At 39.3% G+C, this 288,358-nt stretch overlaps 11 protein-coding genes and 2 long non-coding RNA genes across 22 annotated transcripts in view; 9 read left to right on the top strand and 4 right to left on the bottom strand.

Annotated features, from left to right (window-relative positions):
- Window positions 1-7,176, top strand: part of ppp1r18 (protein phosphatase 1 regulatory subunit 18) — a 23,731-nt gene extending 16,555 nt beyond the window's left edge. For 4 of the 5 annotated variants that reach the window (XM_031891475.1, XM_031891472.1, XM_031891474.1 and 1 more), the window contains 2 exons: window positions 1,412-1,604; window positions 2,674-3,012. In XM_031891475.1, coding sequence (XP_031747335.1) covers window positions 1,412-1,604; window positions 2,674-2,693 — 213 coding nt within the window. In that variant the 3' untranslated portion in view covers window positions 2,694-3,012. Of the gene's footprint in view, window positions 1-1,411; window positions 1,605-2,673 lie in introns of all 5 variants that reach the window. The other variant, XM_031891471.1, reaches the window with a different exon arrangement.
- A 2,035-nt stretch (window positions 7,177-9,211) lies between these two features.
- dhx16 (DEAH-box helicase 16) lies at window positions 9,212-32,247 on the top strand. The gene is given in 21 exon segments (NM_001123409.3): window positions 9,212-9,482; window positions 10,283-10,488; window positions 11,901-12,063; window positions 13,665-13,721; window positions 20,211-20,465; window positions 20,728-20,946; window positions 21,418-21,612; window positions 21,772-21,882; window positions 22,621-22,736; window positions 22,910-23,120; window positions 23,228-23,326; window positions 23,652-23,804; window positions 24,689-24,829; window positions 26,463-26,625; window positions 26,709-26,827; window positions 26,916-26,983; window positions 28,087-28,249; window positions 28,582-28,743; window positions 29,715-29,888; window positions 30,522-30,652; window positions 32,147-32,247. Coding segments are annotated over 20 exon segments (3,102 nt in total). The 5' UTR covers window positions 9,212-9,284; the 3' UTR covers window positions 30,651-30,652; window positions 32,147-32,247.
- Window positions 32,248-46,567: 14,320 nt separating this feature from the next.
- Window positions 46,568-56,167, bottom strand: mrps18b (mitochondrial ribosomal protein S18B). The gene is made up of 7 exons (XM_002939462.5): window positions 56,054-56,167; window positions 51,649-51,760; window positions 50,088-50,185; window positions 48,202-48,270; window positions 47,158-47,224; window positions 46,984-47,043; window positions 46,568-46,898 (listed from the first exon to the last, which is right to left on the bottom strand). Exons 1-7 carry the CDS (start codon window positions 56,111-56,113, stop codon window positions 46,696-46,698), a joined length of 669 nt encoding a protein of 222 aa, XP_002939508.2. The 5' UTR covers window positions 56,114-56,167; the 3' UTR covers window positions 46,568-46,695.
- Window positions 56,168-56,331: 164 nt separating this feature from the next.
- Window positions 56,332-74,452, top strand: ppp1r10 (protein phosphatase 1 regulatory subunit 10). 2 transcript variants are annotated; one of them, XM_002939461.5, is made up of 20 exons: window positions 56,332-56,964; window positions 57,099-57,641; window positions 61,151-61,269; window positions 61,351-61,437; window positions 61,654-61,789; window positions 61,886-61,937; window positions 62,122-62,199; window positions 64,868-65,053; window positions 65,824-65,926; window positions 66,911-67,020; window positions 67,233-67,333; window positions 67,518-67,665; window positions 67,753-67,917; window positions 68,131-68,377; window positions 68,541-68,616; window positions 68,759-68,947; window positions 71,440-71,560; window positions 71,845-71,985; window positions 72,423-72,800; window positions 73,131-74,452. In XM_002939461.5, the coding sequence occupies exons 3-20, from the start codon at window positions 61,163-61,165 to the stop codon at window positions 73,238-73,240; spliced, it is 2,535 nt and encodes an 844-aa protein (XP_002939507.2). In that variant the 5' UTR covers window positions 56,332-56,964; window positions 57,099-57,641; window positions 61,151-61,162; the 3' UTR covers window positions 73,241-74,452. The 2 variants fall into 2 exon arrangements, with proteins under 2 accessions (XP_002939507.2, XP_004916959.2); XM_004916902.4 differs by having other exon boundaries at window positions 64,883-65,053; window positions 73,131-73,240.
- An 8,479-nt stretch (window positions 74,453-82,931) lies between these two features.
- On the bottom strand, window positions 82,932-86,832 carry LOC116406586. Its single transcript, XR_004219593.1, has 2 exons — window positions 85,356-86,832; window positions 82,932-83,772 (listed from the first exon to the last, which is right to left on the bottom strand). It is a non-coding gene; the product is annotated as an uncharacterized LOC116406586 (long non-coding RNA).
- Window positions 86,833-86,923: 91 nt separating this feature from the next.
- On the top strand, window positions 86,924-111,251 carry atat1 (alpha tubulin acetyltransferase 1). Of its 3 annotated transcripts, none has more exons than XM_012967834.2 (12): window positions 86,924-87,108; window positions 89,026-89,086; window positions 90,518-90,609; window positions 93,584-93,644; window positions 93,732-93,845; window positions 94,470-94,571; window positions 94,750-94,795; window positions 99,592-99,663; window positions 101,544-101,760; window positions 107,870-107,967; window positions 109,175-109,211; window positions 110,827-111,251. In XM_012967834.2, exons 1-12 carry the CDS (start codon window positions 87,014-87,016, stop codon window positions 111,086-111,088), a joined length of 1,257 nt encoding a protein of 418 aa, XP_012823288.2. In that variant the 5' UTR covers window positions 86,924-87,013; the 3' UTR covers window positions 111,089-111,251. The 3 variants fall into 3 exon arrangements, with proteins under 3 accessions (XP_012823288.2, XP_012823287.2, NP_001120781.1); XM_012967833.2 differs by having other exon boundaries at window positions 86,926-87,108; window positions 109,172-109,211; NM_001127309.1 differs by lacking the exons at window positions 107,870-107,967; window positions 109,175-109,211; window positions 110,827-111,251 and adding an exon at window positions 104,736-105,028 and having other exon boundaries at window positions 86,994-87,108.
- A 2,864-nt stretch (window positions 111,252-114,115) lies between these two features.
- Window positions 114,116-123,736, top strand: c6orf136 (chromosome 6 open reading frame 136). The gene is made up of 6 exons (NM_001011197.3): window positions 114,116-114,351; window positions 117,622-118,119; window positions 118,932-119,020; window positions 120,717-120,917; window positions 120,996-121,065; window positions 123,286-123,736. Exons 1-6 carry the CDS (start codon window positions 114,241-114,243, stop codon window positions 123,415-123,417), a joined length of 1,101 nt encoding a protein of 366 aa, NP_001011197.2. The 5' UTR covers window positions 114,116-114,240; the 3' UTR covers window positions 123,418-123,736.
- Window positions 123,737-126,208: 2,472 nt separating this feature from the next.
- On the bottom strand, window positions 126,209-159,494 carry abcf1 (ATP binding cassette subfamily F member 1). The gene is made up of 28 exons (XM_002939468.5): window positions 159,306-159,494; window positions 158,704-158,750; window positions 153,264-153,356; window positions 151,715-151,859; window positions 151,441-151,475; window positions 148,836-148,910; window positions 146,328-146,381; window positions 146,063-146,122; window positions 141,909-141,992; window positions 140,695-140,778; window positions 139,237-139,296; window positions 139,044-139,139; window positions 135,931-136,053; window positions 135,726-135,826; window positions 135,481-135,566; window positions 135,123-135,262; window positions 134,442-134,590; window positions 132,391-132,474; window positions 131,107-131,231; window positions 129,440-129,552; window positions 129,063-129,234; window positions 128,904-128,978; window positions 128,751-128,821; window positions 128,629-128,661; window positions 128,351-128,519; window positions 128,182-128,246; window positions 127,985-128,057; window positions 126,209-126,566 (listed from the first exon to the last, which is right to left on the bottom strand). Exons 1-28 carry the CDS (start codon window positions 159,373-159,375, stop codon window positions 126,394-126,396), a joined length of 2,655 nt encoding a protein of 884 aa, XP_002939514.2. The 5' UTR covers window positions 159,376-159,494; the 3' UTR covers window positions 126,209-126,393.
- A 901-nt stretch (window positions 159,495-160,395) lies between these two features.
- Window positions 160,396-176,289, top strand: gnl1 (G protein nucleolar 1 (putative)). The gene is made up of 12 exons (NM_001078973.1): window positions 160,396-160,539; window positions 161,151-161,319; window positions 163,810-163,946; window positions 164,683-164,834; window positions 164,993-165,064; window positions 168,240-168,447; window positions 168,609-168,704; window positions 169,701-169,895; window positions 170,075-170,253; window positions 171,420-171,570; window positions 171,654-171,794; window positions 174,272-176,289. The coding sequence occupies exons 1-12, from the start codon at window positions 160,467-160,469 to the stop codon at window positions 174,535-174,537; spliced, it is 1,839 nt and encodes a 612-aa protein (NP_001072441.1). The 5' UTR covers window positions 160,396-160,466; the 3' UTR covers window positions 174,538-176,289.
- Window positions 176,290-179,381: 3,092 nt separating this feature from the next.
- Window positions 179,382-228,387, bottom strand: ddr1 (discoidin domain receptor tyrosine kinase 1). Of its 3 annotated transcripts, none has more exons than XM_002939459.5 (18): window positions 227,910-228,387; window positions 201,143-201,270; window positions 200,844-200,946; window positions 193,596-193,824; window positions 193,263-193,410; window positions 191,490-191,592; window positions 190,943-191,129; window positions 190,499-190,745; window positions 190,138-190,287; window positions 189,041-189,204; window positions 188,127-188,337; window positions 187,320-187,421; window positions 186,796-187,028; window positions 186,028-186,155; window positions 185,499-185,699; window positions 185,169-185,403; window positions 183,858-184,007; window positions 179,382-181,928 (listed from the first exon to the last, which is right to left on the bottom strand). In XM_002939459.5, exons 2-18 carry the CDS (start codon window positions 201,231-201,233, stop codon window positions 181,770-181,772), a joined length of 2,841 nt encoding a protein of 946 aa, XP_002939505.1. In that variant the 5' UTR covers window positions 201,234-201,270; window positions 227,910-228,387; the 3' UTR covers window positions 179,382-181,769. The 3 variants fall into 3 exon arrangements, with proteins under 3 accessions (XP_002939505.1, XP_004916961.1, XP_004916962.1); XM_004916904.4 differs by lacking the exon at window positions 227,910-228,387 and adding an exon at window positions 208,120-208,257; XM_004916905.4 differs by lacking the exons at window positions 187,320-187,421; window positions 227,910-228,387 and adding an exon at window positions 208,120-208,258.
- Window positions 228,388-239,492: 11,105 nt separating this feature from the next.
- LOC101735282 lies at window positions 239,493-245,189 on the top strand. Its single transcript, XR_208920.4, has 2 exons — window positions 239,493-240,262; window positions 243,342-245,189. It is a non-coding gene; the product is annotated as an uncharacterized LOC101735282 (long non-coding RNA).
- Window positions 245,190-253,131: 7,942 nt separating this feature from the next.
- Window positions 253,132-270,477, top strand: flot1 (flotillin 1). Its single transcript, NM_001045641.1, is given in 13 exon segments — window positions 253,132-253,241; window positions 255,816-255,861; window positions 257,131-257,206; window positions 257,279-257,369; window positions 257,537-257,680; window positions 258,292-258,411; window positions 258,496-258,591; window positions 258,714-258,866; window positions 263,121-263,302; window positions 263,829-263,874; window positions 263,972-264,109; window positions 268,076-268,240; window positions 268,675-270,477. Coding segments are annotated over 12 exon segments (1,290 nt in total). The 5' UTR covers window positions 253,132-253,241; the 3' UTR covers window positions 268,708-270,477.
- A 5,003-nt stretch (window positions 270,478-275,480) lies between these two features.
- tubb (tubulin beta class I) lies at window positions 275,481-281,705 on the top strand. The gene is given in 4 exon segments (NM_001006894.1): window positions 275,481-275,592; window positions 278,677-278,785; window positions 278,982-279,092; window positions 279,606-281,705. Coding segments are annotated over 4 exon segments (1,335 nt in total). The 5' UTR covers window positions 275,481-275,535; the 3' UTR covers window positions 280,664-281,705.
- Window positions 281,706-288,358: the final 6,653 nt, after the last annotated feature.

Genomic DNA, 288,358 nt, shown 5'->3' with positions numbered 1-288,358 from the left:
GGTAATGGCTGGAGAAAGGGTTGAGATTTAAATAGAAAATGAGATAATGAACTTTGATTAACCACTGAGCAGGGCCAAAAGATACAGTAATGAGATTATGAGCAGTTAAGGAGGGGCTTTGTGACTGGGCACACGTCTCTGTCCCTCTTCCTACTGCTTTATTCCCCCCCCCCTTCCCCTCCGCCGCAAGTTCCCCACATAGCAACACCTCCCCTCCATGTTTCCTTCTTCCCCTCCCTTCTTACTCTTAACCCCCCTTCATTACTGAGATGGCTCAGCTGGCCATCCTGCGCCCAGTCTTTTCAGTGACCCATAATGCCAAAATCTTGTTAAGTGGCAATCCAATTAAGATTAGTAGGTCTTTGGGAATTAACCCATCACTGGTTTCCAAATAATTTCTTTACTATTAAAAGGACTGTAATACAAAATACAGCTTGTTCTTACATAGCTTAACATGTTGCAACAGCCTCTAGCACTAAAACAGATTTTGGCTAGGAATTCCCTGAGTTACAAAAAGTGCCTTGCCTATAAAAGAGATCAAAGACTGCAATAGGTAACTGTTTGGTAATTTCATTAGCACACCTCTTTAAATAAAGATAATGGTTGTTCTGAAGTCCAGATTGGCAACAACAAAGTAAAATAGTGCCTGCCAACCTTGTTTTTAAAGCAGGTACACAGATAGGAACACTTGTGAGAGTAAAGCTGGCCATACACGTGGCGATCTGACGATGTTTCGTACGACCATCGGTCGCACGAAACATCGTCGGATCCGCCACACACCATTCAGGGCTGAATCGGCAGGTAAGGAGGTAGAAACAATAGGATTTCTACCTCCTTCTGCCGATTCAGCTCTGAAGGGAGAATTTTGGTCAGGCGCCTTCTATGGCGCCCGATCAAAATTTTCTAACCTGGCCGATCGGCGAGCCGACCGATTTCAGCAGCTTCCTGCGATATCGGTCGGCTCGCTGACATGCCATACACGCACCGATTATCGTACGAAACGAGGTTTCGTACGATAATATCGGTGCGTGTATGGCCACCTTAACAGCAGAATTTTTAAAGTAGTTCACACTTGTGAGAGTAACAGGTGGTGCAGGAGAATGTGAAGGAAGCCTGGGGTAGGGGGGAGTTGTTCATTTTCCTTTTTAAGACAATTTTCATTAAAAAAAAAAAAAAGTAAAACTATGTATCAGTTAGTGTCCCTCTAGGCCCACCTTACCCCCTGGGCCCTCTAGCAACTGCAGGGTTTGCTTCCTCTATGTACATTCCTAATACATAAAATATAAAACACAACAGGTATGTCAGAGTATGTGGAACCATGCTCCTTCGGGGACTTCAATGGCAAAAAATGTTTTTTGTTGAAACTTTTTTACCTACATTCTATTTTTTTTTTTTTTTTTTTTTTTTACAGTTAAATATCTCTTTCCCTGACTCTGAACTGGAGAGCACATTTGAGTATCCCTCAGAGAGCTCCCTCTTAGCTGAATTTGGACCCCCAGATGAACCAGAGGCCATTGCAACACCAGTTCCTCAAACTGAAGATGATGAAGAAGAGGACAGTGTCTTATTAGGGGGTATCTTGAGAAGAAAAGCCCTTATAGTCGGTAAGCTGGAAAAAAATAAATCACTTTTTCCTTTCTTATATGCTCCCCTCTCTAAACTGACATTGTTACTTGCCCTTCCCAGACATCCTTCTAGAGATGCTATTATACAGTAGAACCTCCATTTTACTTTTTTCAAAGAACAAGGGAAAATGTAAACTAGGGAAATGCTTTATGCATTATATACTGGTGTAAAATAGGGAAAACTTAAAATTGGGGTATGTAAAATTGAGGTTTCACTGTATTTCTTTCTAATTATCCCTTTTATGTTTTAAGCAAGTTCATAGTTTCATAGGGTTGAAAAAACAGTCCATCAAGTTCAACCCTTCCAAGTAAACCTAGCACACATAAACTTTTACTGACCTATATATACACTCACATACATAAACCATATATACCAACATCAATACTAAGGGGTATATTTATCATGCTGTGTAAAAAGTGGAGTAAAACATCACCGGTGATGTTGCTTAGAGCAGCCAATCAGATGCTTTGATTTGATTTTCTAACTGTTGAAATCTAATTGTGGATTGGTTGCCCTGGGCAACATCACCGGTAACACTTCACTCCACTTTTTACACAGCATGATAAATATACCCGTTACTGTAGATTTTAGTATCACAATAGCCTTGTATACTATGCTTGTTGAAGAACTCATCCAGGCCCCTCTTAAAGGCATTAACAGAATATGCCATTACAACATCACTAAGAAGGGCATTCCCCAACCTCACTGCCCTCATTGTAAAAAAAAACACACTGCTTCAAATGAAAGTCTGCCTCTGGTGCATTGATCGTTTTTAAAAAAAGAGCATCCCCTATCTGCCTATAATCCCCTCTAATGTACTTGTACAGAGTAATCATGTCCCCTCGCAAGCACCTTTTGTCCCAAGAAAACAACCCCAACCTTGACAGTCATGTATTTGTAATTCCTCATCTATTGCTAAAATACAGCACCCAGAAACTCTGTATTGTAGTTTCAAATGGGCTTGAGAGCTACATATAAGTTGTTGTTTTACAAGCCATGCACATATATGTTGCTTAATTTTTTTCCTGCTTTATTTTTGCATTTCAGACGAGTCCTGCAAACGTTGAGGGAATTTCAAGAATAATTTTGGGAAAAGAGCACAAGAAACCTGTGGAATTTCCATTTCTACAAAGAGGGCATTGTAAAACAAGAGAACCTGCCCCCCATGGCTTAGTTTACCAGTGGTTCTACAAAGGTTTACTGAATACAAAGGACTGTACAGCCAAACAACCAAAAGCACCTGGAAGAATTGTTATGTTAAACATCTGACCAGAAAAACAAACTTTTGAAATTGAATTATGGTGACTAGCAATGACCTACTGGAAATTACAATAAGACAAATATTGTTCACCACTGCAGTATTAAAGATTACCAAATGAACTAGTACTGCTCACTAAAGCAATCTTTATAAATGACCCTCATTAGAGCAATAAGGCCACACAAATGAGGAAAGTACATTAATCCCCTCATTTTTATGTTAAACATAAGTGAGCTGCTCAGTCATATCTTTGCCAATACATTTCTGCGCTAATACATATTCCTCATATTGTCACTGATGCGTTTGTTTTCCATCGGTTAGATTACACCAGAAGATGGTTAGTAACAGTAATTTTAAAAGACCACACACATACAGTTGAGTCAGAAATTGTATGTAATGTACAGTGTACAGTACTGTGTTGCCAGTAGTAACTTGGTTGTAATTTTTTTTAAAGGAGATCTAAACCAAAAAATTAAACACTTTGTTAAAACTTATCCAGAGTGAGCATTTTAGCAATTTAAATACATTCTGTATTTTTATTGGTTCCTGTGAAATTAGCAGTTTTATACTCTTTATACTATACTAGCAGCTCTCTCAAGACCATAATTATTAAAGTGTGTAAGCCAACATTACAACTGCCAGTAGCAACCAATCAGTTACTAGATTTGAACGGTCACCTACAAGTTAGAAAACAAAAGCAAAGATCTGATTGGTTGCTATGGGCAACATCACTGGTGATGTTTACACACTATAATAAATATGCCCTTTGAGTGTCAGCAACCTTAATTGTATTCAGTTATACAGCTCAGTCCCTCAGTTGAGCCAAAAGCCAGGTATTAGTAGTCTAAAAATGCAAATATCTCAGAAATCACTAAAAATAGAAAATAAACAAAAGCTCTCAGAGAAGCACCCTGAGTAAGTTTCCATCAGTTATTTTTATGGGGTTTTGTTCCCCTTTTTACACCCAAAACTAGCATTCCTTCTTTTTACACACCAGAACTAGTAATATACACAATACAATGCGATCAATAGTTTTTAAAAGTTTTTTATTTTTGATTGCCCAACACTGAACAAGTTTCTAACAAGCTGTTTTGGCACTGTTAAAAATGGTACCAGTTAGATTTATAAATGTATTCTTGCTTTGTGGATTGTAGAATAATTCAGTAAAAAGGGATACCCACTAATTTAAAGGGGTAGTTTGCCATCCAAACATTTCTTTACCAGTTTAATTGATTTTTTTTTAATTGCTTTTCAGTGTTTGGACAGAGATAAATAAAAATGTTAACTGATTAATTTCCACTTCAATGCATTCCATTGTAGAACCAGTTTTATAGAAGCCAGTAGAACTTTGTGCTTTTGCAAATGGTTCTATTGGCTTCTGTTTTTTTCTTGTTGCTGGAGCAGAGCAGGGCAGCTGCTGGGTGATCCGCTGGATTTCTATTATTAATTGGTTTTCTGTGGTTTAGGTTTAATGCTTCATTTTCCACCTTCTGGTGTTTCCCTGTCATAGCTCTGTATGTAAGGTTTCCATCCACACTCTTACAACTTGCTACAATTAGATGATACATTTCTCAGCAACATCAGAGAAAAGTCTGCAACTAATGTGTCGGTTAAAGTCAAGAATTGTATCAAGCAATGTATCAAATGCTAACAGTTAAGAGTCAGTGTTCCTGCCCTTACTTTGCTGCCCCTGGTAAACACAAGAGGGTGAAAAATGAAATCTGACATTTAAATAAATTAACTGCCCCTTGGCAAAAAAATGCTTTGAAAGGTGAACTACATCTATTAATGTCTCATAGCCACGCGTGTGTAAACACTAGTTTAAACAAGTTTGACCTAAAGTGTTACCAGCAGGTATTAAGTGCTTTTTTGTGTACTTTGATATTTTTGTATTTTTATACAGTATCTTCTGTTTATAAAAAAAAAAATTAGGTAAAAGCAAAAATATACTATACATCTTTAAAATCTGATATATACGTGAAGGTGGCTAATCATCATCCCTGAAAAGAAATAGACATTTTTTTGTAATTGTGTAATGAAAGACAATGTAATAAATTCTCAGCAACTCATCATTAATTTAGTGATTTTAAAGTTATATGTATATTGTGATTGGTCTGTTCCTTGTAATTTTTTCACTGCTTGTCTGATGAGAGAAACGATGTAGCAGAAACAAGCTGTTTCCTACCCAAGACTGAGACTCCATTTCCCACATGCCTTCGATGCTTCTGTGTTTCTCCTTTGCAGGTTTGTCACATGAGGCACTGAGGGAATTAAAGTTTTGGTTGGGGGACTTCTGACTAAAGATCAATAGTATGAGTAGTCAGAACAAGCAGTGCAGAGAATACCAACAGATTTACACATACTGCCTTCAATAGCAGTTACATTTGTACATAATTTTTTTTAAAAAAAACATTGAATTTGTTTACCGTATATATAGGATGCTTGCTTAGAATGACATATTTCTTTCCTTATGCAAAACATTGGGTGAACATCCCCTTTTGAGTTGTGCCCTATTATCTTAGTGATACTGACACCAAAAAAACTACCCTTCAAAATATGAATTTTACCTATAGGTCATGTTGATTTTTTTTTTTGCTGATAGGGCTGCTTTTGTACATAACTGTCACTTGAAGTTCCTGAACCTGACTGTTCTGCCAACCTGATTGTCCCAACTTCTAACGATAACAGACTACTGCACAAATATGGCAGCAGGGCCGTATTTATATAATGGGGCACCCTAGGGCCAGTGCCTGGGGGGGCAGCGCTTGGGTGCATGCTTTTTCTTTTTTTTTTTTTGTTAAAAAAAAAAATTATTAAAAGCCCCAGCCTCTGCCACAGATTTCCATATGAAATCTGGGGACAGAGCTGGGGGAAGTCAGGATGCCCTTTGGGAGTGTAGTCATGCACATGGTCCACTTCCGTGATGTCACACGCACCCTGTATGGCAGCACCTTCATAGAGCAACATGGGGGATCAGATAATCAGATAGGTAATATGCAAACATTGGGCAAATACTTTTAAAGTAAAATTATAAATAGCATACAAGAACAATGTTGTGATAGATTCATTTCGGGTGTCGGTATCTATCTTTAACAGAAAATAAAGCCTAAACCCTAATTAATATATTATTTTTCCTCTTTATTGAATAGGCTGTGGATAAACAGGTATATTATAATGTACCTACCTTTAAAGATGTATACAAAGAGCAGCTAGCCTTTTAGAAAGTGCTGTTTTCTGCAAGAAGCTCACTGGACAAGAAAAAAACCTCAGCAAATAAATGATTGCTTTAGTAATGCACTGCATTTTGCACTTATTTTAATATGTGTTTTGTTCTTGTGTGAGAATGGGTAGTAGAAAGATCTAACAAGTAAAAGACTTTGCACTTGTGAATCTTAACATGCTGTAAACTACAATATGAGTGAGCATGGGAAGACAGGCTTAAAAAACCCACTGCAATGCTACACAGATGGGAACAGTTTTAAAACAACTTGGCCACTACCTAGATATTGATATTAACACCATTTTAAATCACAGTTGGGCTAAATTACTAACAACAAGCTATCAGCAATCCATTTTGATCAATTACGACTTACAGGGCAGCAATGGAACAGCAACTAGAGGTTTTTATTGGCTAACTGATAATCACAGCAAGAACATATTATCTCTCTTTTTTTAATCTGATTCATCTTTACATAGATCAGTTAGAAAATAAAAGTAGAAATCGGATTGTTTGCTATTGGGTAGTAAATTAGGCCAAACCTATTAATTCTATGTAGACATAGCAAGGTGTTCCAAGAGTACTGTTTAACCCTTTCAGTGCCACAGGCCTTTAATCTTACTCTGCCAGGCATTACAAACACCCAATGCATCAAGGTTTAAAATGAAAGGCTGAAGAGTAAGATTTATGGCATATTCAGGATGGTACTTAAACCAGTGCTGTTGATGTTATATTCTAGAGCACATGGTTAAAGAAAATGACTTGTTACCATACCCTTATACTCATGACTCGTGTATATTACAGCATGTAAAGTTTAAAATAATGTCTTTGTAGCTATAAAACAGTGTGGGAGGTTATAGAACAATGTTAGCTGAGTTAATGTTAAATATGAGTTTTGTGACCAATGACATTTGGGAGTAGAGGGCATCTTCCATTTGGAAGCCAAAACTGTTCACTATATTGTTTGCTCTGCCAATAAATCAGTATTCTTAGCTTTTGTGATTTATTTTGTTTGTGCACCTGTAACTTTTGTCTGTTTTAGTACAATGGACATTTACTACTTTGGTTTTTTTTTTTTTAAAAAATGTGTTATTCTTAAAATGTATAGTTTGTTTTTAATAAACTTGAATTTTTTTTCTCTGTGTATCTTTATATTGTCCTGTTTCCTTTATTAAGATTTTTAAAAAAACATATATGAGTAAATAAAGGTGAAGGGGTTGAATTGCTTTTTTGCAAGTGAAAAATACAGGGTTACTAAAAATATCCCTCAGTACAAAGTTGATCCAGGTACTGGTCTGATTGGCACCAAGGAGGATTTTTTTTTTTCACTCTGAGGCAAATAAGAGAGGCTTAAGATGGAGTTTTTGCTCTTCTTTAAAGTGACTAGCTTTTAGGCAGGTTTTTATGTAGGCATAAAAGGTTGAACTTGATGGACCCTGTCTTTTATCAACTTAATGGAAAGGTTCAATTACTGGTAGGGGTGCCAAATGTTATCCCCCCCCCAAGTGATTATAATCACTTACCTGATACTCTGGGCCAGTGCTCCTGGTAGCAGAAAATTACATTGGCCCAGGGTACTTGCAAGGGAGAATTCACTTTTTCCTCTTATTTTTTCTTCAAAATCCCAGGGCTGACAGATGTACAGTATAGTGAAAAAGCCAGCTTTTTTGTTAACATTTGGCTTTTTTGCTCTGCTGAGCATGCAAATGGTTGGTCACTTGCATTTATTTACTCTGGGCTGGTGCAGTTTGCTCTCTTCTACATTTACAGCAAGTTTATTGCGTTATCTATAATGTTTCCTGTCTGGCCATATGATAAAAGAGGTTTGTCAAAGTCCTACCGACCTTTTATATACCATGCACCTGACCTATTCATCTCTGATATCACAGGAGGAAACATGGCAGGCACAAGTTTTTAAAAGCTAGCACCAGACAAAATGGAGGTTGGAAAACACGTGGGGAAGAGATTAGGCAGGGGCAGTCCTGCATAAAGGCACTTATCTGACAGACCTTGCCAGAATGCCGTTTTAGAAGCAAGAGTTGCTAGTAGCAATGTGCGGGTCAACAAAAAGTTGGCCTGCATCTGACCCTAAAGGTGGCCATACACGTAACCATTTTCGATATTTTGTGCGACCATTGGTCGCACGAAAAATCGTTCCCACCCTCCACTGACGTTCAGGGCTGAATGGTCAGATATGGAGGTAGAAACAATAGAAATTCTACCTCCTTCTGCCGATTCAGCCCTGAATGTAGATTTTGCTTGGGCACCAAAATCTTTTAACCTGGCCGATCGACAAGTCGTCCGATATCCGCAGCCTTTTGAGATAACGGTCACTTTGTTACCATACACGCACCGAATATCGTACCAAACGTGGTTTTGTATGATATCATCGGTGCGTGTATGGCCAGCTTAACCAAGCCGATTCCTACCTGCACCCAATCATACCCTGCCAAGCCTCTGTATTTATACACCCATGCCTGTCCCCCTTTAATGTCTCCAAGGGGGTGTGGTGCGCAGATTCAAATCTATAAAGCAGGGCATTATAGGGTGGGTGCACATTAAACGTCAACAAAAATTGTGTGAATGCCCAAAGTCAGGGGTTTTAGGCTGGCCTGCACATCACCACTGGCTAGTTTTGTGACTGCATTGATATATCTGCATGAGGTGAGGAGAGACTGGCACAACGTAGCTTAACAACATGTGTGAAAGGTTTGTAGAAAGTTAATTGCCAATAATTCTTTAACAAGAGGACGCCCGATTCAATGTTTTGCCTTTCAACAACAAAATAATATAGCCCACCTTGGCATGTTCTGACACAAAGTTGGACGTCTGGAGTTGAAACTGCATAAGGCATTGATTGATTAACTGATGACACCCCAACTAGTCTAAGAGTCTCATTATTTGAGCAGAGCAGGATTCCCAAAGGCTGGTATCAAGCATACGTTTTCCCTGCCAGGACAGTTAAATAGCAGTCAGGTGGCAACCCATATGGCGAACAACTGGGCATATGAACAGTTCTGTCAATCATGTTTATTTTGCATTTGGTGCCAGCGTCACACATAAAAACCGGCGTGATGATGTCAACGCGCACATATCGCTGATGTCACTTGTTCGCGCCGATGACATAGTACAGAGCGACCCGTCAGGCATTTGTATGTGGAACAATTTCAGAGGCGATTGAAAATGGAAGGAGTGGAGTTGTGGGTGAAGAATCAGCTCCATGATGTTCTGGGCATGAGCGACCGGCATGTGGCTCAGTTCCTTGTTGGTACTGCTCTGAGAAGTACGAGTGCTACTGATCTGCTAGTCCGTCTAAGGGACACTGGGGCCATTGATGTTACTGAAAAAGTGAAGGGGTTCCTGGAGCAACTCTGGCTAAAGGTGAGCACACTAAATATAATAGAAAATAGGCAACAATGGCGGTGTGGTGGTGGATTAATCGCAGCAAGTTGTCATGTTCTCTGATGTTTATGGGGCAGAAACACATGGAGCCAGAATGTAGACTAAATTCTCATCATTTTTTAACACTGCATCTCTATATTCAGGCTCTTAAATCTATGTTTTTCACTTTATCATGCTAACGAACCCCTGGCTTCTGTGGAACAGGGCTTCAACACAAAAAACACCAAATGAATACAGTGCACTGTGCAGGGGGTGTGCTGTGGTGAAGGTTCTACTCCAGTGCAAAACAACTACCAAGCAAAAACTGCAATTCTTGCCAATTATATAGATTTTCACAGAATGTGGAGATGCCAACTTGTAAAAAATTACCTGTGAATCCTCTTCCTACGGGTGTGAGATTCTTTATGGAAATATCTAGCTTTCTATTTTATTTAACAAAAAGTTTTAATCAAGGGTGGGGTCTATCTAACTTTTGTATAGGGAAATCCCAATTCATATCCATAGATGGTATATTCCTGCAAAAGCCTTTTATTGTAATCATTATGTTGTGAGTTTTTTCTGTTTTTTCCACCTGTTATCAAAGAAATGTCCATGTCATTTTCTCAGCTGGGAATATGTCAGAACCTATATTGCAGTTATTAAATTGTACGTTTGGTAAAGTTTTTAGCTAACTGAAAGCAGTCTGCATAGGGTAGTAAATATTCTGTTTTGTAATGCCCCAATTTTCAGTTTTCACACCTTAATACTGTTTTTATATTTTGCATTTTTCCTTATACAAGATCCCTAGAAAGGCCCCGATTGAACGGCCAGCCCGGGCTGCTGAACGAGAAGCGCTGGCTATGCAGGAGAAGAATAGATCATATGCTTTGCTAGAGGATAGTGAAGAAGAGGAGAAGACTGATCACAAAGAAGAGAAAAGGAAAAAGAAACACTTAAGGAAAAGAAGAAAAGAGGAGTCATCTGATAGTGAAAATGAAAATGCACAGTAAGTAATTAAAGGTGTTCATAAATTAATTCTAAAGTCTTTATTGAAACGTTTACACTCAATGTTGGTTGTGTAAAAGCACAAGGGATGTTTGCCCCAGTACAGTAACCCATGGCACTCTTGAAAATGTTTAGTTTTTTCATTCTTACTGTACCTATTTATTGATTTCTGTGAGAGAGTAAATTTGGTCTGACTTTGCTTGTTACAGCCACACTGAGTGACCCAAACAAAAGTATTTGTCCGTCCCACTGCAAAGTAACACATTTGCCTAAATAAGTGGAATTTATTAATTCCACCACATATTGACAAAGGTGCAGCATTTAAGACATAGTTTTGAAGCTTAACTGAGAAAAGAAACGCATCATTTTCTTTCACAGACTGACAGCGAGAGTTTTTCAATCATAGTTAGAAACTGAAGGTAAAACATTCTTTGCATTAGGAAGAAAAATAAAGGAATGTAAAATGTTCCAAAATAGCAACTCTCATTAGACAGCCAGAATTTGATCCTTATCTGGTGTTCAGGACAATATTCTATCTAGTTGGATGACTACACCAAAACATGCAAAAAATTTTCCTCATTTTTTGCTTGTACCTCAATACAAAACAATTTTGACTCTGTCACTGAGGGAAAATAATAAAAAGGCCACCTTCCTTCCACCACTTTTGGCTAATTGCCATCTGAATCCCATCACTTTTAATCCTCATACAGTAACTCCTGTATTTGTTTTATAGTGATATGAAGTCTTGTATCACTATTGTCAGTTGTCCTTAATCATACAAAATTACTGCAGTCATGAGTAAGCCATACTTTAAAATTTACAGGAGAAGCTATATAAATTATATTTCTGTCCTTCTGTTTACTTCAAGCTCAATGAATATCTGATGTTTACCTTTTTTGATTAACTTCCAGATAATTAATTACACAATCTACATTAAAGAAGAACTAAACCCTAGCCCATTTTCAGCTACCCTCTACCCTTCGTCACTGCTTTCCCTCCAGCTCTCTCCTGCAACATATATTCTCTTCAAAAGTTCCCCTCTGTGTTGACCTGCCATAAATCTGCAGTTCAGTGTAGAGGAGTTTAAAGGCACAGTTGCCCTGACTTCCGACATCTCTTGTCAGTTCTCCTATATGAATATTCCTGAAGCATGTGCAGTCAAAGCTGATTGCTGATTCAGGAGGTAGATTCGGCTGCACATGCTCATGCAAGATCCGTATCGGCGATCTTACAGAAGAGGATCATAAAACAGGTGAAGACGGCACCTTTGAACTCAGCTATGTAGTTCTGAATGGGTTAGGGTTTAGTTCTCCTTTAACCATGCTAAAAAAGTCTTCTACGTGCAGGGTGTGTACGTTTCCCCTTTTGCCTGCTATATTATCAAAATAAAAATATTCATTCTGTCTATTCTAGGACCACTAAGGTACCTTCCCCTCAAAAGACCTCAGAAGATGAAGATGAGAAAGAGGAGCTGGCTCGATTGAAAGATCTGGAGGAGAGAGATGCTTTTGCAGAAAGAGTAAAGAAGCGAGATAAAGAAAAAACAAGAAATATTGTGGAGAGATCAGATAAGAAGGTCTGTATTATATATTCTCACCTTCCACCTAAATAATTTATGTGTATAATAGTAACATAGTTACACTGGATTGAAATGGTTTGCTAAATAGTAACTGTGAAACCGCTATGGAGGTATATTTACTAGAGCTGCTTCAGTTTTTTTTCCCCCAACCTCCTCTCCTGAGCTCAGCTCAAACAAAGCAGAACTTTTATCAGACAGTTCTGCCTGTGTGAGGCTGTATTCTTGATGAAATGTATGCTTAATAAGGGTGTGTGTGTGTGTGTGTGTGTGTGTGCGCGTGTGTGCTGTTTGCAGATTTAAATGTAACTGATTATGTATCAGAGGAAAAATGACCACCGGGTAAAAGCTGCTATTTGCTTTAGGAAAATGTAATGGTGCTATAAAACAGAGGGGATATATATAGCCCTATTTGAACACTTTTATATCTAGGTTTATGAGGAGGTATTGTTTTATGGTAAATAGTTAGTACTATTACTCTATTTCTCATTATCATCATTGATCTTCAGTTTGTGTTAGGATAATGGAACACAAGAGGTTTAGTCATCTGTGTTATATTGTCTTTGGAATGGGTGACAAAACATACATTTCTCTGAAGAACATAGTAGTCACCATGACTCGGCCAGCACACGCTTTATAGTTTGAAAATGCTTACTACTGCATTAAAGCTTTAAAGGAGAAGGAAAGGCTAGTAAAGAGTTAATCTCAAGATGCAGACATACCTTCAGTTGTCTCAATAGTGCCCTTAAGTCTTCCCATATTTCACCTGTTCAGAAGATCTGAAGCCAAACAGGAAGAAAAAACGCTGAGCTGTGTAAAGAAAGTTCCCATAATGCCTTACTTCTGCACAGACACTGAGACCAAACTGAACATGCTCAGTTAGTAAGACTATGAGTCAGCTTCCTGCTGATTGGCTCAGATCCACATTCCTAAGGGGGGCGGGGGAGTGTTTTCTTAGCATTCTTGAGGGAGGGGGGAGCAGGAGAGAGCAGAGAACAGAAAGCTGTGTGTCTGTGGCAAAGGAATTACAGACACAACAAATCTTTTTTTTTAGAGAAGTCAGTGCAGCGTTTCTGTGAGTGCTCATGGCTGTATTTACATAGACCTTTCTGATAAAGCTTACTTCGTTTTTACCTTTCTTTCTCCTTTAAGCCAGTGATTCCCAAGCAGTGGCTTGTGAGCAACTTGTTGCTCATCAACCCCTTTGATATTGCACCCAGTGACCTAAAAGCCGGTGCTCATTTTTGAATTTCTGACTTGGGGGAATGTTTGGGCTACCAAATAATAAATCGCACCTCTATTAGTAACCCCCCAGAACTTTTTTCATGCTTGTGTTGCTCCCCAACTTTTTTTATATTGAAATGTTGCTCACGGGTAAAAAGGTTGGAGATCCTTGGTTTAAGCTGTGAAGTGTGTGTTTGGTAGAAGGGATACATTTGTTTGGCTTTTCATTGTCTTTTGGCTATATAGTAAGGGTGCCCTGTGTCAGTACCCTAGAATTGCATGATATAAAGGGTAACTACTGACATCCTTAGTTTATTCATTATGTTAAAGGCAGGTATTTCCTATATTAATCTGTGTATGTGTTTGTTTTTTGCTAGGCGTATGAAGAAGCCCAAAAGAGGCTGAAATTAGCAGAAGAAGATCGCAAAAAAATGGTATATTTTACTATTCTTATATCAGGTTCTTATTGTCCTTATAAATGTGCAGTTTTACAGCTACCTTTAATATTGTTATGTGTATATTATGTATATTTAACTCTTTTACTGCCAAGCACGTATGGCATACGTGCTGGCAGTAAAAGGGCTTAAACGCCAACGACGTGTCTCATACGTCGTTGGCGTTTAAGCGCTGCCCTCTGCAGCGGCGGCATGTGCCGCCGCTGCAGAGGGCTTCTAACAATGACAGCCCCCCTGGGCAATGTGCCAGGGGGGCTGTCATCAGGGTCCTGCGAACCGATCGCTCGCAGGACCCTCCAGGAAGCAGCAGATGCGATCGCATCGCATCTGCTGCTTCCTGCTTCCTCCCTCTCCCCCAGCGCCGGCCCAAATGACGAAGGAGGCGATCGGTCTTCAGGAACAGGTAAGGACTTTTTTTTTTTATTGCATTTACACACTTTTACACACTTATACACACATTTACATACATTTATACACACTTACATACATTTACACACACTTACAGCACACATTTTAGCATTTTTTTATTTAATTTTTTTTTTTTTTTTTTTTTCATTTTTCACACTTTTATACACTTATTTACACTCATATACACACTTACACACGATCACACAACTTTTACACATGTACACACATGTATACACAAACACTTTGGTTTTTTTTTGTTTTGCTTTTTTTTTTTTTTTTTTTTCATATTACCACTTTGTTTTTATTTTCTTTTACCTAAAAACTGTTTATTTTGACAGCGTAACTATTGGATCAGATATTCTGGCCACTAATTACACTGTCATGTAACTTATTTTGTTGTTTCACTGATTTGCACAATTTTTGTGGTTTTATCACATTTTATCCCTATATAAGTGTTCCTGATCTGTTTTTAGCGTAGCTTTGCCAGGTGTAACTTTGGTGTACAAAAATAACTTTACCTATTTTGAATTCATCAGAATGTGTACTTTCCAAAAATATATGGTTTTCTGGGGGTCACTGTATAGTTAGGGGGGGGTTACTGCACATAATACACTGACGGGGCTCTGTGTGCAAAAGCTGAGCTGGCAGGCGAGAAATCCTTATGCGCTATTTTCATTTAGGGTTCAGTACATACCGCAGACTTTGGTATATCTATGCATATTGGGCATCAAACTGTTCAGTAGGCCTCTGGTGTTCCTATTGGGGGTGATTTGCCTTTGTACGCAAGAAATTGTGTGAGATAAATGTGACAAATTGCAACATTTTTAGGCAATTTTCTGAAATGTCATAAAAACCAATAACTTTAGGAAAGCTCTGCAGATTGGTACTTTGGTGTAGAAAGGACTCTTTACCCTTGTTGGATTTGTCAGAATGTGTACTTTCCAAAAATATATGGTTTTGTGGGGGTCTCTGTATAGTTAGGGGAAGTTTTGGCACATAATACACTGACAGGGGGCTCTGTGTGCAAAAGCTGAGCTGGCAGGCGAGAAATCCTTATGCACTATTTTCATTTAGGGTTCAGTACATACCGCAGACTTTGGTATATCTATGCATATTGGGCATCAAACTGTTCAGTAGGCCTCTGGTGTTCCTATTTGGGGTGACTTGCCTTTGTACGCAAGAAATTGTGTGAGATAAATGCGGCAAATTGCAACATTTTTAGGCGATTTTCTGAAATGTCATAAAAACCGATAACTTTAGGAAAGCTTTGCGGCTTGGTACTTTGGTGTAGAAAGGACTCTTTACCTTTGTTGGATTTGTCAGAATGTGTACTTTCCAAAAATATATGGTTTTGTGGGGGTCTCTGTATAGTTAGGGGAAGTTTTGGCACATAATACACTGACAGGGGGCTCTGTGTGCAAAAGCTGAGCTGGCAGGCGAGAAATCCTTATGCGCTATTTTCATTTAGGGTTCAGTACATACTGCAGACTTTGGTATATCTATGCATATTGGGCATCAAACTGTTCAGTAGGCCTCTGGTGTTCCTATTTGGGGTGACTTGCCTTTGTACGCAAGAAATTGTGTGAGATAAATGCGACAAATTGCAACATTTTTAGGCGATTTTCTGAAATGTCATAAAAACCAATAACTTTAGGAAAGCTCTGCAGATTGGTACTTTGGTGTAGAAAGGACTCTTTACCCTTGTTGGATTTGTCAGAATGTGTACTTTCCAAAAATATATGGTTTTGTGGGGGTCACTGTATGGTTAGGGGAAGTTTTGGCACATAATACACTGACAGGGGGCTCTGTGTGCAAAAGCTGAGCTGGCAGGCGAGAAATCCTTATGCGCTATTTTCATTTTGGGTTCAGTACATACCGCAGACTTTGGTATATCTATGCATATTGGGCATCAAACTGTTCAGTAGACCTCCGGTGTTCCTTTTTGGGGTGATTTGTCTTTATCTGATCTTTATCAAGAAATTGTGAGAGATAAATGCGGCAAATTGCAACATTTTTATGCGATTTTCGAAAATGTCATATAAATCTGCAAACTTAGGAAAGCTTTACAGCTTGGTACTTTGTAGCAATAAGAAATATTTACCCATTATAGATTCGGGGGGATGTGTATTTTCCAAAAATATATGGCTTTCTGGGGTGAATGTACTTTTTTTGTAGCATTATCCCACATAAAGGATGTAAATGTGTTGATTTTGCAGGAGCTGAAATGATAGATCATATGGGGGTATGTTCCCATTGGGGCCCCTACATGCCACATACTTAGGTAAACCTATACATATTGGGCATCAAACTGTTCAGTGGACCCCTGGCGTTCAAATTTAGGGTGTTTTATCTTGGTACCTAACACTATGTGGGAGATAAGATGCTGCAAAGTGGAAGCTTTGAGGGGATTTTTGGAAATGTCATCAAAATTGCTAACTTTAGAAAAGCTGTGCGGCTTGGTACTTTGGAGTAGAAAGACATGGGTACCCATTTTAGATTCGGGGGAATGTGTACTTTCCAAAAATATATGACTTTCTGGGGTGAGCGTACTTTTTTGTAGCTTTATCCCACATATAATGATGTAAATGTGTTGATTTTGCATGAGCTGAAATGACAGAAATGACAGTATATATGGGGGTATGTTCACATTGGGGCCCCTACATGCCACATACTTAGGTAAACCTATACATATTGGGCATCAAACTGTTCAGTGGACCCCTGGCGTTCAAATTCAGGGTGTTTTATCTTGGTACCTAATGCTATGTGGGAGATAAGATGCTTCAAAATGGAAGCTTTGAGGGGATTTTTGGAAATGTCATCAAAATTGCTAACTTTAGAAAAGCTGTGCGGCTTGGTACTTTGGAGTAGAAAGACATGGGTACCCATTTTAGATTCGGGGGAATGTGTACTTTCCAAAAATATATGGCTTTCTGGGGTGAGCGTACTTTTTTGTAGCTTTATCTCACATATAATGATGTAAATGTGTTGATTTTGCAGGAGCTGAAATGACAGAAATGACAGTATATATGGGGGTATGTTCACATTCGGGCCCCTACATGCCACATACTTGGGTAAACCTATACATATTGGGCATCAAACTGTTCAGTGGACCCCTGGTGTTCAAATTCAGGGTGTTTTATCTTGGTACCTAATGCTATGTGGGAGATAAGATGCTTCAAAGTGGAAGCTTTGAGGGGATTTTTGGAAATGTCATCAAAATTGCTAACTTTAGAAAAGCTGTGCGGCTTGGTACTTTGGAGTAGAAAGACATGGGTACCCATTTTAGATTCGGGGGAATGTGTACTTTCCAAAAATATATGACTTTCTGGGGTGAGCGTACTTTTTTGTAGCTTTATCCCACATATAATAATGTAAATGTGTTGATTTTGCAGGAGCTGAAATGACAGAAATGACAGTTCATATGGGGGTATGTTCACATTGGGGCCCCTACATGCCACATACTTAGGTAAACCTATACATATTGGGCATCAAACTGTTTAGTGGACCACTGGCGTTCAAATTCAGGGTGTTTTATCTTGGTACCTAATGCTATGTGGGAGATAAGATGCTTCAAAGTGGAAGCTTTGAGGGGATTTTTGGAAATGTCATCAAAATTGCTAACTTTAGAAAAGCTGTGCGGCTTGGTACTTTGGAGTAGAAAGACATAGGTACCCATTTTAGATTCGGGGGAATGTGTACTTTCCAAAAATATATGACTTTCTGGGGTGAGCATACTTTTTACTAGCTTTATCCCACATATAATGATGTAAATGTGTTGATTTTGCAGAAGCTGAAATGACAGAAATGACAGTATATATGGGGGTATGTTCACATTCGGGCCCCTACATGCCACATACTTGGGTAAACCTATACATATTGGGCATCAAACTGTTCAGTGGACCCCTGGTGTTCAAATTCAGGGTGTTTTATCTTGGTACCTAATGCTATGTGGGAGATAAGATGCTTCAAATTGGAAGCTTTGAGGGGATTTTTGGAAATGTCATCAAAATTGCTAACTTTAGAAAAGCTGTGCGGCTTGGTACTTTGGAGTAGAAAGACATGGGTACCCATTTTAGATTCGGGGGAATGTGTACTTTCCAAAAATATATGACTTTCTGGGGTGAGCGTACTTTTTACTAGCTTCATCCCACATATAATGATGTAAATGTGTTGATTTTGCAGAAGCTGAAATGACAGAAATGACAGTTCATATGGGGTATGTTCACATTGGGGCCCCTACATGCCACATACTTAGGTAAACCTATACATATTGGGCATCAAACTGTTCAGTGGACCCCAGGCATTCATATTTAGGGTGTTTTATTTGGTTACTTTATGACCTGTAGGAGATAAGATACTATAGACTAGAAGCTTTGAAGCGATTTTTAAAAAAAATCACAAATTTTGATAAAAACCAATAACTTTAGGAAAGCATTGCGACTTGATAGTTTGGAGTAGACAGACAGTTGTGCCTATTCTGTATTCCCCAGAATCTGTTCTTTCCAAAAATGTACAATTTTCTGGGATAAACCTTCTGTTAGTGGAATTTTGGCCTTGAAATCCAAAGTATGCAGTTTTTTTGGAGCAGTGCTTTGGGAATTTGGTAGTGTACTGCTGGGAGTTTTTGACCTATACAAGTGAGAAATCTCCATAAAACTATATATATTTGGTATTGGCACGTTCAGGAGACATGGGACTTTCCAAATCAGTTGTATATTCGTGCATAAAATAATTTTTGTTTCTAGTATGTGTGATTATATTATGGAAAATTTGATTTTTTTTGCATTTTTAGACATTTAGAAGCCTATATCTTGTTACAGAATTGGAATTACACAAAAATTCTACCATATTTTGAAAGCTTAGGTTGTTCTGAAAAAAACGATATATTGTTTTCCTTGGTAAACTAAAAGTCCCCCCGAGGAAAGGCCCCTAAAGGGAAACAGTGCAAAATGTTCAAAAACTGTCTGGCAATACAAGTTCCGCTTTGACCAAAATGGCTGGCAGTAAAAGGGTTAATGCAATAGCTACTGTTATTACAGGGTTCTTTAAAGGAATACTGTCATGGGAAAACATGTTTTTTTTCAAAATGCATCGGTTAATAGAGCTTATCCAGCAGAATCCTGCACTGAAATTAATTTTTTTATATTTAATTTTGAAATTTCACATCGGTCTAGCCATATTCTTCATTTCCCAGGGTGCCAGTCATGTGACTTGTGCTCTGATAAACTTTAGTCACACTTTACTGCTGAGCTGCAAGTTGGAGTGATACCACCCCTTTCCTTCAACCCCCCCCCCTCAAGCAACCGATCAGCAGAACCATGGGAAGGTAGATATGATAACAACACTCAATAATAAAAAATCCAAGTCCGGGTTATGACTTCTCCAGATCCATTAAGTAGGAGAAACAGTAGCGTGCCTGAAAGCAGTTCTAATGTGTAGCGCTTGCTCTTTCTGAAAGCTCAGACTTGGGTGCAGTGCACTGAGATGGCTGCCTACACATCAATATTACATTTTTTAAGAATAACATTTTAAATGGTAGAGTGAATTATTTGCCATGTAAACAGTGTAATTTAATAATAAAAATACACCATAAAAATCATGACAGTATCCCTTTAAGGAATTCTGTTACCATATGAAGGTAAAAGGCCACATAAAGAGTGCTGATAGATTGAGAGAGATAATATATGTGCATATGTTGTAGTTTGGGACACATTTGTTTTTCACATCTTTGTGTATTGCTGTATAGGGTTTTTTTGTCATGCGCATAAATGTAAAGGGGGTGTATATGTGTAGCATTAGCAATAGCTGGTGTAAATAAAAAAAAAAACTAAAAATCCAGTTAATGTTATTTAGACTATCATGAATTCTAGTGTGTATTTAAGTATAAATAATGAGTATGATGTGCTACCTACTCATTTTAGTGAGTAAAGAACATTTAGTTACACAGATATGTAGATATGTGTACATTATAATAAGATTAGCTTGCTTATTCCTTAACAGTTTAATGTATGACAGTGTGGAATATAATTTTCATCAATTGTGCATCCTGTAACTTGTTAGATTCCTGAGCTAAGGAAGAAGTCCCGTCGGGAATATCTAAATAAAAGAGAAAAAGAGAAGCTGGAGGATCTAGAGGCAGAGATCGCAGATGAGGAGTATCTTTTTGTGGAACCTGAGTTGACTTCAGTAGAGCAGAAGGAGCTTGAATATAAGCGAAGGGTGCGTGACCTTGCAAAGGAATACAAGAAAGCTGGGGACAAAGAGAGGATGGAAAAGCATGACCGCTATTTTATGCCAGAAGAAAACAGGAGTAAGGTATGAATAAACTCCGCATTGTTTCTTAATAGGTGGTTTTACCAATTTTGTAGGAGGTTTCCTTTTCATTTCGTTTTACGTAACTAGGGCAACTCTGTTCATTTTAAAACACTCCTCACTTGGAATGAATAGTAATTGGGTATATTAATACAATTCTCCTAAGAAGTATATAAGCATTTAGTAATTTTTGCCTAAAAGTATAATGCATACATTTGGGAATTATGTTTTATGGGTTGTGAATTTTACACTTATCTTATCACAGAAAATTCCTGATCGCTATGAGGAACCTATGTCTGAGGAAAGATTTGCCCCTCGTGAAGAGCAAAGGCGGTGGGAGGAGGAGCATATTGGGGCAGCCTCTCTGAGATTTGGAGCAAAGGATGCACATGATCATGGGAAGAAGGAGTATGATTTTGTCATGGAAGAAAATGAGGTCATACAGTTTGTCAGCTCGGCACAGATGAAGGGAACAATAGATAAGGTACGTAAAGCATTAAATACTTACTTAGGGCTTACTTAGTACAGCAGAACAGCAAATTGGTGGCTCAGTAATGTTGAAAATAATTGTACAAACTATAAATAAAACAAATAAATATTTTATAAATAATAATTGGACTGGGTTAAAAGTCTCAGTTTAATTTGTCGATTTAATTGATATACTGCTAAATAAATGGCTGGCTTGCTGATTTAAAATGGAAAAAGCAGAGGTACCTAAGTGCTCTATTAGGCAGCAGTCACATGCTTCTATTCTTTTTGGTATGGTTTAATTTTTGGAGAAATTTATCATTGTTTTGTGAACCAAATAAACGTTTTGTGTGTGATACTGCTCACCATTTGTATTACTTTTTGTAGAGGTACTAGTGGCTGTCCCATGGAGCATTTTTGTTTTTATGAGCACATTGGATGACATTGTAGGTGTCTCTGCTTATCGTAGCCTCTGTTTTCCGTATAGGAAGAGGAGAATTCTGAAGTCTTGTCAGAATCAGAACGAAAGAAACTGTCTATACAAGAGGTTCGGCGAAGCCTCCCTGTCTTCCCATATCGTTCTGATCTTCTTCAAGCAATCTCTGATCATCAGATTCTTATAATTGAAGGAGAGACTGGATCTGGCAAAACTACCCAAATACCACAGTACCTGCACGAACATGTAAGTTGTATCACCAGTTATTCTACATGGAAAAGCAAGGGATCCTAACCCATAATATTTACACTGTTGACACAGTAACTGACACTTTCATTGTATAAAAACATATTTTACTGCCCGTATTATTAAAAAAAACAAACTCTCTGCCTCTTTATTTTATAGGGTTATACTAAAAATGGCCTGAAGATTGGCTGCACTCAGCCTCGAAGAGTGGCTGCCATGAGTGTATCAGCACGAGTTTCTCAAGAGATGGGTGTTAAATTAGGCAACGAGGTAATTTTTTTTTTTTTATTTCCACACATTTTCTTCATTTTTGTATATTTTTCATATCTCTGTTTCATATGGTAACTACTTTGCCAAGTAAGCTTTCCTAAATCGTCACTGTGTTTGCATCCAACCAATTGTGAAAATCAAGGTGTGACATATTTTCATGGTCAATAGAGCACCTTTGTGAGACATCCTCAACCACACCTTAAAGGAACAATAACACTAAAAAAAGAAAGCGCTTTAAAGTAATAAAAATATAATGCACTGTTGCCCTGCACTGGTACAACTGGTGTGTTTGCTACAGTAACACTACTATAATTTATATAATAAGCTGCTGTGTAGCCACGGGGCAGCCATTCAAGCTGGAAAAAAGGAGAACAGGCACAGGTTACATAGCAGATAACAGAAAAGTTCTGTAGAATACAATAGTGTTTTATCTGTTATCTGCTATGTGCCTGTGCCTTTTCTCCTTTGAATGGCTGCCCCCATGGCTACATAGCAGCTTATTTATATAAATTATAGTAGACTTTCTGAAGTAAACACACAACTTTTACCAGTGCAGGGCAGCAGCACATTATATGTTAGTTACTTTTATACACTTTCATTTTCTGGTGTTACTGTTCCTTTAAATCATTTATGTTCCTTTATTGATATTTGAATTTTTAACACCATTCTAAAAAACAAAGACTACAGAGAGGAGTTTCTGTATGTAGCAAAAGCTTTACTCGCACTTTTTTGCTTTAGGTGGGATATAGTATTCGGTTTGAAGACTGCACATCTGAGCGCACAGTGCTGAAGTATATGACAGATGGGATGTTACTGCGGGAATTTCTCACTGAGCCTGATCTGGCATCTTACAGGTATCCATTATGCAATCTCTGGATTTGTATGTATTTAGGCAGGGGACTTCTGTTACATATGAATACATCATGCCTCATACAGAATCTTTAGAAAAATTAATTCATTTGTACAGCGACCAGCCTGTATTCTGTATTACTCTCTCCATTTCCTTATCATTTTTTTTTTCCACAAGTGTAATAATAATAGATGAAGCTCATGAAAGGACTTTGCACACAGATGTTCTTTTTGGCCTCATTAAAGACATTGCCCGTTTCCGCCAAGACCTCAAAGTTCTGGTAGCCAGTGCCACCCTAAACACAGAGCGATTTTCCTCCTTTTTTGATGATGCCCCAGTGTTTCGTATTCCTGGGCGCCGGTATCCAGTGGATATATATTACACCAAGGTAAATCACTGTAGGTTTGACACGAGAATTGACATTGGCAGCATTATTGATGAGATTGGGCATTTTATGTTTATTTCCTTTTTTGATGAATGATATTTTCACAACAGGCTCCTGAAGCAGATTACTTGGAGGCCTGTGTGGTGTCAGTGTTGCAGATTCATGTTACCCAGCCACCAGGAGACATCTTAGTCTTTCTTACAGGACAGGTATGTAGGCAGAAGTGGGAATGTGCTAACCAACAAATATATACGTTTTGGTATTTAAAAAAAAAAAAAAAAAAAAAAAAAGTTTGAAAAGTCACTGACCTTAGGTTAATGTGATATGGGATTATTTGACTGCCTAGATAGAAGTCCCTTCCAGTTAACATCTGTAGGAAATGCAAAAAAAAAAGCTCATGCTAAATAGTGGCAGTGTGAATTTTGTATGTGCAATAACCCTTTGTTAGGTTTATCATTTAATGTAAATGTACTGATGTTATAAGCAGTGCCACTGCTATGCAGTCTTGGTACATGTACATTTCATATGTTGCAGGAGGAGATAGAAACATGCTGTGAGATGCTACAAGAGCGATGTCGTCGACTAGGATCCAAGATTGCAGAGATGCTGGTGTTACCAATATATGCTAATTTGCCTTCTGACATGCAGGCAAAGATCTTTGAACCTACACCTCCAGGAGCAAGAAAAGTATGAGAGTCTAGCTGGTTTTCTTGTACTTATTAAATAGTAAAGTCTGACTCCCACCCTTCTGCCGGACCTAAACATCTAAAATGACGTGTCTGGACATCATCTTGTAGTGTAACCCAATTATGTAGAGAGAGAAATAACTAAACTAAATGCTTAGCACACCCTTTAAGAATAGCACAGACAAAAGATGCTATAAGTTATTCCCTTACATTGTGTGTTTCAGAGAGAAGGGAATTGTGGTACTACTTCTTCCTATAAGGAGTCTGAGGCAAATACCATATGCAGTATTGGGCTGCCCTTCTAAACCTGAGCTGTATAAACTGATGTAACTACCAGTAACTACCCTAAACTGGCACTCCAACGATGTTTTATTATGAATTGCTTCCAGACTCTCCCACAGGACCTACATGGCCTCTAGTAATGTGATTAAGTGTACACAATAGCTACATATGAGGTCTTATTAAATATAGAAAACCTACAATGTGTTCATTAAGGCATGTTAATAAATACACATTATAAAGTATAAAAATGACTGAAACCATTCTAAAGCTGGTATTATATGACTGTGGTACTAACAGAGCATTTCCTTGTATCCAACCCTTGTATATCTGTATAACTGTATGACACTCCCAACCAGTTTAGTTACCATAAGGTTGTCTTTAAAGAAGAGTTCTTATTAATTTGCAAACATACAGGGGTGCCACCCTCAAAGCAGGCTATTCCACATATATATTTTGCAGCTGTATCTGTCATATATAGTGCTTAAATGTTAGGCAGAGCGTCTCAGGGCATGACATTTCCTCTTCCTATTCAAACATGCTGGAGTAGTAGGTTAGAAGGAGTTATGAACCTTTTAGCATTGTCGTATTTTCTTTTTTTTTCAGGTTGTGATAGCCACTAACATTGCTGAAACATCACTTACAATTGATGGAATTATATATGTTATTGACCCAGGTTTCTGCAAGCAGAAAAGTTACAATGCTCGATCAGGAATGGAGTCCCTCATTGTGACTCCCTGCTCAAAGGTAAGTCTTACTAATCTGTTGAACCAATGCTGTCCATCATTTTCAGTGTAGAAGTTTTCAGGCAGATTTTTTTTTATAGATTTAAAAAAATAAAAAAAAAAAGTCTATGGCATACTTGGGCAGACATAGGGTCAAAAAATCTTTGGTACCACAATTGGACAGCTTTAGTTCACCTCCTGCAAGATTTTCAGCCTAACATTAATTTATAACTGCAGAATAGCCCTTAATTTAATAATCAATGAGAAATGCTTTCAAAACAATAAGGGTAAACCCTTATAATGAGGTGTTAGTACCACACTTTGGCCAAAATATGTAAGCTCTTGTGCCACGTCAAGGCCCCTCATTGTACGCGAGTCCTACACTGTCTAATGACTTTGAGTCTGTGATGCAATTAAAATCAAGTCCCCCAGCAAACAATGTGACTGAGTAGTAAGACCCTGTTGCACCTACCTTTAGCTCAAAAAGGCTCTAGTGGAAAAGCAGGGAACTTTTAAGCCCCAGCTCATTAGCACACACATGAAAGTGATTCATTGGTTTAAAGGCTACATAGCAGCTAGAAGCAAAATTTGGCTACAATTTGTACACAAAACACAGAAAGAAATCGCCAGCGCTCGGTCTAACCCACGCTGTAGCGTTGACCAGCTGCTAGAAACACCCTTGTGCCAGCGCTCGGTCTAGCCCACATTCTGGAGTTGACCAGCTGCTAGAAACTATAAAAAGCCATTAATTATACACAAAGAGAAAGAAAGATTGCCAGCACTTAGTTTGCCTTTAAAAATAATTTTTACAAAAAATGAGGTGTTAGTACCACACTTTGGCCAAAATATGTAAGCTCACGTGCCATGTCAAGGCCCCTCATTGTACGCGAGTCCTACACTGTCTAATGACTTTGCTGGGGGACTTAATTTTAATTGTATCACAGACTCAGTGTGACTGAGTAGTAAGACCCTGTTGCACCTACCCTTAGCTCAAAAGGGCTCTAGTGGAAAAGCAGGGAACTTTTAAGCCCCAGCTCATTAGCACACACATGAAAGTGATTCATTGGTTTAAAGGCTACATAGCAGCTAAAAGCAAAATTTGGTTACAATTTGTACACAAAACACAGAAAGAAATCGCCAGCGCTCGGTCTAACCCACGCTGTAGCGTTGACCAGCTGCTAGAAACACCCTTGTGCGCTGGCAATCTTTCTTTCTCTTTGTGTATAATTAATCGCTTTTTATCGTTTCTAGCAGCTGGTCAACTCCAGAATGTGGGCTAGCCCGAGCGCTGGCACAAGGGTGTTTCTAGCAGCTGGTCAACGCTACAGCGTGGGTTAGACCGAGCACTGGCGATTTCTTTCTGTGTTTTGGTAAACCCTTATAATGTCAGCCTCGTCTTGCCAATATTAAAACTAGGCCTTAAAGGGGCGGTTTGCCTCTAAGATAACGTTTATAGATACATTTTAGAATGTCCTACTCCTAGCACCTTTACAGTTCAAATGGGGGTCCAGAAAAATACACAATGTGCATTTTCTGAATCCAAGGTATCATTGGCTTTTTTTTTTCCCCAGCCACTTTTTGAAATGTTCACTCGTCACTATACTGTAGTATACAACATCTAGAGCTCTAAGCAAGTATTGCCATTTGTTTTTCAGGCATCAGCCAATCAAAGGGCTGGGAGAGCTGGACGTGTGGCTGCAGGAAAATGTTTTCGACTTTATACAGCTTGGGCATATAAGAATGAGATGGAAGATACAACAGTGCCTGAGATCCAGAGAACCAATCTGGGAAATGTAGTTCTCTTACTTAAAAGTTTAGGTGAGAAGTGTGGCTGGCATTTAAAGCAGTTGTTAAAACAATGTACTGAATTTGACATATATGTAATTATCTCTCTTTTGTAGGCATAAATGACCTCATCCACTTTGACTTCATGGATCCACCACCCCATGAGACTCTGGTTTTAGCTCTTGAGCAGCTTTATGCACTTGGTGCCCTGAACCATCTTGGAGAACTGACAAAAGTAAGAAAGAAAAAAAAAAGTTTGGTAAATTGAGAAATGTAGGGTGTGTTTGCACATTGTGTTGTAATGTATTCCATTTTTTCCTTAGTTGGGAAGGAGGATGGCTGAGCTTCCTGTGGACCCTATGTTATCCAAGATTATTTTAGCCTCTGAGCAGTAAGTTTTCAAGGTGTTTCTCTCAGGGTAAGGGAACATGGAGAGAAGCCAGTGCGCCCCCATTCACTCCTTGGTTTCTCAGCGCTGCTTTGGACTGTGTGCTAGCACACGGAGCAGATATTGGCTTACAAATGCATACTTCAATTTTTTTACATTTAAATGCACTCCGTGTATCTGCACACCAGTTGATGCAGTGCCCGTCATTACAGAGAAATGAAGAAGCAGATGGAAGCACATTTGTTATTCTCTGCCTGGGGAGAGAAAGCAAGTAGAGAGAACCAGAGGCACAGATCCATGTCACTTTTGTGACAAATTGTGTCCAACCCACTTCCTTTAAAGGAGAAGGAAAGGTAAAAACTAAGCAAGCTTTATCAGAAAGGTCTCTGTAAATACAGCCATAAGCACTCGTAGAAAAGCTGCACTGAGTCCTCTATCAAAAGAAACTCTCCTTTTTTGGGAACATGTTCTTCGTATCCGTTTTCCTCTCTTTTAGGGCTCCTTCAGGTTTGGGGCACGAGTCTGCTCAGTTCTCTGCCTCTCCCCCTCCCTTCTCCTACTCCCCTCTCCCATAAGAATGCATAAGAACTCAGTCCCCCCTCCCTTAAGAATGTGTGATCTGAGATTCCAACGGCTATAACTGCAGCAGGAAGCTACCAAGACCAAGCTAAAATGGCAGCTGCTATCAGAGGGAGCTTCTATGGCTCTTTACTTGGGTATAGTAAACCTTTCTGCTGAATAAATATAGTGTCCAAGGTGCACTAATGTCGCAAATCTATTGGGAGTAAAATGCCAAAATGACTTTCCTTCTCCTTTAAAATAAAGGATATTTTTATATTTTACTTTTAGACTGTAGTCATGTTGGCCATACACTGACTGCAGGTTCGTCCCCTCCAAACAGAATTGGAGAAACAGAATCTTACTGGTCCATGAGCCTCATCTGACCTAAATATAGCTAAGCTTGGAAAATAGACACTTGCTTAGCGAGGATTTGTGTATGGCTAGGTTTACTGTGTAAAGCTAGCCATACCAGCATTTTTAGCCAGAACTACTTGAGGGACAATTCAGTAGTGTCTAGTTACCTTTTATATATTTTCTATTAATAGGTATGGTTGCTCTGAACAGATCCTTACCATTGCTGCCATGTTATCTGTAAACAATACCATCTTTTATCGACCCAAAGACAAACTGGTTCATGCAGATACAGCACGGGCTAACTTTACTGTACCTGGGGGAGACCACATGGTGCTGCTTAACGTATATACACAGGTGGGTATATAAAAGGTGCCATAACAGAACTGAAGCCTGCTGTTTAGTGGCAATGCAGGAATGTCTCGGTAATACCCATGGATGCATTAGAATTTATGTATAGCTAGAATAGCATGAGATTAGCAATATCCATTTCAGTTCCAATTCATGTCTATGGAGTCAAATTCAGTTTGCTAATTGCAACCTCCATATAATCTTAACATGTCAAATTATATGCTTTGACAGACCGTGTAGAAGGTGAAGTATCTAATTCTGGCTTGTTAGTTCTACAGCTGACATGTACAGCCACTAAGTATTGTGAATATATTATATATAGTCTGTATTTTTTGTAGTGGGTAGAGAGTGGTCACTCCCTCCAGTGGTGCTATGAGAACTTTATCCAGGCTCGCTCTCTCCGTCGAGCACGAGATGTACGGGAGCAACTTGAGGGCCTAATGGGACGTATTGAGATTGAGCTGACATCCTGTGAGGGGGACAGCATACCTGTGCGCAAGGTATTCTATATGTTTCCTTTTTAACGATATATAAGTTGCAATAGAGACTAACTGTTTGGAGAGCTGCTGTTGGACTGTTCAGAGCAGTTGACCTGAGTGTGAGAAATAGACATATTTATGAAATCAATTTTATTTAAAGAGGTTAATGAAATATTTTTAGAATAACTTTACTATGAAGTTAAAAGCATTATTCTAAGACAACTTGTATCTGGTCTTTTTTTATTGTGGCTTTTTGAAATGTAAATCTCTTGTTCTGCAACTCTTGGTCCTGGAATTTCAACTGATCTCTGGTTGCTTTAAGTTTAATTCACCTAGCAATACCATAGTAGTTTAAAAGTCTGATAAGAATAGCAATAAAACGGGTCCGTTGCAGTTCATGTGGTTTTTGGTTGTAAGTGAACCCAACAACCAGTTAGCTTTAAAGGTGGAATAGTAAGGCTAATAATACAATACAGACAAAATAAATAATGACTATTTAAAAAGTTGCTTACATGGGAAGGAAAGGTATTATCACTGGGGGTGCCAAAATCTAAGGCATCCCCCAGTGAGTGTGATCGCTTACACTGGGCTGGTACTCCTGTTAGGAGAAAACTGCACCAGCCTGGGGTAGCTGTGAGCGAGCCATTCCTTCTTCAAGCCGCATGTGCAGCAGAGTGAAAAGCCAAACTTTAACAAAAAAGCTGTCTTTTTCACTCTACTGCGCATGTGCTGGCCCTGGGATTCTGAGTATAGAAGTAAGAGGATCACTCTCTTGCAGCTACTCCAGGTATAAGGTAAGCAATTACAATCACTGGGGGTGCATAATATTTTGAAGTGATTTTATCTTTCCTTCTCCTTTAAAATAGGTGACTCTGTAACATATTAAAAGTGATTCTAAAGGTATATTTTCAGGTATATTTTAAATGTTCAGTAACTATATTAGGACTGTTACTCCTACTTGCTTTGATATTGTTACATTTCTTTAATAATAGGCAATCACAGCTGGATATTTCTACCACACGGCACGTCTTACTCGTAGTGGATACAAGACTGTCAAACAGCAGCAGGCTGTATATATCCATCCAAATAGCAGTCTTCATGAGGAGCAACCCCGCTGGGTTATATATCATGAGCTGGTTTTCACCACCAAGGAATATATGAGACAGGTCAGCTCTTACAGAGTGCATGTGTAGAAATAAGTGTGTGTGTATCCTGTAAGGCAGAATTAACCCTTGGTGTCTGTATTCCTAAAAAGAAAGAGATATTTTGCTGCAGATATAGTCACCCCTCACTATATAGTCCAGGGCAGTGCTGTCCAACTTCTGTGGTACCGAGGGCCGGAATTTTTCCGACCTACGTGGTGGAGGGCCGATAATGGAAGCCAGTTTTAACCACTCCCCTTTTTGAAACTGCACCCACTTGAAATCGCACCCGTGTTATCACATGACCATACCCATATTAATGGTTGTAGTACAGCAAAAACCTGCCATACTCTGCCTTCCCTACCCTGCCTGCGTGTGCCATACTTTGACTGTGTGTGCCATTCTTGGCTGGTTTGTGCCATACTTGGCCTGTGTGTGCCATACTCTTCCTGCCCTACCCTGCCTGTGTGTACCATACGCTGCCTGCCATACTCTGCCTGCTCTATTCTGCCTGTGTGTGCCATACTCTGCCTGCCCTACCCTGCCTGTATGTGTGTATATATATATATATATATATATATATATATATATATATATATATAATATAATTATTTGAGTGCATATATGTATAAAAATATAAATATATATTGTGTTCAGATTATAGAGATTGATAGCACATGGCTCTTAGAGGTAGCTCCACATTACTACAAGTCCCGAGAGCTGGAAGACCCAACTAGCAAGAAGATGCCAAGAAAAGCTGGCAAAAGCAGGGAAGAACTAGGCTGAAGGTAGCCATCTTCATTACCTGTGTATTTGTTTCTACTTTACAGTGTTTGTCTATTGCAAAAAAAAAACCTGGAAATCAAAGACAATGAATAATGTATAGTTCTAGTAATTTAAGTTTTACCATTCTTCTATTACAGTTTGTAATATGCCACACAAATAGGCACTACAACCCCCAGAAATCAGAAATGTTATTAAATACAGTTTCTAATTCTTTTCCTGTTGTTGCAACCAGGGTTCCCAAATTAAGTCAATTTTTTCTGGACATCCTCTAGCGAGGTATGCCAGCTTTTGGTTAGGGAGAGTTTCATTAATCAGTTTCTTCCAGAATGCCAAAGAGGGAGGGGTGTTCAACATATCAGTTAAGAGAATAGCTTTTTTAGCATAATAAAATAACTGCAAATAGCATGGTTTCTCCTATTGAGGTCACCAGTTATACCCAGTAGGCACAGGCTCGAAGACAGTATGTTGGGAAATGTGAGTATACGCTCAATATATGTCACTATTTAACACCAGAAAGTACGTATAACTGGGCACTCGCAAAACACATGTAAAAAAGGAACCAACATCATTTTGGCATTTGGAACATTGGTGGTCGGAGGCTCCTGATATACTTTGGACTGTCTCTGTGAGGTCAAATAGACTCTATGAATAATCTTAATTTGGATGTACGTGTCTCTAGCTGACATGGTGAGTTAAGACACCCAATCAAGTGCCTCTTCCCACATTTCCTCTTCCAAATCTGGTATATTGTCATACCACTTTTTCTTGGTCCTGAGGAGAGTATTGGATTGAAGATTCATCAAAATAGCATATAAATATGTCAGTGCCTTAGTTAGATCTTGTCTATGGAGGTATAGTTCTACAACAAATTGTAGTGCACACAAAGTATTTTGTGTAAAGATGCAATTTTTTGCATTTATTCTGACCTGAGCACAGTTTTTAAAATTGTACACACAACTTCAAAATGTGCACCTAAAAGAATTTTTTTGTGCACATAGTCAAAACAGAAGGCCAATGAATTCACATTTAAAGCAGGCTAGCATTTGCCAGCTATCAACTTAATGATGTGAATATTTTCAGAAAGGCATTCCAGTGTCCTAATATGCAATATCCTAAATGCTGTTATACAGAGAAATGCCAATGTCCAGATACAGTACTGAGATACCTCTCACTATATCTTATGTACACAATGCAGGATATGCTGTTCCACAGAGAATACCCAGTGTCATGTTAGGCTTGTGTGCTGCTATTAAAAGACATCCTAGTCTGCTTTGTATCATCCTAAGGGCAATCTGTGCTGATAAATTGCTTAGTCATTTTCATGCAGAGACAAGCCAGTGTTCTGATATGTTATATATAAAAAGAGAGACTCGGTAGTGTTTTAAATAATTAGTGTTCAGTTGGAGATTTCAAGTATATTTATACTCAGAGGTGTTTCACACGTGAATATATTGAACAATATGTTGGTTAATTGTGAATTTATTTTTATCTTTTAGAACTTTAACTCTGCTGCAGTAGAACAACACTTGTATGGGCTGTGGCTGGATTGTTTAAACATCTGTAAATCTCTTGTATATAAATATTTTTTGGTACACGATTGGGGGTTTTTTTGTCTTTTTTTTTTTTTATTGTTTTTAATTCACCATTGTCAAATTTTGGAATTTAATCACTCTATGAGAACAGAAAGAGGCCTACTGAACAAACTCTTTATGTAGTAGAGTTGGTGGCTGAGGGAAGTGGCATAGGTAGCTGTGCAATAAGAGAAATTCAGATGACACAACTTTAAGGCTTCAGTTACAATTCCCAAACCAAAATATACCTAAATGCATCAATATTAGCCTCCAGTGGGTAGTATCTATAGTAGAACGTTTTTATATATTTGTTTTAATGCGTTGGATTACTGCAGAATACAGGGTTTGTCTCTACTCATTTTTCCAAAACCTTAAAGGTGCACCCTTCTGGAAGAAAATCCATGACAGCTGGGAATCTTAGGGATCACTTTGCATCATTGAGGGTAACCCCAAATATGTGAGAGGATAGGCAGATCACTGAGAAGCCAGGGAAGAGGAGATTGGACAGTTAGGGTAAATGTAGGGCTGCCATCTGGCTGGTAAAAATGATGCTTTATCCCAGTTAATAGGATAGATACATTTATTTGAAGGCTGGTATTTTTTTCCAGAAAATGTGGCAAGCCTATGTATATGAGGGAAACAAGTTTGCTTCCATTATAATAGGATGGCAGGGCCGGGTGGCTGATCTAGTTTACAAATTTGCCATTTTAAGTGAAGATGTTGAGAAATACTTAATTCCAAGTTGTAGCCATGAGATCCACCATTTGTACTCTCCAGTGATGACGTGGTGGTGACAAATCCACAATCACTTACTGACTGTAGCAGCATTATGCTATATTTATATAATGGAATTATATTCCACAGCACTTGCCAAAGATTCCATATCAATCCTTGCCACAATTTATTTGTCTAATAGAAACAACTGTATCCAAAAACACAACCTACCTGGAGATACTGTAGAGGACACCGGATTATAAAGGCTTAGGAAGGAAAACTTTAGAGCTCTGTGAACATCAAATTTAACCACATGAATCTTATGGGGTAGAACACATCTTAATTTGGGCTTTTTTCATCTCCACTATAAAATCTTAATCTGACCAAAGTAAAAAAAAATATAGCATCTAATTTAAACCAAAAGAAACACACACTGGTGAATATGTTCTGCTCCTGAGAAGACACTTGAAAAGACATATGATTGGTTGGTGGTGGTGAGGGGGAGACCTGCTGCTATGGGTTGATGTCTAATGTACCCCCAAAAAAAGAGACAGAGACCTGGTAGTCAAACAGAAGTATATCACAGTTCTATTAAACTATTAAAAATGTCACGAGGAAGCCCAATATCTATGTACATACAGTACTTTGTGCAGCTGCACATAATGATGTGTAGCCAGAATCTAAAGGGAGATCTTCTAATTTCACATTGTCGAGTTCAAGCAGATCATTCAAATGTTAACACCTCTAAAAGGCCTGCAGATACCTTCTTCACTATAAGCACACTGAACCAGCCTCTTGGGCATCTACCAGCACTCACACTATTGTTTGGATGTGGCATCAGCTAAGTGGGCAAGATTTGGTCTCAATGTTTTATCATATGTTGTATATTTCTTGGAGTTTGTTTTTTTTTTTATCCCACCCATCTTCACCAACTTGAAATACCCTGCTGAGTTCTGAAATGTAGAGGGCCAGGGAAAAGGAAAGATTTATTCCAAATTAACTGAATTTTCCCATGTATTTTCCTGTAAGTTAAAAATGTATTCAACTCTTGCTTGCAGCACCTACAGCAGTGGCCTATAAACTTAATTTTAATTAATTTAAATTGTTCACACTGTGGCTTTTTATTTGTAAAAACCATTTTTCTCTTACAGGTGTCTGTGGGACACCAGGACTTTGGGGTATAGCATCCACTAGCAGGACACTAGAGAAGAAGACTCCTCATCCCTGCTGCTGTACCCCTCATTACTTCAGCAACCCCCAGCACGTAATTACACACCTTAGGGACCATATATCATGACTATTTCCAACTGCTAACAAACTTCCAGAACAAACCCCTGCCAGGTTCACCTACCACTGGAAGCATAGGGCTGGCAGAGCATGGCGCACACACACACACACACACACACACACACACACACACACACACACTCTGCCTGCCCTATGCTGCCTGTGTGTGCTTTACACATACAGTCTGTCTGAGGTGTGAATAATGTGGGGGCTTACAGTCTGAGCCTGAGGTGGAAACAATAGAGGGACTAAAAAGGTGTGAACAATATTGGGGATTACATATGTACAAACAATATGGGGGTTTACAGCCTGAAATAGAGGTGTGAACAATGCAGGGGGACAGTTAATCTCAGTACTGATACCATTTAAGGCTTACACAAAGGTAAGCAGTCACAACAGGTGGGGGCCCAGGCTGCCAGTTGGACACCACTGACAAGACTGTTCCAATGATTTCTGTGGCCAGCACTACTGGTACCAGGGGTTGTCCAAGAGTTCTCTGCATAGGGGTAAACCAGTACAGAGAAACTGCTATGTGGGAACCTTAGTGCTGGGGCCATTAAGTCTCTTTTGAAACAGGCCACACATAAATTTGTCTCTGCCACCATCAGAGAAGAAGCTGTCTGGCACTAAGTTACAGCTTGCAGGTTGGTATGCTCCAACAGCTGCCTTGAGATGTTTGCCTTGAGATGTCCGTTACTTTGCCATAGCGGTCTCTTAACTTGGGCCTTTAAACTTTGGCCTCCATCTGCGCTGCCTGCCCAGCCTTGCTCTGGATCTCTCCGCCTTCTCAGCTTAGCACACTCCCCTTTTCCTTGCCACCGCTGTTTTGTGTTCCACTGTGGACCAAACTTGCGTCCAACATTGCATGGGAACTGAAGCAGATGTTTCACACCTACATTACTTTTGCAATGGATCTCTATCCTGAAATTCCGTTTGCCTTACAAACTAGAGCAAGGTACAGCTGAAGAAGGCTGACATTCAGCTCTCTATCCTGACCTTCAGATTGCACAACAATGACCAGGCACAGCTACCATGCTGCGAGAAAGGCTCTGAGACAAGGGACAAGCATACTTTTACTCATTACTCCTGCATTAAAGTTGCCTGTATACTGTATTGTACTTACTATTGATTAGTACACTGCTACAAGGGTTCTTATACTGATTTACTTGTATTGCTGATAACTTAGTTTAGCACACTCATGGCAGAAGGCAATCAGGGCCTACTTCTAGTCAGGACCCACCTAACTGGTCTATACAGCTTTCCAAGGGCCTGCCAAATTTAGAATCGTGACGAGATAAATGGGGGGAAAATAGATCCTCGTTCTAATCCTCACACAGGTCCCATTCCATCTTCCTCAAAGTACAATAGGACCAGCCTCCATCCCCTGGGATTATAAATCCTTCAGTGAAGGGGACATTTCTTGTGAGGAAATTGTGAAATTGAAGCATTGCTTAAACACTACTCCAAAATGGTTGGAATTATCAGTCAGGAGGAAAAAGTACACTCCTTCCTCAGCCAGTCATATAACTTCTCTCTAACTTCTCTCTTTTTTTCTGTTCCAAAAATTCCAAAACATCCTACAACAAGGATTACTCCACACAAAACTCCAGCTTCAAAAACAATTCTCAAAAGCATCCAAAGCTCTCATGCAGGGAAAGTGTTTCCAGTCCAAACAACTTCAGCATGACTATACCTAGACAACCGAACACTTTCCAGTGGGGGGAAGCCATCTTACTTTCAAAAGGCCTGGCTCCACCTAACCAAGGATCCCTGGGAACATGGGATACATAGTATCCAAAAGTCTATCGCCTGGAATTTCATTCTGACCCCCAACTCATTTCTTCTTAAAGTGATACTGACAGCCACTTAAATTTTTTTTTTACACCTGCTGTTGTGTGCTAATTTGTATCAGCTTTAAATTCCTTATAAACTAAATCTGCAAAGTTTTTTCACTTCATAATTATGGTAGCACGAATTACAGACCCACGGAGCAGCCATGTTTGTTCCCCTCTTCCAGGTTTTAATTGAAATGCCTCCCAAGTGAATAAATATGCCCAATCACAAACCTGCAGCGCCCCTTCTGCTTTCTGCCGGTGTGTGACAAGCTCGTTGTCTGAGTAATGTGTAGGCAGGCAGGCAGGCACGGGAAAGCTATTTAAATTCTTTGTGTGAAGAGCAGAGAGGGGGGGGCACAGCCCTTTGAAGTAGGCAAGCAGTGAAAAGATCAAGCCTGCCTGCTATCTAGTTCATAACACTATGCGATGCTAGGAGAGGGAGGGTTTTTATGTGTTCTTATTAAAAACTTCACAAGAAAGAATTAACATAACTCAGACTGACATGCCGGCCAATAATTACAACTTACAACCAAAATTCAACCCCCCAGTCCACTGGCCAAATGTCCCAATGAAGAACCTGAGAAATGGACAAAAGCAGTCTCAGTCCTAGGAAGAGTCTTTGCCTTTGCCGTGGATTTCCGGAAGAAGACGATAGAAAATCAATCAACTATTTACATCCATAGGAATTCATTGCTCCCAGTGGTCTGAAGGAGCAAAATCCAGAATAGTGAGTTTGGCAGGTCCAGAAAGCTCAAAGTCCCACGTGAGAACACAGTCAAATAACAATGTTAAAACTCCTAGAAAACCTGGGAGAAACATATTGTAACCTGAACTATGGCCAAATCATGATCCCAGTTGAGACCACAAATAACCAGTATGCCAGGCAGCAGCTAACAGGATAAGGGTGGCTTATATGTACTCTGGTATCATGACACTGGGACGCACAGCTTGGCCAACTCACTAACCATTGCCCTCACCATGTTATCTACAAAGATAAAAGTCAACAAATAGGTATTCAACCGCACAGCCCTTAGATCAGGCTTGATGCATCAATCCTCGCAAGGCACACCGCTAAGCCATTCAATACAATCCAAATATAGAGGAGAGCACCATAAAGCAGAATTCTGCTAAAATGCTATTTATTTCAGACCAAAAAACATAGGGACCAAGTAAGCCTTGACTATAGCAACCCTTTCCCTGCAGGTCAGTCGCTATTTGCATCAGCGCTGAACCTTTGCTTTTCCGCCATCTAATTTCTCCTCCCAATTTGATTTCCAGACACGTCCCTCCCAAACTTTATCCCCAGGGCCTTAATTTTAGTGGAGATCATCTGAAAACTCGCCACTTGGAAGGCAGGCTTGGAGTCCGACACCCAGAGTTCCTCTGACTTGTCAATGTTAACAGCCAATCCTGAAGCTTCGGAATAGGCGTCAAGAGCCTCCATCAGGATATCTACCTCTGACAAGTCAGATACCCAAACTGAGACATCATCAGCATAAGCCACCAAGCTGACCGGAGGAGACCGAGGGATGCAGACTCCAACCAGTCCACCACTGCGCAGTCGCCTCAGAAAAGGATCCAAGGTGAAAACATACAGAAGCTGACTGAGCGGGCAGCCCTGCCGCATCCCAGCTTCCACCGGGAACCTAGCACCCTGCCAACCATTGATCAAGGGGAAGCATTCTCCCTCCTGGTATAATGTTTTCAACCAACTGACAAATTGAACCGGGATGCCATACTTAGACAAAGTAGCCCACAGGTACCGGTGTTGCACCCGGTCAAAGGCTTTTGCTTGAGCCAAACCAAGAAGGTATTTTTCACAGTTTGTCACTTTTGCATATTCAGTTGTCTCCCTTATTGTGGCTGCTGTCTGAAGGACCCCTCTCCCCTTCACAGCACAATATTGATCTTCCGATAGCAAAAGATCAGAGGCAGCATACAACCTATTGAACAGCACCTTAGCCAGGATTTTACGGTCCGTGTTGAGTAAAGCTATGGGCCTACAATTAGTAATTTGCCTGCGGTCTTTGCCCTTAGACAATTGGAAGAGGGCAGATTCCCTCAGGGACCTTGGCAGCTGTCCTGTCTGCAGGCAGTGGGTAAACACTTTCTGAAGGATTGGTGACAGTTCCTTACTAAAAGCTTTATAAAATTCTGAGGTCAGCCCATCAGGACCAGGGGATTTTTTGAGAGGAAGCGAGGCTATAGCTTCCATAATCCCCCCCCTCATCTATCTTGTAAGTGTCGAGAAATCAGCGTTGGCTGTGGGGTATTCTGCTGATACCAGAAACCCATCAATAAGAGAAGAATCAATGGCTTTATCTTTAAACAGCTCCTTATAAAACTCAGCAACTACTGTCAAGATACCTGTTTTTGACTTTTGTAGTTGCCCTTTGGAGTCTAAGAAACCAGTTACCATTTTGGCATTCTCCTTCTCTCTACACTGCAAGTAAGGGTCGGGCGTCAGGAACTTGCCGTAGTCCCTCTCAAAGATGAGAGACTTATAGTGGGAGTACTGGAGTTCTCTGAGCCGTTCCTTAAGCTTCTGTATATCATGCTTGGACAACTTGTTGGAGATGGCATATTCCAGCTTGCTTCTGACTGCAAGATAGGCTCGATATTGCCTAGCAGACTTAGCAGATGCTGAAGACTTAAATGGTGTTTAAAAGTCTGTTTGGCTTGCTCCCACCATTTAGCATAGGAGTCGTAGAAACTAACTCTTTGCAACTGCAAATCTAATAATTCTTTGAAACCTTGTAAGGTGTGAGGGTCCATAAGAGCATTTGGCCCTAACCTCCATAAACCTTTACCCCTAGTGGGCAAGGAGGATACACCTAGAGTGACTGAAATGGCCAGATGGTCTGAGAACTCAACCACAACTTCTTTACACCCAGTGAAGGATGTAGTTGAAATAGCGAACACAAAATCTGATGAGCGAGTGCCACACGTGTAGGTATTTGCCGGGCGCCTACCGTTAGCAGCAAAAAGGTCAACCAGGCCTGCTTGGTGCACCATTGTTCTCAGGGACCTAGAAGTTTTCCGAGAGGGTATGAGACCATGATTGAAATCCCCCAATAGCAACAGAGTATATGGAACAAATAAGTACTGAGCTATTTCAGACCATAAATTTGTCCTCTCTGAGGGGATTTGAGGACCGTATGTATTGATGACTCTCATCCTGGTATTACCCAAGGTGAAGTCTAACAATAGACAACGACCCACTGAAATTTCAATTAGCCTGTGCACCATGGGTTGCTGAGGGCCTTTAAAGAGAATGCCAACAGCTGCAGGCTCCTCCCCTATAGACCAAAAGGAGGCTCCACACCGCCTGTCCCTTCTGGTTTTAGCAATCTGCAGCTTGTGGGTAAGACTTTTCTCTCTTGTAGACAGATTATTTCTGCATCTGATGCCTCCAGGAAGTCGTAAGCTAAAAACCTGGCTTTGTCAGATTTAATACTACAAGCATTTAATGATAGCACTCTGTAGTGTTCGCTGGCCATATTTATGTATTATATGTTAATGGTCACTCTATTTCCTGGTGCTCCTCTTCTTCCGTTTAACCCCGGAACAGTGTTACCCTGTACTTCTCTTACTGCACAGTCGTCTCTATTAGGACTGATGTTAGGGGCAACAAGAGACTGAACTGTAGGGGGTGACAGTTGAGGAGCAGCCTCCACAGGAGAACAAGTAATGGCCTCCCCACATAAATTACACATCACTTTGCTACAGATAAATGCCTCATGACCCACTTCTCCACATTTAGAACATTGTTTAACTGCACAATGAGCAGCAAAGTGTCCATGGTTCCCACACCTAAAGCACCTTCATGGCTGCCCTACGTAAAAGATAACCCCCCTGTCTTTCCCTATGAAGAAAGTGTTTGGGAAGTGTACCTGGGTGTGGTTGCGCATCCAAAGCTTAACCGAGACTTTGAATGAACCATCCCATGCTTATTGTAACATCTCCGTAGGGGGGCGTTAACATCACAGTGACACCGTAACCAGAAAATATCTTCCATAACAATTTTTTTTTTGGGTTTAAAAACAATTGTGATGTGTTTCAGGGACTGTTTGGTTACAGGGAGCAACCTAAAGTGTTTCCACAAATCATTATTTTTCTTTAAGTTGTACTTAGTAAAGAAAGTATCTAAGTACTCGGGGAGTTTGAAACTGATATCGAACTCAAGGTCCCTTTGTTTTATTACTGCCCACCCCTGTTCATCCACTTTGAACTGCATGGATGCCTTAAGCAGTATGTCCACAACATAATCTCGGTCGGGACAATCGTCCGAAGGGCCCACCAATCTAAACTGTGCTGCATTCCTCCTGGTAGAAGTAGGCCCAGTAGAGACTGATGGAGTATTAGTAGCATCATGTCTCAAACAATTAGTGGACCAAGCATTTACTGCCAAAAGTGGGGCGGGTAAAGCCTGGGGTCTAGGCTCTGCTGCCTCATTCCCAACTGGTACTGACTGCTGGAGAGGGGCGACCTTGGGCCCAGATGAAGGTGGCTTAGATGGAATGGCTGCATTACTACTGCAAGGGTCTACACATGGTTTGCAAAAACAGTATACAAACACGGGAGCACTTACCGCTAAAAACACGTGTGCTACACGCAGACCAACTCCCAATGGCCCCAACTTTAGCAAAATATCCAAACAAGCGGAGCACCACGTGAAAAAATAAAAACAGTCTTTTATTTACTCACATTTTAAAAGCACATGTACATTTCAAGGACCTACGCTTAACGCGTTTCGTGGCTCCCGCCACTTCATCAGAAGCATAACCAGCCCTCAGAAGGAAAGAGATATTTATAACCCAAATAGCCACTCCAAATCAGTGGCAGGTAGAATCAGTAGATGCAATTAACCCTTACCTCCCACCTTTTATAAAACAACACAAAGTTACCCCCGGAGTATCATAAAATCAGAAACATTTCACCCATATACATATAGTTTATCAGTGCAGTTAGGAAGACCATATATACATAAATGTAAAAGAGAGGAAAAGATGTGTTTTTACTAGATGACATATCAATAGAAACAAGACAACTCCCATTCTCTATTCATGCCACCTTGATATTCTAGGGAATGAAGATTATATATCCAAAAAGCCTCTCTTTTTAACAATCTTTTCTCCAGGTCTCCCTTCCTAGCTTGTAAAGATACCTTATCAATTATCTGGAAGGTGAAAGAAACCTTCCCAGCATGCTTCTCTATAGTGTGTTTCGACACTGCAGATCTCAAGTCCCCTCTCTCTACAGCTGAGACATGTTCCAAAATTCTTATAGAGACATTACGTACAGTTTTCCCCACATATTGGGATCCACAGGAGCATGTTATTAAATAAACAACTTCCTTAGAGAGACAATTAAAATATTGTTTGATCTGAAACTCAGCCCCTGTATGTGTACTAATAAATTTTTTAGACACGTTTAGAAAATGGCATGCCTTGCATCTCTTTCTACCACAGCGATAATTGCCAGTATAGTTCAACCAAGGTATGGTTCTCTTTTTAGAAGTATATAAACTCGGGGAAAGCCAGGATGTCATATCTCAACCTTTTCTATATACAAAAGATGGTTCCTTATCCAATATTTTAGCTAAAATGGGATCCTGCAAAAGAATACCCCAATATTTACAAATACTTTTATGTATCAAATGAGCATTTTTACTGTAAACCATAGAGAATCGAGTCTTAGATTTCTCCTTGCCATTTACATTCTGTGTATCTGACCTTTTAGGTCTGAGAAGGGTACTTCTATCACTACTAACAGCCCTCTCATAGGCTGCCTTAATAACACCCGGTGTGTAACCTCTCTCCAGGAAACGATCCCATAGTGCCATCGCCTGCCGCTGGAAGGCATCCCAGGTGGAACAGATCCGCCGAAGGCGCAGAAACTGGCCAACTGGGATGCCCCCCAGACAGCTAGCCGGATGAGCACTTTTTGAATGTAACAATGTATTACGAGTAATAGGCTTCCTGAAGAGATCACAGTGTATTAGTCCATCCTGAATAGAAAAATTGACATCAAGAAAAGAAATACAGACCTTATTAGTCTCATAAGTAAAAGAAATACCACTAACACGTTCATTACAGTAAGCAACAAAATGTGAAAATGTGTCGTCATCCCCATCCCAAACACCAATACAGTCATCGATATAACGAAAAAAAAGAAAAAATCCGAGAACGGAAAGGGTTCTGATCTCCAAAGATGTAGAGCCGCTCAAACCACCCCATAAAGAGGTTGGCATAAGTTGGTGCAAACGAAGCACCCATTGCGGCTCCACACCTCTGGAGATAAAATTTACCATCAAACAAAAAATAATTAGACTTCAAAAGAAAATCCACTGCCTGTAAAATAAAATCAGATTGTGCTTTAGGAAAAATACGCTCCTTATCCAACCAGTACCCAATAGCCTGAAGCCCCAAAGAATGGTCAATAGAGGAGTAGAGGGATACTACATCCATGGTAAACCATCGATAACTAGGCTTCCATTTCAAATGCTGTATCTGATTAATGCACATCGTAGTGTCTCTTATATAAGATGGAAGTGATTCCACCAGAGGGCGTAATAATCTATCTATATAACAGGACAAATTCTCACTTAGTGATCCAATACTGGCTACAATAGGACGTCCCTTTACATTATCTAAGGATTTGTGAACCTTGGGCAAAACATGGAAAACTGGATTCTCACATTTCAACATTTCTACTTCTTTGGTAGTCAACACACCATTAGAAAAGCCTTCAGACAGCAAATCTGCTAAGACAGACTTAAAACCTTCCGTAGGGTCTCTTTTCAATAAAGTGTAAGTCTCTACATCAGTCAACTGCCTCATAACCTCCGCTACGTAGGCAGGAGTATCTAACACAACCACAGATCCCCCTTTGTCTGCCTTTTTGATAATAATCGTATCGTCACGACTTAAAGCATGTAAAGCTTTGTATTCTCCTGGTGTCAGATTACCATATTTAGACTTATTTTTGCCAAGATTACTGCCCAAAGCTTCAATATCGTTCTGCACTAACTTATGAAACATTATTAGTTGTTGACTTTTAGCCTGTATTGGATAAAACTCTGAGTTCTTTTTCATCCCCGAGACTGTTACTAGCTTATGGGGATACTCGCCACTAGAGATAGAGCCCTCAGCTTCTAAGTCTTGTAAATCGGACAAGGCACAGAAGTCCCGAAAGTCATCAAGAGCCACCTGCATACCTGTGCCCTCAGAGACATCAATTAAAGATTGTCCCACACCTAGAGATTCCTGAGATAGTGAATCAGCCATATCAACATTATTATGTACTCCTGAAGCTTTCATATTATCTTGATTAGCAAAATGACGTTTCACAGTTAGCAATCGTATAAACTTATTCAGGTCTAGAATTATAGAAAAAATGTCTAATTTTTCATCAGGAATAAAGTTAAGACCTTTCGATAACAAATTGCTTTCATCTAGTGAAAGAGACCTAGATGAAAGGTTTATCACATTAGAGGATGACCTCAAACTCCGAGCGTCCCCCTCTACATCCAGATGTTTAGCTGTAATCAAATCAGAATCATTACGGGATAAGGGAACTCCAATATTCCCCTCAAGAGTCAAGTTTGTATAACAAGTCACTGTAGGGTATGGTATAGGAGGTACCGTCATTAGTGCATCAGGGCCTGGTAAGGATGTAGGCACTACTGGCCCCTCATAAGTATCCTTGATTTGTAATGGTTTTACCACCGTGGCGGTCTCCTGTTCCTTGCTCACCGTTTTATATACCCTTGCTGACTGACCGCGTCGTCCACCTCGCCTCTGGTGCTGCGATAACTGTAGGGTCTTGGAGGTTCCTTTTTCGGTGTCGACACGTTTCCTCTTTTGCCTGACCGTATATTGGACTCCTGACCTTCGTCCGGATCGCTCCCAGATAGATCTGGATCGGACATTAAAAAAGAGGAAGGGGAGACTGAGCGTGACTCCTGGGCACCATGAGGCCTCCCGTCATGCTCCACAAATTGGACTGACTTACTTGACTTTAGTATGGGGTGTGGCAAACCCCCACGTCTCTTATTAACTCTTCCAGAATATCTCTGGGAAAAAGAAGTATCATAATTATGCGTATTCCACATGTATACAGTATCATTCTCATAATCCCGTTTATCTCTTAGAAATTTCTCCCTTTTAGCATTTTTTACTACGAACTCATACTGTTTCACTTGCTCAGTAATTTTATCTAGGAGTGTTGCGTCATGCGCGTCTACATATGGACGAGCATTCTGATGTAAGTCAGCAATTTCTTTTTGTACAATATCAAGTTCCTTCCTGTCATAAGACAAGATAAGCTCCATAATTTCATAGAGCAATCAGTTAATACCAAATTCCATGCAGTAACAAAGTCCCGTGGCACATCAGAAAAAGAGGGGAATTTTTTAATCCTAAGGCCCCGAGGTATGCGATTACATTTTATATAGTTCTTCAAGGAACAAACATCCCACCATAGACGTGCCTCCCTTTTCATTTTGCGCTCCATATTACGACCCAAATAGGTCATATCCATATTAGGATCCTCCAGTATATAGTCTCCAGCTAGCGTCTCCGAGAAAACGGCCTCTGCTTGTCGCATACGCAGTTGATCCGCCATCCTCGCGATATTTCCGGATCCTCCGGGTAACGAAATCACGTACAGGTGCACTGACGTCCAATGAATAGTCAAAAAATCCAAAATAATATAAGCGGGTGCTACTAACCGTGCATAGGAGAAGAGAATTGCAAAAACAGTATACAAACACGGGAGCACTTACCGCTAAAAACACGTGTGCTACACGCAGACCAACTCCCAATGGCCCCAACTTTAGCAAAATATCCAAACAAGCGGAGCACCACGTGAAAAAACACATGGTTTGGAAGAAGGCTGTGAATTTGGCTGAACCTGTGAGCGCCTCACCCTTTGCTGCTTCACTTTTTCCCTGTCCTCCCTCTCCTTTCTCAGAACATATGCATGCACTAGGCGCACAGTGTCATTGTCATAGGCCTCTCGCTTTTCCCTGTGTCTCCTAGCTGTCTCATTCTCCTGTGCCTCTTCCTCCTCCATAACAGGTGGCTCATAGGAGTAGCAGACATCCTCATTCTCTAGGGAGGGAGGGGGAACTCTTTGAAGCAAACGGCAAGCTGAATCCTCCCAGTTTATGAAGTAGTCCTTTTGACAGATTGAGAAGCTAGTCAGGCTGCCAGACAGTCGGGTTCAGGATTTTCAGTAAAATTTATGTAGAGAAGCAGGACTTTTAGGAAAAAAAATCAACATGACCTATAGGTAGGTTTGGAAGTAGGTTCATATTTTTATAAGAAATTTTTTGGGGTCAGTATCACTCTAAGCAGCTAAATGGAGTTAAAACGGAGCTCCTTCATTCCGTAATCCCAGCTACAAGTTCCTGGTAGCATTAGACAACAAAGATGCAAACCTTCACATTCCCATTTTTCCTAAACATTTCTACGATTTGCCTTCCAATTCACTTTGTTATGCTTTGAACTTACTTTAGCCCCCAGGGTATTTACAAAAGTGATGGCAGCAGCAGCCATTGCACTCAGATCCCAAGGGGTTTCCATATCGCCCTATTTAGAGGACATTCTGCTCAAAGCACCTTCCTTCACAGTCCCTGAATTACTGCTAACCATGGTCATGGACACTCTGACCAGTCTTGGCAGGTCCAAGTCCCACCTGACCCTCACATCGAATGCCCTTTACAGGGAAGATATTGGACACAGTCGCTCAGCTCACGGACGCCAATCACCACAGCTGGGGAGTGGTACGATCATGGACAACTCCACCACAGTAGCCAATCTAAACCATCAAGGAGGCACAAAATGTCAACAAGCCCTCAGGGAAGTCAGATGAATTCTGACCATTTCATTTGTAGCATCTGACACTTAATTCGGCAGAAAGGTGTTACAAGCCATAGTGCTTTGGGCAAGTCAGCCTCGCTTCTGTCCACCCTAGTTACGTGGGACAGCTTTGGCATGTCCCCAAGGTCCCTGTGTCCCCAGACACCTGTAAGAGAAGAGGGGATTTTGCAATACTCACAGTGAAATTAAAAAATTAAAAGTTTATTTTAAAAGAGTAGTTCAGTTTTGCCTATGCCGCCATAGCTGTCATTATTACTTCCAATAGTCCTCCATAATGATATAATGCTCTTAGCAGAAGCCAGCATATGAGCTTGTGGACCAGGCCAGCTAGAAACAGTAACTAATTAATTTCTATAGGTGGCAGCAACTTTGAGTTTTATAACAACCTGCACATGTTTAAATTATTTCAGCTTCCCAGTACAGGATTCTTGTTTAAAGGTTAAACTTCTGTTTCCCCCCAGTCAAATCTGACAAATCGACCTGCCCTCAATACCAAGAAGTGTCTGGGGGTTAAATATTTTCTACTGCAGACTATTTGACATTTCCAGGAATACTTGGTTTGTTACAACATAGTTTAGTGCGCAAGTAAAATTGGCCTTCCGTGAAACAATAATTAAGCATAGTTTCTAAAGCATGAAGGTTTATTACAAAAAACCTCTGTTCAAAAAAGTTGCAACTTCCATCGAGGGTCAGATTTCAGGATAATGTCTGTGACAAAGAACTGCCAGAGTATGAATATAACTAAGTGCATTCATTTATTGGCCATCATCTCTTTCAGGTATGGTTTATAAAGCTTCTGCAACCTTGCTACTTCTTTGGGGTTTGGCTCCTGCCACTCATACCAGGTGTACCAAGGTCCTGCTTTAGGTGAAGGTGTGTTAGAAACTGCACCATGTATATTTAAGTAGTCTTCGTGAGGCAGAACTATATAGGGAACATGAGCAGGAAGAAGTCCTTAAAAAAAAAAAAAGGAAAACAGGGATGAGACAATTGTCAAGAAAGTAATACACAGCTAATGATTTGCTTTAAACCTACTTACCATGATCTGTTGCCTCTGTAATAGCTTTCACCAAGGCCTTCTGCTGTTTCATACACACACCTAGGAATCAACAAGACAGCATTGTTGTAACACTAAACATAACTATTGGTTTGTTCCTTCTTTTGCAGGTTGTCAGATATAAACATAATCTATGAACCTGCTGTAAACACATACCTGTCTTTGTTGGATCATACACTGTTCCTGTATGGGGACATATAAACTGTTGAAGTAATTTCACATTCTGTAAGAAGAAAAAAAAATCCATTACTATAAACAGGCTTTCATTTATGTGTTTTTGCCCTGTTGCTAAACCTGAGCAGGATGCAATCACCCACCCTCACGTGGCACAGTTATAAATAGTTAAGCATTAGCTCAGTGTCTTGAAAAGGTTAAATACCTAGTTCCGGGAAATAAATACCATTTGGCGGCCCAAACACCCATCCTTGCCTGGCACTGCTTTTCACTAAAACACAATGCCTTTACTACTGCAGTTTATCAATACTTTGGTGGTCAAAATGGCTAGCCTATGGCTAGTGTGCCATAGGCTTAAGGGTCTCAAACTTTACACTCACTACTTATTTCTTATCTGTGGTCAATGAATGCTCGCTGGAGTCTAACAACAGTTGGAAATTTACACTACACTACACACGTGTAGCCTATTAAGATATTAAATTAATTCTCCTCAAAAATGGCATTCGCAAAGTAAGACCCCAATCCTTTTCTTTAACGGTTAGTTCACCTATAAATATTATGGAGATAATGATACTCTGAGACAATTTGCAGTTGGTCTTCATTTTGTATGTTTTTTTAGGTTTTTGTTTAGCAGCTCTCGAGTTTAGTATTTCTGGTTGCTAGGATCTTATTTACCCTAGCAACCAAGCAGTGGTTTGAATGAGAGACTGGGATATGCTTAGGAGAGGCCTGAATAGAATAAAAAGCAACAAAAACAATAAAATTGTAGCCTAACAAAGAAATTTTGTGGCTACTGGAGTCATATCCAGTCAGTAACCCATATCAGATAGCTGAAAAGAGGCAGAAGAGGAGAGCAAATAATTCAAAAACTAAGAAATAAGAAACAAATAATGAATATCAGTTGCAAAGAATAGGGCATTCTATAACATACTAAAAGTATACAACCCACATACTATTGTTGGCATTATTTAAATAGAGAATATTTGTAAAGCAGCTATGTAATTCTAATAAATACATGTTACACACCCTATAATTCAATCCAAGTTTCTGGTCCCGACAGATTGGGCACGGATTTCCACAAGTCTTTCCTCCTCTCTGTAATACATGACATGAAGTAGAACACATGAAAAACAGTTTATATGAGGCATGCTTTGTCTTCATGAAATGAAGGTTCTCAGTGACCATCTTCCCACCCAAGGGAGCAGGCAGTTTTGGTTCAAAAACCTTAGGGCCCCTGTGTGCAGTGGTCCTGCATATTGTATATTTAATGTCACCACAAATTATTTATTTAGATGCTGAATGTAACAAAACTTTTCAGGGACATTCCCTATATCTAGGGGAAGGTCAACGATAACATTTGATACACTAAAGTTTGTTCCCTCCGTTCAACAATGAGCCACTGTTTTGACTAAATAAATCAAATTCAAGGTTCCATAGGCATTTCAGCATGCATCACAACATGTACCAAAACATCCATAATATTGTAGAACTCAACAGGCCATTTTGGCAAAGGACATAAGATATGTACCTAGAAGATTTCAAAGGTGCTGAGATCAATGTTGCCATCTCTACCCAAAATGACACCTTCCATCGACCATATTGCACAATTTGAAAGTATGAGGATTACACAGGAGCACATTGGGGCAACAAAGAAAAATTCTAGGGCAACCTAGAATTACAGGTATAGGATCCATTATCCAGAAGCAATCTAAATAACAGGTCCCCTAAGTGTAGTCTGCAATACTATGGCAATCAAGTGGGCAAGTTTGTGATTCTAGGGTAAACAATAGCAATGTTAAACTCAGCATGTTTTTTCCTTTGCCACAACACCTTGCTGACAGTTCTACAATATTATAGAATAGCACATTCTGATTAGTAAGGTTGGAAAGTGTGTGATGGCAGACTGAAATGCAGTTCCTTTAAAAACTATTTGTTCTTTGCAACAATGCAATTCAGTGTAATCCTCCAAAACAATAGTGTGTTGCATTTAATGGGTCAAATGGCAGGCATGTGATTTTTGGGGTAAAAAAGATGGAAACATTAAGCTCAGCACCTTTTATTGTCCTTTGTGACATTCTATAATATCATATAACAGAGGGCACTGTGATTTTTGGGTAAACAGAAGAAGCATTAAGGTTAAATGTTTTACAGCATTTGTTCATACACTATGGATCCTAAAATCTGATTTGAATGACTACTTGTACAACATTATTTGTTATATTATGTTTGTGAGTATAGACAAGACATACTTTATTATCAAGCATTCCTGTTTTTATCCTGAAAATGTGTGGAGACTTCCTGTATTTATTTGGCTCATATATCTCCCAAATCTGGTGAGTAGGCAATCTTCCCAGAGTTCTGGTATTGCACTGCACTTTCACTATTTGGTTTTATGTAAGGAAATTTCTTACGTGCACTGAAATGAAAGATTGATTGTCTTATAAATTCTGCACCAGGAGAATTATTTAGCGATTTCCTAGGGTCTTTAAAGGCGGCCATATATGTCTGAAAGGTTAGTGGGCACCGAACGATAGCACATCTAGCGATTTTTCTAAGACAGAAGATTGATCAGCAAGTTTGAAAGTTTTCATTGTTACCAATGAAATGTGCCTATTGTCCAATTGTTTGCAGGACCAAGCAGGTAGTTTTCCTAGCTTCAACTAGATGATATCACTTGAAATGGTTTTTGTTGGACGTATGGACAAATCCTGTTTTTAAATGATCGTTTCAGGATAAGCTTGGTCCTACGATAACGAAAAGATCTTTTAAAAATCTTAATGTGAATGGCCAGCTTTACTGTAGCCTAAGAAGCTCAAGAGTAAAATCAGGAGGAAAGAAATAAAATAAACAAGAAAAAAATCAGATGAAAAAAGATGGAATAATGGCAGGAAAAAAATGTACATTATACTTACGACACAGGTTTTACGGGTTTTTTGTGGTGGAATAGGCCCTTTATGGTTTCGTCTGTAATCGGCCCATACAGATTTTTGACCATACTGCTGTAAATATTCTGAAGGAAGCAGAAGTAAAAATAATAAAAAAAATTAAAAAGTGTCATTTATAGGCAAAAGCTATTTGTAGACACCGCCAAGCACATTATTAATTTCCAATAAAATGCAATCAAAAGCAAATTGTTATCCATTTAGTATGCATCAAAACCATGAAAACTGCAAATATGCTATCTATGTCATGTAGAAGTCAGTGGGAGCTGACCAAGGCAATTTTTTGTGGTCCTTTTACTTCAAGGTATTCAAGTTCTTCATATTTTTGGGGGTGCTATTTAAGTGATGCAAAATTCATGATTCGTGGTTTTCAGGTTTGTAATAAGAAAATATTTGTGGTTTTCTCATTTGAGATTAGTTGTGGTAAAAAAAAACCTCTAAAACTGCACAATCTCAAATTTTGATAAAGCTGCCTCCACGTGATATTTCCAAGTAAGGAAACTAGGATGGGACCTTAAAACATTAGAACAGTGCAGTGCCCACATTTTACTACATTAAATCTGCTCTTTGGCCACAGAGTTGCCAGGTTCACTCTACTGTGCGAATAGGAATCTATGCTCTGGATGCCAAAAAGACCTAAGCAAAATGTAGGAGCAGCAATTAGACAGTTCTACCACTAGCCAGAGCAGTTTTCCCAGAACAGAATCTAGCAATTTATTTCATTGGGGGTGCAACTTCCTATTTAAAGTAGAAGGAAGGCTCAGTATCCTAAAGGGGTGAAGCTTCACGATAGATTAAGAAGTAACTGATTTCTGCAGCATGGTTCAGCTTCTATCTCGGAAAGGACATCAGATTCAGCGTAGGCAGAGGTATGTTATTTTGGGGGCTGTTAACAGTTGTTTTAGGAACTTAAAAATAAAAAGGGGAGGAGTTATAAGTTGCGGAAGACCCCTTATCGACAAAACCTAGCATTCTGGATAACAGGTCCCTTTTTGAGTAAACAAGTTGCTTGAGCGTGATTTTTGGGAAAATTGGCAGCAATTTACAAACAAAGTAAATTCCCCTACCAGGTGAAAAAGTTTAATATAAAATTATTTAATAGCAAAAAAAATAAATAAATAAAAAGGGGAACCAACCTTTAAGCCTTATGCAATTCTTGTGCCATAAAGCTCTGACAAAGTATTTCAGTAAGTGCATAGTGCCGCTACATACACCTTACATTTAGTCAAATGGAAAACCCATGCCAGGGCTGGTACTCATTTATTTTAGCCAAAAAAAAACTAAACAAAGCACTATATTGGTTAAACTATTGCAAAGGAAAAAATTACTTTGTTACTTATGATGATGTTACTTTTGCAAAAAGATGAACATCATCATACTGAAATAAGAAACTTTCTAAATATAAAAATTATCTACTGTTTCTCAAATAGTGAATTAAAACTTGATTATCTCCCTCTCAGCATCTGTTTTTCATCATACAGGCGTTGGATGTAGCAATAACACAAATTTTATTAACTATGTAAATCCGCACCTTCACTATTCATATATTCCCAAGGCTGGTCTTTATAGCGAGAACTTGCATCAAAGGAGTCTGCAAGACATGCAAGTTGGCGACTGCACAAGGGCAAAGTGGGAACAGGAGCCTGAAAAGACACAGTAAATAGGCCAATAACACATAAACATATTGAAGATATTATGTGTGTCTGGAATACAAAATCTCCCCATACCATAAGCCTTAAAATGCCACAAGTATCCCATGGACTCTGTGCCGGTAAAAAAATTGAATTACGTAACTGCATTTAAATGCAGGAGAAGGTAATTCTGCACAATTATGCAATTCAAATGTTTTACCTTTAAAAATTCAGATTAATTTTAATACAGTGTTATTTTCTGAAGTTTTGTCACCAGCGGTGGGGAAGATTTAGCACCAGCAACAAAACATGTTGTGTGCCACTACACTAAATTGATTTTTTTTTCCCCAGGCTGGTGCTCCTCTTTGGAAAGAAAATGCTCTAACCTTGGGGTCTTTCTACAGCAGCACCACCATCTTACCCAAGGATTGGGATGGGGGGGGGGGGACCACGATTGTGTCACATTTTTTTAAGCCATAAAAGTGCATCAATGGCAGATGTCTCTTTTACAAATGGAACATATTTCTTTGCTTCATCGTTAAAGAGGGTTTTGACGCTGGTTTTCATGCAACAATACAAAAAAATTGTGGAATTCACCTTTCCCACCCCACCTTTTTCAATTCAGACTTTTTTGATAAATGACTAACACTTGTGGAAATGAGTTTAGTTGTGGGTTTTAATGTTAATAAATCCCCCCTTTACTCAACACTTGGAATCATTGGGAAAAGAGTAAAATGGAGGTGCAGTGCTGCTATAGGAAGATCCCTGTGCCCACACAATTTTTTTCCAAAAAGGAGCAGCAGCCCAGGATAAAAAAAAAATAAGTTTAGATATTTGCCTCAGGTGACAGTGCCCTGCAAGTTACCAGGGGTAGTAAAAAGCTGCTCCTGGTAACTTTAATGGCTGAATTTCTGGTTTTAAAACCATAACTTTGGCTCTTCTAGTACAAAGAGCGCAATTGTGAAAATCACAAAAGACGCATTTAAGCTAGAATCACCCCGAGGAGAAATAGCGGAAAATGCAATTAAAGTAAAATGTTATTGCTGCAACATTTTAAATGGAGTACACATAATCAAGAGACCACCAACCTGTTATATGTATCTGATTAGGGCCAGAACTAGGCTGGCACAGCAGGCAGCTGCCTAGGGCGCAAGTTGCAAAAGGGTCCTTAAGTTTAGCATGAGGTGCATTGCCCTTGATCAATCGGGCAAATGACTAGTGGGAGGAGGTATGTGGTGGAGAGGAAAAGGGGGTTCCTGCAATCAGAGGTAGCAGCGTGGGCTTTGCAAGTGACCGCCAGCAGGGGGTGGTAAGGCTGAGCCGCTGGGCACCAATAAAATTAGGTCCAGTGCTGGATCTAAATCAATCTAAACAAACTCTTGGAAGTAAAATTGCCCCAATTAGATTGTTTGGCATTTGGAAATATATTACATGGTAACTAAAAAGTGATTAATTAACAAGTGTAACTATCTTAAATACCATAAACAATTATTACATGTGGTTATCTATAAAGTTTCCTGTAGCAAGGCCACTAATCATATTTTAATAGGTTTCATTTGCTGAACAGAAGTAGGGTTGCCACCACACCCCTTTAATACTGGTCACATATTGAATCCCTATCTTGCATAGCTAATTAGCAAATAATTAAGATACAGTCATGGCCAAAATTGTTGGCACCCCAGAAATTTTTCCATAAAATCAAGTATTTCTCACAAAAAAGTATTGCAGTAACACATGTTTTGCTATACACATGTTTATTCCCTTTGTGTGTATTGGAACAGAACAAAAAAGGGAGGAAAAAAAGCAAATTGGACATAATCACACAAAACTCCAAAAATGGGCTGGACAAAATTATTGGCACCTTTTCAAAATTGTGGATAAATAAGATTATTTCAAACATGTGATGCTCCTTTAAACTCACCTGGGGCAAGTAACAGGTGTGGGCAATATAAAAATCACACCTGAAAGCAGACAAAAAGGAGAGAAGGTCACTTAGTCTTTGCATTGTGTGTCTGTGTGTGCCACACTAAGCATGGACAACAGAAAGAGGAGAAGAAAACTGTCTGAGGACTTGAGAACCAAAACTGTGGAACAATATCAAATCTCAAGGTTACAAGTCCATCTCCAGAGATCTAGATTTGCCTTTGTCCACAGTGCGCAACATTATCAAGAAGTTTGCAACCCATGGTACTGTAGCTAATCTACCTGGGCGTGGACGGAAGAGAAAAATTGATGAAAGGCTGCAACGCAGGACAGTCCGGATGGTGGATAAGCAGCCCCAAACAACTTCCAAAGAAATTCAAGCTGTCCTGCAGGCTCAGGGAGCATCAGTGTCAGCGCGAACTATCCGTCGACATTTAAATGAAATTAAACACTATAGCAGGAAACCCAGGAGGACCCCACTGCTGACACAGAGACATAAAAAAGCAAGACTACAGTTTGCCAAAATGTACTTGAGTAAGCCACAATCCTTCTGGGAAAACGTATTGTGGACAGATGAGACCAAGATAGAGCTTTTTGGTAAAGCACATCATTCTACTCTTTACCGAAAATGGAATGAGGCCTACAAAGAAAAGAACACAGTACCTACAGTGAAATATGGTGGAGGTTCAATGATGTTTTGGGGTTGTTTTGCTGCCTCTGGCACTGGGTGCCTTAAATGTGTGCAAGGCATCATGAAATCTGAGGATTACCAAAGGATTTTGGGTCGCACTGTAGAGCCCAGTGTCAGAAAGCTGGGTTTGCGCCCGAAATCGTGGGTCTTCCAGCAGGACAATGACCCCAAACATACATCAAAAAGCACCGAGAAATGGATGGCAACAAAGCGCTGGAGAGTTCTGAACTGGTCAGCAATGAGTCCAGATCTAAATGCCACTGAACATCTGTGGAGAGATCTTAAAATTGCTGTTGGGAAATGGAGCCTTTTCAACAGGGGCGGGCCAAGCCGCCCGGGCGCCCTAGGCAACCCGGTCGACCAACTCCGCCCACCTCCCCGCCCGCCCCCCGAACGGCGCATGCGCGCCAAAGCACAGGAGAAGGCGCAGGGGGGGGGGGCGGAGCGATTAGATCTGTCATTGCCTCCGCCGCTAATGACAAGTAGCACTAGGGGTAGGCAGGAGAGGCTCCTGCCTGGCGCCCCTTAATCGTTGCGCCCTAGGCAGCTGCCTCTTCTGCCTATCCCTAGTTCCGGCCCTGCTTTTCAAAAAGAGAGACCTGGAGCAGTTTGCAAAGGAAGAGTGGTCCAAATTTCCCAGTGAGAGGTGTAAGAAGCTTATTGATGGTTATAGGAAGCGACTGATTTCAGTTATTTTTTCCAAAGGGTGTGCAACCAAATATCAAGTTAAGGGTGCCAATAATTTTGTCCAGCCCATTTTTTAAGTTTTGTGTGACATTATGTCCAATTTGCTTTTTTTCCCTCCCTTTTTTGTTCTGTTCCAATACACACAAAGGGAATAAACATGTGTATAGCAAAACATGTGTTACTGCAATACTTTTCTGTGATAAATACTTGATTCTCTGGAAATATTTCTGGGGTGCCAACAATTTTGGCCATGACTGTACATGCTGCATGGATGCACATTAATTTAGCTCAGTCAGTAGATAGCATCTAAATGACTTATTAATGAGCCATGCAGAATGTGGATTCAATATGTGATCTCTATTAAAGAGGAGAGGAGACAAATCTAAACAGAAATGATAAAGAACATATGCACTCTGTTAAAAAGATTTCTCACTGTTCCTGCTTTATTCTGTGGAAATGTTCGTCTGAGCATGCATAAGACTTTATGGGCAGTATTCCTTTCTATTAGGTCTCTTATCACACAGCACTTAATCCCTGTATATTTACTGTAACTACTTTTCTACACTGTAAAATTGTACAGTGGTGTGTATACTAGCAGGACTGTTACTAAAGTTATACATACATGCAAAATGTATCTAAGGCAATTCACGTTGCCATCTAACTAAAACAAAACTGACACCTATGACCCTAAAAGGGATACGGTAAACACTAATCTACCTTACGTATATTCGGATATTAGAGAAAATAATAGCCACAGCCCTACACATATGCGTGCAGTGTTATGTGCAAGTTCAGCTGGAACATCTGTTCCGCCTGCTAACAAGGGCACCCACAAACCGTGTTGCTTCTGCATGCAGGCACCACCATTTTACAGCATATCTACAGCGACAGTAACGATTGATGGGTTACTAAATCTTAAAATAATTACCTTAAGACAGCCAACATATTTAGTCTATACATCTGTCACTTCTCTTTAGTTATAACGTCTCCCTAAATGTTATTACCTTACACCATAGCGCCTTCTTGATTGTAGATATCCCTAGACCACCCAACCAAGTAGCCATTTTACTAGAAGGTGATGTAGAACGGGCACCTTGTCGTTTACGTCATGAAAATATCAACCAATCACTTAGCCCCATTTTTTTCTTTCAGCATGCTGCTTCAATACCAGCTTTATTAATACGAACAAGCAGCCACTTACATTTCAACACCTTGAAGTTATTGAAAGGGTTCGTGCCTGAAAGAATCGCTTCCTGCCCGGGGTTGTAACTTCATTAAACCAAGTAGACTGCTCATAACAATAAGGCTTTAGATACCATATATTGAATATGTCTGGCACTAAAGCTCTATTATTTTTGTAGCTACATGGGTGGTTAACCTAATCAACCTATAGCTCAGCTGCTTCGGTTTGATCTCCGTAATTTAAGCACGAACTAGAGCAGGGCAGCGCTAGTTAAACGTATTTAGATCAGACGATGTTCACGCTATAATTAAGGAGTATTTTTTTGTCTTTCAATAAGGGCGTTGGCCTCGATTACGTAAGCGCTGCGGGATTTTTTTGCTGCGTCATTGAAAAAGGACACGTTGTTTCACGGTTTTTTATTTATGAACATTGAGATTTAGCACTGCTCGTTCACGGTTTGTTTCGCCATTAAATACGTTTTATGAAAGAAAATCACCTTTCGGAAAACAAACCAACCTAGAATCTCTAATTCTTTTGCAATTACATACTCGACGGCCATTGGTTGATGGAAGTGATGTCATTAGTTGCCACCATTTTTTAGCGTTTGCCTCGTCTCGTCGAACCAATCGTGTATCGCTTTTTTGATTGCTCCGCCTCCACACTCCGTGACGCTTCCGAGGCTACTTAAACTTGCGGTTTGGTCAACGGCGCCATTCCAGCCTTTGTCGTCAGGTAGGTGTTTTGTTGAGTGGTGTCCACAGAGAATGTCCTTATTGTTGTGACCTTGAGGGGGGCTGCTTTTGTGTAATTGTTGTGTTTCGGGTATCGATTGTGCACGTGTTTTATGATTTTATTTTTCTCTTTAGGTTTTACCTACCTGTGTTCAACTTGGCTTCATCGTCGCACCAAACTGTTGGACAATAGTTTAAGTTAATATCAAAAGATCAAGGACCTTCAATTTTGGAAACAGTAGAAGACCAAAATACAAGGGAGCCTCGTCACACACCTTCTACACCACGTTTTCCTCTTAATTCTTTTTTAAAATTTTTTATAAACTTATATGCTTATCTGCCCTTTAAATAAGGAGACTCTGGGCTCTTATTAATAGTTAGCAGTCTAAAATACAGGCGTTCAAAATATATCCTCTTTCACTTATTTTTTTTTCTATTTGGAGCTTGAAAAGGGCATATTTGATAATTGTAAGGTAATGGCAGCTGGCCAGCCCTATAAACCTTAAATTTTGAATACAATGCCGACCACAGCCTTTGTGTGGTCTTAATCCCAAGGCAACTTTTTTAAGAGGATATATTCCTTAATACGCCCCCACCCCCACTTTTTCTTTTTTTTTTTCTTTTTTTTTTTTTTAGCCCAGTTCCAACGTACGAAGAGGTGAAGGAGAATTTTGGATAGTAAGTGTTGCTTTTGAACGACCTTGGAAAACAACTTTACCCCCACCAACCCTTTACCCTCAAACCCTTGGTGGGTTCAGCTAATTTAATGCCGTCCCAGCAAGAGCAGATTTCTAGCAAATCCATCTTGGACATATTCTAGATAAAACTGTATTTTGTTTGAATCAAATTGAAAGAAGGTTATACCTGCAGACAACTATCAGCCCTTCAACTTTTTATATAGCTTTTTCAAACATTGGCATCGCTTTCTAAGTTCTAAAGGATAAATGACCAATAAGTATCCGTAGTAAGTTTTGTCCAGGCACATATTTTAATAACAGCTACATTCTACAGGCAGTCTGGGCAGTGAGGTTGATCGTTTTTGACAGGATGTGCGACAAAAATGAGCTCCCATACCAAAGATGGCGTCAGGGCTTTGTTCAAAAAAAGCAAACGCATTATCTCGGTGTGGGAGACGGCATCCTTTGTTTACTTAAGGGATATAAGACCAGTTTTTCCCCGTGTGGTTTATGTTCAGTTCAAGGTGCGTAGTGAACAGAATCATGAGCAATCTGTACATAAAGATTGCAGGGAAAGACTCGTGAGTTCTTCAGGGAGGTATAGTTCCACAAAGAGATGCAGTAATATGTGCTGAGCTGGCAAGGTAGGGAGGTATAAAAGGGGAAATCCGCATGGATTGAAATATCTAATTTTGGACTTCCTGTCCCTATACACTCAATTTGTTATCATTCTACATTCCAATTACTGTAATAATTGCAATTTTAAATGTCCTCGAGGAATCACTGTTTGCACAGCAGTCGTGTCATTTTTCTTTCACCCCCTGGCAGACTGAGAATATACCTAAGAGGATTGTGTGCAATCTATCAATAAAGATTGCTTGCCTTCATTCCACTACTGTCCTGTGCGATAGTAAATTTTGATTATAATAGGCTAAAATGCAAAACTTATTTTGGTATAATTAGTTGTCTGTACATGGAATTTTGTAACTATTTTGTGAACATCATATTTCTCTTAATACATCAGCTTGATTTTTAGCAACCTTTCTCATCTCATGAATTCCATTTTTGCCGGATGCTGTATATTTTTATATTTACATAGCTATAAAGTAGCACCCCGTATTTCCTATTTAGGTAGGGAGGTTTGGTATGGCAAATGTATTGTTTCATCTTCAAACTGTGGTTCTTTTGCAACAAGCAGTTAAACAGCAATTTTTTTTCCTGTTCAGTACATATTTTTTTTTAAACCCTTCAAAATGGCTGCCTCAGTTGTTGTTTTAACATCTAGCATGTTGTAGCTCTAAAATGGACTCTCCTCCTTTCTCTTTGTTTTCCCGCTGAGGCAGGCATGCTAGACTGTATATGGCTGGCCCTTTGCTCATCTCATGAACGCCCTCTGGTGTCTACATGTACTAATAGTCATCTTGAAAATCAGAGGAAAGATTTTTTTTTTTTTTTTTGCAATTTGTTATCCAACATTCCAGTTAGATATAGATATAGATCTTCTTAACATAACTTAGTATTTTTTAGCATACCAATTTTCCACAGGCAATAAAATATTTTTAATTGAGTTGAAGATTGATGACAAGCTCACAGAGCAATCAATCACAATCACAGAGCAACTCCAATTAAAATGTGCAAAATGTTACATTTCCCTAGCTCGCTGTAAGACAGGAAACATATTTTTTCCTAAACCTTTTATTTTATCTGTATCTTCTAAAAAAATCAAAAACGTATATATTTAGAATTTGCAAGTTAAGAGTTAAAACTTTTACTGACTCTATAGTGAAAATATTTTAACATTTTCTCATTAATAACCACTTGGCCATAAAGGGAGTGCCCTGAATTAGATATTACAGTACTTACAAGCAAACTGAGGCAGTTTGGCTCAGGAATTAGGAGAGTTTTTTTTTTAACTTTTGCAGTTCTGTTAAAAATGTAATGTACTGTTTGATCATGTGGCCCTTTTTTCATTCATATTTTTACCAAGTAATCCCAGCAAGCCTAATAGTATCTCCTATATAAGGATGCATTTTTATGTGTGATAATGTATCATTCTTACCAGGCAGGTCTGTCTGCTTGAACTGAATTTGTATTCTAATTATTTCAAATTTTAGGTTCTCATCACTTTTTTTATTTTAAATACATTCACATATAACTTTCCCATTTATTTATTTTTTTGTCCTGACAACGAAAGCACATTTTTATATATACCCTAAATTGCTGCAATTAGGTTAAACATCTTTGCCATACTTAAATTTTAAAAAAGTGCTAGGCATGAAGATAAATAACAAATGAGGAAGAAACATATTGGTAGTACTCAGCTAAAGACTGCAGATAAAATGAATGGAACACTGCTAATATCACATAAAAATGTTAATTGATGAATCAAGTCATTCCATAAATACTAGGACATTTTTGAAATGTCACTGTTGGGTAAGTAGAAATGTAGTTCACTGGAATGCGCACAAGTGGAACCCAGGCCTGAAGTTTTCAGCAGTTTGCACTGGAGTTTGAATTGTCTCAAAATCTCCGTATAGTGTAATTTATAGAAAAAGAGACTCCCGTAACAGAAATTAGTTCTGCACATTGCAGTTTTCAAAATATAATATATGCATACAAAATCTCTATAAGGAAAATCTCAACATTTGTGAATGTATACTGATCGCAGAGAAATAGCACTTTTCTGTATTATGTAAATGCTAACTGCATGTAAGTTAGCTATGTATACAGAAAGCACTTGCTTGCCAAATGCCAAATCTTACCAGTTTTCAATTACACAGAAAAAACTAGCTTTTGTGTGGCATCAATAAGTGTGTGTTCATACCAGTATTGTCACAAGCCTTTCAAAAAATATTTTTTTTACCATAACTGTTAATTTAGAAATATTTTACACGTTAGTATTTCCACAACCATGTGGCATTTTAGAGAAGCTTAATTCTCTGAACTATCACCCTAACAGAGAGGAAGGACACAATAACAGCTGAGATTTTTCTGTATTATTTACCTTGGTAGAAGACAAAATTGTATTACCCTGTTACAGTTAGGCTTAAGACTGAGTAATTGCCCCAAAACCATTTAGAGTCTTACTTGTTTTTGAAAGATTAATATCACACAGCGATGATAACCATCTCAAAGGTATATCCAACAGAAACTAATATTGTTTCTGTTAGCCACATAATTTTGCTTGAGTATATCAGTAATTGTGCAAACAAGGAGGACAATACTAGGCAAGTTACTTCAAGTTATGATTAAGAAGAAGATAGTTTCAGCCAATTATTGAATCCCTAAATTCTTTAGTGTCCTATTGTTGCTGGTTTTCCCTTTTCTTGTGGTTTCTTATATTTGCCACAATTTTTTTTTTTTTTGTAGCATCTTCAACATTTTAAGTTACATCTTTCTTCAGATCATGCATATTCATTGGTTTCTAATCATTTGCCTTTCTAACATCACCTTTAACTCAATCACTTGTTGATATTTTCTTATCCCATGCCTTGCTGTCCTTTCCTTTAGAACCCTGAAATCATGGGGTCAGGAGCTATTGACCCTCTAGAGCTTTTGAAGGGGCTGGATAATATACTCGGGCAAAGTGGTGAAGTAAAAGCAATTGAAGGAATGGCCAAGATATTCCAGTAGGTATCCTCATAAGACTTTATGATTTGACACTTTCTGAATACAAGAAATTCATGGATTTCATTCTTTCCTGTTCATAGCCTTATGAAAGAATCACAAAAGATGGTTAGCCGTTGCATTTACTTGAACATTGTTCTCCAGACACATTCCCCTGATATTCTGTCCAAGTGAGTGTCTTGTTCATCTTTAATTGCATTAATATAGAGTTACAGTGTACTATTACATGTTTAGTAAAACATAACTGCAAATTATACTTAGCACTAAAAGCAGTTCAACAAGTATTGTTTCATATATATAAATTATAAATCTGTGGTGGTGTTTTAGTAAAAGGTTAAAAAAATTTTATTCATGGTTAAAGTCTCCAACCTTTTTAAACTTTCCAGGTTTATTCGTGTTGGAGGGTATAAGTTACTGAATAGCTGGTTGACTTATGCGCGGACTTGTAATAACAGCCCACTTTTGTACCTGATTCTCCTCACACTGCAGCATCTGCCTTTAACTGTTGATCATCTAAAACTGGTGAGTTTGTGTACAGTGTTGGGCTGTTTCATTTGCAAATGTCTTTAGCAAATACAAACAAGTAGAGACTATAACACTTTTATGTTTCTGCTGCAGAATAACACTGCCAAACTTGTAAAACAACTCAGCAAATCCAGTGAGGATGAAGGTAAGAAACTATATGATGTTTAGCAATGATTTGTTTCTCTATCTGATATGCTCTGTTATTTGTATTGTTTTGTTTTTTATTTAGCTGGATCTGTTGATGCTTTTTTTCTAATCATTTTTTATTGCAGTTTGTAGTCCTTACATCATTAATACAGTTGTTATACTATAAACTTTCTTCTCTTCAGAACTTCGAAAAGTAGCTGGAATTTTGGTCAATGACTGGATGGCAGTTATCAGGTCCCAGAGCAACATACAGCCTGCTGGTAGGTCAACCCTTCTGGCAATGTGTGCGCTCTTGGAAAGAAAGTGTGTGTGTGTGTATATAATATATATTTATGTAATTGTTAGCTATTTGAGTTCCAATATATGCAGTTGTTAGCTGTTCCATGACCTGCATAAAAATACATGACATACAGCCTTGTTTCTTTATGTAGTCATGAAATCACTTTGGCAATATCCTTAAATTTTACAGTAGATATATTGTTCCTTTATAATTGTTGTGCAAATGTTTGCTTTTGAAGTCTTCTTGTAATATCTATAGATAGTTTGGAATGGCTACAATCTGAAATAAAAAAATAAATAATGAAAGTTAAATGTTTGTATTGTTTCACAGTATACATCATTCAGAAAATGGACTTTGGCATTCTTACCAGCAGTTACTGGGTTTAAAGGAGAAGGAAAGGGAAAGTCACTTGGGGGTGCCAAAATGTTAGGCACCCCCAAGTGACTTCAATTACCTACTTTTTACCCCGGGCTGGTGCCCCTGTAAGGAGAGAACAGCACCAGCCCGGGGTAGCTGCCGGCGCTTCCTCCTTCAGTTCTCGCTGCGCGCGCATGCGCAGTAGAGTGAAAAGCCGAGCTTTAACAGAGAAGTCGGCTTTTCACTCTACTGCGCATGCGCCGGCCCCGGGAAATTCACAGCAGCGCGAGTAGGAAGGAGGAAGCGGTGTCTACAGGTACCCCGGGCTGGTGCTGTTTTCCCCTAACAGGGGCACCAGCCCGGGGTACAAGGTAGGTGATTTAAGTCACTTGGGGGTGCCTAACATTTGGCACCCCCAAGTGACTTAGCCTTTCCTTCTCCTTTAATCAGTTTATAGTTGAAGGGAATGATTTTAAGGGCTGAATATTACAAACCGGATTCCAAAAAAGTTGGGACACTAAACAAATTGTGAATAAAAACTGAACGCAATGATGTGGAGGTGCCAACTTCTAATATTTTATTCAGAATAGAACATAAATCACAGAACAAGTTTAAACTGAGGGAAAAATATGTTGATTCAGAATTTCATGGTGTCAACAAATCCCAAAAAAGTTGGGACAAGTAGCAATAAGAGGCTGGAAAAAGTAAATTTGAGCATAACGAAGAGCTGGAAGACCAAATAACACTAATTAGGTCAATTGGCAACATGATTGGGTATAAAAAAAGCTTCTCAGAGTGGCAGTGTCTCTCAGAAGCCAAGATGGGTAGATGATCACCAATTCCCACAATGTTGCGCAGAAAGATAGTGGAGCAATATCAGAAAGGTGTTACCCAGCGAAAAATTGCAAAGATTTTGTATCTATCATCATCAACTGTGCATAACATCATCCGAAGATTCAGAGAATCTGGAACAATCTCTGTTCGTAACGGTCAAGGCCGTAAAACCATACTGGATGCCGGGCCCTTAAACGACACTGCACCACAAACAGGAATGCTACTGTAAAGGAAATCACAGAATGGGCTCAGGAATACTTCCAGAAACCATTGTCAGTGAACACAATCCACCGTGCCATCCGCCGTTGCCAGCTGAAACTCTACAGTGCAAAGAAGAAGCCATTTCTAAGCAAGATCCAGAAGCTCAGGCGTTTTCACTGGGCCAGGGATCATTTAAAATGGAGTGTGGCAAAATGGAAGACTGTGGTCAGACGAGTCACGATTCGAAGTTCTTTTTGGAAATCTGGGACGCCATGTCATCCGGACCAAAGAGGACAAGGACAACCCAAGTTGTTATCAACGCTCAGTTCAGAAGCCTGCATCTCTGATGGTATGGGGTTGCATGAGTGCATGTGGCATGGGCAGCTTGCATGTCTGGAAAGGCAGTATCAATGCAGAAAAATATATTCAGTTTCTAGAACAACATATGCTCCCATCCAGACGTCATCTCTTTCAGGGAAGACCCTGCATTTTTCAACAAGATAATGCCAGACCACATTCTGCATCAATCACAACATCATGGCTGCGTAGGAGAAGGATCTGGGTACTGAAATGGCCAGTCTGCAGTCCAGATCTTTCACCTATAGAGAACATTTGGCGCATCATAAAGAGGAAGGTGCGACAAAGAAGGCCCAAGACGATTGAACAGTTAGAGGCCTGTATTAGACAAGAATGGGAGAGCATTCCTATTCCTAAACTTGAGAAACTGGTCTCCTCGGTCCCCAGACGTCTGTTGAGTGTTGTAAGAAGAAGGGGAGATGCCACACAGTGGTGAAAATGGCCTTGTCCCAACTTTTTTGGGATTTGTTGACACCGTGAAATTCTGAATCAACATATTTTTCCCTTAAAATGGTACATTTTCTCAGTTTAAACTTTTGTTCCGTGATTTTTATTGACCATTTGTTTAGTGTCCCAACTTTTTTGGAATCCGGTTTGTAGATGCTATGATTAAGTACATGTACTAACGGTGGCTTACAATTTGTATAGAAACATTTTTAATGTATTCAACTTTTGTTCTCCATCTGTGTGTATATCCTCTTGTTAAAAACGGGGTGCATCCAAGATAGTTTACTATATTCTGTGAAATAAATCATCATCATCAGTATTTATAAAGTAGCAGCAAGTTATAGCTGGAGCTGTTATTAGCTGTTGCTAATCTACCTCTTTTATTGTTCTGCCCTGTGTCTAGGTAAAATAATTTTTCAATACATGTCCTCCTTATTTAAACACTAATCCAGGCCTCCTCCTCATAGATAAAGAGAAGAAAAAGAAAAAAGAGGATCCTAAAGCCCGCAGCCCAGTCCTTGACAAGACCTTAGAAGCGAAATCTGAAGCTAAAGCAGAGGATGGTGGAGAAAAAAAAAAGGAGAAGCCCAAAACTCTGCGTACAACAGCCCCAAGTCATGCAAAATTTAGATCCACTGGTAAAGCAAACCACACCACATTTCTTGCATATTTCAATTCATCAACAGCTACTTGTCTGCTCTCATCTTTGTTAACTTGGTTACCACATATTAGTTCAGTTCCTCAAATGTAGTGTATATATTTTTTGTAATTTTTACCATTTCTGAATGAATATAAGCCATTATTGTTCATGCAGATTTCTATATTCTTGGGTTATTCTTTGAAAATGTCCCAGGTAATTTTTTAGTACCATGTTAAGCCAGTTGAAATAGTTATAGCGTAAAATGAGCTTTGAAGAAGAAACTGAATTGTTCTGAAAGTTTGCTGTGATTATCATCCTGGTTAGCCAATAAAGGTATCACCTTTACACCACAGTTTTGTTATGCCTTATATCAAACGTTCTGCCCTATAAGTGATAAACTGAAACTGATAAACACATTGGTATGACTATAAGGAACATGTCAACATAACTAATCATGCAGCACTGCACAACTTTTTTGTATCACATTTTGTCGCTAGCCCAGCAGCACTTACTACCTTTCAACACTTTAGCCAAGTGAGGAGAGCTGATTGTCTATTACTCTGGGTTCATTGTGGCATGATACTTCCAAAGGTTGAAATACTGTTTAAATTGGTAATTTAGTCAGTCGATAGCTGTCCGACCACATGGAAGAAGTTAAAATAATTTTAGAATCATTTGTTGTAGAGGAAAGCTTTTGTATAAGTGAAGTGGGGGATAGCACAGACATAGAGTTTGTTTTTTGTAAACAAAGGTTCACTGTTTTTTTAGGTCTTGAAGTAGAAGCTCCGTCACTTGTTCCTGTTAAGAAACCTACACCTGTTCCGGTCCTGTCTGACAAGTATTTGAAACCAGTTCCTGTAAAGAGACCGAGGTAGGAAAACCATATTTTTGTGAAAACTACTTGGTCTTTGCCAAATTAGTAGACATGATCAAGTTATTTACTTAGTCCATACACAAAGAGCAGTCCTGGTTCTGTTGTCCTTTAGACAGAGATGATGTGGCTTTTTGGAATTGTCTGTTAAAATTGAATTTGCTAAGGTGAAAAAGTAATCTTAGCAGGAGATAGGTGAACAAATGCTGGCAAAAGTGGAGCTGCCTATGTCACTGAAAATAGGGGGCACAGACAGCCATGCCTCTTCTTGCTTACTTTTTCAGCTCCTGCTTTATATTTAAATTTGTTCAGCAGTGGCCTCCAAATAGGACATGAGCATGCTGTTTGTGTATATACTGGCACAAAAATCGGGATCAGGAAGCACATTCTGGCTTAAGAGAATTAAGTGGTTCCCACTTTGCACAGGACATTTTTGTTACAGAAGCAGAGGTACTGAATGCTGGGAGGGTGGAGACAGGGTTGCAGAGAGCATGGGGTTGGGGGGCTAAGGTCAGAGAAGCCAAGTAGGGCAGTGTGTGTGATGGCTGGTGGGGTTTGCCTTGGGCACTCTTACATGTTGGCCTGGCCCTGAATGCTGGCAAAAAAGCAAAGCTGTGATAAGTTAGAAACCAGGGAAGCTACAGACTAAACATTAAGATTGGAAGATTATACTGGCAATGAAAACATGTGGAACAATAATTTCCTACGGGATATGCAGTAACATGAAAAATTAAGAAAAGGCATGTGATAATATTGAAGTAACAGAAATGATATTGGTATGGCCATAAATATTGGTTGATAAACTTGCCATAATGAGTGCTTTTACTGGTTTTAGAATACCAGCTGTAGAAAATCTTTTAAAAAGCACTGAATGGCCCTGCAAAACGGATGCTGTATTAAATTTCCTTTGCAGTTTAACAGCTTGTATCATGATTGCTTAACGAGTTGTTGATTAGTTTTTAACACCATTTTTTGCTTTCTTAGTTCAGTTCCAGTTCCTGGTGATGCAGCTCCAGCAGAGAAAAAATACAAACCTCTGAACACAGTTCCTAACACTACTAAAGAAATTAAGGTCAAGATAATTCCACCACAGCGTAAGTTCTTTTTAAATCTGTTTACTTGTGCCATTACCTTTACCCTAGCTATCATACCACTGACTCTACATGTGCTCTTCCTTTAAATTTAAAAACTCTGTACCATCACCTCAATTCTAATCAGACTTTTAACAGGCCATTGTACAGATTATCATCATTATTAAAAAAAGAAAACTATATTTAACTGCACTTTTTTCTATTTTAATTTGCAGCCATGGAGAGTTTGGGATTTTTAGATGCATTAAATTCAGCCCCTGTTCCTGGAATAAAAATCAAGAAGAAAAAGAAGGGTAGTTCACCTACTGGTAATAAGGTATGTAACTAAAAAAAAATTCTGGTAGCCTCGGTTATCCATCTGATTTTAAGTAAACAATATAACAAACACCTAGTACCTTCTTTCCACTGATTTAATAGATGGTTACACCAGGGAACCTTATCATGCCTATGAATTTACAGCTTTTCTAATGTAGAATAATGTGCACTGTCTTTTCCAAAAGCCCAGTCCGTTTGATAGCAAGTGCCCAGCTGAAGGAAGTAGTATCGCCAAACCTTCATCGCCTGAGCCAGAGCCCCCAGTAGAAGGAATGGAAGTGGAGCGTCCAGGAACACCAGTTCCAGCTGTTGAACTCCCAGAGCCCATGGAAAGTAAGACTCTGTTTTATCTCAATGTTGGCATTTTACTTCTCCTTTTGCAATTATTTTGTTCTTTACAATCTAATTGATTTTTTACAGCTTCTGCATCAACACCACCTCCTCCTGTGCCCTCTGAAACCAAGCCTACTGAAGCTGATGCTTCTCAGTTGACCAAGAAAGGGAAGAAAAGGAAAACAGTCAGTTGGCCTGAAGAGAGCCGCCTCAGGGAATACTTCTATTTTGAGCTGGATGAAACTGAGAGAGGTTAGTGCTGTTCTCTTAATGAGATATTGTTTCCACTGTTAAGTAATCTCACAAGCACAACTTTTTTTTAGTATATACAGTAAGATGAACAAGTCTACAGTGTCTTTGATATTGATATTTGTACTCTTGAAAAAGAGAGCAGTTTACATCATGGTATCCATTAATACTAATGTATTGGGCCTTAAAAATAAAAACACCTTTATGCTTTTCCAGTCAATGTAAACAAGATTAAAGACTTTGGTGAAGCAGCAAAGCGGGAGATGTTAAAGGACCGGCAAGCTTTTCAAAACGCACGTCGCCTTAGTCATGATAATATGGAGGAGACCATTCCTTGGGTACCACCTCGGCTTCTCAATCTTCCTGGGGCTTTGGTGCAAATGGGAAGTAACAGCACAGAAAAGCACACACAGGCAGAAAGAGAAATGGGTATTCTCCAGGAGATCTTTCTGTCTAAGGAGAGGTGAGAATGGCAAATGCAATTTTTGTCTACATCCTTTATACAAAAGTTTAATCGCTGTTGTATAAAATAAATAAATGATTGTGAAATGTTTTCCTTCATTTTTTTCTGAATGGCAGACAGTAATTTTTTAAACAAATACATCTTGTTTATCTGTTTGCTGCAGTGTTCCTGATACACCCCATGAACCTGACCCTGAATCATATGAACCATCACCTCCTAAACTTATACCTCTAGATGAGGTAAGTTATTACAGACTAAGATAATTCTAGTGTAAGCTTAATGTCTGGTTTAGGTACTGGATAAAATCATGGAGTATGCCAAAAGTATTAAGGAGGCACCTCACATTTTAACATGTTTCCTTCTTTTTCCTTTTTATTTTAGGATTGCTCAATGGATGATGCTGTTTACCCTGAACCCATGGACCAGAGCCTTGCATCTCAGTCTCCAGACTTATCAGGTGGAGCAAAACTTCCACCTGTCCTTGCTAACCTAATGGGAAGCATGGGAAGTTCCAAAACACAACCTAACCCTTTGCCAGGAACTATGCAGGAAATACTGACATCCATAATGGTGAGCAGTCCAATAATATAGCTGCATTCAATGTGTTATCTTTATCAGCATATGTGAGATAGCAACTTGGCCATCTTGGGATTTAGCTTCTGTTTATACCAGTATAATGGTACTGACACTGCATTTCAGGAGTTTTGTATAGAATATGTTGTGGGAACATCTGCATTGCATATTTAAGCTAAAACTGCATTCATGTAACATAGCAAGTAAGTTAGGTTGAAAAAAGACAGTCCATCACATTCAACCACAATGCCTTATATATAACCTGCCTAACTGCTAATTGATCCAGAGGAAGGCAAAAAAAACCCATCTGAAGCCTCTCTAATTTGCCGCAGAGGGGAAAAAAAAATTTTCGGACCTGTCCCTGGATCAACTTTGTACTACAGCTATCTCCCATAACCCTGTATTCCCTCACTTGCTAAGATCTCATCCAAGCTATATAATGTATTTGGGGAGGGAATTCCACACCTTCACAGCTCTCATAGTAACAAAATCCTTTCCGAATATTTAAACAGAACCTCCATTCTTCTAAACAGAGTGGGTGCCCTCATGTCAGTTGGAAGGACCAACTGGCAAATAAAGCATTAGAGAGGTTATTATATTATCCCCTTATATATTTATACATAATTATCACATCACCTCTTAAGCGCCTCTTCTCCAGTGTAAACAGACCCAACTTGGCCAGTCTTTCTTCAGTTGCCCTTCTCTGGACCCTCTCTGATTCAATAATGTCCCGTTTGAGCACTGGAGACCAAAACTGAACAGCATATTCTAGATGGGGCCTTACCAGCGTTCTATAAAGGGGAAGAATAACACCCCCCTCCAGTAAATCTATACTCCTTTTAATACAGCTCAAAACCTTGTTTGCCCTTGCAGCTGCTGCCTGGCATTGCTTGCTACAGCCAAGTTTATTATCTACAAGGACTCCAAGGTCCTTCTCCATTATGGATTTGCCTAGTGCAGTCCCATTAAGGGTATATTTTTACATCCCAGGTGCATGAACTTACATTTATCCACATTAAATCTCATCTGCCACTTAGCTGCCCAGATTGCCAGGTTGTCAAGATCCTGCTGCAAAGATGCCAGATCCTGATTAGAATTGACTGGTCTGCAGAGTTTTGTGTCATCTGCAAACACTGATACATTGCTTATAATACCCTCCCCTAAGTCATTTATGAACAAGTTAAACAAAAGTGGACCTAGTAAAGAACCCTGAGGGACCCCACTGAGAACCTTACTCCCAGTAGAGAATGTTTCATTAACCGCCACCCTCTTTACCCGATCCTGTGGCCAGTTTTCTATTCATGTGCAAACGACTTCACGAAGACCAACAGACCTTAGTTTAGAAAGCAGTTGTTTGTGGGTGCTTTGGTAAAATCCAAATAGATCACATCTACTGCACCCCCACTGTCCAGCTTCTTACTAACCTCATCATAAAAAGCAATTAAATTGGTCTAACATGACCTGTCCTTCATAAAGCCATGCTGATTACTGCTCATAATGCCATTCTCGAGTACATAATTTTGTATGTCATCCCTTAACAAGCCCTCAAATAACTTGCCCACTACGGATGTCAAACTTACTGGCCTATAATTGCCAGGCTGAGATCTTACTCCCTTTTTAAATATAGGAATGAAATTAGCCTTTTTCCAATCCATAGGTATCTATACCAGATGAAAGAGAGTCTGACAACACCAGAAACAGAGGCCACTGTAAAACTAGCCCCTAGCTCTCTCAGTACCCGAGGGTATGTTCCATCTGGCCCAGGTGCCTTGTTCACGTTAATCTTGTGTAACCCTTTATGCACCAAATCCTCCGTCAACCACTGTGTAGTTGGAGCTGAGGCAACAGTGCAGCTATTGGGTGGGACTTGGCACTCTGGCTCCTCTACTGTGTACACAGAAGAAAAGAACTGGTGTTTTGCACATCTGCCTTTTCTGTATCCACTGTAACAATATTGTTACTATAAATCAATGGGGCCACACCCTCAACTTGCATCTTTTTACTATTAATGCACTCCTCATTTTCAATTTTTGCCTTCCAAATTGCTGTTTTACAACACTTTTATAGTGTTTATATTCATTAAATGCAGTTTCTGTGCCCTCTGAATTTCTTAAAAGCTTTCCCTTTTTCCCTATTAACTTCTGTACCTCAGAATTAAGCCACATAGGGTGATTATTAACACTTCTACATTTTCTTATTAATGGAATAAATTGAGAACAGTAATGATTTAATATCATTTTAAATGACAACCATTTCTGCCCCAATCTATGCTCTGAATCACTGGAACTAAAACTTGCTTTTCTAAACTTTAGGGTCTTTGTTGCCCCAGCGTATATTTGTTTCCTGCACCAAACCTTAAATGAAATAACGTTATGGTCACTAATACCCACAGGTTCAACCCCTTGATATGGTGTGAAATGTGTTTTGTTTTTTGTTTTTTTAAAAATTGGTAACTCCTAATTTTATGTATTGCTTCTTTTTACTTGTAGGGTGCCCAAGGTAATGCAAAACCAGAGGACCTAATGAAGCAGCCAGATTTTTCAGACAAGATCAAGCAACTACTGGGCTCTTTGCAGAATCAAAATCAGAACCAAGGTCCACCAGGGCCAGGTAAGTCTATGAACAATGGGGCTCACAGACTAGTTTCTGATTTTAGTTCTGTATGCAGTGACTCTCTGTGCTTAAATGGGTAACCCCCATGTACTTTTGAAGGGCATTTGGACCCTGATAAAATTGACCATTGTGTGTGTGTGTGTGTGTGTGTGTGTGTGAAAATGCAATAAAGCCTAAGATTGTAAACAAGCCTGTACTGATTTGAATTTTATACAATCTCTTCAAATCATTCCGGAATTTTATAGTGTTATGTAAATAAAGAATAATCTTTTTTTTTACAGCTGGACAAGGATCACAGGGACCAGTTGCAGTTAATAATGGCTTTCCTCCTGCAGCTCCAAAAAACCATCAGCCACCACCTCCACATCATCAACCACCACCTCAGCATTACCCTCCACCAGGTCCCAATGGACCATTTCAAGGTAAGCATGCTTGCCAAATTAAATCACATACAATTACAAAACATTTTACAACCTGTCTTCAATTTATTTAATTTTTTTTACTCTCTATATTACCTCTCTTCTGTCTCTGGGTCTCCCAGTGTGATCATTGACCCAAACAACCAGATAATAGTTCAAATGCCAAAGTGCAGAACAATTGAAATTGATTAAACACAATTGCTGATCAATTTAAAATTGTTGTAAAATGCTATTTCCTACATCATGCTTGTTTTTCTGAAAGGTCGTATCAAGGGATTCTAACATGTCCCTTTATTTTTGCAATTTGCTGCCCTCCCCATCATTAATGATAAGCAATGTTAAAAGTTAAAAATAGGTGTATAAGCACAGCAGGTATTCTAAACAACATAAATGTGTTTTTTTTTTTTTTGTTTTTTTTTTCCCCCTCCCCTTTTATATAGGACCACATGGTCCTCCAGGTGGTCCACGCATGATGGGGCCACCTCCCCCGCAGCGAGATGGTTATTGGGAACCCCCACCAAATGAAAACATGAGAGGAGGGCACCATGGAGGAGAAAGAGGAGGAATGAGAGGTGGTGATAGAGGGCCTCCACCTCCTCCCTTTCATCGAAATCGAGGAGGGAGAGGAGGTGAACCTGGCTATAGAGGGAGAGGTCGTGGAGGTGAAAGGGGACATCCAGGAAGAAATGGACCATATGGCATGGGACATGGAGATCACCGTGGTCATGGGGGGCATGGCGGAGAGCACCGTGGACATGGCGGAGACCACCGTGGTCATGGAGGACATGGAGAGCACAGGGGACATGGGCATGGAGGAGGTAAAGATAAGGTTTATATTGGCTTTTGAATTGTAGTAGATGTAATTTAGCTTTATAATTAGTCGATTAGAAAATACATAGGTTTTACAAATCTGCTGCAAAGGATAGTTTTCTTTTTTTGTTCTGTCATCACTTGGAAGCAGTTTTCCAGTCTACTCTGGTATGTTGCCAGTTACCTGATGCATAAACTAAATCATCAACAGTATCATGAACACCAGCAGCTGCAGAAAACATTTGAACATGCCACTGAGATTTTTAAGAGGGAAATCACTTGTGACTAATAAATACCTGGTTCACTTATACTAATTTATTGCAATGTTCTCTTTTCAGACATGTCTACCCGTCCAACTTGTCGACACTTTATGATGAAGGGCAACTGCCGTTATGAGAACAACTGTGCCTTTTACCACCCTGGTATAAATGGGCCACCATTGCCCTAAACCTACAATCTCAATTTCTAAAGCATAGATGTTTTACAGGAACAGGAGCAAGTGGACAACTTGAGATCATTTTTTCATTAGTATTTTTTCCTAATATGGCTTCTGTGAGGCCTAATTCTTTCCCTCATTCACCAACTTTTGGGCGCAGGGGCAAATGGACATTCAGAAATTTTTATTCTAGCCCAGTGAAGGAACACTTGCATGTGTGAATTGTTTACTATTGGTCCCAGGTGAACTTGTGTTATTTATTCCGTTTGCGGCATTTATAATGGCTTATTTTGGGATAAATGCTCACAAAGGTGTTCCTTGACCTTTGAGGAGTTTAAAAAGAAATTGTGGGTGAACTTAAAATGTATTAAAAGGTTTGCAGCTTGTTTGGGAGTATTTCTCATTATTTACTTGACACTCCCAATAATATTTTTCTCTATGCCATTTTTTCCACTCTCTGTAATCTAATTTATGCTATTATCGGTTGAAAAGTGTTCACTTACCAGACCCTTTCTCTCTGCTATAATGTCAACATAACTTGCCACCTAAAGTTTGTAAATGTAAAACATATTACAAGCAGTATATTGCCACCCTCTGACCATTTTGATCCTGTTTCCAGGCTGGGTTTATCAAGAGTTTGAAACTCAAATCTTGTACTAGATTAAAAGTTATTTTGCTTTTTTCAGCCAAACTATTTTCTGATTCCCTCTTGCTGCTTTCCTGAAACACTACATCTCTATTGTATCACAAAATTACACTCTGCAAATGCCAAACCAAAAGACTATTGAGAAGCTACAATGTACAATATTGATCACTGTTATAAAGGGTTTTGCATAATGATATTGAGTTCCACAAAGATAATGAACATGGCAACTTATGTATCTATATACTGTAACTACTCTACAGAAAGTCACTGTTAATCAGTAAATATTTCCATATTTAAATTCTTTGCAAAACCAATGCATATTTGATCGCTGACCTTAATAAAAATACAGTATTAGAGTAATCTCAGATGTGTATGCCTTGGATCCATACAAATCCAGGGTAGAAAACAGCTGTGATTCTGAAAATGTTTTCTGTGAAAACTGACCCAGAATATGTTTGTATTTGTTTTTTTTTTTTTTTATTATATTTCCTTTTATGGGTCCCCTAATGGATTCTAAGTTTCTTTTTGTATACTTGAAAATACTTGTAAATGAGAAATAAACTCAATTATAAGATGTTTTTTTTGTACTGTCTTCTGATGTGTTGCTTTTTTTAACAAAAAAAAGTTTGTGTCGTGTGTCCTTTCACAAGGAGACATCTAGTGGGGAATCCACAAGTGGTTATATTAAAACAAAATAAAAGTGGAGATGGATTTATTGCATTTTTGGCCTTATTCACAAACCTCTATCTTCACTTTTGTATATTTGTCTTTTAAACAGACAGTTTTCATACTTTGTCTTTTAGATGACATTTTTTATGAATTTGAATTTTTTATTATATCTGTTGGTCTGCCACTTACCAAGTCCCTCATTTACATGAGCCTTTTAATCAGGATTATGCCAGCAGTATGTTGCATTTCATTTGCTAATCATTTCAGTTTAAGGGGAATTCCTTGATGGAATTATAGTTTACCTAAAAAAACTATACATTATTTTTTTTCATGTCTTTATACTCCGAACTACCAAACCACAAAGCTTACCTTCCTTTGGGGTCTCTAAATGCCAACATGAGTTTCAACTAGGAACATGCACACTGTGTCAGACTGGTGTATATAGGGCTCATGGCGAATAAATAAATCAAGGATACGCCCCCTGCATTACTCTGCCATTGCACTACTTCCTGTTGGCAGCAATCCGACTCACCCACCAACATGCCCCATGAGGTGGGACCAAACAGAACCAGGGCCATCAGGTTTTTTTTTTTTCCAATGTCCAGTTGCGCCAGTCCAATCTTGAATTTACAGTACTCCATGATTGCACATGCCAGTGTGCATGTGCTGCTTGCTGATCACCAAGATGGCTGCTGGAAACAGAAATGACACAGCTAAAGTTGGTGGCCTGTGCTATCAAGCAGCTCTGTTCTGGACATGCAATGGGGGCGCAAATAAGTTGGAGCAAGTGTCAGTGAAGTGATTAAAGGAATACTGTTGTTTTCAAAACGCATCAGTCAATAGAGCTTCTCCAGCAGAATCCTATACTAAAATCTGTTTTTTTCAAGTGCAAACAGATTTTTTTTTTTTGTTTTTTTTTTTTTTATATTCGCTTTTGAAATTTCACATGGGGCTAGCCATATTCTTGATTTCCCAGGGTGTTACGGGTCATGTGACTTGTGCTCTGATAAACTTCAGTCACACTTTACTGCTGCACTGCAAGTTGGAGTGATTTTCCCTTCCCCAAGTCCGGCTTGGGACTCCTCCAGTTACATGGGAGTAGGAGAAACAATAGGTTATCTGAAAGCAGTTCTAATGTGTAGCACTGGCTCCTTCTGAAAGCTCAGACTCAGGCACAATGCACTGAGATGGTGCCTACACACCTATATTACAACTAAAAAAAAAAACCAAAAAACATTTGTTGGTTCAAGAATAAATGGCAGAGTGAATGATTTGCTATGTAAACAATGTAATTTAGAAATTAAAAGTATACCATAAAGATTATTGCTTCTTCCATTTACCTAAAACTAGCATAATATTGCAAATGTAAGGTAAAAAAACATTATATATGAGTGTATAAATTACACAGGTTAGACAGTAGGCTGCTAATCCTAAATGAAGATTAGGGAAAACAAAGCAGAGCAGATGAGAATTGATCTGACACGGGAAGAGTTTCACTGAGCTTTACTTCATTTTTAAATGTCATTTTAATGTCATTTTGCACCATTTTTTGTTGTTTAAAAGACAAATTCAAAAAAGTGTCTGTAAACTGTATTTCTTTCACCAAAAACTGAAAAGTGGCGGAAAGTTGGAAATTATTTGCATTTATTTTTGTGGTTTATGATTTATATGCTCTTTGTTCTGCACCTCTCAGGCTTTAAGTACATTGTTGCCTGAAAGTTTGGGAACTCATGATTTATCAATATTTCTGCATAAATATGAACTAAAATGTGATTGCAAGCCCTTAAACCAGATAATTAGAGCCCAGTTAAATAAATAAGTCACCAACTATATACATGTTTGTTTATTGAGGAAAATGTAACAATTGTTTATTTTGTACAGTCTAATTGAGTTGTAGCCTATATAAACTACCTTCCTCCAGGGCATGGTCTAAATCAGTGCTGTCCAACGTATTACATATAGTGGTTGTATTTTATACAGCATGTCAGAGGGCCAACTTTAAATTATGATGTAATATACAGTAGTGGTCTATGGAGCCTCTGAACAGACTAAGAGCCATAAAAACTCCTACATTTGCATACAATATATAGTGGGAGGGGACATACTGAATAGTTTTGCTTAAAGTGTTTGCACTGAAAGGACATAGACCTGTAATATGCTTATGAGGCCCTTGATATGCTTTTATAAATATTTTAATAAAACACACAGCTCACAGCTTTTTGGGTTAATATTAATATTCATGATTAAGATCTATGGGAATGTAGTCCTTTTAAAGGTGGTCTGTTAGAGGGATGTGCAGGATGACAAATAGTCCAGCGCTCATCTGCCCTCCCACTGCTGACATCACAGAGGAGGAGGGACAAGCACGTATCTATAAATAGATGCTACTAAGGTTGAAGCAGAGATCAGGTTTCAGACAGAGAGGGCAACAGGAAAAATTTGAGCCAAACCTGCCCCCGAACCACTTGTGTTGTGTGAATGTTGGCCTGAACCCTCCTACCCTGTGGGTTTCGGGGCAGCCTGCACTTCACTAGACTGTAAAAACTTTTTCATTCCAGGTGGAAACAGGCCCTGGGTTTAACTACACCATTGGGGAATGTATACTTAAAAACATAGGTCTGGACCATACCCTTTAGCAGGCCGGCCCTGCTCTATATGGCAGGCTAAACCTGGCCTAAGTTGCCAACCAACATGGTCAAGCAGTCTTTGATAGCTCAGTTCAGTTTACCATATTGCAGTTGACAAAGCCTCTCTGTTAGGTTAGGTAAAATGGACAGACTGTGCAAAATAACAAAAATAACACTAATTACAAAAATATTTGTAATATAGTTAGTTAGGCAAAAATGTAATCTATAAAGGCTGGAGTGGGCAGATGTCTAACATAATGGGCATAACACTACTTCCTGCTTAACAGCTCTATTACCTGTTAGCAGTCAGAAGCCAATCAGTGACTTGAGGGGGAGCCACATGGGACATAACTGTTCAGTTAGTTTGCATTTGAATCTGACCTGCATGCCCACAAACTAACTGTACATGTCCTGTGTGGCCCCCCTAAAGTCACTGACTAACTAAGAGGTTAGAAAGCTGAAATGGGAAGTAGAGTTCTGGCTATTATGTTAGACATCTGCCCACTCCAGCCTATACTGTATAGATTACATTTTTGCCTAACTCACTATATTACAAATATTTTTATTGTTTTAATATTATTTTGTGCAGTCTTTCCATTTTACCCCGTTTAATTTTTAAACTGAACTGTTAAATACTTATTTCAGCAGCAGTGACATGTGCAAGCCATCTGGGGCTTCCTCCCAGTAGGTAACTTGTATCTCCATTGCGGTTCTCTCCCCTACATTACCTACTGTTATGCCATTCTCCCAGGCATAACCCCAGATTGCACCCTCACGGGTACATGGTCCCTTTTCAGCTGGACTGAAGAGGGAACACTAAGCCATCAGACTCTGTCCAGGGGGTGGCAGCCATGGCTCCAGATGAGTTTCTTATGGCGCTCATCACCCCCTATTTAGACAACCATCTAATAAGGGCTCCTATCAACAAGCAAAAGCCCATCTCCAATTTGCTATGTCAATCTTGAGGAACTTAGGTCCTCACTTAATCCTAATCAAATTATAAACATTACAATCAACACCAGATTGCAAAGGGTGTTGTCCCACAAGACAAGGTTTAATGTCTTCAACTGCTAGTCTGCCAACTCGGGGTAGCACTGTTCATTACTGATCAATGTTCTGGGCTCTAGGGTAGCAGCAATGGAAGCCTTTCCATTTGCCCAATCCACCGCAAGGGAAACAGACCATTTTCCCATGGTGTTGCTTGCCTGGTGGCTGGTGAAGGATCACCTCATCATGGGCAAACCTCTGTTGGGCAGAGACCCACATAACTTAACTCTCAGCAGTCTCAATTCCAGGTGTGGACAACTAGGAGGCCAACATAGCATATATCTATTGCTGGTCAGGTGTTTCTCTATTCTTCTCATGGTCCCAGAACCCTCATGCTGCTGCAGCAGTGGATTCCATGACAACTCGTTGGCAGTTCCAGCTAGTGTATGTATTTCCACCACTGCCGATTCTTCCACAGTCCTCTTAAAGATCAGGAGGGACCACTCTGATTGCTGTTGAATCCCTAATCATTCAGCACAAGAGCTTCTTGCTGGCAGTAATCTGTACCATTATGGTGGCATGGAAATCATTCACCTCATGTGCTTACCAAAGAGTGTGGTCAAACTGGTCCTGGTGTTCCAAACATAATTGTTCCTTCTACTATTTTTCCATTTCGCCAGTTTTGGCCTTTCTCCAATCAGGCCTTGGCCTGGACCTCTCCTTAGGTTCTCCTAAGGCCCAAATATCAGCTTTTCTGTACTGTTCCAGGAAAGACTAGCCCTAGGCTGGCCTCCCCGCCCATCCCACTGTATACCCGTGTGTGCGCATGTGCAAAAGAGTGCGGGCATGCAGTTATGTTAAAGTGCGGCCAGTTATGTTAAAGATGGTGGAGGGAGTACATGTGAGTGGTTGGGGGGCCATGTGGGCAGTGGGGGGACATGGGCCTGGACTGGGGGGGAAATACAAACAGGGCCAGAACTAGGGGTAGGAAAAAGAGGTATGTGCCTAGTGGCCCCCACCCCATGCATCTACATCCTACCCGTACTTTCAGCCTTGTTTGTATGTCCCCATTCTTCTTGTGTCTCCCTTGCTTGGAATGGTTATCTGTACAAAGTTATGGTTACATCTGTTTACTCCTGCCTTTGTTTTTCAAAACTGGCTTGATTTGTCTAAACTGGATAGTATAGCTAGTGGGATGAGTTCTTTTACACTGGTAGTATCCAATGAACTCTGCTCAAAGATGCTATGGACCACAAATTAGAGAGTTTCTTTTGTTCCTCTTTTTATAGCTTCTGGATTATTAATTCAGGTGCTCCGTGACAAGAACTGACACATCTAGGGGCACAGGCACCCTAAGGGGATCATCTGCTTTTCACACTTTAGGGCATTACAACAATGTTTCGGACCGTATTAGGCCCTTTATCAAGCTGAACTGGCAATATACACACAGGAAATTTATATCCTCCACCACCTAGTGGTAGCAAGTGAAAAAGACACTAAATAGCAACAATGTATCAACAAAGTGTCACAATGTATCCATCCATTTAATATTGTGATTTACTATATACAATGTTAACTGATAGACTTATTACACTCAAAAGACTAACTAAAACATCCAAAGTTTTTTGTGAAGAAGCCATGGTGCCCAGGATAAGATCTGTAAAGAATAAAAACATAAATACCATATAAAAGCAAAAAAGAAACCAAGGGAAAGAAAACCCAGAAAGAAACAGATATTTATCTGAAAATCTGGGAGAGGTCATATTCTTTATTTAGACCTAGAGGACTTAATGTTTCAAGTTTCCTGATCCAATAGATTTCCCTATATAATAGTTCTTTGAGCCTATTGCCTCCTCTCTGCTTTGTTTCAACTGTTTATATTATCTGTAGCAGGTAATTTGATTGGTTGCGCCCCGTGCATATGTGTGACGTCAGTACGCACAGGGTGCAACTTTATAAAAGAGTGGATGCAGCGGGGAGCCGGGGGACATAAGAAGAGGACGCAACCGGAGAAAGCAGGTGGACGCAGCAGGCGGGTGCTAGGTGGAGCTGGAGGATGCTAGGGGGGAGCTGGAGGATTCTAGGGGGGAGCTGGAGGATGCTGGGAGGGAGCTGGAGGATGCTTGGGAGGACGCTGGGAAGGAACTGGAGGATGCTGGGAGGGGGCTGGAGGATGTTGGGGAGGATGCTAGGGAGGAGCTGGAGGATGCTGCAGTGGGGAGCGGGCTATAGTATGAGGACACTGAGGGAGGACCAACAATGTTTTAGGGGGCCCTGGGCTGGCTAGCAATGCTTTAGTGGGTCCCTACCCTGGTACCAATGCAAAACGTAACCCCTGGCTACCAGTTTTCGGGGGTCCTTTCTACCAATGTTTTAGGTGGGCCCTGGCTACCAATGTTTTAGGGGGCCATGCTACCAATGTCTGTGTGTCCTTTGTACTGATGGGTCACTGGGGGAGGGGCCATTTGGTGGTGGGGTGTGGGAGGAGGGGGGCCCAGAAAATTTTGTTGTGAGGGGCCCCGTGATTTCTGATGGCGGCCCTGTAGATGGGAGTGCTTTATTTTTACCCTAAAATTCTTAGGGTGTATGCACTTCTGTGAGGGGTTCTCCATTCATTTGTGTTTGTGATAAGCTTAAATGTGTTTTAGTTAGAATTATAGAGAGAAAGGCAGTGGGTACTGACATCCCAGGCACATAATATACAGTGAAATGCAGTCTGTATTTACAAAACCAGCACATTATATGCAGTGAGAGGCAGTGGGTACCGATGCCAGATATTCAGGCCCTGGCACTATAATATTGGCACTGAAAGACGACATTGGTTTTTTTTGCCATTGGGGCCCCATTGTAACTAACTAGAAATGGACATAACAATGACAAAAGTAAGAAAATAATAACGATCTATAAAAGTACAATTAGCCTTTTCAAGGGGAAATTGTTAATTTAAGACTGGTGCAAGGGTAACAGAGATATTATAGATGCAAGGTGACAAAATTCTAATTTCAGCTAGTGATTCAGTACCTGTGGGAGTAGGAGGATGATACAGTATAGTACCTGTGGGAGTGGGATGATAATACAGTATAGTACCTGTGGGAGTGGGATGATGATACAGTATAGTACCTGTGGGAGTGGGATGATGATATAGTATAGTACCTGTTGGAGTGGGATGATACAGTATAGTACCTGTGGGAGTGGGATGATGATACAGTATAGTACCTGTGGGAGTGGGATGATGATACAGTATAGTACCTGTGGGAGTGGGATGATACAGTATAGTACCGGTGAGAGTGGGATGATACACTATAGTACCTGTGGGAGTGGGATGATTCAGTATAGTACCTGTGAGAGTGGGATGATACAGTATAGTACCTGTGGGAGTGGGCTGATGATACAGTATAGTACCTGTGGGAGTGGGCTGATGATACAGTATAGTACCTGTGGGAGTGGGCTGATGATACAGTATAGTACCTGTGGGAGTGGTATGATGTTACAGTAATGTACCTGTGGGAGTGGGATGATGATACAGTATAGTACCTGTGGGAGTGGGCTGATGATACAGTATAGTACCTGTGGGAGTGGGCTGATGATACAGTATAGTACCTGTGGGAGTGGTATGATGTTACAGTAATGTACCTGTGGGAGTGGGAGGATGATACAGTATAGTACCTGTGGGAGTGGGATGATGATGATACAGTATAGTACCTGTGGGAGTGGGATGATGATACAGTATAGTACCTGTGGGAGTGGGAGGATGATACAGTATAGTACCTGTGGGAGTGGGATGATGATGATACAGTATAGTACCTGTGGGAGTGGGATGATGATACAGTATAGTACCTGTGGGAGTGGGAGGATGATACAGTATAGTACCTGTGGGAGTGGTATGATGATACAGTATAGTACCTGTGGGAGTGGGCTGATGATACAGTATAGTACCTGTGGGAGTGGTATGATGATACAGTAATGTACCTTTGGGAGTGGGGTGATGATACAGTATAGCACCTGTGGGAGTGGGATGATGATGATACAGTATAGTACCTGTGGGAGTGGGATGATGATGATGATACAGTATAGTACCTGTGGGAGTGGGCTGATGATACAGTATAGTACCTGTGGGAGTGGGAGGATGATACAGTATAGTACCTGTGGGAGTGGGATGATGATGATACAGTATAGTACCTGTGGGAGTGGGATGATGATACAGTATAGTACCTGTGGGAGTGGGAGGATGATACAGTATAGTACCTGTGTGAGTGGTATGATGATACAGTATAGTACCTGTGGGAGTGGGCTGATGATACAGTATAGTACCTGTGGGAGTGGTATGATGATACAGTAATGTACCTTTGGGAGTGGGGTGATGATACAGTATAGCACCTGTGGGAGTGGGATGATGATGATACAGTATAGTACCTGTGGGAGTGGGATGATGATGATGATACAGTATAGTACCTGTGGGAGTGGGCTGATGATACAGTATAGTACCTGTGGGAGTGGGATGATGATACAGTATAGTACCTGTGGGAGTGGGATGATGATACAGTATAGTACCAGTGGGAGGATGATACAGTATAGTACCTGTGGGAGTGGGATGATGATACAGTATAGTACCTGTGGGAGTGGGATGATGATGATACAGTATAGTACCATTTGATCCCTAGAAAGGTATCATTGCCATCACGTTACTCTCAAAAACACATACTGGGGCTTGGCTGCCAATTGGCCAGATGGGATGGTGTGCCATTCATACAATAAAAATGCTGACAACTGTTTATCAGTTGGATAAATTAGCGGCCACAGCTTTATTAACATGTTAAATAAAACATCTTTAACATAAATTGCCAACTGTAGGACACCCAGCAGACACAAATCAAACTTGCAGCTCCCAGGAGTTTCCTGCAGTTGGTTACAGCCGTAGCCTGCAGACCAACTGTTTAACTTACCAAAACAATTACCAATAAGCACTGTTTGATGTTGTATTCAGCCACCACCAATCCGGCTATTCCTAGCCGGCATGGTGCCCCAACACAGACAGCACTGCTTGGACACTGGTTTGGAGATTCATATTGAAAATATTGAGACCAATAGGATTGAAGTGTACCTCATCCCTCCGAAGTAAACAAAGACATCTCACTCCATTTCCCTGTGTCTCACCACTATGCCTTTCATCCCCCTTACGAATGCAGATACAGTTACATTCAATTTTTTCCTGCAGCATTCTAAGGCTAAATGATCCCTGGCGTATCTCCACACATGCCCAACTATGATTGTGGACCATGCCAAAACACTGTCCCTGTCAATGTTTCTACCCAACCCCAGATCATTACCCCCCCATGGATCACTAGTACTGTCCTGTCCCTAATACCGCTCCAGTGAATGCATACCATTTACTCCGGAAAGCTGAGTTGTTGACCATATGGGCAGATGGAAGCTTGTCTTGCTGCTCAATAAACGTAGGAATGCCCCAGGATCCAAACTGTAGCTTTTGACATACCTAGGTGATCATCACAGTAAATGTTGGCTTATGTAGATCTGGAACCTGTGGGAGTCCCATCTAGTTATACCCTTGACCTCGTCCTCTGTGAACCAATGACGAACTGCCTCTGCTGCTGCACCTATTTGAAATGAATAGGTAGAAAAGGAGGATGAGGGCAAGCCTAGGGTCCTAAGGGTCAGGTAAAAAAAATGGAGGAGAACTGTAAACGAGTCAGGGGGAGTAATGGGGTCAAAAGGATGCCTCCTACCTCTGGTCTAATGGTGAAATGGTCTAATGAAACTGGGCTAATCCCATAGGGCAATTATCGAGTTTGTCGCCCTCAGGGTAACTATTCTGCTCTTTCCTCGCTGGTCAGTTTTGAATTGTTTTTGCAATAGTGTAATGGTCCCTGAAGTTAAATTTACAACAGATACGCCCCGTCTCAAAACTGGAAGAACAAATGCATTTCACCGATGTCAGTAATTGGGACAATAAATTAATGACACTGAGCATCTAGTGTCCCGCACTCTAGCCTGTAGTTTCCAAACCTTTAGTGCTTTTCTCACAATAAATTCCTTTGTTACATCCCTCCACTGGAACAACTAAAACAGGAACGACAGGGTGGCTAGGTTCCACTCGACTGTGCTGCCTGAAACCCCAGTTGCTTTTAGCAACCGTAAGTAGGCAAAAATTGCCAGCACTCTGCATTTATGGCTTCTCAGGCCTTTAAACCTGTCAGCTGTAGCTATCCTGTCCATCCATACCCTGGGGTAGACCCGCAACGTGGAAGGTGCCAGTGATTTAAACTCCTGGAAGCAATGTCCCATAAGTGTGATGGCACCTGCTGACCTTTCTCTGCCGTGTGTGGAGCCAGTCTCCGGAACCCTGTAAACTGAAACTGGGAGAGAGAATCAGCAATACTATTATTTACACCTGGCACTTGTTGGGCCTTAAACCAGATATTAAGCCGCAGGCATTGTAGAACCCTTAGCAGTTCCAATACTGGAGGGGAGGCTGAAATTTGTTGATTTATAACGTGCACTGTGCTCTGGTTGTTGCACAGGAACGTGACCTGTTTATCCTTAAAATATTATTAAATCTACCCCATGGTTCTTGGAAATATGGATATAATGATGTGGGGCTTTTATGCCTACTGTGGCCATAGACAAGTGTCTACAAAAAGCCGGCTCCATGAGCAAGACTTTACATGCGAACACCAGGTGACACAGTAGCTGTTGCACCTGTTTTAGGGTGAGCTTCCTAGCTGTGATAGCCCTGTCAATTAATAGTAGGGAAAACACCAACGGATTTTGCCATGAGTGAAAGGGGGGCTCTAGAAAGGGGCCAGCAATTTGACCAAGTTGGACTTCATTTATGAGTATTTCCCATACTACTTATGATCCCTGAAATCAACACGGGTGTCAGGCAGCACAGCTGAGAGGAACCTAGTTGCCCTGTCGTTCCTGTTTCAGTTGTTCCAGGGGAGGGATGCAACATAGGAATTTATTGTGCGAAAAGCACTAAAGGGTTGGAAACTGCAGGCCAGGGTACAGGACCCTAGACGCCCAGTGTCATTTAATTTATTGTCCCAGTTATTAACATCGGTGAATGCATTTGTAGCTGTTGCACCTGTTTTAGGCTGAGCTTTCTAGCTGTGTCAAATAATCAAACTAAGACCTCTAAGTTTTCTTTAGGGAGCTGAAATACCAAAAAGGTAATTACCGTTACTGGTCCTTCTTTTTTTCCTCAGCCACGGGAACACTGATAAAGAACATGAGCTCACAAAATGCACCCACGAGGTTGATGCATTGTGGAGATTGGCCCGGTCCTACAAATAGGAAATCATCCAAGTAGTGGATGAGTTATTTACAGCCCTTTTCCTGGCTCACCAGCCTTTCAAAAAAAGTGTTAATAAGCTCAAAGTAGTCGCAGGATATTGAACACCCCATCGGGAGGCACATGTCAACAAAGTAATAACGGTAGAATGCACAGATCAGCAGGTGGAAGCATACTGGGTTTACCGGAAGTAGTAGAAACGCCAACTCTATGTCAGATTTTGCCACGAGTGCCCCCTTTCCTGCTCCCCTGACCAAGTTGAGTGCCTTGTCAAAGGATGAATACTAAACCATGGATTCATCCCTTTTGACCCTGATGGATCAGCCTGAATTTGCCAGGTTCCTTTTTTGTTACTAGGCCAGTGGGAAAACTCTAAGATTCTGAAAGGGGGGCTCTAGAAAGGGACCAGTCATTTGACCAAGTTGGACTTCTTTTATGATTTTTTCCCATACTATGTGTTCACTATCCTGCACTGACTGCCAAAGAGGGCTCTTCAGAACCCCCTAATGAAACCATCCTGGAGTATTTGGGCTTCCCTCTAATTGTCTTAGCCACTGCTCCATCCTTTTGGTGTTTGCTGGGGTCATCGCTCTTAGCGCATTTGGCAGTTCCAGCTTTGGTTTGTTAAAGCACTTGATTGTGGGGTGCAAAGCCCCACAAGAGAAGCATTCGTATTGAAAACAACATGTTGAGTACCATCGGTAATGTAAAACCAACATAGGCTCTTTTTATTGACACCTGTGCCTACACTAGCTGTGGTGTTGCCTTGTGCCTGTGCACTGTGCGGAAAGGGCTAAACAGGCCTGTTAGGAGTCATTATCAGCAACCAGAGATTCATGTCCTGGCAATCCCAGCACAAATGGGCTCTGGCTACCATTCTGCGCCGATACTGCTAATCATATTGGAGCCAACAATCACTTACAAGCATACCAAATGCTTGGGTGGAATACTCAAGTTGGTGGTAAGTGGGCAATGATCCAGCAGGGCCAGCGACCCTCTCAGGGCTTCTCTCTGCTGCCCATGGGTGGCCATCTTGGGATCCGACATTGTTGCATTGCTTGTGCCTGACGTCATCAATATGGCTGTCTGCGAGGTGCGACAGGTCCCAGGGCTTTGAGCGCAATGGCTAGGCCCGGGGAAGTCATCTAGCAGTGATGCGGAGCAAGGCCCTGCTGGCAAAGCTGCTGTGGGAGCTGGTGTAGTTCTTCTTTGTGGGGTGAGCCGTGCTGGATGGGAGGGCAGATTACTGTGGAGAGCCTGCGGAACAACACTGTTTGCTGCTACTCTTCTTCCCTCTGGTTGGACTGTGGCTGAGGAATGTCTCTGCTGTCATTTCCTGATCGGCACAGCATCAATGGCTTGTTGCAACCAGGCTCCCCCTTCTCTCAGTGAAAGGTGGTGTCAAGCTGCAGGGTTGCTTGGTAACCATAAACACTCCCAGCTCACTTGCTGGTAGCCATGTTCCATCACCTCCCCCACTACACAAGGGGAGGGGTGGTTGCTGGGCAGGCTTTCTTTCAAGCACATTGTCTAACGCTGCAGTCATGGAATTTGATTTTGATGTGCACAAGATTTTCCTGGAGCCAATTACAAAACTGGACAGCAGCCTTATTCCTTCTCGACGACCTCTTATCGCAAGGTAAATATATGCCCGATGCACAGACAGAGCGTCAGTATGGCAGTACCTTGCTGGCCTTATTCCCCTGCCAAACAATGCATACAGATTGCATACAATTGTAGGAAGGCTAGGTTTTTGCTTCACTGGCTGTCTACTAAGGTGATTAGTAATTCTGTCCCTCAGGGGAGTACTTGGGAGAGGGTGGGTTACTGGTCTTCAGTTAGGGTCTCCACCTTTTCTAGAAAAAAATACCGGCCTATATTTTTGCCTTTTTTCCCTATTAATAACAATGGCATCAAGCATCATTTTTACTGGCCAGGCCAGTAAAATACCAGCCAGGCGGCAACCCTATCTTCAGTTTACTTGCAATTCTTGAAAGTAGAGGAAACAATTCACAGTATCAACCATTCGCAGAACCAAGCAATTTATCTTGCAATGTTCAGATTAGTATTCCCACAATTTTGAGTGCAAGGCTATGCTGAAGACTCCTTAGCCCCATATTATGCCTTTATATATATGTGCTCTACAGTATTATTATTATTATTACTATTATTATGAACAAGTATTTATAAAGCACCAACATATTCAGTGGAACTGTACAGTAAAAGAGTGTTTACATCAAACATGTAGGTATTGACTGGTACAAGAAAGAAGGGTCTGTGCTGTGTGTAAAAGTACTACACAGGGTAGATGCAGAGTTTTTAACCTCTTTGTATTATTTCTCTCTAATGAAACTCATGTATTGTGTTTATCGTACCTCTCTCCAATTCTTTTACAGCTCCTAATTTGGTCAGGGCTCCTGTTAAGTGGCATGTGTTCTAGATGGGCTTCTGTGCATGTTACATGTCCATCACTAATCCTCTAGCAATTATAGGCATGACATTGTAATTCACATTCATTGTATTGAGGTTAAAGAAGTCACCGAGCTATACTAGCATCCACATTTTGTGATCCTAAAGTAACATGTATGTCAAAGAAAATAAAGGACACTGCATTGATTAAGATAGTGAATTAGTGGAGTGCTGGCAACATTGTAGTGAGTTGGTAGTCATAAACACGACATCCACTACACTTTTTTTTTGTATCAGTGGTATGTAGAATACTGCCTTGTGCCTTTTTAAGCCTTATTAGGCAAACATTGACAGTAGCTGTAGGTCCGCTATCATATAATTTGGAACTGGTAAATGAGTGTTCTTAAAGGAGAAAGAAAGGCAAAGTCACTTGGGGGTGCCAAAAAGTCTACCTTTTACCCCGGCTGGTGCCCCTGTTTGGAGAGAACAGCACGAGCCCGGGGTAGCTGCGATCGCTTTCTCCTTCCTGGTTCCGTGTGCGCGCGCATGCGCAGTAGAGTGAAAAACCGAACTTTAACAGAAAAGTCGGCTTTTCACTCTACTGATTATTACAGCTGGAATTATGTTTGTTTTCAGCATAGGTTTTCATGGGCATTCATCCACTTACAAACCAACATCACCATGTGCAATAGGTTGCCACCATTGGTGGTAAAGGGTGAAACTCTTAATATAAATATCCTTAAATGTGGAATGTAATTTGGTATATGTGGTAATATAGTGTATGTATCCACACCAAACCTCACCCCAGAGAGCCAGTCCTGAAGTTTGTCAACGTATGGTATAAATAGTAAAACAGGAAAAAAAAAGAAAAAAGATTTTTAAATGATATTTGTTAGCCTCTTTCTTTGAATAGAAAACACCTAAATGGGTTATCATTTTGCTGTAAAATAATATGGTGCTTGACTGTTTATGTTTTGTTTTGTTTGGCAAGTCAGGTAATGCAACCAGCAGGAAGTGAAACAGATGGGTGTTATTGGAAGGGTTTTGGGGGGTAAATATGATGTAATCTAGTATAAAATACAAAGTAATTAGAAAGACTTGTTCATTATTTATGGTGTATAACTTATCTGTAATGGTATTTTTGCAGCTCAGAGGCACAGAAACAGATTATGACTGTCATAGATGAGATTGGAAAGGCATCGGCAAAGGTAATATTCATGCTTTATATGTTGGTAAATAGTTAAGTAATTGCTGAAATTAAAAATGCAAAGAATTACATACAATGGTATAGTCCTTTTTAAAGTACCTGGCAGGTGTTTCTACATGGCTTCCTCTGCACCAGGGTTGGACTGGGGGGTGCAGGGCCCACCGGGGCTCCCGCCCCCAGGCCCTGCCAGTGCCCCCGCCGGCCATGTCCCCTTACCCCCACCCCAGCATGGGCCCCCCTAACCCCCCCACAGGGTCCCCCACCCGACGTCCTCCCCTGAGTGTGCATAAATTTAACATGTCAGGGGAGGAACTGTCAGGCAGAGGGAGCACTGGCAAGGGTTGCGTCTGGGCCGCTGGGGCCCACTGGGATTTTTCCCGGTGTCCCAGCAGCCCAGTCCGACCCTGCTCTGCACTGTATTTACTAGAACATTTCTTCTAGTTTAGACATACTTTTCTGCCTTAAAATGCACATTGCTCGTATAAAATATATTTGTTATTATATCCACTACAGTTCCAATGATAAAAATCTTTACATTAGCCTTACACAGTAACTGAGCTGTCTAACTGATTCCTTGTGTGCTAGACTGATTATCGCAATTATTTTTAAATAGGGAGGTCTTACACACCTGTGTGTAAAGTCACTAAAAGGCTAGGGCCAAAACGCTCCACCAGATACCAGCTGGACAACCTCACCCCCCACCCACTTCCTTAATATGTTTACCCACCAATCTGTGGCTTTTCATCAGTCCTGATATGTCCTTCTACATTACCTGTGATCTGTGATGCTGGTTTTCAGGAGGTTATCACAAGATTTTTAAATGCTTTTATAATGGGTATGGATGTGGTAATAAAAAATGATTTTGGGTTTCATGTTTAATTTGAAAAGGGCTTTTATTATACAGCTTTTTATGTCTGGGTGACGGGTCCACTTTATGAAAGCTAGAATTTATCAATCCATTTGAATAACACTTAACACTTGTGAAGGTTGTTCCTTTGTAACACACTTCAACGAGGTTTGGAATTTATATTCAACTGTTGTTTATTGGGCATATTATGTGAACCATTGAAAACATCCTCCCACATTTTCATTGTTCTGTTTTTGAAAATAATTTAAGTACAGTACAAACATCTGTGCTTTACCATATATCTATGCAAGATTAGAAATTTGTCCTAAGAAGAATTCATTTAGATTTTAAATTGTCACTATGACAAACCCTGCTAATGTCTTACCACCATCACCACCTAGAAGTTGTCTTTACAGAATAAAAGCTTCAACACAGAATTCTCAGTATCTTAGATACCAGTGATTTGATGTTTTTTCATCTCCATAAGCCCTAATAATGAGCCATAAAATTGGAAGTAGTTTATAAAGTAATGCTAATAATAAGAGTTTCAACCATTACTGATTCTCAGAATACTCTCTGTTTCAGGCCCAGAGGCTACCTGCTCCCATAACCAGTGCCTCCCGAATGCAGACAAACAAGCATCACCTGTATATATTAAAGGACTGCACCCCAAAAACGTGAGAATATGCAGGATGTTGTTGGTTCTGTTCCTTACATAAGCATCTCTACAGAAATTTGTATTTCAATATAATCACTTAAAGAGACAAATAGCATTGAGTATGCAGTGATGTATATGAACAAAACATTGGCCCTGTATGCATAGATATCACATGTCAATTCAGCCTGATATTGCTTTGTCTATATGTATTCAGTTTATTCTTGTCCATAACTATCATGCATTTTTTGTGGGGGGGGGTCAATCGTGGATGAAGAATTTTAGCGTTCTATTACATATAAAGCTACAAAAGGTGATCAATTAAGACCAAAGCATTCAGAATTAAAAATCAATGAATAAGTACAAAGCATTTATCAGGGACATTTTTTCTCAAGATGTAACCAGGCAGGGAAGTAGCAACCTGCAATAGTTAGCCAATAGTTACCACTAATGTAGTTTTTCTCCTTGATGGTATGGTGGGACATTAACAATTGAAATTGGCAGTTACATAAACTAGATTATTCAGTCACATGTCCAGAAAAAAAAACCCAATATATACATATACACAGTATATATACCTATAAACATATACAGCTTGACTTTATATATATGACTTGCCACACTGTGGCCTTTAACATTCAATGACTAAAAAATGTTTTCTCTGTTGGGATTTCTTAATTTCTAATCCTTAATAACTAATATTGGTGTTTCCATCCTCCAAGTATTAATGATTTATGTCCAGACTTATAGTCTCTACGCTTTTTTGGTTATTGCCATTTTTAATTATTTAATTATTTTCTTTTTTTACTTTTTATTTCCATTTTTGGGTCCTTTAGTCCTTCTTGTTCACCTGGTTATGTGCACTTCACACTCCATTTCTATGACATTAATTGTTCACATAGTAACCTTCTGTTGAGGGTACAATACCTATAATTCTCGTGATCTATTTGTTTGATTCTAGTTGCCCTATACACTGTTGTGCGATGGGCATATAATATATGTACACTCTGCTAGTATGATTTGCATTCCTTTTATTCTCGCATGGATACTGTACATGAGGTCTCTGTATTCCTTTTGTCACCTCACTTTGTGAGGTTTTGGCTCAACCCTAAAAAACCTATTGTTATATATAACAAATTCATGTTACCAGTCATTCTATACATGTATGCTGTGCTTGACACACCCTGAGTGTTCCCCCCTCAAGGTCCTTAATGGACGTGTTGTGCTTGCATGATTCATTTTCTGAGACGTAGTTGCATGTCATTTTTATTTTTACTTTTCATTTTGATTTTTCATATTGATTTTTCTTTATTTTATTTTTCTGGAGACACACAGTTAATGGGTATCGACAAGTCTACCTGTAACCCCAAATCTAGGACCATATTATATGACAGGCTCACACCAGGTCGCTATTGAACTATCCACTTCTGCTGAACCATATACATCAGTGTTTGTAATATATATTCTAATAGAGTAAACTAGGAGACATGCCAACTGTCACTATCTGTTTATGGGCTGTAAATCTGTGTAGGAGCGGGGGCTGGTGATGTTACCATTTTATATACAGTAGATCTGGTGGTTCGGTATAATTGAGCGGCATGTGAAATTTCTTATGGGCTCGCTTTGTGGGTCCTTATTGTTCTTACAAATATCCTGGAGTGTTACTGCGGGCCTTTCCAATTGGCCCTATAAGTCCAGGTCCTTTTTGAAGGCGGTTTGCATTAACTAGAATTGAACATGTGAGAGTTGTAGTTGCGCCCGGACGCGCTCTCCACCACTCCATGTAGCCTGTTGGCGTCACTTGTTGCACTTCATCTCCTGCAGATCGCCAGGGAACGATGCTGGACCCTTGCCCTACTCACTGTCTGCCAGCCGAACCTAGATATTTGTGTTGGTTGCCTATTGGGCACGTCTAACTTGCGCCCCTGGTGCCAGCTGGGGTGCGTTGTATACATGGTAACTAGGCAACGCAACGCGCCCCATGCTCCCTACAATTCGGCATGCTAATTGAATATGCCCGACCAGCATCAGCAACATTTGACTGGGCATTGCCTCCGTGGGCGATATGATCTGCTCTACATGATGATCATATTTGTAGATTGTAAGCTCTTTTGGGCAGGGCCCTCTTCACCTCTTGTATCGGTTATTGATTGCTTTATATGTTACTCTGTATGTCCAGTGTTTGAAACCCACTTACTGTACAGCGCTGCGGAATATGTTAAATTCTGCCTGGATAGTGCTCCATGCTAAGGACTGATAGATGCATTGCACTGATACCTGTGAATAGATAAACATGGTTTCTGTTCAATCCGGGTATGTCTGTGTAAAACAAAACAAAACAAAAAAAAAAAAAATATATATATATATATATATATATATATATATATAAAATTTTATGCAATGTGTTCACAACAAAGTTGTGATTATTTTTACAGGGTGTGCCAGTCTCATGAAAATGTTTTGTATATCAAATTTGGCTGTGCACCCCGCTATCTATGAATTTTCTGCAGACACCCCAAAGACTGGTATGTTACAATTTACGCTCCTGGGTGAACTGAATCTAAATCCTAAAAATGACGTGACTATTTGTTGCATAAACACGGAAGTTGAAAATGTTTCGCCATGTGGACCTTTAACCCTTCTGTAGCCTAAGGATTTGGTTTGGTATAATCGTCCGTAGCCGGCACACCCTTCAATACTTTGTCAACAATTTATTGAAAACATATTGTAAAATTTTACAAACAATATGTTTTCAATAAATTTTTGACAAAGTATTGAAGGGTGTGCCGGCTACGGACGATTATTATTTTTTGTATACTCATATTTTGGCTGTGCACCCCGTGGAATATTGAGCCTTGGAGTGCTGACACTATCTGGATTGAAATATATATATATATATATATATATTATGCCTATCAACATGTATGGTTGTTCCAAATGACCCCAGACTGCCTTTCTTCTAACTGAATCCATTTTTCCTGTTTTTTATTGTCCAGGGCAGGCAGAGGAGCTGTGATTGGTTTTCTGAAGGTTGGATGCAAGAAACTCTTTGTTCTAGTGAGAAACAGAAATTAACAGTGGAGAAAAGTATAACTTTGGTGCTTATGTATAAGTAACTAAAAGACTGTCTTTTTCCCTTCCTAGGACCAGAAAGGATCCCACATAGAAGCAGAACCACTGTGTATATTAGACTTCTACATCCATGAAACACTTCAACGTCATGGATTTGGGAAAGAACTGTTTACCTTTATGCTCAAGGTAGGATTCAATTACACATTTTCCCCGCGCTTTTGCCTTTCAGATTCAATTTCATCTTTTTAAAGGAACGGTTACATCAAAAGCATTTTAAACTAATTCAAATATGATATACTGCGCTGTGGAATAAGTTGGTGCTTTCTAAATACATGTTAATAATATAATGTCCTGTTGCCCTGCCATGGTCAAAACTGGTGTTTGCTTCAGAAACACAACAATAGTGGGGGCAGCCATTCAAGCTAAAAAAGAAAGAAAAGGCTCGGGTTATGGAGCAGATACAATATGTAGAATACAATGGGTTTAGTTCTTACACAGGAAGCTAAACAGAGTCAAAGGCCATGTATGGCTCACTACAGACTGAACATCTTTCTTAAATAAAATATGACATGTGTTGCTAAGGAATGGTACTATATCAACAGATGCAATTACTGCAAGCTTGTGTTCATGGGGTGCCCCTAAGTTTCTGATGGCGGTCCTGTTTCATGTGTTTGCTTTTTTTTATTCTACTCCTTTCCCCTCTTGTTGACATTCACTTCCATTTTAAATATTTTTTTTTATTTGTTTTTTTTTTTAGTGTTCTTTTTTTTTATCTCTTAATTTTTCAACTTCCTTCTGTCTATTTGTCAGAATGAACAAGTTGATGTCCACCATCTTGCCATTGACCGCCCATCCGAAAAGTTTCTTTCCTTCCTAAGGAAGCATTTCAACCTTTGGTCCACAATCCCACAGGTGAGAGAGGCACTGATCTACAGAGTGATTGTAGGTAAATAAAGAAGGAGGCAATAGATGTAAAAGCAGAGTGGAGAGATGAAGAAAAAAAATACATCAAAGAGACAAACATTTGATGGAAGGGCTGAATATAATACAGTGCTTACTTTTCTACTAAATCCCATTTTCTCATTTTTAGGTTAATAACTTTGTGGTGTTTGATGGCTTCTTCAGAGACTGGAAAGGTAAAATGTGTTTTTTTTTAAACTGGGATTTAGCCTTCTAGTTAGGTACATTAGACCAGTGATCCCCAACAAGTGGCTCGTGAACAACATGTTGCTCACCAACCCCTTGGATGTTGGTCTCAGTGGCCCTAAAGCAGGTGCTTATTTTTAAATTCCTGGCTTAGAAGCAAGTTTTGGTTGGGTAAAAACAGGTGTATTGACAAACAGAACCTCCTGCAGGCTGCCAGTCCAGATAGGGGCTACCAAATAGCCAACCATAGTCCTTACTTGGCACCCCCAGATACATTTTTCATGTTTGTGTTGCTCCCCAACTCTTTTTACATTTGAATGTGGCTCACGGGTAAAAAAGGTTGGGGATCCCTGCATTAGACACACAATACAAAGCTGACACTAGGCCCAGTCTTTTTAGCTACATACAGTATTTTCTCTTTTTTACCACTTCAACACGTAATTTCTCCACATTATTTTCATCAGGTGGAAACATAACAAATCCTGCTTCTTAGAACTCTACATAGTGTTTTTCAGCTATTCTTGAAGGGAAGCTGGTGCAGACTGGATTTGCTTATTTAAGGACAGAGGAGTAATAGGTGCAGGAGTGACATAAGCACAGCATCTGTATCAGATAGCTCAAAGTCAGCCTTGTTCAAATTTTGCCCCATCTGGTTAATGTATTACCTACACTGGACTAATAAAGTGAAAACCTCCTGCCTAATTTACTCTCTATAAGTTTATTTGTCACAGAAAAAAAATTATTGTTGTTGTGCTTTAACCCAATAACATGTTTGAACCAATTACATATGTTGACACATGAAGACAATACAACATGCAGATAACACTCAAACTGGAAGTGAATTTTTAATTTGCTTGATAATATAACAAAGGGTTTCTTAAAGTAAGGGTATGTTCCAAAATTAATCAAAAAGTATGCATATATTGAGAGAGCTTGATGATATGTTACCACGAGTGCGCTTCTTTTAAGATGCCAGTGAAATGTAGTTCCTCTAAGCATCATCTAAATTTAAATCAAATGATGTATAAAGAGCTATTTTCATAGCATAATACAACTGGGAATGTGTATCACAGAGAGAAGTCTCTGGAGCCAGCAAGCTAAGTAGCAGGGAAACACAAAACCTACAGAAATATTCATGATTTTAATGTAATATGTTTTCCCTTTTTTATTACTGTTTATTGGTTTACCACTGCTAACTTCTGATAAGTAATGACCTTTTATTTTTGTTGTGCTTTGCTTTATTTTTCAAAGTAGGGTATATGTTGTGTCTTACAAACAATAGGGATCCGCAGCTTGTGGTGAAGGTGCTGGCAGCTGAAATTCAGCAACAGCTGTAAAGTCACAGGTTGCAGATCTCTAATTGGTCACTGTGTGTAGATCCAAATGACCCACTGTTAATTTTTATGACTCTTCCTGACCCCTCCTAATCCCATGCAGCTGATGTTACTTAATTCAGAGAGGTTGAAGACCATGCTGCTAACTAGACAGTAAGAAATCCCCTAATAATCCCTATGTCCCAATTTTGTCTTCAAACCTTTAACCCCACCTTTTGCCCCTCTGCTCTTTCCTTAACATCTTTTCCCTTTCCAAATAAGGTCTATACAAGGATTCTATATGTTTGCATTTTGCTTTCTGTTTCCTTGAGTTTTTTCTCACTCTGCGGTTTGTGTTTGACTAGCATAGCATACATTCTTCTACAAAAGTCTATTTAATGAAAATTGTTGGGTGAAATATATATTGAATCTTTGTTTTGTATGTTTCAGTTAAAAATGAAAATAGCTTCCATTAGATTCTTTCTGCATGATTTATTTTGCCCCTTTACATAAACTTTGCGTAATTACAGATATTAGTATAGTATAGATCCATATACACTTCCTGTTGGTCTTTATAAATAAATACCTTGGATGTTGCTCTTGAATTCTGCCTTGAAATTAGCTGTTAGCTTAGAGTTTGGTCTGCTCCATTGCTTATTATATGTATACTTAAAGGTGTAGTTCACCTTTAAAGTAACATTTTATTATGTAACAGAATGGCCAATTATTAGCAACCTTTCAATTGGTCTTTTTTTTATATAGTTTTTGAATATTTGCCACCTTCTTCTGACTCTTTCCAGCTTTCTAATGGGGTTCACTCACCCCAAAAACCTATTGCTCTGTGAGTGCAATTTTATTGTTATTGTTACTTTATATTACTCATACCTCTATTCAGGCCCTGTCCTATTTATATTCTAGTATCTCATTTAAACCACTGCCTGGTTGTTAGGACAAATTGCACCCTAACAACCATATAGCTGCTGAAATTAACAAATGGGGAGCTTCTCAGCAAAATCTAAATAATTCAAAACCAATTGCACATTGTCTTAAAATATGACACACTACATCATATTAAAAGTTTATTTAAAGGTGAACACCCCATTTAATATTGTTTACTCCTTTTTTACATTTTTTATTGGTTGCCATGCACTTTGCAAAGCTTTATTTTTTTTCTTTTGGGTCCAAGTGAAGCCTTGAAGCTTGAAGTGACCAGGGCTCTTGTACTGGGTTTTGGTTGTCTATCTATGTAAATCTATATGTTCATTGTATGCACCCATTTATTTTACAGCAGTGCAGAATCTGTTGGTGCTTTGTAAATACATAATAATAACAGAAACACATAACTAGTATGAGGTGGAGTTGATGAAGGCTGAATGCTCATTTGCTGTTCTGAGCTCAACTGACTTCAACACACTTTTGTAGAAAATGAGATTCACCGTCTTTTTTTTTTTTTTATTTGAGTCTCAGCAGTAAATAGTAACAGCTGCATATGTAGTATCTTGGACCTTTCTGTTAACCACCCCCTATTTTCCATGGTTTAAACCAACTTTCCTAGTAATGTTTGTTAAAATTACCTTATTTAAACCTTGTCATCCCCAGAGCATGAACAACTCCAGCCCCATGATTGTATGTGTTTGTCTGCTTGACTATCAGTTAGCAGAGATGGGGAAAGCAGTGTTTTTGTTTAAAAATAACATGTAAATATATATTTTTAAAAAATTCTGTTTCTATTCTTCAGTTTTATAACTTAAAAATCTAACTTATTGCCTCCCCTTTTCCTGTCATTTTCTCTCGCTTTTCTGTTTATATGCTTATGTTTTATTTTGTCGCTGGCACTCATATATTTTGTGTATCTCCATTTTTCTCTCCATTTTTTTATTCTTTTTTATTTGGCAATATTAACCCTTTACATGCTGGCGTTTTTCTAGGTTAAGAACACTTGGAAAAACGTGTTGCTAGGCATCACACTCTTTCTGTAGCTTAACCTTAAATCTGGAAGCATATATGCTATGTTGTTGGTAGACTGTCACTTTTCTTGCCAATGATAAGGTACAGTGGTGCTTGTAAGTTTATAAACCCTTTGAAATTTTCTATATTTTTATATGAATGTGACCCAAAACATCATCTGATTTTCAAACAAGTCCTAAATGTTGAAGAAAAAAACCTAGTGAATTTAAAGCCATCTAGGCCCAAAGCAAAACACTACCATCACCATGTTTTACAGATGGTATAAGGTTCTTATGCTGGAATGCAGTGTTTTTTTTCTCTCCAAATGGAATGCTCCTCATTTAAGCCAAAAAAAAATCTGTTTTGGCTTCATCCATCCATTCTTCCAGTATCCTTCTGGTTTGTCCATATGATCTAGCAAACTGTAGACGGTCATCACTATTTTTCGGGGAAGAGCAGTGGCTTTCTCCTTGCTACTCTGCCATACCTACCATTGCTGTTCAGTGTTCTCCTAATAGTGGATTCATAAACATCAACATTTGCCAATGTGAGATAGGCCTTCAGTTGCTAAGAAGTTACCCAGGATTCCTTTGTAACGTCTTGGACGCCTTGCGGTTGGAGTTATTTTTGATGGTCGACCAATGGTCATGAATTTCCTCTATTTGTACTCAATCTGTCTGACTTTTAATTGGTGGAGTCCAAACTCTTTAGCAATAGTCATATAACCTTTTCCTTTATGGGCATGTTGTGTGGGAGATCACGCTTTGCTGGATCTCTGTTTATAAAAGAAACAGGGTCTCTCTACCTTTTTGTCATCCCATTGACTGAAAATGCTGATTTCACCTTCAAATTATGTGATAATCCCAAGGATTCAGTTACTTTGCCACACACAGATATGTTATTGGATCATTTTTTCAATAAATATGTGACCAAATATAATATTTTTTGTTTAATTTGTTTAACTAGGTTTTTATCATCTACTTGTAAGACTTGTTTGAAAATCAGATGATGTTTTAGGTCACATTCATATAAAATGTAGAAAAATTTGAAGAGTTCACAAACTTTCAAGAACCACTGTACATATGTTGTTGGCAGGCTAAGATTGGTTGCACATACTGAACATGGGTTGGGAGGGAGGGAGCAGATCAGGTCACTGGCAGAGAAAATGTAGTGTGCCAATTAGTGCAACGGTTAAACAAGTTAAAGGGAAGATTAACAGTAAGGGCCGTGGCAGATGGGGAGATTTGTTGTGCGGTGACTAATCTCCCCAAAATGCCATCCTACCGGCTAGACTGTAAATCGCCGGTGGGATGGCATACGCGGCGCCAAAATCGATTTATGGCGATTTACATTCTAGCCGGTGGGATGGCATTTCGGGGAGATTAGTCGCCTGGACTAATCTCCCTGTCTGTCATGGCTCTAAAAGGTGGAGGTAGAATGTGTACCTGGTAGACACAGATAAAATGGGTGTAAAGAAAGACAATCATATCCACATTCTAAATGACAATTTTGTTTATCTTTTTCAGCTTCTGTGAAGAAAACACCAGCCAAACGCACAGAGGGAGAAATCAAACCATATTCTCTGACTGATAGAGACTGTAAGAAAGGGGAAAGGCAATTGGTGGTTAAGGGTGGTGTTCATGGGTGGAAGAGGTAATAGGAAAGAGAATGAGGAGACTAGCAGAAAGGGAAAGGTGTATTGAAAGACTGAGATATGACTTAAAGTGGAAGTTCACCTTTAAGGGCAGTGGCATATGGGGAGATTAGTCGCCCTGCAACAAATCTTCGATACCGTAGGCGACTTATCTCTCCGCAATGCCATCCCACCAGCAAGATGTGATGGCATACGCATCGCTTCATTTTCCCAAAGTGGCCTCTCAAGGAAACTTCGTCCGACTTTGGAAAAATGAAGCAAAGCATATGCCATCCCACCGGCGATTTACATTCTTGCCAGTGGGATGGCATTGCGGGGAGATTAGTCGCCTGCAGTAAAAAAGATTTGTTGCAGGGCGACTAATCTCCCTGTGTGTCACTGCCCTGTCATCTAACATGGGGTGGGTATACCAGGCAGCTCCCATCAGGAAAATTACAAATACAATATCTGTATCGCCCAGCAGGGTAATTCTTTATACATACATCCAAGTCTCCAAGTGTCGGCAAATGCACACAAATACAGCAGCTACCATTTTTTTCTTTCTTTCTCTCTTTTCACATTAAGATCTAAAAGATAAGGAAAGGCGGGTTCTCTTGAGGCACAAATCAGTCTTAGGGGCTGATTTACTTACCCACGAACGGGTCGAATGGAGTCCGATTGCGTTTTTTTCGTAATGATCGGTATTTTGCGATTTTTTCGTATGTTTTGCGATTTTTTCGGATTCTTTACGAATTTTTCGTTACCAATACGATTTTTGCGTAAAAACGCGAGTTTTCGTATCCATTACGAAAGTTGCGTAAAAAGTTGCGCATTTTTCGTAGCGTTAAAACTTACGCGAAAAGTTGCGCATTTTTCGTAGCGTTAAAACTTACGCGAAAAGTTGCGCAATTTTCGTAGCGTTAAGTTTTAACGCTACGAAAAATGCGCAACTTTTCGCGTAAGTTTTAACGCTACGAAAAATGCGCAACTTTTTACGCAACTTTCGTAGTGGATACGAAAAACTCGCGTTTTTACGCAAAAATCGTATTGGTAACGAAAAATTCGTAAAGAATCCGAAAAAATCGCAAAACATACGAAAAAGTCGCAAAATGTTCGTTTTCAAGTCGGAACATTTCCAATTCGGGTCGGATACGTGGGTTAGTAAATCAGCCCCTTAGTCTTAGTTTTTTCCCCTTGTCAGTGCAATTTTTTTCTAAAGGGAGCAACAGCCTAAGAAAAACATAATATTTGTATTCACAGGAGGTGCCTAATACCTTTCCTTGTGTTTTAAATAAACCTTACTTTACCTAAGCTTTACTAGGAGGCAGATTTATCAACTAGTGAACTGGGAAATCCTGAAGAATTTCCACATTTCTAAAAACTTTCCTGTCAGGAACATTTTAGTCCCTAAGTTATAAATGTTATTAACAAACTGACACATTTATAAAAGCTGATAGCTGTGCCAATTTGTCAGAATGTGCTTGACTGCTTTCTTTAGGCAAACACCATTTTGTTCTATGGAGTGAAAGAGTTTAGTGCTGTTTGGCAGCAAAATGCATTATCGTCTGTCCGAGTGCATGCTCTCACTGATGTGTATTGTATGGACAGTTGAGTTCAAGCAGAGAAAATAAATTGTGAAATACTAAAGTGTTGTTACACTTAACTGACCCCTAATAAATCTGCTCCTGTTATAGATGGAGTTATTAGTTGTGAATTATCTACATCATTCTAAATGTTAATTTTAAGGTGACTTTCCACTTATATGAATAAATATTTTGAATAAAAATATAGAGCAAGGAAAGATATAGACATTTACAGTTCTGCCCTTGTTGTTTGCCTTGTCAGTTCTTAAACAAGAGGAAGGGCTTCCCTGGCCTTTTAGCCAATCACAGTTAAACCTTAATCGTGCAAGTAGCCTTGGTTCCTCTCCCACCCGGGCATGCTCGCGCCATTCACCAGGAGAGGAGGATTTTGTGAAATCCCTCAGGAACTGTCGCCCTCATTCCCTGCACAGAACGGCCAATAGTGAACAAGAAGATCACTCTCAAAGGAGGCGGACAAGGCAAGTACAGTGATTCCCTGGCATCAGTGAGAAAATCAAAGAAATCTCCCTTTTCTAACCACTGAGCATTTCATTGTTGTGTTAGACCAGTGCTGTCCAACTGGCGGCCCGCGGGCCGCATGCGGCCCGCGACCCCCCTCTGTGTGGCCCCCCACCTGTCTGGCTGCTTTGATGGCTTACTCTTGTGTAAGCTTTAAATGGTATCAGTACTGTGATTAACTGGCCCCCTGCATGGTTCTCACCTCAGATTCAGGCTGTAATCAGGCTGTATTGTTTAAATATGTAATCCCCTGTGTTGTTCACACCTTTTAATCTCTGCATTGTTCACCCCCTGCAGTGTTCACACCTCAGGCTCAGGCTGTAATCACCCCCATTGTTCATCTGTTCACACCTCAGGAGCAGTAGAAACCCACAAATAATCCCTGCACACTACAAAAAGAACATATACTGAGGTGGTACTGCAATTAAAAAGTTTTTTAATATATAGTTATTGTGCAGACTGTAGGAGCAATGCCAGCATTGTGTCACTGTAGGCTGCCTGTGTGTGCCATATACACAGGCATCATAGGGCAAGCAGAGTATGGCACACGCAGGCAGGGTAGGGAAGGCAGAGTATGGCACACACAGGCAGGGTAGGGAAGGCAGAGTATGGCACACACAGGCAGGGTAGGGAAGGCAGAGTATGGCACACACAGGCAGGGTAGGGAAGGCAGAGTATGGCACACACAGGCCAAGTATGGCACAAACCAGCCAAGAATGGCAAACACAGTGAAAGTATGGCACATGCAGGCAGGGTAGGGAAGGCAGAGTATGGCACACACAGGCAGGGTAGGGCAGGCAGAGTATGGCACACACAGGCCAAGTATGGCACAAACCAGCCAAGTATGGCACACAGGCAGGGTAGGGAAGGCAGAGTATGGCACACACAGGCAGGGTAGGGAAGGCAGAGTATGGCACACACAGGCAGGGTAGGGCAGGCAGAGTATGGCAAGTTTTTGCTGTACTACAACCATTAATATGGGTATGGTCATGTGATAACATGGGTGTGGTTTCAAGTGGGTGCGGTTTCAAAAAGGGGAGTAGTCAAAACTGGCTTCCATTATCGGCCCTCCACCACGTAGGTCGGAAAAATTCCGGCCCTCGGTACCACAGAAGTTGGACAGCACTGTGTTAGACCATATATGTCAAACACAAGGCCCGGGGGCCAAATCCGGCCCACCTGGCTGTTTTATGTGGCCCTTGGTGAGTGTGTCTGACCATCCAGCCTGAGCAATTTCCATTTTCCTCACATAGTAACTAAGACTAAGGGGTATATTTATCATGATATGTAAAAGTGGAGGGAAGCATTACCAGTAATGTTGCCCAAGGCATCCAATCAGTAATCCGATTTCAACAGTAGCAAAGCATCTATTGGCTGCTATGAGCAACATCACCGGTAATGTCTTACTCCACTTTTTACACATTGTGATAAATATACCCCTCGGTATCTTACTAAGTATGTTAATTAAAAATTTGGCCTGCGACTTAGCCCGTGTTTTAGATTTCGGTCAACCTATTGTGATTGAGTTTGGCACCCCTGTGTAAGACAGAGATGCATACATTTTATTTTGCAGTGCATACCTGACAGGATAGACAGGCATATACTTTTCAGTCACTGTGGCTTTAAGGTTAGTCCCTTTCCTCGTCCCAGGAATGGACAACATGAGAAGCATGCAGTGAATGGGAAATTGAGGCTGTTAAGACAAAAATTAACATGCTTGATTTAAAGATGCAACCCATAAATCTAAATGTACATATAATCATTGCAAGCTTTCCAGTCATTTTAGCTGGCCATACATAGCCAGGTAAAGACTTCCAGCAAAGGTGTTGAATAGCTAGGTTAGGTGCAGTCTGGTTATAAACCTATTAATAGCCAAACAGAGTTGCTTGGTCATCTCTTTGTCTAAAGCTGGCCAAACAAAGGCCCTTCTACATTATGTCAATAACTTATTGGCCTATGTATGAGGCCCCCGTAAGATTTTTGCTACTTCGCCAAACAAGCAAATCTGTAAGTGTATGACCAGCTTAAATGATAGGGCTGCGAAATATGGATGACACTACATACTTATGTTTTGGGAAATTGCCTACTTATGTATTAAGCCGGGTTACTGCGAGTAATATGTTTTACTTGCGGTGATTTGAAGGCAAGACGAAGGCTTTTTTTTAGCTGCAAGAATTCTTCGTTCTTTCACTTCGCCTACTGTCTTATCTGTATTTCCATTTCTCCTGTATTGTATATAGGGAAATTATACTCTTCTGTTCTCTTGTCCCTGTATCACTAAAGGACACAAACAGCTCAATTTTATGGTCTGTCCAGCAGTGGAAATCACATATGCATTCATTACCTACCAACTCTCTATTACCCATTGAGGAGCTATAGCATAGCCTCCTCAACCAGCAGAAGATTGGCCTCTGTCTTTTTGTGCGAAATATGGACGACACTACATACTTATGTTTTGGGAAATTGCCTTCTTATGTATTAAGCCAGAAGGAGATGGGCTTCTGTCTTTTTGTGTCATCTAACATGGGGTGGGTATACCCAGCAGCTCCCATCAGGAAAAAGACAAATACAATAACTCCAGTTTCTCTGTATCACCCAGCAGGGTAATTCTTTATACATACATCCAAGTCTCCAAGTGTCGGCAAATGCACACAAATACAGCAGCTACGATCTTTTTCTCTCTTTCACATTAAGTGAAAGGGGCAATACACAGAAAAGCTTCCATTTTTCTTTATCATTCAGAAAGGGAAAGGCACACCTATATCAGATCTAGCTTCATTGTGAGCACCCGACTCTCTTAATTTTACTGTCATCCAGTTAGGACCATGGTTGAAACCGTTGAAAATGTAAATGTGCAACAGGCTTGTATAATTCTATCACTGTACCTTTTCTTTCTCTCCCTCTCTATCTCTCTCTCTTTCTTTACCCTTCCTAGTTCCCTCAACCGTCCTCAAAGCATTCACCATTAACCTGGACTTTTGTTACCTTCTCTTAATAATTCACTCTGGACGCTGATCCCCTCTTTATTAAGACTACTTTGATTAACATTCTCAATAAAAAGAGCATTTTGGCTTATGATGTAGATTAAACCATTTAGTATGTAGAAAGTTTTCTCTTTTTTTATATTTGTGGTTGGCACAGTTTGTCTTTAATAGTATTCCTTATTTTGTGGCTCTAGTTTTAGCTCAGAAGTTGGAAAGCCAAAGAATAAAGGAGAAGTTCACCTAATTACAAACTTTCAGTGGTATTCTGAGGCAATATGGAGCTGTATTTATTCAGGTGCATGACTTGTAGCTCTTTAACCTGGCAAGCAGGATTAGGTTTGAATAAAAGAAAAATGAATTAAATAGGGCCTGATTAAAAAGATACGTTATTTACACATATTCCTCTAACAGTGTTATTCCATAAACAATTTGCTTTCTGCTTGCTTGGGTCACTGGAATTGTATTTCAATGAAAAAATTGACACCATCGGATTTAATCTTGTTGGATGCAGCATGCAGTGTTCCCTTCCAAGAGGCGTGTCATGTCAAGCAAAGCTTTCATGTGGTTTACACATCAGATTTTCAGATCCAATATTTTTTTAACCCATAAAATTACTTCTGATTTATCGGATACGTTCTGTCAGTCCAATACCATCCGACAAAATCTTCTGTGTAGTTTAGCCCTAATAGAATCTATAAACGTTCCGGAAAGCCTTTGCTTTTGCTCCCTACTGCACAGACACAAAGATCAAAATACCATATGACTTACTGGTTCATCTTTATAACCATTTTTTAACAAATCTTTGATTATAAAAAATCAACGCATATGCCATCCCACCACCGATTTACATTCTGGCATTGCGGGGAGATTAGTCACCTGCGGTAACAAAGATTTGTTGCAGGGCGACTAATCTCCCCGTGTGTCACTGCCCTAAAAGATAAGGAAAGGTGGGTTTCAGTAGATGTAAGGAATTTTTCAGAGTTACATTTGAAATAGGCAACTGTTGGCTTTCTAAAATTTAGATATCTACAATGCTATCTGCTTTTCCTTGGCCACACATGTAGCAATATTGCCATGTGTGGTCCTTTTAGACCGGGCTGACCAAACAGCATTCCATATGTGGGCCAAAATTAACACAATTTCTTAACTGAAATGTTTTTGACTGAAAAGCCTGTTGGGCATGTCATAAAATCTGTTTACCAGTGCTTTGGAGGGATTGTATATTCTGTCACTGGCCCCAGTCATGCGATCCTTTAGCCTGTGGCTGAAGAACTGGATTTGTGCATCTGGGGTTAACTTGACCCTCCACATATGGGCAAATTCGCTATTCATTCAGCATGCAGGTGAAAAGTACATGGTTTGCTGTATGTGACCACCATTATTTGGGCATCTGTACTCTTGTATGTGTACATATTCCCAAAGGAGGCATTGTAAGCATTAATTCAGGCCCATGATGAAGTGAGTTATTAGGGATGGCATCTTTATTAACTGTTAAGTTATTGTATATTGTCATTGTAAGTTGGAAGGAAGCTTTCAAAGAAGCCAAAAACATTAAGTTGCAGCCCATATTGGCAATAATGGAATAATTTCACAGCAGTTAGTCAGTCTACATCAAGGCCTATAACATCTACAGTCACCTAGTTTGTATGAAACATCTAGTTTGTTTGAAACTATGTAAGTGGGTAGGAGCACAAGTAATTTTTAGTTTTCTTTATGTTTTTATTGAAAATGGATTCTCCAGAACTATGCAACATATTAAAGGGTATGCAAAATTATTTTAGAATAATTCCCAAGGGATATGTAAGAATTATAAAAATTGTGAAATGTGTTATACAATGCTATTTCCAAAAAAAAGTTGACTGGGTTAGTAGAGAAGGAGTAACCTTCTCCAAACCGGCAGCAAATCGTTTTCTTACGCTATGACTCTCACACCACGCGCTAACCTTTTGGGACCTTCAAAGCATGCTAAAGGCATGTAATGAAATCATTAAAAACAAATTCACTAAATTTTAACTATACAACACCATTCAAACCTAAACAAAAATGTTTAGTATTCCCATTACATGGCTTATTTTAAGCAGAAGAGTGATTAAATAACAACAATAAAAATCCTTAATGTTTTGTATTGTGTTTTTTTGTCTTAAATTTTATGAAAGAAAAAAGCACACATTAAATAGTTGGTAAAAGAATAGAAGGTAAATTTATTCTTATAACACTTCTGTGTACGCCATAGAAAACAATAGATGACTTGGAATATCTATGTAGAGTGGTTTGCATAAGGGTAAAATCACCTGGGCATGAAAAGGCTTCACCACACATTCAGTTCAGAGCTAAAAAAGAGCCACTTTGATTAGTGGTGAAACTTACTCTGTCCAGTTGCTTTACACTTATCGCTACAAGATACTGTATATCATGGTTGAGTGGATGAATGTTGTGGTAAAGTCTTAAGGTGGTCTTGAGACAAATTGACCAGTAAAAGTTATTTCTGATTTTAGAGCAGAATGGCATCTGACTGCTCAAAGCATTCAAACATTCAATGACAACAGAATTTTGCAGCCATATTGCCAAGCAAATGATTTATTGAACACAGTAAGCAGCCAGCTGTAATAACCATGGATATCAGTTGTGATCTCTCTGATCTTGTTTATATCTGCCCAAATTATTAATTGTATATAATGGCTTAGTGAGCAGGGAACTGAAATAATCTAAGTAGATGTGAACCCCCAGGGGCAGTGTACTTATTCCTTATGAAGCGTTTAGCATGACTGCAATCACACTATCAGCACATTTGTTTCCACAGAGCTTGTTGTTCTGTAATGTCATAATAACTACTAAAGCTGAAGTTTTTTATTATAAGTGTTATTATCTCTGTTACAGACAGGAAGCAGCAGATTTATAGAAAAATAATACCTTGATTATTTCATTTGTCATATTTTCCCCAATCACCTGGTCTCAAGTTTGGTTTTGCTTTATTTACTCTGTTGCTTTCACTTATTCTATGAACCCAATCCCCTACTATATCTCTTCCCATCTCTTCGCCCTCCTGCTTTGTTCTTTGCTTTCTTCTTCTACTCTCTATCTTTAGTGCAATGAATCTCTCCCGTGGTCTCATGGCTCAGAAAAATGGTTATAGCCGGTATTCGTCCCCACCGCCTCCTCTCCTGGCTCAGGAGTCATATGCAGGTAAGTGTGAAGTTGCCCTCTCTGCTCATTGTGTTGGTCACCTTGCCAATAACTATAAAAACATTAAGGTCAGCAATTCTTACATGGCATATACTACTGGTACATCAGGGCAGCAGAATCCATTGTCACAAATTCAGACAGAAGCATCACATATATCCCATTAGGGATATTTTATCGACCAACTATGAATTTTGAAAACAAGCATTTTTAAATTTAGGTGCTGAGCAAAAAAGGGTACTCCCATGTGTCAAAAGAACTGGAGCAGTGTGAGAGATGGTTGAGATTGACCACCTATTTGGCAGGACCTTGCAAAAAAACCAAAGCGTTCTGCTTTGTTGCAGTCTATAAATATAATTTGACTCTAAGAGCAAATGGTGCAGATTGGACACAATAATAATAATACATCAGAAGTCACAGAACCTTTTTATGCTACTCCAAGTTATGCCAAAAGAGTGGCACAAACTATGTAGCTGCTGTGTAGCCATGGGTTAGGACATTCAAGCAGAAGTTTGGTTTTACGGGTTTATACATTTTAAGATATGCATGTTTTTTCATGGGGCTGTACATTTACCCTTAAATAGGTGATGTGTGGATTAAACAGTAAACAATAACGAAATGATTGTGCTACTTAGCTTTAAAGCAGCGTTTCTCAACCTGTGGGTCGCGACCTTTTTGGGGGTCGAAAGACCCTTTCACAGGGGTTGCATAAGACCATCTTAAAACACATATTTCCAATGGTCTTAGGAATAATTTTAAGGTTGGGGGTCACCACAACATGAGGAGCTGTATTAAAGGGTTGCGGCATTTGGAAGTTAGAGAACCACTGCGTTAAAGGATCTGGTAAACAGGGATCTACTCATCTAAGTATAGAATGAGTGGACCCTAACAATTCAGGACTGAATCATATTATTCAATATTTGTCTCTCAAACTTACAATTATTTTACTTAGGGGGTGGTTATAGTGTTGTTGGCAATTGACCAATGCAGTTCTTGGCAAGCAGGATTTTCAGGGAAGAATTGCTAAATAAGCATCTGAAATCTGTACATGTATTGGCACTTTAGTTATACCCATGCTTACTTTTTGCAGCTAGGTGCAAAACTTGAATCAGAATATTTACTGAAATCTAGAAGAAAACTTATTAGTGAGCCCTAGTAAATGAACATCTACTGACAAAGACTTGTCCCATTTGTCTCAATCTCTTAGCAGAGCAAATTAAAGAACAACAAAGCAAAACAGACAATAGGTAAGAATGATGATTTTGTCAATGTTCAAGTTTGTAGTTGTGTGTGTCAGTGCTGTCTAGCTGTTTCTGCATAGTGGGCCATTTATTCACTATGGGGCTTCATTCATGAAATGAGTTCGAATCCCGAATGGGAAAAATTCGGTTTGGATACGATAATTTCTGAAGATCGCAAATATCACAAAAATGCTCACAAATAAATCATATTAGTCATGATAATATCGTATTAGCGATCCGAAATTTTCATACCAAACGATTGTAAACAGCGGGAAAACCTTTCCAACTTTGATCCTTCTGTGCACAATTTTGGAAGCTTCCCATAGGACTCAATGGCACTCTGCAGCTCCAACCTGGCCCAAGGAAAGTCACGATAACGAAGCTTGAATGAATCCGAAACTTTCGTACTTGGCACGACAATATATTTTTGTCGCAAGGTACGAAAAAGTCGCAGAAAATGTCCCCCTTGGTGTTTGAGTCCAGATTATAATAAAAAGGTTAATGGTGCTCTTAAGCAGTCTGAGGTCCATCAAAATCTCTTGAAAGTCACATCTAGCCCAAAGACCTCTACTGGACAGCCCTGCCTGTTCCACAGGATGGACAAAAGGTTGATTTGTCTCTCACCTGTTCCAGTCACCTGTATGTGGACTGGAATTCAAAACAGGCCCTGGCATTACAAGTACACATAGACCCACACAGGCCCTCTATATAGTGACTGTCTGTGGCATATTAGAGCAGCCTCTCTGGCATTTGCCAGAATCCAGATTGCCAGTCTGGGCCTGATGTGAAGTTACAGAAATGAATGAGATCCACCTGTGTCACATATTGTCAGATAATATGTGTGGTTGTGTTTTCTGCCATGTGTTCTGTCAGGCAGATTCATTAAAGTTATTACAAATACACCATTTTCTCTAATTGCAGGTATGGCATTTTTGTCTAGGAGCTAGATCTGGCCCTTCAAGAGATTCTGATGGGCCCCAGACTGGTCAAGATATATTAACCTCTCTTATTTTATGATCTGCCCCAAATGTAGTATAGCTTGTGTAATGTAAGCAGAGTAAGTTCAGCAAAATGTATTCAGTACGGATAAGTACAGTATTTTGCATGTTATTAGTTGAAGCAGTAGTAAGTAGATTTTCAGGTAATACGTTTACAATATTAATTGAAAGCCCAAGGTCAGTGCTTTCATTTTCCTAAGTGTGAGAAGTGCAAAAGCATAGCCACACGTGCACAAAGGGTACAAAAACAGCCCCACCTAAAAAGGATATGGCAATGATATTTCAATTGACACTTCTAATTTCTACTTTGTCTTGCTATGACAGGGAAGCTTTGGTAATGTGCTTCTTTACAAATGATCTAAAATCATGCTACTTGCTGCATTTTCACAGTAATATTTGTCCCTACACTAGTGGCACTAATAATTATAGAAGATAATGCCTTTAATGTCAGAAGATAAATGTAGTCATGAATTTTCCATCTGTACTTGCACTGTGTATTAGTTTATCTTTGTGCTTTCTGCAGTTGGCACAAAATGCTGCACTTGTTTGGAAGGGCACAATTATTTTGCACTGTGAGTAAAAATATTTTAAAATTAGCTGTCATCTCTTATTTGTCTTTATAGTGCCCACTGGGGGAGAACAGAGGACAGGCCGAACAGGACAAGCAGTCAACATCAAAATGAGTCACCTAAACAGCTTGTTCGGGATTTACATACAGGACTCACAGTGGGAAGAACAATGAGCCACAAACAGAGCGTGCACTTCACTGCAAATGCCACTAAATCCCCATGGTGCGATGGCCCATCCTACACAGTATTGGGAACAGTGGCCAATGCGGCATGGGTTAGGAGGAAACAGGAGCTACGAAGTACACGTCCATGGTGATGATGCCTAATGGTATCATGGGTGTCAAAAGAGGAATAGGGTAGTGTGGAAAGCTATTGGATGTAAAAGCAAGATAGGAATTCAGCTAAAAGGCACATAGACACTTTATTACTTTGTTAAATGCACAGACATTTCTATGGTTGAATAAATATTTTTTAACAAACTTTTGTGTGTTTGCTCTGTTTAAATAAGTGTACAGGTATGGGATCCCTTATCCATAAACCTGTTATCCAGAAAGTTCCGAATTACGAAAAGGCCACCTCCCATAGACTCCAATAAAAGCAAATAATTCTAATTTTTAAAAATGATTTCCTTTTTCACTGTAATTATAAAACAGTACCTTGTACTTGATCCCAACTATAAGATATAATGAATCCTTATTAAAGGTAAAACAAGCCTATTGGTTTTATTCAATATTTAAATGATTTTAGCAGTTTTAAAGGACATGTAAACCCCACACACAAAAATGTAATCAGTGATCAGCCTCTTTGAAATCTTTTAATACCTGCCACACTGGTTGTCCAGAGGTTAATAATAAGGCTGCAGCATCCCCTTAATCACTTGGCACATTTACTTATCGGTCCAATCGTATTTTCCGCGACTTTTTCGTACCTTGTGCAACTTTTTCCGACGCTTGCACGAATTTTTCGTATTTTTTGCGCGAAAGAAATGGTGGGGGAAACGTGCCCAACTGATATACATTGTAGGCAAATGTAGGCTTTACATGTCCTTTAAGTTATGAAGATTCAAATTACGGAAAGATCCCTTATCCGGAAAACCCCATGTCCCAAGCATTCTGGATAACAGGTCCCATACTTGTACTGGGATAAATGCACTGAAATTGGACAAAACTTAATTTAAAGGGGAAGTTTACATGATCATTCTGATCATGTATGTTATAGATGGACATATTCTAAAAAACCTTTTAATTTGTCTTCATTTTTTGGTTTTAGCATTATGACTGAAGCGTTAATTTTACTGTTCTTATATAAACTGGTTATCTTTGTATTCATCTCCTTTCTATTCATCTCCCAACCCTAGGCTTAGCACCATGATATCCTCAAAAGTATATTGCAATTAAAATATATGGATTAGATAAGTGGGACTGCAACTCTCACGATCTTCTCAGAACCTTTCTCCACACAAAGCAAAACAACCAGGAGGGGTATAATTTGCAGGTATTAACAATAAAATAAGAAAAAAGACAACCCTCTCTGATTGATATATTTTAATGCTAGATTAGTTTACTCCTTTGTTAAATGCATATTGGTGAACTGCAACTAACAGTAAGGTGTTAACTTGTGCTATTAAAGTGACAACATGCTGTTTTAAAAAATTATGTACCAAACAGTTTAAAAAGCTGATGCTATAGTTATTATGGTGCTCACTTGTTGTCCCTTTAATAGCACAAGTCAACACCTTACTGTGAGTTTAAATATAGCAATCAGAGAAGAGGGTTGTCTTTTTTCTTCTTTTATTGTTAATACTCAGAAGTATATTATTCATTAACATTTGATTTTTTTGCGTGTAGGCTGGAACATCTCACCCCTCACTCTTAATTTTTCTGTAATTGGGCAGGACAGTTATAGCACTACATACACTAAAGAAGCTGAATTTTGTTGGTAAAATACTCCTGTGCAACATTTACTACATCTAATATCACTGAATGTAAAGTGCCTTTTATTGTACTTGGAGTGTTTTAGCACCAAGGTCAACCTGTCAATGTACCACGTGTGTCTGACATTTTAAGTTGTTGTGGCTGCCAGTGTGTTTTCTGCTGCATAGACAAACAGCCCTGTGTGTGACTGGCCGCTCATAATTTGCCACCCCTGTGTTGGATCTCTGTTCATACATACTGGGGACATAGCATAGTTTGTCTCTGTGGGGGTAAAGAGTAACGGGGATATTACAAGCACCACAGGAAAGCTATATGGTCACAAAGCTCCCTTTCCAAGTGTGTACCTTTACACATGCGCATGAGTGAGTTGGGCACTCGCTCGTTATGGGCATGCTCCAACATGGCTGCCCGCAACAGGGGCTCCCTCCTGGTGCAGACAGCCCAGCCCTGGCAGGGGCAGTTTTTTTTTTTATATTGTTTCCACTATCTGGAGCACCTCTGGTGAGGGAAACAATATAGGGGTGATAGGTGCCCTTTAAGGAAAAAAAAAACGGACTGTCCAACTCAAAACCAGACAGATGGCAAGCCCAAAATAAAATGGGCCTAAAGCTGGCCATACACGCACCGATAATATCGTACGAAACCTTGATTCGTACGATATTCGGTGCGTGTATGATAAGTCGACCGATATCGCAGGAAGCTGCTATTAGTCGACTCGACAATCAGGCCAGTTAAAAGATTTTGATCGGGTGCCATAGAAGGCGCCTGAGCAAAATCTGCTGTCAGGGCTGAATCGGCAGAAGGAGGTAGAAATCCTATTGTTTCTACCAACTTATCTGCCGTTTCAGCCCTGAATGGTTTGTGGCTGATTGTACAATCTTTCGTGGGAACATCAAATCGCCACGTGTGTGGCCACCTTAAATATACTTTTATTTGTTATCGTTTGTAACTGCACTAGTGCAATTCCCACTTGTTTACAGATATACACCTTATAATCAATGTCCATGATCTGCCATGGTCTATAAATAACATAATGGCACAACTTAGGTCCCGTAGCTTTTTAGTGATGTATTCTATAGCTAATGATCGCATTGGTTAAAAGTAATTGAGTATTTGCGGGTGTTGGAACATCTTAAAATAAGTTGCCAATGATTTTTCACAGCTTTCATAAGGCAACAGCTAGTATTTAGCTAAATGTGTTTCCTCGTAAAAAATAGTTTAGAAATTCATAGGTTTGTGAGTTTGGTCATACTAAATCATCCTAAACCGCCAGCTCTACTGCCCAACGGTAGTCTTTCTACATACGCAGTGGCACTACACCCCTAGCCTTTAGTTTTACTCCGAATCTCCCGCCCTCGCCCTGTCAAGACTTCCTGTGAAAAGTACCTGCATTTCCTTTTCCTGGTCACATGGTGCAGTGATGTCACGGAGGACATCTGTAGGTCCATCTGGACGGATAGGAAGTGTAGTGCGCATTGGTGCCGGCTAGCGCCGAGTTCCGAATAGCGGCCCCGCAGGAGAGGAGGACGGGTGGATGTCACTGTGTGTGAGGAGGCTCCGCGGGGCCCAAGGGCTGGGTGTCCGTTGGAGGAATGGAGTCCGCGGTGCAGGTGGAGCAGCAGGGAGAGTGAGGGAGGAAGCGAGGGTGAGTCCGCAAGCAAAGGCAGGGTTTGTGCAGGGAGGGCGCACTTATGCATACAGTGTGCACATATAGCTCTATAAGACATTTTGCTGGGGGTGGGGACTAATGCCCGTGTGCTTAGGGAAGAGCAGCTCAAAACTAAGTACTTACTACAAGTAGGAGCAGGATTCTTCTATGGTAGAGTGGCAGTCAGCAGCTTGGTGCCGAGTGTAGTATAGTGCTGTCAGTTTATTGATATTACATGTGCCTTTAAAGCTTGCTGATAGGTGGCTGCCTTATGTAATACAATAATATGTATAAGGCTTTGTATGTGACATGATGGCTCCTTTAATAAACTATGCAAACCGCTATGATCAAATATACCTACCTACCTACCTGCCAAGGAACCACACCAAAACCATGAGATTTAACTAGCAAATAATAATCTTATTGTAATGTTCCTGCAGGGCTATATTGTATTTGTACTATTATGTGTTGCTGACAACTCCCCCCCAACACTAGCAGTTTTCACCAATGAATCCTGCTTTTAAAGGGAACACAAATGTATTTTTAATAAATACAAACTATGGGTTTTTTTAATTAAAGATATAACATTTCTTATTACTTTTGGGCCACCATCATTAATGATCATAAATTAATAAGTGCAGATGAGTGGTGGCTCCATTTCATGTCCTCATATGCTGATGTACAGTGCACTCATGGGGCATCGGGGGCTGACATATCATCAGTAATCTGGTCTGTTAAGTCTGACCCCTGACCTAGCATTCCTTCCCAGGTGGACAGGCAGTATGGTTAAAATCAGCCAGATTGCCAGACCTAATTTGGGCATGTATGACAGTTTAAGCAGTGTACAGGTTGGCAGATGGCTACAAGTATAGACTTATGTAGGCATTGCCTACAGTGGTACTCCCATAAAATATTGTATCACATAGACAACATAAAATTGATGTTTTTATGCCATGTGCATTGGTTATATTTATATCTATATATACATCATGTCACTTAGTACTCACTAAATCTATTCATAGTGCCAAAAGTTGATGCACACAAGGGATTATGGAAATGCACATGTATGAGAACAGGAGAAAAATCTTTTATATATGCTGACATAATAAAAGTAGCTTATAAGAGTTATACAACAGTTGAGTTCCAAAGGGAAGTTCATTATTTGTGCATTTTCAGAAATCTTCTAGTAAAGGTTTAAAAGTGAATCTCACATAAAAATGTTTTGTAATTCTCGAGACAGAAGGGATCTGAGAGACTTAAGCAGGCCATACACACACCAATATTATTGTATGAAACAAGGTTTTGTGCGATATTCGGTGCGGTGGGTTGACGAGGCGACCAATATCGCAAAAGCTTTTTGTATTGGTTGTCTCATTGATCGCGGGATAGAAAATTTTGATCCAGCACCATTGAAGGCGTCCGAGCAAAGGCAAGCGTTTAAGGCTGAACCGTCAGATAGAGGTAGAATTCTTATTGTTTCTACCGCCATATCTGATGATTCTGCCCTGAACGTTAGTGGAGGGTACCAATAGTTGCAGAAAAGATTGTAAGGTATATGGCCACCTTTACTTTATTTTCCTTTCCTACTTATTTTCTAATCATTCATTCATTGAAACCAGTGCCTGAGAACTAATGTCACAGACTGCAGCAGCAAGATAGCAATTTATATGTAGAATTGTAGACTTGCTGGGTTTCATTGAACAACTCATCACCATGAACCAGTTCCAAATTTGCAAATACCTTTATGAGTATTTACATTTTTAAACCAGTTTTTTTTTTTCAGCTTTTATCTTTTTAAAACATCACTGCAAAAATGACAACAAATTACATGTATTCCGTTATCAGCAAACCTGTTATCCAGAAAGTTCTGAATTATGGGAAGGCCATCTACCACAGACTCCATTCTAAGCAAATAATTCTTATTTTTAAAAATAATTTTCTTTTTCTCTGTAATAATAAAACAGTACCTTGTATGAAGATCCAAATTACAGAAAGATCCCTTATCCGGTGACAGGTTAGATTGAATAAAAATCATATGTCCACCAAGATTAACCTTTAATGCCTATATATAACCTGCCTAACTTCTAGTTGATCCAGAGGAAGGCAAAAAACCCCATCTGAAGCCTCTCTAATTTGCCGCAGAGGGGAAAAAATCCTTCCTGACTCCAAGATGGCAATCGGACCTGTCCCTGGATCAACTTGTACTAAGAGCTATCCCCCATAACCCTGTATTCCCTCACTTGAAAAAAGTCATCCAGCCCCTTCTTAAAGGAACAGTAACACCAAAAAATGAAAGAGCTTTAAATTAATAAAAATATAATGCACTGTTGCCCTGCACTGGTGTGTTTTGCTACAGTAACACTACTATAATTTATATAATAAGCTGCTGTGTAGCCAGGGGGGCAGCCATTCAAGCTGGGAAAAAAAGAGGAAAGGCACAGGTTACATAGCAGATAACAGGTTCTGTAGAATACAATAGTGTTTTATCTGCTATGTGCCTGTGCCTTTTCTCCTTTGAATGGCTGCCTCCATGGCTACATATCAGCTTATTTATATAAATTATAGTAGAGTAAGTAAAGTAAACACACAACTTTTACCAGTGCAGGGCAGCAGCACATTATATTTTAGTTACTTTTATACACTTTCATTTTTTGGTGTTACTGTTCCTTTAAAGCTATATAATGTATCAGCCAGTACAACTAATACAGGGAGGGAATTTCACAACTCACACAATTCACAGTAAAAAATAATTTCCGAAAATTTAAAAGGAACCTTCTTTCTTCTAAACGGAGTGGGTGCCCTCGTGTCCATTGGAAGGACCAACTGGTAATCCCCAGGTTCAAAGCATTCTGGATAACAAGTCCTATAATTATACCTACAATCTTTTGTAAAGACGTTATAAAAATGTATCTATATAAGTATGTATGTGATATTTGGGATTTGAAGCTGTATGTAGAAGTAGCTACTCTAAATATAGGGGCAAATAAAACGCCTTACAAGATTTATAAGCAAGCCACACAGCTTGAGACCCACTGGCCCACATCATAGGGGATGGTTTATATGATTTCAGATGCTACCTTCTCATTTATAAATATAAGCCAAGTCAGAAGTTTTATATGTGCAGCATTAAAAAGTTTATTTTTATGTGACTGATTTTAAGTTTTCCCGCATTTTACACTTTTATTGTTACTCCACCAATTAATAATGCATTTGTACTGCAGAAGGTATTATACACTGCTTTCTTTATTACTCTCTTTATTTTTCTAGCTTCATGATATTGGCTGGCCCCCAGAATTGAACCCACGCCTGCTTTATCCTACTTCTCTCAAAAATGTTTTACCATCGACAACTACAAGCTCATTTACACGTCCTAAATATGCGAATTACCGACAATGCCCTCCATTTAATGGACGGGAAAAGCATCAAAGGCATCTACGGTCTACTATTGCACCACTGAGGACAAAACTTCATATGTCTAAGCCGCATTCTTCCTATCTGCCTTGCACCAGTGTGGGGTGTGTGTTTCCAGTGGGCAAAGACACATGGCATTTAAGTAGTGCTCAGCTTGACTGTTTTAGAAGTTTGTTTGAACCAGGAGTTTGCAGGACACCTTATCAGGCTGTTGCATTTCCTGTTCCTGGTACTCAGCATGGAATTTTAGCCTTTCAACCAAGCAAGAAGATGGAAGATTGTTCAGTCCCTGGAAACAACCAGCCTGACATGGAACAACAGCTGGCTATAATGCATGCCAAGCTAAGGGAAGAGGTAGGCTTCTATTTATTTCATGGTTAGGCAGGTTACTTTTTCAGTCATTTTTAACGGTTTTACAGTTATTTGTAAATGTAATTGCTATTAAAAACAATATGTCTTTTTCTGTTTTGACACTTGAAACTGTAGCTGAAGTCAGTTCTCCTCTACGTCAGGTAATCAGCTGGGTTCAGCTACAAACAGTTGCTGGTCTTATTTGCAAATACTTTTACAAATAACTTCAACTTTCAATAGTTTGGTTTTGCAAAGTTGCTTAAAATTACATTTTCCTTTTGAGTGGTCAGCCCCTTTTAATAAGAAAAAACAAGTTGCAAAGTTCATTAGGTTAAATCTGTCTGTAAGATATTAAAGGCCTAATTTTAGGTGACCTTCCTTTTTAATAAAATGCCGCAGTGGGATCTTTCCACCGATATGCCAAACTAAGGTGAGTGATATTGGAGGGCAAAACAATCAAATTACAATGACAAGAACAAGACCAGTTGGAGCGAGGATGGGAAAATTAAACCTGCCTGATCGATATCTGGTCAATATTAGGCCAGATATCTGTTGGGGGTTCCCATACATGGGCAAATAAACTGGAACTGGTCTGAAGGACCTGAAACGGCAGTTTAAATCTGCCCTTGTATAGCCATTTAACTGATAATCAGGGTTGCCTTAAAGAATGATCTGTTCAGGTCCCCAGATTTGACTGGAACCCTGACGGGACCCCTGCCTGTCCCGTTCCCTCTCCCTGGTTGTTACCCTGCATACAATGACTATTCTGGGGTCATGGTACATATGGGAAAGTCTGTCTTTTTTCTTTTTTTCAGCTGCCAGATTTCTTGTTGAAAAGTATGGATTACTCCATATACAGAAAGGATGTGGAATTTGTCTGCAGTGTCCTGCATATACATACACGGTGAGAAAATACTATCCAGCTGGGTCTGCAGAAGATGATTTCCCTCTGAAAGCATTGGGGGGTAAATAGCCCCTATGTTCTGTACTTTCCACACCCAAAAGGTTTAACTGGGTCCTGTCTGTATTAAAAATTGTCCATGACCGCCACCGCTGGTTCTGATTCCTGTTATCCATCTGCCTTAAGCCCAAACAACCTTTTTATTTAAGAATTAATGCTGACACATTTCTAGAACATGCCTGTCTTACTAATATTTAAGAGCTGCAATCTTGACTTTAAAAAATTCTCCCTATGCCACCTCCAGCCCAGTAGTAGCTTAGGGGAACAAGCCTCTTCCATGGGTCGCACCGGGCTGTAATTGATGCAGTCCATACCTAGATTGTAGTGTAAATGTAAATAGTACTTCATCTTATTAAATATTGTGCCAGAACAGCACTAGCTCTCCAGCTCAGGCAGCTTAAAGAAAAACAGTAACACCAAAAAATGAAAGCGTATAAAATAAATTAGAATATAATTTACTGCCACCCTGCACTGGTACAACTGGTATGTTTGCCCCATAAATTTATATAAACAAAGCTGCTGTGTAGCCACAGGGGCAGCCATTCAAGCTGGAAAAAAGAAGAAAAGGCACAGGTTACATAGCAGATAACCTCTGTAGAATACAATAGTGTTTATCTGCTATATAACCTGTGCCTTTTCTTCTTTTTTCCAGCTTGAATGGCTGCCCCCGTGGCTACACAGCAGCCTATTCATATAAATTTTATAATAGGGTTTCTGTAGCAAACACACAACTTTTACCAGTGCAGGGCAACAGTACATTATATTTTAATTACTTGAAAAAAAAAATTCATTTTTGGCGTTACTGTTCCTTTAAAGTAACACTAAAAATTTTTAACTAAAAAATCTATTCTATCCAGCCCCAATAATTGCCCTATCCTACAAACCATTTATTATTTTGAATGCTGTAGTACAAAATACCTGTTAAAAGTTGGCTTCCGGTCATTTGAAGAAAGGCGATATGGCGATGCAGGGGAAGTATCAGGGGAAGCATCCACTATGCAGCGATCGATTGATCGAGCCTAGCCTTCCTTCTTTATAGGAAGGAGTCGGGCTAGGAATCGATCGCCGCATAGTGGACACTTCCCCTGATACTTCCCCTGCATCGGACGGGTTTATTATACTGCTGGGCTTAGGATTAGTTATGTAAAGAAAGCATATGTACTATTTTAAAAGGGATGCCCCCAAAAATGAAAACAACTTATTTTGCGTAATTAAAAAATATACATTTGTTAAACACCTTGTGATTTTTAAAGTTATTTAAAAATGAAATTTCCACTAAAGGCAGTTTCTTATTTATCTGACTACTAACCATTGTGTCGGCTCTTTTCAAGCCAAAAATCATACAAAGCATTGTGGTGGTGATTTGTGATACATTGTTACTATAGTCAGACAAACTGAGAAGGGAATAGCAAAGGATGGAGAAACTGCTTTTTAAATTCATTTGAACTTTAAAATAATTGAATACATTGAATGAATGTCTTTTGGACAGTTGCTTACAATTCCATTTTCTGCAGAAAGGAAAGATTTTAATTACTTGCGTGTACCTTCCCATTAAAGACTTTTTTTTTTTGCTTCTCACTAGCTGTATTGATGTGTGTTGCATTTTTACAATGCCGTTATTTTTTCTTTACTGTTACAGAGGTATCATCTTGTATCAGCTACTTCTGACACTTTCAAGGTTTTTGTTCTTGAGTTACTTATCCAATGCAAGTGTCTCTATCTTGAAACTGACATCTCACCCTGAAACATGTAGTATCCAAGCTCGTTGGGCAATCTCAGGCCTTCCTTTGCACACTCTTCTCTTCCACTTCTATCGTACTGACAAGACAGAGCTTTACAAGTAAGTAGTCTGATATATCTTCACCCTAGCCTTCTACTATATAGAACTAGATGCAATTGCTGATCTTTTGTTTTGTAGGTCTTTTGATGCTCACTCCACCTTTTACGTGGCCTCAGATGGTCTAATACATCTACATAAATTGGAGCGGGTAAGTGATGAATAATATAACACTTCTTAGCATGGATCAAGATGTTATTGTAGACCACTTTAATTCAAGGGGTTTCACAAAAATATTAAATAACCCATTTAGGAAATACTGCCATTTTTATACATAGCCCCTCCCAATAATTGGACATAACTAACAATAATAAATATTAATTACCATTTCAATACTTTGATGGAGATCACCAAATGCAGGGTTTCCTCCCAAGTGATGTGTTGGTTTTCCTGCTTTAGGTTTTGTCTTCAACAAGTAAAATGCATGTTCATTGAAGAATATTCCACTTCTATGCTTTAAAAAAAGCTATTGGGTTGTTTTTTTTTCAAAATGTTTTCAGCTGTTGACCATCTGAACTGTGAGGCTTTGGCTGAATCTTAGCCTATGCTTTGACAGCTCTTTAGACCTCAAGTAATAGCTTCTAAATGCAATGCAAATTCACACTTTGAAATAACTTCAGAGCTATTTTTCATTGGTAATTAAATAATTGGGAAACATCCTACATCTGCCCATGCAACAGCTTGTCAGCCCACTGTCAGTTATTTCTGATCCCTTGATAAGGAAACTACAAAAAAAAAAGTGCTGTAATTCCTATGCCATTTACCCAGTTTGGATGTAAATACTCTCAAGTTAAAGCTGCAGTTTTAGTCCATGTTCATTATATAACTTAATTTTCAATATTTATGGTAAAAACCTAGCAGGGTCTGAATATTTATTGACCTAACTGTAAATTGGGTGTGTCTATATACTGTGTGTCTTGTATATCCTTTTGTTATTGGTAGAACTCATAAGGATATTTCACTTAAGGTGGCCACACACGTGGCGATCTGACGATGTTTCGTGCGACCATCGGTCAGGGCTGAAAGAGCAGATAAGGAGGTAGAAACAATAGGATTTCTACCTCCTTCTGCCGATTCAGCCCTGACGGCATATTTTGCTCAGGCGCCTTTTATGGTGCCCGATCAAAATTTTCTGACTTGGCCGATCGGCGAGTCGACCGATATCAGCAGCCTCCTGCGATACCGGTCGACTCACCGACTTGCCAAACACGCACCGAATATCGTACGAAACGAAGTTTCGTATGATATTATCGGTGCGTGCATGGCCAGCTTTAGGCTTCCTTTCCTGTCTACACAACCATACTTGATAAGGAAGCCTAAATTACCATAATTAAATGGACTCCCAGGCAACAGTATATGTGACATGCACAGTGATTTCATGCTGCAGAGTGCAAAGCAAATGCACTTTAAGATAAAGTAATATAGCGCACAAACTGGAAGAGAGGGTGGATTTACATCTAAATAGCAGAAAATTAGTCTTGTATATGCTATAGCAATCACTAGTATACTTTCTAGACAAATACCGCAACTGGTCAACAATTGTATGTATTATAAGGTATAATCCACCCCTTACTTAAATGTCACTTTCAGAGTCTAGTGATATTTGTATAGTCAGGGCATTAATTTATTATGGTCTAATCTCTCTTATGTGTTTGCCTTTCAATGTTGCCATTTTTCTCAGACAAGATCTAACCCTCTGATGATATAATATAGATGAACTGACCATATTTCTGTTTTTATGTAGTAATTTAAGTTGTAAACAGACAGACTTCTATTGAGTTTAAATGAAACCTTCCTAACTGCTACTTGAGCCACAGGAAAGCAAAACCACCTGCCTTCCCCAACCCCTCCCAAGTATTTGTCCCCTTGCTCTACCATATGCCAGTCCTTGCAATAAATTATTTTGTCTACCTTCATAATAATGGAATAATCCCCTTTACCTATAAACTCCATTTCCTTCTTGACATGCTGCCCCCACAGTGAGTTGGTTTGCTCCATGCATGCCATTTCTGAGCTGTCCTCTTCAGCATTCTGTTACTTGACCTTTTAACCATGACATGACTTTCATCTTCATTGGCCCCTATCCTCACTAATGTTTACCTTCCCCCTAAATGTATTAATCTGTCCCATAACTTGTTGAGGCTTCAAACTCATATTTTGGTGCAAAACATTAAGTTTGCAACTAGAGTTGTTGGTAATATCCCACCCTCATTGAAAACAAAGAACAGTTCTAGTTCTACTGTTGAGTGGCAGAAATGCACAGAAGGTAGTTATTAGCAGAATTAGGGAATTATCAGAACTGGGGAATGTTATCATATTACACAAATTTGTCTTCATATTGTTTCATCTCCTGGGTTTCTCTTCCATGCAGGTGATGCCTTCTCAGCCACTTACTGTACCCAAGAAGACTCTTCTCACTGCTGCACTGGTAGCTTTGGGCTTGGGAGAAAATCGTCCTGCGCTTAATTTACTATCCTCCCCTAAAGCATCTCCCAAGCTTTGATGCTTGCTTTTGCTTCTAAAATAAGTTTATATACTGTATAGCATGCAGACAGTTCAAAAACATTGGGCAGACACTTAAACCATACTGATAACTGTGGATTAATGCAGTCTGTACAAACAGCCCAAATATGCAGAGGGTGCTGAGCCAATAAGCTCTATCAGTTTCCCTTTCTTACAAATATTCTGCTGTGTATGTTGTAACTGTTGATCCAGCCTGTGGATGTGTAACATTCTGTACATAATTAAATTATAACATTGTGTCTAAATGGGTCTGTACAACATGTCTGTGTGATTATTAAAAATAAAAAAAAAAAAAAGTACATGGATGCCCCTGTCTAGCTTGCACCCCTGGCTGTGTTGGTAGCAACCTACCAAGATAGTAGAAATGCCTTTTCCACTGGCAACAAAGTGAATTGCCAGTGGAAAGGCATACACCTTGCTTAGTTTTTCCAAAGTCGTGCAAAGTTTCCTCCTGCAAGCAACTTTTGAAAAAGTGACACATTATTGGTTATTGTCCAGCAAATCTTTCTCCCCACCCCCCCCCCCATTACATTACTGTGGTCCCACCACCATGATGTTGCATTTCCTCTGCCAGTTCTTCATATCCTTTAGTCTCTTATTATTCTCAGAACCACTGGGTGCTCAGTTACCATGGCTTTAAATTATGCTTTATGCTCCAACATATTAACAACCTACCCACTTTGGGTCTGTCAGAATGAGCAATATTTTTATCCCTACCACTTCAGTTTGAGCCAATAGCGTAAGAGTGTGTATTGATTAAAAAGACACCATCACTTTAAAGCAATCTTCAGTTTTGTAATTATAGTGAAACTAAACTTCCCCGCAACGTCTTTTCTCCCCAAAACACTAGTCCCCCCCCTCGCACCCTCCCTAAGAACATTCTAAGAGATTTGCCAAAATACATTTTTCTGTAATTTATATGTAAATGTAATTGCTTTTAACAGCAGTATCTGTATATACTCTTTAATTCCTTTAACTACTTGTCTGACTACAGAAACAATGTGGAAGAATTCAATCCCCCCATCCACAACTTTCCTTCCCACACCACCTTGTTTCTCTTATTCATCTGTTCTGTTATTCACAGATAATCCAAGGCATTGTGGGACTTGTAGTCATGGTTGAAGATCTGTATACCAATACAATGTATAATTAGGAGAATTTAGGACAAACATGCAAAAGGAAATAGAGGAAAAAATTGCTCTTTAAAAAAAAAAAAATCTATTACATTTATAAAGAACTTTAGAAGCACTCAAGGGGACTGGTTAGTAATTAATGCCATATGAATCCTCAGACATGGGCTTTTTTGGAGCCATGTGATTGTGTCCCTAGTTCAGCTGTGCAGTGTATAATAGCTCCATAAAATGTAGTGCACTCATCATAACCGATTAATAATCATCCATTTAAAATTAAACTTGCAGTCCATATTTATTATTTACAGATCTGGTTCTGGGTTAAATATGAATTTTAGGGTCAGAAGACTCTTTTCAACTGCTGTCCCTAATTAAATCACACCCTGTGCTTATAATAATCCAACAATGCTGCCATTTGCCTTTCATTAGATCCTCAGTGCTGTTTACATCTCTTTAATTATAAGTTAAATTATCATCACAGAAAGGGTCTTTATTCTGTTGGTCATCTCAAATCTAGAAAGCTATCACAGACCAGCATTTTTCTTAGGTCTGTGTAGTGTGTTGGAAGGGGGGGGGGGGCATATTTAATATAGTTTGTAATCTAATCAGCAATTAGATGAAACAGTCACATACAAGTTAGAAAACAAAAGCAATCCGTTTGGATGCTATACACCAGTGATCCCCAACCAGTTGCTCGTGAGCAACATGTTGCTCTCCAACCCCTTGGATGTTGCTCCCAGTGGCCTCAAAGTAGGTGCATATTTTGGTATTCCTGGCTTGGAGGCAAGTGTTGATTACCCATCAACCCATACAACCCAGTGTAAAGCCAAAGAGAGCCTTTGATATGCTGCCAGTCCACATAGAGACTACCAAATAGCCAATTATAGCTCTTATTTGCACCCCAAGAACTTTTTTCACGCTTGTGTTGCTCTCCAACATGTTTTTCATATGAATGTGGCTCATGAGTATAAAAGGTTGGGGATCCCTGCTATACACAATATCACTTAAAGGAAAACTATACCCCAAACAATGTAGGTCGCTAAAAATATGTTGCATAAACAAGCTCATATGTAAAACCCTGCTTCATCTAAATAAACCATTTTCATAAAAATATACCTTTTAGTAGTATGTGCTATTGGGTAATCCTAAATAGAAAATTGCGATTTTAAAAATTAAGGGCCGCCTCCTGGGGTTATAGAATTCACCGTACACACAAACGAGCCAAGGCACACATACATGCTAAGCCCCATCAGCCAATGAATGGCCAGAGTTCTGTCATTTGCTCCCACACTACTTCCTTTATTTCTGGTCATGTGATCTCTGAGGGAGCACACAGCCCATCACTAAATGGTGGATCAAAGGAAAGGACAATATTTACAGATATATAAATTCCAGTTTGGCAAGATTCTTTAATAAGTCACTTAACATAAACTATCTATTGGTTAAGAATTCATTCTGGGGGTATAGTCTGACATGTCTGACTATATTCTGCTTTTCCTCTCCCTCTATTTTCTCTTGGAAAACTTGTGCTTTAATTTTTGTACTTTTCTGTGTGATGAACCCTATGCCTCTCACCTAACAGCAGCCTTTTAATTTGTTGTATATTACATTTCATGAAACAAAGCATCAGACAAAAACAACTTGAGAGCCAATATATAAATATTTAATATTCTTTAGTAACAAGGCAGCAAAATAGTAATAAAAATGAGTTATGCAGACCCATTGTGATGCAGCAGCTCAGGTGTTAGAGCCAGATATGACAGGGAAGTGGAACACCTTCTCATCCCAGAACTCCTTTGTTTGACTTATCTAATGTATTGCTCTTCTTAGTCCCTCTCCCGTGGTTTGTTCACTATCACTTCTCCCAGGCTCTCCAAGACCTCTCTCTTATAGTCATCAAAATCACCCTCTATTTGATTTACAGTCTGGTCCTCTACCACCCACAAGTGACAGTTCGTCTCTGTAATAAGCCGGGCGTCATGGCTCACTGTGATAACAGCTGGGGAGGAAACAGACAGAAAAATGTTCATATGCTTAATGTAAGGCAGAGCATAAAAAGAAAACAGAAGACCAGTGCAAGACAGAGGTTGTGCTGTGCATTGTGCGAGATTAATGACAAACTAAGACTGCAATACCTAGATTATGAGGACATAACAGTAATGAGTAACTGGAAAACCAACCAACAACATACAGGAGATTTGAAGAAAAACACTTTTATTGCCCTTGCTGGACTATTTGTAGTTCTGTTATACAGTGGGCTCATTGAGATGTAGGAATGCCCTTAGCCTGTGGCCTTGGAGAAGCATAATTGAAGAATTCCTACTGCTATGAACTGCTCATATTGTGTAGGACATTTTAAGGACATATTAAGATGACCCGGTGCACACTGCTGGAGGGATCGGCACCCTCCCAAAACCAAAGTAGCAACAAAATGCAAATGGAACTCAGGGCTGCAAAAAAGGGAGCAAGCCCTTTAAAAACCTTTATTGCGGAGGTGCAAAGTTTCAGGGCAAAGTGACCCCTTGATGCTTGATAAAGGGGTCACTTTGCCATGAAACGTTGCACCTCTGCAATAAAAGTTTTTAAAGGGCTTGCTCCCTTTTTTGCAGCCCTGAGTGCCATTTGCATTTTGTTGCTACTTGAACTTAGGTTGCACATTGGGTTTGGTCACTGAAGGTGGCCTTCTCTATCAGTTTTTACTGTACTTTGGCGTATGAAAATGATGGAAGCACAGCAAACTCCGTGGGACCATAGTTAGTCGCACCAAATCTCAAACGTGTCTGGAAACCCTGAAGTAATCTATATCCAGAAGTCTAAAACCCTGGCAGCATACTTTCCTTTTAGATAATATTTGCTAGACATGAAGCCTGGAGAAGATGTCAGATGAATATGGGAACATTTTGTACCAAATGCTCAAGGAGGAGACTATGGGACTACTCCATTTGGTCACATTTTGTTTATCAGTTCCATGTCTATATAAAGACATAAGGCCAAAGGCTAAGGTGCCAAGGCCAGAGGTGTCTTCTAATATCCTCATATTTTAAAGCACGGGTTCACAAGTTTTAGTAAGTCATGTTACAGAAAGTACACAATTTAGCGCCAATTATAACTGATGACATCACTAAACATGGTTTATGAGGATATCATTTACTAGGTACTTGTGAGTTATATAACACATGGTTTGGAGAATCAGCAAAATGTTTCACCCTAAGAATAACACTGCTTTAGTTGCTTTTCATACCCATGGTTTACATATGGGTATAGTGTTTACTATGACTGAAAACAAAAGTGCACGTTCCTACCAGGGATATGTAGGGTATTCAGTTAATACATAACACAGCTTGTAAGGAGGGCAGAAGATAAGTACCAAAAAATGAGAAGAAACAGAAAGAACATAGGAAAAATGTGAGTGCTTGCCTCCTTTATATTCATTCACCGCTTCCGCAAGAGCATCTATTGACTCTATATCTAGGTTATTGGTGGGTTCATCCTATGGGATTGAAGAAGAAAAAACAAACAAAAACATGTTAAAGTAAGATTATCTGAAGGAAGTCAGTACCTAGTACATAAAGTGTAATAGATTTAATCAACCCAACTGCAATTCCAAAACTTACTAAAATTAATACGTCAGGTTCCCTGCAACACAGCTCAGCAAAAACCACTCTAGCTTTCTGCCCTCCTGCAAAGTAAAAAAGGCTGAAAATCAGAATCATACTAATAATACTGATTGCTGGGTGAGCTTTGTGCATGTCTATTTTACAGATATAGAGATTTAAAGGGTACCTGACAGCTTGCAGATCTGGATGGTATGTGCATGGCTTTCTAGACCAAACCTTCCCAGACATTTGCGTGCATCCTGATATGGAAGATTGAAATTGCGTTGTAGATATTCTGTAGCTGTCTCCTCCATGTTTAGCTGATCTGCATATTGCTGGTTAAAGAATCCTATTTTCTGCAGGAAGAAAGTTTTAAATGTAGGTGCCATAATAAACGTACCATTTTGTACTACAGCTATATCACATGAACTACGTAACTGGTGAGAAACAAACTAACATACTCACCAGTCTGTGATTTTTTCTCATTTCTCCTTTGGTCTAGCAACAATAAGAGAAATATAATGTTATTCCTAATGAATAAACAGTAACATTTATATTCTTCTAAATCTTATTTTTAACACACTTACAGGAGTAAGTTTTCCAGTCAGCAGCAAGAGCAGTGTACTCTTCCCTACTCCATTGGGGCCCACAATACACACTGCGGAGAGGAAAGAAGAATCAGGGTGAGATGATAATACAAGTAATGGCACATTTTCAACACACAGAAGGAAGAAGCTTACCTCTAGAGTCCATGTCTATGCCAAAATCCAAGTTTTTGAACAGTGGCTTTTGTCCAGAATAACAAAAATCCACACCTAGGAAAATTAAGTTAAAATCAGAGATATTGTCATTTGTTATCAGCAATAGTACCTGCAGAGTGAGAAGATACTTCTGCTTACCATGAAGACCCAAAATTGGAGGGCTGAGTGGAGGTGGATTTGGAAAAGTGAATTTCACAGTATATTCCTTGGGCCTCTTTAGTAATTCAACAGGATCATTGTCTTCCTTGTCATTGTTCTTCTTCTGACACTTCTGCTGCTTGCGAGTTAGTGCCTCTTTTGTCTGCTTCTCCTGAAACAAAGATAGTGAAAGTGAGAAGATCATACAGACACATAATAGACACTTAGAGATTTAGTGAAAAAATAGTGTACAGCCTAAAACTTCTATGATCTGTGTCCAGCAGGTTTTGCTCTGCAAGTTGCCACAGAATTGGCTACAGTTTGGGTTTTTTTTTTCTAAAGTGGCCAAAGAAATAAGGCGAGATGTTTTTTCTCACCGCTTGTTTAGCTGACTTTCCTCCTGCTTTTAAGTCTTTGAGTTTTTTCTCTTGCTTGTCATACTGTTTCTGCAGTTCCTTCTGCTTTTGCTGGTACATCTTCTTAAATGTCACTAAAAAGACAACAACACAGAAAGTCGTGTCATCATAAATGTATACAATCCCTAAAACTTATTATAGATTAATGAAAACCTTATATGTAAGTTTGTCCATTACTGCTACTAAAGGGGCACGGAAGGAAGAACAAAAACCTCACATCCTACACAAACTGTGCATGACTGCCTTATCATATAGTAACACAAATGCAACAGCTACTTCTTTCAGTTTTTAATGTAGTGGATAAGGTTGACCAAGTAGGGGTTTTCCAAGTCAACCAGCAGAAAAGTTTAGCACTGCAGTGAGAGACACAAGTGTAATGGCACACCAAATAATAAAATCAATCTTTATTCAATCACATTAAAACTTCATACGTTAAAAAGAAAAAAAGAATAGGAAAATAAAGAATTAAAAAATATAAAGTGCAATCTCAGTTTGTTCTAACACGGTCTCTCAACAGACCAAAATAGTGTTATATCAAAGGGCTAATGTCCCTTGGTGTGGTAACTGAACTAGCGAAATGTTGCAAAATCTTAGTTGTAGCAATTTAATCAAGCTGCAGTTGGGAACTGCCTCTAAGAATGCCACATTGATCTCAAATGTAGCGATCAGTATCATATAATATACAGGCAGCCTTACGACAATGTTACAGATTGGAGTTTATTATACAATCGCAACAATTGTTGCAAACATAGCGATGTGTCTGGCAGCTATCCCGGACTGCTGCCGAGGCAGCTGCTCAAAATGCAACTCAATCAGTATATGGTTACCATTTAGTATAACTCCGTGCTCTAGCAGTTGTAGACAGTAGGACCCCAATTATTTCAACTAATAAAAACCCAAACAGAAGGTAAGTATATCTCATGAATCATATCATGAGAGATATAGCCCAATTAACTTAAAAGAACTATATACAGGATTGTGAGTTACTTCGGTTACTATTTCAAGCAAACACATGCTGTAAAAATACTTAGTTCCGTATCTTAATGTATTATTTTTTGTATGTATTATTTTCCTCCCTTAGTACTGCAGTGAGACATGAAAGACAATTCATCCCTATTCATCGTCCTGGTTAAGAACTAAGATCAATGTAACATCAAGTGTATTCTCAGCTGGTGGTCTTCTGGCAGAAATCTTGTCACTTCTAGTGTTAGGTGGACTCTATTGTAGTAAATGACAGACCGCATGTCCACATCTACCCTGGTGGGAAAATATGTCCTGTATGCCATGGGTCTAAATCCATTTTGTTCCACATAGCTTCTGATATTTTCTATGCAAATATGTGCCTTTTTAACGTAAGTGGCTCCACCCCCCCATGGTTACACAGCAGCTTATTTATATTAACTATGATACTGTTTCTAAGATAAACACACAACTTTTACCAGAGGAAGGTAACACTACATTATATTTAAATGTACAGAGATCCCTTTCTTTTTTTGGTGTTAACAAACCATTAACCCTGCATGGTTTGCACGGATGGAGCCATTCCATTTATGATAAAGTATATAAATGCACACAGGAAGGACTTTATAGTATGGTAAATACACATTCATTAGCCATTATGTACTTACTGTAGTTGCCTCGATAATAATACAGCTTCTGTGAATCCAGGTGCATTATATCCGTACAGACATCATCTAAGAACCCTTGATCGTGGGACACAATTAAAAGAGTTTTCTTCCAGCCCTGAAGGTAACTGAAAAGACAAAGGAAGACTGCTGAAGAATTGTAGGCAGTCCATGTATGAGTGTGGCTGTTTCACGCACCATACACACATACACAGAGACTAACAAAAAAAAAAAAAAACAGGCCTTACCATGTAAGACAATACAGACAGCACAAAACATACATGATTTTTAAAATCTATAATAAAATAAATGCAGCTGATTGTACAGATTGCTATATTTATTATTAATCTATCACTGGCCTTTATTTCTACAAATATACAATGTTACACTTCAGCCATTTAATTCACCATAATAGCTAGGACTCCTGCTCTATCAGAGGTACAATGTGGCAAGCAGGCAGAAATCCACACAGCAGAGAATGTCTAATAGACACTACAAGACATTCATGTTGCTGATCAGGAAGGCTGACATATACAGCTCAGATTTATTATAAACGTTAAACAAAAGGGACAGCATACCCCGTTTATCAACATTAGTTCAATGAACAGAACACTTGCTGCCTAGAGTTTTTTTTAGTTATAAAACACTGATTAATTTTGTTATTACAAGTCAAATTGTACTTTCTGCATCAAAAGAAATCAGACAAGTACAATCAAAACAAATCAGAAGTCCACCGAGAAGCCTTTGCGTGCTCCCTTTAAGAACCTAGGGTAAGCCAGCCTCTAACAATAACACACACAGGCTGCATGTGGCAATCTTGTCTTGCTATGACCACAAAACAATGTTGACTTCATAAAATCTAAACACTAACTGAAAGAATAATTTCTCCGTTAACTGCTCAGAAGCACTTCTGCGCAGGGATTCACTGATTCCACTTTTTTGGATTCAGGCGAACTCAGAATCCTTTGTAAAGGATTTGGCTGAATACCGAACCAATCTGAATCCTAATTTGCATATGCAAATTAGGATATGGAAGGCTTAAAGGGCACCACACACAAAAAAGTCACATGATTTTAATGGTTCAGATTTGGTTCGGCCAGGAGCGTTAATTTGGTAAAATCCGAATCCAGCTGAAAAAGGCCCAATCCTGGATTCGGTGCATCCCTAATGGAATATATGTATATATTTATATATTACCATAACTATAGAGCACAACAAAAAGTTAGCATTTTGATCATTTTGCTAAAGCCAAATGCTACAGTTAATTTTTGCTGGGCAGACACATACTTGTTAAGCCAAATAACAGCATTGAGATCCAAGTGATTGGTAGGTTCATCCAGCATCAGTAGAGTTGGCTCCATGAAGAGAGCTCTGTAAGAAGATGAAGGGAAGAGCTAAGTTTAAATAGAGGAGGCCAGCACTGGTATGAACTGGTTCACATAATAATAATATGATGTAACATGATTCCAAAAGGATTGTATTAATATTTCAGTTTTATATTTTCTTTTTAGATAAATAGAAACTTCAAACTAACTAAGAAAATGTGACCCACAAGAGGATACTGCATAATAAGGGATTTTATCTCTTGCATTAAGCAAGAAGGCTTTCAGAGGTAGTGTTGTCCATGGTAAAGTTCTGTGCTGTGTGAAACAGTCTGAATAGTAAAAAGCATCTACTGTTTTTAAATCGGAAGGTCTGGATATATCCAAAGTTCTGTATTTAATTAGCAGTAGTGTTTATAGCAAACAAAATCAAAATTTGTTCTTTGTTCCATGCTGGAACTGGTCATAAACAGGTATGGAATCCGTTACCCGGAAACCAGATATCCATAAAGCTCCGAATTACGGAAAGCCTGTATGCCTTAGACCAGCGTTTTTCAACCACTGTTCCGCGGCACACTAGTGTGCCGTGAGATGTTGCCTGGTGTGCCGTAGGTGCGGTCGCCTCTGGGACACCTTCCACTTCCTGGCTCCCTGATGCCCGGAAATCGTCACTGCCTGTGACGTCATCCGGCATCGGATCCAGGAGGGCGGAGCAACCAGAGAGGAGAGGCAGCACTATCCTGCCCTGGCACAACCCGACCGGGGGGAGCAACTGCCCAGGCCCTGCCCCGACAGACCAGATCCACCAGGGGCCAGGCCCATGCACAGCAGCCCTACTCCCCACCGGAGGACAATCCCGGGACACCCCTGGATGCCGCACCCCAAGACAGCCTGACATGTAAGAAAACAATTAATAATAATATATATATAATATAAAATTTTTGTGTGTATAAAAAAAAAAAAATCAGTGGGGGGGTGGGTTTGTGGAGAAAATTTTTCACTATTTTGTTTACTTAATATTTCATAATAAAGTAATTATAAAATACTTTCTTTGTGTTTATTTGATTCCTATTCAAGAGAATTACTTTATATATAGTCAATATAGGCACAAAGTTACATTTTTTAACATTTTCTAATGGTGGTGTGCCTCGTGATTTTTTTCATGAAACAAGTGTGCCTTTGCCCAAAAAAGGTTGAAAAACACTGCCTTAGACTCCAATTTTAAAAATCTTAATTATTTGATTAAAATAAATTTCCTTTTTCTCTGTAAAAATAAGACAGTGCTTTGTATTTGATCCAAACTAAGATATAATTAATCCTTACTCGATGCAAAATAATCCTATTGAGTTTAATTAATGTTTTATTGATTTTTTTTTTTTTAATATCCTTAAGGTATGAAGAAAAATAGCCTTGGTCCCAAGCATTCGGGATAACGGGTCCTATACCTGTACATTATTTTTGCTTTAGGAAGAGTAATCCTAATTAAACCATGTAGATCTTCATACTTTAGTTTAGATCTTCATACTTTGAAGTTTAAAAATAGGAAACTGTAAAGAAATTTATGGCAAGATTTATAAAGGGTATTGTCCCTCCTTTGCTTTCACTTAAGCTTTTGCCTGTGCAGATGACACAGGTAGGGTTTCTTAAGCCCCTGCATGCAGTTCAGCTCTAACCCTTTAATGTGCCACTAAGATGCTCAAGCTATTGGGGCAGGTCTCAAAGAGCATGATTATGATAAACTAAACACTCTGCTGGACTGCAAGCTTGACATACAACCCAACGTGGTAACCCAGCATTAACTGACCAACAGCACCTCCAAACCATCCACTTAAAAGTTTATAGCTATGCAGCTTTGCACAGACTGTTCTTCGAGCAAACTGCCTTTTTAAAAAAATAAATAAATAAATAAATACATTTTTGGGAAAATGTTGTTCCTTCAGCAGGATAAGCCAGAAGAGGGACAAATTAATATTTAACTAAGAGAAAGATAATGACACAGTAAAAAGGAAATATAACCTGGCCAAAGAGACTCTCATTCTCCAACCTCCACTAAATCGACGGGTTTCTCTGTCCTGCATTTCAGGCGTGAAGCCAAGACCAGCCAGAATCCTGCGCGCCTTGGCCTCGGCAGATGCAGCCCCCATAGCTCTTAACTCCTCATACACCTGACAGAATGATAGAGGAGACTTATTGTCATCTTTAGAAAAACACATTTCCTTTACTACACTTTACTACACTTTAAAATCAATTAAAGGAAAAGGAAAGGTAAAAACTAAGAAAACTTTATCAGAAAGGTCTATGTAAATACAGCCATAAGCACTCACCGAAACACTGCACTCTATCAAAAGAAACTTAGGATTTCTTGTCTCCTTTGTTTGTTCTTCGGTATAATATCCTTATTTGGAGCTTGAGTCTGTTCAGTTCTCTCCTCTCTCCCTCCCATAAGAATGCATAAGAGCTCACTTCCCCCACCCTTAGGAATGTGTGATCTAAACTTCCAACAGCTGTAACTGCAGCAGGAAGCTACCAAGACCAAGCTAAAATGGCAGCTGCTATCAGAGGAAGCTTCTAGGGATCTTTACTCAAATATAGTAAAAATTTTGCTAAATAAATAAAGAGTTGTGGCGAATCTATGCCAGTAAAATGGCAAAATGTATCTTGTATACTAATTCTTAGTACTGGCGCCAATTTTTTCACCTTTTCTAATCTTTCGGCAGCATTGTCATCCCCCTTTTCAAGTCGGGTTTGCAGTTTTCTCTCCTCCTCTAGCAACTTTAGTCGCTTCTTATCAGCTTTAAGCACAGCCTGGACTGCAGGTGTGTCATCAGCAACAACCTCTAAGAGGGGCAAAAAAAAAAAAAAAAAGAAACGGGTTAATTACGGTTACAATATGGTAAAAAATTCAGGTACACAGTATATCAATACATTAAGACCACAAAAATGTACTAAATAATTATTATCCTAAGACCTCCCGAGCCAATTGTTTAATGAGACACAGCTCTGAAAAGCCCTGTGAACATATGACAGATTCAATGCATATATTTGCATTTCTCACCTTGCTCACACAGCAAGACATCAATGTTTGGGGGTATGTTCAGTGCCTTGTTTGCTATGTGTTTTAGGAGAGTGGTTTTGCCTTTCCTAAAGAAAAAGAAAGTTATTAGACAAAACCTTAATATAGAGGCAGGTTCCAGATAATACAGATAGGAAAATCAAAATGTAAAAACAACACTGATCATAAGTCTATAGCAACAATCTTTCAGATTCCCAGAGTGTTCTTGGTAATCTCTAATGACTCACCCATTAGGCCCAACCAATCCATAGCGCCGACCTGCTACCACATATAAATCGGCATTAACAAACAACTCCTTCCCGTGGGCAGAAATGCTGAATTTTTCTATCTAAACAGCAAGTAATGAAAAACACAGAAAAAAAAATACAAATAAAATGAAGAATTGATAAGAAATAGAGGTAAGAAAAAAAAAACCCATAGAAACACAGGTACCTTTATATCTGAAGCATTTTCCAGCATGGCTTGTCGTGATGACAGTTCTGCTTGTGACACAGAGAAGTCATTTTCTGCAGCAGTTATCTTCTTCATAGTAGCCACTTGTTTCTCATATTCCAGCTATAGGACAAGCAATGTTATTTTCAGGCCAAAAATTACACTAACAAAATACATTATATAACATGAACAGGGAACGGGACAAATGGAAAAGAGAAAAAACACTTTTCAGCATTGTATTTATGGCATTTTAATCTGTCCTAATTTGCTGTCTTTTGGCATCTCTATCATTTTGTGCCTAGCCTATCCTCAGTACAAGCATTTTGTCCAGCTTGTAGTTGTAATCATCACAATCTAATCTCACTGGATTCCAATAACAATAGTGCAAATTCTGTGTTTTTTTATTAAGGTCGAGGAAAGCGAATCTGCTGTCATGAGTTTCTTCCTGTAGCTCCATTGTAAGGCACTGTGTTGGACTATGCGGAGGAACGGATATTGCTGCAAAAATGCACAAAAATCTACAAAAGCTACAAGAAGCAGCACAGGACAGCAGATCCGCTTTCTTCCGTCTGGGGAAAAAAAAACAAAGGCAGGAAAGCGGATTTTCTGAAATACACCACTGAATAAGTAGATATTTAAAGATGTTTTTTTTTTGTTTTGTTTTATAATCTCCACCATGTGGTGCAGTTATGCAAGACTGTTGTTTTGGTACCCCCAAGCCAGAACTTAGACATACAAGCAAACACAAGGCATACTGTTTAAGCGGTTTCCACCAGTTAAGGTGACTTTGTATTTTTTATCATTCACATTATAAGGTCTAAAATAAACTACAGTCTGAGTAAAAAAAAATGGAAATTTACAAGGAACTAACTGATCTTTTAACTGAGGAATCAAAGTGTCAAAGAACAAAAGTTATCGCTATATGCAGACGATTTACTAATATACCTGGCAGATCCCAGAGATTCGCTGACCTCTCTACTGCAGCAAGTGGACAGATTTGGACACTACTCCGGTCTGCAAATCAACTGGGATAAATCTATCCTCTGCCCTATAGATCCTCTTCAACCAGCCAATAATACCCAATATACCTTTAAAATGGGCCAATCAATTTAAATACTTAGGAGTCTGGATAACTACAGATCCTACTAATTACATACCACTTAACCTAGACCCCTTGCTGTCAGATCTCAAAGCCAAGTTACCACTTTCACTCTGGGGCCGCATAAATATAATAAAAATGATATACCTTCCCAAATTTTTATACATACTACACAACGCCCCAATTTTTATCCCTAAAACTTTCTTTAAGAAACTTAACCAGATTATCCTACGATTTATCTGGAACAATCGACCCCCCAGAATGGCCTGGACAAAACTATGCGCTCCACTAGCCGAAGGAGGCCTAGCCCTCCCCCACTTTTATCATTACTTCTTAGCCTCACAAATACACTACCTACACTGGTGCTTCATTCATGACCCCTACAATCCAAATCTGCAGCTCCAGGCAACAATACTTGGCTCCCTGGAAGGATTACGCAACTTTCCCTACCGGCATCTTAAAGATACAGCCCCACTGCCAACAACTCTAACTATTCCGCATAAAGCCTGGACCACAGCACTTACACTACTCAAACACCCGCCACCCTTACTTACGTCTAGGCTTCCACTCTGGGGCAACCGATATTTACCACAATTTAGGACACTACACAACTTCATATATTGGCCTCGCCACAATATTAAATATTTGGGAGATCTTATGGAACACTCAACCTTTCCAACATATCTGCAGATCCGAGAGAAAGCTCAACAACCTACTCTCCCCTTTTATAAATATTTGCAGCTGCGATCAGTGTTCAGGGACCAATTTGCCACTCTCACCCCTCAGCTCATTTCTCCAACAACGGAGGCTATTCTACAATCTAGTAACCCAGCGAAGCTTACCTCAAATCTGTATCAAAATCTACTCTCAATAGGCCCAAAACCCTTCCATTCCGCACAACTATGGTGGACCTCCCAAATACCAGCACTCACCCAAGACGATTGGGAAGAGGCAACAGATGCAATGTACAACTGTCTTAGATCTACCAGAGACAGGTTAATACAGTACAAAACCTTCCATCACCTGTATATCACACCACTAAGGTTGCACCAGATGGGCCGTGCCCCAACAGATCACTGCCCGAGATGTGCAGCAAGCTCAGCTAACTTTGTTCACATGATCTGGTCATGCCCCCATATCGCCAAATTCTGGTCAGCAGTGACCAAATATCTATCAAATAACTTAGCCTTCCCCACTGTGACTGCTCCTGAAACCTGCTTCCTAGGAGTCCTAGACACTCTAATTGCCCAAAATAGCTCCCAGCTACTCTACAGAATATTGCTGTTCTATGCAAAAAAAAAAAAAAAAACCAGTTGCAATGCATTGGATGGGCCCTACCCTCCCCACCGTCACAGCCTGGAAGAATCTAGTGAATGTCGTTGTCCCTCTCTACAAACTCACATATGAGAATAGGGGCGCACCCGATAAATTCGATAAAGTTTGGGGCCCTTGGTGTGACACTGAGGGAAACTGAAGGACTCCACTCCCATTCACATGGTACCTTCCCACTTCTCTCTATCACATCCTGAGCACTTAGCTCAGTAGGTTGATGAACCCAATATTATGTAACTGCTGCCAGATCCATGCCCAAACTTTGTACCGTTACACCTTCCCCTTTGATGTTTGTAACAAGTCTTAATGACAGACCTGAAAAGAAAGACCATATTATCTTTATTGTACTGTTAAATGTGTTATTTTATGTTTTTGTTTGTATGAAAAGCAATAAAATATACCTTTCAAAAAAAAAAAGTGTCAAAGAAGAGATAATTTTTATTACTAAAGTGTGAAACTAGTCTGAAGACTGGCAAGTAGATCACTGTCCAAACAAATGCTATGATCTAGGGAAGTGCTGTTCCACTTTCCCATGTAACGGGCAGATATTACCTCATATATGGGGCTAGGAGCCATAAAAATTAATTAGAGTGCTAAACCTGGCCACTGGGCCTCCAGTTCAACAGCCCTGAACTAGATAATTCATGAAATCGCAACAGACAATGACCTCTCAATCACTAACCATTTTTTTTTTCTTCTTTTTCTCCTTTTTGCTTAAATTGGCAAAAGGATCTTCAGCAGCGGTTGTCTTGTCTTCTGTCTCACCCTCATCACCTGACTGTTAGAATAACCAAGAGTGAGACAAGTTTTTAAATCTCCTGATTCATTCCATGGTAAAAAAAAAAACAAACAAAAAAAAAAAAACTAAGACTTACCCCTTCTTTTGATCCTCCACTGACATGATCTTCCTCTATGTCTAAGGCACCAAACCGATTCTGATTGAAGAGAAACAAAATGAAGTAGGAAGTCCAATTTCAATTAAGTGGAGTAGCTATCCCTACAGTATTGCATACAACGCAACAAATGGGACTTGATGAGACCTAGATATATAAGGGTAACAGTTAATAGGGTGGTCCCCCAAATACTCAGCGCTTCTTGGTGGAGTTCTTTGAAACCAAATCTTCAGTATAGTAGAAACTGTGTGATCGTGTGCTGCCTCCTCATAAGAACAACCCTCCCTTTTTAGATGGGTCTCAGATGTGTGTAATCGTGTTGATGGAAGCGCATGGAATTAGAGAAAAACAAAAGCAAAACTAGTGCAATACGTACAAAACTTTCTTTGTGACTAAAACGCTAAAAGATTTTTAGCGTTCTAATTTGGTGCAAAATGTGCAAATATATTAAGTGAATCGAACAATCAAAAGTGCTTATATCAATGATATTTTCTCTTTTTGTATTTTTATAATAAGTGATATATTTTTGATATTGCTGAGATGGTCTCGGGTCGCCGGCACCATAGGTTATCATTATAAATATTTGACTAACAAATCTTGATATACACGTATTTTGTAAAGATAGGCATATTGACACTTATTGTCCTCTTATATCTATGGGTATGCTTTATTTTATTATATCTTGCTGTTGGCGGGTAAAGATAGGCATTTATTGTCCTCTTATATTTATATGTATGTGTTATTTTATTATTCCGCTGATTTTAATCAATCCCCACTGTGTGAAATTACTATGTATGTTTCCGTTAAGTTTTTAAAAAAAAAAAAAGTGGGAAGGGTATAAATAGCCAGGGAGGATTGATGGTGGGCTCATTTGCTCCTGAGGAAGCGTGCCGTGAGCACGCGAAACGCGTTGGGCTTTTTGTTGTGTCTGATATACTGCTTCACACTGTAAGTAGCCTGCATTGTGCAGGGGCTTTATTTTACATATTAAACGATTTTATACTATTTTCGATTCCTCTTCATTCCATATACTCTGAGGACTAAGGATGCACTGCAATCAATAGCCGAATTGACTTCTCTACATGCTCTTATTTTAATTAAATCTGGTGAGCATTTACTTTGGACACATCGTGTGGGTGTGATACACTGCATTGGGCTGATATATAAGCACTTTTGATTGTTCGATTCACTTAATATATTTGCACATTTTGCACCAAATTAGAACGCTAAAAATCTTTTAGAGTTTTAGTCACAAAGAAAGTTTTGTACGTATTGCACTAGTTTTGCTTTTGTTTTTCTCTAATTCCATGCGCTTCCATCAACACGATTACACACTAGATATATAAGGGACTGGATATACATCTTTCCACTAATTACTTTTAGCTTGATGGAAGCTTTTTATCTGCATCTGAAGAGCCATACAGTGAAGTGAAGTAATACCTGGCTTGGTTTTGTTTTTTTACTCCCCTTCTCAGGTTTTTTCTCTTCATCAGACTCAACAGATGCAGCCTTGGAGACAGGTTTCTGTAAAAACAAAAACATGAACATTAGCCACTGAAGATTCTGAACATAGGGCTTATAAACATACAGCAATAAAACAGGACTTCTACTTTAACAAGCTTTTCATAGTACAGAAATAAACACTGTCAGGTCAAATAAATTTTCATTCTACAAGTTACTGGGCATTTATATTTCTAATATTCTACTAATCAGAAAGTAGACTGTTAGCACAGTGCAGAATTACCAACATGTGTGAACAGTATCTAACACTATATTGCAAGTAAATGACCACCAAAGTCCCCTAAATACATCCAAAAACATCTTAATATTATTAACATGTCATAGTTTGGAGTAGCCCAGCAACTTGAGAAATATACAAAATGAGGGATAATTAATACAATTAAGTCTATGGCTTATATACACATAGTGGGCGATATATTAATGCACAAATTTGAATTTTTTTCATGATTTAAGTTTTAAAAACTCGAATGTCTGATATTTATTAAGTGCAAAAAACCTGAAAACTTGAATGTACAACATTTAAAAGTCTGCAAGTTTATGTAGAGGTCAGTAGGGGTCATTTATAAACATTGGGCAAATGTGCATGTGGGCAGTAATGCAACCAGCAGCTGGCTTGAAAACCTAACTACTGATTCATTGCCATAGGTTAGTGCCTAAGTGCAAATTTTCCCAGTGTTTATAAATGAGCCCCAATAGGAGTTGTCCTAGGCAAAGCCAAGACACGTTTTTTTGAGTTTTTTTTGATGTTGTAAACTTGCAAATTTGAGGTACTCAAGTTGCTTTATTTGAATTGAGGTTTCCATTTTAATAAATAAGCGAGCGTTCAACTTTTTTTAATGCAAAAAAAAAAAAAAAAAAATGATAAATAAGTCCAATAGCGTATTGATTTCTGCTACCTGTGGTGCTAGTGCTACCAACCAATGTCTTAAAAACAAACAATTTTCAATGGCAATAAACAAAATAAAAAATGGGACTTGATGAGATCTAGCTATATAAAAGGGACTGAACATACACCTTTCCACTGATTATTTTTAGCTTGATGAGAACTTTTTATCTGCAACTGAAGAGCCAGTGAAGTGATGGTAAAAGTTTATATAGGATTGCCTGACCTTGAGAAAAACACAAAGTAATACCTGACTTGGTTTTGATTTCTTATTCCCCTTCTCAGTTTTTTTCTCATCTTCTTCATTAACAGAAGCAGCACTGGGGACAGGTTTCTGTGAAAACAAAAATATGAAATGATGCGTAGTAAAGGAAAGTTGAATTCTAAGAAACTTTACAATCTATATTAATTACAAATATTCAGTGGTTTATTTAAAGGAGAAAGTAAGGTAAAAACTAAGTAAGCTTTATCAGAAAGGTCCGTGTGCCATAAGCACTTACAGAAACGCTGCACTGAGTTCTCTGTCAAAAGATTTGTTGTGGCTGTTTTCCTCTGCCAGAGACACACAGCTCTCTCCTCTCTCCTGCTCCCCCTTCCCTCAAGAATGCTAAGAACTCACCCCCCCCCCCTTAGAAATGTGGATCTGAGCCAATCAGCAGGAAGCTTTCTCATAGTCTTACAAACGGAGCATGTACACCGGTCTGGGTCTCGGTGCAGGAGCGAGGCATTATGGGTACTTTCTTTACACAGCTCAGCATTTTTTCTTCCTGTTTGGCTTCTGATCATCTGAACAGGTGAAATATGGGGAGACTTAGGGGCACTATTGAGAGAACTGAAGGTATGCCTGCAGCTTGAGATTAACTCTTTATTAGCCTTTCCTTCCTTCAAGTTTTTTGTAAATGTAATTGACTGTAAAGACAGTATTTGTCTGACTTTTTGCATTTTCTGCACTCCTGACCCGGACTGATTGCAAGATGCGGAGAAGACCTGACCCTATTACATTAGTTTTTATTAGTTTTAAGAGCAGAACTCGATTCAGACACCTGTGACTTCCAATAGCAATTACATTTAAAGCCACTGAAAACGTCTACTTAGTGCAGATTTAAAGTTACTTAGAATCATATTTTCATCCATTATTCCCTACAATTCAGTTTTTGGCTGGAGGACTAGTTATTGGAAGTAATACCCATGCTAATATTACAACCCGGATTCCAAAAAAGTTGGGACACTAAACAAATTGTGAATAAAAACTGAATGCAATGATATGGAGGTGCCAACTTCTAATATTTTATTCAGAATAGAACATAAATCACAGAACAAGTTTAAACTGAGAAAATGTACCATTTTAAGGGAAAAATATGTTGATTCAGAATTTCATGGTGTCAACAAATCCCAAAAAAGTTGGGACAAGGCCATTTTCACCACTGTGTGCCATCTCCCCTTCTTCTTACAACACTCAACAGACGTCTGGGGACCGAGGAGACCAGTTTCTCAAGTTTAGGAATAGGAATACTCTCCCATTCTTGTCTAATACAGGCCTCTAACTGTTCAATCGTCTTGGGCCTTCTTTGTCGCACCTTCCTCTTTATGATGCGCCAAATGTTCTCTATAGGTGAAAGATCTGGACTGCAGACTGGCCATTTCAGTACCCGGATCCTTCTCCTACGCAGCCATGATGTTGTGATTGATGCAGAATGTGGTCTGGCATTATCTTATTGAAAAATGCAGGGTCTTCCCTGAAAGAGATGACGTCTGGATGGGAGCATATGTTGTTCTAGAACCTGAATATATTTTTCTGCATTCATGCTGCCTTTCCAGACATGCAAGCTGCCCATGCCACACGCACTCATGCAACCCCATACCATCAGAGATGCAGGCTTCTGAACTGAGCGTTGATAACAACTTGGGTTGTCCTTGTCCTCTTTGGTCCGGATGACATGACGTCCCAGATTTTCAAAAAGAACTTCGAATCGTGACTCATCTGACCACAGAACAGTCTTCCATTTTGCCACACTCCATTTTAAATGATCCCTGGCCCAGTGAAAACGCCTGAGCTTGTGGATCTTGCTTAGAAATGGCTTCTTCTTTGCACTGTAGAGTTTCAGCTGGCAACGGCGGATGGCACGGTGGATTGTGTTCACTGACAATGGTTTCTGGAAGTATTCCTGAGCCCATTCTGTGATTTCCTTTACAGTAGCATTCCTGTTTGTGGTGCAGTGTCGTTTAAGGGCACGGAGATCACGGGCATCCAGTATGGTTTTACGGCCTTGACCCTTACGCACAGAGATTGTTCCAGATTCTCTGAATCTTCGGATGATGTTATGCACAGTTGATGATGATAGATGCAAAATCTTTGCAATTTTTCGCTGGGTAACACCTTTCTGATATTGCTCCACTATCTTTCTGCGCAACATTGTGGGAATTCGTGATCCTCTACCCATCTTGGCTTCTGAGAGAAACTGCCACTCTGAGAAGCTCTTTTTATACCCAATCATGTTGCCAATTGACCTAATTAGTGTTATTTGGTCTTCCAGCTCTTCGTTATGCTCAAATTTACTTTTTCCAGCCTCTTATTGCTACTTGTCCCAACTTTTTTGGGATTTGTTGGCACCATGAAATTCTGAATCAACATATTTTTCCCTTAAAATGGTACATTTTCTCAGTTTAAAATTTTGTTCTGTGATTTATGTTCTATTCTGAATAAAATATTAGAAGTTGGCACCTCCACATCATTGCGTTCAGTTTTAATTCACAATTTGTTTAGTGTCCCAACTTTTTTGGAATCCGGTTTGTACACATGGATAATAAAGTAATGAGCAATAGTATGCGTCATAGCATGCTCTGGAACTTCAAAATTTGACTTCTCCAAGTGACTTTCAAATAACATATTTTACAGGAGTACCACATAATTGGCTATAAGAAAAGTAACAGTTGAAGCAATTATTAGGAAAGGATGTTCCCTGTGTTTTATGTAGATATCAAGGGATAATATTGTATCTCTATTATTTAAATGGCTCAGGGAGGGGGTGGGGGGAAGATTAATCATGGAGGATTTAAGATACATAAGTTTGTCCCACCAATACCATACAAGCACCAGAGCAAGGCTGACAGCAGCAGCATTAAAGTCAACAAGGGTGCAAAGTTTAAACACAACCCTCTTAAAAGCAGCAGTCAAAAGCTCAGATAGAAATTAAATATTGTGACCTGTTATATACTCTGAGACAAGGTCAATTCAATTGAATCATTTGATTACACTATGACATTGCTATTACTGACCTTTTGAATGCCTGTTACAATTATTCTGTATAAAACACCAATAAAATTTTAAGTTGCAAAAAAAAAGAAATTAAATATTGTTTGCAACAGTGCACATCCTGACAGACCACAACAGGTTATGATTTCACCAAATATGTGCCCAGGTATTCTTAATGCTCCACCTGTGCCTGGAAGGGAAGACCAACCCAAAAATACTTTGCATAGTAAAAGAATCAATTAGTGAGGCAGAAGAGAGAACTAGAAGCTGGAAGAAAGCAGTAAGATGTGTGAACATACAAAGTAGGTATAAAGTGATAATAGGTAAAAGTAGGAGGTTAAAACAGAAGAGAAAGAGGAAGGTGGAAATTTTGAGAAAACAGGATGGGAAAGGATGGAAGGAAAGATAAGAATTAAAAGAAAACCTGAAAGCATGAGAACAGGGAGACAGGTTCAGCATAATAGTAACAGAAAAATAAAGAGATTAACAAGAGAACAGCATCAGCAGATGTGTGGAACCCTAAGGAGGAGATTGGAATAGGAGAGCTCTGTTATTCCGTTAACTGTATCTTATTTGCCAGTCTACTATGTTACTAATGAATAAGTAAATGTTATGGTGTGCTAATGTTAGAAATAGCATATGACTACCTTTGCTGTTCCTCTCTCTTTCTCTCTGGTGTTTCAGGCTAGCAACTCAGTAAACCAGGCAGTCTCTAAACTGCTACAATATGTCAAATTATTTGATGCATTTCCCAGCAGAATTACTCACTGTGATTTTGATAGAACTTGTGGATTGTGCTCCTTAGGGCTATACATAAAAAGTATCAACTAATGTATCAAATCAGAACAGTTTACAGAGTCAGAGACCCCCTGCCAGAGCTGCTCCAGGGAGACCAAAGACGGTGAAAACAATACTGTAAGCTTTAATATTAGAAAAATGATCAGATGGTCAATAAAAAAAAAAATCGAAAACAGTTTCTGGTGAACTGAAGTTAAAAAAGCTGCTACTGACAATGTTACATAAGTAACATGAAAGGGTCACATAACTTACTTTGCTGTGGAGCAGGAAAAAAAATATGACGGAACATAGAGGCTCACGAGTTATTTGCCAAAAACTCCCATCTTGCACCACACACCCACTGCCAGACTTACTTTGCCCTTTGATTTCTCCTTAGGAATATCCTCCTCACTTTCTGGTCTTTCTTCAGGAGCCTGTTTGGAAAAATTAACTCAAATAAGCTGAAGGAGAACATATTATTGTAAATGCAGTACAAAAAGAGAAGGATGAAATATGTGAGAAAACCCTTTTTTCTCAGTAACAGCTTTCCAACAAATTATTTTGTTGGAAACTTACAATCTATGGAAATTGCCAAAAGTGTAGAAAAGATTAAAAAAAAAGGGGGCTTGTGTAAAATACCTTATGTTTTCCTTTCACATTTTTCTTCCCTTTACTTTGTTTTTTCTCATCCACCTAAAAAAATTTAATTCATTTAAAAAAAGTTATAATTTTACAGATGCTAAAGTGTGAAATCAGATTAAGATACATACATTATTTATTATAAAATACAAGTTTTAGTGAGTCATGTGACAGAAATAACATCACTAAGCTCCGATTATAATTGATGAAATCACTAAGCACCATTTAAAAAAATATTATTTACAGTTCTGTCCCATAGGGAAATTACCAAACTGTATATAGGTATGGGTTCCCTTATTCAGAAACCTGTTATCCAGAAGGTTCCAAATTATGGAAAGGCCATCTCCCATAGACTCCATTATAAGCAAATAATTTTAATTTTTAAAAATGATTTCCTTTTTCTCTGTAATAATAAAACAGAACCTTGTACTTGATCCCAACTAAGATATAATTAATCCTTATTGGAGGCAAAACAAGCCCATTGGGATAATTCAATATTTAAATGATTTTTAGAAGACTTAAAGGGGAAGGAAATGCTAAGTCACTTGGGGGTGCCAAAATGTTAGGCACCCCCAAGTGACTTAGATCGCTTACCTTGTACCCTGGGCTGGTGCCCCTGTTAGGAGAAAACAGCACCAGCCCAGGGTACCTGTAGGAAGCGCTTCAGTCGGCCGGCGCATGCGCAGTAGAGTGAAAAGCCGACTTTAATGTTTAAGTTCGGCTTTTCACTCTACTGCGCATGCGCGCGCAAGCGAAAAGGAAGTAGGAAGCGATCGCTGCTACCCCGGGCTGGTGCTGTTCTCTCCGTACAGGGGCACCAGCCCGGGGTAAAAGGTAAGCAATCTAAGTCACTTGGGGGTGCCTAACATTTTGGCACCCCCAAGTGACTTAGCCTTTCCTTCCCCTTTAAGTCTTCTAAAAATCATTTAAATATTGAATTATCCCAATGGGCTTGTTTTGCCTCCAATAAGGATTAATTATATCTTAGTTGGGATCAAGTACAAGGCACCCCCAAGTGACTTAGCCTTTCCTTCTCCTTTAAGTTATGGAGCTCCAAATTACGGAAAGATCCCTTATCCAGAATTACCCGGGTTCCGATCATTCTGGATAACAAGTCCCATACCTGTTTTATACACCAATAACATTCACATCAAAACAACTGACTCTGGGTCACAAATGATTTTATCAAGGTTTTTATAAAACACAGACTTGACTGTTAAACTGTCTAGGCAGGAGTTATACAAAGAATTTTTGTTTAAAGGAGAGGGAAAGGCAAAATATATAAATGATACCATTCCATAGTGCTACTACTGTTAATGAAAAACGCTATAGTTTTGGCTCTCTTATAGCAAGAATAACTTAGTTAAACTTACTTCAAAGTTTAACCTCGCTGTAGTGAATGGCGCCACCATCTTAGAAGTGGTATGCCCACTTCCTTTTCTTCAACGCACTACACTGCGCATGCACAACAGCGAAGATGGATGCAAGCCAAAATCAAATTATGTTATTGAATCCAAGACTGACCGACCCGCAGCAGGGAGAGAGGCAAGATCCAACGATCACGTCCTTTAACACAGCCAGAATGAGCGCTGGCCGGATCGCTTCAGTGTATAGCGCATCACCATAGCAACCGGACACTTGCTATTGTAGGGCGCTCACAGTGGGTGGCTCAGACTGTTGGAAGGGGAGCGCGCTTACAGAAGAGGAACATGCGCCGCCTACAGTGCTGGTCTCAGTGTCTGTGCAGGAGCAATGCATTATGGGAATCCTCTTTACCCAGATCAGTGTTTTTTTTTTCCTTCTGATCATCTCATCGATTGAAATATGGGAAGACTTAAGGGCACTATTGAGGCAACTGAAGGTAAGCCTGCAGTTTGAGATTAACTCTTTGGTAGCCTTTCCTTCTCCTTTCATAGCACTCATCAAATTACAAATTCCACAAGTATAGCATGCTCCCTGCAATAGCTAATGTTTCCAATTTCTTTTTGGCTTTGTGCGCTAAAATATTTTTTGGTGTGCATAATTTAGACATGTGTGCATATTTTAGAAAGTGTGTTCAGGTCAGAATAAATTCAAAATTTTTTTTTTTCACACAAAACTCTTTGTGCACTGGCCTCAAAACCTATGTGTGTACACAGAAGGGCATAGGCTTTGTAGGATCTTCATTAGGCTTACTCTGAATGGAGATATGCTGTATGTTTGTAAGTGCACAGATGTTACTCTGAAATAAGCACAGCTCACCAGCAATATGTAGAACAGCAGTGCCATAAGGGAGATCAGTCAATAAATAATTATATTAACAATCTCATCTCTGTTTGTGTGTTAATTTCGGTCACATTGGAGGTTTGGATTTTATACAAATATGTATTTGAAACAATTTATTGTGTTAAGCCTTAACAAAAACTATTGATATAAATTTTAAACATTTTGAGCAGTTTCACTGCCCAAGATTGTGTGTGCCAGAATGAAAATGTCACTTAGATTGTACTTTTATCTTTTGTTTCTCACCTGGTTGGATACCTGCTCTTCTTCTTCTTCGTCATCACTTTGATCCTCTACTAGGGCTGCAAAGATATTACTCCCCTACAGAAATTAAAACAATTAAAAAAAAAAAAAAAAGACCAAACTATACAGCACTTTGTAAAGGTATTCAGTGCTCTTTTAGCACTGAATAATAAATCCCACACTAAAAGCTGCCAAAGCTTTTCTTTGTTACAATAAATTTACAGAAATAGACAACTTTTTCCTGCTCAAAACCCAGCGTGAGTTAGCAAACACACTTGGGGTTTCCTTTATGATTGGTAGAGCCCAAAGGCTCAAGCACTAATAAATCTGGCCCAAATTGTGATATGTTGGGCTCCTGTCTGGCTTTTCTACAGTCTTTATAGCCCCACCACAAATTTATTGTTGTACAGGGGGAATCTCTTACATAGTAACTTAGCAGCTGAGGTTAAAAAAAACAGACAAATGTCTGTTAGTTAAATTCAAACTATCTTTAAAGAAGTTATTCACCTTTAAATTAACTTTTACTATGTAATAGAATGGCCAATTCTTAAAAAAAAATTTCAATATCAGCCTCTAATTTAAACTGCTTCCTGGTTGCTAAGATAACTTGGACCCTAGCAACCAGATAGCTGCTAAAACTACAAACTGGAAAACTGCTTTACAAGAGTGAAATAACTAAAAAGCTAAAAATTAAGACCAACTGCAAATTGTCTCGAAATATTACACCTTATATTAAAGTTAAGTCAAAGGTAAACATCCCGTTTAAGGGGCATATTTGTCAAAATGTGAGTTTAAAGGTTAATACATAAAAACCTACCCACGTTCTATTCATTCCTATGGGATTTTTAGAATCTTATTTATCAAAGGCTAACTTTTTAACTTTTACCCATTGATACATACCCTTCTAAGTGTATCTAATTTGCCTGAGAAACGGCAAAAAAATGATTTCCATGCTAAAGGAAATAAAGACCATAAGCTATTGAGTCACAAAAGGCTTATATTTAAAAGCAGAAAAAGTGCAGTAGGACAACAACACATTGAGAAAATAGAATGCCTCATCAGTGCAGTATTTTCAGAACCAGAATAGATGACCTTGCAGCTAAGGCCTACCCTGCTAAATAAAGTGTCTGTGGAAACCCTGCCAAGGATGAGTGTGCAAGCATCATGGTGTTTTAAATAAACTTGTCTAAAATCATTCTATTCTACAAATTTGTTCCTATCATGCAATCCCTGTTTGAAAGCAACACATTTTATTCAGAGGGAGCATAAGAATTTATTTATAGAATATTAGATTTATAAGAAAAACAGGGGAGTTTATGTATCCAAGGAATTACCACTAAATGTCTTAGCTCTTTACCTTGTACTTTTCTCTTCCCTACTGTTCTCCCAAAAATAAAAAACTTCTCTTGTTTTTTTCTCACTAATTTACTTTCTTATCCACCTTTACTCCTCTTCTTTTCCTTTGCCTCTCTACTTTTAATCCCTTTCCCTTCACTTTTTTACGTTATACAATTTTTTTATGTTCTGCTGACATTCCCACTTCCCTTATGTTATCCATGTCTATGCCCCTTCACATGAGCTTTTCCTTCCTCTACTTATTTTGCCTCTTTTCGCTTTCAGCCTACATTCTTTTTTCACTCTCCTTCTGTCACCAAATGTTTGTTCTCTTCTGATCTCTTCTTCATTTTTATCAGTAACATCTCTTCCGATTAAGGCTTTTGGGAGACATGTCATTTTCTCCACTGGTGAGAGACTTTTCTCCCCAGTGAAAAAAGCCATTTCGCTGCCTTCCAATTCCTTATTGAGTGGGGTGACACAGCGCCGGATTTTTAAATGGGGCACCCGAGGCCGCCCCCACTCGGTGCCCCCCTACCCCCCCGCCGCACGAACACATGCATGAACAACCTCCTCCGCCCCCCCTCCCCCCCGCGAATGCGCATGCACCAAAGTTTTGTGGCCTCGCCACAAATCCGGGCATGGGGTGACAGGCATGGGATCAGCTTGTCAGCACATACACGCACAGTGGATTTTGGCACGGAAACAATTAAGGATGCATTTTTGTGCCAAAATATTAATGTTTATGCTGACAGGCTCAGCGCATACATATTCAGGAAATAAATGGCAGATCAGCTTTGTTTCGCTGGAGCTTATACATCAGTGGAAACATCAACCTGTCGCTAACCTTACTATGACTGCTCACTAACTATTTTAGGTTACTCACTTCCTTTATATATTCCCTGTTGTTCCCAAACTTGGGAATTTAGCGGCCTTCCCTGTGTTGCTGCTATGCAGCTCACACGTTTCTAAGCTTGTTATAGCCATTCAATGGTTCCTTTCTTCCCAATGTGTTTCTACTATCAGTTTATTAGAAACTGCTCCTGGGTTGCTAGTTTAATTAAGTACTATCAATCTTGTAACAATTTACAGTCCAAGCCTGACAGGTACAGAATAAAAACACAAAAAAAAATATTTGCAAATTGTCTGCTATATTTATTGAACCTACTAGAAGAACTAAAAAACATAATGGGGGCAAGTCAGATTTCTGAATATACACATTTTAGCAATCCAAAAATGATATACATATTAAGAAAATTAAACTCACACATACCTGCTTCTTCCCAGCTTTGGGTGCAGGTTTTACATCTGGAAAAGAGCAAGAGGAAATTAAAAGTAAGTAGGATGGAAATGTTTACTTCCATGACACTCAAGTTATAAGATGGAACCAACATGTCTACATTTTTAAATACTGTACATGCACTTTATAAAGATTAACAGTTCCTTGTTTGAAACATTCAGCCTAACTGTCTACCAAGGCAGTTGGTAATTTTGAGAAGGGCAAAAATATCACCTCTGCATTAAGAAGATTTAAGCATATGCTGTACCTGGTTCTTCATCTTCATCACTTGCTTGCACTGACAGCTTTTTTAGCCTCTCTGCAATTTCTCTTTCTTTCTTTTCTTCATCATCATCATCTTCGTCTCCTTTTTGCTTCCGACGATCTTTTTTCTTTTTTTCTCTCTTTTTTTGCTGACAAAAGGGGAGAAAAGTTACAGATAAATTCTCATACCAATGGTAAAGGGTTATTAAGGGATGTTCCCTCTAATTTCTTCTCAACTGCGTGTACACTTTAAAAAACTGGTGTATGAGGTACAAAAATGTGTTTTCACACAGAATTCTTTGTGTGCGCTGATCTTTAAATTTGTGCACGTGCATAAGCTCACAGTTTAGAGGGAACAGTGCCAGTTGGCATCGGTCCAGCAAACAAAATTTCTTAGCGGTTTAACTAAAGTTTGACAACAGCAAAAGAAAAAAAAATTACAAGGGCAAAGTGTAAATTGAAAAACATAAAACATATGGAAAAATAAGGCAGTTGTTCACCTCAGAGTTACATTTAAGTTATGATTTAAAGAGTAGAGATGATATGCAATTGGTCTTCATTTTTTATTATTTGAGGTTTTTCACTTTTTGTTCCCATTTTGGAATTTCAGCAGTTATCTGGTTGCTAGGGTTCAAATTAATATGGAGTGGTTGGAATGAGAGACTGGACTAAGAATAGCAAAGGGCCTGAATAGCGATAACAATACAATTTAGAACAACATTTTAAAGTTGGAAAGAGTAAAAAAAAAAAAAAAGGCAAACAAAAAAAATATATATAAAATAAATAATGATGACCAGTTGAGAAGTTGCTTGGATTTAGACATTCTATAACATACTAAAATTTAACTTAAAATTCAACCACCCCTTTAAATTTAAATGCACATTAACCACTACATAAAGGTGTTTATTTATATGATTTTATTATATCATGATGTCTGCAGCTGGCATATGCTATGCTAGTTACTCACCCTAAACAGATTACACCAATCAGCCTGCTTTGGCAAAAATGTTATTACTGGGGTTTACATATTCTTTCTGCACAGTGGGTCACCAAATGTAACAAAGTCTGTTTATGGCTCTAAGCTTTCGGCAATAGAAATGGAGAAAAACAAAAGAGATGAATCCCAGATAGATTATATATTATACAAGAATGCACTAGTGAACCTCACATTTTGTTTATGTCTGCTACTGTGGTGTTTATTTTTAAATGCTGCAGTGTTTCTCTTTTCAGGTAAGCTAGATTAATACACACAATGTATGCACATGCACATCTATTCATTACATTTGTGCCCAGCACAAAGCTGACTTGAACCTTTCAGAAAAACAGCAAAAATACGTTCAATGACATTTAAGACAGTTTCAGTTATTTATCCTACTGCAGTATGTAAAAGTCTTAAATAAATGAAATTGCCACATGAAAAAGATAAAATAGATCAATAATTCCAAAAGTTAAGAAAAAAAAAAATTTCTAACAAGAGAGCAAAGATCTTTTTTAAATAACACTTTAATTTGGTGGGAGGCTTAGTATGGATATGTGAGCTTAGCTGTTCTTACCTGTTGCTGTTGCAACTCCTTTTCCTTTTCCCGTTCCTTCGCAGCCTCCTCTTCCTGTGCCTGCTTGTTATCAGCAGACAGCTCCTCAAAAAACTAGCAAAAAGATTGTACAGTGAATCTGAGTACATAATTATTATTATACAGGTATAGGACCCGTTATCCAGAATGCTCGGGACCTAGGGTATTCCGGATAAGGGGTCTTTCCGTAATTTGGATCTCCATACCTTAAGTCTACTAAAAAAAATCAATTAAAGATTAATTAAACCCAATAGTTTCAAGTTTATTGTCATATACAAATAACAATGAAGCATCATTACTGTAATGAAATTTTTTTGACCCGTGTTCCTCCCAACTTTACATAGACAAAAAAAAAAAAAAAAATACAAATATTAAATATAATAAAAGTGAGCAATAAAGGTACAAGTATTTACAATAATAAAATGCAATGCAATATTTGAAATTGTGCAGTGAGGATTTAAAGTGGCTTTGCTTAAAGGAACAGTAACACCAAAAAATTAAAGTGTTTTAAAGTAATTAAAATATAACGTACTGTTGCCCTGCACTTGTAAAACTGGTAAGTTTGCTACAGAAACGCTAACATAGTTTATATAAATGAGCTGCTATGTTAACACGGGGGGCAGCCATTGAAGCTGGGAAAAAGGAGAAAAGGCATAGGCACATAGCAGATAACAGATAAGCTTTGTAGAATATAATGGGGTTTTATCTGTTATCTGCAACATTACCTGTGCCTTTTCTCCTGTAAATGGCTGCCCCCGTGGCTACACAGAAGCTTTATTATATAAACTATAGTAGTCTTTCTAAAGAAAACACACCAGTTGTACCAGTACAGGGCAGCATTACATTATATAGTAATTACTTTTATACACTTTCATTTTTTGGTGTTACTGTCCCTTTAAAGTGACACTGGGAAGAGTCCAGTAGTTATGGGGAGTGTGTGTTTGGCAGAATGTCAGCAGTTCAGAAGCCTGATGGCTTGTGGGTAGAATATAAATAGGACAAAACAATAGGATTGTTTTGTCTCCAATAAGGATTATTTATATTTTAGTTGGGATCAATTACAAGATGCTGTTTTATTATTACAGAGAAAAAGGAAATCAGTTTTAAAATTCTGAATTATTTGATTAAAATGGAGACGGGCTTTCTGTATAACGGGTTTCCGGATAAGGGATCCCATACCTGTCCTATTATAATTAATTATCCCCCACTAATACTCTGGTGCATTCTCCTCAGGGCTTAGCTATTTATTGTTTTCTCATTTTTATTTCCCTTTATGTTTCAAACTACTTTTAGGAAGTTTGTTTCATCTAACAGGTAACAAAAGTGTATACTGTAAGTCAATAAACACTCATTCTGGTCAAATGCATAGTTGTGTCTGAGAAATGCATTTTTAACACATAGAAATTGCCAAACCAAATTAATGACACAGGATATAGGATACAATGTAAGCCCTAGCAAAAATACACACGTGCCATGATGTACTAAGCAAAATGCCATTTGGACTTCAAAAAGTATGCCAAAACAAACCAGACATGCTGCATTGTACTGTACTTAGCTTCATTTAACATTATGTTAACGTGCACAAAAGGACCCTACTTACTTTAACTGTGTAACAAACTGAATGCTGAGCAACTGTTAGATCTGAATGTAAAATTTTAGAAGTTAAAATATGTTATGCTGTAAGTTTAAGAATACATACAATATAGTTTGTGTATTTTGCAACAGAATGTTTTAGGGCAGGTTTGAAAATAATTCTGCCTTACTTTGCCACTATTCTGTAATCCAAGTTACGAGAAAACATTTCATAAAAAGGAATGCGTAATATTTATGATTCTTTAATACTCAAATCCAGGTACAATGGAAGATGCACAGCAATGCTATCAGACAGCAGGAAGGTAAGCTAAAAACCTATTTAACAACACACAGAGACAAAGGGAATATGTCCTGATGGACCAATTCTGCAACAACTTAAAGGAACAGTAACACCAAAAAATAAAAGAGCTTAAAAGTAATAAAAATATAATGCACTGTTGCCCTGCACTGGTACAGCTGGGGTGTTTGCCACAGTAACACTACTATAATTTATATAATAAGCTGCTAATTAGCCACGGGGGCAGCCATTCAAGCTGGAAAAAAGGAGAAAAGGCACAGGTTACATAGCAGATAACAGACAAGTTCTGTAGAATACAATAGTGTTTTATCTGTTATCTGCTATGTGCCTGTGCCTTTTCTCCTTTGAATGGCTGCCGCCATGACTACATAGCAGCTTATTTATATAAAATTATAGTAGACTTTCTGAAGTAAACACGCAACTTTTACCAGTGCAGGGCAGCAGCACATTATATTTTAGTTACTTTTATACACTTTCATTTTTTGGTGTTACTGTTCCTTTAATTGTTGAGATGGCTCACTACCATTTAAAGGCCCAGTAACATGAAAAAAAAATTAAAAATATACTTTTTTAATTACTTTTACATGTTCAGGATAGAAATAGTACATAAGTTAACACAAATTTTTATTTTTCCATGTTTATCTGTAAAGCCTAAAAAACTTCCATTTACTTTTTAAAAAATTCTAAAAAAAAACAAAAACATACATTTTTGTACAAAGGCACCAAAGTTTTGTAACAATTCCCTATTTTATGAAATAACTTAAGTGCACAACGTAACAATATATATACTACGAGGTCACAATTAAACATCCTAGGAAACATCTGTAGCCCAGAAGGTGGAAGAGAAAAAAAACAAATAGTAGCAACTAATGTAAAATTCCTAACTGAAACCTTTTCTCTATTATAACTAATGGTTATTCTATTCTAATGGTTAAATTGACCCATATGGTTTAATCAGTTTATATCATTTAACAAGGGGATGAAAAAAAAACATGGCTGAGGCAAAAGAAAATTGACTTAAGACAGCCACATGACAGATCATTAACCAGCAGCATGTTGCTTTACAGAAAGAGACCAAACTGACTGGAGAAAAGTATAAGGTCCTTTTCACATCCAGTACTCTCTCTGGTCTTGTACCTAATATTGAAAATAAGAAGCACAAGAGCTACAGTCCAGACTTTCTGCCTAGCGATTGGGAACAGAAACCCATTCACAATATGTGCAGCATTTTGCTCAAGTTGTGGGAATAACTACCAGTATAGAAAAGATAGTGAACATCTTACCAGTGAACACTAAACGTGGCCATACACATGACAACCAAAGGTCGCAAGAAAGAGCTCTCTTACCCTTCACTTACGTTCAGGGCAGAATTGTCAGATATAAAGGTAGAAGCAACACAAAATCTACCCCTATCTGACGATTGCAATAACGGTCGTCCCTCGTCATTCCACCATATTAATAAGCTACATTCTGATTGGTTAGTATGAATCACTGCATCATTTTATGATTGGCAACTAATTAGTGGTAAATTCTGTTTGGTCAGCTGCAAGTACAAAAGCAAAACTTAGTTGCCATGAGTAACTGCCTTGGTGCAGTAAATAAACCATGGTATCTGCAAATTTCAGTTTCTAGAAGTCTCTAACACATTCAGTTCTGCAAATGAATGTTGGAATTTTTGTTACACTGCATACTAATGGTCAGATAGTGAAAGAAGAGGTGAGGATAAATGACCAGAAACAGTCACTTATCACAGCAAGCAATAAAAACTGCCCTGTAAGCTAGGCTGAATAGCAGCTTTTATGTAGCTCCTGTCTACTGAAGCAGTACTCTCTCTCACAAAGAATAAAGTTGTTTTATAATGTGGACTGAGAGAACTCAGTTCTCCTAGATATGCTAAATATAAGAAAATCATTTTTCTTTCCATGGTGGAATGAAATTTAGCTTGCCTTCACAAATATATACTTGTAAACATCCAGACATTTACAAAAACGAATAATATGCTAAGATGTTACATCATTTATATAGAAAACCAGATCCGTAAAACATAAAAGTTAGCCAAATGCCATCAAGTGTCATCAACAATTCTATAGTCACATGAGTTGTTCCACTGCAAGCAGAGTCCTCTTATCCTATTTTTATTCCATAACCCATGTTTGTTAAATTAATGTAAATGTTATTATTGACTGGTATTATGGTAAAACACTGTGTACCTTATTGCTGGTGTTATATAAACAATTACGAAGATTTCCATGGGAGGGTAAATCAAATGGTTAACTTCTTTACAGGCTGTGATGCTGTTTAATGCTTTTGAATTTCAATATTTTCAATATTAGTTGTGCTAAATAATCCTATTTGGTGGCAAAACAGCAGGACCCATCAAATAAAGTGTACACCTTTTGCTTTGGATTTGTTTTGAGCGCTCGTGTATATTAGCCTAACTGGTGCAAAGCTGAACCAAAGCAGCAAAAAAAATAAATAAATAAATAACTGTGTATCAAGGAACATGCTAAAAATCACAACAGCACTTAACTCTCTAATACAGAACAGCCACCCAATTTCATTGTACACAACTGGTATAAAATTGTCTAGTAGAATCTGCAAGAGAGCCATACAACCTCCAATTCAGTTAATAATTCTAACTCCTGATATTCAAAAATGGCAGTACAATGCGCTTGTTATTCATGAAGTTGTTACAAAGACAGTTACAAAGACAAGTATCTGAACATTACATATTATTCTGTGATTATCACTGGCTATTAATAACAGAATCCAATCTATAACAAGTAGGAGTTCTAGAAAGAAAGGGAAAAGTAAGCACTAAACCAAATGTTAAGCTATCAGTCTAATCTTCTCAAGCACAGTGCACAACAGTTTTAGAGACCACAGGGCTCATTTATGAACGCAACACAATTGCAAAGCACTATAATGGATACAAAATTGTGTGTGCCTTGACACTTTTCAGAAAGATACATGTGCCTAAACGCACTGCTTACAGACTTTTGACCAAGTACCAACATACCTAAGCTTGCTATAATAGCTCCAGCTGATTTATTTTACTCTTTTCATTTTTTCAAGTTTAAGGAATGTATAATTAAAAAAAATAAAAAGCCACAATGACATAGGCTTTGTTATAGATTTAGACCCACACTTAAACAGGATCCTCATTCATGTTGACAGTGACAGGAGTGGATAGCCTATAGGGCGGTGCATCAGCTTCCTAGCCATACTTTGTTCCCAAAAACAGACTCCATCTTCATATAGGTTTACAGTTGCTAAACTTTGGCAGTGGTGAATTGCCTTTTATGTTGTGTTCATTCGATCAACATGGAAAATACATTAGTTAATTAAAAACAGAGGGGTTGGAGGTGCCATAAACTGAGGAGTTGAAGGATTTATGTATGCCTCAATAACCCTGGTCCAACAGAGATGTGCCCATAATACAAATAGTATGCTAGGTATGTAAATGTAAAATAGTTTAATATCATGTTAATTTATGCCTTAATTAGAATGTCCTGAAAAGTTTAAATTTACCGATTTTTTCCCTTTCTTGTCCTTTTTTCCTTTCTTCACCACTTTTTCTGCATGACAGAAGAACACAAGGGTAAGAGCATTATCAACCATGACAGAGGCTACTGAACTATAGAGAACATGGGAGTTGATGGATATATACCACACACATATTAGGCAGCATTCTCCCAGGCCCCTACTAGAGATACCAGATACATTCTATAAAACAATTCTTTCCCAAACCTAACTTTTACATACCAGTCCCTTATGATAACATATGGAATATGTCATCATCCTCTACAACCCCCTTTCCCCCGCTATTACTTTTACTTGCCTAGTTCCACTGCAATACCCAACTCCCCAAAACCTTTCTGCCCGCCTAAAAAGCAACCCAGCCAGCAGCTATGACAATCATTCAGCTTAACTCTCGTCTCCATTTCCCAAATTAGTCCTGACCAAGACCAAAGGTCATACTCATACATCCTACCAATCCCCCGAATTAGAAACCCTTCTGTTATGCAACATCCACTCAGCATTATACTGTAGTTACCACTGACTACCATCTTTGTCCCATCCGCAAATTCACAATCCCTATTTCTCTGTGCACAAAGGCTCCTTCTCGTTACCTGTTTCCTTCCCTTTCACCTCCTCCTCCTCCTCTTCTTCTCCAACCTCATGCTTTCCTCCGCGAGGCATCTTGCTGACGTTCGGGCAATGGAAGCCTGACGTTTGACGTCACAACAAGAGACCAGTGATGTCAGGAGCCGCTCTGAAACCTCACGTGGCGTAGAGAAACCAAGGACCGGCGAACTGAGCATCCGGGAAGTAACGCCCCTTTCTAGCAAGCCAACCAATTGGATTAGATTTTACAAAACCGACGCTGTTCCACACATGTTTAATTGGTTTAAAGTAGGGCAAGAGCAACATGGTTGGATGTAAAGAGCTTTATGATTGGTTATGTTTTTTCACCAAACGGATATGCATAATTTTTCCTGTTATTGGTCCAGAGTGTGGAACGCAATTTCCTTTGGGAGAAACTTTGCAGTGGAATCGAGTCTTGGTTCGAAATTCTTACTTCTTATTGGTCATAAACGCATCACAAGATTGAAACGCATCACGGGATTATTTTCTGCTTTTGATTGGGTATTTCTGTAGTTGGGAGGCGGGTTGACGCATAGTGTTTGCTGCGATTGGGCACTCCTGTCAGGACAGCGAGGCGTGGAAGTCAGGGGAGGGTTGCCCGTCAACAGGGCATACAGAGGCACATTGTGTCATGTATCTCTAGTAAACCTTTACCGAATACTGCAATATTTTATTTTTTCTCTTGTAGACGCTTAGAATAATTGTATTTAGTACTTAAAATGCGGCCGACGTTTTAAATATAACTTGGGCTAGAAGGCAAATTCATGTGATGAGAGGGCATTTTAAAAGGGAAACAAGTATCGCGGCAAAGCTGTTTTGTTGAGTGGTCTGCAACATAACAATTAAGAAAATTTGAATTAATTTGTTAGTAGGTGAAAGGAAATAGAGGACAAGCTTTTTCAAAGATTCTATGGCACTTAATGGGCATGGACTGTGAGGTTTCATGAGGATGTGGGCTAAAAGTATGATGCACACATTATCATATCCTTCGAGAATGTCGTAAAAATCTGTACTAGTATTAGAAGGTATATAGAAGGCAGTCAACAAAGTGGTGCTTTTCAGACAGCTATTTGCAACTTTAGTAAGGCATCTTAAATACTAGATTGTCCCTAGAGTAGCTCCCTCCAGGCTTAAATATAATCAACATGCCTAGAAAAAAGCCATTTAGTAACAAGCAGAAGAAAAAACAACTTCAGGATAAAAGAGAGCGAAAAAGAGGTGAGTTTTCCTTTTGCGTCTGTATACATAGCTTTACTTTTGAAAACAAGGGATGGTCTACTTTTTGTTGTTTGGCATTTTTGTTTGTTTTGACTTTAATAAATCAGTAATTATATTTTAGATCTGTTGCAGTGGGTGCATCACCCCATATTTTACATAATGATCTATTCAACTTTAAAGATAAGCATTCTTTATATAAGGTTATATTTGCTTTGGAGCAAAATCTCTACTAGCTGAATTGAAAAAAACACATTTACGTAATTGCCAGGCATATGTGCATGGTGCTGGTTCTGTACTGACCTCTTCTTCTGTCCTAATAGTACAAAGTATCAGAGCGCACACCTTACCAGAACCTCAATAATGATACAGGTGCAGTACACTGGAGAAAGTCCATTCAGCAACTCCAAAACTAATCATAAAAGCAAAAAAGTGTCTGCACATTTAAAAAGTACAAAATAAAAAAATCTTTTATTAAATACAAAACATAGAAAATACAGCCCAACGTGTTTCAACCCAATGAAGGGTCTTCATCAGGGGCAAAAAAGTTTAAAAAAATGGGCAGGCATATCATGGTGCTGGTTCTGTACTGACCTCTTCTTCTGTCCTGTCAGGTCCATCAGAGCAAGGCAGGGCTGAATCGAACAGTCGAAGTGGAAGCAGAGAGCGTTGGGAGGAAAACACGGATACTTCAGACAGTGAGAGTCTCAGACCCCAACTGAGACGTGTTAATCAACAGCCCCAGATATTTAAACCAGGAGAGAGAAATTATGACCCAAACAGGTCTGTGGGAGTTACAAACATATTCTGTTGATATAGGGTCTTGACTGGGTTTCCCAGAGGCTTATGGGCATGTTACAGCAGGAGAATTGCTTATTTTTTAAGTGTGCAGGTCCATCATTTCATATATTTTCTACTTTTAACCAAGGGCCTTCTAAAGTTTGCAGCCTGAGTGCAGACCCTTATATATACATATGTATATATTTAATCTTTTATGGGAGCATTATTTCTATGGTCATTAAGAGTAATTCACAAATATAAAATGTGGAGGCGGTATTGTGCTGAAACTGGATTTACATTCTGTCTTTTTTAATGTGCTAATTATAAATATGTCCTTTTCTATCCCCGGCATTCATTTAATGTATTACCTTTGGCCATATGTATAGCTGTTCATTTGCCAGTCTGTAAATTAAAAGATGATTTTATATTCCATTCAAATACATCCTCAAAACTATCTTTCAAACTTTCTTTAAAACAGTAACTTTTGCCTTAAAGGGGACCTGTCACCCAGTCATAAAAAGCTGTACAATTACATTTTTTTGCAAATGAAACATGAAACTCAAACTCTTTTATTTACTAAAACATCCATTACTGTTATAAAGGAATTTGAAAATCTCACCTGTCAGTGATATATTGCCTGCCCCACCTCTATGCCTCAGGTACAGGAAACACTTTAACTTACGTTTCTGCACTTCCTAGATGTAATTTTTCTACTCGCATTCCACCTCCCTTCCCACTGTCTACAAATTTTGTAGCCTTTGTATGGGAACGTGTGTCTGGCGCATTCAATTATTTTGGGATGTTGCAATATTTGCCATGACAACAGCTTCCACAAAATTGCTGCCAACTGCTTGCTGTGATTTTAGATTCCAAAAGAAGAATAGAAACAATATTTAAATACTCTAAGTAAAATTTATTTTGCCCAACTAGCAAAATACAATATGATTTGAAATAATTTCTTAGGGTAACAGGTCCCCTTTAACCCACCATTTTAAATGTTCTGTTTGTTAGTCACCTAAAAGAAAGTAATGCAATAGCAGTAAACTGGAATTACACAATTACACTGGAATTGTGGGGGGAAACTCTGCATTGTGGGTAAAAGACATGGTGACTTGCGGGCAAAATTTCACTTTGCACACTGCAGTTGTAGTTGTAAATTACTGTAGTGTTATACATCCTAATCCTAAATTGTGCCATTAGTATAATTGTAATAGTTCAGCAACAGCTTGGGGGCAAAGGTTAATTCAGTTGTCTTCATTACTTTTAATACAGGGATAACTGCATGGCTGCTGACTTGCATTGTGCTGCACCAGTAGCCCCAGGTAGTCCATGTAAAAATAAAGAAATCACCCAGTTCACCCCTGTACTTACAATGACTGTGTACAACTCCAGTAAGTTTTTTTTGTGCATAGGGACAGATTCTCTGTCTGTGGTAATCTGCAGGCTGAGAATTTGCCCCTTTTGGCATAGGCTAAAGCTGGCCATACACGCACCGATAATATCATACGAAACCTCGTTTCGTACGATATCTGGTGCGTGTATGGCAAGTCGGCGAGTCGACCGATATCGCAGGAGGCTGCTGATATCGGTCATCTCGCCGATTGGGCGGGTTAAAAGATTTTGATTGGGTGCCATAGAAGGCGCCTGAGCAAAATCTGCCTTCAGGGCTGAATCGGCAGAAGGAGGTAATCCTATTGTTTTTACCTCCTTATCTGCTGTTATAGCCCTGAACGTTAGTGGCGGATTGGAACGATCTTATGTGCGACCGATGGTTGCACGAAAGATCGCAAATCGCCACGTGTGTGGCCACTTTTAGGGTGGTTTTTTTTGAGTAGTGCTCACTTTAATGTCTAGAAATTTACATTTTTGAATAGGTCAGCAGTTATTTATCATGATGGTAGCAGTGTAATGTTTTTGTATTTGATGGATGTCATCCAGTCTGCCATCCTTCATTTGGTGAGGCCTTCTTGGCTTATAATGAGTTTACTTAATTAAATACTTCTATAGTTCCTGATGTATCCAGCTTAATAAATAATAGTTTAATTAAATGTAAACCTGATTTGTCTTCTGTCTACTGCCGTTGTGCCTAGGGTTAAGGGTAACATCCCAAGAGTTTGAGGAATTTCTGCTTTATTTAGGGTAAATGTTTATGGGATACCGTATTTTTAAACTCAACAAGTCAGTTCCCAAATGCCTATAACCACACCCCTTCATAAATTTGTATTGGGATTGCATGACCGAGATAATATTAATAGTTGTCTGCAAACAATTTAGTTTGATTTTCCAGGCAGCAGTACTCTGGCAAGTACTGGCAGACAAGTTTATGGATGGGAGGGGGGGTGGTTTCAAATACTTTAGTTTCATGTTTTTGGACTACTTAAACAGGTTGCTTAAGGCACCCTAATGTGGCACCCCACATTCTATTACCTTTGTACTGCGTTAGTACTTTTTCTGTGGCTACAGTGTAACAAATGTAACCCCAATGTTTTACAGATATAGACTTTATTTTGAAAAGGAGACCAAAGAGGAAATTGAACAGAGGAAGAAAATAGCGCTGGAGAAAATCCTTGAGCCAGTTCCAGAGTCTGAACTGGAAGTTCACATAGATCAAATCTACAGACCAGGCTCAGGTTAGTTTTTTTTTAATTGTTTATTTTTTTAATAATTCAAAAACATGAGCTGCCAAACCTTATAACTCACAATATAACCTTGTAATGCCTTATACTTAGCAGCACAAAGAACAACATGTAATCTTAAACAGACCTGTCTGAGAATGGCAGCGGAAGAAAACTGTCAGCTGACAAACCGCTATTTGAATCGCCCACCAAGCAAATTTAATTTCAGTAACAATTTACTTGGTTGCAAACTTCACTTAAAGCATAAGAAAACTGCTCACTGATTGGCCAGGACACATGGGATTCACAAACTTTCTGTGAAATGTCCAATTACAGAGCAGCTAGCTACTACACAAAGTGAAGTTTACCATTTAGTATTTTGTGTCAAGAATTGTATCTGCAGTTTCAAGTGATGTGTGGGGTCAGGAAAAACACAACCTGCACCCAACCCTAACCTACAAGATGTTGCTTTTGTAGGGCCCACACACACGCTGTACCCATCATCCTACTCTGTACGCTACTTCTGCATGCACCTTGGGTTCCAAGACAGGGAAACTTCGGGAGCAGAGGAAAAGTGTATTAGTCCAGTCTGACCTACAACCCACCTATACCTGCAATGGTTGCAAATGCTGGAAACCATTTAATCAGGATATTTATAAAGATTGGCTAAAAATGCTGGACAGTGCCATGCCTTTTAGGAAACAAAATGCAGTATCATTTTGCTACTTTTTTTTTTTTTTTTCCCCATCAGTGCTAGACTTTCCTAAGCGACCAGCTTGGACTTATGAGATGAGCAAAGAGGCAGTGCAGTCCCGTGAAGAGAAAGCTTTTAAGGAATACCTGCAGAAGATCTATGAAAGTCACAACCCACGAGAACTAAGTTACTTTGATCACAATTTAGAGGTATAACACAAACCCATAGCCAGCCATTGTGAAAATATCCATGGGCCAAGCAAGCCATTGTCTTCTGAGCTATAATAATTTGTTCTTTCTATGCTCAGTATTTGTCTGTTACATTCCTTTCTGTAACCCCATATTTTATTTTTTTTCTTGTTTTGTAGACATGGCGTCAGCTATGGCGGGTTTTAGAGATGTCTGATATAATCCTGTTAATCACAGACATTAGACATCCTGTAAGTATTTATTCATGTTAAACATACATCTAGTTGGAGGACACAGATGCTATATGGCAAGAAGAATGGGCAAAATATACCTTAATTTAATTAAAAAAAAAAAATAATAATGTCGGACACATTTTATGTAAAATTTTTCTTTTTTGCTCCCTGAAATTAATCCCTCTGTGCTCCCTGCAGTTCTAGCACCCCCTCATTATTTACACCCATGCATAATAAACATTTTTAATAGCTCTTGCTACTATTGGCAAAATGTCTGATAAGTATTAGACTTGCCTGTAGCTCACTCTTGCTCCATAGACTTACAGCAGCTATTTACTGCTGTTGCTCAGAGTGACAAAGAGTCACTTGGGCCTGTACTTTATTCTCAATGGGCAAAATGCATATATAGTAAAGAGTAAAATGTTGCCTACATACATGAGAATGTGAAAGAACTGGTGATGGTTTCATAGAAAGTAAGGAACTAAGGGGTATATTTATCATGCTGTGTAAAAAGTGGAGTAAACATCACCTGTGATGTTGTTTATAGTAGCCAATCAGATGCTTTGCTTTGATTTTCAGTTGAAATCTAATTGCTGATTGGTTGACCTGGGCAACATCACCAGTAATGCTTCACTCCACTTTTTACACAGCATGATAAATATACCACTATGACTGCAGCTTGCAGGAGGGTTTTGGATCTTGTGTTTGTCAGTAAAATCCCATCTTATTGGGGCTTTTTATCTGATGCTGGCAAGTGGATGGGATATATGCAATACAAATAATAGTAATTATATGGTCCCTAAGGTGTGTAATTATGTGCTGGGTGTTGCTGTGCTGTACACAGGGGAGGAGGAGGCATATGGATTAATGGGTATGTCTTAATACAACAAAATAAGCTTCTTTCACAAATGAATGAAGGGTGATATCCCTGCAGTGAGCACCAACCATTAAAGGACTTGTAAAGCCTACATTGTATATCAGTTGGGCACGTCTCCCCTACCCAAATGGCATCATTTGTACTGCATATATCCCCTCCACTTGCCAGCACCATCACATGTTCCTAAAGCAAATAGCAGCTTTCACCCGGTGGCCATGTTTCCTCAGGTACATTTAAATCTGCAAATAGTATACACACAGACCCTTATGCAGCATACATTTTATCAAGAATACAGGCTCACACAGGCAGAACTGTCTCTGATAAAAGTTCTGGTTTGTTTGAGCTGAGCTCAGGAGAGTTGGTTGGGAGAAAAAAATTGAAGCAGACAGCTAGAGCTTAGTTTCTCTGGGAACCAGCAATGCCATCTCTTTACTGGCTGCTAGACTGGGGGGGTGTTTAGTAATCTCCGCTTAGAACAACTGAGCATACCCACAAGCCAACAGCCAAAGCAAATTCCCGAGGGAGGGGGCCGAGTGGGTTACAGCGAATTGGTTTTACGCAGCATAATAAATACGCCCCTAAGTGATTAAGGAGATGTTGCAGCCTTACTTTTAACCTCTGGACAACCAGTGTGGCAGGTATTGAAAGATTTGAAAGAGGCTGATCACTGATTAAATTTTTGGTTGTGGGGTTTACATGTGGGTATCATCTTAAAAGCTCTTGTGATAACATCTGTGGTTTGAAGTGGGTGTGGTTTAAAAAAAGGAAAGTGGTCAAAACTGTCTTCCATTATTGACCCTCCACCATGTAGGCCAGAATAATTTCAGCCCTCGGTACCACAGAAGTTGGACAGCACTGTGAATCTCTGTGATTAAAATGTGTGTTGCATGATGTCAATGTTTCAAACTGTTTTCATGGGAATCCCAGGATTCAGTCATCATTTTTTGGAAAGATGGCATGTTGCTCATTTCTTCAAGTAAATGAGTATAAATATGGTAGTGTCCATATTGCCTATGAAAGTTTTCTTGCCATGTTTCTATACAGAATATACTTTCAGTTTATGGACTTGATACTTTGTAGGTTACTTGTATTCCAGTTTTTGGATTGTGTAACCATCTAATACTCTGTATCTATGGTGTTTAGGTCCAGCATTTTGCTCTATTCTTCATTGCTAGTTTTTTACAATTGGTAACAAATTAGAGCAGACAAGCTAATTCTCCACCGTTTCCCTTTATACTTTTAGGTCCCCTTTCTTTTGTCAAAGAGAAATTTTAATACACTGAAAATATGTAGTATTTTGTCACAGCAAGTGCTTTCCCATAATTTGTTATATAAAGTGGCAACAAGCATTAATATTTATTATTAAAATAGCTGTACTGGTATGGGATACGTTATTTGTAAACCTGTTATCCAAAAAGCTCCAAATTACAGGAAGGAAGGCCATCTCCCATAGACTCCATTTTAACCAAACGGGTACAATTTTTTAAAATGATTTCCTTTTTCTCTGTAATAATAAAACAGTACCTTGTAGTGATGTGGGCCAACCTTCGCACTACATTTTCAGGTTACAGGCAGCTTCGGGTCGAGCTCCTCTGCTTGCCCTCCCCACCTGTGACCTTACACTGCCGGCTTCCTGGTTCCGGCTCTCCAATTTATAGGTATGTGCCTGCGGCAGGCGGGGCGGGCGCAGGTCTATAAATACATGTGGCTAGCTGAGTTGGGTAGGGTTCGGGATGGGAGTGGGTGGGTCAGTTGGGTGCCGGTCAAGAAAAACTTGACCCGCACATTACTAGTACCTTGTACTTGATCCCAACTAAGATATAATGAATCCTTATTAGAGGCAAACAATCCTGTTGGGTTTATTTAATATTTCGATTAATTTTTATTAGACTTAAGATAAGGAGATCCATATTACTGGAAATATCCAGAAAACACCAGGTCCCGAGCATTCTGGATAACAGGTCCCATACCTGTATTACAACCTCTATCCCTCTCTGTATAATGATTGTGTCAGTATCACATCTCTGTATGTAAACATCATATCCTCCATTCCTCAGTGTGTGATAATTGTTAGTAACACATCCTCTGTATATAATGCTAAGAATATCCATATCATACTTCTCTCTGTCTCTGTAAAAAAATGTTGCTTTTATTGCATCGGCACTAAAAGCAGGAGGCTGTCTTGAGGTGTTGAAGTGGAATACAGCCTGTACCTGTACTTTTTTTTATGTTCAAATTTGTTCAGATGAAAGTCACAGTTGATTTATAAGTGTCCTGTAGCCTGTGCTTTTTAGTGATACTAGTTGCTTGTTTCAGGTTCTACATTTTTCTCCTGCCCTTTACGACTATGTGACCCAGGAATTAGGAAGATCTCTCATCCTGGTTCTTAATAAAACAGATTTAGCACCTCCCTCTCTGGTAGTTGCCTGGAAGCATTATTTTCAGGCCAAGTTCCCTAAGGTCCATGTGGTGTGTTTCACTTCATACCCCCGGCATCCTGAGGAGGAACAGGACCCCTCTGCAGGTACCTATAGGATGTTTGTATGCACGATAAGAAGCCACGCATTTACTATCTTTAACAAACCGTTTTAAAATGTGGTTGTTACACTGCATCATTTCATATATCTATGTAGTTTGTTTCCTTTTGTTATGCTGTTATTATGTTGTCTGTTTTTTTTCGTTCAGTTTTTAAGAAACGCAGGAGGAAGCGCAGGGTGTGGAGCTCAGCCCTGGGACCCAGTCAGCTTCTGCGAGCCTGTGAGGTTATTACAGCTGAGAAAGGTAAAAGGAACAAGGTCTTCTTTTTTTTTTTTTTTTTTTTTTTTTTTTATTGGTTTTCATGCTCTTTCCTCTTCAATTAGTAGAACTGTTAGAGTAGCAATATTGTTGGAAAAAGTTTCTTTTTTTTTTCCTGCTGGAATTTTTCATGGTTGAAATTGTACTTAATCAAATAACAAAATAAAACTTTCAGCTCTCCTTATGCAGTACAGGTATCCAGAAGGTTGCAAATTATGGGGACTCATTTTTTATCAAATAATTCTAATTTTTAAAATGATTTCCTTTTCAATGCCCCCCCCCCCCCTTCTTATTTGTGGATGCCCATGAGCAACTCTACACTGAGTTGGTAGCTTATTCCACCATGTCTATAACATTCACCCTCCTAAGGCATTCATTAATTTAATCAGTGTGCAGTTTTTTTTCTGCTGTGTTGTTCCACTCTTATGTTAGGAAACTGTATATTTTGACACTTGGATTTTCTTGTTTACTAAAGGAGTAGGTTATTGCCTTGCTTTGAGTGCCTTATTATTATTGTTATTATTATTATTATTACAAAACCATGTTCTAACTAACTGATATCTGGTGTCGTACTAGCCATTTTTTTGGACCCATTAATATGGTCCACTTCTGGCATATCTGTGTGGTCAGTCACATTATTCAAAGGTTTGTTTGTTTTGTACCCTTGCCAACAGGAGAATTAAAGAGTATATCATTGCATTTACCTACACACAACCTGATTTGATGAGAAGCCCTTTAAAGACAGGGTATCGGTCACTGTAGGATTTTTTGCGTGGTTAAACAAAAGACTTGAGATGGTCATGCAAGGCACTCTGTGCTGAGATTGAAAAAATGTATGAATCCAGTAACACGTTTAGGAAATGTACTTATGTACTTTTACCAACCATTTAACCACATGAAACAATCAACAGTATCTACAAATATAACTAAACTAAATATTTTTTTTTGTTTCTGTTTGCTGTACATTTATGGTTTCATCAGTTGACCTGACAAGCTGGAGAGAGAAGATAGAGAGAGATTCTGCAGCACTGTGTAACCCTGCCAGTGAGGAGGGGACACAGGATGAAGAGACAGATGAGCTGAATGCTGTTGTCTCCCATCAAATCACTGATGCTGAACTGGGGGCTCCTAGCAGTGAGCTGTATAAAGATGGGGTACTAAGCATCGGCTGTGTAGGTGAGAGTGTCATTGAATGGGATGAAGATGGGACAGTCTGTCTAGCATGGCCAGTACTATTGCTATTTTGAATTATAATTCCCCACGACTGATCCTTTAACTTCTATAAAGTTCTCTGCTACATTTTCGATACCTTTGGGCAAAGAATCTTGTCTCCTAATCTCGGCTTAAATTTACAGGATTCCCAAATGTGGGCAAGTCATCATTAATTAATGGGCTGGTTGGCAAGAAGATTGTAAGTGTCTCGAGGACTCCAGGACACACCAAATACTTCCAGACATATTACCTTACACCTACAGTGCGGCTTTGTGACTGTCCTGGACTAATCTTTCCATCACTGATTGACCGGCAACAGCAGGTATGTGCAGTATGCTAGAAGCTTTCCTTAAACAAACACAACACTTTTGGAAATGGATCATATTAGACAAAAATGGTGACGCTCAGAGCAAGAATTATAACGGTAAAGGGTTATATGAAAGAGCAAGTAGAGCCTGGGCGTGCATGAATGTTTTATGTATGACAAAACCAAAAGCACTCACCTGTTTCTGCCTGTTAGCTTACTGTAACATGTGATTCGGCCCTGGGAAGGCATCATCAGGCAGGCATATTAAAGACATCAAAGGCATGGAAGTTTCACAGGCATTCTCTGGTAAACATAGGCTTGATGCATTTCAAGCTTTTGAGAAAGTGGCAGACTGCAACAAAACGCATAAAGCCTACCAATCAAGGTTACCAGGGAATACCTGTGAAACCTCCATGCCTTTGATGTTTTTAATAGGAACAATAAAGGACTACCTATGTTTTAAATAATTCTGCCTGGTGCTCTGTGCAATGGATCAACAGAATTCCATATATGCTCTCTTAAAAACTAAAGCTGCAGTTACTAATGCTCGTAATACAGTATTAATCCAGTGACTGTTACCGTCTTATTGAACGTATGTCCAGTGAATAGGGCTTGTTCTGAACATACTTTTAGGGCAAGCACCCACGGAGCAACTTACTCACCTTTGATAGATTGCTGCTATCGTGTGCAAGTACCCGCTCCGAAAAGGGTTTCCACAAGCAACAATATAAGTCGCCAGTGGAAAGCCCTTTGCGTCGCTTCGGTTTCTGTCGCACGAAGTTACCTACAGGAGGAAACTTTGTGCGTATGATTAAACAATATGCAAAAAGTATGTTCAGTACAAGCCCTATTCATTGAACTCACAGGGGGGAGGGTGCTGGTTTGTATGTTCATTAATTTGCAACTTGCCCCCCCTCACAGCAGTTCACTATAAAAATGTGCCTGTTCTGGGGGTTGGAGGATAAGGGCTGCACTAATGCAGCACAGAAGGTAAAACTAGCTTGAGAAAAACAACCACATTTGTTCTTTTTATTTTTAACTCAGTAGTAGCAGCACCTTTTGTTCTTTTTTTTGTTTTTTTTACATTCATTAAGAGATAAGCTCTTACAATTTTTTGCATTTATGTTTACAATACATTTCCTCATACTGACTCCCCCACACTTTAATTCATTTTTTTCTAGATCCTTGCAGGTATATACCCAATTGCTCAGATTCAGGAACCATATACCTCTGTTGGTTACCTCTCCTGTCGTATACCTGTTCCTCAACTACTTAAATTACCCCAGCCAAGTGGGGTAGAGGGAGGCTGGACAGCATGGAGCATCTGTGAAGGTGTGGCTCTTTACTCAGTGAATAAAAATGGCAATGTCACGCTTGGGACTTTTTTTTACACTCATCATTTTTTCTTTTTTAAGCCTGGGCAGATAAACGTGGCTACAAAACAGCGAAGGCCTCACGCAGTGACACATACCGGGCTGCTAACAGTCTGCTGCGTCTTGCTGTCGATGGGCGTCTCTGCTTGTGCATGAGGCCACCGGGATACTCTGTGCAAAAGGGTAAAGTCTATACTGCTTACAGTTTCTAATTTTTTTCTTTATGCTTTTAAACCCCACCTCCACCACTATCCTTCTTGCTTGTAACATAGTACATTAGGTTAAAAAATGGCACACGTCCATCAAGTTCAACCTTTTATGTCTAAATGAAACCTGCCTAACTGCTAGTTGATCCAGAGGAAGGCCAACCCATTTAAAGCCTCTCTAATTTGTCACCAAAGGAGAAAAATTAATTCCTGACATGAAGATGGCAGTCGGACAAGTCCCTGGTTCAACTTGTGCAATGAGCTATTTTCAATAATCCTGTATTGCTAAAAAGCCATCTAACCCCTTATTGAAGCTATCTATATCAACCAGTACGACTAATTCAGGGAAAGAATTCCACAACTTCAGAGCTCTCAAAAAAAAAAAAAAAAAACTTTCCTTTTAAAAAGGTCCTGTTGAGGACTAATTTTGTGCAATGTGTTCACAATAAAGTTGTGATTTTTTACATATGGCGTGCCAGTCATAAAGTAATTTTGATATATATATATTTTGATATATATCAATTTTAGATGGGGCTTTATCAGCGCTCTGTAAAAATGAAGATGTCGCATCCTGGATGGAGTTAATCTGCAAACGCTGAAATATTACTTAATACCCTCCCCAAAGTCATAAATGAACAGGTTAAATAAAAGTGGGCCACATATAAGACCCAACTAAGAACCTTACTCCAAGTAGAGAATGTACCATTTACAACCACCCTCTGTACCCAATCCTGTAGCCAGTTTTCTATCCATGTGCAAACAACTTCAACAGACCTTCATTTAAAAAGCATTAATTTGTGGGACACTGAATCAAACGCTTTGATAAAATAAACCATATCTACTGCACCCCCCACTGCCCAGCTTTTTACTAACCTCTTCATAGAAAGCTATCATATTTGTCTGAAAAGCCCTAACCTTCATAAAGCCATGCTGATTACTGCTCATAATGCCATTCTCCAGAACATAATTTTGAATGTGATCCCTAACAATCCTTCAAATAACCAGCCCACCACGGATTGCAAATTTGCTGGCCAATAACTGCCAGACTAAGATTGTAATCCCTTTTTAAATATAATAATTACATCCGCTTTCCTCTAATCCATTGGTACCATACCAGATAAAAGTGAGTCTGAGAAAATCTGATGTAAAGGCCTGGCTAAAACCGAACTAAGCTCTTGAGGTACCCGAGGGTGTATTCCATCTGGCCCTGGTGCCTTGTTCACATTACATTTAATATCTTGCATCAACCACTGACTAGACTGAAGTGAGCCAACAGTGCAGGGTGAATCTTGGAGCTCTGGCACCTTTATTGTATACACTGAAGAAAAGAACTGATTTAGTACCCATTACAACCATATTTTTACCATAATTTAAAGCAGCCTAAACACTCTCAACTCACACCTTTCTACTATTAATATGCTTTCAAAACTTTTGGTGTTTAGTTTTAGCCTTTGCCTCAATGTGCTTTACAACTTTTTTTTGTAGTGGTTATATTTGTTAAATGCATCTTCTATCCCTGCTTTCCTTTTTTTCCATAACTTCTTTGCTTTTGAATTAGGCCCCATAGGATGATTTTTTTTTAATACTTCTACATTTACTTATTAGGGGAATAAATTGAGAACAGTAAATATTTTATATCATTTAAAATGACAAAAAACTTTTGGTGTTTAGTCTTAGCCTTTGCCTCAATGTGCTCCTCCTCTTCTATCTTTACCTTTCAGATTACTGCTTTCAACTTTTTTTGTAGTGTTCATATTCGTTAAATGCATCTTCTATCCCCTCTGACTTGTAGTTTTAAAATGCTTTCCTTTTTTCCATAACTTCTTTGCTTTTGAATTAGGCCCCATAGGGTGATTTTTTTCAGTACTTCTGCATTAACTTCTTAGGGGAATAAATTGAGAACAGTAAATATTTTATATCATTTAGAATGACAACCATTATATAATAATATAATGTTCTGAAGGACAGCCCTTAAGTTAAAATGTGCTTTTTTGAAATTGTTTTTTTTTTTTCCCCCGTTTCTATTTGTTTTTTGCACCAAACATCAAATGAAATGACATTATGGTCACTATTACCTAGGAGTTCAACCACTTGCACATTTGCTATGCATTCTGGGTCATTAGAGGTCACTAGATGCAGTACAGCATGGTTTCTGGTTGGATCCTCAACAACCTGTGACATAAAATTGTCATGCAGCAAGTTTATAAACTTGTTCCTATTTCTGTCCTGCAGTACTGTTGCTCCAGTTTTTGCCTTTTCTATTCTTGTGCTTCCCTTTCCTTGTGTTTAGCAGCATGGTGCTCTCAGACATGATGGGATTTACTTTAAGCTCCTATACTGAAGTAATCATTGACTTGCATAGAACTTTTCTTTTCTCTTCTAAATTAGCAGTGTTCAGTCAACTGATTGAGGCACTGAGTACTATTCCATAATGATCTCTACATATTGTTTCAGAGGCCTGGCAACAGCATCCCGAAACCAAGGAAATGGCTGTCCATTCCCAAGCCCAAGGTCAGGCCAATAATGACCCTTCATCTGGTCGAGAAGAGGAAGAGGAGGAGATCTCCAGCTCAGGTGAAGAAGAAGAAGAACAAGATCGTGATGCTGATGAAGAGGAAGATGAAGAAGAGGACCCCACACAGTCTCAGCATAAAAGGGGCAACAAAAACAAAGTCACTGACATTAACCCTTTCGAGTTGCTTGGCGAAGATGAGTGTTAAATTTGGGCTTGTGAAGAGTAAAGTCAGTCATATTTAAGAATATAGTAGTAGCAGACCCAGCAAATGCTGGGAGGCTCAATTGTGTAAGGGGCCCAGGTGTGCAATTTCAGTATAATAGTGCAAAACAGGTTATTTTGCTGAAAGATTTGGTGCAGAATATTCTGCTGTGGGTCCAGAATCTGGGTGAGGATGGTGGTAGCTTTTACAATGTGACTTAATATGAAGTTTGTTTGCCCTCCAAACCTAACTTCTGCCTCATCTCAGTAGCCTAGTTATCAGCTTGGTTTCACTGTGAATTTATATTGGAGAATGGCTTCAAAAATAGAGTGATATTTTTTTATAATAGAATATTTCCTTACTTCATTCAGGCCTCTTTCACACACAGACTGATTCAGGTCTGAGTAAGTTAGTTCTGCCAAGTTGATGAAAAATAGATCCATTTACTTCTTTGAAAATCTAAAGAATCAGACATAGATGGACACAGCAAACTTGCAGCACAAGCCTGTTTTTTAAAACAAAATTAAAGAGTCTCATTCATCAACTTCCTCAGATCGGAATCAGTTGTGCGTAAGTCCTTGGTGGAAACTGGTTATAAAAGGCTGAAAGGAAACAGATAGTTAGTATTCTATATGAATGACACATTTGCCATGAAAGTATTTTTTGTAAATTCTCTGTGAATTTTAGCATTGAATGAGTTAAATTGGAGGACAGGGTCATTCAGAAACCCGCTTATATGTGCTCTTTGATGATTTTGCTTGACCAGACTCTCTTGGTTATCACTCCAATATTGGAATTTGATGTGTGGGATTCAGTTGATTGTCTTGCAGTGTAAGAACAAAGAATGTTTATTGCAGTGCCTCTGCTATGTCTACTAACTCTTCACTCTGACAACAGACCAGACTATTCACTACATTGCCACTGCCCATTCAGTTTCTTTAAAGGGCAGATAAACACAAAATAAAAAGCACAAGGCTTACCACCTTGCTATTTAGTATATTGCAATGTATTTGCTTATAGAGGCCCATTTAGTCTGATATGTAATGGCGGGAGGTTAAAGTGAATTGGAAAACTGGCCTTGTGAATTGCTAGTTATATGGTATACCCAACACACACTCCTTGATGGAAATTTTCTGGTTGCTGTTGTTCCCTGGATATTAAGCTAGGTGTTGCTATTACAGCATCAACTGCGCACAGTTGTTTTAGTAAAGCAGAAGCAAGTTCTTAGCCAAGGGTAGGAAGCTGATATGAAATGGCAAAGCGCTTGCTTTACTATAAGAAGTGTATGCAGTGCCTGTTATGGTACTTGACTCTCATTTGTTATCAGAGCTTTCTAATATATTCTTTTCTGACAATCTCATGTTACTGTTGGGCATCTTATAGATTTTGTATTTTACATTTACTGTTCATTTACACCTTTTTATGAGGCATGAACTGGAAATGCTGTGGGTACAAATTTAGGGACCAGTTAGCATCTGTATGAAGTATTATATTTGCTTTAACTAAATGTAAGCAATGCTCAGTATTCCAAGTAAGACATTTGTTGATGATTTACTTAAGAAGTTCCATTTTCTAAATACTTTGCAACAAAACTGGCTGACATTCCATTTTAATGAATGGGGCAGCTGAGGCTGTCTCTTTCAGCTTTTCCTACCCAAACTTATGTCTCAGGCATGTTAGTACCAGCCTGCACTTCTAATTTGCATCAGATGTCTATTTTGCTGAACACACAATAAATGCAAATCTATTTACTGATCCAGTGATTTACTGATCCTGTTTTTCAATTTGGAAAATGCTGGATTTTGCCCAAAATTATGTTTTGTGAAATTTCTGGGAACCTTGTGATATGGCATAAGGCACTATTGCATTGTTACGTACAGTACTGGGCCTAGTTGTTTTGGTGCCCTAGGCAAACAAGGAACAGAGCACCCCCCAGTAGCTGAGCCGGCCTGGGTTGGCAATTTAGTGGATTGGTAGGAGGATGTTTGGGCCTCTTGGTATTCCAAATGGCAGGGCCTATTTTGGCTTAAAAGTCCAGACCTGCCCAGTAGCCCCACTCCTACTGGTATTCATGTATGAAACCTTTTTTTTTTTTTTTTTTTAAATTGGATTAACCTTTTAATTTCTTATAGCTTATCCTCGTTTTCTTCTCTTTTTTTACTGCCCTTTTTATCTTTAGTTATATTTTTCTTTTCTATGTTTGCACTTTTTTTTCCTCTCAGCTTTTCATTGTCTATTGCTCTCTTTCTTTATAATCCTTAGGCTGTCCCTTTTTGCCTTCATTTCCAGTGTACTATTTTCATATTTATCAGTATGCTTCCTTCCTCTTTAAGTTAGCATGCAATTCTCAAAATTCTTCGAAAGCTTTACCTCATGCCATTCTTTCATTACCCCTTTTAATATGAATATCACTTCTATTACCCTTTCTCTATCTGCCATTCTTTTCTTTCTGCCACTCTCATTGTGACATTGTGACATTGTGCCCTCTCGCTGTCCTTTCACGTTCCATGTTCTGCTTCTTCTCACTTCTCCCCCCATGTGCCAGTCTCTTCTCCTTCCTCATGCTACTTAGTAAAATATCTCCTTATCTTTCCTGTTCCCTTTTAAAGATAAACTTTTTCAACTCTTCACCACCTAGATCAGTGTTCTTACATTGTAACAACTAAGCAGTGAGTTCTCTTCAGTCACTGGTTGAGCAGCAGGTACTCATCAGCCGCACATCCAAGGGCAAAGATTGCTTAGTAATTTCAGTGTAGGAACACTGATGGAGGTGACCAGGAAGCAGGGCTAACAATGTTGTGTACTGCAGCTGCACAGCACATCGTATATTGAAGAGGCTTTATATATTAGTCGGGAGTGGGTCCTTGTATAGTTTGGTAAACATTAACAACATGCTCTCTAGGCACCTGCCTACTCTTCCTTCCCCTTAGTTCGGGCTGACAGATGGCAATACAAATCTTAATTTGGACGTGGCAGATCTTCATTATAATTATCTTCAGTTTATTTCCTAATAACATCTCTCAGGGGACTAAACATGTATTCCATTTACAACCATATGGTAATCCGAGGCAATCCCAAACTCTCTCCAAGGAGTTCACTCTGGTGCTCAGTTCTGGGGAGATCAGCACCCACACACTAAATTCATAAAGGAAAGCAGGAGCAGCAAACAGGATAGTGGAAGCATGGGGTGTTAAACAAACTGCCCACTACATTTCAGGAGCCTGTCCCTTTAAAAAGGAAGTGTGAAGTTTGTTTGAGGCATGGAATAAAAGGCACTAGGCATTTATCCCCATGCTTAAGCTTTTCTGTGTGCTGCTTCTGCTTTTCTATACGTTAGTTTAACCAAGCCATATGATATTTTAAAATATGGTAAACCACAATAGGGAACCCTTTCCCAATAGCAAACAGGCATTTGACTTGGTCTATGTACCAACACTAAAATGACTATTTAAGTTTTCTCGTCCACAAGGTCATATTTTTAAGATGAGTGGGGCTTGAAGTGTAAAGGATGCTATGTCAGAAAGTGGAATTTAGCAGGTTTCAGTACAAAAGATATTTTATAATTAGCAAGACAGTTTTCAAAAACATTACAGATCCGAGGTACCTACTGACCTCCGCAATAGTTGTGTGGTTTTGACAAAAAGCTGACCTGCAATCAAGCTTAACCTGCCTGCATCCTACCTACACTGACCCTAACCTGCGGAGCCTCTGAATTTATAGACCTGTGTCTGCCCCCTTCTGATGTCACAAAAGGGGTGGGGCATGTAGACAAATATGTAAATACCAAGCTCTGGAGATGGCAGCAAAGCATAGCAGGGTCATTGGCAGAGTGGGCGCATGGTAAAGTTCAGAGTGAACCTGCCCACAGCCCATGAAAGTTGCGTGGATGCTGGCCTTAACCCACCTGACCTGAAGTTTTCAGGCCAGCCTGCACATCACTACTGTGCAACACTTCTGAAGCAAAATAAGCAAGCTACTCACTTCCAAGTTTCCCTCATCTCTTGGTCTCTGTAGAGAAATTTGGGAAACAGCCCCTACTTAATAATAATTTACAACATTTTCAACTTTGTATATAATTTTTTCAAAATAAGGGCCCATGCCCCACCCGTTTTAACACCAGCTCTTCAGGGTGAATGTACAATACAATCAACCACAAAGGTCCAGGGTTTGGTCTGGAACTATGGGGCATATCACTGTTAAGGGGTGTACAGGACTGGAGCTTATTGCACCCCTAAGCATATTGCTGCAGTTGAGCATATAGGCGTTGTATGAATGTTGTTCCAGGTTCTTGTTTCCTCACACACTCCAGCATAATACAGACAGATTCATTGGCTCCTGTTTGAATTGTTCTTAGTATGTTGTGTTAACACACTTCTCCTCTTTTTTTGCTCTCCTATGCCCAGGTCCCTTACTAACCTATTTTCCACAGTATAGCTCACTGCTTCCATCCCTCTGCCCCATCACTTGTCATTCAACCTCTCCTCCAAACCTCAAGCCATTGTCTACTAAAAAAAATTGCATCACCATTGTAGAGGATTCAGCACAATTGACCCCCCTTGTAGGGCTTCAGCTTATAGTCCTATAGAAACCCATAACCCCAATGGCATACCTTTTCCATCCCAGCCTTCACTGCAAAAAATAAATTGTGGGCCCCCTGCCCCCCTCACACATAATCAGTAGTCACCCAACCCTGAAGGGTCAGCTTCCGCTATAGTTTAACCACTGCATAACCCTGTTTTACAAGTATATAAAATATACTTAATAAACTATTTTAATTTGCATGTAATTAAACGCACCTGAATATATGATACAAACACTAAGCAATAAAACCTCAGAATTCCCAGTTCTAAAAGAATCTAGAAAAAAAGCAATCTTTATTTTCGCAAATTAGTAAAACCTCTTATCGAATCTCTATATATTAACATCATATAAAAATTGTAGCACAACATCATTTATAGAATTAAATTACCAGTACTATATATACACACACAAGGGCATAGGGCAGTTGTGACAGGGAAATATCAAAGACCCTTCAAAATCGGGGCTTAGCAGTAACAATTACTGTCCTATTTTAACCAAAAAGTCAGACTTTATGGTCAAAATAATGTTCTTTAGTCTCCACTCAACTATTCATGGTCCGTTCCTCATGGATTAGATGGAGAGAATATTTGTAGAATTCCTTTAAAGTAAAATGCAAACATAAAGCTCCAAGTACACTTTTCTACAAAGAGATTTTGGGTCCATCCTTTCTTGATGATTAATCTGAAAATTTCCTGTTCGGTTCTTCGTTTGTACTGCACAGTCACATCCCTAAGTCTTTAAATGGGCAGTTCATAATGGCAGTTTTTTTCTGAGAAATGTCACCATTATTTTCATTGCTCCATTGACAAGAAGGTGCAGAATCCAAGAGATCATAATCAGTTGTGTGCATTGGGCAAAGACTCATCTGTTGTGCACATTCTTAAATCAATGAAGTGTCCAATAGGAAATTGATAAAGATTTCAAAAATGGAACCAAGAGTCCAGTACTAAAAATAAAATGATCATATGCAAAAGTGCTACTAGTCTTTCCCATTGTGGCTGTTCTGTTTAAGGAGTGTTCTTAAATGAATCTGCCGACTGGCTTTGTACACTGGGAAATGTCACATACCAGGCTGGGAAAGCCATCTCAATGGCTGACGGAAATTGAATAAAAAACAAAAAAATCTCATTATCCAGTGCATTGAAGAGAGCAGACGTAGATCCAAAAAAAAAAAAAAAAACACGAACCTTACATAAAACGTGCTGTGGCTGTAATATGGATAGGATACAGAGGCGTTCTGTCATTATTTACATGGAGGGGAATGATAGGAAAGCATATGCTTTTACCTCTGTGCCTGCCACTGTTTCAATAATAGTAAGACTTCCATTCTATAGCAAAACAGAAACAATCTCAGGGCAGAGAAAGCTTGTATGGGAGCAAAGTAGCAACATTTGTGATTTATTCTATAACCGCAATCTCTCATTTCAAATCAGGGACATCCAACTACTTATGAACCGCATAAGCAGTGAGCTGCTGGTGCCTATATTTTAACAATAACTGATGGTCTCAGGTTAACATAAAATAAAAATGAGCAGGGGCTTTCATTTTTAACCCACCATGTGCTGGGAGAAAATCTGTTGTGATGGCAGCAAGTAGTGACACTGTGGGTGCTATTGTTGTTGTGATTAACATGGGATGATAACAGTGCAAAAGCTGCTCAATGCCATGGCTACAGCAGAACAGTGTGATTACTCTGCCTCTCAGACTACATTTAGCACAAAATAGTTTAAAAAAAAAAAAAAAAAGAGGTGTCCAGGCACTACTTTTATGAATTTGGAGTACTAGTGAAGAATCAAACAAACCTTTCAGAACCAGGTAAGTTTGATTAAGTTATTAATGTCAGATTCATAAAAATGGCTTTTAAATGGCAACATTTTTGGCATAAAAAAAACTTTTTGGTGTAAGATAGGTAAAAAAAAAAAAAAAGTCTGCAGTTAAAATTGTCCAAATTCTGGGCTAACTGCACTTTAATGAATTCCGTCCTGGACTTTCCAGGATACTCTAACATCTACATCTAACTGCTGAGTGCTGGGAGTTGCAGCTCTGGACAAGTTGAAGTTCCATGGATCGCTATTTTACTAAGCTGCAGGGGTACATCCCTGTGCTGCCACAGTTTATCTCTGTGCGGAATTACAAGAGGAATTCTTCATGTACAATACTTGACAGCCCATAAAATAGACACAGGATGAAACTTAACAATGTGTTGTGTTAGGAAGAAATATTTTCTGTGGGAATTTGGCCCATGGCAGCAGATCTCTATGTTTTTAATCATACAGGTAGTTAGACAAAGGGAAAATAAATGTTTTACAGTGGTAAAGTAATAATGTACGTTCTAAACCTATAGTAGTGGGGTTATTATGCCATATCCAGTGTTAAGGACTGCAAAATGCTATTCACAGAAAGGCTATGTTTTCTCGTGTGTGCACTGCTGTTGATAAGTGTGGGCAGCATTACAGTGCATAAGACTGTGGGAGAGATGCAAGAAGTATAAATCAGTTCTGTGTTTGGTAAGTAATGAGAGGTATTATATTATTACAGAGATGATAACTGATGTGTAGTGTAACCTACAACTATAGGTGAAGATTTGGCTTTCTAACAGAAATACAGGCCTAGAGTTATGGTGTGTGGCTTCAGTTCAGCCTGCTCTGCTGACACTACTCCTTTAGCTCATCACTGGAACAGCAGAGGAGATGGGATGTAAGCAAGGCATGGATGTCCTGGAAGGAGGGCCTCTCCCTGCAGTCTCTGGACCAACACTGAAGCATCAGCTCATACAGAGGCTGAGGACATGGCGGAGGTCGGAAGAGGAATATCTGTAGGTTTAGAGAGAGAGCATATGATGTGATAATAGCTATATCACTCCTTTCCTACCCTTTATGGGGTTGTTCACCTTCAATGTCCAAATCTTATTAAGCCAGCAATGCTCTCTGCATGTTAGAAAATCAATTTTCCATAAAAAAAAGTAAAAAGGCCACTGTTAAAATTATTTTATACCTGTTAAATCAGTCCTTTTCCTCTCTCCCTGATCAGTTTTCTGAAGGGATGGGAGTGGCCTATTTTGAACCTGACACACTAAGAACTTCCTATATGCTTACAACATCATATCCAGGCTTTGCCCTTACTTTTTTTAATTTTGGACCAATTGATTGGTTGCTTGTGCACTCTAACCAGTTACATAAATTGAGGTCATTTATCTCTTGCAAAGGAATAGGCAAACAGCATATCACAAATTTAACGTCATGTTATATTAGATTTGCAGCACTCTGTCAGAGGCACAGGAAGCAATGTCAGATTGAGAGGAGACACAGCCAATAGGAGTTAAGTCTGCTGCCAGTACTATGCATGACATCATGCAAAGATTGTTCTATTTATGTGAACTGTTAGATTTGTTAATGTTGTAAAAAGGTGAACAACCCCTTTAATAGCAAGCATGCCTCCTAGAGAATACCTTATTCATAAACTCTTTTTACTGTTGACTTTCTTAAGCCACTCCAAGAGGCATGGCTTTGCAACCTTTTGCATTTTGTCCATCTTTGCCAATGGCCCATCATCCCTCCATGAAGCACCCAAGAATTGCCAAGGAGCAAACTGTCATGTTTTTGGCCCCAGTGAAAATTTTCTGCCTCTAGAAAGCTTTGCCCCCTTCACTAGGTGCAAGCTGCACCCATGTGATTATGGGTTTTCATAACCCATATGGGTTGGCACATGTTCAGGAGTAGTGTACAGTGGAATCATTGCAATTTATACTTGCTCAATAGCAAGTGTATAAAGGTTGAACTTTCCTTGCTAGCCGATTCGAAATGCCTTTCCACCGGCAACAACAGCATTGTTTTTTTTGTAGCCGTGACAAGTAGCTGCTTCTAGTAGCTCTGTGGGTCTTCACCCTAAAGCTAAGGACCCACTGGGCAAGATAGTTGGCAATAGAAGTCACCAGTGGAAAGGCCGATGCATGGCTTCGGCTTTCCGAAATTGCACAAAGTTGCCTGCGGGAAAGCCGAATCGATGTGTCAGCCATTCCACCGGCTACTTCTATTGCCAACTATCTCGCCCAGTGGGTCCTTAGCTTTAGGGTGAAGACCCACAGAGCTACTAGAAGCAGCTACTTGTCACGGCTACAAAATAGACAATGCTGATCATTTACTGCTAATTTAACTTTTGTTGCTTGACACTATAGAGACATGGTACAACAGTTTTCTATATGGAAATAGTTATATTTTTTGGTTTTTATTTTTATGTACACCCCTGCACTTTTCTTTGTGCTATATAAGTGTAGTGGTCCACCCAGCTGCTATTTTATACTTCTACTGTAAGTGAATATTTTTACACCACACAGTGCAGATGCCAGAAGCACAGGGACATTAAATGAGTTTCCAAGGACCCGGGAACAGAATGGTCCAATGGTGGGATATTTGCCAATAAATTTCCGAAACATCTGAGCTGGCATTACAGTAACACCTAATTAATAATGTATACAGTTTAAGTTCAGGAAAACAATATTCCACTGACACAAATCTTTTCTTTAATGATTTATTTCCCCCCGGGAAAATTTTCTGTGGATGCCCATGCCTGCATTCTGTTCTGTGGCCTCCCTGCTATTCCTGTAAAACCCAGTTCACACACAGCTGTTACTAATCCTGCCTCTGGCCCATACACTACATCATTCTGCTCTATCTGTATGGATCCTGCTCATACAGCTGTCAGCACAGATCCAGCCTTGCCTAATCTCTCACCCCTTCACTCACCTGCTTCTTGCTGTCACGGAAGATTTCCCCTGCATTCTCAATCACATCCTCATCACTTAGTTCACCATATGGTTGCTCCTTGCACAGCATTAAAATTTCCCACAACGTCACGCCAAAAGCCCACACATCACTGGCTGTGGTGAATTTTCCCTGTATGAAAATTATATTTTGGATCAGTTCTTAATAGTGTTGCATACACGAATACACATACAGTGATTAGACATGGGATAAAGAGAATGCTCAAAAGGAGGGAGAAGGGGTGGAGGTTGGCGTGAATGCCATAATGAGTCAAGAGAAGGCTGCAAAGTACTGGAACGGCCATCATAACTGCTGTTGCCTATTTTATGAATTAGAACGCACATGTGGCAGACTGTGTTGCCTGCAACCTGCCAGAGCAAATCTACACACAGTCGTATAAATCAGATTTTATTCTCAGGTGTCAGTGACTTATAGTCAGGGCTGATATTCAGAAGGCTCACAATGAGTTGCCAACCCAAGTCTCTTTTTTTCTTTTTTTTTTCTACATGGCTAATTAAAAAGTTAACTCACAATATTTAAAAGGCAAATGAAAAGATTAGTTCATTTTACATAGAAGTCCACATGACAGCACTCCAATAAACAGATAAAAATGCCTTTATTTAGTCATTTAGAGCACAGAATAGCAACTTTTGAAGTCTATATGGCTGCGTGTTTTTTTGACATCATCAGTGAAGGACATTTCTGGCTTCTAAACAGCATTTAGGACACTTTCCCCCAGACAATATTTGTCATTGCCAGTGTGCTGCTTAGGAGAAATTATGAAATAAAAAATTATTAATCTTGGGCTTGTTTTCTCTGGAGAAAAGGTGCTTGCAAGGGGACATGTTTACTTTTTACATTACAAGTACATTAGAGGGCATTACCAACTTTAAGCTTGAGGAACAGAACTTTCATTTGAAGCAGCAAAACGTTTTTTCATTCTAAGGGCAGTGAGGTTTTGGAATGCTTTGCTGGGTGACATTATGAAGGCAGAGACTATCAATGTGTTTAGGAGGGGCTTAGATGACTTCTTGGACAAGTATAATATCACAGGCTACAGTAAACCCTACACAGTTATTTTAGTTTAATATAGACATGTGTATATATACTTTATATATTTCAGTGCACATAAAGGTCTGCATAGGTATGTGTGTACATATATATGCACTGGGGGTTATTTGGAAGGTTTGAATTTAATGAAATATTATCGCTTTTCAAACCAAATTAAGTATGCAACACTGTATGTTCAAGTTTATTATATGGACAAATGAATTCTAACATAACTATGCTCACCATAAGTATGCACTCCCAGGCCATCCATCTAATTGGCAGTACTGCCCTGCCCTGTATTCGGTAGTAGTCTCCAGCATACAAGTTGCGGCTCATCCCAAAATCTGCAATCTTTATGGTGAAGTTTTCCCCCACCAAGCAATTTCTTGAGGCCAGGTCCCGGTGTACAAAGTTAAGGGACGAAAGGTATTTCATTCCAGAACAAATCTGCACAGCCACGTGCAATAGGCTGGGGTAACTGCAGGGGAGACAAAAATAATAACAATAAACAGAATGAGTGTAGGACAAATAGATAACTATAGACAGTGAGTCATTTCAGAGTGGTTCCCACACCTGATAGCAGGCAGACATTGTGCTCCACTTTCCTCTCCTTCATCCAGGTGATGGGAACTCAGAAACTGATTGAGATCTCCATTTTCCATATACTCTGTGATCATGCAGAGCGGATCTTCATCCAGACAAGCACCCAGCAGACGGATAATGTGAGGATCACTCAGACGGGACAAGATCTTCAGTTCCTTCAGGAAATCGCTTCTGTAGGCAGGAATGCAAAAAAAAGTACCATGCTGATACATAGTGCTGACTGCATTTCAACCATATGTATACTTTTTATGAACAGTGTTTCTGATGGGAAGTAATACCTATAGGCAGATAATGAGAAGTGCCCTTTATTGACATTCAATGAATAGTAATAAAATGGTGTATTGTCATACCAGAAAGCCATAATTATGGAGCACCATGAGATGCTCTTATTTAAAATATGACTTTGGCTACTAAAATAAGGGGTAAAAATGGTTCAGACTGAGCATTTAAAGACTAAATAATAACCCACAATCAGTTCAGTAAATAATAATCAATTTACCTTGCATTCTTATTGGCATCGGCTCTCAACAATTTAACAGCCACAAGCAGGCTTCTTCCCTTGCGCATGTTAAATGGAAACTGTAAAGTGGGGAGCTCATGAGGATTCACTACTTCACACAGGTGTACCTGAAAAAATGATACATTATGTACATAAAACCAGCAAAAGCTGAAGGGTCCTGTAAGAGAAGCAGAAAAAAGAGGCACAGCAAAAGAATGTATGATTTTGCAGGGCTAATGAACAAAGAAATTGGTAGGACTGTACATGATGAAGATCGGAGTGGGAGTATGGTTAAGCATTATAGTAACATAGTAACATAGTAAGTTGGGTTGAAAAAAGACATACGTCCATCAAGTTCAACCATAATGCCTATACCTAACCTGCCTAACTACAAGTTGATCCAGAGGAAGGCAAAAAACCCCATCTGAAGCCTCTCTAATTTGCCTCAGAGGGGAAAAAATTCCTTCCTGACTCCAAGATGGCAATCGGACCAGTCCCTGTATCAACTTGTACTAAGAGCTATCTCCCATAACCGTGTATTCCCTCACTTGCTAAGAATCCATCCAGCCCCTTCTTAAAGCTATATAATGTATCAGCCAGTACGACTGATTCGGGGAGGGAATTCCACAACTTCACAGCTCTCACTGTAAAAAATCCTTTCCGAATATTTAAATGGAACCTCCCTTCTTCTAAACGGAGTGGGTGCCCTCGTGTCCATTATGTTAAGATGTAAAGATCATTTTTGAAGTAAACAAAAGCAGCACTTACCTCTCCAAACTGCCCCTCACCCAGCTTCTCCTTAAAAAGGAGATGTCCACGGGGGAATTTACAAAGAGGCAAGTCTTTGGAAGCGAGGGAGTCGGCAGTTAGTGCTGGTACTGCATAGGTATTACCCCCTGTTACTCCTTGCAGGGTAACAATATCAGCTTCAGCATAGTGTGGGACACTTGGGGGGCAACATGCTGGTAATTTTGGAGTTTCCAGTTCCCTATATCCCCCTTCTGTGAAGAGGCAATAAAAAGGGGGTAGGATAAAAGGAAGGGGAACAAGCAAACAAAAAGACAAAGTGAGAAATCTTTTGCAAGTTAGAAATTTCTATAATTACATGCACATAGTCTACACTGTAATAAGCACATGACATTTGACAGTACAGAACACAGAGGTGACAGGCCAGCATTTTCTCAGTTCTAAAGACACCACAAAGAGAGAAAGTGAAATAGAATGGAGAAAGACATGGCCAAGAGGCGGCCAATATGTTTTTCGTTATCGGCTCTGTTATGGCCACCCCTTACCCTGGCTGTTGATTGGCTTAGCCTGGAGGCCACCGTGCTCTGTGATTGGCCTGCTGTAGGTGGTGAGTAGGAGCTCATAGGCTGGGTTGTTTAACAGCAGAGCTGGAGAAACACATGCAGAGTAGACAGTGTACACCTCTATTTACATGCACTGGCAGGGTACACTTATTTAAATGTACATACTTGTAGTCATGCACACAAATACACACCAGCATACCCCTCTGCATATAGCCTGAATAGGTAATACACATTTTCATACATTTAAACAATGACCTGACTCATACATTCATCTGCATTTTTACCAGATTGTACAAATGTTCATCAGTTTTTAACTTTTGTTTTATAAAGTGAACCATACATATCAAAGTAACAGCCAGCTAGCAGCTCTGCAGCAATTGCAACTCTTAGAAATGCCTGAGATGTGTAGTTTACTAACATCTAGACCTATTCAATACTGACCTACACTAGCCAGTTAAACTAATACATTAGATACAAATTAGATAACAGATGCCAGTATAAGGGTACATGTTATTTAGCTTGAATTAGTTACAATTATGTATTACACTACATAGTAACTCTTACATAAATGATGATAACAATAATAATGATATACACATGCATGTTAAAGACCAAGATATAGGTCACATTTATGAACATGCACACAAACAATATGTCTTCATGTATATACAAAATGTTATACAGAACTTTGTACATGCAGAAAGTACACCTTCCTAAGCATGCGCTTACCCTCTTACTCTTGGGAAAAAAGTGATAATAGATTTAACACCATTTCCTCACTTTGCTTACCTGCGCCTTCAGAGGAGAGGGAAAGTGTGGTTATCTTTGCTCTAGGATTGTGGCTTGGTTCCTGGTACTCCCCTTCTGAAGTTATGATACGCTCGTATCGGTTGGCATGGCGTGGTGGCCCAGGTGCATTGTGGGTGTTGTTTATAACCACTGTATCAGTGGGCAGGGACAAGTGAGCAGTAAGATCACTGTCAGAGGGGCGCCGCTGAGCCTTTTTGACAGAGAGTGGAAAAGAGATAAAGGTTTATGCTGAATGCTCAAATATTTCCTCTCTCTTCATACTATCCCTTCCAAACAAAGTTGATCAGCACTCTAAGGGGTATATTTATCATGCAGTGTAAAAAGTGGAGGGAAGCATTACCAGTGATGTTGTCTTTGGCAACCAGTCAGCAATTAGATTTCAGCAGTTAGAAAACCAAAACAAAACATCTGATTGGCTGCTATGATCACCATCCCAGCAATATTTTACTCCACCTTTTACACAGCATGATAAATTATTTGGCGTTAGCACAGCCTGCTACAGTAATCCATTAAAGGGGTAGTTCCCCTTTAAATTCAATTTTAGTATGATATAGATAATGATATTCTGAGGCAGTTTGCAATGGGCTTTCATTTTTTATTATTTGTGGTATTTCAGTTATTTATCTGTTTGGTCAGCAGCTGCCCAGTTTGGAATTTCAGCATCTAGGAAATATAATTAAAAAAAAGTAGCAATAACAATAAAATTGTAGCCTCACAAAGCAATAGTTTTTAGCAGCTTGGGTGACCCCGAAGGCAAATTATTTAAAAAGTATAAAAAATAAATAATGAAGACTAATTGCAAAGTTTGCTAGGAATAGGACATTCTATGGCATAAATGTGAACCACCCCTTTTACCTTCCTATGTTTTTTCCGCCTTTTTCATCATTGTTTACCTTCCCCAGTAATCTTTTCCATCTTTGTCTCCACAGAATGAGAATGATAACCACTAACAGAAGTAGGATAATGACCACTAGGCATCCAATGAGAATAGATGTGTCACCACTATCATCCTTGGCAATTGGTTGGTTCATTCTGATGTCAATGCCTGCCTCAAGCACTAGTGTATCAAGAAAGAAAGAGAGGATGTTAAGTTTAAAATACAACATAAAGTAAAAGAGCAAAGGAAGAAACAAGACATTGAAAATAATGAGCTGTAAATGGTTATGGTGATCATTACAGTAAATTCTTGTGTTAAAGAAGATGCTGCTGCCAGCGTGCCTCACAAATCACTGTAGTACTTCCTGCATACTTACCTAAAACTGACTCTCTCCTCAGCCTCCTTTCAATCATGAACCCACCCTCCCTAGCATCCAGATAACACTTTAACCATCAGACTTGTCTCCTGAAGAGATCTGATAGTCATGGATTGAGTACAGACAATGAGTGAGGCAAAGGGGAAAAATATTAATGTATCTTTTAAATAAAAAGCATGCTTTCAACATGCCATAACAGTATATCTAATGATAGGCATGTACATATATCATTTCATATGTCCCATGATCTCAGTTTACAGATGAGAACCATTACTAAACATTTTAAAAATGCCCACAATCTTCCATATAAGCAAATGTTCCCTTGTAAATGCTACAGTAAGTACTATACTGTGGGATAGATAATTATTTGCACCTTCTGAAATCATTCCTTTGAATCTTTTGAACTCCTCTGACAGTAGCCTACCTTTAAAGGAGAATGCAAGACAAAATTTAAAAAGCATACTGCCCAATAGTCCTCCTATTGTTTAGTAAAAAAAGAGACATTTCAGTGATGTCACTGTAGTCTTCACACTGCTGTAGGCTGCCAGCACCATATCTCAGGGAAGCAAGCAGGGATCTGGGAATTTAGATATGCAGTAAGTACTTAAAAAGAATGCCTTTAGACTTACTTTTAATTTATATTAACCTTTCATTGTCCTTTAAGTATGCCAATTAATACAATTATATTTTAATAGTACAGCAAGAGAAGAAAGAAAAAAATGAGACAAAGTCCTCACCATGCCCATTCAGACTGGCAGTAGTGCCAGTGGAGGTGGTTTCTCTTTTAGTGGTGTCCTGTGGTATGCTTGTCACTTCTGGTGGAGGAATTGTCTGCATAGGAGGGGGCAGTGGGCTTGGTTCTTCTGGATCTGTTGCATCCAGTATATCTGTGGAACATAACTGTAATCAGAATGCATTCTCTGAAGTAATGTGACTTACTGTGAGTACAGATTATCAGATAATAACACAAACTACATGAAGTTGTGAATAAATGGACAAAAAGGGGAAAAAATGAAATCCAGAAAATGAATGGAAAAGCAATGCTAGAGGAAATATTGACTGATTCTAAGTCAGGTGAACATGAGATAGTATGCTTACCAGAAAGGAACGAGATCTCGCTGAGGAGCAGCCACTGGCTGGAGAAATAGTAGTGACAGCGTAAGATGCGGGCTGCTCTGCCTTGCAGGGCTATAGTTACAGAGCGTGCACTTGGGTCTCGCACATCCAGTGCTAGGGACAAAGTGACAGGCTGAGGGTCCCACGGGGTATGCAAAGAGCGTTTGAAGTAACAGTCAACCCTACGGAATATCTGGATGCCACCGGATCCCATATTATTACAGTGTACCTGCAAGTAAAGAGTAATGGACAAAGGGGAATGAAAAAAAAGATGCAAATTTAATAGGTTGAAATTGAAGTTTGGGAAGAAGGTAATAGAGGGATAAAGGGGGGGGCAGGGAAAGAGGGGGGAAAAAACAGTTATCAAAGATGATTAGGATTAAACATTAAAAAAGTCAAAGACAGAAAAAATAAGAGATTTATTACCCTCATATATATAAATGATCTAAGCGCATCAAACTCAAACTCCATTTCCAGGTATCCTTTTGGGAAGTTGCTGGTCATCCATCCTACATAATCATAACCAGGCCAGACTCCCTGCTCTTTGTGCTGAAGGAAATCGTCTGCCCCAATCACACCATCTGTCAACTGTCCCAGACCTCCATATTGCAGCCTGTGGGGATACACTATTTTGATACAGCTGGTACATGTCATGAGGCAATATTGTGTATGTCAGAGAAATGGCTATTGCTACTAGTGGCTGTAGTAAGTATGGGTTAGAGACTGCAATTGCAGCCATAACTGTATATTACCATTGTTGTGCGAACACATCAGAGTAGGGTAGTGTGTATGTGCAGGAAGAAGAATGTGGGAGTGGGGGTGTGAAATTGATAAAATGTTATTATGTAGTACTACAAAGGAGAATTTGATTCTGCTTGCTCTGTATGCACATATCAGGAGGTAGCTGTGTGATATTGGGTAAGTTGCTGGGTGTGCAGTAAACATCACATAGGGTTGCTGAGTGCCTACATACCCGCCTACTGTAAATCCATCGTACGTAGAGTCATTAAGGTTAATGAGCATTGAAGGGAGACTCATCACATTTCCTGGAGGAGACGTGTAGGAACGGAGTCCATCTACAAAAAAGCACAAAGAAGAAAACATAAAATTATAGTAAAGATGGGAGAAATAATTCCAAAAGCTTTTCTATTGTGTTAGTTGAGCAATATAAACGTTACCTACACTATATAAATTGTTTAAATTTTTTTCCATCAGTCTAGGAATCCACAATCACAGCAAGCATGCAGGCACTATATTGTAGACTATGTTATTAAGGTGGGTTTAGTATCAACCCAAAATCCTGTGAATGCGCCAGAATTGGGGGCCTAATACCCATGCACAGACTACACAGTTATAGACAGTAGGAAGAAGAGGGAATGTGAGAAGTGCGGTGACATCTATGAAGTGAGGAATGGAAAGTTAACAGTATCTTAATGCTTCATACCCGTGTTGTTTATTTGTAGAGACATCATAGTACTACATGTTTCGGCTTAACAGCCTTCCTCAGGTACATAGCCGAAACATGTAGTGCTATGATGTCTCTACAAATAATCTACACTGGTATGAAGCATTAAGATATCGTGTGCTCTCTGGGTCATTGGTTTTTGCATTTGCAAATGATTTACAGCCAGCACGGGGTGTGTAACCTGTTGAGAAGCACCTACTTAAGAAGCTTAAGGACTTTGTGTAACTTTGTGAATGGAAAGTGAAAGTGATTGCTATGGCTGAGGATTAGAGGCAGGGCAAGCATTATATGAATGACAGCTTAGATTTTTAAATACCTTTAAAATGGGTATTGATGTTTTAATTTTAAATAAAAATTGAATCTGGGTTTCATGTTTAATTTGCAAAGGGCTTAGGCAAAAAAGAAGGAACCAAATGTCAGAGAAAAAGGAGGAGTACACAAGGGCATAAGTGTCAGGCCACAGTTACCGTTATAGCGAACAAAATCAGTGTGAGAATTGGTGGTAAATACAGTAGAGTAGTAAATAACTGGTTTTAAGACATGCCCAAATATGAAATTCCACACTTCCTATAAATACCAAACTACAAAGGATGTTCAACTTTTAATTCAAACATCAAGACTGGTTTAAAGTCTTCGGTTGACCCGCACATTAGAAGTCATATTTCTCATAAAAATATACACAGTGAAATACACAGTATAAAGATCACATATGGGGTCCACCTGAGGAACATCATCAAAGCATTTAATGTGTTTCAACTTGGCTTTAAAAGCAAGGCCCCCCCGACAAAATGTGGGTTTAATTCACTTTATAAAGATTGTTGTTCATCCTGCCTACATTCCTTTTGATGTGCAAAGTTGCAGATTATAAATGCAAAGGCTCCTGTTGAATACAACAGAAACTGTAATTTAGGTTGTGTAGTACAAAGTAAAATAGTGAACTAGGCTTTATGGATTTGGATTGTTTTGTTGTAAAGATAAACAGTGCAAAGCCCAGCCAGAGTGAAGACTTCTGATGCCTAATATACAGTAACTTCCATACAAACTTAAATACACCCTTTGCTTATGTTGCTAATATTTATAATTAACTAATGTAATTAATTATTTGTAATTATTTATGCGAGTCTTACTGTTTGTAATATCTCCCAGTCAATTGTACAGTGCTGTGATATATATTCACAAAGATAACTAGTGTCAGCATATGGAATGGAGAATTCGTATTAGACAGGCAGCAAAAATTTATATTGGTTAATATCAAAAAGGGGATCCCCAACATCAGCTTACCTTGCCAAATACAGCCATAAAGCTCAACACGTAGGCAAACACTCATTACTCTGTCAGCCATGGGATAAAAGCGCACATATCGAGCAATGATTGGAGGGCCCAGGTCCTTCAACACAGAGTCATGTGTGTTTTCATTTCCCTCTATGACCTGCAGGTAACAAATGGCAAAGAAATATGTGGAACATGAGCACACACATGCTTTTTTTATTGCCTTTCTTTGTCTTTAATCTTAAAATTTTTCCAAAATAATTTTCGGCCACCTACACTATTATGTTTCTCACAGTGTCTCGTACACATATCTATTTCCCACTTTCAGTCAATCAACTTCCTCACCTCATTTCCCCAGCGATCCCTCCATTGTGACCATTTAAACCCGTCACGGCTGTAGCGAAGTTGATAATGTCGGGCAAATTCCTTGCCCAGCCCTCCTCCATCTCGGCCTTGTGTGCCCACAAGGGTCAAAAAATGGAGATTCCGTAGATCCACCTGCAGGAATTCCTCATAATTTGGGAATACAGGGCCTAGTGGACACCAAGCTCCATCACCATCATTACTTTCCAACCTGAGGGCAAACAATATATAAGGGTAGAGTGATCCCAGAATATGGCAATACCACCAATAGTGGTTATATGTTTTCATACAGATTATTACACTGCTGCAGCTTTTCTTTTTATAAAATCTTTTTATCTCTCCTTCCAAATCTCTGTACGAGTTCTTCCTGAAGATAAAACACAAATCCCAGCAGACATGCAAGTAATTTAATGCCACATGGGGAATATCAGATCCTAAAATAGAAATCAATTACTTCTAGCCTCCCTAAGCTTTATATACTGTAGCCCCTTAAAGGCTCATGGGCCATACACCTGATTGTAAAATACCATAATTTTACTTAAGGTTGAACAGCCCACTAAAATGATAATTTCTTATGTCACTGCAAAAATACCTTTATAGTGTTTTAATAGCTACAAATATTTTACATTTGACAACTTGGTAAGGAACCTGCCTGCCCTTTACATTACGGCAACTGTTTCCATGCAGAGGTAAAATCTCCTCTATTCTCAACACAAGCCCTCTTATCAACTTCACCATCCTATGGAAGACATTATATAAGATGATAATAGACGAGGGTGCATCAGAAGTGCATTCTGTCATATTCAGACTTTTTTCTGCAGGGACATTTAAACAATCTTAACTTCATTGTCCTGAGCTAGTGTTTTTTCAGCTGCATACCTTTAGTTTAATAGCACAGCAACCCCTGTGTATAATAAATCAATTTGAAGAAAAGTTATTATTTTTCACTGCTTTTTTGCTGTGGATGCATTACAGCGTTATAAAGAAACAGAACATTGGTTGCAGACATTGCTTATAAAGTTATCACCAGCCTAAACTAACTCTAAAAATTATTATGGCTAAAAATGCCATATTTTATATACTGAACTTATATAACCAGCCTAAAAGGTTCAGCATCTCAATAGCAGCAATGATTCAGTACTTCAAAGTTATCGCTGGGGGTCACCATACTGGAATCTGTTAGAAGTGTCAGTGAAACTCCCATGCTCAGTGTGCTCTGGGCAGTTTTTGAGAAGCTACACAAATTATTAAGCAGAAAATAAGGTTTTTCATAAAGGGTGATGCTACAGCGCTGATTATTTCTGATAATAATTGCACTGGTTTTATGCACGAATAATTGCCTTATATTGTAACATTCATATTCTATATATACAATATATTGTGTGTCGGTCCCTAAGCTCAGGTAACTGACAGCAGCACAGAGCATGTGCAGTGAATCAGCAGAAAAGACGACGGGGAGCTACTGGGGCATCTTTGGGAGCACAGATCTCCCTGCTAAAGGGCTATGGTAGCATAATGTACAACATTTCCCCTACTTCTTTAGTTAGGCTTTAATTCTCTTTTTACTTTCTAAGGGCTCATTTACACTTGGGAAAGAAATGTGCAAAGGACAAAAACCAGACACAATCCACCATTTTTTTGCACTTTGCACACTACGTTCCTGTCTGCTTGAATTGCACAGAGACCTGCGACTGCTCCAATGGATTCATCTGACACACTTAAGGGGGCATGTGTCTCATCTAACATATGATTTAGAAACTGCTCATTGTATTAACAGTATTCCAAAAACAACTGAAACTGAAATGTTCGGAGCAAAAGTGGGTTTCTTTCCTGGGATTCATCTGCTTGGTTATAAGTGTAATGGTATTTTAAGTGCCCCTTCCGATTTCCTTAGGTTAATAACTGATCTTACAAGGAGATATCATTTTCCAGTTATCAGTCTTAGTAGCATTCTTTTAAGCTCAGGTTTAAATACCAGATACAAAAATTTCCAGAGACAGAAAAAAATATCTGTCCCTGAAAATTAGGGACAGCTGGAAGTATATATGGTTTTTTTCACCTTTTTAAACCTTAACTAAACATATCAACCATTTAATGATTTATGGGAAAGGAACATGATGAAACTGAGATCAGATTTTTACTATCCAGATTCTTCAGAATTCCGGAGCAAGTAAAAGTTAGCTGTAGATGAAAATATAGCCTTAAGTATGTGTATAAGGATTCATGCTCTTGTTCTTATCTCCAAAATCAGGCATCGAGAGCCTCCCATATGTGCCCAACTGGAACAACTGTCGGAAGTATCAGCAGAAGAACTATTCAGCTATGTTGAAGCAGCTGTTGGCAAGGGCTTGTACCAGTTCAATGGTATTACTAAAATCCATAGCAACAGTGCCTTTTTATGATTCTGCTAGTAAAATTAAATTTAGTCAGCCTCAGCCTACGGCCACCTTAGTTGTAAGGTAAACTAGCAAGGATAGCATTTTTAAATTACTCGGGCCCTACAGCTTATAGAAATAAAATAATGTATGTATTTAGAATTTGGTTTTACAGTCACAGGGGAATGTCAAAGAACCAAACTGAGGTGTGCATGTGCCTAATGTCTTAAAGGAGAACTAAACCCTAAAACTGAATATGGCTAGAAATGCTATATTTTATATACTGAACTTATCGAACCAGCCTAAAGGTTCAGTATCTCTATAGTAGTAATGATCCAGTACTTTAAAGTTGTCACAGGGGGTCACCATACTGGAATCTGTACCTGCGACACTCACATGCTCAGTGGGCTCTGGGCAGCTGTTGGGAAGCTAAGTTTAGGGGTTGTAGCAAATGATTAAGCAGAAAATAAGGTTTGTGTGTCAAAGAGGGTGATGCTATTGGGCTGGTTATTACATTCTGATGCTAATTGCACTGAATTCAGAGCTGCCATGCACTAATAATCTGTATTGTTTACTAATCAGCTTTATATTGTAACATTTATATTCTGTATATACAGTATATTGTGCCTCAGTCCCTAAGCTCAGTAACTGACAGCAGCACAGAGCAGAAAATAAGATGTGGGGCTACTGGGGGCATCTACGGAGGCACAAATCTTTCCTGCTAAAGGGCTTGGGCTGGTTCAGAAGCCCAAAACGTAAACCCTAGAAGTAAGGCATGATTTTAATTTAGAGATGGTACAGTTAAAAAGAACAGCTAGCGATTCTTCTTATACACAGAATAAAGTACATAATTTTACATATCATACACATGTACAAACTGTGCATAGAAACATTCCCAAACATGTCTTGACAAGATGGCTTCACTGTCAGAGCTATGTGGTTAACCACACAAATAACTGACCTGCTTTCTTGAGCTTACTCAGAAACATGAACTTGCACTACCTTAGAGGAAAAATACCTTACAAAAAGAAACAATGGGTTGATTATCTGAAGTAGATAACCATAGAAGGCTCACTAGAAGACTACCCAGATATTAAAAAGTTGTGCTTGCACAAACATTTCTATTAATTGTAAATCAGTTTTCATATATTTTAAATAATAACTCAATTGTAGTCTAAAAGCAGAACTAAATTTTAACAAGAACATATCTATAAATATTGTATTTTGTATATGGAATTTTCTGCCCCAGAGCAAAGGTTAATGTCATCAGAACTTTTGATCATGCTAGGCCATCCTTGAAGTGTCAGCATCATTGCACGTACTCAGTGTGCGCTTGGTAGTTGAGAAGCTAAACTTGGAGTTTATAGAAAATATCAAACATAGCAGAAAGTAAAGTTACATCTCTCATGTGATAATTCACGATTAATCAGACAGAATGCATTGTAGATCAATTTATCAGCTATGTATCATAAAACTGATATTGTATAAATCCGGTTTTTGTGAGTTACTCCTTATCTCAGCAGAGAATGTGTTGTGAATCAGTATAAAGAAGATGGGGAGCTACTGGAAGCACAGCCAAAGGCACAAATCTTTACTGCTAAATGTTGTAGTGACTTTGACTTCTAAAGGGCTGTGGTGGTTGGCACAGAAGCCAAAAACACAGGTTGCTGAATTACTAGTCTAAACCTTTGGTGAGGTTTAGCTTTACTTTAAAGTATAAAAGACATGGGTACTGCATATTAGCTGATGAGCTACAAGCTGCATCCACTTGATAGAAATAATGTATTTATTTGCACCCTTTTGCACTTAAACAATTATGGAATGCCTTAGGGACTTCTACTATCTATATTTGCAGTAGGACCTATAGTATCATATATACAGTATTATTTCTTCAGCAGCTTTAAACAGAGCTGTGAAAATGTATGTTCCTTGTGAGATTTAGTTGCACTGTGATTTTGTATATTCTGTTCTCTGTACACAAATGGACCCCCAAAGGCCTACTGACTACCTATGGCATTTTATAGCAGGCCCTTTGGCATTTGCCAGAATCCACAGATTTCCAGTTCGGGCCTGGAGGCACTTAGTTAGTAGGTGACAAAAAGTATGGCAAGGGTACATAAAATGGAGTAAAACTGGTGTATGATGTAAAGAAATGGAAAGTGACTACTAGACAACAATGCAACTTTATGAGTCCTACAGAATGTGTATAGTCTAAATATTTAATTTAAAGAATGAAGTGGTAAAATATTTGTTGTTCATATAAATATTTACCATTAAGCTCCAAACATAACAAGAGACTTGTTCTGCTGAACTTGGCAAAAGGACAAAAGGATTATGGCACTTGTGGTGCATTTTCTGTTGGAGAAGTACCTAAATCCAATAATGAAGCCGAGTAGAGACTATGCAATATGTGGCGCCAGTCTCATTCTACTAATGACTCCTAATGAAAGTGATATAAACCATAAAAACACAGTATCTTTGAGGAACCACATGACTGGCGGTGTTATAGCTTAAATTAAGTTATACAGATAGTTACATGAGGGTATAATGTGTCACTTAGGGGGACATTTATTAAGGCACGAACGCTCCAAGCGTATTTTGCTGGTCAATTTCGTACCTTGCGCATCAGTTTCGAACCTTGCAACAAAATCGTATTGTCGCATCGAGTACGAAAGTTTCGGATTTATTCAAGCTTTATCGTGACTTTGCTTGGGCCAGGTTGGAGCTGCAGAGTGCCATTGATTCCTATGGGAGGCTTCCAAAATCATGCACAAAAGGATCAAAGTCAGAAAGGTTTTCCCGCTGTTTACAATTGTTCGGTACAAAAATTTCATGACTTTCTGAGCGCCAATACGATATTATCGTGACTATTCCAATTTTTTCGTAAGCATTTTCGTGAAATATTTTACCCATTTCGGGATTCGTACTCGCGATTTGATGAATGTAGCCCTTAAGGTGGCCATACACGCACCGATAATATCGTACGAAACCTCGTTTCGTACGATATTCGGTGCGTGTATGGTATGTCGGCGAGTCGACCGATATCGCAGGAAGCTGCTGATATCGGCCGACTCGCCGATCGGACCAGTTGGAAGATTTTGATCGGGCGCCATAGAAGGCGCCTGATCAAAATCTCCCTTCAGAGCTGAATCGGCAGAAGGAGGTAGAAATCCTATTGTTTCTACCTCCTTACCTGCCGATTCAGCCCTGAATGGTGTGTGGCACATCTGACGATGTTTCGTGCGACCGATGGTCGCACGAAACATCGTCAGATCACCACGTGTATGGCCAGCTTTAGTGTGCCAATCTTATTATATGACATCAAAGGTCACATACAATTGTATATAAGTAACAATAGGCTACAGTGAAAACAGGTACTGAATACTGATATGTAATCATAAGAGCTCTATGCAGTTGGTCATTTTTAAAAACTAAGGGCATTTCCAGACAGAAAAATTGTCAATTCAAAACCAGTGACATTCTCAATGTAACCTTAAATTTATTAATATTCAGCTATTCTATTTTAGAATAAGCTGGAGCAAATATCTAATAGAAATGAATATTTCTATTGGATCTCTTTGTGTATGAAAGTACAATGAGAACATACCAGCTGCTGATCTATAGCTGTTTTCAGCTGAAGACTTTGACTTTAAATCATCTGTTATTATTTGTATGAATATTCCCAGTTGAAGGCTACAGTTTGGTTGCAAATGTATTTTGTATGATTGTTGTTAAAGTAGAATTTCAAGGCCACACAAAAATGTCCTGTGTGCGCGAATATTTCTTGTTTCACTCATTTTTTATATCCATATAGGAGTATGTGCACTGAGCTGAGCTTTGGTAGGTGCTGTGTTGCAGTTGCCAAACAGCAAATTCATTGGATATATGAACCATTACAGCCAGTCTACTGACAGGATGTGATGCAGCATTACACTTATAAATGCATCAAACAGTAGCAGATTTATTATTAGCCGACCTTCCAGTTCGTGTATATTGATGTAAGAAAACATGAGTGTGAACTTAATTCCTTGAATTTTCTTTAATGAATTATAAAATAAAAAGCTTGTCACCTACAACCTGGTGAGCTTTTTATTTTTTAAAAAAAAACCTGATGGATTAAAAAATGTTAATAGGGCAAAAACACGCACACACAAAAAACCACAAGCGAGTTTAAGATCACTCTCTTGCTAACTCTTGCATCGATGTGCACAAACCCAAAAGTCAACTAATACAAAATCTGCCCCAAACTGTATGTCCTGTCTTAAATGATAACTATATGTTCTGATTAAAACTAAACCAAAAGATAGTTTAAATGCTAATAAGGCTTTATTTATATTTAATATTGTTTTGTATCTACACAGCTCTGTATTTACCCAGCTTGCAGTTTTTGTGCATGACCTGACTTCCACTCTAAATGTGATGTCACGTCTGCCACAATATGCCAATTGACCCCTCAGCCCCCCAGATCAACCAATGGATTAACACACATAGTCCTTGTCCACGGCTTTGGAGACTTTTTTTCCTTTACAAAAAAAAATTATTGATTGTAAAGGCCCTTGGGTTCCTAGATATATAAATACAGCTCTGTATTTACAATTAATAGTACAGCTTTTGGGTAAGAGAAGAAGAGAAGGCTTAACAGTCAAAGGCATGAAAAAGGATTTGGCTGGACATATCAGTTGTAGTGTAGGGGAGTATTGTGCCTTAAGTTTGGCAAAGAATAAATGATCTCCAGTTCACATTAGTATGGCTTTTTGTTTAGGATACATAGATACTCCATTAGATTTCCCAATCAAGGTAATTAAGAAAGTGCAATATGAAACATTAAACTACATTATTTGTGCTTCAAGCTCACCTGCTGTGTTTAGCTTCAGTAGAGTCAGACCAGGCACTGGATGCTGTGATATCCTCATCTGGGATGGTCCTGTCCTGCATACCCAATGCATAGCGACAAGAAGCTGTGGCAATTGTTTAAACAAAGTCAGAGTTCCACGCTATATACGTATATATAAGTTCAAGTATGCATTATCAAACAACAGCACCATAGATGTGCTATGTCCCTGACCAGCTGAATACAATGTTTTATACATAGTCCTATATCCGTTGCACATGTTGTGGTTCCTCTACCAAATCTCAAATATATTTAAAACTTACATGGATCAAAGTGAGCATCAGGTTCAGCTATGCAGAGAGCAAGGAGCAGATTGAACCAGAAAAGAAGAGAAGTCATCTTTAATTCTCCCATATATGATGTCCAATGAAAAAATGATTCATATTACCAGCTGCAGAGACATGAATATATGTAACAATGAGTTTCTAAAGACCAGCATAAAACTATCTATATTTAGAAAAGAATTGACATGCTGAAATAATCATATGTCCTGTATATGAGTATATATTAATGCTAGCTTGACACAAACCAGAATTCATAACTTTACTGTCATATTTGTGCTGATTATGAAGTTATAGATGGTCACGCAAATAGGTGGTAAGGTAGCAAGACATGTAGTAAACCGCTGTTAAACACAGTAATACTGTTTTCTGAAATGCTCCTGTATGTCTGCATACTACATAGCTATAACTGACGCACTCCTCTGTAGAACAATAATTAATATCTGTTTAGGTACCCTGTATAGAGTACTGTTTTTTTAACACCACTATCCAACAAAGTTGCTTTTAGCAGTTTATAAAAATAAAAACCTCTGGAAATCTATGCAAAGTATATATAAATATGTAACCCCTAATGAGAGAGTTTGACAACACACTCATGGTCTAATAAGTAAACTTTATATAAAAGCCTTCAGAAGTGGCAGGATGTTTTTTTGGTTTTGCCAAGCAAGGCATTTTCTGACATTTTCAAACAAAGCAGCACACTTCTTTAAAGGAACAGTAACACCAAAAAATGAAAGTGTATAAAAGTAACTAAAATATAATGTGCTGCTGCCCTGCACTGGTAAAAGGTGTGTGTTTACTTCAGAAAGTCTACTATAATTTATATAAATAAGCTGCTATGTAGCCATGGAGGCAGCCATTCAAAGGAGAAAAGGCACAGGCACATAGCAGATAACAGATAAAACACTATTGTATTCTACAGAGCTTATCTGTTATCTGCTATGTAACCTGTGCCTTTTCTCCTTTTTTCCAGCTTGAATGGCTGCCCCCGTGGCTACACAGCAGCTTATTATATAAATTATAGTAGTGTTACTGTAGCAAACACACCAGTTTTACCAGTGCAGGGCAACAGTGCATTATATTTTTATTACTTTAAAGCTCTTTCATTTCCTGTTCCTTTAAGGATACACAGAAGTTTTGTTTGATAAATTCATGAGTGAGTGGGCAACAAACCTTTAATGGATTACGGCAGGTGGTTTGTTTAAAATGCAACTACTCAAATAGAAGCAATTAAATTCCCATGTCACACAGCTCTATTGAATTTTATACTGTATATTTGAGATGCTTGGCCCTAAATGCACTCCTATTATCCACCTCCATATGAGCTTGACCCCCCCTGGAACTCGTGCCCAGCACTCACTGGGTCTATGTTCAGATGCTGAAGATTTAGCTTTTACTTGATAGGTATATATACAATGTGCTGTTTGTTAGGTTTTAAACATGTTTTAAACATGTAACCATTTTAATCCATTAACTGCATCTTTTCATTTAGTTGTTAGACCTAAGGCACAGTGCAGAGTCTGGCAGGTCTGAAGTATTTTAAAATACTTTGCTAGATGTTACTCTATAGGATCTTAGGTGAGTGTTACCTAAGGACAATAGCGTGGGGAAATGCTAAGTGCATAAACTACATTATCCCTACAGGTATTAGCCGACTCTTGCAGATGACCAGACAAACAACAGGCTGCATATAAATCAGTTTACAGACTACCTATAGATGAAGATCCCTACTGAAAAAGCTTGTAGAACATCATAGAGCTTGTTGTATATATCCCATTGTAGGATATTAAAGGCATGCTAGATCCATTCCACAAAAACACAAAACTACACATCTGCCCCTGTCACAGTGTAGGTTGGAGGGGGTGTTAGATATAATTAGATACTGAATTTGCATTGTTTACACTAATCTAAAGGTGGCCATACATGGGACGATTCTACCTGCCGATATCAGTCCCTTAGACCAGTGCTGTCCAACTGGCGGCCCGCGGGCCCCCTCTGTGTGGCCCCCCACCTGTCTGGCTGCTTTGATGGCTTACCTTTGTGTAAGCTTTAAATGGTATCAGTACTGTGATTAACTGCCCCCCCCTGCATGGTTCTCACCTCAGATTCAGGCTGTAATTCCCCTGTATTGTTTAAAAATGTATTCCCCTGTGTTGTTCACACTTTTTAATCCCTGCATTGTTCAACCACTGCATTGTTCACACCTCAGGCTCAGGCTGTAATCACCCACATTGTTCACCTATTCACACCTCAGAGCAGTAGAAACCCACAAATAAACCCTGCACACTACAAAAATATATATATACTGAGGTGGTACTGCAATTAAAACGTTTTTGTTAATATATAGTTATTGTGCAGACTGTAGGAGCAGTGCCAGCATTGTGTCACTGTATGCTTCCTGTGTGTGCCATCACTGAGCAGGGTAGGGCAGGCAGAGTATGGCACATACAGGCAGGGTAGGGCAGGCTGAGTATGGCACATACAGGCAGGGTAGGGCAGGCAGAGTATGGCACACACAGGCAGCATAGGGCAGGCAGAGTATGGCACACACAGGCAGCATAGGGCAGGCAGAGTATGGCACACACAGGCAGGGTAGGGCAGGCTGAGTATGGCACACACAGGCAGGGTAGGGCAGGCTGAGTATAGCAGGCTGAGTATGGCACACACAGGCAGGGTAGGGAAGGCAGAGTATGGCAGGCTTTTGCTGTACCATTGCGTATGGTCATGTGATAACATGGGTGTGGTTTCAAGTGGGTGTGGTTTAAAAAGGGGAGTGGTCAAAACTGGCTTCCATTATCGGCCCTCCACCACGTAGGCCGGAAAAATTCCGGCCCTCGGTACCACAGAAGTTGGACAGCACTGCCTTAGACCGATTCGGCAGCTAATCGGCCTGTGTAGGGGCACCAACGGCGGGCCTGCTCTACGGATATCTGGCCTGAAATCGGCCAGATATCAATCGCAGGGCCAAACGACTGAATTAGCCTGGATTTGTTCGATATCGCCCACCCATAGGTTCTGAAGAGAGGATCTGAAGATGTATGGCCACCTTAAAACGTTTTGTTAACTCCTCCTATAGAGAAGGTTACTTGGCCATACACTATTTTAAAGGTTACTTGGCCACACTATTAGATCTGCACGTTTGTCCTGGCCAAACAATTGAATTACAATGTTGGGAATAGGAGCAATCTACAGGATAGATTTTTTTCTTTACCTGCTTAGGAATATCTATTGTTAGTTTATAAATAGCTGATTATAGGTTTCTGTGAAAACCAGGTCAAAACTGCAGCTCTGTCTAAATTAGGTTCAGTTTTAGCGTGTAATATGGCAAATGCAGACATGATGGAAAATTGATTGTGTGCACAGATTTGCCTGTTACTGATTTAGTAACTTCCATGATTGACTCACTCCTATTACAAATAAAGAAGTAACTCATAAAATCATTAACAGAGAATCTGTGCACCACTCTCTGGGAGATCAAGTCCCACAATCCATCACAATGGTATAAGAGTAGTTGGAAAAAGGTTTCTATGAGTCAGAGAAAGGATATCAGGGAATAGAAATACAGTAGGTATGTCTGCAGGGTCGGACTTGGGGGGTGCAGGGTCCTCCCCCGAGCATGTAAATTTAACGTGTTGGGAGGAACAGTCGGGCAGAGGGAGTGCTGGCAAGGGTCGGGTCTGGGCCGCAGGGGCCCACCGGCATTTTTCCCGGTGTCCCGACAGCCCAGTCCGACACTGTATGTCTGAATATATATCTAAATAATATATATATATATATATATATATATACTGTAATATATATATATCTTCAGATGGTGAGTTAATACTGACATTTCTGCCTTGTGTTTAACAACAATTTCATTTTGTTCTCAAAATAATTAATCAAGTAAAAATGTTGTCACTGCCAGTCTGCTCCCTTAGTTTAATGATGTTATTCAATTTCATTGTGCATACAGGTTAAACCAAATTTCAAGCATGAATGTGCACCGTCCTGGGGGTCAGAAACAGCAACAAGCCCAGTGTTTTACTGCAGTGTGTTTGCATCTGCCCTGATCTCTGCAAACATCTTAATCTGTTACCTTAATGATCAGTGCACCTTTAGTTAGCACACACTCCTAATGTGTGTCAGAAAAAACAAAAATAAAGTAAGGGCAATACAAATGTTCCAAATGCTATATAGAACTTTTTTCACGGTGAGGGCAGTGAGGTTGTGGAATGCCCTTCCTAGAGATGTGGTAATGGCAGATTCTGTTAATGCCTTTAAGAGGGGCCTGGATAAGTTCTTGAACAATCAGAATATCCAAGGCTATTGTGATACTAATATCTACAGTTAGGGGCCCATTTACTTACTCACGAACCGGCCGAATGCGTCCGATAGCGTTTTTTTCGTAATGATCGGTATTTGGCGATTTTTTCGGAAAATTGTCGCAACTTTTTCGTTACCAATACGATTTGCGCGTAGCCGTTACGATGCGCTCGTATTTTGTCGCGACTTTTTCGTAGCCTTCGTGCCGAGTACGAAAGATTCGGATTCATTCAAGCTTCAGTATGGTGACTTTACTTGGGCCAGGTTGGAGCTGCAGGGTGCCATTGAGTCCTATGGGAGGCTTCCAAAATCATGCTAAGTCTGAAAGTTTCGCCCGCCGCTTACGAGCGCTCAATACGAAAAAGTCGCAAAATGTTCGTTTTCCAATCGGATTTTTCCAATTCGGATTCGAATTCGTGTCTTAGTAAATGTGCCCCTTAGTGTTGGTGGTTGTATGTGTGGTTTGTGTATGTGGGTGTATGGATTGGTGGGTGTGGGTTGTGTGTGCTGGGTTTACTTGGATGGGTTGAACTTGATGGACTCTGGTCTTTTTTCAACCTTATGTAACTATGTGTAAAAAAGTTGTAAATGACTATTTAATGCTTAAAGACAATTTTCTGGTGTTGCTGGCTTATCAGAGCTGGTCCTGTACTTGCTGATTTTAGGTCTGTGTAATCATTCCTCAGTGCGACTGCTCAGATATTATACATTGTCCATAGGCATGGATGGTCATATTGTAAAGCCATATACAGTTTAATTCCTGGTTGGATAATGATTGCTCACACATGTTGATAAGGCCATTGGCCAACTAGGTTTTCTGTTCTCAGTCAACACTCCTCATAGGTGGTTTGCTGTAATTGATGTTGATGTTATGGGACAGGCTTTATCCCTTGTGCTCTCTTCTTCTCTGCTTCTCTGTTTTTAATTAGTGTTGCAAAATAATGTGCCTTCCTCTTCCATCATCCTTTTGCTACTGCAAAGTGGACTGAATCTGTCTATAGCCAACAAAAATAGTCATTTGCGATTAAAAATAACACTAGCACTGTCAGTTATCTTGCTGAGGTAACCAACCAGGTTTTCCAAAGTGAATATAGCACTGTTAGGTTTTCAAAGCTAGAAAAATGTCTTTCATGATGATCTTATGAAACCAAAAACAGTAGGTTAAATGTAAACAAAGTAGGCTAAATTTACCCTGGAGCATCCTCTTGAATATTGCCTTGGGGAACTTATAAAAAGTTGTTGTGCAGTGTAGCAATAAAGAACCATATCTTTGGTTGCTGCACAACAGCTCTTAATATGCCCTAAAACTTTGTATTGTTTGATATAAAATGCTGGGAGTGGCACTCAATATCTGGGTGGAGCAACACTGCTGCGCCCCTTTAAATGAAAAGCATAACATATCACTCTCACAATTCAATGCCATGAACCAACAGCATTATAAATCTTGCAAATGCCATTAGGGCTTAAGGTTTACTAACCTTAAAGGGCATGTCAACCCCAAAAATAGGTTTTTGCCTTATAAAAAATTCTAAGCAACTTTCCAATCTGAATTTATTAAAAATTTTCAGTGCTTTAAAAGTTGTTGTGAATGTAATTACTATTGAAAGCAGCATTTGCTGAACTCCTGGTTGTTACTTTTTAAACAATGTTGCAACAGTCAGTCTCCTCCAGCAAGGCAGGTCTGTAAGTCTGCTGCTTGTGTTACATTGTTTCAAGTGCCAGAGCCACCAGGGCAGAGAATAGAAAAGGACAGACAAATGCTGCTTTTAATAGCAGTTATATATATACAAACAGCTCAAAGACCATTACAAATTTGTTATGAATTTATATTGCAAAGGTGTTTAGAATTATATTCTGGGTTGACTTGTCCTCTAAGGTGGGGGAAGGCAACAGCATAAGTAAGAGGATAACATGATGTGGCATAATATTTTGGAAAAATACATCTAAAAATGATCAAATATGTTAATAGCAGACAAAACTATATGTGTAATAACAAAAAATCAAAAGTAGCAATTAGGCCAAAGTTAATGGCCTGCCTACAATATACTCAATTGGGGAAACACAGACAAAAGTATGAAAGGCTGGCAAAGTATGAGCTGTTATAACAGAATTAATTATTCAGGGCATGGCGCCACTAAGATAGGCAGAGTAAGATAATGCAAAGGCTGGCACAGCAGGAATATTCAGAGAATGCCATGCCAGTTAGCAGCACAGTGGAAAACAGGGGCTGGCACCTCTGGGGAAAGGAACAAATAGGCAGCTCAAAAAGCCACAAGCAGGGGCTTGTTTGAGAAAGTGCAAACACAAGTCAGTCCACACAGCACACACAGATCTCTCTCTTTTTTTATTTAATATTTTCCTTTTCATTCTCTGAGTATTCTGAGCATTTTAACCTCTTTTGCCTCTGCACCCTCCCTTCCCTCTCCACTCCTTGTGTGCAAACACCTGTTAAACAGGCTTGCACACTGGCCAGCAGTCTGTCCCACTCTTTCAAGAACTTCCCTGCCTCCTTCCCTATTCTCTGGCACAGCAATTGTGTGTGTTTCTCCACTCCCCCCATTCCCACTTACTTTCTCCCCCCTGCTTAACCCCCTATTCTTTATATTCACGGTCAATACAGCAATCACCTATCTTCCCTCTGATATTGTACTTACTTCCCTCCTTTCCTCTTTCACGCTGAGTGTGCTGGATCTCTGGCCCAGGTTGTACAAGAAGTCTGACATATCCAGGTTTCTCTCCCTTGGGACAGACAGGAACTAAACTATCTCTCCCTCACACTGTATCTCCCCTCCCACTCCTTGAAATTCCTCCTCCCCTCCCCACCTAGCATGGCATTCACTTGTCTCACCCTCCTCCCCTCTATTCTTTTAACACTTTCTTTCTTTTTCAAGCTCACTTTTCACCTCTTTTTTTCTGTCAAATAGAAAACATTTGGGACTCCTGATACCAGAAAGTAATGTCAAAGAAGTAACAAAGACAATGGCTGAGGGGGAAGTCATAAACTGATATTGGGAACTAGACATAAAAAGAGAAGTAAAGGAAAACTGTAAACCTTAACAACAAATCTTATTCATTAGCAGGAAGTATAAAACAAACCTATCTCGGTGCACTTACTGTGCCTGCCATTTTATGGGCTTATATGAGAACACCTGTACTCACTCACTGCCCCTACAGCAATCTTTATTGCCTTCACATGGAAATAAATGCAAGAGGCATTAAATGAGATTGGCTGATTTCCCACAAAAAGACACAATAGTCAGATGAGGCACTTTATATTGTATATGATTTAGGCACTGATTATACTGTTAGGGAGGTAATTATGGCTATGTGGGCTCTAAATTGTGTGCAGTTGACAATAATGTTTTTTGAACCAACATGCAGGTAAAACACAGTTTTGGTCTCTTTCAAACCTTGAAGATGATCATCTATTTTTCTCATAAATATTGAACCTCACATTAATAAGGACCTTCACAGAGCCCAGCTATTATGTTTTCTGCCACCCCCAGTTTGTTGTAATAATTATCTTTACATAGTTTTAAATCAGAGCTATGTTCAACAAACCAAAAAAGTACTGTTGTTTCTCATCCAATAAAACACTTCGGTATAGGTAATACTGCTTCATGGGTCATAGATATCTAGAAACTATTTAGCTGTCAAATATAGTAACCATACACACCAAGCAGGATTGTACTACATTCAATAGGTATCTCTAAAGTTTAAAAATCAGTTGATTTTAAGGATAGTATGACTACATACCATATATCTCAATAAGTGGCAATAGTCTTATATGTTATTAGGAATATTATAAAAAGAATGTTATTGAAAGGTGATCCATTAATACGGCTGGCAAAGTGAGGAAAGATTTGCTCTGGGGTCCCAGTGTGAGAGGGATAAATGTAATCAGTGAATGTACTAATCAAATATTGTTACAATGTGTAACAATTTTTAGGAAGTTCCAACCTGTGTACATTCAGCTGTTCAACTACAACTGCCAGGATTCCCCTGAATATCAGAGAGTTCTCAGAGTTGTATTTCTGCAACAGATGGAGCATACAGTGTGTTGAAAGCTCCTGTTTTTATCAGGTCAGGGTACTATCTTTGCTTTTTTGTTTATAGCTTTATCTTCTCTCACTAGGACTCATCTTAATGACCCTAAGATTACAAAGTCAAATGTCTCAACCCACAACTAGACCACTAGAAGAACCTTCTGTAGGCTACCAGTTTCCATAATCCAGCATAATTATGGCTACAAGGAGGGATACACAGGCTTAACCCAACTGTGCTTAAAACTAGCCAGTTTGTTTTAGTGCAAGTACACTCTATCTATTGACACACACTCATGTGGGAACTCTATAGCTATTGCCACTTTCAAGGTAGCTCCAAGTTTCCCTGCACCAATAGATGCACTTGCACTCAAATCAGAAAAGGAGGTGGGACAGACACTTTAGTGCAAGAAGTGGCTTTGGACATGATAACCTTTAATGAATGGTGCAGATTCTTGAATTGACTGTGGCAATGATGCAACTGCAGTTTTTCTAGTAGAGGAGCCCTTATGACTTTTCTCAGTTGCTTAAAACTTTTTAATTTGTTTAAAGAAAAAGTAAACCTTTTTTTTTTTAAAACAAATCTCTAAAATTAGTATGTACAGCCCCCAGGATAACATACCTTTCTCCCTGCATTCATTTTTATTTTGTATTTCTATTACAAGCTGCTCTTTACAGCAGTTCTTTTAGTCACTTCTGTCACTTCTGTTCAGTTCTGTTTAGCGTGAAACCTGCCCCTGAGCTCTCCTTCTTTCTGTGACTGTGATGACCTCAAAAAAGTAGGCACTTCTTTGAGGTTTTCATAGATGGAGAAAGGAGTGCTCAGAAAGAATAAGTGGTGGAGCTTTATGCTGGACAAGGAAGTCAGTAAATAAACTGCAGTTCAGCTGCTTCTAATGGAGAAATAATATAATATTCTGGGGGCTGTTTAGAGTATTTTTAGGGGATTTAAAAATAAAAAGCTTACTTATCCTTTAAAAGTGAATTTGATCATTACATCACTGACATTTGTAGTAACAGCTCAGTACAGGTCTCTGACTCTATAAACTTTTACAATTTGATACATTTATCAGCAGCAGCTAAAGATGCCAGCAACTAATGTATCAAAGTGTAACAGGTGCTGTGTGACTGACTTTCCCAAAGCTTAAGGTCAGGGAGCATGCACAGCAGTTACTGAAGTGGCTGCTGAGAAATGCTTGATTCATTTTAACTATAGCCTCATAATAGTATTGCGTGATTTGGGCAAAAGAGAGCTTGATATATAACATTTCCATTATTTTAAAGTTAGGACAAGGAATTGATGCAGTTGGAATGAGAATAAATTTAGATATAGACAGATAAAATGTTGCAAGTCCTTGACGAATATCACAAAATGGAGTGAAAATGGTGGGAAGAAGAGAAGAGAGAAAATAGTTGGCTGTGGGGTGAGCAGAAAAAAATGGAAAGAGCCCAAACTAAACTGTATTGTGGCTGGCTATTATGTTATAGTAACCAGCAGCCTCTGTAATGCTCTTTCTCAAAAAACCCTAAATGTAATTCTGGTTATTAACTTTCCCTCTGCTAAGGAAACACTGCAACTGCAATGTTGGGAAGAAGAGAAGAGAGAAAATGGTTGGCTGTGGGGTGAGCAGAAAAAAATGGAAAGAGCCCAAACTAAACTGTATTGTGGCTGGCTATTATGTTATAGTAACCAGCAGCCTCTGTAATGCTCTTTCTCAAAAAACCCTAAATGTAATTCTGGTTATTAACTTTCCCTCTGCTAAGGAAACACTGCAACTGCAATGTTGGGAAGAAGAGAAGAGAGAAAATGGTTGGCTGTGGGGTGAGCAGAAAAAAATGGAAAGAGCCCAAACTAAACTGTATTGTGGCTGGCTATTATGTTATAGTAACCAGCAGCCTCTGTAATGCTCTTTCTCAAAAAACCCTAAATGTAATTCTGGTTATTAACTTTCCCTCTGCTAAGGAAACACTGCAACTCTACATGAACACACCTTCTACAGAAAGAAATCCTGATGAAAGGCTTATAAGAGGGGAGGGGGCAGTATATAGGACAGGGGGCTCATTCCCTCGCATTTACTTTATTCATTATCCGCTTCATATTTTTTCTATTTTCCCAAGTCTGTCTAAATTTCCTGTGCTGTTCACTTATGTGCATACTTACATATATGCTTTTCATACTTACACGCACACCTATACTCTCTACCTATTACCTATTTCTTGACAGGCAGTGGCTCATTATCTCTACCTTGGCTAAGGAGACAGCACAACTATAATACAACTATAATGTCTGCCTAAAACTTGATGTAGTGGTCACATATATGAATAAACAGGTACAGATTTCCTGAAAAGAATTAAAAGAAGTGAGCTCACTTACAAAGCTGAAGATGGTGTGTTTCTCACATGTCAAATGCATCATAAGTAAGAATACTTGTTATGACATGCTCTTGAAATTTCCACTTTAATCCTAAAAGGCAGCTAATGTAGCATTCAGTTTAAAGGAACAGTAACATCAAAAAATTAAAGTGCTTTAAAGTAATTAAAATATAATGTGCTGTTACTCTGCAAAATACTGGTGCTTTTGTTACAGAAAAGCTACTATATAAATAAGCTGCTTTGTAGCCATGGGGGCAGCCATTCAAGCTGGAAAAAAGGAGAAAATGCACAGGTTACATAGCAGATAACTAGTAGATAAGCCCCATATAATGGGGGTTTATCTGTTATCTGCTAAGTAACCTGTGCCTTTTCTCCTTTAAATGGCTGCCCCCGTGGCTACACAGCAGCTCACTTATATAAACTATAGTAGTCTTTCTGAGGCAAACACACCAGTTGTAGCAATGCAGGGCAACAGTACATTAAATTGTTATTACTTTTATACATTTTTTGGTGTTACTGTTCCTTTAAAACAAAGCAACATCGTTGCAATATATAGGACATAGCACAAGATTTAAACATTCTTTGAAATTAAATGAAAAGCATAACCCACTTTTATTGGTTGAAAAGGTCCATAAAGAGTTGTATTTTCTAAAACATTTTGGTGAGTTTCAAGGGCATTTGACTATCCTAGCTTGTGGTATCATATAAAAACAGGCTTACTGAGACATAGGTCTATCATTTGATGATCTTTTGTGCATGTTTTTAATACTACAAGTGCAAAATATATATCTTTAGAAAAAACTGAGTGTTGGCTCAGAACAATTACACAATTATGTGTTTCGTTTGCACCACAATTTGTTGTGTGCTGGCCTCAAAATTAGTGTTTGACTATGTAATGTATAAATGTAAAACTGATAAATAAAGATATTATAAAAAATTAGTGTTTGAACATGAGTGAATACTATAGAGGTAACACTGCTGTCAGTCTGCTTGCCACCTCACATTTTAGAACTTGACCCATATATATTCTACATTGTTAGCAAATAATTTGGGTGTATACTGCACAGCTGCATTTACAGAAGTATAGTTTGCAACGTACTTCTGCATTTATTCCAAATTAGCCACAGGGGATTAAGATCTGCTTGATTTCAAGGGGTTACTACTTCTAGTAAAACTAAATGTTTAAGTGTTTACTGTGCATAGCATTTTTAAGTGTTTCACCAAAGGGCATCACAGTACTTAACTGATTTCATTCTGCCCTGTCTGTCTCTAATCATGGCAGTAGACACACCAGTGCTGAATTAATAAAAAAAATGATGAAATCTGTTGTTTATGTATTCAACATTAGTCTGCTTTGAGGTATAGATCATTTTATGAATGGTGCAAAATCAACACCTTCCTATGGTCATGTGATCTGCTTATAAAAAGTTATACTGCAGCCACTTTTGAACTTGGAAAAAATAGATCTCGATTAACACAGAAGCTTGAGATAGTTACATAGGGTTGAAAAAAGACCAGAGTTCATTAAGTTCAACCCATCCAAGTAAACCCAGCACACACAAACCTGACCTATCTCTACACTCACATACATAAACCATATATAACAACATCAATAATAACTGTAGATTTTAGTATCACAATAGCCTTGTATGCTATGCTTTTTTAAGAACTCATCCAGGCCCCTCTTAAAGGCATTAACAGGATCTGCCATCACAACATCACTAGGAAGGGTATTCCACAACCTCACTTCCCTCACTGTGAAAAACCACTTACACTGCTTCAAATGAAGGCTCCTCTGAAGGTGTGGCCTCTGGTGCAATAATTGTTTTTATGGGAAAAAAGAACACCCCCTATCTGCCTATAATCCCCTGTAATGTACTTGTACAGAGTAATCATGTCCCCTCGCAAGCACCTTTTTTCCAGAGAAAATAACCCCAACATCGACAGTTTAACATCAAAGTCTTCCATCCCCTTTACCAGTTTAGTTGCACGTCTCTGCACTCTCTCCAGCTCATTAATATCCTTCTTAAGGACTGGAGCCCAAAACTGCACTGCATAGTCAAGGTGAGGCCTTACCAGGGACCTATAAAGAGGCAAAATGATGTTCTCATCCCTTGAGTCAATGCCCTTTTTTATACAATACAGCACTTTATTTGCTTTAGTAGCTACTGAATGACACTGCCTGGAATTAGACAACTTGTGTTATCTACAAAAGTCCCCAGATCCTTCTCAATTAAGGATACCCACCAACACACTACCATTTAGTAGATAACTCGTGTTTATATTATTTCTTGCACTTGTCCACATTGAAGCTCATTTTCCATTTTGCTGCCCAGTTTTACAATTTTGTCAAATCGCTCTGCAAAGTGGCAGCATCCTGCATTGAACTTATAACTTTGGAGCTCCTTGTTAGCAGAAACCAGCACTGGCCTGGGGTACCTGCAAGTAAGTGATCCTCTTCCTTCTTCTGTCTTTGCGCCATTTGCACATGCGCAGTCGAGTGCAAAGCTGAACTTTAACAAAAAAAGAAGAGCTGGAGGAAGAGGATCGCTCACACACAGGTACCCCAAGCCAGTGCAGTTTTCTGCTAACAGAAGCACCAGCCTGGGTTTCAGTTAATTCATTACAATCACTGGGGAGTGCCTAACATTTTGGCACCTCCAGTCATTATACCTTTGCTTCTCCTTTAAGATGATGCTGCAGACTGCATTGATTTTTGTGCAACCATGCAGCATGCAATGTGGATTTAAAGTGGCCAGTATTAAAAAGGTAGTGGCAACCCTATACAAACCTAAATTGGCAATGCTGATTTTAAAAATAAAATTTGGTCAGTCAATTGTTGGACTGTATGGGCTTCATTTTTGTGTTTCCTGTTAATTGACCTTGTTCTGGATGATGGACTCAGGAATACACCCTGAAGGCAATGGCACATGGGGCTATTGCATCAACGAGCCCCAAATCACTATCTTCTGCCTCTTAGATATTAGCTTGAAATATTCAGTAGAAGATTGTCAGGTGTTTTTCCCCAGAAAATGCATACTGGTGCTTATAAATTACTGCCATAGAGGGCAGTGAAGAGTGATTTCTGGAATGTTGATGCACTGTATTAGGTGAGGAGAAATCATGTTGGGCAAAATGCCTATATGCGCTATTGCATTCTCTTGTTAACCCTTTACTTACTGGGAAATAATTCCTTCCTGCAGGATCACACACATAAACAACACACATTACATAACATACATAGGCAACGAATTACAAATGCATTGGGTATGTCTCACGCATGTGACAGAAATTCCAGGCTGGTGTAATCACTCTTGGGATAAATGAAATAAGATCTGTAGCTCCCAGCTGTTTGGAAGATTTGTAACAGGAGGTGGGGGTGAATGCATGTGCGTGGGTGTGTATCTATAATACTCATATTATATACCTATCTGTTATGTACTAGGATGCCTGTTTAAAAATTTAGATATTTTTGATTGTAAGTTAGGCATAGATAATGTGACAAAATATTCCACTTGCAATGTTGTCTCCAAGGGTCAGTAATTAAGTTATTGTAGTTAAAGGAGAAGATGTTAGGCACCCCCCAAGTGATTGTAATCGCTTACATGAAACCCCTGGTCAGTGCTCCTGTTAGGAGAAAACTGCACTGACCAGGGTGTATGTGAATGACTGAAAAGTTGAACTTTAACAAAAAGTTTTTTGCTCAACTGCACATGTGCGGGCCCTGGATCACTGCTAAAGGAGAAGATAGGAAGAGAATAGCTTGCCTACATTTATCCTGGGCTGGTGCAGTTTTGCAATTACAATCACTGGGGGGTGCCTTTGTAACTTTCCTTCTCCTTTAATATTATTATATTATAATATATTATATCTGTAACATTAACTCATATGCTACAAAAAAAGTATACAGTGAAACTAATTCTGATGAAACCCACTGAATGCATATTTACATAGGTTTTTCTACTTTCCAGATCCCTATCTGAGAGGGAAAATAAATATATATGGTGAACCTGAACTATATCACACAACATCCACTGTTAAAGCTTGGTGGTGGCAGTTGCAGTTTGACAACAGATGGAGGGCTGCAAGAGGGACATATTGATTCTTGATGTATGTACTCCTGATTACTAAAATATGTACTGAAAATGTCTAAACATTGTTACACAATATTGTACATGTTTTTTGTACCAACTGGCCTCTCTGATGCTTAGAGCCCAGAACTAAAAAAAATTTTGTGGCAATGACTGTATACCCAGTTTGTTGGGAGAAACTCAAGAATTTGACAGGACATTCTGAATAAAATCACAGCAACAAAAATCTGGAACTAGCTACATTATTTTGCATGTTCAGAGTTAAAAGTTTAATTGTGCAAGTGGAGAAGGTGTGATTTTAGAGAAAACATCTTGACAGCTGTTAGTGCCCACAACTGTTTAAATGACATGTAATCTGGCTCCTAGTAAATGACAAAATTGCAGCTACAAAATCACAAATGAACATGAACTCATACACAAGTCCTGTTAAATGAGAAAAAAAACATAAAACCCTCCTATTGCACTTCCCAGCTCTCCAAATACATATGCAATGGGAGTGAATCCGTCAGTCATTCTCTTATCCATGTGGCCTGGCCCACAGACCTATACACGTATGCACAAAGTAAATGCATAAAATATTGGTGGAGATTGTTTGTGCCAGTGATTTCAGCACGTCTCAAATATATATCAAGATGTAAAGAAACTCTTGGCTTTTATTTGCAACAGCTATTAAGGCACGTATCCAAGAGAATGTCCAAATGTGTTTTCTGTGTGGTGGAGTTTTATGCCATCACATACAAAGCCACACTAATGTTTAATCATTTTATTCTTCCCTGTGGGTAAAGTGACCAACATTGAATATAGATGAACAAGGTCTTTTTAAATGTTTAATATTGGACTATAAATAATTCTTTAGAAAAAGCTCTGAAAATACTCTAAAAGCTCATAATAATAAGTTGGGCGTAAAGGAAAATGTTAAGAGCTTTCTTATACTCTAATTTTTATGGCACATTAACAACGCCAGATTTCTGTTTAGGGCGCCCAGAGGCCGCCCCCATTCTCTACCCCCCTCAGAATCACGGGCATCCTTGTAGCTTACATAAAAAGCACTGGGGACAGGACATGCTGAAGTTTTCTGTGTGTCCCATCCCAGTGCTCGATATGTGAGCAAATTTTATGTGTGGCTGGGTGGCATGCCGCCCCTAAATTTATGCCAACCTAGCCCCAGGCCTTTGTGGCCTCACCACAAATCCGGACATTCCCACCCTATGCATTCTTCAGAAATGTTCAGTGTATGTTTTAGAATGGCCTATTCTTAGTAGCTTTTCAATTGGTCTTCATTTTGTATAGTTTTTTAATTATTTGCCTTCTTCTTCTTCTGACATTTTCCAGCTTTGTCCCCAGAAGCCAAAAAAACCCATTGCTCTGTGAGGCTACAGTGTTATTGTTACTTTTTATTATTTATCTTTGTATTCAGGCCCTCCTCTATTTGTATTCCTGTCTTTCTTTCAAATCACTGCCTGGTTGCTAGGTTAAATTGGACCCTAACAACCAGATAGCTGCTGAAATTTCAAACTGGAGAGCTGCTGAGCAAAAAGCTAAATAATTAAAAAAACGCAAATAACACAAAATAAAGACCAATTGCAAATTGTCTCAGAATAGCATTTTCTATATTATATAAAAAGTTATGGTAAAGGTGAACAACACCTTTAAGAGAAGTAAATAACATAACACGTAAACATTATACCAATGCATCAGACTGTAATAAGGGTATTTTCCTTCAGTGCAGTTACTTGCAGTTGTCCCTGGTACATTTGACTTGTGTATAGACAGTACCATGCAATATGTAGTCAGCTGGTAAAGTGGTGGTAATTGTGGGAAGACAAGGTTGAAGAGTGAAGATCTATTCAAGGAACAAACTGGGGAATCTAGAATGATTCCCAGGAATCCATTCCATTTTTTATCACATCTTTCAAAAAAAGGAATTTTTACTGAATCAACACAAGTTGTGATAATTATCAAGCTGTGTAAGGTTGTCATTTGTTTGGCTGCTCAGGAACACTGCACATCTCCTGTCAGAATCCTGGCTGAAAGGCTTCACATGAATTAAGAGTATCTTTTGCAAATCACTTCCAAGAGTTTGGATATTGCATCTATGTCAGGCGCATGCACATGGCGCCACACCAGGAGCTCCCTCCCAGTGCGGGTAGCCTGGGGCTGGCAGGGGCTATGTTTTTCAAGAAAAACTACTGTTTCCCTCACTCGGAGTGAGGGCTCTATTAGCCTGCACCTCTGGTGGGGGGAACAATATGAAGGTAATAGCTGCATTTTAATTACTATGGATTCCTTCTTCTACTTGGCCCCCTCCATAGATAATTTGTATTTTGGCTACTGGGCATACAGTGAATCTTCTCAGATTACTAAACACATCCTCTCCAGTCTAGCCACCAATTAAAAGATGGCATTGCTGATTTCCATAGAAACTCTTCTCTATCTCTGATAGAGTATCAGAGGCAAAATGACCACCAGCTGAAAGCTGCTATTTGTATTTGATAAATGTGATGATGCTGGTGAGGTGAAGGGTATATATGCAGTACAAATTATTGGTGGGAGACGTGCACCTACCTTTGCTATAAACAAAGGTCACTTAGGATGCTCCTTTTACAGTTTTAAATATCTATGTAGGGGGCATTCAACACCACAGTATATTTGTTGTAATCATGTGCTGGGTCCCCTCTACAATACATCTCTGGGGACAGCAACAAATAGTACAAATAGTACTTGGCTTTTTTCTGCTCTCAGCTTTTGTCCTACTATTTGTCATATGGCTAAATGAGCAGTGAAAAATTAAAAATCATTTTAGCCTCCCCCAAATGTTGAAATCTTTTACTTCTCTGCTGAAGTAAAAGAAATATGTTAATATGTAACATGGAAGCCACACCTTGTAACAGAGGCATCTTGTGGTTCATTAGCCTGATGTCAAATGCATGGCAGCTGCTTTAAAAAGGGGATCAAGGATCATTGCTCATGATGGTTATGTGCTCACAAAGCATTGGTGTATTCAGAAAAATTACATAAAGAGCTGTTTTCCTGTTCTGCCCATGTTCATTGTAATGCAGCTGCTGACTATTTGACCACAGCTGCATGTAAGCTGCAGGTATGTAGTACACATGGCATAGCATGGTATGTGCAGCAAGATGAACACCAACATGATGCCATATATGATAAGCTTTAGTATTTACAGCTGTTGCAGTTCAATCTGCCATTCCCAGCATGCTTGAGGGTAGTAATGTAGGTGTTGCCACGCCCTGGAGCTATGTGCAAACTGGTTTTCAGCACCTGGATAAAAGGGCTTTTCTTTTGCAGTTTGCCCTTCACAGTAGACAGTAGCAAGAAATAAGTGCAGTTTGGCAAATTGTTTTTCACTGGCAGTTATCACCTTGGATTTCAAGCACTAAACATTTCTACCCATATCTGTATTTGCTATGCACTTTCTCACTTGAAAATACTATCCCTTTCAGGTGCAAGGCTTCTTATATCTTAAGCCACAGAGAAATGTGCCTAGTTGTGAATAACACTTAAAATACATTTCTGTTTCTTTCCTTTCACCAGCCATTAGGGTGCCCAGTTAAATATATCCCTAGCCCTCTTTATAAAAGGTGTCAGGCTATGTATATCCTCCAGCTCAGTATCAGGATTGCTAATGATGTGCCTGCTAGCCTGTTTGGTGCCAGACTCTCTGTGCTAATCCTTATGGGTATAGTAGGATACAAGGTTCTTTATGTCTATCATGTCAGATATTTTGAGGATTCAGACACTGTTCCAAGTCTGTGTCTAGACCCTCCTTTGAATGCAAAACATACTGGGCATGGCTACATAGGATTCACTACAACCCCATAGCAGGCATATTTCATTAGCACCTTGTATTCAAGATTATAGGACATCTTTTTCAAATACAACCACAAATACAAAAAACACTAGAAGTGAACAAATTTGAGTGTGCATTGACATTATTCACAGGTATTTGTGTCCATGCATGCTCCTAGCAACCTCTAAGCAACAATGCACTTGTTCAACGTGGTATGGTGAACTGCAAGAATATAAATATTGGAACCTTGGAATGACCACCAGCCTGGAACTGGCAGTCTTTCTCCTAGTGAGCTGTGCCCATGGACACAACTAACTTGCACCCAGAGAATTCAGAGCTAATGGTGGGCCCTTCGATCCTATTTCATTCTGTAACCCTTGCTTGTTAAATTATTGAAAAATCCCTGTTTTTTATAAATTAATGTAAAATGCTGTGTATCAGTAAATGAAGCTGATGCCATCCCTGGTGTCAAAATTTGTGTTACAATATGTGTGTCATTTATGTAATGCAGACACTAAGGCTAAAGCCAGATGTGACTATTTCTTAGCCTGTGTATAAATACAGGGCAAAAACAATTTGACAGTTCACCTCCACTCTATGATGTTTCTGTAACTGCAGGCACAGCATTGGCCTGGGTGGACAAATACAAAGAAGATTTCACTACCTGCAGGCCTGCAGGTATCGAAACATTATGGAGCAAAAGTGAGCAGTCTGGATGCGTTTATCAGCAGGCCAAGAAACAGCCAGTTTGACCATAAAGTAAGTCATGCCTATACAGGGCTGCCATCGGGGCAGACAAGTATCCTGGCCTGGTGGGTTTTGGGTCTCAAGGAGGGCCTGGTCATGCTCGCTACTGTCAATCAGCTGCAGGTAGGAAGACAAAACTATAGTTCCTGCATCTTCTTTGCCCTACAAAGATTTCTATACTGCTTGTTCTCTCAAGCAATCTCATGATTATGGTAATCTGCTTGTGGCCCTAATAACTGGTAATCTTTATAATTTGCTAATATAAAAACAGCAAATTATGAAGCAATGAATAGAGCCCTGCTCTTACCTTTTATATATCACAGTCACAAATATTCTCAGGACACTGTTCAGTATGTTTTGGAGGTATTGCTGCAAGGTAAATTATATCTGCTCTGCTAATTAACTCTCGTTTCTAAGATAAGAGAAATTAGGACATATTTTTCATATTTAAGATTGAAATTAGAGCTTGCCTTAATCTGAGAGAGTGAGTTTATACCAGCCATTTTCTCTTCATTTCTACAGGATATTTTGGTAGCATATTTATTGGGTAAAAGTGAATCCCACCCTTTCATGAACATGGTCAGTTGTGTAACTAGGGGGCCACAAGCCCTGGTACAAAAACTGAACCTGCCCCCCCTAAAGATGTGCCATGCACTTACTCTTACCTTCAGGCCTTCCTGCAGTGTGTTCAGTGACTATGGCAGCCCTACTAGGGGGGTGGGCCTAGTTACACCACTGACTTTACCTTTAAAAAAACCTATAGAATTTAACAGAGTGTAGCAAAATTTCACTCTTATGGACTGTGAGGAGCTCTAGTTTCACTCTTTGGTAAGAAAATTAAGAAAACATTTCTAAATTCTACCACTCACTGAATCTAGAAGATTTAAATTAACCATAAAAATATAACGGTGACAATTGACTGACAAGCAACAGTGCTGGCACTATTAGGAACAAATTTTCTAAGACAATAGAGGTGGCAAGAAGTTATTTTGGAAATTTTGATATTTGATATTTCAGGCAGCCATAACTCTTGAGAACTGCTGTAGGCCTAATATATATATACAACATATAACAGTGTATATGTTGTTGTACTACAATTCCCAGAAACCCGAGACAGCCAGAGGGTGCTGTGTGATGTAGGGAGTTGAATTTTAGCAACAGCTGGAGAACTATGATTTAGATTGCTCTCCACATAAAGAGCAGCTGATGCATTCCCTCCCCCATTGACCACAAAGCACCAACACCCAACCAACTCATTGTTCACATCATTAAAGCATTTCTATCATTGTAGATGTGTAATTAACACCAGTAAGAGAACATAACAAAACCCCACTTGTTCAATATTCTGAACTGTTTTTTGAGCTGTATATCGAATATGCCCAGTTTCATTTTCTCCTGTAGCCATTACATGTTCTGCATTTTCCTTACACTTGTAACAGGAATGAATTTCCCAGTTTACCATGCTCTGTATTAGCTACAAACCTAAGTCTTTTTAGCCTTTGCATACTACTGGGCTAGTTAAAATACACCCTTAAGTCTTGAGCTGTGCAACATGAAAATGCACATTCATATACACAGTCAGATGTAAGGGAAAGGTATAGGGCAATGTGCATTTACAAAACAAATGCATACTAATACTAAAATCATACATATTTATCATTACATGTGTTTTTTTGAATTTCAAACACATTCATCAAATATATTTGTAAGGCATGGATGCCACAATCGACTCACGTATTATATATAGATGCTGTTAATGCCATATTGTCAAACACACTGCAGCTTATACAGAGGTACCAATATCTAAACACAGTAACACACCTTTCTTTTGATACCAATATATATCTATATCTTGGGCTAAACAAATATGAGATATTTCAAGTGGGGCACACCCCAGGCCACCAGATTGGGGTAGATAAGTGGTAGATGAGGGAGGGGTTGTCTCAGCTGCTATGAGGAGAGACAGGGGGTGGGATCAGACAGCTGCCAGGAATAAAGAAAAGAGAGAATACAATGGAATGATTGTGAGCACAAGGGAGAGAAACCAGAATGCAATTAAAAGAGTGGAAGTAACTGGGGAATAAAGTATAACAGAATTTTCACTGGGAGCCAGTGTGCATGATACCAATCCATGTTAAAACTTTTGTAAAACTACTGTAGAGGGCCCTGACTTATGGGAAATTAAAATGTATTTGTACCCCAAGATATATTCTTGGACAAACTGACTTCTAGATATGTCAGTAATCCAAAAAAAAAAAAAAAAATCTGCAACAGAGCCAGTTTAATCAAATAAATTACTATATTTGTATCAACTGCTGCAAATTTTTTGTGGAGTTGCACTCTCATCAACTTGATGAACTACAGAACAAAAATCCAGAAAAGATGGATAAAATAAAAAAATAGTATTTTATATACTGAAATGATTGTACCATCCCAGTTATTCAGCAGTTTTATAAAAAGTAATGATCCATGTCTATAAAGTGTCCACAACAGACTCCCATCTTAAATCTTATAGGCCCAGGCCTAGGGCGGCATAAATTTAGGTGCGCATGCTGCCAGCAGCAGTCGCCAAACAATTTTTCTGTCTCTCTTCACTCGATTATGTATTCTCTTAATCATTTCCCCATACATATTATTATTATTATCTCATATAGAAATTAGGAATGACCACCGACACCTGGGCCCACTGGGAGTTTTCCTGGTATCATGGTGGGCCAGTCCAACACTGGCAAAGGGGACAGGGCACCCAGAAACTTCTGTCCTGTCCCAGTGCTCCGTATGTGAGCTAAAAGGATGCGCATGTGCACAATCCCGAGGGGGAGGGGCAGAGAATGGGGCGGCTTCCGGGTGCCCTAAACATCTTATTAGACAATCTTTTGAGAGCTAGCAGCACTGCACATTCTCAGTGCAGCCTGAGCTGCTGTTGAGAATCTAAGATTAGGTTCTGTTGAAAATCATGAAAATATTAGCTGAAAGAATGCACTTGTTTCTATGCTGCAATGTATTAATTAGCTAGTCAATTATATATATACTGTATACTGTGAATCGATCCCTAAACTTAGGCAATAGTAGCAGGTGTCTGAACATGTATTTGCTGTGCAAAGCAGTTTTATTGCTTCAAATTCACAACAATACTAGTGTGAGTTGATTTCCTTCTGCCCTGTGGGTCTGTTCCCACAGGATCAGAGACAAATGCTATAGACAGTAGAAATGGATCATATATATTTCTGCATTCAGCATTCATGTATGCTCTTGTAGCACAGACCCACAGGGCAGAATGAGATCTATTGACACTTGTGTTGCTATGCAGTGAAACACATAAAGCTACACAGTATAGCAAACATGGTACAAAAGCCTGAATTCATGTGTACACCCCTGCCACAGTTTTGTCCATTAGCAGAAGAACATTGGTGAAGAAAAAGTGCCTAATGCATTCATGTGTGTATAGAAACTGACCTGAAAGGAATAAATCTGTTACTGCACACATAGGATGAATTTTGGTCAGAATATAGACATTTGAGTATGTATGTTTCATTCTGTGTGAGAAGTGATATGCTGATGCCATTCAAGTCATTCACTGCAACCACGGTAGTTCTGCTGAGAAAGACGGTTATATCCGCTTACTTGGCTCTTCTCTAGGTATCCCCACCTATGGGTGGGCGATACCAGGCTAATTTGGGGGTTTCCTTCTAAAAGCTGTCAAGGTCATGTAGGAGTCAATGGGAGCTGTCCTAGGCAAAGTTTAACAATATTTATTTTATTTGTGTGTTTTAGAGGTTCTTGGGTTTTTTTTTCATTTGTAAGCACACTAAAATTCTTAGAAAATGGAAAATCTGAGGTCTTCAGTGTTCTTTTTATTTTCATTCCGCATTTTAATTCATTTGTGCTTTTTCAATTCGATCTTTTAATACATAACTAGACATTTGTGTGTAGCCCTATTCTGCTACTAAAATGAAGTCCTGCGCTGATTTTTTTTTTTTTTTTTTGGCTCTACAGGAGTCCTGTGCCTCTGCTATATGGGAGAGCTCATTGGAAAATGGCATGCCTCCAACCAGGGTCAGGATAGAATGGGTTGTAATACCCCTCCCTGGGAACTTCTTTGGTTCACAATCACAAACAGAGACACTGTGTATGACACAGAGTATTTGCAGCACTCTAAACAGAGCACATTTTTCTGCCACTGGGGTTTCCCACTAGCTTTACATACACAGTAATCTCTGGGATCTCACAGCACCTTCTCTCACAGCACTTCTCCTCTCCCAGCACTTCCTCTGCAGGCCTTTTTTCCTGTCAGCAAGGGAATAGGCTTCTCCCCCCTCCCTAACCAAACAATAATGATGGGTGAAAAGTTTTGGCAGGCATGGATTTGCGGCTAATTTCCGCGTCTTGCCATTGGCGGGTTTTTTTTTTGCGAAATGGTTAAAAAAGTTCGCCATGCATCCAAAAATTGTCGCCCCCAATTTTTTTTGACGCGCAACATTTTCCGTTTTTTGCCGTTTTGCAAAACTTTTGAAAGATTTTTGGCAAAGCAAAACAGGACAGATTCGCTCATCACTAACAAACTCAGAAGCAGAGACAGGCATTTACAGCCTACCTTCAAAAACTATAAAACTGCTAAAATCTGAATGTTAGTAAATAGGCCTCTTAGGGTGAAGACACATGGAGCTACTTAGTAGCAGCTACTTGTCACGGCTACAAAAAGCCAGAAAATATCCTGCCATAGACAATACTAAGAATTGCCTCTGCTAAAGCACACATAGAGATAATTATGAGTAAATAGTCAACATTGTAGCTGTGGTAAGTAGCTGCTACTATTAGCTCTGTGTGTCTTCACCCTTAGAGTGCATGTATGTTTCATTTATATAGCAAAAACTAGTCCAGACCTGCGCTTCTGCTAGCCCTTACATAGCACTGCTAGCTTTCTCTTCATTCCTGCCACTCATTACTTTTTACTGAATTCTGTTACTGGGAGGAAAGAAGCACAGCTGACTACGTGTACACCCATTCTCCTGACAGATGGATCTATGCAAGCAGTTGATGAAAGAAACTTCTAAAAGACACCGATTTTCTTTGACTGATTGAAAATGCAGCTTAATAGCCCCCTTGTGTCTTGTAGGCCTTGCTCCATCTTACTTTGTCCCCTTGTCTTACTATTCCCTTGTGCATGTTTGTGTCTGTAAGTAAGGATCACTACACAACATCATCAGATAAAAGTTCTGCCCAGCTTGAACAGATATCATCTGCCCTGGCTCTATTGACAACAGCCCCATATAATAAATCCCATGGGTGGCCACAGCAAGTGGTAAATGTAAAACATCTGTACAAGTTCCACTTTTTGTGTTTTTTTTTTTACACATCCTATTCCAAAATGTTTTTTTATGTTGGAGTAACAGTGTTTCTGCCAATGTAACGACATCTTTAAGAATTTTACTTTATTTACACCATTAATAGAAAATGATAATACAAATAAACTGACTGAACTTCAAATTGGAATTAGCAGTTATTGCAAATTTGTGTGATTTCTGCAGAGTCATAAAAGTTGTGTATCATCAAGTGAGGTATTTATAAATATAATGTTCCTTTTATACTAATTCTATGTAATTATTCTTTCTTAAGCTAGCCATACATTTATATATATATATTCACCTCTTGGTCAATGTATCTATTCTATACTCTAACCAACAGGTTTATTAAACCTGCCTGGGAGGGTCCATACATAGGCATATAAGGTGCCAGTTTGTGGCAGTAAACCACACATAATGCATAAAAGAAACTGAACGTTGCTCAGACCCTACACTTGGAAATCTAAAAATATATGCAGCATTATTTTACCACTGCATTTTGCATTCATGGTGAACTTTTTGTTCTACTAAATGCAGAATATGCCAATAGGTAACAAGTACATCAAATATTTTATCAGAGGAATGATCTTTAAAAAGGAAAAAGCTGATACACTGTAATGGTTCCTGACTCTACATGTTTAAGCTGGCCCCACACATGGCGATTTTCGATCTTCCAACCCTCCACTGATGTTTAGGGCTGAATCGTCAGATATGGAGGTAGAAACACTAGGATATCTACCTCCTTCTGCTGATTCAGCCCTGAACATAGATTTTGCTTGGGCGCCTTCAGTGCTGTCCGATCAAAATCTTTTAACCCGCCCAGTTGGTGAGTCAACCGATATCCTCAGCCTCCTGCGATATTGGTCGCCTCGCCGAGTTGCCATACATGCACCGAACGATACGATATTATCGGTGCACTTATGGCCAGCTTTAGACAAAACGAGTGACTTGTCACTAGAAATCGCTTTTTAAAAATTGCAGCGATTAATCTCTCCATAGGACATTAACCTTAGCTATTGTGGTTAGCTTTGTATTAAGGAGCCCTCCTGGGTATCTTACATTCTAAGCATGTTATTGTCTGGGTTACTGGGCATCGAGACCACATAATAGTTTAAGGGAAAAAGCAGAACAAAAAATTTAAATCATTCTAAAACTTTAAAAATACAATAAATGACCAGTTCAAATGGAAATAAAATGTTATTGTCCACATTATAATTCCTAGAATTAATATTACTATAAAGGAAATCTGTTCAGGAGACAAGGAAACTGCTTGTGGGTTACACTTGCAATGGTACTGCCCAACACAAAAACACATTTTAACTAAAAGTTAAATATGTTACGAGCACAGAGACATAAAACAACAAACGCATTTTTAATTTCATGAACACCTAAATTTTAAAATCTGCCACATACCCCAGAAAATCTGTTCTTTATAAGTAACTTGTGCAATACAGTGAAACCTCAATTTTACATCCCCTGATTGTAAGTTTTCCTGCATTTTACACCATAATTTTGTGGTCCCACTAATAAATAACACATAATAAACTTCCCTGATTTTACATTTTCCCAGATTTTGCACCATTTCTTTCTGGTCCCTTGAAAAACTTAAAATGGGGGTTCTACTGTATACAGTCCCCTCCCATATGCAACAGACCATATCAAATGAATATGCGCAAACCCTAACAATCTGTGTGTGACTGCAACCTTCTGTATAAATGGAAATGTATAGGCTGTCATTTTTTTGCCAATTTCAGCAATTATTTGCCAATAAATTCTAAAATAATAATTACAATAAAATGTCAATAACTTGTTCTAAGTTGCTTATCTTAGAGCTGACAAGATTTGAAACCATATTTGAGTCTGAATAATGTAGATCAAGACTATAACACTACTGTAAACAGAAAATGAAAAATACACGTCTATAGTAAACAATGTCGTGACCTGTATGAATAGCAAAGTCCTGTGCAATACAGAGAATAAACAGATTGCCTTCTGCTACTTGTGTCCATAAACAACAGGAAATAAGAAAGGTTTACTCACATCAATGGTATAAGAAGGTCCAGGATGCATTACAGGCAGGAAGTCCTCGTGCTTGTATTGTGAAAGCCTGTTATGAGTGCACACAACGTTGTCCTACTCCATATTTTATATTGCAGATGTGACAGGGAGTGGAACAAAAAACTGGCGCATTTCAATAGTATCCCTAAGCAAAGTGATCCCAAGTCGATGATTTTATGATTCTAGAGTGAGCTCAGCTGATATTCTATCTTATAAAGGTTCCCTGTTGTTTGTTAATTTCACTAACAATCTGCTCATGGCTGCCTTACTCTTTTTTAATTATCTCTACTCACACTGTAATTTTATATAGATATACATTATTTTCTCCATATAACTTCCTAAAACATTGGTCTTATTCCTGTCTCTGTCCCTATCTCTTCCGCTTTCCACCACTTTTCACAAAACAAAAGTCTCCATTTTTTCTTCAGTGTGTCTTTCTCTCAAATCCCTTGCTGATCCTTGCTGTCCCAGCCTCTCCTCTCTCCCACCCACCCCCTAAAGCTAACCCTTATGTCACTCTCTAAGTTCCCAAATGTATTCCCCCTCCTCAGTCTGTGTGTCTCTGACACCCCCTTCCCTCTCACCACCTGCTGCCATAACTCATAAAGAGACTCCATGAGCCAGCTAGATGTATACACCCCTTCTGAATGATATATCCTTGATATGGGTAGGTAGGCAGATATTCCACCATTGGGTGGTTTAGAGATTATTTATTAATTAATACCCACATAAGGATTATGAAAGGAATATGATTGCTAGTAAAACTATGTGTTATAATGACTATATATAAAGCATATCTCTATTTTCCACAGAGTTGAATAGATATCTAATAGCAAATACGTTATGAAACTAAAAAATCAATAAGTTAACTTTTAGGGGGACTTTCTGTTATTTCTTATAGGATTTTTAGAAGTGTATTTATCAATGCGGAAAGTTAGTTTACCATTTGATTAATATGCTTCTAAAAACTCCACAGGAAAGAATAGAAAATGGGTGTGTATTCTTTGATGAGCTCTAGTCTCACATTTTGATAAATCTATCCCTAAATGTGCTTGTTTCTACAGCGGCTCAAAATACCACACTCAGCCGAGATTTGGAGGAATGCTCCCTCTTGTGGGCATATGAAATGGTGATTTAAACATAAATAGAACACTGGTCAAAAAAGTATACAAATGTATGAAGGAAATCAAAAGAAGTCTACTTTTACATGGTGGCATCTATCTAAAACTACATTTAATAAATATTTATATGGTATACATTTGTCAGATATTTTTCAGAGCAGTTATTGTTCTAAATGGGAGGTTAAAAATGAAGGCAATAATAGTGTGTGACAGAAGTCTTCACTTTTTCTGGAGCACGGAGCAGAAACCTTGTTGTAGGAGGAACAGGGCCTGTTAAAAATTGAAATAAAACCATGTAGAACACAAAGGCCCAAGTGATCACGGAAAAGGTCTAAAACTTGCTGGCTCTTGGGGTTACTAAGAACAGTCATAGTATGCTGTCTAGCCATAGTGTTCTAATAGCGATATATCAGGACCATTGAAATTTCACAGCCACTTCCATAATCCCCCTCATACCTCTGTAAGCTGGCTCTGGAAAACAATAATAATCAGCCTTAAGAAAGGATAATAGCAGTTCCTCTTACTATAGTCAGGCTAACAATAAAAACAATATATTCACCATATAAAAAGGGCTTTTTCCAGTACAAGGAGGAATCATCTGCTTTAACCCCTATTTCTGATATGCATTGCTATATATTAACTAAATGGATTAGTTAAGCTACACTATTGCCTTTTTTCCTTTCATGAGTTGTATATGTACTTCTCACAAATATATGCAGTTCTTACAATTTAATTTGAAAGTAATTATGGTGACCACAGTTGTGGATATGGACACACTAATGTGACTTTTTAATGCTGGTTTACATTCATTACTGTTGCACAAGCACATATAGATGTTTTTACTTTTTCTGTTTGATTTCCTTTGCCTACCTAGTATTGAGCATGACTCTGGCTTATCCTGGAGTCATCTGTCACTGTTCAGAAACTTTTGGATTTAACATGTTTAACTAAAAATTTTAACTTTTTGCTCATACCTATTCATCCTGGGCTTTGTTGGACTGATTCTTGCTGCTGATACGTTGCCAACATTTTATTTATTTGTTGACTCCTGGGGGGTTCTTTGCTTTGTTGGTTCGCTTCTTGATTTTGCAGGTTTTGAAGGTACTGGGATGTTTCAATCAGGAGTGGATGTTCCTTAAGTGTTTCTATGTCGTACCATGTGGTTTGTCTAAATGGGTAAACCGTGAGATTTCTGATTGTCTGAGGTAGAGACATTATGTATATGAGCCATATATTGAAATTTTTTTCTGTAATTTGTTCTTTCAGCTGTTGCCTCTAGCCAGTCCATGTAAAAAATGTGATGTAGTTTTTGTTTTACTAATGTTATGGATGGGATGTCTGAATTTAACCATTGGTGTAGTATTGTCTTCCGGGCTGCCGCAGACAGCCTCCCCACCAATAATTTTTCAGGTTTAGTTAGGGATGTGTAAAGTTTAGTTGTACTGAACAATGCCCATTCTTGTTCTATTTTGAAGGGTTTTCCCGTCATCTGTGTCCAATATGTGGCTACCTCCTTCCAGAAGTCTTGTATCTTGGGACATTCCCATAGGTTATGTATTAGATTGGCTTTTGGAGAGTGACATCTCAGACATTTGTCTGATTGGAGATTGCCCATTTTGTATCTCCTTTCTGGGGTTAGGTAGGAATTGTGTAAAATCTGTATCGTCATATCTTGGTATTTACTGACTGGGATTAATTTCATTGTTTTTATATGTTGTTTTAGAATATCTGTTGTTTTTGAGATATCTGTTGTCAATTTGAAAACAGGTTGGTTTTCATTATCTGTATTGATTAAATTTCTAATGGTTTGGTATATGTTTGCTGTGTTTTGCTTTGTGTTTTTATCTTTCCAAATTTGGTTGATTGGGCTATTTTTGTCGTTGTCTGTTAATAATTTTGCTGTTTGGGTTGCATAATGGACTATTTGTATACGTAAATATGTATGTTGTGTTGTGAAGGGGTATTTTTTAGTCATGTTGGTTTGGGATATGATAGTGTAGTTTTTCTCCAGTAGGTCGTAAATATTGTGGAGTCCATCTTGACTCCATTGAATTAAGGTTTGGTTATAAAGACCTCTTGGGTAGTTTTTGTTTCCTATCCATGATTTATTTGGGGAGGTGAAGGGTGATATTTTGTGTCTTCATCTCACAGAATGCCATGCTTTATAGGTGTCTATGAATAAAGGGTTGTTTTGTGTTCCTTGTGGGAGTTGTGTTAAAGGTATGTGTAGTAAGTAGTTAGCCCATAGAGTTTTACTGTGTATTATGTTGTGAATATATACAATAACAGGACAATGAGGGAGGGCCCTGTTAAAATTGCTTGCAAGCATAGCATTAGCTTATTGCACTAGTTTGTGTTTTAGAATGATCAGTGATCAGAATTATTTTCATCACCATGATCACCGGGAACTTTGCTTTTCATTCTGCCCAAGTGTTTGTATACCGAACCCAAACAACAAGGTTTTCCCTAATCTACAGTGGCTTGCAAAAGTATTCGGCCCCCTTGGACTTTTCCACATTTTGTCACATTACAGCCACAAACATGAATCAATTTTATTGGAATTCCACGTGAAAGACCAATACAAAGTGGTGTACACGTGAGAAGTGGAACGAAAATCATACATGATTCCAAACATTTTTTACAAATAAATAACTGCAAAGTGGGGTGTGCGTAATTATTCAGCCCCCTTTGGTCTGAGTGCAGTCAGTTGCCCATAGACATTGCCTGATGAGTGCTAATGACTAAATAGAGTGCACCTGTGTGTAATCTAATGTCAGTACAAATACAGCTGCTCTGTGACGGCCTCAGAGGTTGTCTAAGAGAATATTGGGAGCAACAACACCATGAAGTCCAAAGAACACACCAGACAGGTCAGGGATAAAGTTATTGAGAAATTTAAAGCAGGCTTAGGCTACAAAAAGATTTCCAAAGCCTTGAACATCCCACGGAGCACTGTTCAAGCGATCATTCAGAAATGGAAGGAGTATGGCACAACTGTAAACCTACCAAGACAAGGCCGTCCACCTAAACTCACAGGCCGAACAAGGAGAGCGCTGATCAGAAATGCAGCCAAGAGGCCCATGGTGACTCTGGACGAGCTGCATAGATCTACAGCACAGGTGGGGAAATCTGTCCATAGGACAACTATTAGTCGTGCACTGCACAAAGTTGGCCTTTATGGAAGAGTGCCAAGAAGAAAGCCATTGTTAACAGAAAACCATAAGAAGTCCCGTTTGCAGTTTGCCACAAGCCATGTGGGGGACACAGCAAACATGTGGAAGAAGGTGCTCTGGTCAGATGAGACCAAAATGGAACTTTTTGGCCAAAATGCAAAACGCTATGTGTGGCGGAAAACTAACACTGCACATCACTCTGAACACGTACGATTTTCGTTCCACTTCTCACGTGTACACCACTTTGTATTGGTCTTTCACGTAGAATTCCAATAAAATTGATTCATGTTTGTGGCTGTAATGTGACAAAATGTGGAAAAGTTCAAGGGGGCCGAATACTTTTGCAAGCCACTGTATGTACTGTTTCTCACACAAACAATGTATGATACAAGTGAAACACAAAATTTGGTATGCACACTCCTGGTTCACTCCGATTCACTATCCTGCCCACATAGATTTTAAAAAGTTTGCACATAGGATAATTTTTGCCACACAGTAGACAAAAATCTGACATTTACAGAATATGTGCAAAGCCACTAAATATCCAATAGAGTACCAGCTATTGTCCTTGTGCTGCAAAAGGTGACCTGTCTCCATTTCTTTTACAGAGATTAAGAGAGTGTTCCTTGAAGGAGAAGGAAAGGTAAAAACTAAGTAAGCTTTATCAGAAAGGTCTATGTAAATATAGCCATAAGCACTCACAGAAACGCTGCACTGACTTCTCTGTCAAAAGAAACATGATTGTTGTTTCTTTGTTTTCCTGTGCCAGAGACATGCAGCTCTCTCCTCTCTCCCCTCTCCTGCTCCCCCCCCTCAAGAATGCTAAGGACCCCCCCCCCACCTTAGGAATTTGTGATCTGAGCCTATCAGTAGGAAGCTTCCTCATAGTCTTACAAACTGAGCATGTACACCGGTCTTGGCGCAGGAGCGAGGCATTACCTTTCTTTACAGAGCTCAGTATTTTTTTTTCTTATGAGGCTTCTGATCATCTGAACTGGAGAAATATGGGAAGACTTACAGGCACTATGAGAGAACTGAAGGTATGCCTGCAGCTTGAGATTAACTCTTTATTAGCCTTTTCTTCTCCTTTAAGGAGAAATTTACGGATGGATTTACAGGTAATAAAAAAAGAAAGGTTTAAGAGAGAGATGGCAGTGGGTTTTAAGACTGATCTCAGGGGAGAGAGGGACAGGGGTGTTTTTGGCCCCTGGACAACCCGAGGCGGCTCCTCCGATGCAGCCCCCGGCCCCCTGCGCTTACCTTTACAGTGCCGGGGGGGCCATCGCTAGTGTAGAGAGTGCAATTGTGCTCTCTGCACTAGCAGAGCCAAATTTCCGTTTTAAAAATGGAAATTCGGCTCTTAAAGTTACCAGGAGTGGCTTTTTTTCCATCCTTGGTAACATTAGGGGCACTGAGGCCTTGCCTCAAGGTAGCAGAGCCCCTTAGGTGGGAGTTTGAGGCAATGGTTAGTAGTAGATTAAGAACTTGGATGAAATTTTTTTTAGCAATTGCTTGAGACAAAAATTGGAGTATTAGAGCCAAATTTACAGAATCAGTCTCCCAAAGAAAGAGGGCATCATTTATAAAGACTGGGCAAATTTGCACCTGGCCAGTTACCTATGGCAACCAATCAGATGACTGTTTTCAACCTGTAGCTGGTTGGAAAAATCTAACCATTGATTGGTTGCTATGGGCCTTGCCCAGGTGCAAATTTGCCCAGTGTTTATAAATGACCCCCAAAGAGTGTACAGAAAAAGGACTGAGTACAGAACCCTGAGGTCCCCCCAAACTAAGGTGCATATTTAAGAATGCTCAAGCATTCGGATACTAAAACCATGCAAGAGTTTCCAAACTCTTGTGTGGTTTCTTCATCTGAACAGCATGCTTTGTGCAAATTTGTTTTTTCTTTTTCCTGACAGAAAAAATAAAATAAAAAGCTTTGCAGGTTTTAAGTGCCAAACTTTTTATTTTTTTGTAGGGGAAAAGAAAAACCAGATTTTTGCACAAAGACTTTTGTTTAAAAAACACACAATTAAAAGACATTTGTTCATGCAACCGAAGGGAAATTATAGGAAGCAATAAATTAGACATGCATATCTAGTACAACGTGGACTAGGTGCAGATACACTATGCATGTTACCTGTTAACATACAAAACACCTTTGCCTGTGGTGCATCCAATGTTCCCTTTAATTTCTTCTTGGCTGAGTGCTCAAAAATTTTCAAACAAAATACTTTGTGCTCTGGTATCAAAATTTGTACAGCATTGGGTGCATCCATGTATTATTACAAAACCACTTCCACAGCATCTGCGTATTATTTTGAATTTTCAAGTTATGTATCTAAATTATAAAAGTATATAGAGGTATAGGACCTGTTATCCAGAATGCTCGGGACCAAGGGTATTCCAGATAAGTGGTCTTTCCGTAATTTGGATCTCCATACCTTAAGTCTACTAAAAAATCAATAAAACATTAAACCCAATAGGACTGTTTTGCATCCAATAAGGATTAATTGTATCTTAGTTGGGATCAAGTACAATGTACTGTTTTATTATTACAGAGAAAAAGGAAAGCATTTTAAAATTCTGAATAATTTGATTAAAATGGAGTCTATGGGAGATGGGTTTTCCGTAATTCAGAGCTTTCTGGATAATGGGTTTCCGGATAAGGGATCCCATACCTGTATAAAATTCATACTGTTTTGCCCTATGCACTTATTTGACATTGAGATGTAATTTTTTTACTGACATTATGGTATAAGGAAGCGTTTTAGTTTAACCGCTAGAAACAAAGAAGACAATGCCTGGGTTGTTCCAAACCTACAGGATGTCCATAGTAAAGGTGAGGCATTTAACTTGTAAAAAAAAGATTTACCAGCTGTTACATCATTCTTAGGTGACAATAACTGGATAACTGCATCCTAAAAATCTTTGAGAGCACAATACTCTACAATTTCATTTAGTTATATAATTGGCTTATTAATTAATCAGTGCTCTTTAATGGTGTAGATGTGTGTTGGAGATGACTGGCATCATATGTGGTTTGTTGGGAAGCTATATAGTTAAAGCTGGCCATACACGTGGCGATCCGACGATGTTTCGTACGACCATCGGTCGCACGAAACATCATCAGATCCGCCACACACCATTCAGGGCTGAATCGGCAGGTAAGGAGGTAGAAACAATAGGATTTCTACCTCCTTCTGCCGATTCAGCTCTGAAGGGAGAATTTTGGTCAGGCGCCTTCTATGGCGCCGGATCAAAATTTTCTAACCTGGCCGATCGACGAGCCGACCGATTTCAGCAGCTTCCTGCGACATCGGTCGGCTCGCTGACATACCATACACGCACCGATTATCGTACGAAACGAGGTTTCGTACGATAATATCGGTGCGTGTATGGCCACCTTTATACTCCCATATGCCTTATGGACAGCACAGTATTTTACAAGTTTGTGATGCAATTCATCTAAGCCAGGGGTGTCAAACTCAATCACATAAGGGGGCCGAAATCTAAAACACAGGCTAAGTCGCAGGCCAAATTTTTTATTAATATACTTAGTAAGATACTAAAGGGTATATTTATCACAATGTGTAAAAAGTGGAGTAAGATGTTGCTCATAGCAGCCAATAGATGCTTTGCTACTGTTGAAATCTTTTTCCTGATTGGATGCCTTGGGCAACATTACTGGTAATGCTTCACTCCACTTTTTACACAGCATGATAAATATACCCCTTAGTCTTAGTTACTATGTGAGGAAAATGGAAATTGATCAGGCTGGATGGTCAGACACACTCACCAAGGGCCACATAAAACAGCGAGGTGGGCCGGATTTGGCCCCCAGGCCTTGTGTTTGGCATATATAAAATAAGCCAATTCAGGTAATTTGACAGGGCAGATTCTAAAAGTGGCCATACACTGTCAGATCCACTCGTTTGGTAAAGTCAGCAAATGAATGGCTCTGAATCTGATTTGGCCACCCATGCACTGAGGCACACTGATGAGCATCTCGTCTGACAGCCCATGTACGGCTGCTTTACCACTGCCGATAAATATCCAATACAGTATCAGTTATTAATAAACAATGTCCAGTTTTACTGATTCCTTATAGATGAGGAATCCCATATCTGCACATTTTTCCTAAGAAGAAAAGGAAAAGTGAGTGTGTACACACTGAAGATTGTTTTGTTGCTGAAAGTATAATTGTTTTGCTCACTACAAGAAATCTTACAAAGTTGTCTCAAATGTGTTAACTTCAGACACCTTTTTTTCTTTTATTTGCCTTTTTTGCAGCTGCCATAATGTACAACAATCATAGCTGCTCCTCTGATTTCCCTGCAGCGTATCTGTGATCTCCCCAGAGAATGCTGAAAGCTATCAAGATTTAAAAACATGAAGCCAGCTTAACTCCAAACTACAGCCAAGTGATATTTTTTGGGGGAAGCAAACCTGCTTCTTGTACAAATAAGTTCTGAGACCCACTCAAAATCTGGTTAGAGAGGTTGGTATTGCACTATAGTGTGTTAGGTTTTGGAGTGAATAGTACTATCAGGATAGTCAAAACAAAACCCGCTGGCAACATGTGTGCACTGGGCCACAAAATATCAGTGCCACCAATCCAAGAATCCCCAGGCAGGACTATTAATTTTGATTCTATTTCGATGAAATGTTAATAAGTGAAATTTAAGACAATTCCCTAAACCATGATAAAAATAATTTCAATAATAATAACAATTTAACTTAAATGTAAGGTTTGGTGTATACTATAAGAACATTACATTGTCTATGGGGACATATGATGAACACGTTATAACCCTTTAAAATAGCAATAGGGGTAAGAAAGTGGCAGGGCATTAACATAAGTACAAAGAAGATCAATAAATCTGTAGCACAGCTGAAATGTGCAGTCAGAGAATCACTAGATATTGTGTGTAAGTAATGCTAGTATAATAGCTACAGCTACAGCTGTTGTGGGCATAAGGTCCCAATAGAAATACACAGAGGCAGCTGGTTTGTTTGTGTAACAGGAAACTGCAGTTGAGGTGTATGAAGAGCAGCTGATGTGTGCTGAGAGTAGACCCTACAAAAGAATGGAACAGAGATCTTACACTTACATTATATTTGTTTATATAACTCCTACATACTTTGCATAGTTTTAAACATTGTTTATACTACTATTGTAATATATCATTTGTTAGGTAAACTTACATAGTAATAGATGAAAAGTCTCAAATCTTCTTTATGGTGCAACACGAGCACCCTAAAGTTCATGGAGGTGCCAAATAACTTCAACTTCTCCCATCTTCTTTTCATTGCAGTCCAGAAAAGGTGCATGTGCAGTAGACAAAAGACAGAAAAGGAAGGTTGTGGTGGGTGGTTTTTCAATAACAGAAGCAATGCTCCAGGGTATCAGATAAGCAATTATAATCACTGAGGGGTGCCTAACATTTTGGCATGTTTGTGAAAGTTGGTACCAAATTCCAGTGTTTTGGCCACTAACATGTAGCCTCCATAAGGCACACATCATGAAGGTCTCAATTTAGTGAACTATACATTGAAATTATGCAAGGATTTGTTCTATGCAAGATGAGCCTTAAGGCTAGTGCAACACTGGGTAAATTCTCAGCCTGTGAATAAACACAGTAACCCACAACAGGTGACCAGTAAATGCCTCCTGCTGATTGGTTGCTATGGGTTACTGCTTCTGTGCAAACTTATAGGGGCTCATTTATCAATGCATCGCAGCACACAAACCGACACAATTATGATTGTGCGCCATTTTGTGGGCACACGCAATTGCATATGCGTTACATTGCGTTGGTTTATTTATTTTTCCGCCAGTTCTTTTTACGCGCATGTCGCAAATACTGGGCAATAATGTCGCAAGCAACAACATGTTTTTTGGGGGTGTGGCTAGGGGCGTGTTTTAAGTGCCTGATTTTTGCGTGAGTGTGCCCTTTGTGCCTATATATGTGCTTTTTGCGTGTATATAGGGGCAGATTTGCACAGGCACGGCTGCATTGAAATCTTTATGCCTGTTCATTTGTGGCGTAGTTCTGACTGCGCGTTCTTCACCACTTGTGCTAGTATATTCGCAGATTTGCGCTACAATAAACTAATTTAGGTATGTCATTAATAAAACCATGTTAATGTTTCTCAAATTTATGATATGTTAATTAGCATTATCATAAAAATATAATTGTTAATTTGTTTACAATGTTTTAATAACATTTACCCTTTTTTAACTATGTTCTTATCTATAAAGGCAGTTTCCCTTGTTAATGTGATGGAGCCTTTCATATCTTTTTTCCATTTAAACACCACCTGACTAGGTTGTTAAGTTAGGAAGCATGTAGTTGGTACGGGTTTATTAGAGCATTAGCTTGCGCCATCTATGCACATAATTTATGACAAGTTTTGCGTCGTCATATGTGCAGTTTTGCATCATCATATGTGCATGTTTGTATGGTGCAGCAGTTTGCGTCAAAACTAGCGCATGAAACTTTAAGCGACCGTGTTTGTGCTGTACTGTTAAATATGCTTGTGCGCAGGGCAAAAGTTTTGCCTCTGCGACTATTACAGCGCTGCGATGCATTGGTAAATGAGCCCCAGTGTCTTTAATTACATAACCCAATAGTACTTACCTTTATTTCTCTTTTTAAAAAATGTGTTGTTTAGAACTACAGGTGCCCATAATTGTGCAAGAGCTATAGCTTAGTTTGTAAACTATTACTGGGGTGGGGCAGTTAAGAGAGAGATGCATAAAGCAGTGTCCTACTTGGAGTACAGCAGGAGTTAAAATACCCTTCCTTTTTTTTTTTAAGCTTTGTTTTTATTTTCAAATTATCAAACATATCAATTACAATGTTTGCTTGTTTGCTGTAGTGTTTCGTCTTACATTTGTGTCTTGTAAGTGGTACAATGTTAATAGACAATAACATTTGAGTTTAACATTTGTAATAAAAACTTGAACTTGAACTTTCAAAATACCCTATTTTTATAGAAATGCCCAAACAAGTGGAACATATGAATCAATCTAAAGATTTCCTTTTTCTGTTGCATTGCTTTCAAATTCAATCGTCTAGGAATCCAGGAATCTCCAAAAACTGTATATTTGAAATGGCATGGTTTTCTTGTTCTATACATATTAAAAAAAATGATCTATACTATGAAAAATACATATTTTTTCATTTTTGGAGAGTCATTTAACATGCTTCTTAAATGTAATTACAAAAAAAATGCCAGGCCTATTTTGAAAAAAATGCTATCCTTAAAAAATGTATATATATAGTTTTCCTAAGTAAACTAAAAGTTCACCTCAGGAGATGAATGGATGGTAATCAGAGTGTTAATCCAGATAGATTTTCCAATGAAAACTGACTAGAGGCTAGGTATGCATTCCCTTGCTTGCATCACTACATTTTCTTTATCTGACACATACTTCCTCAGCCACTGAACCTCACATAGTGGCACCCAGTGCATTGCAGTTTTCCCTGTGACTCCCACCACAAGTCACGCTTGGCATGTTTTTGTCTAACAACAGCAAGAACTTGCCAGGCAGCATTATTCTCCACCCTATTTTGTACCTGGCGTAATGATGACAAAAAAATAGGGGCGTGACAAGGCAATTTATATATACATGTACAGCAATAACTCCAAAGATCGCACTCTGCTGCTGTGAAACGTGGAATTAAGTTTTGGGACCATTTAACAATGGCTGCCAGGGGCCCTGTGAAAGAGCTTCAAGATGGATCACTATGTCCACTCTGTGGATGCTATTTTGATGATCCAGTGACCACTGAATGCGGTCACAGTTATTGCAGGGGATGCCTGGTAGCAAAAGCAGGGGGGAGAGCTTCCCCAGGATTTCAGCTGATCTGCCCTCAGTGTGGAAGGACAATGGGCTGGAAAGCAGTGACCACTGATGTCCGGCTGGGAGTGACCACCCGCATTGCCCGCAGACTTAACCTCCAAGCTCCACCGCCTCGGAAACAGAAAGAGCAGGGGAGGTGAGCGGATAAGTGTGGAGAAAGGGAGAGAGGTGAGAGAAAAAAAGGTGGAAGAGTGGTGGGAGCGTAACGGGTTTGGTGGAGTTAATATAGAGTGGTGAGAAAATCTAAGGTTTCTAAAACTGGCTAACTGTGCAGAAAGTTTACCAAACATTGACCAGAAAGCAAGATTTAAAGTCTGCTCTCTCAGTAAGCTATTGGTAACACAGTTTTAATAATGATGCCAATTAAGAACGGTGATAGAAATGGCACAATGCACAATGTTTTTTTTTCTATAGAAGAGACAAATGTATACATTACCCCCTTCTCCCCCTGCATGCACACTTACTTTATTTGGACAGAGGGTTTTAACCTATTACATTCTGTTGCAAAACTTTATTCTGCAATTGTCAGTTCAAAGATTTGATCTCATATTTGTAAATTAAATGTTGTATTCTAATTGCCCAGGTTACATTTTTCCTCTATCTATCTAGAAGCCATAAAGGTTTGTAATTTTGACATGGATGAGGCATTTGTGTTGAATATTTTTAGTATGTCCTTGGTTTAAAAAAAAAAAAAAAAAAAAAACTTGAGATGTGCTGCACTTAAACATTCCAGATGATTGGTGGATAGCACACACAATTAGGAGAACTAAAGATTAAAATTTAGTTAGGTTAGTAAAGCTACAGCTTATGTTCTGAGCTTCTATGCCAACAGAAGGCCTTCCCAGCCCATTGGTAATGAAGATGTCTCAGAAGATGCCTTTATTAGCACGCATTTCTTCCCTGTTTATTCACAGCACATGTTCTGAGCTGCTGTCAGTTACCTGAGCTTAAGTATCAAGATGCTGATATAAATATACATTATGTCATAGGCATCAGAACCGGGGGCAAAAGTTTTTTAGCTGATAGCTGATTAGTTCAAGGCTGAATTACATCTCTAATGAATTTTTCATAAGACCTGCTTAAAAATTTGCCTTGTAGCACCAACTTGTATGGCAGCTATAACCTCACTATTTGCTGACCAGAGCAATATTGTCACTGCAGAAAAATTGTATTTTTAGCAGCAGTTTAAGGATGGGATTATGCTCCCATTTCCTACAGAACCCAGTAAAATAAACACATACACTTTTGTGTTTTGATTTTTGAGGTAAGTAGACAATGATTCCGTTCAGCTATAAGGAGTCACATGAAAATTGCATGTTTATCACTTGTTCACTTGACAATGCATACAGTATGTTAAAGGATGCAATTCACTATTTTGCACCTATTACATTTTTTACTAATTTTTTACTATTTTGCTAAATAGTAAATTGCATCCTTGCTTGGTCTAGATCAGCAGTTCTCAACCTGTGGGTCGCGACCCCTTTGGGGGTCGCCTAAGACAATTGGAAAACACATATTTTTAGGAATAATTTTATGGTTGGGGGTCACCACAACATGAGGAACTGTATTAAAGGGTCGCAGCATTAGGAAGGTTGAGAACCACTGGTCTAGATTTATCTGAAGCAGACCAGCTTCATTGTAACTAGCAATGAAAACCATTTAATTTTCTTATATAGGCATTATTAATGTGGTAGTTTGGCACCACATATAGAGCAATAGTAGTGTAAAATAGACTTGCACACTGGATATTACCAGCTTTATAATTCAATAGATACACAAGGATTTTATATATTAATAAAAACTACACAACCATGTCATCTTGATGCTTTATTACTAAAAAGCCCATCTACTTGGTCAACCCTCTGGTCAATTGTCCCAGAATCTATTATGGAGCTGCTTCCCTTTCCAGACGTAACACCTGCAACTATCTCTAAAGCCAAACCTGCATTTCTTGTAACCAACACTTCATATTTATGCATATATTATTCTGTCTTTGCCATCTGATAGTTCCCTGTCATTTTGGGCTTGTAATTACTGATAGGCAGTGACTCAGTTGTAGAATTAATTTGAAATCTGACACATTCTGTTATTGTTAACTCCCAATGTATTAATATGATTGGGTGTTGACCAACTTATGTAATTTATTACTTCATTACTTTATATTGTTTACTTGGAAATTTATATTCCCATCCACTATAACCCATGCAATTTTACATGAGATCTAAATTTCTTTAACAATCAAGGAATAACCTCCAAACAGCATTTTTTACATGGCCTCATTCAGCTGGTCCTATGTAAAAATGGTTCATAAATACTATCTAAATTCCCAGAAATAAATATACATTTATTTTCTTCTTTAAACGGACATTACAGATTAAAGAAAACTGTGGTAATCATAGAAATAATTTCCCACCCACCTTTAGTGTTAGGCCCTGGGCAACTAAGCAGATTGTCTGCTTTCTTCAGCAATTTTTATAGAGGCAGAGAAAAGCGGAACCAATCCTATATAAAAAAGCCCCATAGCTCTATTGACAGGCCCAGCATTAGCCTGTGTGAAGCTACACGTTGCAAATATTGGCACGACAATTAACAAATTCACATTTTTGCGCCAATACCTGCTCAATGTAGTTCCACACAGGCCAACGCCAGGCCTGTAAATGGAGTGATTGTTGCATGCCCATAAGAGCAAATCCATTTTCCTCTTTTAACATCTGCAGAGAAAAGCAGACAATCCCCTTCGTGTGTCCAAGGATGTACAGTGTAATGCAACCCATTGTTTCATTGTGAAGTGATGCGTTATGAAATTTGTAGTCCCTCTGCTTTCCAGAAACTTTGTGCACCACTCACTACAGAAAGCAGAAAAGCTTCACCTCCCAGAATCCATTAATTCAAAATGGAACATGGTGAGGGAGGTCTTGCATTACATTTCCAAAGACTCCCTTCCCCCAACCTGGCAGCTGTTACTGGTCCATAACCATTACAATAATTTAAGGAATAAAAATGGCTGGTTGCTATTAGATACTTAGCCACAGCAAATGTTTGTGCCAATGTGGCACAGCTTGGTTCATCTTGGCAGATATGTCAGACATGGGAAGCCTATGGTCTTCCAGATTTTGTTAAACTATAGCCCCTAGAATCACATCAACAGTTGAATGGTATTGGGAATTGTAGTTTGGTGAAACCTCAAGGGTCATAGATATGTTGTGCAATAATATTCTATAGTAACCAATCAGTTTTACATTTTCAGCACACACAAGGACTTCACTGAAGAAAAGGAATTTACAGATCATCTCAAGCTTGTTAACCCCTGATCTGCCAGAGCCTTGCAGTGTGATGCTCAGTTATGGACTTCATATGTGAAGAACAGGACATCGGACTTCTGCAACCTCCATATACCCAAGAAACAGAAAAATTTAGCACCAGAATGAAAAGAGAACTAATTAATCTCTTAAGCAGAAGCATCAACCCAGCTCATAGCCTTTTGATCAGCATAATCTTTCAAAACCATAAAGTATCATATTAGTTAAAGGAGAACTAAAGCTTAAATGCTGCACATAAGTTTTGAGCTTTTGCGCCAGCCCAGCTCACCCACAAACCCTTTAGCAGATAAGACCTGCGCCTCTTAAATTGCCCCCACTAACTGCACATCTTCTTTTCTTCTGATTCACTGCACATGCTGAACTTCAGTTACTGAACGTAGGGGGCCAACACGCAATATACTGTATATATATATATATATATATATATATATACAGTATGTGTGTGTGTGTCATAATATAAGGCAGATTAGTAAATAATTCAGATAATTCAGATTCTCATTACATGGCAGGACTAAAACCAATGCAATTAACATCAGAGTTTAATAATTAGCTCTGCAGCTTCAGCTAATATTGATAATTTGCAATGGCAAATAAGCTTAGCTTCTCAACAACTGCCCAGAGTACACTGAGCATATGAATGTCACTAACAAATCCAAGATGGTGACCCCCTGTGAAAACGTTGAAGGCCTGAATGATTTCTATTATAGAGATGATGAACTTTTAGGCTGCTTCAATAAGTCCAGCATATAAAATATGACATTTCTACCCATATTCCTTTTTAGGGTTTAGTTCTCCTTTAAAATTAAATGTAAGCTATTAATATATACCCTTGACCTGCATTTAAAGTTTACAGTTATGGTTCGGCAGGCCTGTTTAAAACAGGGCAGTCATTCTTTTTGGCAATTCTACATGCTCCTTATTCTTTAACAATATTTATATCTTTCTATATTATAATGATATATTTTTTTACTTGTTCTTGAAAATAGACTTATTTGTGTTGTTATTGTCTTGTAAAGGTGTGTGTGTGAATATGTATGTACAGCAGTTATTTGGTACACTGCTTAGTATCTGTAATCCAAGAATAAATACTTTCTAATATGTAGTATAAGTACCTGGCAATCATATGAAACATTCTTTTCCCTACAGAAACATACATGCCACATAAAATGAATCTAAACCTAAATTGCAGCTCAAAGCACCCTTTCAATTACAGTTCTGGAAGTTGTAGTTAAACATATGAGGGTCGTGTGTTTGATATTCCTAATTTATATTCCTGCATGGCCCTGGGCTGTTCTTCTGTCTATAATGAAAATGAGTTTAAGTACTTCCTTACAGTTAATGACCTTGCTTCTCTTGTATAAAATTAATTTAAATCAACATGATGCTCTGTAAAAGGATGATGGATGGACAGAATATAAACAATATCAGACCATGCATCATATTTTTCATTTTCGGCTACTTATAATTGACATTATTTATTATTATTATTATTAGTTTTAGTATTAGTATTAGTATTATTATTACTGTATAAATAATAGATAATATTGTTAAAATAGAAAAATATGCAGCAGAAACTGATAACTAAGAACAGGGATGATGAACAGCTCACATGTTACTATAGATAATAATAATCCTGAATATAGTTCCTGCTTAGCTGCATTTTTATGGTTCTTTGCCCTGCAGGTGAAATACAGAACCTGAAAAACAGTCAGTGGAATGCAAACAGCCAGACCTATTATATGTATAAAAATCCGTCAATATCCTCCCATGTGTAACAATTTGTTAACTCTTTAATGTCCATTTTATCATTTGGGTCCTTTCTTTTCCCTTTCTTTGGCACACTCTATGAAGTTTTGTTTCCCAGTACATAAATCACAGATTTATTTGTGTCTCTTTTTTTGTTGAGTACAAAGTCACTAGGGAAACATTAACACTTCAGTACTATTTGTTTTAACTTATGTTATGTTGCAAAGTACAGAGTTGGAAACATTTTAACCTTAGGGTTAGCCATATTTCTTATTAGATCTTTTTGTCTGAACTCCAGATCCTTTGGCTTTGGAAGTCCCCCTCCACTTACAACTCATTTAACGCATGGGCTGCCACGTGACTCATGCGTGTACTAACATAACTGATTGCCATAAAACACAATTAAGGGCAATTTTCATTTTTTTTTTAATGCTGCACTTTTAGGAAGGGAAAAGAAAATGAGACATAACTTAAAAAAAAAAAAAAGTCTGCATCAGTGGTCTTTTCTCTTTTCTGTGGGCTATTGCACATGTGGCAATTTGTTTGTTTCTATTTATGACAATTTTCAAAATGCCACTAATTGTCCCCAGGACCATTTTAATAAATTGGGAATTTAAATAATAAAAAGGGGCATTTGCCCAGAGCCATCCAGCTCTGAGGACCCACATCAGACATTACATCTGCTATAACTTTCGACTGGGTATCTCCCAGAAATAGCAGGCACTCCATTTTATCAGCTAGAAGAGCTCATAAATCTTTTTTTTTTTAATTTACTTACTAACTTTCTATAAGAACAAATGTTCCTAAGAGATTTTTTTCTAAATAAAAAGTTGGTATTTGTGAATATGGTCTTTCTGTTCCTATCACTGTTGATTTGGGGAGGTGTGCCTTGGCCTTATGTGTACTTAGTAATCACAGACTTATTTTTACAGTATTTGCTGCCATATTAGGAGTAAGTTCTCCCGCTTGAGGTGAGTGCTCTTACATATGCCTTGGACCTACCGGTACCTTTAAACAGCCCTATGCTTTCCAATTACTACCACTTCACTTGAATGAAAAGAGACCCTTGGTACCCGCTATGTCAATTATAAAATGCACTAGTTCCAGGTGCCAAGCAACTCACAGTGGTTCCCATTAAAGTGAATAAAATGAGACTAGGGGCTAATAGCAGTGTTTTGCTTTCTGATGCATGTACCGTATGCTTTATGTCACAACACAACAAGGATTTGTTTACACAAGAAAAATTGAGGCGATGTAAGAAAAGTATAATATACTAGCATCTCTTGATGTTCTCCTCTAAAAACAACTTTTTGCATAGTAAAATAAAATCTAATCCTAAGCAACTTAATACAATAAGTACAAATTTTCACTGGTTTGAAGTTATTTGTAAGTGTAATTGCTGCATATATTTGTCTCTCTGTTTACATTCCTGTACTCCTAGCTCTGACGCAAGCCTGTTGATTGAAGCTGATTAAAAGACCTGAAGGAGAATTGATTCCTGCCACATTGTCTTATGAGTCTGACTCAGAGAATAAACACTGCTTTCAACGGCATTTGTATTTATAAATGAACAGTGTCAGACTGGGGCCCACCAGGGGACCTGATCCTAATTGCCCCTGAATATTTGTGTAAGCCCACTTGGCTACAGTGTGCTGTTGCCTGTGACATTCTCAGTGGAAAAGACTGGTGGTGCAGTAAAATAAAGATTATGAGGTGCAGTAGACAGTGGCTGTTGCAAATAGCAGTGCTGCACATAGTAGAGAGGAAAAAAATTACATCATGCCCTCTTTAGCATGTTAACCCCCCTATTTGACACTGACTCTCCCTATCCATAATAAGCACTGCAAACCCAGACATGCCAGTAAGATTGCTACAGAAATCAGATTTAAAGCAGTGCATTATCGCTATACATGCCAATCTCCCCACTTTTCTTTCTTAATTTCTTTGACATGCCAGTAAGATTGCTACAGAAATCAGATTTAAAGCAGTGCATTATCCCTATACATGCTAGACTCCCCACTTTTCTCTTACTTTTTTCTTAGTTTTTATTGAACCGTGTACCCTCTTTTCACTACCTAATGTTCCACAGTACAGTATTTTCTTTCAGTGCTACCTTTCAGGTTCTCCATTTTAATACTCCCCCTCATGCTTCTTTTTTTTCAATCATATTATTAATACATTTTTATTAGCTTCTAACCTTCTGGGCTCCCTCTTTTCTCTTTTATCCTATGCAGTGTAAAAATTTGCATACCAGTTAACCAGCAAATCCCCCCCCCCCCTATCCTTCTGCATAGAGAAGGGGAAAAAATAAAGAATCACAGCAGGCACAAATGGGCAGCACCGGATTTCTTCTGGGGGCGCTCCGAGGCCGCCCCCATTTGGCGGCCCCCATTCGAAAGCGCATGCTCATGCTCCAAAGTTAAAACTCCCATACGGAGCAGTGGGGAAAGGTCCCCATTGCTCCGTATGGGAGCAAAATTTGATAAATTGCCTGCAGCGGGGCGGCATGTCGCCCTTATGTTTGTGCCGCCCTTTGCCCGCCTTTGTGGCCTCGCCACAAATCCGGGCCTGCAAATGGGACAGCCCCGGCTCCTGCTTTTCTACTACTGTATGTTATAAAGACGAACCCAGACATTTAAAAAAGCAGCCATGCAGGGAAACTTTATGCAGATGCTGCCAGAACCGTCTGGAGCCCATCAGGACTGGGCTCCACCTGATTTTCTCTGGTGTCTTGGTGGGCCAGTCCAACCCTGTAAATGACTTTAAAATCCCTATAACTAAAACCACTGTAACTAATGTATATTGGAAAGTTGCTTAGAATTACATTTTCTTTCAAAATTAAACAAAATCAGCTTCTGGGTGGAGAACCCCTCAAGACTAATGTCTAATAAGGTTCTTTTCAGTCAGCACGTTTCAGTTGACTGAATGCCAGCGGCTTCCTTTGATATGTATAGAAAATGTATGTAAGTACAGTGCTCTTCAGCCCAAAAATCTTACCACAGCATTTTAGGGCTGAAAAGTGTTTGTGCCTTTACGCATAGGCGGAGGGTGACTTTTTTGTTTGGGGAGGCTATATATGGGCCACACATAAACTGACCTAAAGCTAGTGGATTCACTGCTGGCATAAAAAATGAACCTCCTAACTACCTCTTAGGGTTCCCACTGACTCCCAGGGATACTGTGCAAAAGTGCCGTCTGGAGTGCTTTTTTCACCCTAAAATGCTTAGGATGTAAAAGTATTCATACATGCACTTCTGTTCTCCATCCATTTGTGTTTGTGATCAGTTAGCTTAAATGTGTTTTAGTTAGTTTTATAGAGAGAAAGGCAGTGAGTACTGACATCCCATTATATACAAGAAAATACAGTCTATATTTACAAAACCAACACATTATATACAGTGAGATGCAGTGGGTACTGATGGCAGATATTCAGGCCCTGGCACTATAACACTGGTACTGATGCACAACATTGGTTTGTTTCCCAGCTATGCAGTCTCATGAGGGCGCCACTGTAACTAACTAGAAATTAACAAAACAATGACAAAAGTAAGAAAAAAAGTAAGTGCAAAAATTCAACAACAAATATATAAGAGCACAATTGGCTTTTTTTCAGGGAAAAAGAGTTGAAAATCCGCCTATGCCTTTAACCTATTTAAGTCAGTTGGAATCTCAGGAGACAACCACAGGAGCTATTCAGTTGGATAAAATATCCTGCCTGTGTGTAACATTGGCTTTACCTCTTCTTGTTTGTAAACCTCTGTACTTTAATTGATGATTTAGATAAGGCCATTTGATCAAATTAAACAGAATCCTGTGGCTTGAAGAAAGTATAACATTATGCATCTAGAAAAAGTAGCTATATCTTTGTAAAAAAAAAAAAAAAACGTTTTAGCACTAATCAACAAAATTTTTAGCAGCAGACCATGACTTACTAAGGTCTTTTCCATAAGGATGGAAAATCCTCTACAGGTAAAGAAATATCAAACATTTATTGAATAAATATTTCTTCCATGCATTTTATGCAGAGGCAAATTACATTCTCCTCACCACAACAATTTGGGTGGGGACCATTTTATTTTAGTCTTCCAACTCCTGTTTGGCATACAGATGAAAAGGAAAGAGAAGGCACTAAAGGCAGGAAGCCTTGTAAATCACTGTTTCCCCTCCACATGTACACACACACCAACCCTTTTACACATGAATATGTATGTATATTTGTATTTATGTAGTGCTATTTGTGCACAAAGCGCAGTACAGTAGAAAAATAGATTAAAGGATAACTATACCCCCAAACAATGTAGGTCTCTATAAAAATAAATTGCATAAACAAGCTCACATGTAAAACCCTTCTTCTAAATAAGCCATTTTCATAAAAATATACTTTTTTTGTAGTATGTGCTATTGGGTAATCCTAAATTGCCATTTTGAGAATTAAGGGCTGCCTCCTGGAATCAGAGGATTGACACACAAACAATCCAAGGGCACACATATATGTTAAGTGAGTGGTAACTTACAGTCACTAATATGAGGATATTAAGTTTTGTCCCTGAATATAAGTGCCAGAACAGAGTGAGATGTTATGTAAGAGTTACAAGAGGTAGCCTATGAGATTATTTCTAAAGAGAGAGGGAATATTTTATCCAGAGGAATTCAAGAATGCCATTCCAAATGTAAGGAGAAGCAAGACAGAAAGGTTTCAGGCAGGAAACAGAAGTGGTACTGGGTGGTGCAAGCAGATGGTGGTTCTTACAGGAATGGATGAGAAGGCCTGTAATGTATAGAGACACAAGGAAATAGATTTATTGGGGTGTAGAGCAGTGATCCCCAACCAAAGGCTTGTGAGTAACATGTTGCTCACTGCCCTCTCTGATGTTGCTCCCAGTGGCCCAGTGCCCATTTTTAAATTTCTGGCTTGGAGGCAAGTTTTGGAGGCACAGAGTTTTCCTCCAAGCTGAGCTTTCTGCAGGCTAACACTCCACATGAGGCTACCAAATATCCAATCACAGCCCTTAATTGGCACGTCCAAAGAAAGGTTTTAATACTAAAACCAACACTATTTACATCTAAGTGTGGCTCATGAAAAAAGTTGGGGATCCCTGATGTAGAGGAATAAAGAGCCTATATAGTTATGAATAAAATTTTAGCAGTAGAATTTAATACAGTCTGTAGTGGGGAGAGATGGGAGTTAGGTAGCTTTTTAGCCAGGGCCGGAACTAGGGGTAGGCAAAGAGGTACATGCCTAGGCCACAATAGAGGTGGGGATTCTTTGTTGCATACCTCAACTACCTACCCCTAGTTCAGCTCACCTACCTCCTGCCTACCTCTTGCGCGGCAATGTACTTATCATATCACCACTCCAGCTCATCACCCCCACCCCTGACCTCAATGTGGCGGAGGGTGATGGGGGTGGGCCCATGCCTAGGATGCCCCATAGAGTTTGCCCAGCTCTGCTTTTAGCTGTTGCTTGTGAACATATTACACAATAAGTACCAGCTAGGTGGCAACCCTAATTGCTGTGCAACTAAAAAAAGCCCAGTTTATAAATAAGCTCAGCTCACCTTAAACATGAGTTCTCAGGTATCTATCCGATAGGACAGGAACATTGCCTCCTATAGCCTAAGGGATTATATATTATTTTCATAGCTGTACTTGTAAGCGTGCTCATGGTGCTCTTCTGAGCATTTTTAATGTCATAATTTTAAAGATTTAATTTTCAATAGCTAATAATCATCTTTATCTTAGAGCTGCTGTGACTGTGGCCCCTCAAGAGTAAATTACATATGTGTCTCCAACACATGGGCATAGTTACTAAAGTGTGAATTTTCTCTTTGTCTAAAAGAAAGGTCTCCAAATGTTGACTTATGCCATTTAGTAAATGTGTTTCATAGATGAAAGCAAGTGTGTCAAAGTATTAAACATTACTGCTTTAAAGGAGAACAAAAGGCTAAGTCCCTTGGGGGTGCCAAAATGTTAGGCACCCCCAAGTGACTTAAATCTCTTACCTTGTACCCCGGGCTGGTGCCCATGTTAGGAGAAAACAACACCAGCCCGGGGTATCTGTAGCGAGCGTTTCCTCCTTCCTATTTGCTCACTAGCCAATTGTCCCGGACAAACGCATGCGCAGTAGAGTGAAAAGCCGACTTCTCTGTTAAAGTTCAGTTTTTTCACTCTACTGCGCATGCGTGCGTGATCGATCAGGAAGGAGGAAGCAATTGCAGCTACCCCGGGCTGGTGCTGTTCTCTCTGCACCAGCCCGGGGTAGAAGGTAAGCGATTAAAGTCACTTGGGGGTGCCTAACATTTTGGCACCCCCAAGTGACTTTGCCTCTGGGGGGCTGTTTGGGCCTTTGTGCATTTGAAATGGCAGAGCCTATTTTAAAACCCAGCCCAGTCCTGCGTAGGTGGTTCTTTATGGGACAGTGAGATTGTAGAAAGCCCTGCTGGGTGATGTTGCGATGGCAGATTCAATATATGCTTTTAAGAGTAGCTTCTTAAACAAACTTCAAATGTGTTCCCACCAGCAAAAATGTAAAACGCTGGTAGGAAAACATTCAGGGCTCTTGCGAGGCAACTTCCAAAAAATGAAACGCTGCTTATGTTTTGCTACCAGCAATGGGGGGAAGCATTGACAGAGATTAGTTGCCTGTGGTAGTGAAGATTTATTGCAGATGACTACTATATCTCCTTGTGTGCCAGTACCTTTAGGCTAATGTCAGACAAGGCATCTGGCATATATTTTAGGCAAAATCGCTTGCCGAAAATATCGCCTTCCACCTCCTACCTGTGCCTGCACTCAAATGAATGAGATACGCTCAGGTGCAGGCACATGTAGCCAATATCTGCATAGAAACACAAGTCTTTGCATTCTCTCGCGTTTTTATGTGTATTCCGGCCTGCACCCAAGCGTATCTCATTAATTTGGGTGCAGGCACAGGTAGGAGGCGGATGGTGATATTTTCAGCTTTCCGAAAATACACGCCAGGCGCTTTGTCTGACATTAGCCTTAGACCTACAGTTAGATAGTGCTATATATAGTAATGTTGTTAGGTATTGATATACTGTATATAGTTATACATGTTAGTGCATAGATAGGTGTGTACTGTATATGCATGTGTATATATGTGCACTGGGGTTTATTTAGAGGTGTTGAACTTCATGGACTTTTTTCAACCCTGCTTACTGTGCACCCAGAATTCGCTGCAGGACTTTGGAAGATTTCAGGAGAATACTGCTGGGGGACGGGAGACCGGGGGAGAGCCATCAAAGTCTGGTAACCCCAGAACAAATAGAGGGGGTTGACAGCGCTGCTGCTTAGCTATGTAAAGGTGACCATACAGGGGCCCATGAAAGTTGTTGACAGTCAGCAGTTTATTGGCTGTGTATGGGCCCTCAGATGTGGTCCTTGTCCTGCCTGTGTACTGTCACTCTGATCCAGCTGTTTGGCCTTCGGGCCAAATGATCAAATCAAACTAATATTGCCCACCTTTACTATGTGAATAAAGCCCCAAATGCCCCATACAAGCTAATGCACCATGTGGCGTTATAGCATAAATTAAATCTAGAGCAAAATTGCCCTGGTACGACCCCTTGTGCTTACAAGTATTGTGAAAATTTCAGCAAATATTACATGCTTATTTAATTTACATGATTTGTGTGGTCACATGAAATATATTGCGCCATGCACAGTGGTAAGACTGTTACTACAGATTTGCTGCATTATGGAGTGATATATTAATAAATGCGTTTTGTATATTTCTGTGTATGCAGCGTTCCGTGTTGGCTGTGTTCTGTAAGAGTTACACGTTAGAACAATTCCGCATCTCTCGGCCTTGAGCCTGCCAATGCGACAGGTGGCGCTAACTTGCTGAGGTGAGTGGGGGGATTGGCTCTATAGTTAGTGAAGAGAAGGGGAGTGCTGGGGGGGGGGGGACGGTAGACGAGGAGGAATAGGGTGGAGTCGAGAGGCGAGAAAGGAAAACACAAGCAAAAGGGAGGGTGGAAAAATTAGGAAATAAAGCTCAAATTGCGACATACTAATAAGGTTACGGAAAAGCCGAGAGGAGCTTACATCTAAGAGTCAAGGTGCGGTTTACTGAGTTAATATTTTGTCTGTTTCGGGTACAATACTTCTAATCGCTAATACCTAAATGTCTGTGCAACATCCGTGCATCGTGTATGTATGTATCCAGTTAATTGTGCTTCCTGGCGAGTCACGCATACAGTGTAGCTTTTACTGCTGCCGCTATGGGTGTGTGTAAGCTAAATATACATTTAGTAGCTAATTATGTTTCTTTATTTAGAGAGCTAATATAAGTTGTAAACATATGCCCTTTGCTAGGAGGAGACCTGCCTGTAGCCTCTGTATCTCCTGTTTGTTTCCCGTAATATGTTAATAATATCCATGCATTAAATAATACGTGCTGGGGAGCGTTACAGGGCATGGCACATTCAATAATCCATCGCATTAGTGGCAAATTGTGATTTTAAACATACCTGTTTTCTTTAAAATATTCATTATGTTTTACATCCATGGGCTATATCCACTTACATTTTATATTGTAGATGAGGTCAAAAATAAAATGTTCCTTTTGCTGTCTATAAGGCTTATTGTGCATTAACCAATTTACTGCTGTTGGTGCAGAACCTCCCTGTTAGCGGATTGCAGGCAAGTGATAGATTGCACAACTGCACTGCATATACTAACCATCACACAGATTATTTTGTGAAAGGAAATTGTGATATTTGCTGTCGCTTCATATGTGAACTGTATTTTTGGCTGATATTAATGTTTAAGAAAAAAAATGTCCCTTTGGGAATAGAAAGTACGTTTCTAATGTGTAAAAACCGTAAAAGGGCTATGCAGTAGCATTTGGTGTAGGCGTTGGTTGTTCTGAGGGAGCCGGTATAAAGCTGAAAATTGATATACAGTAGTTGCTTGAATTTTCTTATTACAATTGTTTTTACACCTGTGGGTTTTCCTTGCCTTCACTTGTTGATGGGAGTAGTTTAGTTTCTTGTACTGTTATCTCTAGATATGCACTAATTGCCGGGTTCGGTTTGAAATTCTGCCAGATCCAAGACTTTTTCTTGCAGGATTTTGGTTCAGCTGAATCTAAATGCCCGACAAACCAAATCTTCGCTTTTAAGGTAGTCATATACAGGCAGATTTCAGTGTGTGGAATGAAAGATTTTAGGACAATCCCAAGTCAACTGGATGAATGTAATTGTGAGAATTAGATTTTGTCAGATGGTTTGAGTAAATAAGGGGCAGTTGCTTTTGTATGTGGGTGATATGGATAACTTTTTACCTATGTATTACATCTTTCCTTATATTACATTTTGTTTTAAGATCAGAAACCATGTATTATATAAACTGTGCTGTAAAAGGGGATATCGGGAATTTTTAAAGGAGACATATCCTATAAAAATTATGAATGTACCAGTGAATTATACTCCTAGATATAGTAGGATTGTGCTTAAAAAAAGTTGTGTTTCTGACTGATTTATTGAGAAATTCCACAAAAACCCCACTAACCCCGCCCATCTGTTCCACTTCCTGCTGGCTGAATTCTCTGGATGAGCTGGGGAGCCGGCGGCCCTCCGTACCCTGCACTGTGGGATAGGAACCAATCCGCAGCTAGGCTGACCTGATAGGGAACTAAAGCCTGTCTTTGCTTGTGTGAGTGCAGGGCTGTGATTGGCTCTCCCCCTCCTACTGTGCTTCTGGCAGGGACCGTTAGGACACTCCCACTCTTCATTTCAAACTCGGACAGAGAAGTGATAGGATCTATAGGGTGCTCCAATAAAGGGGCCATTGTTACAGATAGGGTTAATGTTTAGCCCAAAGGGAAACCAGCACCGGATATTATTCATAATTGCCTACAAAATTACCTTTTTTTCCCATTTATCCAATATGTCTCCTTTAAAATACTTTTCACATCATTATAAGCTCCCCACAGGAAAGGGTTGGAAAATGTTGCTACAGTCTTCCACTGAATATTCTTTATCGCGGATGTTTTCCCTTTTTTCCAAAATATGGTGTTTCTGCCTGCACCCGGACTGAAGCAGTACTTCTGGGTGCAGGCACAATTTAAAGTTTTTTTAAGCGTAGGGTCAGATCCTCCTTGCTGCTCTGTGTGGCACTAGCCTTAAGGTGCCCATACATCTTCAGATCCGCTCGCTTGGGCCCTGGGGCCAAACGATCGAATTGTAATGACGGGTATAGGCAAAGTCAGTCCGGGGATCACACCAACGAGCCGATGTGGTCCCTGATCCGACTAGATTATTTAACCTGCCCGATGGTAGTGCCCATACATGGGCTGATTAGCTGCAGAATCGGTCTAAGGGACCGATATCGGCAGCTAGAATTGGCCCGTGTATGGGGACCTTTATGCCCAGTGCTGCAGATTTGGTGGAGGTCAACATCTTGATAACACACACACATACATACTGTACATAATGTACATGTATAATCAACAAATCACTTACCAGAGTGAAGGATGCCTTTTAACATCAAATGGGCTTGGGATGTCACATCATGAATTTTTTTTTTTTTTACCTTGAATGTTTCTTGTTTTCTGTGCATTCAGATAGTTATGCTCATATCTATAATCTGTCATTTTGCTTTCCATTTATATTTTGTTACTCTTTTCACAGATGGTGTTTTATACATGCGGCCCTAATGAAGCTATGGTGGTATCAGGTACAGTTTTTTTTTACGTGAGCGTTTTGTAATATAGGCTGTGGATGCCTGTAGAATAGAGGAGCCAGCACAGCTTACACAATTTTAGTCTTTGTGTTTAACACACCACTAAGTTTTGAAACGAGAATGACTAGCCCCTTGAACTAGTGGTTTCAGGATACTACAGTAGAGGGCAACAGAAACAAACTTCAGTTGGTTTGTGCTGGGTGTTTGCAGTACTAAAAATTAAAAATGTTTGCCTCTTAAGCTGGCCATACACGTGGCGATCTAACGATGTTGTGTGCAACCATCGGTCGCACAAAACATTGTCAGATCCGCCACACACAGTCAGGGCTGAAACAGCAGATAAGGAGGTAGAAACAATAGGATTTCTACCTCCTTCTGCCGATTCAGCCCTGACGGCAGATTTTGGCCAGGCGCCTTCTATGGCGCCCGATCAAAATTTTCTAACCTGGCCGATTGGCGAGTCGTCCGATATCAGCAGCTTCCTGCGATATCGGTCAACTCGCCGACATGCCATACACGCACCGAATATCGTACGATAGTATCTGTGCGTGTATGGCCAGCTTTAGGTTCATGCTTCATTTACAGTAATGTGTAGAAGACTAGTTTGGCTTCGCATTGTTGTTGCTCCCTTTTCTAAGCCCTTCACACCTTTAACACCATCCCAAATCCCTTTTGGTATACAAAGCAAGAAGCATTAGCTTTACATACTGAAACATTACAGTGTAAGGAGCAGCATTGGCAGTTTTTTCGCTCTGTGCAGAAAGGTGACCTCCTGTCCGTTATACTGGTTACATTGTGCAAAGTTTCTGTATGGTTTTCCTCTTTAAACATTGAGCATTAATTAGCAAAAGCTTCACTTAATAAGGGACGAAAAGCCTTTCAATATAATGACCTGGTTGATTCTTGCACTTTAACAGTACAGGTACTTTGCCATCTTGACTCCCACAAAAGCCTCTTCTGTCATCCTGGAGCTGCTTACCTCTCTGTATATAAGTGTAACATGCCACTCTTGATTCATGCATCATCTCTCAGGTCTGGCATTTTGGAAACTCATAATATGGTCCCTGGTGCCTATGTTAGTGACAGTCACATCTGTTCTGGCTAAAGAAACTCCCCCAAAATAAAAACCGTTATCAGATTTCCCTTATAGACTATAGCACATAGGTATAGAAATACAAGTCATTCCTTCTCTCACAAAAAACACATTTAGAATTCATACATAGAAAAGGTTTAGAAAGCCGTAAACATGTATCCCTTGTTTAGGTTTCTGCCGGAGTCCTCCTGTAATGATTGCTGGCGGCCGTGTATTTGTCCTTCCATGTGTTCAGCAGATACAGAGGTAAGATATCTTTTTCTCTGTATTTGTGTGTAAAGATGTCTACACAGGCAAACAATATCTTTAACTTTCTAGGATCTCCCTGAACACACTGACACTGAATGTTAAGAGTGAGAAGGTTTACACACGTCATGGAGTGCCAATATCTGTGACTGGTATTGCTCAAGTAAGCGACAAGTACTATTTAAAGTAAAACCTATTAATTAGACACTGCCAACAAAGCTTTGTTTCTAATCTAAATTTGCATACCTGTCTACATCTTTTTTTTTCCTTATGAGATTCTTACTACTCTGTTTAGTTTGCCCTATTAATTTGTTTTCGTGGCAACTGCAGGTAAAGATCCAGGGGCAAAATAAGGAAATGCTTGCAGCTGCATGCCAGATGTTTCTTGGTAAGACTGAGAATGAAGTGGCACAAATATCCCTCGAAACCTTGGAGGGACACCAGCGTGCCATCATGGCTCACATGACTGTTGAGGTAAGATTTTGGGATGCAGGCTTTCAAACTGTGTAACAGTCATTCATTTATAGTTCCAAGACAATTTAGAGAAGGAAATGTTTTCATATTCAGATTTCACCTCAGTTAACCTCTAGGTTAGACTTCTAAAAGGTCAGTTTAGGAACACACTGATTTTTGTAGTTTTAGAGTTGAAACGACAAATAAACTAATTTACACTAAAACCATCTATTCTTTAAAACTTCCAAATTCAAAAAAGCACAAAGAAATTAAAATGCAGAATGAAAAAAAAGAATTTTTCATGGTTTTTACATTGTTCCATAAATCTTTGTGGACTCGGTAACCACTGAACCACTGTGCTCTTGGGACACAAATGCAAACAAGCTAGTGTCAGCAAAGACCCTTACTAACTACTCCTAGATGTGTTTTGTACAACACTCAAGGGTCTCCTTAAAGATTTTCCTTCTCCAAGTGTCTCCTCCTAGATAAGTTGAGGCATCAGTGATGGCTCACTTTTAATGAGCAAGTGATTGCAATATAGAGTCACACTTGGATCCTCATCTTTTCTCAGCTGGAAAATATCTCTTTGTGATTTTATGAACATTGACATTTCTTTTATTATTTTATGTTAGGAAATCTACAAAGACAGACAGAAATTTTCAGAACAAGTTTTTAAAGTGGCTTCTTCTGACCTTGTGAATATGGGGATTAGTGTGGTTAGTTACACACTAAAAGATATACATGATGATCAGGTAAAATATTATTAAAAATATGGGTTTCTGGTGGGAGTGATGCTCAACACAAAGTAAACTGTGCTTGGCTTTTTATTCCATTAGGATTATCTGCACTCTCTGGGAAAGGCACGGACAGCTCAGGTGCAGAAGGATGCTAGAATTGGAGAGGCTGTGGCTAAGAAAGATGCTGGCATTAAGGTAAGGAACAAGTATAGTATCTTTGATATTTGAACCAGGGGCTGAAGAAATTTACTTGAGATGGTTGGGAGTGAGGGTGAATTGGTTAGTATCTAGTAGTAATAGGATATTGTGTTTTGCAGGAAGCCCAGGCAATGCAGGAGAAGGTTTCTGCCCAATATGTGAATGAAATAGAAATGGCAAAAGCTCAGAGAGACTTTGAGCTGAAGAAAGCAGCATATGATCTTGAGGTTAACACCAGGAAAGCAGAGAGTGACTTGGCTTATCAACTACAGGTAGGTGTCACACTTTTCATGGGGAAAAAAAAGGTTTGTGGGGAGGGTTGCTACTGTTTTTTTTTGTTTTTGTTTTTTTAAATGCGCATTATTAAGCTAACAAAATAAGGCTCTTGAGACTTCTTGGTTTGTTCATCTCCTTTCTTTATTGTAATGTTAACATTAATTAGATCTTTTTTTTTTTTTTTTTAATTAAAAAAAAAAAAAAAAAAAAAATTTATAGTTCTGTTGTCAGTCGTCAAATAGTGAAAAGAAAAAAAATGTAAATTTCTTTCCCATTCATTCCAGGGGGACACGAGCACTGGAGGGTTAACACTACTTTCTGGGAGGAAAGGACACTAAAATACCAAGATTTTAACAGCTCTCTCGGGTCGGTCAGGCTGTCCCCAGCAGGCTACACCCCCTTTAGGAGGCTGTCCTTACCCAGTTCGTTTAGTGTCCTTATGGGAGAACATAGCTCCCTTATTGGAGTTATTTTGTTTTATTCTTCCTTCTTTCCTTACAGGTAACAGATTTGTTTCAGACCACTAGCAACTGGATCCTCACTCGGGCCTGAGTTTCGGCTCAGTCCTCTCGGTTCCTGTGCAGTATGTTTATGGGAGGGGACACTGGCTCTGATACTACAGCATGCCTCTGTAGTCTTATGAGCATGGGGATGGGGGGATAGAGATGGAGTGCAGGGCTACACGGGGCAGGAGCCTCGGCTCAGATTCCCCTGTCATAGAGGCACAGGAAGGCTCCAGAGAGCGAGTTTCGCCTCCTCTGACACGTGCTAGGCAAGATTTTGGCTTAGCTTTTTTCCCAGCCCCCCTCTCCCCCGGTTATCCAGAAACCGCAAAACACAAGAAGTGGTCAGAGAAGGGGGAAATCACAGAGGGTTCCTTCGATGAGGTGTCCCATCAGGAGCCAGATCCTTTTCCCTCTTTTTCCGACATAGCCTGATTGAAACTGTTCTAACAACCCTCAACGTCTCAGCACCCGTTTCCTCTGACCTGTCCAAGGATCTTTTCAAGCAACTGAAGAAGACATCCAGCGCCATCCCCTCACACTATCAACTCTTCTCGGTTGCCAAGGATGAGTGGGCATTTCCAGAGCATGAGACCAATATCTCTCATCGTTTCTCGCTCCTTTATCCCTTCCCTAAGGAAAACATAGATCTTTGGTCTATTTCTCCCATCCCTGACTCTGTTTCAAGGACCCCATAGACAAAAGATAAAAAGGATTCTGCAAATCCATATTCTTTGCCTTCGGCTCTGCCTTGAGGCCCACTTTTGCCACAGCCTGGGTTAGCTGTACCTTGGAGGATCCTCACATCCGGACCTTCCTTCAGGGGGTGGCCCATATCGCCCCCCCCAATCCAGGCATTAACTGTAACAGGAAGAAGTTTAGACTGTTAATCCTATGATCCCAGGAGGCAGCCCTTAATTCTTAAAATGGCAATTTTCTATTTAGGTTTACCCAATAGCACATACTATTAAAAAAATATATATATTTTTATGAAAATAGTTTATTTATATGAAGCAGCGTTTTACATATGAGCTTATTTATGCAATATATTTTATAGAGATCTATAATTGGGGGTTTAGTAGTCCTTTAAGCTCTGTTTATTCTCTCTTATTGCCACTGGAATCCCAATTGACTGTTGGAGTCATGGAGCCCTTGCTCTCTGCTGATTGGGTATCAGAACTGGCAGCCCTTTCCTGCCATTCTCCCTTCCTGGTTTTCCTTCAAGACAAAGCTGTGCTCCGCCCACTGCCTTCCTTTTTACATAAGGCAGTATCAGCCTTCCACTTAAATGAAGATATTGTCGTAAATCATTTTGCCCACAGCCCAAGACTCTAAAGGAGACCATTCCATTCTCTTGATGTCAGGGCTAAAGTATGTCCACAGATCAAAAGCCTTTGGGAAGTCTAATGCTCTCCTCATCATCCCAGTGGGTCTGCCCAAAGGTCAGTGGGGTTCAAAAACTACCCTTGCCAAATGGATCAGGAGTTTATAGATCCTATCAGATTTCAGACAGACCCTCTTCATTCAGGATCACAGCTTACTCAACCAGATCCAGTTACTTGGGCAGTGAAAACCTTGGCTTCTGTGAAGCCGATTTGCAAGGCAGCCCACCTTTACTTGCTTTTACCAGGTTCACATGAATTCTTTGACAGAGGTGGTCTTCGATAGGAAGGTGCTGCAGGCCAGAATACAGGCTCAGGCTTTGACTCTGCTCCCCACCCTTCTCTTTGGGACTGCTTTAGGACGTCCCTCCAGGGCCTATGTCCCCCTGAAATCCCCCTGGGGGATTTTTGTCTAACCTGTAAAATCCTTTTCTCTCAATTACAAGGGGAGCACATGCACACCCTCCCATTCCTCAAGCCTGTTAGTAAAGAGCTCCCTCCTGGCAGATCCCCTGTGTAGAGTAGCACCGGTTTGGTCCTTTCCTATGGGAGTCCTATTCGGTATCACTCGCCTCGACTGGGTTTATTTTGAATCAGTCCAGCCATTAAGTTCTTTCAGTGTCTTTTCCTCCCAGAAGGTAGTGTTAACCCTCCAGTGCCTGTGTCCCCGTTGTTATGAAGAGAGAAAAGGATTTTACAGGTAAGACAGGGAAAGGTGATGTACCACGTTAGCCAGTCAAAATGTTTACAGGGTAACCCTTTTGAAATAAAAAATTAACAAAAGTGGTATAAAGGTGATACCTTTATTGGCTAACTAAGATAATCATAGCCAGCTTTCAGAACATTTTAGTTCCTTTTTCAAGCTGATTACCTTTATACCACTTTTGTTATTTTTTATTTCAAAAGGGTTACCCTGTAAACCAGTAAGACAAAAATCCCTCTTTCTCTTGGTGTTAGATACAAAAAGCTATCCTGTGTGTAAAGTTTTATACCTTTACATTATATAAGATTTGAAGACATTGTGGTAATAATAGGATGAGTGCACACTGGTATACGTAAAACATAGCGATTTGTTATTTATTAATTCAGCCCATGGGTTTTGAAAACAGTCTTTGGCCCTCCAGCTCACAGAATACTTCAGGTGGATCATTATTATAGCACACTCATAGCCACTTTTTTGGCCATCTAAGGACCAATGCAATTTTACAAAAATCACTTGACCATACTTCTATCTCCATGGGTGTATCACAATGGCAGACTAAATTTGCTACCTTAATTATATTTGTCATTCTAAAAGCTACTCAGGATGTGATGGCCTCTGTAAAATCAGCCACTTAAACAGAAATGATTCTAAAAAATTAATGAGGCTTCCTGTCCTCCCATCGAAACATTTAATGTTAACTCAGCTTGCTCTTAATGTGCAGTGACACAGGCACTGTTCCACTGCTTGTGGGATTACCAATTCATAAAAGCCATATGTATACGAATTAGTGTTTGGGCCTTGAATGCACTCCTAAACTATGTGCCACTGGCCCTGAGTGGGCAATATTTAACTTTCACCCAATGCCAGTCACCGCTAACCAAAGGCAGTAAGACACTTTTGTCAACTATATCTGTAGTTGCTAAGAAAACAATACTACAGTGCTGAACACATAATAACCTCACATCCACTTATCCATCTCCTTTGGAATAAGGGGGCATGATTACTGAGGTGGCCAGATTCATGTATATTTTTGTTTCCTACTTTTTGGCCTTCCTTTCACTTCTCCTTTAATTTAACTCTATATGATTATCAAATAAGTTGCCATGCACTAGTTTCATACTGCAGTGTTTGCATATACATTGTCTTGTTGTTCATTGTACTGAAAAAAAAGGAAAACTGCTCAGATTCTCTTTGGCACACAAGGCTAATGATAGACTTTTCTCTGCCTGAGTTCTCTACTTTCTGCATACATTAGAATTTTTGTGCTGTGATCCGCTAGTTGTGTGCCCTAAGGGCGAAGACACGCGGCATTTAGTCATTATGACTTTTAAAAAAAGTTGCAGTGACTAATCCACGCAGCGAAAAACCGCACATAGTAAGTTGCAGTGACTTTTATACAACACCGTTTGGAGGGATTAGTTGCTGCAACTAATCGCCCCCATTTGGCTTCGCCCTAGCAGGCTGACGCCATGCCTGTCGCCAAGAAGGAGTAGAAAGGAGAGCATTGCTTTTATCAGCCTGCATAGAAAAGCCTGTCATCAGTCCTGCATGCCATTAGCCTTAAGGCTGTCCCTCAGAGGACAGGTTTTTTTTTTTCTGCCTGTGCTCCTGCCAGAACTTCACATCACTGGTTTAGTAATATGACATTTTGCCATACATCAGGTAGCGAAGACTAAACAAAAGATTGAGGAACAGAAGGTCCAGGTACAAGTGGTGGAGAGGGCACAGCAGATTCAGCTTCAGGATCAGGAAATCAGCCGCAAGGAGAAGGAACTGGAAGCTAAAATAAAAAAACCTGCTGAGGCAGAGCGTTACCGCCTGGAAAAGTTGGCTGAGGCTGAGAGGTATTTTTTTTTTTAGAGATAAGGTGATAGAAAATATACATTGGAAATTACTTGGAAACTCTTTTCTTTTTAATTTATTTAGTAATTTACTTATGTTTTATGTTTAAATATAACCTTCTCCCTAGCAATCCTTCTTTCACTGTAAATCCTGTAGAATCCTGTAAATTAGGGGTCCCCAACCTTTCTTACTCATGAGCCACAGTCAAATGTAAAAACACTTGGAGAGCAACACAAGCATCATAAAAGTTTTTGGAGGTGCCAAATAAGGGCTAAGATTGGCTTAGATAGCCTCTATGTACAAATCAGCTTACAGGAGGCTTTATTAGGTAGTAAACCTCTTCTGCAACTAAAACTTGCCACCAAGTCAGGAATTAAAAAATAACTACATAGTTTGGGGGAACTGGGAGCAACATCCAAGGGGTTGGAGATCAACATGTCGCTCACAAGCCACTGGTTGGGGATCACTGCTGTAAATCCATGTCTTCATATCAATCTACCTTCTCTTTTCCCCTTCCCTTTTCTGCAGAATGAAACTCATTACTGAGGCTGAGGCAGAAGCTGAAGCAATCAGGGTAAGATTTAGTAACTGGCAATTTTGAAAGTGATTTTAAAGGCCTTTGAGAGAGTATTTTTTAATACACCTCACTTGTATCTTGTTTCTGTATCTAGGTGAAGGGGGAGGCCCTTGCTTATGCTGTTGAAGTCAAAGCTCGAGCTGATGCAGAGCAAATGGCAAAGAAAGCAGAAGCTTTCCAAGAATATCAGGATGCAGCCATAGTTGATATGTTGCTGGAAAAGCTGCCTGAGGTATTCCTTACTTTTCTGTTAAAGGACATGTCAACCCCAAAAATATTTTTTTGCCTAATAAAAGATAATTCTAAGCAACTTTTTAATGTGAATTTGTTGAATATTTTCAGTGCTTTAAAAGTTATTTGTAAATGTAATTGCTATTGAAAGCAGCATTTGCTGAACTCCTGGTTGTTACTTTTTAATGTTGCAAAGGTCAGTCTCCTCCAGCAAGACAAGTCTGTCAATCTACTGGCTTGTGTTACATTGTTTCAAGTGCCAGAGCCACCAGGGCAGAGAGTAGAAAACGACTGGCAAACACTAGTTCTAATAGCAATTATATATACAAATAAGTAAAAAACCATTGCAAATTTGTATTTTGCAGAGTTGATTAGAATTATGTTTTCTTTTATTAGGCAAAAATATTTTATTATATTTGGGTTGACCTGTCCTTTAAGGTTATTGTCCTTCCCCCTCATACTTCAGCTGAAGCTGCTGAATTTAGTTTAGCCTGAAACTATTTGTTATGCCACTGAGGAAAACATAACTAGTATAACTGCTTAGATTTTACTGTGAGAGTTTTCATATTATTTAACTTAAAGGAACAGTAACACCAAAAACTGAAAGTGTATCAAAGTAATTAAAATATAATGAACTGTTGCTCTGCACTGGTAAAAGTTGTTTGTTTACTTCTGAAACACTACTTAGGTTTATATAAACAAAGCTGCTGTGTAGCCATGGGGGCAGCCATTCAAACTGAAAAAGGGTTAAATGCCACAGTTTACAAATCATGGAATGGATAAGCTTTGTTAAAGGCATACTGTCATGACTTTTATGATATATAACATATAAAAAATTACACTGTTTACATAACAAATTCACCCTATGATTTAAAATTTTATTCTTGAACCAACAAATGTATTTTTTTGTAATACTGGTGTGTAGGCAGCAGCCATCTCAATGCATTGAGCTTTTAGAAAGAGCCAGTGCTACACATTAGAACTGCTTTCAGGTAATCTATTGTTTCTCTTACTCCCATGTAACTGGAGGAGTCCCAGACCAGACTTGAATTTTTTACTATTGAGTGCTATTCTGATATCTACTGGGAGCTGCTATCTTGCTCCTTCCCATTGTTCTGCTGATTGGCTGCTTGGAGGTGGGCGATATCACTCCAACTTGCAGCTCAGCAATAAAGTGTGACTGAAGTTTATCAGAGCACAAGTCACATGGCTGTAGCACCCTGGGAAATGAAAAATATGGCTAGCTTCATGTGAAATTACAAAATTAAATATAAAAAAAATCTGTTTGTGTTTTTGAAAAACAGATTTCAATGCAGGATGTGTTTTGACATGACAGTATTCCTTTCATGTTCTGTATAGTACAATGATATTAACCGGTACCCTTTCTACATGGCTACAGAGCAGCTTATTTACATAAGATCAAAAGGCAAAAAGGAATCAATCCGCTCCAGGCAGCATTTGAAAACTGCAGTGAATTTAATGGCAGTGTCAGCACAGTACATGTTTCGGGCAGAGCCCTTTCTCACACTTGTTTTGCCTTTTGATCTTATGATACACTGTTGGGGTGGCTCAATGACACATGGAATCCACAGTCGTATACTTTTGATTATTTGTGCTGAATCATAACCCAAAAATTTTCAGCTTATTTACATAAACTATATTAGTGTTTCTAAAGCTAACACACAACTTTTACAAGTCCAGGAGAGCAGTACATTATATTTTAATTCATTTAAAAAATGTACGCTTTTTGGTTTTACTGTTCCTTTAAAGGCGAGTTAGTCACCTACAATAGATCTCTGCTACCATAGGCGACTAACTGCTCCAAAATGCCTTTCTGCCAGCAATAATAGGAGTTCGCAAAGTTTCCTCCTGCAAGGATATTCCAGCTAAGATATAATTAATCCTTATTGGATACCTGGACTACATCTTCCCTTCAAGTGAACATTATTCAGGTCTCAGCACCGACACATACCCTGCTTGAGCATGCGCAGTTTAAGCTGATTTCCTGCTGCTTCCAACTGCGCAAGCAGGGTTCGTATTGGTCGAGAGACCCGAAGTATGTTCGCTTGAAGGGAACGTATCGCCCAGGTACGCTGCTGTGCTGCTCTTCTCTTTTAGGTTGGGGTTTGCGATAGGGACGGTTTTTTAAAGGGGTTGTCCACCTTTGAGTTAACTTTTAATATGATGCAGAGAGTAATATTCTGAGACAATTTGCAATTGGTCTTCATTTTTTATTATTCCAGTTTTTGTTTGGCAGCTCTCCAACTTGGAGTTTGAGTTTCAGCAGCTATTTAGTTGCTTGCACCCAAATTACCTTAGCAACCAGACCAGTGCCGGATTTCAATATAGGGCGCCCATAGGCCGGCCCCCTTCTCCGCTCCTCCCCCTCGAACACACATGGACATTTATTTTGCTCACATACAGAGCATTGGGGATGGGATGCACTGAAGTTTTCTGCATGTCCCCTTCTCTGTGCTCTGTATGGGAGAAAAATTTACATTTAACTTAAAAGGGGGCCCGGCCGTGATAGAGTTTTCATAGCTCAGGCCCCCTTTAATCAAGTCTGGGCCCTGTCATTGCTAGCAGGGAGCTGGAGAAAGCAGGAGGATGCTGGTGGGAGCTGGAGGATGCTTGGGAGCGAGCTGGAGGATGCTTGGGGGGGGGGGCCCTGAGGGAAGCAGGAGGATGCTGGAGGCGAGCTGGAGGATGCTTGGGAGGCCGTGGAGAATGCAGAAGGATGCTGGGGGGAGCTGGAGGATGCTTGGGAGACCCTGGAGGAAGCAGGAGGATGCTTGGGGGGGCTGGAGGATGCTTGGGGGGGAGCCGGAGGATGCTTGGGGGGGAGCCGGAGGATACTGGAGGACGCTGGGGGGGAGCGTGAGGAAGCGGTGGGGAGTGGGCCATAGTATGAGTAACTTGTGGGAGGACCACCAATGTTTTAGGGAGCCCTGGGCTGGCTAGCAATGTTTTAGGGGTACCTGCCCTGGCACCAATGCAAGACGTAACTCCTGGCCACCATTGTGTTTTAGGGGGGCCCTGGCTACCAATGTCTGTGTGTCCTTTGTATTGATGGGAGGGGTCACTGGGGGAAGGGCCATTGGGGGTGTGGGAGGAGGGGCCCTGTGATTTCTGATGGCAGCCCTGGGGGGGGGTGTAGTTCTCTTTTAAGGAGCATACTCTTACAGCTTCACCACTGCCCAAGCTGTAAGCTGTGTTACTCTTTAGGCTGAGATTAGTTGCCTGCGATAGATCCCTCCTACCATGCCTTGCCAGTGGAAAGGCCTACACATATCTTTTGGTTTTCTGAAGTCACACGAAGTTGCCTGCAGGCGGAAACTTTGCGAAACATTGGAAAACTGAAACAATGTATAGACCTTTCCACGAGCAATTCCCTTTGTTGCCAGTGGAAAGGCATTTAGGAGAGATTAGATGCCCGTGGTAGCAGAGATCTTTAAATAGGCCTGTGCTATAGCTTTGCATTGTATCACTATAGCAATGGTTTTTTCTCACAGTGCAGCATTTCCCCCAGAACTAAAGCATCATTGTGGTCACAAGCGGCAGTGCATTTCGTCGCAAAACACACACACACACAATTGAGTGGAAGGCCAGCTGGCATGTTTGGAGTGTGTGAATGTCGTCTGTGCCTGGTTCTTTAGGCACAAGTGTGCTGTGTCTACTGAGCCAGCGTGAAAGCAACCCTGGGCAGAGTGCAACTATAGGGAAGTGCAAGGAGCTAATTTTGACACAAATGCCTTTAATGAAAGTGGTGGTACGTGCAACTGCCTGCTGGGACATTGTGCAGACTGCAACTGCGCTTTTGTAAATGGGCCCTATAGTTAGATATCTAAAGAAATGCATCAGTTCTCCACAATTTATAGCTATTTTCCCTTGAAAAATAGCAAGACCAATTGTCTTGTGTACCATTTCTTATACTCTTTATGTCCTGACCTTCTAAATTATGTTTCAGGTTGCTGAGGCAATAAGCAAGCCAATGACAGAGGTGAAGAAAATTAAGATGATCTCCAGTGGTGGAAGTGAGGTTGGCGCATCCAAGATTACTGGTGAAGTGCTGGACATTCTCAATCGCCTTCCTGACACAGTGGAGAAACTGACTGGCATTAATATCAATCAGGTATGTCATTGGCCATTTTATTCTTGCGGAGATCTTTCATTAAATTCATGTGCATGCATGTTTGGCTGAAAATTATAGTTTAGCGTTGTGGATGTTTAAAGTAGATCTCATACCTTCAAGCACAAGACATTAATATTATGTAAACTGGATTGTTGAGTAGTATGGATTGCATGCATACGTTCTGATTTTGTGAAACATAGATGTTTCTTTTTAGTAAGAATCATGCCAGCTTGTGCTAGAGCACAGCCTCTAAACAAATGGCAGTAAATTGAAGTAAACTTTACAGTGGTTTGTCGTTTAGTAGATGAAATACATCTGTACTATATACTGTCATATAGTATAAAATTGAATAACAAATTATAATTGTAGTCAATTTTTCAACTTAGCTCATGCAAACTATACTAACGAAAAAAAAATGTTTTCTTGTTTTTTAGGCTGGGCATAAAAAACCAGGCCGTATGTCATAGTATTTGAATCTGAAAATGCTACAGTTCCTCTGTGCCTCCTGTTTTGCCTTTGTCCATTTTTTGTTTACCAAATCTTGGCAGTTTTATTTCTAGAATGTCCTGTTTTTATTTCTGAAGTAGATTCCATAAAAATACAATGTAATTATTTGTTTTATACATTCATATGTAAATTTTAAATGTCTGTTCTTGTACTTTGCTTAAGTTGGGTCAGTTTGCCTCAGAAGTCTTGAACCAAAATATCTCCCTAAACCCTATTTATACTGCATGTCTGCAAAAAGCATAATCCTTTTGACTTTATGAAAACTTCACTATGCCTGTATTGCTTTTCACTGAACACTATATTGTATATCCTATGGATCAGGCTCTATACCTGATATGAAAGAAAGTAATGATATATAGGTATAAATACAATACTGTGTATTTAGAGAAATGATGTGCTGCCTTAAACAAATGCTATGTAGCTAACAACACCTAGAGGGTTAACTGGTGCCCTGCAACCTGGATATTTTCTAGATATTTGCCTGCTCAAGACCTCCATTGAAAACTGAATCACATGATTATTTTATTATAAAATGACCCTTGTACATGTAGTATAGTAACAGCCCACTATATGTAAACAGTTGGACAAGTCTTACAATAGAATACCAAAATGAAATATAAAGGCGTATCTTGTTTGACAGCTTAAAGACCGCTGGTTTTCTGGGGTGCGTAGCAACTGCAGTGATGTTTAACCTGCTGCCTTAATATTGCTACATCATGTGTTGCCAGTAAACATGCAGTAAGGCAGAGATGAAAAAGTAGTCCTAAGACAGAAAATTCTGCCACAGCATCTACAGTCAGGTGGGCCCAGACAGAGACATAGGATTTGCCTTCTACATTAAACATAAGGATGAAGTAGGTTAAAACCAGTGTATTATTATTAACGGATCTTTTGACTATTTGTAATGCATGTGACAATATTTACAAATATTCAGTGCTATTTGGATAATACCACATACATATAATGATATGACATATTCATATCATTGCCTACTCCTTTTTTTTCTCCTTCATCAAGCTTAACATGGCTATTCAGATTTGCCAGTCATTAAATTGTTTCATTTTAGTTTTAAGTGATTAATGTAATAACAGGCCTGAAATTTGCACCGGGTCTAGTAACCCATACCAACAGAATTGCCCTTTCACATAAAGACTACATTAGTTTAATGATGCCTGTTGTTCTGGTGCAGTGGGTTAGAACTGGAGCAGACATTTCACCCCACACCATCTATGGGGAAGATTTATCAAATATCAACCTTTTCATGTTTTTTTTCAGCAGCTGAAACACTTTAGTTTTTGGGCATTAACTATATTTCTAAAGCTAAAACACTTGGCTTTTCTCACTAATTGCTTAAAATGAAGAATCAGACTTTTTTTTTATTTTGCCTGGATACACAGATCTGTGAATTTTGAACAAAGTAATGTTGCTAAAAAGAAGTGAGAATTGCTCCAGGGTTTTGTTTTGTTTTTTAATTAAACTCAAACTGCAGGAAAAATGCAGGATTTTTTACTAGTCAAAATCCAGTGGGGGTGGGGGGGAAGAGCTCTTAATGTTTGATAAATCTGCCCTTAAATGTTTTATTGTGTGCAAAATCTACATTATTACCTTTACATTTTGTGTTGTCACTGTGAATCTTGTTCCTGTAGCTCAGTAAGATTGTTACATTATAACACAATATATCTTTATGAATAAGAACTTCTATTTCAATAAAAACTGTTATGGTGTGCCTATACTGTGTGGATTTGTAATTTTGTTTGAGTTTTTATTAAATGTAATAGAGCTGGCCATACTCTAAGGTTTTTTTTCCCTCCCACTATGCCCACCTAAGATTACAACAACACAAATAGGAGCCGCCAGAGTGAGGACTGCTTCTATGAGCCAATGCAGTCCTCAATCCAATAGAAAAATCAAACCTGCCCAATCGACATTCGAGTTTCAGACAGATATGAGTCAGAGAGACCCATAAATGGGCAGATAAGAGGCCAACTTGGTCTAAAGGGTCCAAATCTGCAGCCTAAACCTGCCCTTGTGTGGCCATCTTCATTCTTTTCTGACAATGCATAGGGGGGTTACCTACTGCCGGTTGCTTACAGAAATTAAAATATAAATATATATAGCTCTTAGTACAAGTTGATCAGGGACTGGTCTGAGAGAGGCTTTAGATGGGGTTTTTTGCCTTCCTCTGGATCAACTAGAAGTTAGGCAGGTTATATATAGCCATTATGGTTGAACGTGATGGACGTATGTTTTTGTTTTTTTTAACCTAACTTACTATGTATAAATGGAGTTATCAACATATATACATATTTATACGTTTAAGTTACATAAGTTAATAATAACTGTAACAGTGGTGGAAAGTGGTTTGTTTACCACTAATAAAGTAACAAAACCATTGTGTATGCACCCCACATTGGATAACTGTGGGGCTTACCCAACTCTGTATGCCCCTACTTGTAATTTGAGGTTGACATGCCTGTAATGTTAGAGTTTAAAAACTAAATTAATCTACCGGAGTTGATTAACTGGAAGTAAAACTGTGTAGGTTATCCTTTACTTAAATAAAACTTACTTGGAAACATGACACTGAATATTTACAAGGATTAATGGATGGGATAGTAGTAATAAAGGGTAGTATATAAAACCTAAGCAAAAGGATAACAAAATGTGACAAATAACTGTTTTGTTCTGCCCATTCAGCCAAGGAATGCAATTCATATATGTTTTAGGTATTATGTTTTTGCATTGGGCCCCATTCAACATGTTGGCAAGTTCCTTTGCCTAGGTGACCAAGGGTCTACTAATTTGAGTGCCCTGCTAACACCCTGCCATCCTATGATTTCTTTAACATGAAGGGGCTAACACACAGGCTTACTGCAAGAACTGTCCTGCTAAGAAAATAGTAAATGGCTTTCCACGGGCAACAAAGGGAATCGCCGGTGGAAAGGCCTACACATCTGCAGAGTTTCCTCTTGTGACAGCTTCAGGCGACTTAAAAAAACTGTAGTTATGCGTGGCCCTTTCCATTGGCAACAAAGTGAATCGCCTGTGGAAAGGCCTATGCATTACTTCAGTTTTCCAAAGTCATGTGAAGTTGCCTGCAGGAGGAAATTTTGTGCACCTTTGGAAAGCTGAAGTAATTTCGGAGAGATTAGTCGCCCGGGGTAGCAGAGATGTATCGCAGGCTACTAAATCTCTCCGTGGGACATTAGCCATAACACAGCACTAACATGTTATTTGCTAATATTGTCTATATCTGTACTTGAGCAAAAAAAAGTGGCTTGCACAGGCTACAGTAAATGCTATATACTCACCATACGTTTACTGTATTTAGCAACTTGTGTAGCATCCCTAAACATTTAAACGGCCTATCACACAGAGATGCGGTTAGACTTTTAGACAGGGGTGTAACTACTGTTCCCCTCCCTTCGCAAAAATTAATCTTTGGAAGGGCCCGGAGCAGAGTAGTAAACCCTACCTGGCCCTCTTCCCCTGCCCCCTCAAGACACTTGGCATTGCAAATAATCTTTCCAGCTCTTAAAGGAGAACTAAACCCTAAAAATGAATATGGCTAGAAATTATATAACAAACTGACTGGACTGGTTTAAAGTTTCAGCATCTCTATAGTAGTAATGATATAGGTCTTTACAGTTGTCACAGTAGCTTCCTATCTTGGATTCTGTTAGAACTGTTCGGGACAGTGCACATGCTCAGTGGGCTCCGAGCAGCCGTTGAGAAGCTGAGCTTAGGGGTCGTTGCAAATTATCAAGCAGAAAATGAGATATGTCTGTCATATAAGCCGAGTTAATTATTTAGTTCTGATGCAGTTGCCCTGGTTTCAGATCTGTTATTTAATGTGACTTTAAATGAATTACTAATCAGCCTTTTACCGTTACATTTATATTCTATTACTGCAGTATATTTTGAGTTGGCCCCTAAGCTCAGTAACTGACAGCAGCACAGAGCATGTACATTGAATCAGATGGGAAGTTACTGGGGCATTTTTGGATGCACAGATCCTCCCTGCTAAAGGGCTGTAGTTGCCTGGGCATGGTACAAACGCCCAAAACATAATGTATAATATTTCTGCCCTACTTCTTTAGTTAGGCTTTATTCTCCTTTAAATGGAGGTCACAATGGAGGTCATTGTTTTTGTTACTTTTTATTACTTATCGTTCTATTCAGGCCATTCCTATTCGTGTTGTAGTCTCTCATTCAAACTACTGCCTGGCTGCTAGGATTATTTGGTTCCAAGCAACCAGACAGTAGCTGAAACTGGAGAGCTGCTGAAAAAAAACCCTAAAAAATTCAAAAACCACAAATAATAAATGAAGACCACTTGCAAATTGTCTCAGAATAGCATTGTTCATCATGCTAAAAGTTAATTTATAGGTAAACTACCTCTTTAAATGAATAGGTCTCTAATGCAAATGGGATGTTCACATTTTGCAAAGCCTTACCAGAGTCATAGGACTTTGCAAAATAAGATCTTTACTCATTATAATGAATTAAAAATAGGCATCCTTTATTCAGTAAAACAAGTCGCTTACCCATTTAGGGATAAGCAAAGATGCAGAGATCAGCAGCGGTAAGAGAGAGAGGGTAAAGCAGTCTCCTAGAGCGGCATTAAGAGCTACTGTACATGGGCGTTTTCTTATCTTTTCTCTGCATTGCGACCTAGTTGCCTGATGCAGCCAAGCTCTTACCCTAGATGTCGACTGGGAAATTTCCCTGCTAACGGTCTCTGCATGTAGGTGGGTGAGGGGGTCCATGACCCCCTCCTACTGAGGGGTAGCCATCTAAGAGGACATAGTAAGAGAGAATTTTTACCAACTAAATAATAAAAAGTAAGCATTAAAAAAAAAAAAAAAAAAAAAAGATTGTAATGGGTAAAGTTCTTCTTTTGTAAAGTCTTACCACTCTGGTAAAGCTTTGGAAAGGTGCACATCCGCTTTACCAAAAAAAAAACCTTTTACCTGCAACTTATTTGTTTTCAAGTTTAAAACACCAAAATGGTTGCCCTTTTATTGGCTCCATTGGGATCACCTGATTGTAGCTGGGAAGGGTGGGGGCTACAATAAAAGCAGCAACCATTTTGGCATTTTTTTTTTTTTAACCTTGAAAGCAAGTAAGGTGCAGGTAAAACTCAATTTGTTAAATGTTTATTAAAGCAGTAGAATCCTTAATGAATCAGAAAAGTCAGTGTAGGACTGGTCAGACTGGGGATGGCTTTCATATAGTTGGGTAGCTTGAAGTATATTGCAATATATGGATAATCCCTGTTTTGCTTAAAGGAGGAGGGCATTTCTTGTTAACTTGATGCACAGAATGTCTTAATGTCCTTCATATGGCTGATGTCAGACGTGGCGTTTTCTCGGCAAGCCGAAAAACGCTCCAGTGCAGGCACATGTAGCTGAAATACACGTTTTTATGTGTATACCCGAGCGTATCTTATTCATGCCATGTCATCAGCCTAAATCTATAATGGGTGAGTGCAGAGCACCTCTCTTGTTGCCTATATGTATTTTGTGGTCACAACCTAATTGCTCCCTGCCTAATGGCTTAAAATTTAGTGGTTGAGCACAACTTTCCCTTTCTTGGTATCAAATGCCCGCACTATTTTTTCAAAACTCCCCTTGCAAGCATTATGCCCCCCACACTGTGAGGGATGGTCATGACTGGACATGTCTGCACATAATGTCCCCTTATCCTACATCACATGCATATCCATACTGATAAAGCTGGAGCACTTGCTTGTTATGTGCATGTGTGCCCCAACTTAGCTTCCTAGCTAAGGGGGGGCATAACATTCATAATGGGGGTTTTCTTAAGGAAATATTGTTTCCCCCAAGCAGTTCTTTGTTAGCTGATACCTACTGTAGGGGAGACAATATTAATGGAGATAGGTTGCCTTTAGTCTCCCTGGTTACATTTTTTCATACCTTGTGTTTCACATATCCCTGCAGGGCTTTTATTTCCTACTGTATTGGTTTGCCTGTATCTGTATGTTGATTATTATGAATGTAAAGTTAAATATGTTGCTGCTTTATAAATGGAACTCAATAATAATTAATTGGATTTACAGCCAATGATATCCTCAGAACCACGAGAACCGAACTACACCGTGTATGCCAACAGCTGCAAATCCAGTGATACTTTATTGCTATATCCACAAGGAACTTGCTCTTTGTTAGGGTGCATATTGTGTAGCACCTTCCCTGATATGGTACATAGGCATGAGAAATTGTAATACAATGTTGCTGTGAAATACAAAGACACAGCAGTAAGAATTGCAGGCTCCGGCAGCTGCCCGCCCTACCTACCAAGCCCAATACTGCGGTATCTCAAGGAGGCTGCCCCTGTCTTTGTATATAGGCTGTACCAATTCTGAGTGATTGCTTGTTCGTTTGGGTTCGGTATCAGACAGCACTGCTAGGTTTATAAGCCTCTGAAATAAAATTAACCTACTCATTCTAAGCCTGAAATATATGCTTAACCATCACTAAATGTGCAATTATGGCAAATGTCCTTAGCAGCCTTTGTACATGTAATAACCAATATCACGACAGCTACAAGCCCTGCTATCCACCGCACTACAGCTACTGCTCAGAAATGCCACTCCCAGCCCCCGATGTGCCCCTTTCTGCCCCTCCCCTTCCCAACAGAGCCCGCCCTCTTCCTCTACTAACCGGCTACCTCCCTTATTGCTCTCGCCATTGTCTCGGACGTTCCACACCAGAACGTCGCTGTCTCCAACGTTCCATCCTCCGAACATCTATTACGCCTGAATCATGAGGGAGATTGTACACATCCAGGCCGGCCAGTGTGGCAACCAGATCGGCGCTAAGGTGAGATCAGGGTTCGCCTACTCTCCAGTGATATGAAAATTCCTCTACCCTACACCCCGAAATATTGACATTATTACATCCACATAACGACAATATAAATTATGCCATGACAGCCTTTAAGTCAGTGGGCAATGTCAGTTCGCAGTCGTGCTGTGTAGCGGCTAGTATCAGATTATAGTCCCCGCCTTTTGTCAGATGTCTAAATTGGCGGGGACTCGTGAAAGCGTTACTAATTCGCTCCTTTATAATGACCAGGAGCCTACCTGTAATACAGTAGATATTATGTCATTTTAGTGAAAATTGTTAATTGAAAACAAAACGATCCGATGTTAAATATAATCGTGCAGCTGCTGCGCCTGACAGGGTAGGTAGGCGATAGGCTATATCACATATAAACCTCCACGCCCTGCTGCAAATGCGCCTCTGTGCTGAATAATGATGTGGCCAGGGCTCCGGCTTTTAGTGCAACACGTGATTACACGACTCTCCCCTAGGGATTTAGCATGAGGGCAGCTCCACTTGGCATGGGGGTGGCAATTACCTGTATGCCATGCTAAATCCCTATGCCCTGATTTGTTCATGAAAGATGCAGTGCATTATGGCGCTGGATGTGTAGTCTTTCCGTCTCAGGGGAAGGGGCTGTGTCTCTTGTTCCAGTGCGGCAAAATATCCAACAGTAAGTGCCTTCCCTCCAAATGAAATACATGTAGTGATAGCAATAATACAAACGCGGTATATTACCGAAGACGAGCGATTTCATTAACACGTGGGCGCGCTTTAGTCGTAAAATAAAGTGGCATATCCAGGAAAATATTTAATTGTACGGTAGCAGGCAGGAAAGACTGCATAGCACATCGTCGTGTAGAACTGCCATTTTGCACACACGGCGTATAATAATGAATAACGTGGCTAGTGTGGTACTGGGATGAGGGGCTATGGCGGGAGAGGGAGTGGCCAGGGCAGCCGCTCAATCATACACGTATCATATCCGCTATATTCGTTCTGTATCTATACACATATACGTGGGTAGGATTACATTTTTCTATATATGTGTATAGGTAAAAATGATACAGTTTAAACTCCATTTCCGTTACTTAATCCCGTTATATGCATGAACGACCCATTGTCAGGGCGGGGCAGAAAATATTTTACTTGCGATAAATGCAGCCTTTATGCTCTGTTATAAAGGGAAGTGCTAAATATCCATCCGCAACAGACAGAGGCCTTTTTGACGATTTTTTTGGTGATAAAAAAATGTTTTTTTAAATTCAATTTTATTTGGTGGCAAAATCTAAGCCACATAACATCATGTGACATTAGAGGGCTATTAATTGGGATTTGCTACATTTGTTCTGTAAGCTTTGCGTTACATGGCGCCTGCTCTTTTTTCCCCGACCACCCCTCCCTTTCGCAACCCCGGCCTTTGTTCTTTGTCCCGTTGTGCTTGAATACATCAAAATGGAGGGCAGCAGCCCCAAAACGCACTAATTATATTCTCGTCTCGGGTTAATCGATACACAGAAACAGTGGGCGAATGGGCTGTGGCAGCTTTGTGCCCCATTTGGGTCCCCCCCACCTCCCCATGGAAAGCTCCCAGTGCGGTGACGTATGTGCATCTGCAGTGCAGCAGTGCTGCCTAGTAATGCTATTAGAGCAGGGATTATAGGGTGGGTGTGCTTCCTGCATAAAGAACGGCTTGTCTATTGCCTTTCTATATAATTCCAAGGTCTGTACTGTGGTGTTGAAAATAATTTCTTTCTTAAAGGGCTTTAACGGGGGAGCAACCCCCACTATTGTGTATGACGTTTTAAGGGAAGAGATGCATAAATGCACATTTAAACAAAAATAAGGTATAGCAAGGTAAATATAGATGCTTTACTTCATGGTTATCTGAAATTATATAGTATTGACAACAGGAGATATGTACTGTGTGAAACATTTATTGCTAGTTAAAGGAAGAATTTAGAATCTCTTGGAGTGAAGGATATAGCAGATTTCTAACAGGATGCCAATATGGCTGATATAACGGATGTGTGATCCATATTGTAAGGGTGTCCCAGTCTATTCCTGGCATTCAGGCGCAGCTGCAATGCCACACCCTAGGCTTTAGCGCTTCCTTGCCAAATGACCCGATATGCTTTACCCTGTGCAAAATAGACCCACTGAGATATATCATTATCCTGGCTTGTTACTGGGAATGATAATTATAGTATGTTTAATATACATATGTGTCTCCACTTGAATCTGCAGAACATTTATATTTCTATTAGTTTTATGGAGACCTGCCCATTTGTCAGCATTACATATTCTGTATATCTACTAAACAAATATCCAGTATTTTTGTGCATACGGGTGCACATGACATATTTCTAAATAGTATGTCACTGCCTGTCATGCTTTATAATGAATATCCTTTGTGTCACATTCCTGTCTCGCCTACACTAGGCTTGTGTGGCTGTCTTGTTCTCTGACTTCCTGTCAGTGTGGGGGAGGGAAGAGCAAACCCATTGAGTTGGAAATGGTAGAAAAGGATTGGACTGCAGGGAGTTAAATACTTAGCAGAACAGTAATGCAGGGAGGAGTATGAATTACAAATGAAAAGGCAGAGAGAGAAAATGAATGCGTAATAGTTTGTGGTTTTTAAAAGGCAGGGAAATAGATTCCTGAAATAGGTAGAGATAAAGTAGTCCTATTATATATATATATATATATATATATATATATATATATATATATATATATATATATATATATATATATATATATAAAAATAGAACTCCATATTGGATGGAGGCATAGACATCACATGGATTCACAGAGTGTGTTGTTTTTGCAAAACAGATGCAGAAATGTAGGAAGGAGGAAAAAAAGATAAGGGGGAATCGGAGAAAAAAATTGTATTGTGTAAGATCTGAAGGGGATGTGGTTACCATTTCCCTTTTCATTTTAGTTCTGTAAAGCAGCAACATCCAGCTGCCTTTGGCCTTTTTAATTATCCAAACTAATGTAACACGATTTGCATCAAACCTTTGGTTGGCAGCTTTCCGTATATTAACAAAGTGTATTTGTAAATTTTATTCTCAGTTTTGGGAGGTGATCAGTGACGAACATGGTATTGACCCCACTGGCACCTATCATGGAGACAGTGATCTGCAGCTTGACAGAATCAGCGTCTATTACAATGAGGCCACAGGTGAGAAGCGTTTGTATAAATGCATGTTTATGTCTGTGGGTGTAGGTAAAATGTGTTCAAAGCAACAAAAAAGTACCACTCTCAACAGGCTTAGTTGGAGAAACTGATTTTAATAAACAAAAGGAATTTTTTTTCTTGAGTCTCCTTTTGTGCCAGCTCCTTGTTACTTCCACTGACACACAGATTTTCTTCTTAGGTGGTAAATATGTCCCTCGAGCCATCCTTGTTGATCTGGAACCAGGAACTATGGACTCTGTGCGCTCAGGACCCTTTGGACAGATATTCAGGCCTGACAACTTTGTCTTTGGTAAGGCATATTTTTATATTTTTTTTTTTTGCCCGTTTTTTCTTTTCATGGTTTTTCAAGGTTTTTATTTGTTTTTATTATGTGTTTGGTTTGAAGGTGGATTTATACCAAATATAGTCCCTATCCTTGTTTAACTGAAGTGTCCTGCTTCTGTTCTGTTGGATAGCTTTGCTACATATCACATTGCAAATAAATTAAAAGTTGTTTGTTTTAAGAGGTTAACATGTTAAATGTACCCACACTCATCATTCCGTGGGACATATTTATTAAAGGCTTATATAGAGCTGAATCTAGTCCACCAGAGGGAAACTTCACAGGTCTATTTTAATAGAATCATTAGAGTAGTTATTAGAGGGAATTTAGTCACCTGTTAGAAGGGAAAAAAAATTGCATCACTAAACTGTACAGCTTAGATCATCTACTTGCTTGTGTTCCTTTGCTACATTTTGTTTTTCAGTACAAATTCACTCACCCTTGTCCGTTTTTATTAATTTATTTATTTTTTTTTCTCAGGTCAAAGTGGTGCTGGCAACAACTGGGCAAAAGGCCATTACACAGAAGGTGCTGAATTGGTAGACTCTGTACTGGATGTTGTGAGAAAAGAGGCAGAGAGCTGTGACTGCCTACAGGGCTTCCAGCTCACTCACTCTCTGGGTGGTGGAACAGGGTCTGGTATGGGCACTCTCTTGATTAGTAAGATCCGAGAAGAATACCCTGACCGCATCATGAATACCTTTAGTGTTGTCCCATCTCCAAAGGTGTCTGATACAGTGGTAGAACCATACAATGCAACTCTTTCTGTTCATCAGCTAGTTGAAAACACAGATGAAACCTACTGTATTGATAATGAAGCACTCTATGACATCTGCTTCCGTACCCTCAAGCTTACTACACCAACATATGGAGACCTTAATCATCTTGTTAGTGCTACAATGAGTGGAGTCACTACCTGCCTCCGTTTCCCTGGCCAGTTAAATGCTGATCTTCGCAAATTGGCTGTCAACATGGTGCCCTTCCCACGTCTACACTTTTTCATGCCTGGGTTTGCGCCCCTAACCAGCAGAGGCAGTCAGCAGTACCGTGCACTGACAGTGCCTGAGCTCACACAGCAGGTGTTTGATGCCAAAAACATGATGGCAGCCTGTGACCCACGCCACGGCAGGTACCTTACAGTGGCAGCTGTATTCCGTGGACGTATGTCCATGAAAGAAGTTGATGAGCAGATGCTTAATGTCCAGAACAAGAACAGCAGCTACTTCGTTGAATGGATTCCCAACAATGTCAAGACAGCTGTATGCGACATACCACCCCGTGGCCTTAAGATGGCAGTCACCTTCATTGGTAACAGCACTGCCATTCAGGAGCTGTTCAAACGCATCTCAGAGCAGTTTACAGCCATGTTCCGTCGCAAGGCCTTCTTGCATTGGTACACAGGAGAAGGGATGGATGAGATGGAGTTCACAGAAGCGGAGAGCAACATGAATGATCTGGTCTCTGAGTACCAGCAGTATCAAGATGCTACTGCTGAAGAAGAGGAAGATTTCAATGAAGAGGCTGAAGAAGAAGCTTAGACTCTTCTCACTGTTGCTGAAATTCCTTTCACGTTTCCTCCTCCATTCTCAGGCTGAGAAAGATCTGTACCGAAGAGTAGTATTTGTTTTTATATTCATATTTTTCCATTTCCTTTTTTCTCCTTACTTGTTTTTGTTGTCTCTCAAACTTCTATTCCCATTTTCTGTGTTCTGCTTGTCAGTTAAGGTAGGTTGTGGCTTAATTGGGGTAAACAGTTTGCTAAGGTTTTACAGTAGGTCTCTGGTTTCAGTATGCAGTAATTTGCCTCTGGATTTGGGTTTTGGATTTTAAGAGAGTTTTAACAGCCCATTGTGAATTCCATCTTTCCTTGGCCTAATAACATCATCAAATTTGTGGCTGGGTGCTGGTTTCTGCAGCTACATTTGGGTTACAAAGCAAACCTCTAATTTAGTCCCTTGGGACTTTACAAAACCCTTGCAGATTTTGCTTCTTTCTGTGCTTTTACAGATCACATTCAAGTGTTTGGTGGACATTCACATTTTCTTATGTTACTATGGAAATGACCTAGTAAGTGTTAAAATACACGTAACTGCAACTTCTGTCAACTAGAGCAATAGATATGATTCGGTTTTGCTCACATTTATGTAAATCCCAAGTATTTGAAATACCTTAATACTTCCAATTAGAAAATATGAAATGAAACTGATGTTTAACAAATGCACTTAATTCCCTTTACTGTAAACAGTATTGGTTGGTTAATTATAAGCTACATTAATCATATAGGCCCACTATCCATTGGGTAACTGGCATGGTTCATTGCCTGCAGTTGTATGTAGAGAAGTGCTCTGCATTTTACTTAACAAGTAACAGAAAAAAGTGCAGAAGAATGCTAAAGAACTCTACACAGTGATATAGGGATTATTTCTTCTTCTTCTCTTAACTTTACTCTTCAGATTTTCTTACATTACTTCCCTTTTTCTTCTCTTGTTCCCATACCATTATTTTTATTTTACTGTTGCTTTTTCATATTGAAAAGATGACAAGCCTGTGACGGAAAAAAATAAAACCCTTTTTTTTTTACATTGTCTTCTGTGTGATGGACTTATTTGGAAAAGTAGCTATGAATAAAAAAAAAACTTAAGTGGTATCAGATACCTGTTTATTGCCATTTTTTTTCAAGTAAAAAGGTAACCTTATTTTATTTTATTTATACTTCTAATAAGAGGCACAATGTTTGCCTATGTGCAGTAACCCATTTCATCCATTTTTAAAGGGGTGATGAGTAAAAGCTACCTGCTGATTGACTAGACATGTTTCAAACATTCTACCTTTTATTACATCACCCTCAAAGTTGCTCACTGTGCTGTTACATTTTACTACAAACTACATTTAGTAGAAATCATGCAACGCATTGCATGCTTCTCTCATTTTCTTTCCTAAGATGTCTGTAAAGCACATAACAATCAAGGCATGCTGATGCAGCATAGCAGTGTTATTCTGGGTAAGTAGAGGAAGGTCAGTTACAGACAGATTACTTTTAATAGGAATTATAAACAATTTAACTTGATAATTCTAAACCCACACGCGGTCCGAAAATCATACCAAACTAGGTACCCAGCACTTTGCATTATAGAATTCAAGACAATCTTCATCTTATAAGTGGGTATGTTGTAGCTTTGCAGACCTGACAGAACTGCTGTTTCACCCACCCCCCAACACTTTTTCAGACACTGACCAGAGAAACTCCAGTGAAGGTGTAGTTTTTAAAGCCAACAATCCTTCCCCCCCCCCCCCCCACCCCCTCAATAAGCTATATGTAAATCAAGCACCATATTATTTAAACAATGAGGGTGGTTCAATGTGTACTGTTTTCATGGCCTCGGTCAACAACCTTCTGCAGGATGAAACTTTCAAGTGCCAAACCCACTAAAAGGGCCATAGAGTAGGCCGGTGGGGAATTCAGTGGGGCTAGGAACTGAAGATGTGAATGTGCTGGCTTAAATGGTTGTAGGCAAATCTTGTAGGCCCAATCTATACCTATAAGGTTTAATAATGTGATAATATGTACTTACACAGATAGCTATACACAAGCTCATTTACACTATCATACAAAATTTGTCGGATCAACACAGCTGACATTCACATTCATCTGCCCTGATAAAGGGGATTGTCCGCTCTGATTCTGTCACTCTTCACACAGTTGAGGAGCAGGAAGCTTTTCACAGAGGGACGGGGCAGAGTTAAGATCTGCGGCTCAAATAGAATAGGCAACAGGCAGTACCTTAGACTGAATAGCTCTGGGATAGTACATTTTAGAATGGGTACATGCTCCAAGATGTAAGCCTTGGGCCCTGCCAACCCAGATGACTTCCTGATCTCTGCAGGGAACTACGAGCGCTCACCCACCCATTTAGCTTGGCCACATGTAGGAATGTAGCCAGCGGTGGGCTCAGTGTGGAGGAGTCTGTGACTGGTGTGGGGACCGCCACACACCCTAGTCCAACACTGGCCCTCTAACGTGACATGGCACTCTGAGAATAATGGAGTTCTCCCATAGGCTCAAACAGAACACATAAACATACATCCTATACTACTGATATTTTGTCGATGAAGAATGAAGGTCCTTGGCAGACAAAAAAAGAAAAGAGCATTTGTTGTACACAACACAACCTCTTCCTGCTTTTGTTACTTTACAAAGCCAATTAATAATCAATTTGTTCACTCTCCGCCCTCATGAACATTTTTATTTCCATTGAATGCACAGACTAGAAAGCTGTCCATTTTATCTGATGGACTATTTCTCTCGCTAATTGCCTATGTCCATGGCACTGATTTAACTAATAAAGATGACTGCATTGGCTTAGATCAGTGCTGTCCAACTTCTGTGGTGCCGAGGGCCGTAATTTTTCTAGCATACATAGTAGAGGGCCGTTAAGGGAAGCCAATTTTGACCACTTCAAACCACACCTATGTTATCACAATGGTGGTAGCGCAGCAAAAACCCAAATGCTTGGTCCTCACTGCGGGGATATCAACCATCATTCATATGTGAAAGAATTATAAAATGTCATATTAAGACACACCCTTAAAGGAAAAGTAACACTAAAAATTTTTAACTAAAAAATCTATTCTACCCTCCCCCAATAATTGCCCTATCCTGAAAACTATTTGTTATTTATAATGCTTTAGAAGAAAATACCTGTAAAAAACTTGGCTTCCGGTCATTTCAACAAAGGCGATATGGCGATGCCGGGAAAGTTTCAGGGGATATGGCCATGCAGGAGAAAGTATCAGGTGAAGTTTAACTATGCGGTGATCGACTGATCGAGTCTAGCCTGACTCCTTCCTATACAGAAGGAAGGCTAGACTCAGTAGTCAGTTGAACTACAGTGATACGGCGAAGGAAGGAGCAGCAACCACTATGCGACGATCGATTGATCGAGCCTAGCCTTCTTCCTGTATAGGAAGGAGTCAGGCTAAGCTCGATCAATCGATCGTCGCATAGTGGATGCTGCTCCTTCCTTCGCCTTATCGCCGTAGTTTAATTGACAGGAAGCCAAGTTTTAGCAGGTATTTTCTATTAAAGCATTTAAAATACTAAGTGGTTTGCAGGATAGGGCAGTTATTGGTGCAGGGTAGAATAGCTTGGATTAAAAGGTGTGAACAGTACAGGAGATTACATATTTAACAATACAGGGGGATTACAGCCTGAATATGAGGTGTGAACCTTGCAGGGGACCATTTAATCTCAGTACTGATACCATTTAAAGCTTCCACAGAGGTACGCCATCAAAGCAGCCAGACAGGTGGAGGGCCACACAGGGGGGTCGCGGGCCAGGCCGCCAGTTGGACAGCCCTGTTAAAGAACATCTATCCTTAGCTTTGTGTGGAATTTCTGGAAACAAAATATTGGTAAAAGTAATTTGTGTAATACTTTTGCCTCCTTAACCCCTCCCCCGGAATTTTTTTTTGCGGACAACCATGGTTACACCTTTTAGTATTACCAACCAATATTTAATTATTATGACATAAGCCTAATACTGAAGACTGAAGAATATTATAGCACTACACTGTCCCATAGCAGTCATGGGGGGAAAGTAGTAGGTGGGTTGTCTAGCAGAAATAAGTTTGGCCTGTTGTCTTTTAATATACAAGGGGCCAATGGGAGCACTCCAGAGCCAGGCCAAGTAGTATTGGTGCCCAAAGCAATACTCTTTAGCCTGGTGTCCAGCTTGCTTGTAACCCCTGCCCCCTTGTTGTCTGTATGATTATCTTTTTCAACTTGCTTTGCCTGGTTGTCAATCTCCCCTCCAATTGCATCCAAAGCATTTGCTTCTGTTTACAGTTCCTAGGTCTGGCAATGAAGCACTCAAATTAAAGAACAGCAAAATTTGAAATTTTCCATTGAGAGATTGCAAGGGGGTTGGAAGTGTGTTAGAAAGGGGCATTTCACAATAGTTTGGAAGAAGTGTATTTATTACAGATTGGAACCTAGGTTTTTAAAAGCCAGGGTGTTTTTTTTAACTGAGCAACATGCCTTTATTTTTAATGGTCAACATAAAAGGTAGATAGGCCTTAACTAAAAACTAAATGTGCCATAAATTTCAATATTGTAATATTTTTAGAAAATTTTCTTGTGTCTTTAAGTAAATCTAAATTACCTGCTGTTATGAGCACAGAACAGATAGTTACACTCACCCTGGTAACCCAGCACTGGATTAAAAATCTGCTGCGAGGTGCAGAGTGTAGCTGCAATGTGTATCTTCACCAAGAGGTGCTGCCCGCATTTAAAAGTTTGTTTTGACTAGAAATCCCACAAATGAGTCATGAAAGAACTGAAAAAAGTGACAAAGCAGAACTTTTTAAAGCAAGGTTAAGTTGCTGTGACATTATGTCATAGGAAGTTATGGCATTTTAAAAGGAAGAAAAGAAGTAAATCATATTTCTTACAAGCTGACATTTATTATCAGTATAAATACTTGTATATTATGAAAAATATCACCATTTACCCTCAGGTCATGTCATTCATTTCTGCACGGAGAATTTAAATACAGAAGGTAATGTACTTTGTAACAAAAAAATTTTGTGACAAAAGGCATTTATATACACAAACAGAAATACCTTGCACTATAGGTTGTCCTAGGGTGCACAAGGTGTGTTGTTAATTCTGTTAAATATATTGTAAGATACACAAGTTGAATGGCTTTCAAATGCCATTCAAATTGTTTGTCTTACAATATATTTACTAAAAGGTATTTATATGACATGTCACAAGTCATTACTTTACCAGCCTAAAAGGCAGTCATAAAAATCACCTTTTCTCAAAATATCCAATGCAGAGCTCCAGAGTCCCGGGGTGTTTGCTAGTGTTGCATTGTGTAGTTCAAGTTGCCAACTGAACAGTAGATAGGGCAGGGGCACACTTAGCAAATTGTGTGTTTTATACGTAGGCAGAGAAAAATGTATTTGTTTTCATGTGCTTCTTCGTGTAGCTCCACTGACAGTCACTGTGTTGGCCTGTGTGGAGCTGCACAGAGCAAATATTGTCACGCTGATATCCACTCCGTGTAGCTCCACACAGGCCAACGCCAGGCATACCACTGGAGCTACAGAAGTGTTTTTTAAACTTTACACCTTGCCCTATATGTAGAAGAATTGCTGCAGGTAACCTGCATTCTTCTCATGAATACAATGCTGAATAAGTTCTGCAGCCATGTATTCATGAGGGGTGGTACCTAGGCATCTCATCTGCTAATTTGCACAATATTAAGCTGTGTTACAGCCTGTTATCTATTTAGATAAAGAGCAGCTCATTTTACACAAAAAAAGGAGAAAGCCCTTAGCATGAAACTTGTTGAGTTTTGTCCCTTCCAGTAGTTCTGCATCTTGGATTAATGAAAGCTGAAGCTCCATATGCCCTATCAAGTTTTCACAGACTGATGAGCCTGGCCATTCCACTTACTCAACTAAGTGAGTGTTCAATTATTTATATGAGGTTTATATACATTTTAAAATCTATTTTTTTATGTTTTTATTGGCAGAATTTCAAGTATACGTGAGTTTTAAAAATAGCATTGCCGTGTTATCAGTGGGTTTTGCACATTGAATTTTGTATATTAAAATATTAAATATGAATGTGAGGGTATTATGTGCTTTGTTGTATAAATGTATAACCACTGTTATATGTAATATATAGAGGAGCATGTTTTCCCAAGTTAAGTGATTTCACTGGACGTACTATTTAAGAATTTTTAATACCTACCCAGGCCCTAGCTGGTGATTTATAAAATTTGGAATACCTTCTTGTTCTGCCCCTGATCTACCCCAATTTTTGTTCATTCGTTCCTTTTCTGTCCTAATTGTGCAGTATCTGCCACCATGACCTGCCTTTTTATGTAATCGCCCTGCCCCCAGCAAATCCCAGCTGGTATTCTTCAATTTAAAGGTGGCAAACTACCTTGTAGATTGTAAGCTCTTTTGGGCAGGGCCCTCTTCACCTCTTGTATCGGTAACTGATTGCTTTGTATGTTACTCTGTATGTCCAATGTATGTAACCCGCTTATTGTACAGCGCTGCGGAATATGTTGGCGCTTTATAAATAAATGTTAATGTAAATGTACCTTCAAGGCAATTAGGGAAAGATTTTTCCAGATGGTACATGAGCCCACAGTGTAAATAAGGATTGGCTTATAGGTACTGTCCTATGCTGAGGCCAGCTAGGGGCTGTGAACCGAAGTGAAATTCTCTGGTAGGCAACCCAACCCAGTCAATAAAACAAAGAGGGTTATTGTGGTCTGTTAGACTAGTCCACTTAGCATCATTTACAAGTCTCCTGCATAGCTGGTGGGAACTGCACATTTGATGATTGGTAAAGTGAAATATCCAGTTAACATTGGGTTGCCACCTGTCTGGTTTTGGCCTGGACAACCAAGTTTTCGTAAGGGCTGTCCAGATCAAAAATTGCTGCCCGTTTTTCTAGTTGGACTAAATGTCACCTACCCCATCTAAACTTCCCAAGGTGGCAACTTTACATTAGTTTCTGAATCAGTTTCTCAAACCATAACGTACCCTCAAGCTGTGAACACCAAGCCCTGGCTGTAATTAGTATATCTGTCTAGCAGCCAGTAAACAAAGCATGTCATACAATGAGTGACAATCTTCCAAGACCAATCTGTACCAGCTCTCAGGAAGGTAGGTAGGGAACAGGGATAGCTGCTGTGTACACTAGAACTCATATCAGAAAGTGAGGTAGGTAGGTAGTTTAAATATATTATTATAACCACAACTTTTATTATTATTTATATTGTGCTGGTGTATATATAGCCACACAAATGTGTGATTAAGCAACTTCTATGTACAGAAAAAATATTTTAAAGCTGGAGCTACCAATAGAGTGCTGCAGCAGCTCACAGAAAAAGTTTGCCTGATAGCTTACTGACTGCCATTCCCCCATAGTAACTCTCATTGTGTGAATTTTGGTTGAATATGGCAGCATTTAAAATTTGGGTTCTTTACTCAAACTTAGGCTATGGCCACACAGGGCTGATTCCCAGCCTGTAGATAATTGCAGGCAGAGAATATGTCCCATGCATTGTATTTTAAGTTTTATGTTAGAGGGATAGGGACCTCTTCCATCATTGGGTTCAGATTTTTTTGGCATGGGATTTCGTTTTTATTGTACTCGATAACATTTATAATGATAATGTTTTCAAGTGACTCTCTAGTTGCAAATT

The sequence above is a fragment of the Xenopus tropicalis genome, chromosome 8 (assembly GCF_000004195.4).
Source record: "Xenopus tropicalis strain Nigerian chromosome 8, UCB_Xtro_10.0, whole genome shotgun sequence".
NCBI lineage: Eukaryota > Metazoa > Chordata > Amphibia > Anura > Pipidae > Xenopus > Xenopus tropicalis.
This window is presented reverse-complemented; position numbering and strand designations above follow the sequence as displayed.

Coding starts and splice junctions, on each gene's coding strand:
- mrps18b (XM_002939462.5), bottom strand. CDS start 56,113: ATGGCTACTTGGTTGGGTGGTCTAGGGATATCTACAATCAAGAAGGCG. Junction 51,761..56,053: donor AGAAGGCGCTATGGTGTAAG/GTAATAACATTT, acceptor GTGTCTTTTCAG/GCTCCTGTTCCCACTTTGCC. Junction 48,271..50,087: donor AAACCCGTAAAACCTGTGTC/GTAAGTATAATG, acceptor CATGTATTACAG/AGAGGAGGAAAGACTTGTGG.
- ppp1r10 (XM_002939461.5), top strand. CDS start 61,163: ATGGGGTCAGGAGCTATTGACCCTCTAGAGCTTTTGAAGGGGCTGGAT. Junction 61,270..61,350: donor GGAATGGCCAAGATATTCCA/GTAGGTATCCTC, acceptor TCCTGTTCATAG/CCTTATGAAAGAATCACAAA. Junction 65,927..66,910: donor GTTCCTGTAAAGAGACCGAG/GTAGGAAAACCA, acceptor TTGCTTTCTTAG/TTCAGTTCCAGTTCCTGGTG.
- atat1 (XM_012967833.2), top strand. CDS start 87,014: ATGGAATTTGATTTTGATGTGCACAAGATTTTCCTGGAGCCAATTACA. Junction 89,087..90,517: donor TTGGAAAGGCATCGGCAAAG/GTAATATTCATG, acceptor TCTCTGTTTCAG/GCCCAGAGGCTACCTGCTCC. Junction 109,212..110,826: donor CAAAGCAAAACAGACAATAG/GTAAGAATGATG, acceptor TTGTCTTTATAG/TGCCCACTGGGGGAGAACAG.
- c6orf136 (NM_001011197.3), top strand. CDS start 114,241: ATGTCACTGTGTGTGAGGAGGCTCCGCGGGGCCCAAGGGCTGGGTGTC. Junction 114,352..117,621: donor GAGTGAGGGAGGAAGCGAGG/GTGAGTCCGCAA, acceptor TTATTTTTCTAG/CTTCATGATATTGGCTGGCC. Junction 121,066..123,285: donor ATCTACATAAATTGGAGCGG/GTAAGTGATGAA, acceptor TCTTCCATGCAG/GTGATGCCTTCTCAGCCACT.
- abcf1 (XM_002939468.5), bottom strand. CDS start 159,375: ATGCCTCGCGGAGGAAAGCATGAGGTTGGAGAAGAAGAGGAGGAGGAG. Junction 158,751..159,305: donor GGTGAAAGGGAAGGAAACAG/GTAACGAGAAGG, acceptor TCTGTCATGCAG/AAAAAGTGGTGAAGAAAGGA. Junction 139,140..139,236: donor GTGGAGGATCAAAAGAAGGG/GTAAGTCTTAGT, acceptor TTATTCTAACAG/TCAGGTGATGAGGGTGAGAC.
- gnl1 (NM_001078973.1), top strand. CDS start 160,467: ATGCCTAGAAAAAAGCCATTTAGTAACAAGCAGAAGAAAAAACAACTT. Junction 163,947..164,682: donor AATCTACAGACCAGGCTCAG/GTTAGTTTTTTT, acceptor TTTCCCCATCAG/TGCTAGACTTTCCTAAGCGA. Junction 168,705..169,700: donor GGTTATTACAGCTGAGAAAG/GTAAAAGGAACA, acceptor TGGTTTCATCAG/TTGACCTGACAAGCTGGAGA.
- ddr1 (XM_002939459.5), bottom strand. CDS start 201,233: ATGGGAGAATTAAAGATGACTTCTCTTCTTTTCTGGTTCAATCTGCTC. Junction 200,947..201,142: donor TGATGCTCACTTTGATCCAT/GTAAGTTTTAAA, acceptor CAATTGCCACAG/CTTCTTGTCGCTATGCATTG. Junction 193,411..193,595: donor GGGATCGCTGGGGAAATGAG/GTGAGGAAGTTG, acceptor TGTTACCTGCAG/GTCATAGAGGGAAATGAAAA.